This window comes from Pleurodeles waltl, chromosome 7 (genome assembly GCF_031143425.1).
Source record: "Pleurodeles waltl isolate 20211129_DDA chromosome 7, aPleWal1.hap1.20221129, whole genome shotgun sequence".
NCBI lineage: Eukaryota > Metazoa > Chordata > Amphibia > Caudata > Salamandridae > Pleurodeles > Pleurodeles waltl.
This window is the reverse complement of record NC_090446.1, coordinates 471484527-471772884: the sequence shown is the minus strand read 5'-3', so window position 1 is coordinate 471772884 and position 288358 is coordinate 471484527. Positions and strand designations below refer to the sequence as shown.

The 288358-nt window shown below is 45.7% G+C and overlaps 1 protein-coding gene across 1 annotated transcript; it reads left to right on the top strand.

The window, feature by feature from the left end:
- The first annotated feature begins 83048 nt into the window (after window positions 1–83048).
- On the top strand, window positions 83049–199143 carry LOC138304211 (polymerase delta-interacting protein 2-like). Its single transcript, XM_069244078.1, has 11 exons — window positions 83049–83187; window positions 97519–97600; window positions 127240–127337; window positions 127433–127520; window positions 131176–131245; window positions 137335–137442; window positions 164584–164720; window positions 187093–187119; window positions 189401–189526; window positions 192988–193067; window positions 197094–199143. The coding sequence occupies exons 1-11, from the start codon at window positions 83096–83098 to the stop codon at window positions 197197–197199; spliced, it is 1014 nt and encodes a 337-aa protein (XP_069100179.1). The 5' UTR covers window positions 83049–83095; the 3' UTR covers window positions 197200–199143.
- The last annotated feature ends 89215 nt before the right edge of the window (window positions 199144–288358 follow it).

The following is a 288358-nucleotide window of genomic DNA, read 5'->3' as shown; positions in this document are numbered from 1 at the left end:
AGTAGGGGGAGCCAACAAATCTGCCCAGAGTTCCAGTTCCCTTTTTATCGCAGCCAGAGTAAACAAGTCTGTGCCAATGAAGATGGTTAAAAGAGTATTCTGACTTCTGTACACAGGCAGCTAGATCTTTAGTCTCCTTGGGACTATAAAGAAAATGTAGCTAATCATACCACACTGGCTGTAATATTGCTAATGGTAATGTGGAACCTTGGTCCCGCAGTTCTATGCCAATAGGTGCCAAAATTGCTTGAATTTCTAGACACTGCCACTTTCTGCAGGCCAACACACAGTTAATTAGCCTGTTTTCTATTAAGGGCCTCCCAATATCTTGCTCTCCTCTTTCTCCATATCCTGATTATTCTAGCTCAACTAAGGATGCATTGCCTGTACTGCCTTTTGGCTAGGCTATTCATTTCTATATACATTTCCCGTTCTCCTTTGTCTTTAATCATAGTCTTAAGACCCTTTGAGTTGCATAGCTCGACTTTAAATGCTTCTACAATGCCAAGAGACTCAAATACCAATACGATAGTACAAAGAGTATCCTTCATAGAAGCCACTGCATTAAGTAACATATCATGGAGAAGTGAGATATTTCTTGGAAGTCAGTGTACTCCATTTCATGATTTCTGTACCAAAGCTGGACCTATCTGGCGAAAGGGCTGCATTAATACGTAACCAAGAATAGGTCTGCTTTAAAGAAGATATTTTAAAATCAAGACCTAGCCCCAAAACTGGGTCACCCTCGCGAGTGAATATTTTATTGGACCACATTTCACAGAAAGTATAATACCAGTGCTCTACTCCATGACCACTAGTTGAGCATTCAGCTGGGCTACTGATCATAACAATCATATATTTGGAAATAGTGGCCCAAGTCTTTTTCACTCATATAATATACGCCTAAAACTATCTAAAAATAGCATTTTTCCTGAGTCATTTGGGAGACTTCTGCATTTCAGGAGAGGCTTACAAAGTTTTGGTTACAATGAAAGACGAGTAATCAAGTTCAAAGTCTTCTTATTGAGAATTGCAACTATCCAGGAGAAATCAGTCACCACCTCCCCATCATTGTTGCAAAGCTGTTGCCAGCCTTCCATCCAGAACTAACCACAGTGCAATTGTACGTGGTGCTTTCAATCATGCAAGCATAGGTCCCACAAAGGTCGATATGTGCAACTTGATTTTGATAAGGTGGTGTACGTTTCTAATGGAGGCTTTGAGTCTGATATTGTAACATGGGTAATATCATTGCCTCGTGGAAAAAGTCACAATGATTGAAGATCTATGTCGGGATGAGATCTGACAGTTCCAAAGGAGACATATAGAATATTTACCAACTTAATGACTCCAGGCTGACCAATTTTATCTCCTCTGCAATTTGTAATAAGGTCAGAATTCAGGGTGTAGTGAGTGAGACCCTTCCATAATACACAAATCTACAAAGTCAATTAAGCTGGGTGGAATGGATTTCCCTGGCTTGGATCTAGTACAACTGGGTTTTGCCGAAAAGGCTTGAATTTAGTTATTGGAATTGTCTACAATACAGATATCTGCCATTCATTAAATTCAGGAGCTAAAGGATTCAATGCAGATTCCTGGTGATGCTTTGCTGATGGGGAGCGTACCGTGCATCATACTGCGACATGTACCGTAACTGCCTTGTTGACTGCAAGAAGAAATATCGAGATCAGTCAAACTCAAATCAAATCCTAAGACCCAACTGCATTTTTCGTATATTCTTCACCTCTTGAGTTTACATTTTTAAATTTCTTCTTATTAGAAACAGACCTTATTGAAATAAAAACCTACTTACATCCTTCCTTCTAAAAGTTGGGAAATCACAATACTGGTTTTGATTAGTAGTGATGTGTGGAATGTCAGGATAAATCGCTCTACAAACGTTTATTAAAGAGTATACAAAATCGGGGTATTTCTTGTTTTTCCTTTGGTTACCACTTCTGGTGTCCTACATGTGACTAATCACATTACAGGAACTTTCAGGTGACAAATCGGGAGTTATTGAGAGGTTATGAGTTGTTTCCAATTAATCACGTGCTACTAAATAAAGTAACTGTTACTTTCTGAGAAATAGGGAGTGTCTGAGGTGTACGAATGTGTTCAATATCTGTGAGTGTGAACTCCAATGACATTGAACCAGCAGGTTTTGAAACAAGCTAAATATTGTTATCTGGTAAAGAAATTGGTACCTCCTAGCTTCTTGCATAGCTTAACATTGCCTCCTCTGCTGCTTTAATCTGGGACCCTAAAGAAAAAAAAAACCTTTCAGAAGGATAATAGAAAAGCAGTGTAGTCTATAGGCGCCTTTTGGGGCTCACATTCCAGAAAGAAAGTTAGATTCGGTATGAGGCCTTGTAGAGACCTTCTTGAATCAGCTTTTTAATGCTTTAGTCCTCATTTAAAATGATTTCGACCTTCCAGATTGTAATTCAATAACAGTCAAAACTGCTTCCACTGAATTTTCATTTATGAAAGAACCCAAGTGAAAGTTGATTCAATCTTACCATACCATAAATTACCAGTTTGATTTTGTCCTGAAAAGCAAAAAAATAGCTTCATTCCTTGATTTTAGAGAAAAAGTGAGTAAGGCCACCACTGCACACAAGCCTAACGCATGATACTCTGGGAGAAGAGAGAGTATAGAAAGCACCTGTCAATCCCTCAGACAACACTGAGTAGCCACCTTAAACGGTTGCCAGTTTCAAAATAAATGGGCCTCGAATACAGTTTCCATATGTACCCATTTTCTCTATAGTTAGGTTCCATGGTTGAGGAGGGGCACCACCTAGCAAGATGGCCGTGTAGACGAAAGAGCCATGCGCTCCTATACACAAGAGGAAAATTGCAAATATCATGGTATCGGTGTGCCCTTGACACCATCCACAGGGGCCAGTGGCTTGGTGACTTGACTCTGCCCGTGTGGAAGCTTCCCTTGTTCCTAATTGTGGTGGCCTGGGTGACATTACTGGAGGTGCGGCATGGGAGTGGCTGGCTTGCCGGGGAGGCAGACATGCTACTAGGGGAAAGATGATTGTAGGTTTGGAATTGCGTCTTCCGAACTGCGATTCAATGTGAATCGCAATTAATAAATCACAATTCCAAATGTGCAAAACTCCACTGAGTTACATTTGTGATTCCCAGTGAGTCGCAAATAGACCTACTTCATTAATATTCATGAGGTAGGTCTTGCTTTGCAACCCACTGGGAACCGCAAAACATCACAGGGATGGTGGCCTGCTGGGGTCAGCAGACCACCATGTCTATGATTGCTTTTAAATAAAGCAATCTTTTTTTTTTTAAATCCAACCTGTTTTTCTTAAAGGAAAACGGGATGCATTTAAAAAAAAAAAAAGGTTTTCCTTTCATGTTTTTAAGACATTCACAAAGGGGAAGGGGTCCCTTTAATAACCCTTCCCGTTTGTGGGTGGGTTACTACCAACTTGAAGTTGGTGATTACCTGCGAATGTTTTGCGACCATATTTTGGTCGCAAAACATTCAATCATACCTCTGTGATTCGGTTTTAGGAAGGGTTGCCCTAAACACTCCCCTTCCTAATACTCAATCGCAGTGCCAAATTGTGATTCGGTAACAGGTTACCGAATCGCAATTTTGCACTTGGAACATTCCAGACAACCTTTTAGCAGTCACAAACGGCCCACTTCTGTGAAATGGACCATTTGTGACTGCTACATAGCTTTGATCATCTGGCCATATGAGTGGTGACGGCAGAGCTATGATGCAGCCATTGTCATTGGGCACAAAAGGAGTTTCCCCCCACCAAGGTGAGATGGAGCAAGACTCAGGGCTGCCCTGGGCCTGTCTGAATAGCCTAGGCAGCCCTTGATGTAAGAGGTGCAGCCTGGGATTGGCAGTACAGCTGGTGTGAGGACTGTTGGGCAGGCACACTCGCTACCAGAAGAGGTGAGGTGGAGCGCTGACATGGCTCCGGTCTTTGGCCACAAAAAGAGCTTGCCCTGCAAAAGTGAGACAGAGGGTGGGTGGCGTCTGGGGCCCTCTAGGATCAGTGGCTGTAGAAGGAGGCATCGCGGCTTCCTGGTGCTCTGTGCTGAGGCCTCTGCTGCAGTGCTGAGATGCTGCTGAGTGCTGGTGCCAAAGTGAATGCTTGGACAGAGCACTGAGGTGCTGCCACCAGCTATGTTTGCCGACCGGCCACCACTGAAAGGAGAAGGTGGTTAGTGCCCCTAATTGTGGAAGGGTAGGGATAAGGAGCCATGTGCCCTTGTGGGGCTGGAAGGTTCACGAGACAGTGTACCAGGCCTCTTGGGACCAGACAGAACACGGACTCCCTGCTTTTTTTAAACAAACTGATGCATTGGGGGCCCTGCTTAGTGGGGTTGGCTCAGTGGTGGAGGAGAGTGGCTGCCGGACGGGGCCCACTGCTGCAGGGCTGAAACAGGTGACTAGAGTCCCTGCTAAGAGGATTGTGGTGCTGGGTGCCCCCTGGAGACAGCAGGACCAGCTGTAGGGCGAAGAATTTGTGTGGGCCAAGTGCTCTTGGGGTGACTGCCAATACAGAGCCTGAAATCACCGGAGATTATGCACAGGGGCACTTGGGTGCCAAAGATGGGGAAAACAAATAGACCGAGCCCTCACGATCCAATAAAATCCGACAATATGCCACTTCCAGAGTTGATGTATATGTACCCAGACTGCACTCGAAGTAAAGAGTGACATGGTCATGATTGAGATAAACCTATTGCGAGACAATATGCGAAAAGTAGCAGATTAAGTGACGTAACCGAGGACCGGCTTGAGCCGCTGCACAAAGAAGTAAAACTCCAAAAACAGCATTTACTTCTTTAACGACTCAAACAATTGGCATGGGAGAGCACCTAGAGAACATGGAGGGGGGATCACTGTGTAATAACCTCAGATTTATCGGATTCCAAGAGCAACCAGAGTGCCCCTCAGCTGAGCTGTTCCTAAATGAGTGGATCACAGTAACGCTAAAATACCCTAGGCTCTAGAAATTCTTCTGGATTGAAAGTCCCATGGGTCACTGGTGGCGCCCCTGCCACCTGGGGCCCCCGCAGGCTCTGATAGCACAACTTTTCAATTACAGAGAACGTGATGCTATCCTACAGCATATTAGAAAGGTGGGGCTATTGCTGTATGAAAATACCTTCATATAGGTTTTCCCAGACAATTCAAAGAGAGTGCAAGATGAACAGAACACTCTTTTGGCCATAAAAAAAAGAAAACTGTGAGATCTCAATGTTCCAGTATAGTCTGATATATTCGTGGAAACTTTGCATAGAGCACAATGGTAAGGCCCCTTTCTTTACTGTGCCGGAGGAAAATCCTACTGTGGCCCCCGCAACCATCAGCAAGGAGTGGTCATGACGTTAGTGTCTAGGTAACATTGGACGCGTAGAACAGTTGGAGGGCACAGTGCTGTATCATTGTGCAGGCTGACATAACGCTGAGAGAGGCAACTGGGGACTCAGATTGGGACTAGTTTCTTAGACGAGCGGCCAGGCCACTGGGCTCGGGATTCTAGAGGTCCCTGATACTGAATCCTGAAGGGGCTGCAGAACAGAAGAGTGAAGGAAGCTGGGCATACAAAACATAGGTGAATAAAGGGCAGGTGGAAGGAGTGTGCTAAACTATTCGTAAAGATACATTTGGCAGAGCAGTAAGGACATGGGCGGTGGGTCCTTAGGATGGATCTTGATTGATTGTGGGTTTGAACTGATATTGCTGCCATACTGTGAGGACTGGTAAGAAATATTCTTTGTGCGTGAACGGCTGAGTCATATGCATGGTAGGTTTACACACCCCTGCTCACTGCACATCCACTGGAGATGGGGGGGCACTGCCAATGCGAGTTATTCCTCTGAAGTAAAATTGAACTGTATGTTGTTTCCTTACCCTTTTCAAAGGGGTTTACCTCAGTTAGTGGGGTGGTGGTGGCATCAATGTTATCCCTGTTTTTCTTTAGCTGGTTGGGATGTGGGGGGGTACATAATGCTTAGGCACGGGAGTGGGGAGTCAGGGGAGTTCTTTGTTGTCTTACATTCAGTGTCAGATCGCAGAGGCCAATGAATACAGCAAATCAACAGCAAGCAACACATTATAGCAGGCCCAAGTTAGCTAATGACACATGAATACCATAGGAAGTACCTACAAAATGATTACCTGCAATGTCCGTGGACTCCACAACTATACCAAATGCACCAAGATAAATCTGTACTTCAGGCTTTACTACAAGAGACACATCTATGTGGGGAAGATGTCTCCAAGGTCCATAAGAAATGGAGGGGGCAGATACATGCAACAACGTATTCCAGATATTCCAGGGGAGTAGTGGTTTTGGGTGGTGCCAGTGTTCTATTTCTCCTGAAAGACTTAATGGTAGATGTGGGGGGCAGATACCTCATACTGGTGGGCTCACTAAACTCACACAATATACGCCTAGTTAATGTGTATGCCCCTAACTTGGATGAGGTGTGGTTCTTCTCCAGAGAAGTGCAAAAGTGCTTGCATTGTAGTGCTGCAGACATCATATGAATGGGCGATTTGAACTGTATAGTAAATGGAGACATGGATAGACACTCATCAAAGGCCACTGTTAAGCCACATATGACCAACAGTTTAGTGGGGGCAATATGGACCTGTGCAGAATGTTTCATTCTATGTCCAAAGATTACACCTATTATACACTAGCCACAGGCACAAATATTAGACTAGACTACTTCTTAGTCCAGTCCTACCATACCCATAAATACAAGAGGAAGCCATACTTGGCAAGCTACCCATAAGATCACTCCTCATTAATGGCAAGCTTTTTGATGGATGCTATGTTCACCCAGTGGCTTGCAGATATACTTTGTGGCTACTTCTAGACTAACACAAACGAGGCTAGCTGCAGGGTGGGGTAGTCAGAAGCCATGAAGGTGGTGGTATGCGGGGAATGTAAGTCCTGTATACATGGGGTAACAAAGGAACTGGAACACCAGGGTGCACAGGCGTTGAGATTAGAGGCACTGGAGTTGACGGTCCCCAAATGCATGCAGAACTTAATAGAGTGGATGACCTGCAAAGCTACCCTTATTGAGACATGGGAAAGACCGGATAAATATACTAGTAGGATACATAAGTGACGGCTATAGAGAGACGGTGACAAATGTAGCTGATTATTAGCATGGCTGCTCAAGAGAGAGACCTCAAAGGCACCCATTTTGAAGCTCTACGATGAACTTGGATGCACACACTACACCCAGGGGGGCATTAATCGGTTGTTCGCCTAACACATGAGCACTCTATACACAAATCATCAAGATGTGTCAGAGCAAGACAAGGGCGCCTACTTGGCAGGCCTCCGACTGCAAGGTCTATCTCCAGAAAAGAGAGAGGCACTTTCAGCCCCACTGATTAAAGAAGACATGCACTTTTTATAGTTCGTTCTCTGACTATTAATTGGTTTCTGATGCACTGGTTGGATGTGATGTGTGTGTGTGAGGCCACCATTCAAAAGACCCCCAATTGGGTCTAAAATATATGGATATCTGTGCGATATGAGATACAGTTTCAGGCTCCCCCCGTCATTTTGCATTCTGCAGGGTCCCTCCATCATGCAGCGTTATGCCGCTGGTGTATATGTGTGTGTGAGTGTGTGTGAGAGAGACAGAAAGTGTGAGAGAAAAGGGGACTCCACACCACAGTGAACCGCACAATAAAAGTGAACTTCTGTGCCAACAGCTTCGAGCTTCCTGCATGGTGTTGGTGTATCCTTGTGCTGACTACTGTGTGAACTGCCACCCCTCACAATGACCAGATTCCATTCTGCTCTTTCCAGCTGTCTCAGTCTCCCAGTACTACATCTTCCTACAGCAGGACAAACTTCTCACACATGTCTAGTACAGCACTGCAGCAGAAGTGCAAGCTTTGCTCATACATATAACATGGGAGACAATAGAGCATGCTTCCATCAAACATTTAACAGGTACACATTAACTAAGGATAGAGCATATTTTGCACAAACACAGAAACAAGACAGCACAATCAAAACCACTGAGAGAATCTCTGCCACAAAGAGCTTGTAAATGACAGACAGTAACAGGTCAGCCCGTTAACACACTCTAAACTGAAGCACTGCAAGCCATCCTAACACCCAAAAAAACAGGGATAGCACAGGAGGTAGAAGTGAGAACATCTTTCACATACACATAAATATACAACGTGGACAGTGGTAGGGAATGCCTTCCTCACACATAAAAGGTGCAATGAGGCTGATGGTAGTGTAATCATATACACTATGCACCGCAGACCTAATACAATCCTGTCTAATGTACAATCATTCAAAAATACATGGGCATCAGCAGTGCAATATTCCTTCATATATATATATATATATATATATATATATATATATAACAAGTACAGCAGTGGCAGCAACAGAACATAATTACTTCAAACACAGAAGACGCACAGCAGAAGCAGCTGCAGTGTAAGTTTAAACAACACAAACTGAACAGTCATTGCTTAGGTAACAGTAATGCAAGTCTTTTTCCCAAACAGAATAAGTGAATTCAAATACACCAAAGAGGTACAGCACATACAACAGCAGTGCACGCTTCCTTTGTGCACAAAAGTGGAAGAGCACAGACAGCCTCTCTAACACACAGAGAACAGACAGTAAATGTAGAATCACAGCAAGATCCCTAATAGGCAGAACAGATGATGCATATGCAGGGGTGTAGAATTTACCAAAATATCTTCTTGTCTATGGGACAGGTTGCTTCATAAATATACTTGTCCTATAAAAGAAATATGCTTGTCCTTTTGGTGCCATGTAGTGCAGCGACAAACTACGGCAGCAATCCCATTATGTAAGAGCCATGATAATGGCTTCTCTGATTATGCCAGGGCTACTACAGTAGGGCTTGAATACTAGCAATTTCAAGCCCTACTATTGCAATTTCCTTATTTTGCCACCTTTCTGCAGATTTACATCTGGGGCTGGAGGACGCAGTAAGCAATAGTTCCAGGGCTGGAATGCCTTTTAGTCTGTGCAAACATACTAACTTGTATGTTTTAAGGATTTTCAAAAGCTCTTTAATCTTTTCCCATACTGAGTAAGATTGGAAATTTACTCCTGACAAGGGCAGTAGTAGACATTATTCTAGGGTTGACATAAAAGTGGTTGGAGGGACAGTAAACTTGTAAACACAATTAATTTTCGCATGAACAAATCTACACATGCATATTTACTCATGCTAAAATATAGTTCACAAATATTTACTAGGAGTACAATTTTCTTGTCTTTTTCAGTAAATTCTTGTGAATTCAAGAAAGCCACAAATGCAAAGGCATACACTATGGGCACCCTTTTGTGACTTTCTTTAATAATTGGGCCCCTAACTAGGTCTTGCATTAACCAAGACATTTTTTTTAATTAAAATTCTGTTTCTTTCTATCTGTCTCTCAGCTGGTTTCACTGTGAGTGATAGCATTCTGCTCTTCCACAAGGAGCATATTGGCACACAAAGTAGTTTTATTTAGTGCCAGGAACTACTGTGGCAATGTGTACTTTTTGAGACAATTTTTTTTTTTGCTTTTTGCCAATTCTTGTTACAATGGCAAGGGCATGGCAGGGGGCGTGGCCAAGGACCCGGAGATGGCGCACGCCTGAACTTCTCGCTCCGGAGGGGCCGGCGAGAAAGTGCTTGAAATCGTGCCCTCTCCGGGCCTGCCGGGGTCCGAGCGGAGGGACTGGGCCGGAGGGAGTGGCCAAGAGGGCGCGGACCCTTCCGGCGACCACGGAGAGTGCCGGGGGGCGAAACCGGCCAGCTGTTGGGCTCGGGGCCTGGAGGCCTGAGAGCGCGGCCGAAGCCGCGGCCTCGTGCTGGGCCGAGGCCCGAAGCGGCGTGAGGGCAGACGGAGTGGAGAGGCGGGGGACCCCGGACGGGTCTCCCCGCGGCGGCGCGGGTTCCGGAGGGGGCCCGAGAGCCCAAGAGTGACCGCGTCTAATCGGGGCATGGCAGGGCAATGCCCCTAGAGGCGGTCGGCCCCAGATGAACGAGGTTTGTGGCCGCGGGCGGAACTGCGGGCCGAGGCGGCACGAGGGCGATCGGCCCGAGGGCGATCGGCCCGAGGGCAGCGGGGGACGCCAAGGGAGTCCCCCCCGCTGCGGCGGGGTCGCCGGTTGGGGTCCGGTGGCCCAATAGTGGACACGCTTTGAGGCGCTGCGCTTAGACAAGAGCATGACCCCAGAGAAGAAGAGTGGGGATGACGAGTGGCCGACAGAGAGAATAGGAGCAGCACGACACCGGGGTGACGGTGCGACCCGGGAGCTGGCCACGAGGCCGCTTGACTGGAGGTGGAGCTCGGGGCCCCGGCAAACTCCGAAGAAGTGAAATGATTAGAGGAAAGCGGACCCTGGTGAACCCCTGTAGACATCGGTGAGTTCGCAGTGCGACTGGTGGCCCCTTGGGGTAGGGTGCCAGAGAAGAGTGGCCCAGGACCGCGCCTGCCTGAGCCCCCTGGGGGCGGACTTGGAGCCCAAGGCGGGAGGATCCAACTGACAGGATCAAATCAACTGGGCAAGAGGAACAGCCTGTGGAACCGGTGAGTGGCGGATCGCGCCCTGGGGGTGAGCAGAACGTGGAAGGACCAGTGGATGGACTTGTGGAATCCCTCGGGCGCCCTAGAGGGCCGAAGACCCCTAAACAAGTAGGGCAGGAAACAGTACAAGGGGGATTAGCCCCAGAGGGGTGAAACAGGGTGCCCAGAAATGTTATTGGTGCAATAAGGAAGCCAAGTGGGACGCAAAGCGGAGCCGCGAAGAGGGGAGACAGACGTGAGCCCACGACGTGCCAAAGGGCCAAGAACTGGAGAAGCTAGCGGCTAAACAGGAAAAGTCGGCGTAAAGACCCCCCGACGCCGCGGCCCGAAAACAGCGGGTCTGGACGGAGCGCAGGGGCCCAGCTGAGGATCAACCAGGAACAAAAAAGGTGCCGCTTATGGTGAGTGGAAGTGACGCCCTGTAGTGGAACTATAAACATCGTTGGGGCCACTGCTGGGGCCCCTAGGGCAAGGCCGGAAGCCAGTCTGATGTCCCCCAAGAGCCGCCGCAAGACCAGAATCATGGACACTGCGGCTCCGGCTGAGAGCGGGGGACCGGGCACGCAGGACCACATGCAGCTCAAAGTCCAGGATACTCTAGATAAAATACTCGGAGCGATTGAGGACACAAAAGCAACGCTGCAGCGGGAGATAAGCCAGGTCGCGGTTGAGGTGAGCCTGCTGAGAGCGGACCACCACAAATTGGTGGACAGAGTCAAAGAAACAGAAACTGCACTGGCGGACATTGCACCAAAACAGAAAGACTTGGCGGCCGAAGTGACCTCCCTGGTTGACAGAGTGACGCGCCTCGAAAAGAGAGCTGAAGACGCGGAAGGTAGGAACAGAAGGAGCAATGTACGCGTAGTGGGCCTCCCGGAGGGGGCCGAGGGGGCGAACATGGTTGAATTTCTGGAGAAGTGGTTCAGCACAACAGTGGCGCCCGGGCGCCTGACTCCTTTCTACACGCTGGAGCGGGCGCATCGAGTGCCGGCGAGACCCCTTGCTCCGGGCAGGCCCCCCCGGGCAGTGATAGCTAAATTGTTACACCACAGAGACAGGGACACCCTCCTGCAGAGGGCCAGGGAATCGGGCCCGTTCAAAGTAGCAAACGGGGAGGTGACACTATTCCCGGACTTCACCCTGGAGGTGCAAAATAAGCGAGCTTCATTTCTGACAGTCAAGAGAGCCCTAAGGGATGAAGGAATCCAGTACTCGCTACTCTACCCAGCCAGGTTAAGGGTAACGCTGGAAGGGAAGACAACGTTCCTCCAATCCCCTGAAGAGGCGTGGGAATGGCTGGAGTCACACAGTTCACGGGCGGGGGGGCCAGCAGGAGAGGGCGCGAATGGGGGCAGGGCTCACCGAGCTCCGAAGGGAAGGAAATCCAGAGACCGCAGATGACTGGCGCCTACGCAAACACAGAAGGAGAAAGGAAGGAAGGAAGCACTGGAAGCAGCAGCACGCATGGGTGGCGAGGCATCCCCCCAGGAAGGCTCTGGGGATGAAACGGATGACACGCTGGTGTCCTCTGCGGGAGACCTGGAATACTCAGCCCGGGCCCCGAAGGTAACCCCACAAACGGCTGACGAACTCAGCTAACATGGACCTGCAGTGGGCGCCGGAGATAGAGCGTGTCATGGGAACTAACGGCCCCTCCGGACTTGGCCACCCCCCGGACCAGAATCTCGCCTATCCAAAAATGGCGAGTACTGCTGTTAAGAGACTAAACAAGTTGCACTGTTGCACAATTAGCTGGGCAACCTACAGGCTTAGAGGCGCCCTGGGGATCGGGAGTTGGGATACACAGTTAAAAGTTAATATGGCACAGTGGGTGGCAGAATTAGTTTGCGGCAAAGTCATGAATATGTGGAAATACAACTCTGAGGCTTGGGAGGGCCGGGGACAATGTTACCAGTCTGAAATCACAAAATGGCAGATTACAATCTCTTGACCTGGAACGTTAGGGGAATGGGTACACCAGCTAAAAGGCACAAAATACTCTCCTATTTAAAAAGAAGGGGTGTACAGGTGGCACTACTGCAGGAGACTCACCTGGCGCCTGGAGAGGGAGAGAAGCTAAGACGCAGGTGGAGGGGGCAGGTGTTTGCATCAGAATACTCAACCTATGCAAGAGGTGTATTAATATGGATCAGAGCGGGGGTCCCATTCACAATGATTTCTTCTAACATAGACCGAGAGGGAAGATTTGTGATATTAGAGGGGAGGCTACACGGTATACCAATGGTCTTGAGTTGCATTTACGCCCCCAACCAAGACCAGGTACCCTTCATATCGGGCCTATCGAGACACCTCACACGCCAACACGCCGGAGAACTATTAGTGGGAGGTGATTTTAATGCAGTGATAGACACAAACATGGACAGATCCACCCCACCTCTACAAGGGGCAGCTACAATTAGAACAGCCAAAAGATTAGGCGAGTGGTTGGACACGTGGGGGTTGTCGGATGTCTGGCGAGTGCATCACCCAACTACTAGGGATTACTTTTACTACTCGGGTCTTTACCGGGTGCACACTAGAATTGACAGGGTAGTTTGTACTGCAGGCCTGATGAATAACATGACACGCTCGGAATACTTAGCCCGCACCTTGTCTGACCACAATCCCTTGCTAATAACGATGAGGTTGTCAGAAGATAGACCCCCCATACCATCATGGAGACTGTCCCCCTCAGCACTTGAGGACCAGTCGTACAGAGAGGCCCTGCACTGTCACCTAGCAGAATATATTGAGACAAACAGTGGGTCCACCCCATCTAGGGCCTTGGAGTGGGAGGCACTCAAGGTGGTGACGAGGGGCTTCTGTTTGGGGCAGTCAGTGGGGGTGAGGCGCACGCTAGAAAAGGAACTGGAAGCCCTAGAGAAGGATATGCATGATGGGGAGTTGAGACAGGGGAAGGCAGTCCAGGAGAATGGAGAATACAGCCGTGCCCGCAGAGAACACTCCTGTATTGAAGAGCAGCTCAGATGTCATGATAGGCAAAAATACATAGCATCCTTGCAGGCGGAGGAGGGCAGATCGGGAAGGCTGCTGGCATGGCTGGTCCGCCCAGGGGGGCAGGGTGAGCTGGTCACCTGTGTACTAGATAGGGAGGGATCGCGCAGACTCAGACCGGGCCCCATAAATGACGCATTCAGGGAATACTACACGCAGTTGTACGGGAAACCCAGTGAGCTGTGGACGGAGGTCTTTGATAATTACTTACTACAAACTCCACTGCCTACACTGAGTGCAGAGGAGAGAGACGGCTTGGGGGATCCAGTGTCGGTAGAAGAAGTAAACGAAGCAATAGCACAGTTAGCACCTGGAAAGACTCCAGGAACAGACGGCCTCCCCATGGATTTTTATAAAAAATACAGATCACTGCTGGCTCCCCAACTGATGGAGATGTATGCGGAGGCACTGAAACAAGGAGAGCTACCGTGCACACTGCGGGAAGCCTTGGTGGTGCCACTCCCCAAGACAAAAGACAGGGAAGCTTCGGTGGCGGACTTTAGGCCTTTATCAATGCTAAACAGCGACTTCAAAATTCTTAGCAAGATCATGGCTGCTCGGCTACTCCCCCTTATGACCAAGCTAGTGCACGCTGACCAGAACGGTTTTGTCCCCGGCCGTAATACCTCCCTGAACCTGAGACGGGTTTTTACGGTTCTGCACATGCCTAAGAACCTGAGGCCGACGGCGGGGGTCTTGCTCGCGGTCAACTTCGAGAAGGCCTTCGATTCTATCAGGTGGGACTACTTAAGAACTGTGATGCTTAAAATGGGGTGGGGGGAGGAATGGGTGAAATGGGTGGATCTGTTGTACTCATCCCCACTAGCAAGAGTTAAGACCGGAAGGACAATTTCTAGTGCATACCCAGTATACCGGGGAACTAGGCAGGGCTGCCCCTTGTCCCCACTGCTGTTTGCTCTGGCAATTGAGCCCCTGGCCTCGCGGCTGCGAAGTGAAGGCATGGGTAGGGGAATTGTGTGGGGTCCGGATGAGCATATTGTTTCTCTGTATGCTGATGATATACTTATCTACCTGAGAGACGGACAAGTGGACTCACGTGGGCAGTGGGGACACTGGAAGACTTCGGAGACATATCTGGTCTCCGACTTAACCGGAGGAAAACATTTGTATTCCCGGTGCTGTCAGACGGCATGCGCCCTGATGCGTGCCCAGCGGATATAAACTGGGCCCCGCGGACTTTTAAATACCTGGGCATACAGATATTTCACGAATTGAACGACCTTAGAGACGGGAATATTGGCAGGACACTCGGATCCCTGCGCACCTCGGTGGGGTTCTGGAGATCATTGAAGCTAACAATAATGGCCAGAGTGGCGCTCTCAAAAATGATCATGCTTCCGTGCCTCCTTTACTACTTTGCTAACTTACCGCTACAGGTCCCCTCTGCATGGTTCCGAGAGCTGAATGCTCTGCTCAGAGAGCTGATATGGGATGAGGGTCGCAGGAGAACAGCGCTTTCGACCATCTGTAGACCGACACACATGGGGGGGCTGGGTGCTCCTGACTTCGAGGCTTATTACTTGGCATCCCAGCTACAGTGGGTGGCCGGCTGGCTAGCGGGCAGGGGACGGCTGGACCTAGCTACCGCGCACGGAGTAATAGACACAGCTCGGATAGCAGCAAGTATGGTGGGCAGGAAGATTGCCCCTATAAGAGACAACATAATGTGCAATGTGGCGATGAAATGCTGGAAACGGTGCGAGAAAAGGACTGGGGTGGGACCGCCGTACTCTCCCGCTCTGCCGCTGGCGGCCGTCGCTCTGGACCCGGGAGTGGGGGAGCGAGGGGGGCTGGGATTGGGACCATGGACGAGAGCAGGGATAGTGACAGTGGGGGGGCTATTCAAGGAGGGGGTGCTGAGGAGCTTTGCTGATGTAGCAGGGGGGGGAGTGCCGCAAGGACAATTTTTACTCTTCAGGAGGTTGGTGCACACCCTGAAAGAGCATTGGGACACGATCAACGCGGAACCCACGATTCACAGGGTGTTGAACCTCCTGTTGACAGCAGGAGAGGAACCTCACTTGATTGCAAAAATATACCGGGCCCAAATAGAAGCAGCAGTGGACCCCCTGCATTCCCTAAGAGAAAAATGGGTGAAGACAATTGGGCGGGATCTGTCTGAATCCGAGTGGAACAGAGCACTAGCTTATCCCAGGATGATCTCGCGCAACACGAGGCTGAGATACATCCAATACAACTATCTACACAGAACATACCTCACTCCTCAACGGCTGCACCGCATATATGGGGGGGTGCCCAGGACATGCCCAAGATGTGGGGACGGTGAGGCTGACTTTGACCATATGGTGTGGGGATGCACGATACTCCAGAGGGGTTGGGACGCGATGATGGCAATCCTCACGGAGCTGTTCGAGATGGAGCTCAGGCCAACCCCTATCATGTGTCTATTGGGCATTAGAACCGGCATCAAGTGGAGTAGGGTAGGGGTCCGTTTCCTTGACCTGTTCCTAGCCCTATGTAAAAGACTGATTACGAAGGGTTGGAAGTCTCCCACTCACCCATCTCTGACAGAATGGAGAAGCGATGTCACAAGATGGTCCAGAGCTGAGCTGCAGGTCCTTAAGGCCGAAGAGGCCAGGGGGGTACGCCAGACTCCCATCGCCTCGGAGTGGGAAAACCTAGTGACAAACTGGGACGACCTAACGAAGAGACCAAAAGCACCTGAGGGGGTGGGATGAACTAATTGAAATGGCCAGCGGATAGGATCGTGGGGGAAGGTCCCCGTAACTATGACAGGAGGAATACTAGGCGCCCCTCCGAGCCAGACGCGGAGAGTGAGAGAGCGGGGGGACAGGACACAATAACTAAAATGATAGAGGACGGAGGGGTGCGAAGCACAGGCCAACCCAACATAACAAGTAATGCCCTGACAATTGCCCCATTAAGAAATTAAGCAGATCCACCCACTTAAGCCAATAAGTTTATTCAAAGTTTGAAGTTGAGTTAAGTCTGTTATTAGGTCACAATATCCAAGAGGTAACAAGGGGTTCTGAAAGTACTGACAACATAAAAGTGATCTGATTTACAATTGGAAATACTGATGTATAAGTATTATATTATAATATCATTGAAATGTACAAGTAATTGTAACACGCATCGCAAGCAAAGTATAACAGAGTTGCGGCTCAGTGAGCAGAAATGTACCATAAGAACAAAATGTTACAGTAAACAGACCTACATACGTAAAACAGCAAACAGTTAATAAAAATATATTTGAAAAAAAAAAAAAAGGGCAAGGGCATGGCAGCTCCCACAACAAACATTTTTACGAAAGCCATGTCAAAACAAGACACACATGGACAAAACCAAAAGACCGACCACCGATGTCGGATCACATAGTTTTGACAGTGCTTGTTTATTTTCATGTTTTCCATAATCTGGTTGAAAATGGTTACACTGATATTCCATTCTGAAAATGTTGGGAAAATACTAGCATGCATCAACACATTTTACTAAATGATGCTTCAAAGAAATAGTACCTAAAGTTTCAGATAATTTAGCAAAACGTTTTTTTCCTACTTGCATTTATTTCTGAACATTTTATTTTGAAAACAAAGAATCATCCATCTTGCTTACAAGCTTCTGCAAATGTTTGCTTCTAGTCAGAGAGCATTCTGGGAGCATTATACATAGCCTCATATTGTTAAACTTTTCAAGCATGTGTGTACACATTTTCTTTTATTGGAACCACTGTCTGTAGTGCAGTCTGACCTTACAACGTTTATTTAAAATGCTCACCCTAGTCGTAAAGCCTTTGTATTATTGAACCATAAATATGAGTTCGAACAGCATTAAACATGCACACAAACATTACCTCAACTGCAGATAGTTAACTTCCCTTTAAACTGGCAGCCAAAGGGTTTGTGCTGCAGGGGGTTGGGCCTACTTGTCCCATGGACAAAATAAACATGAAAACTTGTCCTTGACCCCAATCAATAGGCCCTGGGTGTCCGGCTATTGGAATTGCACACCCCTGATATGCAACAGCAGTGCAGCCTTCCTTACAATACAGAAAGTGAAGGCAGTTCCTGTTTCACTAGTATGATTCTGGAAGGTAAAGATGACATGAAATCAAATTGGAATAACCGCATTTAATCCATGAAAAGATCTACACATGTTGAGTGGCCTGATAGACAGATGGAACCACAGCATTTAATCCAAGAAAAGAGGTACACACGTTAAGTGGCCTGATAGGCAGATGGTCGTTATCAAAATCCTGAACGAAAGTAATCCACCACTAAACACTTAAGGACCTATTCATAGACTGCATTTTCTTGTACTTTTAATAGTACTAAAACAGTACAAATAACTTATTACAAAATGCTATATGCATCAGTTCTCCTCCTCTCTAATCTTTTATGTATGGAGATCTCCACGCTGACTGTGGAGATCTCTACATGCCTAAGTATAGGATTGTGTAGTAAATTTGGGAACATCGGAGGGTAGTGGTTGGAATATGGGGAATACTACTAGTGGGGAGGTGCAAAGAAAGGAGTAAGAAGGGGTTGGGGGTTAGTGAGGGATATAGGGAGGGACAAGCACCCACCCACAAAAGTAAGCCTTTTCCTATTCACAAGATGATATATATTTTATATAGTTACTACAGCCACCAAGGATGAACCCCAAACAGTCATAAATGTGCTGCAGCTCAGAGCTGGACCACATCCTGCATCAAACATGGCTAGTTACAAATACTGCAACACCTTCCAATTGACAATAATAGAGGTAAGGATTTAAAATAAAACCCCAGGGGAACTAATGTTAAAATCATTTATTAGCTACATTGTATTTACTGTTAAAAATGTATAAAATGGATACACAATTATCAGTTTATTTTAAAGTATTTTATTAACCTTTTTAAGTATAAAAATTATAGTAACATATATTTTTTTTAATAGATAAATTAATGTTAATTATCTACATCAATTTTACTAATTGTAAATACATATTAAAAATATTTTTTTTTACTTTAGATGGGAATAGTTTTTTAATTAAACTTCGAAAATAATTTTATTTTATACATATTCAAAACAATTGCATGTTTGTTTTAAAAGCAAGTTAATAATGCTGTAACATTTTTACTATTCTACATTTTAAATAAATATATAAAATTAATTAACGCCTGTCTGTTCACGTCAGTATAGCCTTATTTTGAAGTTGGCATAGCCAAGCGAGAACTGTAGATTTAGTGAAGTCAGCTTTCAGCTGTACCCTACTATATCTTCGTTCCAAGGTCTTCTAGACATCTGGTTGCTAGTGTCTATCTTCAGTTCCAGGTTGATTGCCTGTTCTTTCTTCCACTTACTTCACTGTAGAAAATATATAAAAATAGAGCACCACTATATAGAATTTAGCATTAAGTGCTCCAACAGTTCAGACAGGGGAGTGGTGGTCCTGTGACATTGTGAATCACACTTAGAATATATTCGCTTGTAGCTATTTTTTTACATTAAATGTGCTACATTTCTGCAAGCTTTCTTGTTTTCTCTGTCCTGTGAAACAGCTTTATCATAGACCAAAAGGAACAAAGGAAGGTGCCAAAGTAAAGGAACAATATCTCCAAGGAGAGTGGGGCAGAGCATGGCCCAGAGCTGGATTTGTTAATTTGGCCAGACAGTGTAAGCGTGCTTAACTAACTTAGGGTGAAATCTGACCATGTTTATTATTTGTTGCTTTGCATGTAATATTTGGAAAAGGTGCATCAAAGTGTCTTCTGAGCAGGAGATGACAGGACTGCTTGGGCACGTAGGAATGAGAGGAGTCCTATAGTGAAGATGGCGTGTGTATATGTGTGTGTGTGTGAGAGAGAAGGTTCTAGAGAATAGTGTGGTAGTGAGGATGATAGGCAGGGGTACAGGAAAGAAAGCACAGACCCTGAAGGATGACTGTGTGAGAGACAGAAGCTCTGTTATCCAGCCACACAAGACCATTCACTAGTCCCTTTAGGTGCACAAGACTGGCTGGAAGCAAGGGGGATCTTTCTTTGAGCATGAGTGCACAGCCCTGTTCCTCCCTTTCTCCATTAGATCAGTTAGAGAAATAACTGAGGGACCCCTTAACCTGCTTTCTGTATCCTTTCCATCCTCCCTCCAAAGCATGTGCTGTAGCATAAGGCCAGTAGATTCCTTATCGTGTTCCATGTATGAATAAAGGAAACATAATGGGGACAGAAAATTCCAAGCATAGCGAAGCCCCATTGAAAGGGACTCATGCCCACACTCTGTACCACCAGCCCAGACAGATTTCTGAAGCAGTGTGTGGGACTTACTAACGAGAATGGGAAGAAGTCCTTTCCCGACATTGGTACCTTTGGCTTAGATTGACTGAATAATTAGAGAAATAAATCAAAGGATTCCAAGAATAGGATAGATGCACAACAATGGCCAGTATGTTTGAATTGGTATAAGGAAGCAAATAAACACACACATAAATATTAAGTCTGTGGTATGGAACATACTCAGAATAAACTGGAATGCCAAGTTGGCCATGGTAGGGAAAGAGTTAGGATTGGTGGTCCTGCCCCACCTGCCTCTTATCGATTTCCGCAGATCACTCAACTACAAGACAAGGAAAGTGAGGACTACAAGGAGGAGAATTTACTGGATGTTTTAAACTTCCTCACAGCAGCTGATGATGCTGAAAGTTTCCCAGTGGATGCACCAGAAAAAGAGGCAGCTCCAGAAGGACTACCAGCAGAAGCACAGGTAGTAATACACAACTTAGCGCTTCAATGCAAACAACTCACAATAACATGCTAGAAGGGGATGTGCGGCTAGCAAGACAATAAAAAGACTCCACCACTGTGGAGTGGTCTAAAATGAGAGTGCATTCCATCCCAGCTGGGCCTAAAGATCCCTGGGAGAGAACACCAATTATTACCAAGGACAGTTTAAGACTGACCGCTGAAGGACTGGCTAGAAGTAGAATTCAAAGAGAGAGAACAGAGCCCCCCTCACTCTAGTAATGCTGAAGATCTCTCTTTACTAGCCACAGGAACCTTCCTTCCCTTAGAAGACAACCCTGGCCCTGAGGGTAGAGTCACTGTAGCGGTCCTTGTTTTAATGAGCATTAAGAAACAGTTCCCCAGCTTTTGAGAAACCCTATACAGTTCCAAGAATAGTTGCAAAGTATGTTTGAAGTGTATAGAAGTGTAAAGTGAATTAAAGTGTATTAGACGGTAACTGGGCTGATGTGGATTAATTGTTGTGTTTGGTTGTGCCAAAGTGAAGTATGAAATCAGTTGGTTGAGACGCCAGGTTGAACTAGACAGGATCCCATGAACAAGGAGGGCCTAAACACAGCCAAGGATGCCTTGTTAAATGTAGGCACAAATGTGTGCCAGGTAAAGACAGATTGGATTAAGATTTCAAATTGTAAGCAAAACAAAGAAGAATCACCAGTATGCTATGTAGATAATTTGAAGGATACATTTGAAAGGCATTTCCCAGATATCTAAGGTAGCTGTAGGTTCTGCTTTTGTGCAGGGATTGTCACAGAATGTGTAAACTCCAGTGATAACTGTTAGTATTGGACTGCAAACTAAAAAACTGGCTGAATTGGTATTGTTGCAAATCAATGTGTTGGGTCAAATGAACTCAAGAATTAATATGCATATCATAAACTGATACCTCTAAAATTACAGAACATGCAACAGAATGTCAAGTGGAGGGGATGAGGAGCTTATTCAGAGGGGAACAAGGAGAGCAAAAGGATGGAAGGCAAATGATGAAAAGAAATAGGGAGCAGCCTTGGGAGTGGGAGGGTCATGTTTTACCTATGGGCATTTAGGACACTGGAGGACAAGTTGTCCTATTGTTTTTTCAAATATGTCTTGTTCTACTAACTCTCCCAACTTTAATCAGATTACAAAAAAATCCACATCCTGAATACGAGGACTGCCCAGGAGGAGTTGACTGTATCCTGAATACCCTGATTCCCAAAGATCAGGAAGGTCCTTATGTTTATTACGTAATAAACAGAAAACCCACCTTTTGTCTCACTGGCAGAAGCTACTCTGCCCTGAAAATGTCTAAACCCCTTCCACTAACACTATCAGGCTTGTCCAGAGAAGCAGCTGGTATTTCAAATCAACGAGTTCCAAAGCACATTTCTACTACTGTTTCTATAAGGCTTGGCTCTATCACAAACAACCATGCTTTCCTGTCAAACTCCACTTCATCGGCTAACCCATTGGTTGGAGATGATCTGTGAAAACTGAATTGCGGTGTTATCTGTATACCTGACGGAGTCTTCTCCCTCAGGGTGCCACAGAAAAAGGAAAATGAGACCCTTGTGTGAAACAAATTGTCATCCTGTTGCCAATTACCCTGAAATATCTAAAGATATGTCTGAATTAATGCTCAGATTCTCCTTATATTGTAGTCCACATGGGCCAACCATGCGGGGAACAGTTTAACAATTGAACCAGTAGAGATAAAGATTAATCCTATGAAAAAGTGGTCTCTTAGCTACAGTATCCTCTAAAGCTTGAAGCCAAAGCAGGAATTTAACCGGTCATCCTAATCTTTTGTATGGCTGGGTATTTTAGGCAGTGGATTATGAAGTATACAGTAATGGTAAATCCCCAGCAAAATATATTAAAAAGGGAACAGCTGAAAATTTGAAATTGTACAAATTGCATTTGTACAAATAAAGCAAGCTGTCATCCCAGCACACACTTTGGGGTTCTCTGCTTATGCAAAACTGTTTACAATGTAGTATCATAAACTAGATGGATTAACGAGATGGCCGTCGCCTGCTCTGTATCTTCTTTAACTGGATTGATTCCTCCAGGGCCACAGTGGACGGATCTGAAGCAAAATAATTATTCCACCCTTGAGGGAGGATCAACCGTCAGAAATTATCTAAAGCTCTAGTTGATACTTCTCCTAGCTTAACGAGCCCTATAGAGGAAGATATGGACAAAGTCAATAGCAGCTTGCTTCATTCGGCCATGGACCTCCTTGTTCCTCTAAAAACATCTATTGCCTCAGGCGCCACTCCTCAGCCCCCTGGTTTTCAATGCCCTTGTTAAGTAAAAACATCTGCAGACAGCTTGAAAGTAAATTGCACAACAAGTATGCTCTGGAAGATAAGGAAATCTATAAATCTGTCCTGAAGCATTATCATATATCAATTAAAGATTCCTAGTCTGTTTTTTTAGTTCATAAAATTAAATCGGCCAAGAATATACCTAATAAAATCCATCAAATCTCAAAGTCTTTTCTGCAACCTAAAACCCACATTCTGACAACTCTTCTTTCCCTAGAGCTCTGTGAAAAGGTTTCTGATTTTTGTGAAGACAAAATCAAAAAGAAAATCCATGCTGAATGTATGTATCCTGACAAGGAAGTTATTAAAGAGGAAGTGCTAGCAGCACCAATGCATTGTTCTCTCACTGAGTTCAAACCCGCCACGCTAAGAGTCTGGTGCAAGCCATTTGTAAGTGTAATCTGCGTCCCCGTGTGATCCTTGCCTTCCGCATGTTCTTGCCTCAGCTCTCGAGGACATCACCCCAGTCTTTAATACAATATTCAGTATGTCCCTAGAAACATCCTTGGTTCCCCGCTTCTGAAAGCAGGCAAAGGTAATCTCGCTATATAAGAAGTCTCTGGCTGACTCTTCTATGCTGTCCATATTAAGTCCTATATCACTTCTTCCGGCGGCTTTTACAATGCTTGAGAAACTCATTAATACTCAACAATCTGAGTATCTGGAACAGCGTAACACCCAACCCCGTCAGGCTTCAGCCCTTGATGCAGCACAAAAACTGCTCTACTAGATGTGTTGGAATCCATTACAGTTGCAGCGGACAAGTGTTAGAATGCCACTTTAGTTGTTCTTGACATTTTGGCGGAGTTCTAATTCACAATCCACACTCCTTGAACAGCTGGCAGATGTAAGTAACTGCAGCCCAGTGTTAAGGTGGATAAAGTCTTTTCTTTGCGACAGAGGTCAATCAATGCTGGTTTCTCCTTACTGATCAGGAAGTAAACCACTTAAATATGGGGTGCCGCAGGACTCTTTGCTTATCCCCACACTATTTAAAGTGTATATGGCCTCTTGGCTTCTGCGATTCAGTCATACAGCTTTAGTGATCTTTTCAATTGACAAAAACCTTCAATGCAATTCTGAAAAAGACTTAAGCTCTGCTTTTCCGAAATGCACAGGACTACTGGTCAAGTGAATGGTGGCAATCTACAGTAGTTAGAAATTTGGGAGTGAAATTTGACAACATTTTATGCTTTCGCCCTTAGATATTATGTCGCTGGGTCTTGCTCTGCCCTTTTACATTCTCTCAACAAATTTATGGACCTTCTGCCTCTTGAAACTTTCTAAACAGTGGTGAACGCTTTGACTACGGTGAGGTTGAATTATGCCAAAATAGTGTATGTTGGCCCACCAGACTCATTGGTCAATCGCCGTCAGACAGTCCAGAATGCAGGAGTCCGATTAATCCATAAGTTACCCTGTCATGTATTGGTACCATGTCATTTTAAGCATCTACAAAAATTGCCAGTTTAAAAAATGAATCACTCCAGGGCAGTGTTGCTGGCTCACAGAGCGTTTCACAATTTTGGTCCGAAATAGCTGTCAGAAAAATTCCAGCACTATATGTCAACAAGAACGTTGAGATCTTCTAATGCTCATTTGTTCCAAATACCTATGATAAGATGGGGGTGCTCCTTGTCATTCATGGCAGCCAAAGATAGGAACTGTCTATTACTGGCACACCGTCATACTTGCAATGAGTGGCAGTAGTACAGGAGCTTTGCAGGGCTTCAGGAATCAAACAATACTTTCAATATGCCTATCACTGCATGTCAGCAGAGTCACTTGAGAGAAATAACAGCAATCTTTAGGGTAAGATAGCACAAACCTGATCCAAAACTCAACTGAAATAGCTGGGTGTCTTGCCTTTAGCGCTGTGGTCAGTGAGAGCCATTCCAAACCAAAAACCTAGGCTGAGGCCCTCATTACGAGTTTAGTGGTCTTCAGGCAAGACCGCCATGGAAAATCCCGCCACCATCCCACCAGTGTTGGCGGTACAGTGTCCGCCAAATTACGAGTCACAATCACCAAGCCGAGGAAACACAGCCAGAAATCCAACACCGCCAGTGCCACTGACGGTGAAAGAGTGACTGTCCGCCTGCCGGGCCCACCATGCTGAAACCATTCCGGCAGCCATAATATGAGTTACATTTCAGCACAGCGTGAAACAATGGGGGTGGCACTGCGGCGGGATGGAAAATCAACTCCAATAAAAGGCAACACCAAATTGAACAGTTCGAATACCCCACACCTGAAACACACACTACACACACCTGTACACTGCACCATAATACACACCCCTTCACAACCCCTCAAACCCTTGCGAATACTACCATGACCCAGAGACACAGGACCCACGAACCACTGCACACTGAGTATTGATTTCACACGGTGCACGTACCCTCACTACACGTCACGCTACAAGCACCCACGCTTCACCGACAATGAGTTGCAGGTCATGGTGTCAGAGTAGAGCCACAACTGATGGGAGCACAAGTCCAGCAAACATCTTTGGCCAGGAAAACAGAGCTATGGTAGAGGATTGTCAACAGGGTGAATGCATTCGGCAGCAACCCACACACAAGGGAGGACATCAGAAAGAGATGGAACGACCTCAAGGGGAAGGTCCGTTCCATGGTGTCCAGGCACAACATCACCCTCAACAAGACTGGTGGTCGGATCCCCACCTCCTCCCCTTTGACTTGACATCCTGGGAAGAGAAGGTCTTGGACATCATACATCCTGAGGACCTGTCTAGAATAATCGGAGGGATTGACTCTGGTAAGGAAGCAACACCCCGCCTGAGCACTAACCACTCCAGACCTGCATGGCTCCCAAGCACCCACCACTCCCCATTCTATCACAAATCTCAAGTGTGCACCCCCACTATCACCCCACCTTCCTACTCTGCATGCCACACCACCCCTCTCACACCATCCACACACCCAACCCGCACAATGCACTCTAAACCTTCACTATCTCCTCAACTACCAGTTCCACAATCCATCACTACGCACGCTGGATCCGAGTCACACTTACTCCTCACAATGGACCACCTGACTGCTAGCCAACAATGCCTCACTACCTATGGCAATTACAGCAATGTCAAACAGCAAACCCACGACTACATATGATATGACAAGCATGGCCCAAAGCCCATTCGCCATGCAGTGTCTGCATTGCTGCAAATGTCATTGCCATCCCTGGGTAATGAATCCACCCACTGCAAGCGGCACACCATGACACTACAACAACATATCCACATACTAACTCTCACCCTTTCCATCCACTGCTAACTCTGCTACTGCCACCCAGGACGAAGGCCCCAGTTGATGTCTGGAGGACGACAAATTGCCAGAGACATCTGGGGCGACTGGCCAGTCCACCCCCAGCAGCTGGAACCTGACACGCTGGACTCACCCTCCCGTGTGGATATCTCAGCTAGCCCCTCCTCCTCAATATTGTGCCTCAGGGACCACTCAATTAGAGGTGTGCCTCACAGTACAGGGACCTGAGTCAAGGGCACCCACCCCAGACAATGAAGGCCCTGGTGCTACTGGAAGTGGGCACACTGGGCCAGGGGAACAGGCACAGGGGGCCATGGCTAGTGGGAGGAGACCTGTGGTCCAAGGGACGGGGAGCAACAACATCAGACTGGCCAGGAGGCCCTCACCCATGTTCTGGGGGCATACCACCAAACCCAGGACACCATGGCCCAGATCCTCACTACCCTGCAGGAGACCCAGAGGCTTCAGAGGGAGAACCAACAGGAGGCCATGCAGCAATGGCAGACCCACAATGCCACCATGGCCTCCATAGCAGGGGTGGTGACGGAACGTACCACCATCATGCGTCAGTCCACCTCCCACCAGCAGTCCCCTATCATTAGCCAGATCACATCTGAGCCCCCCACATCAGCCTCAGCCAGTGGAATGGAGGCCTTGCCACAGGACACGCAGGACACCAGCACCCCTTCCCCTGTAGCTGAGGAGCCCCCACGCAAGCGAGGACGTCCAACCAGACATCCATCCTCCACTGATGCCAAGACCACCGCCAGGAAGTGAGACACTTCCGGACATACCCCCTTGTGTGCTCACAGCGACAGCATGTTGACTGTCCACTGTCATACCTCTGTTTTCACACGGCCTTCATACTGGACTTCAACTCCCCAAAGGTGGGCTAAGTACTCTTATGATCCCACTCGCCATGACCCCACTCATCAGCCCTTGCACTTGCATAATTAAAATGCCTGAGAGGTGTGAGTAGCCCTAGCAGGTTGGGATAACCAGAGTCACCTGTGTGCACAGAGGTAATAGGCATATTGAAAACTGTAGATAAATCTGGAATGTGGTGTAGAGTGTTCAGAATACAGAGGCACACATATGACACGTTACATACCGATGAGCCAGGCACAATCCCTTTGCAGTGGTGCCAGCAGGTGTGGGATGTTACTGTTCCGCAGAATATAGGCATCATGCACTGAACCTGGGAACCAAGCAGTCACTTGTGTGATATAGAGGTCTGCGAGACATACCATCTGAACATTGGTTGAGTAGATGTTTTTATGGTTCCTAAACACCTGTTCACTCTTCCTAGCTGGCACCAGGGCAATGTGGGTCCCATCAATAGCCCCGATCACAGGTAGCACATGTACTACAACAGCGTAGAAGGCTGCTTTTACAATGGGCAGATCGTCACGTTGGGGGAACCTGATATAGCTGCCTATATGTTTGAGTAGGGCACATAGGACGTACTTCAAGACATGGCTGAACATGGGCTGGGACATTCTGGCAGCCCAGCCCACTGCAATTTGGAAGGACCGTGAGGCAAGGCAGTGGAGGACTGGCAACACCTGTACTGTGGGTGTGATGGCACAGGGATGACGAATACCAAGCTGTAGATCCGGCTCTAACAGCCTCACAAGCTCCATGATGGTCCGACGGTTTAGCCGATAGTATTGGATGATGTGCCGCTCTCCAAGGGTGGCAAGATCGACCAGGGGCCTGTAGACAGGAGCATTCCTCACCATAATTCTTCCACCGTACTAGGGAAAAGGGTGAAGTAGCAATCATTATGTGCAGAATGGACTGTGTGGACGCAGTGGAGCTGTGCACAGGTCACTGTAAAACATCCATGACACACCTCATAAACCCCCTCTATACACATTGTAGAAGTAAAATGGCAGCTGCCTGTCCTGCATGCACAGGACAGATGGAAGTGAGCGAATGTCGCCGGCGTAAGACGTCATGGCAGTAGGCAGTTGCAACCACTGTGCAACTCCTCATTAGTTAACATGATTGCCTATGGGAGACATGAGCCACTGGCAATCACCGCCGACAGTGACGGTGATGTCCGTGGCGGCCGTAACTGCCATTTCATGTACTGATGTTCACTTGACTTCTGACACTCATGCTGGGAAGACTTCCACTGCGTGTGCTGTGTTCTGCTACTGGTAGCCAAGATGCCACATGCTGCAGGGGATAGCTCCCCAGCCTTCTCACAGGAGGAACTAGAGAAGCTTGTGGAGGGTGTCCTACCCCTGTATGCCCAGTTGTAAGGGGCACCAGGGCAGCAGGTGAGTCCACTATGATTGTACTGTCTGTGAGTGGTACGAATGTGGACGGGGGCCTTGGGACAAGGATGAGTGACTTGTGGAAGGACCTGGCTGAGGGCTGTGAGGACAACTGGAATGTTAAAATGTGTGTACGTTCAGGAGCTGTGTTGTGTCCAATGCAGTCCCTAAGATGCCACGCTACATGACTGTCTCCTTTTTTCTGTGTCATCGATGCAGGTGAGCACCCATCAGAAGAATGGGATTTGGCGTGCCATCGTCAAGCAAGTGCGGACCCTGGGGGTCCATGCCCGGCGGAGCACTCACTGCAGGAAGTGGTGGGAGGACCTGAGACACTGGGCAAGGAAGACCGGTGAGGCCCAGCTGGGGACGTTCTCCCAATGAGGGAGGGGTGCCCGTTGGACTCTGACCCACCCTTATGTCCCGCATTTTGGAGGTGGCATACCCTGAGGTTGATGGGCGCTTGAGGGCTGCAGAGCAGCCACAAGGGGGTGAGTTCACATTCGGTCTTAGGTTATGTGGTGAGTGATAGGTGCAGCCTGTGCAGTGTGTGAAGGCTGTGGAATGTAGGCTTGGGACACATAGAGGCCGGATGTGCTACATCCATTTGTTAAAATGTTGTGCAGGATGTGAGTTGAGGTTAACTTAACTGCTAAGTAGTATCGGTGACATGGCAACTGTGTAGTAGATAAGCAGGGTATTTAATGTGGACAGGGTGCCTGCTTCACATTGTACTTCCAACTATCCAAACAGTGTTGCTGGGGCCATATCCCTATCTGCTGTCTGCTAGCATGCAGTGTATGTGTAGTCTGCAAAGTCTGAAGTTTCACATCACACAGCTATTTGTGCATGGGTTATGTGGCTGTGCAAGTATGCCTCCAAAAGCCTTAGAGTATTTAGTTTGGGTCTTGTGATCGTCAAGAGCCATGACCCAATGGGCTGGTTCAACCAGGTGTTGAGGGTATGGCTTTCATCCTGTACAGGATTGAATGTGTGTCGGCATGAGTGAACCTCATGTGCATGACTGAGGTGGCACACATGGGTTGTTATTGGAGTGGCATGTGTGAGTGAAGGCATGGCATGTTATGACATGGCATTAGAGTATGTTGAAGTGACTTGTGTGTGGCTGTTGTGCTAGCATTGACCAATTGCTCCCTGTTTCTCTTTCTCCCACCCTGTGTCTCACTGTACCACCCTCCCCCCCGGTCCATCAACATCATCTGGTGAAGGAGAAGGGGCACCAGCGAGTGAGGAAGCTGCATCCCATGGGACCCAGGAGGCTGATACCAGCTGACCTGAGGGGACCAGTGGGACAGAGGGCGTGTGGAGCAACATGGGGGAGACATGAACATCTACACCATCATCAGATTCTTCCTCCGATGGCGACTCCCTGGTGGTGGCAGAACCTTCAGGCCCTATGCCTGCACCATCCTTATCTGTCACTCCCCTTACCAACACCGCCCTCCCTGTAGCTCTCCACCCAGTTGCCCTTGCCCACTCACCCAGGAGGGTGGGCATCTCCTTCGCAGCAGGCACCTCTCTCCCTGCCCCAGTCAGCCCTGCTGCCCTCAATGAGGAGGCTATTGATCTCCTGAGGTCTATCTCTGTTAGGCAGACAACCATTGTGAATGCCACCCAGGGACTGGCATCCCAGTTGCAACAGTCAAATGCGTTCCTGGAAGGCATTCACTGTGCCCTGTCTGCCCTTCAGAGATCATTTCAGGCTCTGGCCTCCTCATTGACGGCAGCCAGTGTTCCTTCTTCTTCCGTCCCCCCTCAATCTACCTGTTCCAACTCCCACATCCCTCTCCCATTTTCCATCCAAAGCACACTTTCCTTCCAGTATGCATACCCTCCAACAGACCCAGAGCACAAGGACAATCGCATGCACCACAAACACCACCACTACCATGCACACACCCACCATTCAGATGCACACACAACAACATCCACTCCCTACACTGACTCCCCCAACTCCTTCCCCCTCACAGTCACATTGCCACTCACACATGAGGACACCACATCATCAGTCCAAGGTCTAGCCACATGTGCCATCACTGCAACGTCACCACAACAGAAGACCCCCATACAATCACCCCATACACCACATCTGCACGCACCACAACAGTAAACACAAACACATGTAGCACATCCACCCTACCTGCACACCACCCCAACATTCACTCACACATCCCTCCTGCCATCTCCCTGTGTCTCCTCCACTCCTCCTCCCATTACACCTATACACCCACACTCATCCACCCAACACACACCCAGCACACACATATCCTACGCCCATGCACCAGCACCCAAACCACATCCACGTACACACCTGTCAACCATCCCTTCTCTCTCCACTCCCAAATGCCTTTCCATGACCTACCCGCTGCCCCTAAAAAAAGATTACTCCATTAGTTTTACCTCTTCCCGTCTCCTGGTCCAGTTCCTGTTCCCCCCAAATGCACTACTACCCTTGCCAGACCCCTGCCTTGGACCGTCCTGTCCTCCTCTGGGCTGAGCCATGCCCCGCAGACAGCATTCTGCAGTGCTGCCACAACAAGCACACCTTCCCCTCACACTTCCAGCCCCGGTAGCACTCCATCTGGGTCCCCTACTGTTGTGGCCTCCACCGCCATCCTACCAAATAAGGCAGGAAAGAGGGGCAAGGCTAAGGCGTCCCCCCAAAAGCAAGATAGTAAGGAGGTGAAGCCTAAAAAGAAGTGTAGGGACCCCCCATACAAACCCTGATCAGCCCCCCACCACCCCGTCCCTGAGGTGCCTGCATGCCCCATTGATGCTCATGACCTGTGGAGGTCTGCACATTGCAGTCTGGAGTCAAGTTGGGGACTACTCTTATACCCAGTGTGCCCCGAACATTTGGACATTTATGCATTGGTCCTTGTGGAATTTTGTAAGTAGTTGTTTTATTTTACATATTTTATATTTCATATTATATTTATCTACAACAGCACCCTTGGTGTCGATGCTACATAGCTTGTCCTGGCTTTCCTTGCGCATGTATGTGTGGTGACTGTGCGTTTGTGCGTGTGTGTGTACTAATGTCCTTCCCTCCAGTGTGTGCTGGGCTGGGGTAGTTACGGCTTGTGTCTATGTCGGCGTTGCTCGTCCTGGATGTCAATGGCCAGTAAGAGCATTGGAAAGACTTGCAATTCGCGTGCCATGGCACCTACGGACATGCCTGTGTTCCAGAAGGTGGGTGCTTCCTTTTATATTGTTCGTTTCCGCCATGGTTTTCGTGGCGGTTAGACCGCCCCGGAAGTCCTGGTGGTGTGCAAGCTCGTAATATGGTGGGTGGAAACTGTCTGACCTCTGGTCTGTCAGGGCCTTCTGCCGGCAACAGCGGTCCGTCCACAATGGCGGTCCGGACGGAAATTTGACTGTGTTCTGCAGGTGCCTTCCCAGTACTCGTAATATGGCGGTCTATTCTGCCAGGCTAAGGGCAGTGTGACCATCATCTCCACTGCGGCAGTCCACGGACCTCCAAACTCATAATGAGGGCCTGAGTCTGTACAAAATAGTAATGGGATGCCTTTAAAACCACCTCCTCCTACTGCTAAACTAAACTTGCAAATAAAGCGGCACAATGATGCACCCATTGCCTCTCATCATAACCATCTCCATCCAAGGAAAACTGCTCTCTGCCACAGAGTGGATCCCCCTGTGGTTCTGCCCTGTTCTCTTTGCCTTTTTCTCTGGATGGGATATTCCATTGCTTGGGAACAAAGTGTTGTCAGAAAGTCAAACTGTACTGCACTGGCCATTGAATGGAGCAACTATTTATTGTAACAGAACAAGTTCTACTTGTTTTTGCAAGAGAAATATCTTGGCACACAATAAATCTTTCCTCCTGTTGGATTTGTACTCACTTGCCTGCTTATGCCTAGAGGGTTGTGTCCTTGACTTCGGTGACTCTCAGACCATGGGCACTGTCCAATGAATCTAGATATTTTATAGAGGATTTTTACAATCCAACATGTTACTATTTGGCTGACACCATAGATTTTGCTTTGACAGAGCATGCATAGTTTTGTGAATGATGAAAGCCACCTAAGAGGATCATCTTTATGGGTCAAAGTGTCTGCGATACTGTGGTAGATACTATAAGTGAGAAGGTCACCCCTATGAACAGTGCATTCATACCGGTATGTTATTTCAAAAGCATTGTTAAAGAAAATATTCTGTCCATTTCATTTGTGACAAGAGAGCTTATCCTAGGCTAGCCTGGAACTGTGCAGTGGTCTATTATGCTGGATATGTGATCTCTTCAATTGAGCACTCTGCAGAGTACCCGGTTCAGCAACTGCCAAGACACTATAAAGTGTCCGAAACAGATTCTCCTCAATTTTGTTTCCAAACCATGGTGGTTTAGGGCTCTGAAAAAATGTTTTTGAATGCATTCACAAAGGGGAAGGGCTCTCATGGGGACCCCTTTCCTTTTGCGAATGGGTTAGCACCAATTTAAAAGTGGTGCTAACTGTGATTGTTTTGTGACTGCATTCGCTGTCACAAAACAATCATACATCGGACTGCAACTCGTAATTAGGAAGGGAACGCCACTCCCAAATTGCGACTCGCGAACCCTTTTTACGATTTGGTAAATAGATTACCGAATCGCAAAAACGGGTCTGTACATATCAAAATGCTACAATGTTGTCACTAAAGTCAATAGTCTAATTCCTACCTAGGCTATATTAGAGCACAGCATGTTAAGCTCTAGTTCTGCCCTTCAGGTTCCCCTGGGAAGACATTATCCCCCATAACTGAGCAAAGGCCTGAAGGCTGCATAAGCAGCTGTAGCGAAGCGTTCAGTGATCAGCATATAGTTGTGGTCATCTGGCTGGAATCTCCCTATAACGTGTATGGTACAGGGAAGTGTTATTATAATAAAACAGCTGATGTTCTGAGAAAATGTCCCTATGTAAAGATGTGTATATTTCTATGAATACCAGAGACAAAGCGTTACCACGTTTTACCGGTAACCTATCTCACTGCAGCCTTGAGAGAAGCACAGAGTGAACAAGGATGTCTTGTTTAAGAACGTAGGGCTGGCCTAAGCAAAGAACAGCCAGATAGAGAGAAATAAAACAAGACCGCAAATGTGGCTATTGTTAAAATAATAAACAAAGCTGAATAAAATATATCTAGGTTAAAGTGCACAGCGGCAGGCCTAGTGTGCTAAAATATCATGCATGGAGCTATAACTAAAATGGCTACACAACACTACTAACAGCCACAACGTTGCCATATTACATTTTCCATTCTCTGTGGGATCCTGCTCCAAAGGTACTTGTGTTAAGAGACACTAGCCTCTCCATTACCTATACTTACCCCCTTTGCTCCTAGACTCCATTCTCTTTTTCCAACCTTCACAAAAGCTGTTGCTTGAGGTCCTCTGTTTCTATGTTTACCATCAGACAGTGTTCTCACCTTGACCTACCTTCTGCCATTTCACTTTCTCCATCATTTGCCTCCCTAATTTCCACCTTTTTCTCTGTTCCAACCCGCACAGCTGTTCCTTCATGGTTTCCCTGGTTTTCCTTATTAATATTCAGCACGTTCTCCCTCAGAACTAGAATGTCACCTCTTCCCTCCCACTCCCTGCTAGTACCTGGCTTCTTCCCATCCCTATAAGTTCTTTCAGCCCATTACATTTGACCACAGCTGAGGCATTACTCACATTTTGCCATTATAATTGCTGATTGATCTGGAGTGAATGAATTAAATGCTTGCACCTTTCATCTTGTATGTGGTGTGCATGCCGGGTGCCACTTTAATTCCTATATCATCCAAGTCAATGACAAGTGTCTCACCTTGCCCCCTCCGACCATGCATCTTGGTCCTGACATGTCCAGACATGAGAACTGGGTGCAGAACTGAAATGTAAGGTCCCATGCAGTTGCAGTTGCGAGGGAATACAGGAAGCAACATGTACACTAGTAGCTGCTTGAGTTAGACTTCTTTCAGAAGGTGGTCCTAATAACTTTCATTTACCAAACTTGGGTCATTGATCAAACCATGCCAGGGACCATTAAGAGGGCAGAGTGGTTAAGCATGAGCGTCATAACATCCTTCCATAACTGGATATCCAAATAATAAGAGTAACAGCTGGATGAAAGTTTCAGAAGTAAGAAATACACTTGAGACCCAAAAGTCCAAGTGAACACAGTTACCTGCACATACATGAATCTGGGAAATAAGAAACTTGAATTGGGGTAGGTGAAACTGTCCAAGGCACTACAGAGTGTGCAAAAAGAGCCAGGGAGGTAGAGTTGGTGACCCCCACCTGTGTAATTTGATTTTCCATCCTTGCAAGTAGAGCCTCTCACTGTATCCACACAGAAAAAGACTACATCTCCTTCCAAACCACTTTGAACCCCCTTCAATTTGGAGACACATGAGTCTTGTAAATTAATCCAGACCCTGAGGTGAGGCAGTCCACATGTGGTACCCCTTCCCTTGCTACTGCCATTAATTGTCATGGCTATAGGCAAAGGGGGATAAAGCTGAACCTCTTACAGATGAGCTGCCACTGGTCACCACTGGAGAGAAATCCTCAGGGAAGAATTCACTGGAATAGAGGGAGTATTGTTCTAACACTTAGGATCCTAGGCTCAAGGATATCCTGAATGAGAATTTTGAGCTGGTATGTGGTCTAAGCCACCATGAAAACGTATCCCACTGTGGGACCCAGCCACTGATGGGCAGGTAACTACCCTACAATGAGAAGAGAGCTCAGGCAAGTCCAAAGCTCCACATGACTGAAAGATGGAAGAAATACACAACCCACTTAGGTATGAATGAGGTTTTGGGTAAAATCTCAGTTATGGCAAGTAAACAATTTGGACTTTTTCTGCTTCAGATTCAACCAAAAGATAGAAGCATATTACATACCACAGTCATATAAGAGAGACCTAAAGATGTGTGATTAACCACCCAATTGTGCAGGTATGGATAAACCTGAACCTGTCCATGGGCTGGAGTCCCATCAAAGAGACTCACACTAGAGATACCCTTGGTGCGGACTCCAAACCAAATAACAGGACACAGGAACTGTAAATTACTCAATCTAATTACAAACCTCAGGAACCTCTAATGCTGTGAAGGAATTGGTATATGCAAATAGACATCCACCAAATTAATGGAACTCAGAAGTCACAAGGGGAACTATATACTGCTCCTGAAAAGACCATTTCAGAAAGTGTATATTCATTATAGAAGAGTTCAGTGTCTTCTGACTACTTCAGAATGTGCTCACAGGCATAGGAGCTAGGAAGAAGTATTTCTCCTCCAGTGGCACTAGAACAATTGTCCTCATAGCCATGAGGTCTGACACCCCATTCTTGAGAGTGCTTGCCAGCCAAGATATCAGTGGAGTCTATATATCCTGAAACACACACAAAGGTCTACTTTATACCTTTCAAGGACCACTTCCAACACACATGCATCAGAAAGAAATTTCAATGAACACAGAGAAATGGGTGATTACATGGAAAAGAACCTGTGCAGGGCTTGGCTGAAGAGGAACTATTGCTGGCTTGGCTGAAGAGGAACTATTGCTGGCTTGTGCTTCACGGTAATTGAACCGTAACCTCTGGATGCTTGATTAGATCCCCTCTCATCTTCCCTGATGGTTGAAGTCAATGGCTTAAGTAGTAGATGGTGGAAGAGTAGGCCGTGTTCAAAGAAGTCTCTGCTATCTTGTCATCTGGGTCTGAAAGAATAGCAGGTTCGAGACTGCCTTAATGTGACCTGTGAAGCTGAGTAAAATCAAAGTAGTCTTCAAAGTACCTGGAAATTCCACTGCAAACCACTGCAGAGGATACAATTTCAGTCAGTTTCGAAGTACCATAATATTCTCTGGCTTTGTACATTCATTAATTATTAGCAAATGCAAGGCCAGAGAGGCAGACCTGTGAAACAGGAGGCAAGTCAAATCTAGAGACATCATTAACCAATTTTACATGAGGCACTGAAGTAGAAGGAACAGATATCCCCTTGAGGCCCAAATTATCCTGGATATTAGTCATAGCCTATGTCAAAACTTAATTTTTAACATGTTTCCTCAAGGTGTACACCTCCTTCAATTCTTCTACCTCATCTGTAACATGAGGTTGAGGACTCCTCTCTGTAGTGGGGACCATAAGTCCAGGAAGAACAGATATGCCTTTATCCAGAACTGCCTGAATAGTGCTTTCAATTAGGCATTCCTGTACTTGCTGCGCAATAACTTCCCCAGCCATCTGTCACCCTGCAATGAAATACTGTCTTTGTTGACATTTCTCTTCTCAGGGCAACCATAAAACTTTCCAACCCTCATGTCTAACTTTAAAACATACCCAGTTTATCAAAACAAATCTCTGTCCGAGGCTTTTTAGTTAAAACTATTTATACTACAGCTGATATTGTGCTAAAACTATTCAGCATTTTGGTTGCTTAATGAGGGCTCCTGGGGGTGGTATCCATAAGATGACCACCCCTGGTTAGCTTCAGGTGAATGGTGCAGCATTGTCATTGGTCCCTTTTTGCACGGGGAGTGGGGCTTTGGTAGCGGTAGCGGTTAGGTTTTCCCCATTTCTGCGTCATTCCAACACTGTGGTCCTGGTAGGCAGTAGGGTTTTTCCTTGTTGAATAATAGTTTGGACCTCTGCATAATAAAGTTTAGAGTTATGGCAGAGAAAGCGGCAGCAGTGAGAGAAGCGCTTAAGGTGATATGTGTGGCAGGCAGGGAAGACTTAATTAAGCCTGGAGTTTTATAGCAGGCATGGGTGGGCATGTCTTACCCCAAAAGGTCTGCGGGCAGTAATATTGCGGCAGAGGTCCTATCATATTTGCTGCCGCACATTTGAATAATACGACAAAAAAAAAGATTTGGAAAGGAGAATTCATAGACGTGTACAAGTTATTACATGGGGAAATACAAGCTAAAGAAGGCTCTAAAGAAGAAAGTTGGGAACTAACTAAGAGACCCAGCATAACAACAACAATTGGCACCTGAACATCTGCATTTTTAATTTATGCAAGGGTCTACCTTGAAAAATTTCCAGAGAGGTCAGTGTCAATATTTAAAAATATGGACACCATCAGGAATGGCGTATGGATTTTGGGGTGGTTTGCCTGGTTACACTACGATGAAGAGTTTAGGGCTATGATGGCGTTCAAACCAGCTAAACCAAGGTGGGGGAGTGAACAAAGAGCTATGGCCCTCATTACAACCCTGGCGGTTGGTGTTACAAGATCACCAGGAGAGACCGCACCAATAAACCAGGAGGAGGAATCGCCATAGTCCACAAAAGCACCATCAAAGTCTCGACCAGCACCCACGACACCCTCAACCTTGCCGAACACCTCCACTTCATCATCTACGTCAACGCCAACACCACCCTCAAGGGAACACTGATCTACAGACCCCCGGGCCCCGAGCACAATTCTGCGACACCATCGCAGACATCGTCAGAGCCCAGGCCCTCGCCTCAGCAGACTACATCCTCCTCGGCGATCTGAACTTCCATCTAGAAAACAACAACGACGTCAACACCAGCCACCTGCTGGACAACCTCGCAAACCTCGGCCTCAAACAACTCGCAGGCCACACACTTGACCCCATCTTCTCTGCCAGCAGCCATGTCTCATTCAGCCACACCACCGAACTCGGCTGGACAGACCACCGCTGCATCCACTTCTCCTACCAGAAACCAGACACTCACCACCACCGCACACAACCCCCCCGATGCAACTGGAGCAAATTCTCAGCAGAACGACTCATCTCCACCCTCGCCCAGGCCCCGCCGCCAGGAACCCGGACCCCGACGCAGCCGCCACCAACCTGCATCGCTGGATAGAAGACTGTGCCAACACCCTAGCGCCGCTCAAAAAACCATCAAACACCCTCCACAGTGCCAAGGCCAGCTGGTTCACCCCAGACCTACATAACTCCAAACAAAAATGCCGCAGAATGGATAAGACTTGGCGCCAGGATCCTACCGAAGCAAACCACATCGCACTCAAGGAGTCCAACCGCAAGCATCACCAGTTGATCCGCACCACCAAAAGAACCCACATCAAAAGCCGCATAGACAACAACGCTCACAACAGTAATGAACTCTTCGGCATCGTCAAAGAGATCTCAAACCCCAGGACGTGCTCCAACGAACCCCCACCTTCGCAGGAGCTCTGCAACGCCCGCGCCACCGATTTCCACCGCAAGATAGAAGAAATCCACAACAGCTTCAACCCCAAGACCCACCTACAGACCACAGGCACCCTCGAACCCAACGCCCCAAGCAACACCAACGTCCTCTACACCTGGACCCTCATCAACAAAGAAGACATGGCCAACACAATGGCCTCCATCCACTCCGGATCCCCATCGGACCCTTGCCTGCACCACATCTTCAATAAAGCAAGCAACATCATCTCTCCCCACCTCTGCGACACCATCGACAGCTCCTTCCAGTCAGCCACCTTCCCGGAAATCTGGAAACACGCAGAAGTCAACGCCCTACTGAAGAAACCCAAGGCGGACCCAGATGACCCGAAGAACTACCGGGCGATCTCCCTCCTTCCCTTCCCAGCCAAGGTCATCGAAAAAATCATCAACTCCCAACTTTCCCGTTTCCTGGAAGACTGCAAGGTGCTCGACAACACCCAATCCGGATTCCCAAAAAATCACAGCACCGAGACCGCACTCATTGCTGCCATGGATGACATCAGGACAATACTTGACGAAGGCGAAACCGCAGCACTCATCCTCCTGGACCTATCTGCAGCCTTCGACACAGTTTGTCATCATACCCTCCGTACACGACTCCACAACACCGGAATCCGCGACAAGGCTCTCGACTGGATCTCGTCATTTCTCACCAGGAGAACCCAGAGAATCCGCCTTCCGCTGTTCCTGTCAGAAGCCTCCGAGATCATCTGTGGCGTCCCTCAGGGATCATCCCTTAGCCAAACACTCTTCAATGTTTACATGGCCCCACTCGCCAACATCGCACGGACCCACCACATCAACATAGTTTCCTACGCAGACGACACCCAGCTAATCCTCTCCTTCACGAAAGACCCTACAACTGCAAAAATCAACCTCCACAATGGACTTCACGCCATCTCCAGCTGGATGGAATCAAGCCGCTTCAAGCTAAACATCGATAAAACAGAGATCCTTATCTTCGGCTCCGACCCCTCAGCGTGGAACGACTCCTGGTGGCCCAGCTCCCTAGGTACCGCACCTTCGCCCACCACCCACGCACACAACCTGGGTTTCCTCTTGGACTCCACTCTCAGCATGACACAGCAGGTCAACGCAATCTCCTCTTCCTGCTACAACACTCTCCGCATGCTCCGCAAGATCTTCAAGTGGATTCCCCCTGAGACCAGGAAAACTGTCACCCACGCCCTGGTCAGCAGCAGATTGGACTACGTTAACGCTCTATATGCAGGGACAACAGCCAAGCTGCAAACGAAGCTGCAACGGATCCAGGACCAATCCTCGATGTCCCACACCGCAACCACATCTCCCCCCACCTCAGAGACCTGCACTGGCTACCCGTATCAAAGAGGATCACCTTCAAGCTCCTGACCCACGCACACAAAGCTCTCCACAACACAGGTCCAGCCTACCTCAACGACAGACTCACCTTCCACGCTCCCACCCGCCATCTTCGCTCCGCTAGCCTCGCCACTGTCCCCCGCATCTGCCGCACCACCGCTGGAGGAAGATCCTTTTCACACCTCACCGCCAAGACCTGGAACTCCCTACCGCTCCACCTATTCCAGACCCAGGACCTCCTGACTTTCAGGAAACACCTCAAGACGTGGCTCTTTGACAAGTAGTGTCCCCCTCCCCAGCGCCTTGAGACCCTAATGGGTGAGTAGTGCGCTTTATAAATGGATTGATTGATTGATTCATTGTTAAAGTAGCGGTAATACCGCCAACAGGCCAGCGGTAACAAAAATGGAATCATGACCACGGCGGAAACCGCTAGCACATACAGCCACTTTAACACTCCGTCCGCCACGGCGGTAGCAACAAACACCGTAGCGGTAACCGCCAACAGCCACTCCATTACAACCCGCCCATCCACCAGCTTTTCCAAGGTGGTACCAATGCCATCAAAAGCACGGCGGAAACAATACCTTGAAAGGAAACCACTCACCTCTCGACACTCAAGGAAGAACCAGGATGCAATGGAGCCCAAAATACAGGTGTTACCCATGCTGGTGTATCTTCTCATATACCAGGAGTACCAATGCCGGCGACGACGACCACGGTGAGTACTGCACCTGGTACACGAAGGGGTGGAAAAAGAGAGTGACACACACATGCAACACACAACACACTCACCCCTACCTTCACCCCCAACACCATACACACAAACACATGTAACAACATTAGATATATACCCCGTAACCCTCTGGAATAACGCAAGGACAAAAGGAATGGAGTCAAAATAGTGTAATATTAGAAATTTAGAGAAATACGTTCATAAACAAATAAACAGTATGTACAATATATACAATATATACAAAATGAGGGACAATGTCCACACAAAAATAGTCCATGGCCCACTGGGCTATAACACATAGGCCAAGCCCACACTTGATACCTGCTCAAAACGGAAGAACACTGCAGGGGCATCAGGTCGAAAACACATAGGCACCTCAAGGGGAAGGGGAAGGGGGGCACCTCAGCCGGAAGATGGTACTACGTCACTGCTCCTGGAGGGGGCTCCATGCCCACTGTTTGGTCCTGGGGAGTGCAAATCCACAGTCTGTCAAGTGGGTGGTTTGCCCACTGCTTGGTCCTGGGAAGTGCAAAGCCAAAGTCTCTCAAGTCTCTCAAGTGGGTCTTTTGCCTACTGCTTGGTCCTGGGGAGTGCAAAGCCACAGTCTCTCAAGTCTCTCAAGTGGGTGGTTTGCCCACTGCTTGGCCCTGGGGCATGCAAAGCCACAGTATCTCAAGTGGGTGACATGTTCAACTGGTTCTGGAGGGGGCTTTGTGCCCAGTGTGCTTCATCCTGCCAAGGATAGGGTGAGTGGATGCCTTGCTCCACTGGTTCTGGAAGGGGCATTGTGCCCAGTGATGCAGCACATGAGGGGTGCCAGGTCACAGTCCCTGACCTGGGTGTCAGAGCCACGAGATTTGCAGTGACCAGGATGCATGATAGTCCAGGGAGGGAGGGCCACAGTCCATCCGCCGGCGGCTACACCTGCACAGTGGTGGTATTGCTGGTGCTGGTGGGGGTGCTGCCAGTGGTGGGGGGAGGCTCCAGCCCTCGTCCTGCAGCCTCGTACAGGTGCCCACTGGGGCTGCTGATGCTGACAGTGGTGCTACTGTCAGCGGTGCAGGTGATGGTGCTTGCGGCGGCGCAGGTGGCGGTGCTGGCCGCGGTGCAGGTGCTGCCAGTGGTGGGGGGAGGCTCCAGCCCTTCTCTTGCAGTCTCGGACAGCTGCCCACTGGGGCTGCTGCTGACAGTAGTGGTGCTTGCGGTGGTGCAGGTAGCGGTGCAGGTGGCGGTGCTGGCTGCGGTGCAGGTGGCAGTGCTGCCAGTGGTGGGGGGAAGCTCCAGCCCTTCTCCTGCAGCCTCGGACGGCTGCCCACTGGGGCTGTTGCTGCTGACAGTAGTGGTGCTTGCGGCGGTGCAGGTGGCTGTGCTGGCCGTGGGGCAGGTGGCGGTGCTGCCAGTGGTGGGGGGAGGCTCCAGCCCTTCTCCTGCAGCCTCGGACGGCTGCCCAATGGGGCTGCTGCTGCTGACAGTAGTGGTACTTGCGGCAGTGCTTGTGGCAGTGCTTGCGGCGGTGCAGGTGGCGGTGCTGGCTGCGGTGCCAGTGCTGCCAGTAGCAGGGGGAGGCTCCAGCTCTTCTCCTGCAGCCTCGGATGGCTGCCCACTCGGGCTGCTGCTGCTGACAGTAGTGGTGCTCGCGGCGGTGCAGGTGGCGGTGCTTGTAGTGGTGCAGGGAGGCTCCAGCCCTTCTCCTGCGGCCTTGGACGGCTGCCCACTGGGGCTGCTGCTGCTGACAGTAGCAGTGCTTGCGGCGGTGCAGGTGGCGGTGCTGGCCGCAGTGCAGGTGGTGGTGCTGGCGGTTGTGCTGGTAGCCACCAGGCCTTCACCTGCAGGCTCAGACGGCTGAAGTGCCTTAGCTGGTGTTTTGTGCCCCTTCCTGTCCTTGGCAGATGATGGTGTCACCTTGGGTCTATCAGCTGGAGTGTTTGAGGTGGCCTTGCTCGGTGGTTGTGGCTCCTTTCCCTTGCTGGATGCGGTCCCCTTCTTCACCTTGCCAGGTGGCGGAATGTTCTTGGCTTTGGCAGGGGTTGGTGGCACAATGGCTGGGCTGACGGGTGCCCCCTCTGAGCCTCTGACAGCTGCAGACACCACAGCGGACGTGGACTTGGTGGCTGAGGTGCTGGGCTGGGTTCTGGCCACCCAGGCCCGAGGTGAAGGACGGGGGGGGAAAGGGTAGGGAAGAGGTCAATGTTTACTAGGAAAAGCTTCTTATGGACATTGGGGCGGGAAGAGGGTGAAGGTTTGGGAGAGGAGGAAGAGGGAGTGCTTGTAGGAGGTGTCAGTCTGCTGTGTTTGGGTGCAGGCGCATGAGCTAGATGCTGTTGTGAGGTGGATGGCTGTTGGGTGGGTGTGTGCTTGCATTTGTGTACTTTGCGAGGAGGGGTCACAGACACAGTGGTAGAAGAAACAGGGGACGTGTGCATGGATGTGGGGCTGGTGAGTGCCAGTGAGGGGTGTGTAGTGATGGGCGTGCTGGTGATGGAGGTAGTTGATGAGGATGTAGTGCATGCAGGTGTGAGTGGAGATGCAACTGAGAGGGAGGTGGACGAGGAGGGGGACACAGTGGAGGCAGTGGATGTTGGTGTGTCTGCATGGGTGTCAACACCAGAGCAGTATGCGCTCTATTGGCGAGAAAAATGCAAAAACCCAGCACTCTAAAAACAACGTAATTTAAGCATTGTGCTGATATGTTGTGATTTAACCTTTTGCATTGCAGAGTTCAATCCTGAAAACTTATTTTTAATATGTTTACAAATACTGTTCCTTTGCAATGTATTGCTGCAGGTTTTCAGAGTGTATTAGGGTGTGGCCCCTTTCCAGGGCCTTCCAGAGACTTTCCCTGCAACATGCCTGGGCATGGTTCTGGGCTGGGCCAAGACTCTATAAAAGAGAGTCAGCCCAACTCCCAGTGCTCACTATTCAGAGGTCCCGGTGCAGAGCAGCAGCTTCTTCCTGAACTCCTGTCCCGGCGGCCTATTTGGATCTTCCAGTCTTCTGCCCTCATCCTTCATTGGTGATCATCGTTCCAGGCGGTAAGACGGTGGTTGGACATTTCCCAACACCGTTATTGAGAATTTTCATATTCTTGGTTTTAATTCTTAAATGAATAACAGATTACATGCGTGCTGCCATTTTTTTACATTTATATGGTGGTTTGCAAATAGGCAGGACGCACAATTTATTCCATAAAGGTTTGACTTCGTTATTCATTACGCGCTGCCATTTCTTCACATTTACGTGGTGGCTTAAGAATCGGCAAGACGCGCAATTAGTTTTATGGTGTTTGGACATTGTTGTCCATTGCGCTCTGATATTTCTTGACATTTACATGATGTTTTACGAGATGGCAAGATGCGAAACACGTTTCATGAGCATTTAACTTTGTTGTTCATTGCGCGCTACCATTTCTTGACATTTACATGGTGGCTTAAGAATCAGCAAAAGAAGCGCGATTTGTTTCATTGTACTTTGATCTTGTTACTTATTGTGAGATGTTAATCCTTGACATTTATATCGCTTTTTAAGAATCGGCAAGACGCGCGATTCGATTCATGAGGATTTGACTTTGATATTCATTGCATGTTACCATTTCTTGGTATTTTACATGGTAACACTCAAATTGGCAAGACGCACGATTCTCTCCTCGAGTTTAATTCATGTTGTTTATTGTATGCCACTATTCTAAGATATTTATTATGTAATATTTGAGTTGACAAGTTATGTGATTTGTTTGCTGAATCCTTATTGTGTTATTCATGGTGCACAATCCTTTTATGGTGTTTACTTTATATATATATATATATATATCTGCAATATTCGCAATTTGTGTTGAAACATTTTAAGAGTACACAGAAGGCCATAGTTTCTAGATGCAATATTGTATGGTCCTAGTATACATTCTCAAAACAGGGTTTATATGAGTGGTTTAAAATGTAGTTAGAATGTTTTGTTCTGATTCTCATGTAAAGGAAAGTACTTGAGTAAGAAAGTTTTCTTTTAATTCATCTTGATTCCCCAACAGGTATCCGGCCATCTTGAAACTTAGTCATTTTAAACTTAACTCTTAGATTGTTCATGTTTTCAGAGTGACTAGGCTTAGAATCATAGTTTAGTATTGATTTCAGGAGATATAATTTTCATATTGTGTGTTCTAACCTTTTTCTTACTACAGGTCTCCTTCCCAGCCGTTCCCTTCCTAATCCCCTCTTCCCCTCTTGAACTCTCTCAGTCTCTGTGATTTATCTATCAGAGTCTTGGAGCTGTTCAGTGGTGGACTTGTTGGGAACGTGCACAGACCCCGAGGATCTGGTGACTCTGACAATGGGGATGGTGCTTGTGTGAGTGCCTGTGAGATGACGTGTGGTGCTTGTGTTTGCCTGAGCCACTTTTGTGTGTTGATTTGGGGGAATGCTGGTCTGAAAGTGTGCTTGGGATAGGCTGGGGTTGAGGGGATTGGGACTGGGTAGAGGAAGTTGGAGGGGGGAGGCTGGATACAGGGACAATGGCTGCCATCAGTGAGGAGGCCAGAGCCTGAAATGCTCTCTGTTGGGCTGCCATGCCAGAGTGAATACCCTCCAGGTATGCATTTGTTTGTTGCAAATGCCCCTCGACACCCTGGAATGGCATTCAGAATGGTTGACTGCCCAACAGTGAGGGATCTCAGGAGGTCAATAGCCTCCTCACTGAGGGCAGCAGGGCTGACTGGGGCAGGGCCTGAGGTGCCTGGGACGAAGGAGATGCCCACCCTTCTGGGTAGGAGGGCACAGGAAACATGCTGAGGGGCTGCTGGGAGAGTGGTGCTGGTAGGGTGGGGTGGCGGTGTACCTGCCACCGCCAGGAAGCTTCCATCGGAGGAGGAGTCGCTGACTGTAGTGTCAACTTCTGTCTCCGTCGTGGTGCTCCCCTCGCCTCCCGTCCCACTGGTGCCCTCACCGTCGGTGGATTCGGCCTCCAGGCCCATGTGGGATGCAGCTCCCTCCGTCACCAGTGCCTCTGGTCCTCCGCCAGATGATGCTAATGCACACAAGGTCAGGGTGACAAAACAAAAAGGGGGGAGAGACAGAGCATAACTTGGTCAATGCCAGCAACAACACTACCGTTGGCGTACACAACACACAGGGAGCAGCCCTATGCACTAGGTCATGCACTACCAGTTACAAAGATAGTCACCAGCCCATGGGGTACATAGCATAACGCCATCAGCTGCACACCTGAAACAAACAGGGCTCTGACCAGTAGGAGATGCCCACTAATACCAATGGGGATGGAGTGCTTCAGAGCCTGCCCAAAAGGGGACCTACCCTGCCATCTTCGCCCTGGCCTAGGGGCACCCACAGTCCACATCCCAACCCAGGTAAAACCTTAACGCGCCCAAAGTCATGATGCTGAATTTGTACTCACCCCCTTGTGGCTGCTGTTGTGCTCTCAAGCACCCATCCAACTCCGGATAGGCCCCCGCCAGGATGCGAAACATCAAGGGGTTCAGGGTACGACGTGCACCTCGTCTTCATTGGGAGGCCAGCCCCAGCTGGGCCTCCGCCATCTTCCTTGCGCAGGCCCTCCCACCATTTGCGGCAGTGGGTGTCCACCTGTCAAAGACCCACAGGTTCCGCACTTCCTTGGCGATGGCATGCCAAATACCCTTTTTTCTGATGGGCGCTGACCTGCAGGAACAATACAGCAGAAAAGGTATTAGTCATAACGTCCGGACTGTCATACTCATGGCCCACCATATCCCTTCCATCCCCTTACGCACATACATTGACCACCATACATGCAGCACTCTGCCCAGGACACCTCAGCCCACCCATACATGTGGCTTACACACAGAGTACTCCATACATTCATGGCCCACTCATTATGCTCACAGTGTTCTCACCTGTTTGTCTGGAGGACCATACAGTAAAGTGTACTGGGGTAGGACCCCATCCGCCAGTCTCTCCAACTCCTCCGAAGTGAAGGCAGGGGCCCTTTCCCCAGACACATGAGCCATTGTCGTTTCCAGACACAGGTTACAGCAGCACTTGCAGTGTAGGTCCTCTCCTGTTGAAGGTCAAGTAGCAAGTGAGTGAACAGATAGAAAATGGCGGTCATGTCCCCGGCGGTGTGCATCGTCACCGCGGGCGTACATCGCCATCGGCTCCTGGAACCCATAGGGCCTAATGTTAACCAATGCGAAGTTGCTCTGCGGTCATCGACCGCCGACCACAACGGCGCACAACGCCGGCGGAATTACCTCATTTACACTTGTCCCTCCTCACTGGTCAAGCAGTTGCCATTTTAGGGGGGCACAGGCCATGGCACCTAACTGCGTCACAGAAGACATTGGCACATCAACTGACTCTCGGATTCACATACTGGTTCTGTAAATGAAGATATGCATCATTATTTCAATAGATGTGTGAATATGACCCTCTGCTCACCGTTTTCCTCCCTAGACTTCAACCGCTGAGGATGAATATGAGATGGGGACATCCTCCAGTGTACAGACCCCTGGTGGACCTGGAGACAATGGAGGACAGATACACTATCCTAACCTACAGACTTGATAGAGCCACGATCCAAGAACTGTGTGCTCAATTGGAGCCAGATCTGATTTCAGCTATCTGCCACCCCACAGGTGTGCCCCCTCTAGTGCAGGGCCTGTCAGTGCTCTATTTCCTGGCAAGTGGTTCCTTCCAAACAACAGTGGCCATGGCATCAGGGATGTCTCATCCATTGTTCACCAACGTGTTGACCAGAATGTTGTCTGCCCTGCTGAAACACATGCGCAGCTACATCGTATTGCCCCAGTTGGAGGATTTGACCACAGTGAAGGCTGACTTTTATGCCCTGGGACATATCCCCAATATCACCAACATCATTGGTGCCATGTAGCATCTGTCCCACCCCCCCCCCTGGAGAAATGAACAAGTGTTCAGGAATAGAAAAAGCTATCACTCTCTGAATGTGCAGATGGTGTGTTTGGTGGACCAGTACATCTCCCATGTGAATGCCAAGTATCCTGGCTCTGTGCATGACACCTTTATCTTGAGGAATAGCAGCATCCCACATGTAATGGCTCAACTCCAGAGGCACTGGGTGTGGCCAATAGGTGAGCCCAAGGTCCTCACCCAGTATATATTGGTGTATGGGTATAGGTTTGTACCTAAGTGTGAGTGTGTGGCTAACAGGTATCCCTCGAAATTTGCAGGTGACTCTGGTTACCCCAACCTCTCATGGCTGACCCCAGTGAGGAATGCCAGGACAAGGGCAGAGGAAGGGCAGAGGAACGTTACAATGAGGCACATGGGCGAACAAGGAGGATAATTGAAAGAACCTTCGGCCTCCTGAAGGCCAGGTTCTGGTGCCTCCATCTGACTGGTGGATCCCTGTACTACTCACCCAAGAAGGTGTGCCAGATCATCGTTGCATGTTGCATGTTGCACAACCTGGCCTTGAGACGCCAGGTGCCTTTTCTGCAGGAGGATGAGCCTGGGGATGGACTTGTGGCAGCGTTGGAGCCTGTGGACAGTGAGGAAGGGGAGGCTGAGGATGAAGATGTGGACAACAGATGTTCTCTCATACAGCAGTACCTCCAGTGACACACAGGTAAGACACTGTACCTTCACTTTATATTGCAGTTTTGTGTTGGACATTGGACATGGCAGCATGATTTCCCTGTGTCTATGGCCACTTACTGTACCCTTAGGCATCTCTATTTTCAGATCTCTGTGCCCCACCCTGGCTCCTGGTGTGTTTACTGCTGCCCTCTACAGGTCATACCAATGTATATATAACTGTACATATGAATTGCAATGTTTACAGATTGTTTAACTAATACATATTTCAATCAATTGACAGACTCTAGACTTGTATTTGTTCCAAGGGTGTTTATTTAAGTGCTAAGAGGTTGAGGGGGATGTGAAATGGCCTGGGGTGATGGTGGAGGAAGGTCCAGTTAGAGCCCAGTCTCTTTGTATCACAGGTGCATTGTCCAACGGGGCATAGGAAGAGGAGCAATGGCAGTTCAAGGTGGACAGGGTAACAGAGTGGGACACAAGTGTGACAATCAGCAGAGTCTTATTTCCTGTCGGGGTCTTGGCAATGTTCTCTGGCTTCTGCCTGGATCGCAGGGACCGTTTGTGGGGTGGTTCTCCTTCTGCAGGGGGTAGGGTGCTGGTGGCCTGTTGTTCCAGTGGTGGGGCCTCCTGTCCAGTAACACAGGTGGAGCTGGAGGGCTGTTTTTTGGTGTGGCTAGTGTCAGGCGCCGTTGGTGTGCCACTGCCTCCCTCATGGTGTTGGCCATGTCAGCCAGCACCCCTGCAATGGTGACCGGGATGGTGTGGATGTGTTTGAGGTCCTCCCTGATCCCCAGGTACTGTCCCTCCTGCAGCCGCTGGGTCTCCTGCAACTTGGCCAGTATCTGTCCAAGGTCTCCTGGGAATGGTCGTATGCTCCCAGGATCCCTGCAAGTGCCTCATGGAGAGTGGGTTCCCTAGGCCTGTCATCCCCCTGTCACACAGCAGTCCTTCCAGCTTCCCTGTTGTCCTGTGTCTCTGTCCCCTGACCCGTGTGCCCACTCCCACTGACCCAGGTCCCTGATTGTCTTGGGTTTGTGGGGTTGCCTGGGGTCCCTGTAGTGGTGGACACACTGCTGATTGACGTGTCCTGGGGACAGTGGTATGGGCCCGCTGGGTGGGTGCTGTGCTGGTGCTTTCTGAGAGGGGAGGGTCTGTGGTGGTATGGGACTGTGCCTGGGTACCCGACTGTCCAGTGGTCCCTGATGGGCCAGGTTGGTCATCGTGATCCAGGCGTGTAGAGCTGCTGTCATCAATGTGGGCCTCTTCTTTAGGGGGACTGGATGTTGGTGGCACCTCCTCTACAGTGAGGCTGAGTGGGGGTCCTGTGGGGATGTAAATGCAGTGTTATTGTATCTGCATGTGCCATCTTGTGCATGGGTGTGTTTCCCTGTATGGTTGTGATTGCCCTATCAGCTTTGCCTTGTGTGCGTGGTGATTTTGTGGGCTAGGTGATTCTCTCTAATGGACATGCTTTAGTGATGGGTATCCATGTAGGTCTGTGATGGGTGTCCATGCATAGGTGTTGCATGCAGGGCTTGGTATTGGGATGAGTGGGTAGTGATAGCGGGGCATATGTGAGGTGGTGGAGGGATGGGGTTGAGGGTCGGGGTAGGAGTTTGTGATGGCATGCAGGTAGGGTGTGGGATATAGTAGTAAAGATTTGACTTTCCAGAGTCCAGTCCTCCTGCTACTCCTGCGAGGCCCTCAGGATGTATTATTGCCAAGACTTGCTCCTCCCATGTTGTTAGTTGTGGGGGAGGAGGGAGGGGTCCACCGCCAGTCGTCTCTATGGCTACCTGGTGTCTTGCAACCATGGAACGCATCTTCCCACGTAGGTTGTTCCACCTCTTCCTGATGTCATCCCATGTTCTTGGGTGCTGTCCCATGGCGTTGACCACGACTCTCCGCCATAGCTCCATCTTCCTTGCAATGGACGTCTGCTGCACCTGTGATCCGAATAACTGTGGCTCTACCCGGATGATTTCCTTCACCATGACCCTTAGCTCCTCCTCTAAAAACCTGGGGTGTCTTTTAGGTGCCATGGATGTGGTGTGAGTTGTATGTGTGAGGATGTGTGGGGTAATGTTTTGTGGTGTGTGCTGTGAGGTGCATGGATGGTGTATGGGTGATGGTGTTCTGTGGCTCAGATTGAGTGGGTGCTCCTGGCTTGTCTCTCTCTCTCTCTGTTAGCTATCTTTTTTTTGTTGAAAGGGTTGTGGGTAATGTGGGTGTGTATTTTATAGTGGTGTGGGTGTGGTGTGTGTATGTGTATGTGTGTCAGGTGTGTGTAGTTTGAATTGCCCAATGTGGTGGAGTTTTGCAAGTGTGTGTGTATTATGAGCGCGGTGGTGTGTTCCGCCAATGGTTTACCGTAGTTGAAAGACCGCCGTGGTGATTCGTGGGTCCTAATACTGTGGGCTTAATTCCTGTTGGTGTAACGGTGTGGGTTTTGGTACCGCCAGTTTATCACTGACCTTTGGTCTGGCGGACTTGTGTGGGTGTCCGTATAGTGGCGGATTTCTCTGTGTGGGTCATAACACCTGTAGTGGTACACCGCTGCGGACACAGTTTGTTGGCAGCCGTCAGCACGGCGGTAGGTGGCATTTACCGCCAATGTTGTAATGAGGGCCTATGTGTGCAGCGTATGTATCCACAGAGGCCTCCTCCAACAATGTATACAGCAAGTGGTTTAGCAGATCAATAATTGTCCTTTCTTGGAAAGCCCACCTCGGGTGGTGTGGAAAAATGGGGAAGTGGTTAGGGGACAAATCAAGGTGAATGGTGGTGTTTTACAGGGGTTCTTCCCCAAGGAATCCGTGTAAATATAAGCATGAGTGGGCAAAATGTGGAGGTAAGCTTGCAGTCCAACACTGTTTTGGAGAACAAACACATTTTAGTGGTAGTGGGCAAGGCAGAGGCAGGGGAGGATCTTTCCAAATTGGAGATAAGGGCTTCTAAAACCAGTTAAGACTGGCCATTTCAGTTATTGCCTAAAATGTGATCCTTACAGAAAAGGTGGTATGGTTGCAATGGGGGTTTAGAGGTGGTTTTCAACTAGGTTATCAGAGCCCTAAAAAAATGAGGTTTGCAGAGAATTTGAAGTCAGTGCATAGAAATCATCACAGAGTGAAGCACAAACTAGTAAAAGAGGTAGCAGACGGGGATGGCAGGTCCATTCATGATTTGGCCTTTGCCAGAGTTAATGATTTCGCCTTTAGGGGTATTACTTAAGAAAGCTGAAGGCGAAATTTGCATGACTCACCACCTTTCCTGGTGAGTGATTACATTGCTGGAAAGGATACTGCAGTACAGTTTGCTTCAGTTGACGTGGCCCTGTTGCTCAGTCCACAAAATGTGATATCACGTCAGCCGTCAGACTATTCCCAGTTCATCCGATTGACTTTTTTTTGTTAGGTATTCAGTTTGAGAACAAGTTGTATGTTGACAAAGTTCTACTGAAGGGTTCTGCCATCTCGTGTAGGTTATTTGAAACTTGCAGTACTTTTATGCAGTGGTACTTTACATTCAGGACTGGTTATGAACTGATTACGCATTACTTAGATGATGTTTTGTTTGCTGATGCAGGAGGCAAGAATGAGTGCCAAAAAGTGCTAGAGAGCTTTCAGGACATCGCAGAAGAGCTAGGGGTGCCATTGGCCTCTGAAAAAACAGATGGTCCCAGTATATGTTTGGTCTACTTGGGCATTGTATTGGCTACTGTAGGGAGCTAGGCCCTAATTGCAGTACGCCATCAAACACACACTTTTTGCCTGTTTTTTAGATGCAACTTCGACTGAAGTGCACTGGGTTCCTGCTAACCGGGTCTCCAGTGCCAGTGTTCCTTCCCTAAAACAAGATACCTGGTCACTTGATCCCCAAGTGTCCAGGCCCTTCAGCCCCGTATAAGTCCCTACTAAGTGATACCCCTGGTACCTAGGGCATGGGTACTGAACAGGGCTCCTCAGAGCTGCACCACAATTTGTGCCACTCTGAGGAACCCATCAGCAACCTTATGAAGACTGCCATTGAAGGCTGCGTGACAAGATGCTCCCAAAATTGAAAACATGAAATGGCACACAACCTGTGTACCATGTCCCCTAAACACTGCAGGCAATATATGCAAGTCACCCCTCTAGCAGGCCTCACAGCCCTAAGGCAGGGTGCATTATATCACATGTGAGAGAATATCTGCCTGAGCAGATATGCCCCTGCTATGTCTTTGTCGATTCTCAGGCATAGTAAGTGTACAGGGAAACCATTTTAAATGCATGTGCTGCACACTGGTCATTACAAACTCCCAAGCTACATGATGGCTTCTCTGAATCCTGGGATGTTTGGTATCAAACATCTCAGAATAATAAACCATCACTGATCCCAGTGATGGATTTATTAAACCATGCACACACAGGCACCTTAGATGTGCCCCCTGAAAACCTACCAACTACTAGTGTGTTGACTGACTAGTCCTGACCAGTTCAGCCACCACAGACGCGTTTCTGGCCTCCTAAGGTGAGAGCCAGCTCTCTCAAGGGTCTAAAACAAAAGTCTGCTGTGGGAAGAGGTGTGACTTCCTCTCCCAGGCAGGATGGACATTCCAGAGTGCGGAGCTTCAAATTCCTTGCCACCTTTATAATGCAACCCAGGTCTCCCCGGATGGCAGAGATGACCAACCCCCTGTCCTGACCTCACTTTTGGCAGCAGCACAGGTGGAAAAATTAGCTCAATTAGGAGGGGTGCCCATCCATGCCAGTCCCACCCCTAAGGTGGATGAGCTGAAGTGGACACTACTTTTAAAATCCTTCCATCTTGCTTGGAATTAATTAGGCCACTAGGGTTAGGATTATGCCCACTTCCCAGCGGATGTGATCATAAGAAGGGTGTAGTCACCCTAAAGGTGGTCAGCCCATTGGCTACCACCTGGCACACCCTGTAACGCCCCTAAATTGAATATTTAGGTGGCACCCCTGAACCCTAGAACTCAGATTTCGACAGCATAAGGAGACCCAGACAAAGAAGAGTTGTCCAGCAGAAGAGGAAAAGAAGAAGCAGTTGACCTGGACCCAGCCCCTCAGGCCCGCCTGCTGACCTCGAAAGATCCTGCCCAAGAAGCCAACTTGTCCAGCCTTCAATAAAGACTCAGGGGGTCATTACGACCCTGGCGGTAAAAGGCAGTTACCGCCGGTCAGAAGACCGCCATAACACCGCCGCGGCCGCGGTAACCCGCCAGGGTCATTCTGACCCACAACTGCCAAACCGCCAAAAACCCGACCTCCACTGAAGGCCGCCACATCAGCGGTCAGTGATAAACTGGAGATGACCAAACCTCCACCGTCACGCCAACAGAAATACGCCCATGCAATTACAACCCACGAATCCACGCGGCGGTCTTTCAACCGCAGTATCCCATTGGCGGTACACACCGCTGCACTCAAAATACACACACATCTACAAAACACTGCCACATTGGACAATTACAAATACACACACCTGATACACATACAAACACCACTCCCACACAATCAATACGATATAAAACACACACCCACATCACCCACAAACCCCCACCAATCGAAATTCTGAGACAAGGCGCAATACACAGAGAGAGAGCACAGGGAATGCAAACCACAACACACACAGGAACCCAACATCATCCCCCACACTACATCTACGCACAAAACACCACACACCACCACACTCATCACCACAAACACCACCCCACACCTCATCCACACCACGCCATGGCACCCCAAAGACACCCCAGGTTCTCGGACCAAGAACTCAGGGTCATGGTGGAGGAAATAATTAGGGTAGAGCCCCAGCTCTTCGGCACACCACAATAGCCAGGAAGGCGGAGCTATGGCAAAGGATCGTCAACAGGGTCAACGCTGTGGGACAGCATCCCAGAAATCGGGAAGACATCCGAAAGCGCTGGAACGACCTACGGGGGAAGGTGCGGACGATGGTGTCAAGACACAACATCGCTGTGCAGAAGACTGGCGGCGGACCCCCACCCACTCCACCCGAATTCACAGCATGGGAGCAAGAGGTCTTGAACATCCTGCATCCTGAGGGCCTCGCTGGAGTAGGCGGAGGAATGGACTCTGGTAAGTCTAATCTCAACTACTTCACCCCCCCAACCGCCAGCATGCCAACTCACACCCCCACCCTCACCCCCAACCCCCCAGCACATATCCTCCCTGCTAATGTCTCACCAGCACAACCCACCCAAACCAACACCAACCCCTGAATGCCAACACAAACCATGGACACCCATCACCTAAGCATGACCACTGCACATACCCATCCCCCCCCTCAAACCACCCTCACAACCCTCCCACTAGGGAATGCCAGCACTGGGGGACAAGGGCACCCACAAATCGCACGCCATGGCACACACAGAAGCAATAACCATACTCTTTTACCTCTGCAGGGCCCGAACGCCAACACACCGGCCCGGAGGGTCCAGAAATGTCCATCCCACCCCCAGAACAGGCCCCCAGTGATGACAGCAGCTCTGTCGACCTAGAACCTGATGACCAGCCCGGACCATCGGGGACCTCTAGACAGTCGGTTCCCCTCAGGCAGCCACAGGCCACAGCAGACCTACCCCCCTCTGGAAACCCCAGCACAGCACCCACCCAGCGGGCCCATGCCTCTGTCTCCAGGACAGGTCAAGCAGCGGTGTGTCTACCACTACAGGGCACCCAGGGCAACCCACCACCCCAACAACAACAGGGACCTGGGGGCAGTGGTAGTGGGCACACCATCCAGGGGACAGAGGCCCAGGAACAAAGGGGAACTGGGAGGGCTGCTGTGCGACAGAGGGAGGACAGGCCTAGGGAACCCACTGTCCAAGAGGCCCTCACCACCATCATGGGAGTGTACCACCACTCCCAAGAGACGATGGCGACGGTCCTGGCCAGGTTCCAGGAGATCCAGGCCATGCAGGAGGGCCAGTACATGGGGTTCCAGGAAGAACTGTGCAGCATCAGTTCCGCAATGGGTACAATCGTGGTGGCACTCAACCAGATTGTCACCACATTGCGGGACCATGTGGCCCCCCAAAGGGCCACTGCCACTAGCATGGAGGAAGAACAGCCCACCACCTCCACCGGCGCTATTAGTCAGGAGGCCCGACACAACAGCAACGGGCCACCCGGACCCCACCCCCTGCAGAACATGAACCACCCCGCAAGAAAGGCCTGAGATCTAGGAAGAAGACAGAGTAGGATGTCAAGACCCCCGCCATGCACGAATCCCCCCGGATGTCATCCCACTGTCCCACTTGTTCACCCTGTCCAACGTTGAACTGCCCCTGCTCCACCTTCCACAGGCATATGGACAATGCACCTGTGCGAACGAGAGTCTGGACTCTGCCATGGACATGCCTCCACCATCACCCATCACCCTTTTTGAACTATACACCAATTTTTGCACTTCAATAAACACAATTATTGCACAAAAACCATCTGGAGTCTGCTATTCATTTTTTTAAACCAAATGTATTCGATATAACCAACCAAAAATGTCCAATTACATTGTGATGACAACATACCAGTGTCACACAGCGGTAGTCCATGGAGGAATAAACCAGAGGGCACTCCGTGGGGACCAGATCACTGAAATAGGAAGGCAAATTCACAACTAAGTTACCATACATTGGGGTGAAAGGTCAGACAGTAGAGAGCCAGTACTGTTACAGATATAATAAAATGCAGGAGTAGATTCTTACCTGTGTGTTACTGGAAATACTGCAGTATCACTCTGTACCTGTTGTCTGTGTCGTCCTCTTCGTCTTCCTCCTCTTCACTCTCCGCAGGCTCCACAGCGGCCACAACACCACCATCTGGACCATCCTCCTGCAGGAAAGGCACCTGGCGTCGCAAAGCCAGGTTGTGAAGCATGCAGCAGGCCACGATGATATGACACACCTTCTTTGGTGAGTACATTAGGGATCCACCTGTCATATGCAGGCACCTAAACCTGGCCTTCAGGAGGCCGAAGGTCCGCTCGATCACCCTCCTAGTACGCCCATGGGCCTCATTGTACCGTTCCTCTGCCCTTGTCCTGGGATTCCTCACTGGGGTCAATAGCCAAGGCAGGTTGGGGTAACCAGAGTCACCAATTAGCCACACACGCTGTCTCTGTAGCTGTTCCATCACATAAGGGATGCTGCTATTTCGCATGACGTACGCGTCATGCACTGACCCTGGGAACTTGGCATTTAAATGGGAGATGTACTGGTCAGCCAAACAGACCACCTGGACATTCATCGAATGATAACTTTTTCGGTTCCTGTACACCTGTTCATTGTCTTTTGGGGGGACCAAAGCCACATGGGTACCATCAATGGCACCAATGATATTGGGAATGTGTCCAAGGGCATAGAAATCACCCTTCACTGTAGGCAAGTCACCCACCTCAGGGAAAATGATGTAGCTCCGCATGTATTTCATCAGGGCAGACAACACTCTGGACAATACCCTTGAAAACATAGGCTGAGACATCCCAGATGAAATGGCCACTGTAGTTTGAAATGATCCACTAGCCAAAAAAAGGAGTACTGACAGCACCTGCACTAGAGGCGGAATCCCTGTGGGTTGGCGGATGGGTGACATCAGGTCTGGCTCCAGCTGGGCACACAGTTCCTGTATAGTGGCACTGTTGAGTCTGTAGGTGAGTATGACATGTCGTTCTTCCATTGTCGACAGGTCCACCAGCGGTCTGTACACGGGAACATTCCTCCGTCTCCTCGCAAGTCCCAGCGGACGGTGCCTAGGAAGGACAACATGGAGCACAGAGTCAATCAACCCACAGGTAAGTTCCCACAGCCTGCACAGTACACGAATCTCTCTGGATTGAATGGCTTGTATGAGTGTCGATGCAAGGCCTAGCCATGTGTGACGCAGTAGGAATTAAGCCATGTGGGCCCTTGAAATGGCGGCTGCCTGACCTGTGAAGTGTGACAATGTGAAGTGAGGTCATTGCGCTGGCGTGGCACGCAGTGGCGGTAGGCGGTCGAAGACCGCGGCGCAAAGCAGCATTGGCTAACATTGAACCCTATGGGTTTCAGGAGCCAATGACGATGTGCGCCGGCGGGCGCGGTACGCACCGCCGCGGGCGTGACCGCCATTTTCTCTCTGCTTAATCACACGAGACCTGAGCATCCACAGGAGAGGACCTATACTGCAAGTGCTGCTGTGACCTCGGTCTGGAAGTGACAATGGCTGCTGCGACTGGGGAAAGGGCCCCCGCCTTCAGTTCCGAAGAGTTGGAGAAGCTCGTGGACGGGGTCCTCCCCCAGTATGCGCTACTCTACGGTCCTCCAGACCAACAGGTGAGTACACGGGGGCCAATGCATAGTGGGCAATGCCTGTGATGAGTGGGGTGGATGTACGATGGAGGGGAGCGAATTACGAATGCATGGCACAACAGTTGAGAGCATGTGCCACATGGCAAGTTTGGGGAGGGGGGGCCACTCACATCGAGCATGCAGAAAAGTGATGATGTTTCTTTCCCCCCCTGTACATGTCACATAGGTCAGCGCCCATCAGAAGATCGATATTTGGCGTGCCATCGCCAAGGACGTCCGGGCCCTGGGGGTCCACAAAAGACGGGGCACCCACTGCCGCAAGAGGTGGGAGGACATCCGCCGCGGGAGCAGGAAGACCGCCGAGGCTCTGCTGGGGATGGCCTCCCAACCTAGGAGGGGTGCCAGTCGTACCTTGACCCCCCTGATGTCCCGGATCCTGGCGGTGGCCTACCCCGATTTAGATGGGCGCTTGAGAACATCACAGCAGACACAAGGGGGTGAGTACCAGCACATTCAGCTATATTTGCGCGCAGTGGAGGTGCCTGGGTGGGGGAGGAGGGCTGTGGGTATCCCTAGGCCAGGGCGATTTCTGTAGGCTAGGCCCCTCCGTGAGGTATGGTCCTGTGCCCCCGCCCCCCACCTCTGTAGGGTGCCTAGTAACGCTATTCATGGACCTGTGTATTCTGTGTGGGCAGTTGTCGCCCATAGGCTTGTAGGGCATGTCCCAGTGAATGAGTAGTGTACCCCAAGTGCGCAGCGTAGTGCAGGGGGCTTCTGTGTCTGTCCTCTCCGCCAACGGTGTCCCCAATGCATGCACTCAACTTGTCTTTATTTCTCCACCCCCCCCCCCATTTTCTTTGTTTTTCTGTGAATGTGTGCATTAGCATCATCAGGCGGAGGAGAAGTGGCATCGGCGCAAGAGGGAGCTGCATCTCACATGGCCTCGGAGGGCCATGCAACGGACTCCGACATGACCAGTGAGACGGAGGGCGAGGGGGGCTCCACCACGGGGACCCGTGCAGACGTCAGTGACACCGACACGTCCTCGGATGGGAGCTCCCTTGCGGTGGCGGCAACATCCGTGCCCACCGATACTACAGGTACAGCTGCCACCCAGCGCACCAGCTCCGCACTCCCAGAAGCCCCTCGGCCTTCGGCCCGTGCCCGCACGGCCAGGAAGGCGGCCATCTCCTTCGCCCCAGGCACCTCAGGCCTTGCCCCAGTCACCCCTGCTGCCCTCAGTGAGGAGGTCATTGACCTCCTGAGGACCATCATTGTTGGGCAGTCTACCCTTTTGAATGCCATCCAGGGTGTGGAGAGGGAGGTGCATCAAGGCAATGCATACTTGGAGGGCCTTCATTCAGGTCAGGCTGCCCATCAGCGATCGTTCAACGCTCTGGCCTCAGCACTGACGGCAGCGATTGTCCCTGTCTCCAGCCTCCCTCTTCTAACTCCCTCCACCCAGTCCCACTCCCCTGTTCCTCTGCCTATCCCATCCACACATACAGACCAGCCTGCACACACCTCAACACCCAAGGGAAGCTCATCCAGACATAAGCACCACAGAACACACAAGCATTCACACAAGCAACATACAGATGCAGACATGCCAACAGCCACTACCTCCTCTGTGTCCCCCACCTCCTCGTCTCCCTCCTCCCTCCCTGTGACATCTACACTCACACCTGCATGCACACCACCATCAGCCAGTACACCCCTCACCAGCACACCCTCCAGCCCAGTCCGCACACGTGCAGTCACCACCCCCACTGCCATGTACACGTCCCCTGTGTCCTCTCCCAGTGTGTCTGTCACCCCCGCTTCCAAACCACACAAACGCAGGCAGGCACCCAACCAACAGCCATCCACCTCACGTCAGCCTCCAGCCCAAGCACCTGCACCCAAAGACACCAGACTTGACTCTCCTACAACCACATCCTCTTCCTCCACTCCCATACCCACTCCAGCTACCCTTCCCATTGCTCCTAAAAAAATGTTCCTCTATAAACTGGACCTCTTTTCCTCACCTGACCCACCCCCTCCATCTCGTAAGAGTTCCAAAAACACCTCAGCCACCACCAGCCCAGCAACTCCCAAGAACGTCGTGCCTGGTTTTTGGAGTCCGCCCTTTCCTTGGGCAGGGACATCGGCCAGCAGCAAAGGCACAGCCAGCCCCCCCCCCTGGGAAGAGGAGCAAAAAACTGAAGGGCAGGCGCGACAGGCCTGATACGCCTGCCCCCAAGGTGGGTAGCCTTGCACCGTCACCTGCCACATCGGGTAAGGGAGCCAAGGGCCACGGAGAGTCTGCCAAGGAGGGCAAGGGCAGCAAAGCGCAAAAGGCAGGGAGCAGCCGACCTGGCCATGAGGGCCCCACCAGCCCCATTCCGGGGGTATCGGAGGAGACCCAGGGCCCCAGGACTCCATCACAGGAGGGCCCCGCAACGGAAAGGTCCGATGCTGACTGAGCGGGAAGTATTGGCCAGGTGTGGTTCACTCGAAACACAAGACAGGCACCGCTGAACAGGGCCCCGCCGTGAGAAGCACCGCTGAACAGGGCCCCGCCGTAAGAAGCACCGCTGAACAGGGCCCCGCCGTGAGGAGCACCGCTGAACAGGTCCCCGCCGTGAGAAGCACCGCTGAACAGGGCCCCGCCGTGAGGAGCACCGCTGAACAGGGCCCCGCCGTGAGAAGCACCGCTGAATAGGGCCCCGCCGTGAGGAGCACCGCTGAACAGGCCCCCGCCGTGAGAAGCACCGCTGAACAGGGCCCCGCCGTGAGAAGCACCGCTGAACAGGGCCCCGCCAAGACAGGCACCGCTGAACAGGGCCCCGCCAAGACAGGCACCGCTGAAGAGGGCCCCGCCGTGAGGAGCACCGCTGAACAGGGCACTGCCGTGAGAAGCACCGCTGAACAGGGCCCCGCCGTGAGGAGCACCGCTGAACAGGGCCCCGCCGTGAGGAGCACCGCTGAACAGGGCCCCGCCGTGAGGAGCACCGCTGAACAGGGCCCCGCCGTGAGAAGCACCGCTGAACAGGGCCCCGCCGTGAGAAGCACAGCTGAACAGGGCCCCGCCAAGACAGGCACCGCTCCGCTGGGCCCTCCTGTCAAGCACCGCTCCGCTGGGCCCTCATCTCAAGCACCGCTCCGCTGGGCCCTCATCTCAAGCACCGCTCCGCTGGGCTCTCATCTCAAGCACTGCTCCGCTGGGCCCTCCTGTCAAGCACCGCTCCGCTGGGCCCTCCTGTCAAGCACCGCTCCGCTGGGCCCTCATCTCAAGCACCGCTCCGCTGGGCCCTCCTGTCAAGCACCGCTCCGCTGGGCCCTCATCTCAAGCACCGCTCCGCTGGGCCCTCCTGTCAGGCACCGCTCCGCTGGGCCCTCCTGTCAAGCACCGCTGGCCCATTGGCAGGCCCGGTTCTGTGTCGGGCAGGGCTTCACGAGGCACTCTGCCCACCATGCCTCCTCCATGACCAGTGGACTCTGTAATCCACCTGATGGACTGTGGCTTTGCACCCCCCAGGATGGCACAGTGGGCAATCCACCCACTGTAGAGACTTGAGAGACTGTTGCTTTGCACTCCCCAGGATGGCACAGTGGGCAATCCACCCACTGTAGAGACTTGAGAGACTGTGGCTTTGCACTCCCCAGGATAATGCAGTGGGCAAACCACCCACTGGAGATACTTGAGAGACTGTGGCTTTGCACTCCCCAGGATGGCACAGTGGGCAATCCACCCACTGTAGAGACTTGAGAGACTGTGGCTTTGCACTCCCCAGGATGGCACAGTGGGCATGGAGGCCCTTCGTGGATCTGGCGTCGTGGACTCACGTGGCTGAGGTGCCCCCCCTTCCCTTCCCCCTGAGGTGCCAGTATTTTATTTTTGTGATGCCCCAGCAGTGTTCTCTCCAATGGACTCGATCTCGTGTGTGGGCTTTGCCCATGTGTTGCTGCACATTGGCCCACGGACATTTGAACTTTGCAAAACTGTGCCGGACTTTTGCTACTTGTATATATATAGTTCTAGATGTGTAATAATTCTTTATATATTGCTAAGTTCGCTATACTTAATTATTGCTATAATATAGTTCTATTTTTACAATCATTGCCTTTTGTCTTTGCATTTTTGTTTTGGGGGTTTGGGGGTGTCACTCTGACTTCTTAATCTGCATTGGTGTGTAGGTATTTCGGTGGGGGTGAGGGTGGGGGTGGGTGTGTGGCGTATGTGTGTGCCCGTAACCTTTCCTCCTCCCCCCTCCCCTGTGTCGTAGGTGCAGTACTCACCGTTGTCGTCTGCGGCGACGTTCGTGATCCTGGAAGAAGAGCAGGAAGGCAATGGCTGGGAGGATGTGGAGTTCCGGTTCCATGCTGTCCCGATTCCGCGTGGAGTGTGTCGAGGTGAGCGTTTCCCATTGGAAATGTCTGTTTCCGCCGTGTTTTTATCGGCGGGGCTCCCGCCCCGGAAAAGGTGGCGGATTGGTGAGTCGTGATAGGGTGGGCGGTACATTGTCTGCCGCCTGGCTGTTGGCGGTGACCGCCGCGCTGTTTGTTTGTGCCGCCGTGGCGGTCGGAGTGTTAAAGCGGCGGCCTGTGTTGGCGGTTCCCGCCAGGGTCAGAATTCCACTTTTTGGACCGCCAGCCTGTTGGCGGGTTGGCTGCCGCTTTAACACTGACCGCCAGGGTCGTAATGACCCCCTCAGCCTCCCGTGGGCACCGGACTTGCCCTGCAACAAGGAACTCCAAGGAAAGGGCTCTGCAGCCGCTGGAACCCTGGAAGCCTGACACCAGAATTTACCACTATACCGGACGTCCAAAACCTTAGTTGAAGCCAATAGATGGTGCCAGCGCCGGTACGCTTCTGCCCAGAGACCAGAGCCAGTGTGGCCTCGCCCATCGTAGACTCACGCGAGACACCTGCAGCCTCTACACGCAGGCCCCCTCTCCCACAGGCTTGTGGAGAGAAAAAATCCAACAGCTACAGCAACCACTGCACCCGTGACCCCTGATCCAAGATGAGGTGTGTCACTGGTGGCAACGATGTCCCCCGGCTCCTAAGAGCTCAAGTCCACCCTGGGTCCACACCTGCCAGACTCCCTTATGCTGCCTGCAGTCTCAACACACAGGTCCCCCTGACCGTGAGTGCTCCCAGACGTGAAAACCCGATGCCTAAAGATACCCCTCCGTCACCCCTCGGCACAGGAGAAGAGTACCAAATGTGCACCTATGTGCCTGAGCAATCCAAGTCTACTTCCTACCTGTTTGTTGTCCCCGACCGGCTTCCCAGCCAGAGCCTGCATCCTGTTGGGTCAAACTCCCATAGGAAACCATTGGGCACCCGACGCCTTACTGAACCTTTGCACTGGGTCGCCCCAGTACCTCCCAGTGTGACCTGTTGGTGCAGTTCTGATCAGTACCCAATACTTACCATAACTCACTGAGATTGGCTTTGTAAGTCAATGTTAATCTTATGTTTGCTGAACATTGTTTTCCTCCATAGGATAACATTGACAGAACTCTGAAAATTGCAGTGTGCCTATTTTTGAAACTGCACCGTATTTATGCCTAATAATCTACTTACCTGATTACAAAGTTTTGTTTTTTTTAAACGTATTTTATTGGCATTTATCATAGGTATACGGAAGAAGTAAATAACCCTGGGTGATTAATCTACTGACAAGCATATAAACCATGAATAATATGGGTCAGGTGTTATCAAGCTGTTATGAAGGTTCAGCTCTTTCTACTGAGAATAGCCAAGGATAGGTGTCCATGGTGCATCATTGTATGTGATGATCCAGTCCAATTCCTCCTATGACAACAACAAATTCCCCTCCTTCTCCCTCCCCGCATTTGCTTACCATGCTGGTCAATGTGTCATGGTCCTGGGTGTATTGTCCTGTGGCATAACCCTACCCTTCATGCTCTAAGCTCTAAGTGCCCCCAGGTTCTCCATTTCCATTCTGTTCTGAGAGTGTGATGGATGTGTCAGGGGAATCTAAAGTCGGTTCCCTTAAACAGGTCACCAGATGGTCCCAGGCCCTGGCTGTATCTGGTGGACAGCAGCCCCTTCCTGCCTCTTGATGAAGAGCCCTGCCTTCCGCCTCTGCCTATTTCAGCATCGCATCCCTCCAATTCTCTAGGAGTGGGTCCCTAGGAGACTTCCAATGTAGAGTAGTTTCCCTTTTTGCCAGGATCCATGCAAGGTCTATGTATTTTGATGTGATCTTGTGGGATCTAGGGCATGGAAAATCCCCTAAAAGAGCCTCCAAGGGGATGCAGGGATTATTCTGTCCGCCACGTCAGAAATACTTTGAAACACTCCCTACCAATATTCCCTCAGGTGAGGACAAACCCATAACATATGGAGAAATTCTGAAGCCTGCTCTGCACATCTGGGACAGGTGACAATCTCTGTGCCAAACATCTGGAATATTCCATGCAGGGTGAGGTATGTCCTATGAAGTATGTAAAAGTAACTAATTTAAAGTGGGCATTTCTGGAGACTGTCTATGTGTGCAAAGTAATCCTAGCCCACTGAGCCACGTCAAGGCAGACACCAAGATCACGTTCCCACCTAAGCCTCAGTGCATCTAAGGGGAGTAGGACATCCTTCCTCAACGCCCTGTATATGGTGGTAATTGCTTTAACCCTCCCGGTGACAGTGCATATGTTCTAGCATCCTGTGTGTGTTGGAGGTTCTGCTGGCGCTGCCGCTAGAGTCAAATGATTATGGTTATTAATGTCCTGTGCAATAAAAACTGCCTGAGGAGGAGCCCGTATTTGTCAGCCAGGGATTCAAAGGGAAGGAGCTCCCCGTCTCTATAAAGGTCCCCAATTATTGTGATATTGTATTCCATCAACCTGGTCACTCCCTGAAGGGTCTGGCACCCCAGATCGCAGATAGCCCGCTTATAGGTAATTCTGGGGTGTAGGGAAGGTGGTTCTAGTATGCTCTAAGCTACGCAGCCAGCATTGCCTTATGACCTGCACAACTGGCGAGGCTGGCGGGTGTCGTCCCCGGGGGTTCAGCAGGATTAATTGCAAGCAATGATAGAATGTGGAAGTCTGTTGCCCACCCCGTTTAGGTTGTCATCCCTCATGCAGCCACTGCGCAAACCATTGAAGTTGACTTGCCAAATACTATAATTCTACATCAGGTGCTGCCAGCCTTCCGTTCCTTTCCCCATATTAATCCTGTCAGTATTGAATTAACTTCTCGCAAGAGGGAGCCAGGGAGATAAACTGGCAGGGTGACAAGGAAGTAGATCAAGCAAGGCAAGGCCACCTTCTTGACAAGGGCAATGCGTCCCGCCACCAAGAGGGGGAGTGTTCCCCAAAAGGCCACATCCGTCCTAAGTCTCGGAATCACCCGGCCCACATTTCCCTCCAGAAGGTCATCAGGCTTGTGGTACATCTGTACACCTAAGTATTTAAAAGTGAATGCTACCCAAGAAAGGCCACGGAGGTCCCAAGCCGGAGGTGTGCGCTGCCTTAGTGGGAATATGTGGGATTTCTGCGAGTTAATGTGCAATCCCACTTGGTCCCAAATTTGTTCAAGTAAAGCTATCGCCCCCTTCAGCTCTTTATTGGGGTTAAGGAGGAAGAGCACCATATTGTCTGCATATAGTGCGATCTTGTGTGCTGGCCCATCTACGACCAGCCCTCTATAATGATTTCGCATTCTCGCTGCTTGTGCCAGGGGCTCTACTGCTATTGCAAATAACAAGGGGGAGAGAGGACAACCCTGCCTCATTCCTCTACCCACCACACAGGGCTCAGATATATTGCGACCTATCCAGACCCCGGCTGTAGGGGTTGTATAGAGCAGCTTCACCCAGCTGATGAATCCCTGCCCTAGTCCCATCTGCTCCATCACTTGATAGAGCTAGTCCCAGCGTTGACTATTGAAAGCTTTTTCAATATCAGCCGTTATCATCACTGCATCCTCTGACTCTGAGGTTCGTTGCTAGAGGATGGAAATCAGCCACCTGATGGTGGAAAGATTACACATGCGGGGGGCCCAGGCTTTACAAGTGGCACTACTATGGCTTCGTTGGTGGAGAGCGCTAGGGTCCCCATCTCCGGTGCCTCAGCATAAAGATCAACAAGTTTGGGGGCTAGTATGACTTTATATGTGCTATAAATCTCTGCAATAGCCCATTCGCCCCCAGTACCTTATCCCTAGCCATTGATTTAATGACCACCCAAATTTCTGAGCGGGTGATGGGCCTCCCAGGGTCAGGCCTTCCGCCACCGATACCTGCGGGAGTTCAAGATCCTCCAGGAGTCTCAACTGCAAGGCAGATATGTATTCACCAGGCGGGGTGTATAACAAGGTGTATTATTCAACAGGCTTGGATGGCCTCGTCAATCGAATGGCGGAAGGCTGCATGCTCCAATGTCTCCACTCTGAGCCGCCAGTCTGGGGGGGGGGTTCTCTATGCCATGCTATTAAGAGCAGTAGGGGATTGTGGTCCGAAATTGTGTGACACAGATATTCTGTAGCACGAACATGGCTGTGGACGTCCGGGGATGCCAAGAAAGCATCCAATCTGACATGTAAATCATATAGTCATGAGTAGAACGAGCAATCTCGCTCATCGGGGTGTAGGTACCTCCATGTGTCCAGAAGTCTTCAGTGTTGTTGTCAGTCAGTAAAGGTTTTGGCTGTGCGGTGTATTGGAGAGTTAGGTAAAGGATGGTGAGATCTACCAAGATCAATTTTTGAGACACAGTTAAAGTCCCCTCCTATAAGAGCTGCTTAGCTTAGGTAAGATCCTAGAGTACCTGACAGCGTAACTAGGAAGGACCCCAATCATGGTTGGGTGCGTATATCCCCACTATAGTGATGGCTTGACCCTCCAACCGTCCAGAGACCATGGTTTAGCGTCCCTCTGGGTCTATCAATTCTTTCGTTTCCTGAAAGAGAACCCCTGGGAGAATCTATATCAGGATTCCACTGGCGAACGCTGAGTAAGTGGTGGCGTACACTTGTCCGCCCCATCATTTTTTGATGGCACTGCATTCCTGGGTTACAAGATGTGTTTCCTGAATGATTGCAATGTGTACATCCCCCCTCTTTAATTGGGAGTAAACCTTGTATCCCTGGGACATGATATTCAATCCTCTGACGTTCCATGTTTGACGCCATGGGAGGCCATCGGTGTCTAATGAGTGTATGCCGCAATATCGCTGTGGCCGAACCTGGTTGGCTCGGGAATACTCCTGATAAGTATATGAGGTAATGACTGAGCAGATGCGATCCCAGTGTCAATACTTATGGTAGTCAAAACAACTAAATAAACACCCCAACTCCCCTTTCCCAGGACCGCTATAAGAAACATGCCCATCCAAACTTTCTTTTAATGTTTCCAACAGATAAAGCAGGAGGGTCCATGCAAGGAGCTCCTAGACAGACTCTCACGGTGATACTCCACACTATCCCCTTTGTCGGGAGCATCAGAAGACCCCCAGTCGCACCGCCAATTGAGCCCACCCATCGCCAGTGCTGTCGGTGTTGTTATGAGCTGAGAGAGCACCTCCAGGTCTCCATTCAATGTGGACATCGTTGGGCTCTCCGCGCTTGCATACAAAATCTGTATCAGATATGCAGATACCACAATCCACGCTACCAGTTCCCCACATCCAGCGGGGGGCAAAGAATCAAGTCAGCTGCACGGTGTAATGAGGGTATATCATTTCATCAGATGTTCTGGTTGTTACCTCCGGCCGTGGGTCTGCTGAGTCCATGGATGAAAGCGAGGCACATTCTGATACTCAGTCTCAGTCTGACAAATTATCCGTTGGCTGTAAGATGCTAGGGCTGTGTCTATCAAGGGTTGCTGCCATCTCCACCGCCTCTCGTCCTTCTGTTAGCTCCTGAGTGCGTGATAGGGCCACTACAGTTTTAGTTCGCTGTGATTTCCTTTGGCGTTTCCCCGGCTGGGCTCTGCTTTTCTCTCTGACCCTCTCTCGAGGAAGGGATGTTCAATTCCATCCATTCCCGTACCTGATGAGGGGAGGTGAAGAAAAGTGTAGTATTGTTGTTGGTTACACGGAGTTTAGCGGGTAACAACATGGCATACTGGACCCACAGATCCCTTAACTTCACCGGACCGGGGAAGGCACTCATCCCGGCTCGAGGCCCCGATTGCCCCTACTCACCAGGAGTCCGGATGTCTTGTTACAGTCTGTGTTGCGGGGTTGGGGCGATTGAGGCCGCAGGGCAACCCGCTTCTCCGCCTCCACTCCAGACAGCAGCTCGCTCTTTAGAGCCAGCTATCTCACCAGTCGCGGGCACTCCAGTCTGTCAGAGGTACTCCCATGCATCCTAAGTCCTCGCCGGCAGGCCCACAATTCAGGTCTCGACATCCCCTTCGATTAGGGGAGAGCCGCCCAGCCAAAGGCTACCCCGCCCGGGTCCGCCTCTTCGCTCTGCCTTCAGCTCAGCGCAGTGTCCTGTTCCCCGGCTCTCTGACATTTTGGATGCCAGGGCCCTACACCAACTCAACTGCTGCAGCTCTGTCAGGGCAAACCATGTGATGAATCATTCCCAGCATGAGAGGAGTCATATTAGCCTGTACTTTCAGTGATTTGGGGGGCTCTTCAAGGGGGTCAGGATCTCGGTGGATGGTGAAGATCGGCCGGCAGCCTCGCTCAGTGCGTACTACTCCACCGGCTCCAGGCCACACCCCCACCTGATTACAAAGTTCTTGGGTTTGAAACATTTATAAAAAGAATTGGAATTTTCCTAAATTTGTCTCTGATTTATTCATTGAGTGTATGTCTCATATATTGCCTCTAGGAGTACAACAAATGCTTAGCACTACACTCTGATAAGCCTAACTGCTCACCCATACTACCAGAAATAGAGCATTAGTCCTATCTACTTTTGCCTCTGCAATACGAATTAGGGATCCACTAGATTCTCTGCACATTGCACTTTATTGTAGTGCACTATATAGAGAGCCAGCTTCCTACAGACACAGCTAAGATGGAAGCGAGGCTACCAGTACAGAAGGTCAGAGGGATAGTTGCTTTATTGGAAGAAGTGTTGGTAGCAAAGAAACAACTAACTACGGCAGATTCAACAACTGCTTGGTCATCTTAAATTTGCATACTGTCAAGTAAAAGCAGACAGGGTGCTTTGTTGTTTTCTAGGTTTTGCTATGGCAGGGGCTAAATCACCACACCACAGAATTCAGATTTCAGCAGCAAAGAGAGCAGTCTTTGAAGTTTGGCTCCTGTTTTTTAAAGGGTTCAATTGCATCATTATGTAGTCTGTGGATTTAGATTTCTTTTGGATGGTTCAGATATTTTCAGATGCTGCAGGTTCAAAAGGCTTTGGGGCCAGATGTATCAGGTTTTCCAATAGCGATTACCAAATTGTGAGTTTTTGTGAATCGTAATTAAGTAATCACTAGTGGAATGTATGAAAGTCCAGGAGTTTCATATCGCGATTCGCAAGGGCTGGCAAATGGACCTACCTCATTCATATTCATGAGGTAGGTCGTAATTTGCAACCCATTGAGAATGGCTACAATCACAGGGATGGTGGCCTGCTGGGCTCAGCAGGCCACCATGGCGGTGATTGCTTTTCAATAAAGCAATCTTTTTTTTTTAAATGTAGTCCGTTTTCCTCAAAGGAAAACAGGATGCGTTTAAAAAAGAAAAATGAAAAGTTTTCTTTTCGTTTTTTAAGAGTAGACAGTGGTTATTTTCGCATGCATTCCCATTTGCGAGTGGGTTACCACCAATTTGAAATTGGTGGTAACTGCGCTTGTTTTGCGACCGCATTCACGGTCACAAAACAATCATACATACCTATGTGATTCTTTATTAGGAAGGGACGCCCTTGACACAACCCTTCTTAATATCGAATCGGTATGTAGTTGCAAATTGAATTTGATACCTACCAAAACGCAGTTTTTTCGATCGCAAACGGCCCATTGGGCCGTTTGCAATCGCAAAGCTGTTTGATACATCTGTCCCTTGGTTTGTTCTGGTAGGGTAGATGGTGTGCGGAGAGGTGGCCCTATAGATGGATTGAATAAAGTAGGAGCATTGCTTTCTGTGAATGTTTTCCCTTAATGGTGGCCCTGGCGATGTATGGGAAAGAAGCTTGAAAATAAGACAGTCACTTTTCATGTGGAACACAGAACTGTGGTAGATTTGATTAATGGAAAGAAAGCAAAAGACAAAGATCTTCTAAAGTTACTGAAATGATTTGTGCTATGCTGCTTGATGTATGACATTGTATTTAGAGCCAAATACATGCGAAGAGTGGACAATAACATTGCAGGGACATTGCCTCCTTCACAGTGGCAGATATTCCATGTTTCGGTGCTGTAGCAGACTTGCAGAAAACTCAGGTACCAAAAGACGTCTGGGAGCTAGTGGATTGAGAATGCTAGAACAAGTAGAAAAATCTATTGCGGGGAGCGCTAGGACTTTTTACAGAAGAGCCTCTGAAGAATTCTTGAATAGTGTTGCGACACGTAGAAGCCAGGATGATCAAGGCTTAATACTCTACACAGAGAAGATATATTTTGTTTTATTATGGGAAATATGGAAAGATTTCAGCTACAACAATTGCTGGTAAGTTAGAAGGTTTATGTTTCTATGTCAAGTTCTTCTGAGGTTATGAACCCTCAGCTGGCGAGATGGGAAGGAGGTTGTTGGAAGGTTGAGCCAAGGAGAGTTAGAGGGGTCGCCTTAACAGGGATCCTATTTTCTTGGAGAAATTGTTACTGCTGGTGAGAGAACTTGCTGCATTCTATCTCTCACCTTTTAAACAGTCACGGTTTAGGTTATGCATGTCATGGTTATTTGTTGGTGCCTTTAGAATATCAGTTACTGGGCAGAGACCAATCGGGAGCTATGTGAGTCAAGAACATTACAATGTCAGGCAATACATTGTAAATTTTCCAACATTCTAAAACAGATCAAACAGGTAAAGGAGCTAAGGTACTGTTTAAGAGAATCGTTAGGTTTGTATATGTCCAGTGGTCATGTGGCAGGACTTCAGGGTGGCAGGGTGGGCTAGATCGGAGCTGGTATTCAGGCATGCAGATGGTTCCAGGCTCCTAGTGTCTCAAGTATTAGGGGTCATGAGAAACGTTTTGCACCACACAGAAGACCCTTCCCATTTTGGGACTCACTCATTCAGGTTTGGTGCTGCATTTGAAGCAGCCAGATTCGGGTTTTCTTTGTGGGAAGTGAAAAAATTGGACAGGGTTTTTACCTAGTGGTAAAATGGAGGAGCTTAAACAGGCCAGAAGGGTTAGGGAGCATTGCATAGTAGTCCTTAGCAGAGGGACACAGGGCTGCTAGGATTTTGTCATGTGTGAAGGTCAGTAAATGAAACAAAGAGGAAGGTGAAGAATGAATGTGCAGATAATGGTTTGGGGACTGTTTTTGTTAGGGGGGAGGATTTAGGGTGGGGTATTAGGAAATGTTTTTAGTATGAGTGAGACAGGGTTGTACAAATTGTGAAAAATGTCAATAGGTTTCAGAACTGCATATCTGCTCTAATAAAGTGACCTTTTGTTTTCACCTTGGACTGTTTTTTCTACTCTATTTTGCCCAAAAAAGATTCTGACGTCACTGCTTCTTGTTTTGAATGTCCAAACTTTAATGTTCTTTTCCTTCGAGAATAAACAACATAAGGTTCGGAGTGCCATTTTGTGTGAAGTTTTTGTCTATTATTATCAAGCATTTGCCTCTGCAAAATCTATTGGTTTTGTCAATGTTTTTTAAGATGAGTTGCACCGCGCTTCTGTACAACATGTCTAACAAACATTGACAAACCTAGTAGATTTCGCAAAGATGAATTGCATTGGCTTTGCAAATGCTTTTTTTCTTTGAAATTTGAACTTGTAATAATTCTACGCCCATTTATTAACACAGTAGACTTGTTAGTGTTAGCGCGTCAGACCTTAATAAGTATACTTACAAGGGGACGCAAATAGGTCGATGAACCTTTTGACTCGCAATTAAGAAGTTCTTACTATAGCGCCAGTACATAATCAATAATCAATTAATAGTCAGCAATCGTTAGTAATCAATAAAATCAATAATCAATGGAGTCAGTTAATGTCACGCACCATGATCCTTCAGTCATGAATAACAACACCTTTAGTAAAAGTTTAGTAAGTTAATTTCCCTATATTAACAATGCTAAGGTCATGTAGATTAATCTCAAAATGAAATGGAACACATACAAAAACAGCACTGGTTGTCCAAAGCGGCAGAAGAAACGCAATCTAATCAAAGCTTGAACCATGACACATTCTAGAGCTACAGTGCAAATCAATAGCAGAGTCAGCTGCAACAAAGATATAACATACATGGAATTCAGCAAGGTAATTCATCAATCATTAGTCCCTGTAATTGTCAGTCATTTGTGAGGGCCTTTAACTAACATCAAATTAGCATCAGAATGTTGGGCTTCATGCAAAACATTTTAGAAACACAAATTTGGAAAAACTTCTAACTATGATTCTATCAAAACAGTGCAGTTGGTACCTAGAAAGAAAAAGCTAAATATGCATAACAGTCACAGTTTATCACTGTATACCTATCCTCGGTGTGGGTCAGAAAAACAGAATCAGTCTTCGTCCTTAGGTCATCAGTCGATCAGCAACGCACCAGGCTCTCAGTCATTGAATATGAGCCCAATGTCAGAATGAATGTCTCTCTCCTCTAACCTGTAAGTCTCTCTAGATCTCAATAAGTCTGCTCTCCGTCGCGTTGTTATATCAAAGTCACCTAAATTATCCCCTAATTCCCTATTGGTCAGTCAATCGTGTATTCATATTTTACCCAATAATATTTCTATACCAAATCTATGAATTCTAATATTTGCCTACTCACATGCAGTTGATTGGTCCAATTTACGATGTTCTCATCAACCGGCTTGTCAGGTAACAATATTGTTGCAGCTTCAGCTCTTGTCAGTATCCTTATTGTTCTGGTCCTGGGAAAGTCAGTCTCACACATATTACACATAAAATGTTACATTAACAAGAACATCATCTACTAACAGTCGGTTCTCACGAAAAGCTTCTGTTAAGCACATTTAACAATACAATGGACATTTCACAGTTTAATTTCACTCGGTCAGCATTTATATTAAACGCTATGAAATACAGCTTCTGCATGAGGCCTGGCAAAATAGGCCAAGACACTTGCTAAGTTAAGGCCTAAAATTAATAAGCTAAAGCATACTTCATAACCCTTGATATGACATATTACTGCATTAATCTAGTACAGGGTCAACACTTCATATGTATTAATCATTAATTAGTACATTTTGTGAACACTGGTGGCCATTCTTCGATGTCACATTTTCAAATGCATGCATTATTTTTCTACGATATTCATTTCCTACATAAACCCATTATTCGAAATACATAAACACTCATTAATAATTAATAATTAAAACACCTGTGCTAGCAATCCCTCCTCTGATGAATAAATGTGTCATCACACCAACCTTTACCCACAAATTTTTACAATTCAATTTCTTCATAATGTTGTCTTCCCCTTAAATTTTCCCTGTAAAATGTTTCCCTTTTCTTTTCTTCCCTCCTCTGATTGTTCTCTGACCTTTTCAATTTAATCCTTTTGCATAATTTGCATAATCCCCATATTCCAATTAGACAAACCACAACAATTAATATTCCTTTTAATATTTTCAATAGAAACCCATCCCAAATGTTGCTGAGCCAATTACCCACTGAAGCAAACCCTTTGCCAACCTTCTCCCAAACACCTGGTTCTTTCAATTCCTTCAAATCAGCGCATACATTAGTCAGATTAGTAAGTAAGTCTCTTATCTCTTTACTATTATCAGGTATGTACAAACAACAATGCCTAGATTTAATCATTCTACAGACTCCGCCATCCTTTGCTAAAAGAATGTCTAAAGCAAGACGATTTTGAAGAGTCATAGCTCTATCTGGAGCCAATTCAGTATCTATCAGGAGTATGGCCCCTGAAAAATTTCTCAGCATGTTATCCACAATAGTAGGCAACTTTTGAATCTTAATCGAATTCAGGATGACTCCCACTAAAGGAATCACCGTTCCAAATATATCTCCCACTATTACAGAAGAGGACTCCCCCCTCTGTCTTTTATGATGTAATTCAGTCATTTTCGGAAACTTTTTCAAATCCTCCATTTGATAGATATTTGGGAAAACTATCCCCAAATAACATGTCCCATACCATTCTCTTGGAAGATGGAAATAAGCATTAAGTCCACAAATATAGTATATGCCTAGAATTGCAGGGTCTAGCCCATTCAACATAAATGTCCATTTACTCTGAAACAAAAACACATGCCTGCATTCACTCATACACAACAAATAAAGTGCCAGTTAGTGATTTAGGCCCATATATACAAAGCTCCCCTATGTATTATGCATCTAAAGCTAATTTCCCTTGCGTTTTGCGCTATAAGCATAATCATTCTTGTAAGTCCTTTTCTCTAAACCGTTTTCTAATTTTTCCTTTAATGCTTTTCTTCTGTCATCTGTGGGATCTAAAAAGCTCTTCTCTAAAGGTGTAAGAAAGCATGTCAGATTGTTGCAGTGTGCATATGCTGTGCCAAACGTTAATGTAGGTTCAAATAACCCTCTAACTAATACTACGTCATTATCCTTAGCTACTTTACTCAAATATCTAATTATAGGAACAAACGAAAACACCATGTCATGATTTGAATAGAAGTATTGAATGTACTCCTGATTATAAAACCTTGTTAGTAACAGACTACAACTTATCCCATAGGTTAGCAGCAAACTATGATAGGTGACTCCTTCCTCGACTGATGAAGCAATATGCGTACACACAAAACAATTCTTCGCATCCACTGTCTAAACATACTCACTCAATAAGCGATAGAAAACATTAGAAGAAATCTCTCCCTGCACATTAGTATATTCATGCAAATATTTCTCATGTAACTTAAACTTCTCTAATGCCGTTAGTGCAGTAGTCATCTCAAAAGCAGAAGTATGGTTGGCTCCTTTCGTATCAAGAACAGACATACCCACAATCATTACCACAAACAATATTCTACACATAATTGCCAAACCAATGCTCAAACATTTATAGTGCCTAGCACCTACACCTTGTTGACTAATGTTACTCATGATCTGTAAAGAATCAGAAAGCAGAAGAAATTTAGAAAAACTTGCAGGAAAAATCAAAAATAGACAACTCTTCTTTCAGCAGTTCAGTTTCACTTCCAGGATCTCTTTTTGTCCAAATCGGTTAGCAGCTTTGTCAAAATCAGGTTTCAAAAGTCAAATCAGGTTATCAATGTCTCTTCCAGTTACTTTCAACAGTCTCTTTCTCAATTTTTTTTTTCTCAGATTGTTTCAACAGTTCAGTTCATTAGCCTTCTTCACGCCCCTTCAAAATACTGACCTGGAACTTCTCTATCGAAACAAAAAGACATAAACTCTTGCTGCCATTCGTTTGTAGTTACATACGCCCATTCAGGGCCTGCGTATCTTCGACTTGCTATTCTCTTTCTCTTCAATTTTCGATCACCATTCAGCTCTCCTTCGCTTAGGTCTTCTTTCCTTGTGGTATCTACTTCTTCCTCTATTGTTGGTTCGACCACCATCTCTTTCCTTTTCTCCACCTACGATTCCGGCCACTTATCTCGTTTCAATGGACCTTCTGTCATTACTCTCTTCAAGATTGAACTTGAACCTTTTCCTTGTTCTGTGGTGGTGTCTCTTGACGGGTCTGCAACTGGTTCAGGAGGAGTCAGATCAGTTTGACTTTGATCCACCTCAACTCCTTCCCCTTCTGGGTCTGGCAATTGCTCCGCTTGTCTCTCTCAGGATCGTCTGCTTGTGGGAAAGCCCTCCTCTGACTAGGCTCTCCTGTTGCTTAAGTTGAGATAGGCTCTGCGATACTCTCCTAGAGGTCTCCACCCTCATCTCTCACAGGAGTGACTGAACCATCTTCAACGAGGTCAGATCCGGTTTCAGTTCCTCTTTGTTCTCTTTCCGGCCCTGAGATTTGTCGCACAGTTGATGGTACTCTCAACAACGCTTCTTCATGATCCAGTGGACATGCCACTTTCTTTGTGTGACTGGTGTGAATCCAGTTCGGGATCCCAGCACACTTCACAGCTGTAGTAGTCGTTAGGACCACTTGGTATGGTCCCTTCCAATGAGGATACAAACACGTTTTTCTCACTTGCTTGCGGATTCCAACCCAGTCTCCAGCTCTCAGGTTGTGGCCTGGGTCATGGATCGGTGGCAGTGCGGTGGCCTCCACGTGCTGGGAAAAAGAGTGGACTACATCAGCCAGACTCTTGCAGTAATCCAACACCATATCATCTGCAATGTTGACAAGTGCATTTGCTGGCATCGCTGGTGACCTCATTGCTCTACCCATGAGGATCTCATGAGGCGACAATCCTGTCTTCCTGTCAGGTGTGTTTCTCATTGATATCAATACTAAAGGCAATGCATCGGGCCATTTCAAATTCGTAGCTGCACACATCTTTGTAACCCTTGACTTTAAGGTATCATTCATCTGCTCCACTAGTCCTGATGCTACATGCAACTTCTGCTCAATGTTCAATGCTGCACACAGTTTTTAATTACTTCATTATTCAAGTGACTTCCCCTATCTGATTCTATAGAGATCGGAAATCTGTATCAGTTCCCTAAGCAGTAGTTTCGCTACTGTGAGACTATCATTTCTTTGTGTAGGGTACGCTTCAATCCAGTGACTAAAGATGCAAACAATCATCAACACATATCTCAAACCTCCACACACAGGCATCTCAATAAAATCCATTTGCATTCTGCTGAATGGACCTCCTGCTGTTCTAATGTGGCTTAAGTTAACCACTGTCCCTTTCCCGCATTTATCTGTTGACAAATGACACAACAATGGCAAACTGCTTCAGCAACTTGTCTAGACTTTCGGTTTAACCAATCATTTTTGAACAGACGAACCATGGCATCCATCCCAATATGTGCCTGACCATGGTAGTATCCTGCCATTTGAGACAACAGGCTATTTGTCAAAACCAACTGACCCTCCTCAGAAACCCACAATTCATCTTGCCTTTGAACACATTTAAATTTTCTCCATGAACGCTTTTCCTCCTTGTCAACATTATTCTGTAAAAATGTTAATTCTTCCAAAGTGTCAATTACTTTCAATGCATAACTTGTACGCGTTTCGTCTTCTTCAGGTAACAGTTCCCACTTGTCTTTGAACGATATACAGTTCAATAAGCAAAACCTTGTGACTTGATCCGCATATCCATTTCCCAATGACACACAGTCCTGCGACTTCAGATGTGCACTGCATTTCACCACGGCAATCTTTTCAGGCATAACAGTTCTTTGATTCTCTCACCATTTCTCACTGGTGAACCAGAAGCGGTCAGAAAACCTATCTGTGACCATAATTGACCAAAATCATGTACTATTCCAAATCCATAGTGGCTAGCCGTATAGATAGTAACCCTCAATTGAGCAGAAACATGCACAGAAACATGGCGACCAGTTCTGCTAGTTTGGCAGAATACACTCCCCAAAGCCAAGAGGCTTCCAAGGTACCTGTACTTGTGCACACAGCATACCCTGCTCTCAGTGTCCCTGTATTGTCTCTCAGACAAGAACCATCTATGAAAAAAATGTGGTCATTTTCTTCCAATTGGGTATCTCTAATGTCAGGTCTCGGTTTTGTGCACAACTCAATTACTTCGAGACAGTCATGTTCAACATTTTCTTCTTTTTCGATTTCAACGTTGCCACTCGGAAGTAAGGTTGGCAGGTTCAGCACTGTACACCTTTTCAGTGTCACCTTCGGTGACCCCAAAATACTCGTTTTGTACCCAGTCAACTTGGCACAAGTCAAGTATTGGGTTTTCGTCCTTGTCAGTAGAATCTCAATTGAGTGATGGACCATAACAGTCAGGGGATATCCCTTCACCACACCTTCACACTGTGAAAGACTTTGACCAACTGTAGCAACTGTACGCAAACAACCTGGTAAGGCTGCTGCAATTGGGTCCAAAGTAGCTGGAAACATATGCTACTGGGCGATGTGTGCCTCCATGGACCTGCGTCAAGACAGACAATGAACATGCATCATGCTCATGACAAAACAATGTGAAAGGCTTTGTGTAGTCAGGCATACCCAATGCTGAAGCTCTGCACGAACTCTCTCTCAATTCAGTGCATGCTCTCATTTCGTCCTGGTCCAGCACTATGGGATCAGTGACTTCTTTATGAGTCAGCTTCTGCAATGGTCTTGAAATAACTGAAAAATGTGGGATCCATTGGCGACAATAACTCACCATTACCAAAAACATCCTGACATCTCTCTGTGTGGCTGGGGGACTTATCTGCAATATCGTTATAATCCTTTCTCTGGATATCTTCCTCGACCCTTTCTCAATCTAGTGACACAAATACTTCACTACTTTCTGACAGTACTGCAATTTCACTGGAGATACTTTATGACCATTCTTTCCCAAATGGTTCAACAGGGCAATAGTTTCATTCTTGAACTCGTCCCTTGTCTTGGACGCAATCAGTAAGTCATCAATGTACTACACCAAAGTTGATTGGAAAGGCAATTCCAACTACTCCAAATTCTTTTTCAAGATCTGGTCGAATAGGGAAGGTGAGTCTGTATACCCTTGAGGAATTCTGCATCAACAATAGACTTGATCCAGGAATTTGAAGCAAAAGAGAAATTGGCTATCCTCATGAAGAGGCACAGAAAAGAATGCTTGTCACAAATCAATGACCGTGAACCACTCTGCATCAATTGGAATCTGGAAGAGTATCACAGCTGGACTGAGCACTACGGGACAACATTTGACCATAATCTAATTTATTTTCCTCAAATCCTGAACAATCCGAACCTTCCCACAGGGCTTCTTCAAAACCATTATTGGTGAGTTACATGGACTGCTCAACACGTCTTTTAGAACTCTTGTTTCACAAAATCTGCAATTATCTGAGCCACTTTCATCAGAACATCTTGTGGCATATGGTACTGTGGAAGCTGGGGAAAAACTGCATTCGGTTTTATGGTAACCTTGACTGACTCCACTCCTTTAATCATACCTACTTCCTTTCCTGTCAAATCCCACATATTCTCTTGTACTGTTCCCTGCAAAGCAGGATGGAACTCTTTCACTGTGAACATCGGGAAAAACTCAATCAAAGGGTACTCCTCGCTTGTATTTTCACACTCTCTTTCTGGGCTTGTTCTTCCTCATCATCACTATTCATCTGAATCTCAATTCCATAATTTGAGCAAGTGATCAAACATTTCATTTTACACGGCAAGTCTCTTTCCAGTAGGGATACCGGACTTGAATTGCAGACTACAAATATATGCAATCCCTGAAAACTGCCAATCTCGACTGGATCTGTAATTGGATTTTTCAAATACTGGTTTGCTATTCCCACAACCTTAACTGTGCTAACAGAAAGAGGCAAATTTGGTAGCTCTGCACTTCTCACTGTAGAGCGTGTAGCTCCTGTGTCCACCAGGAATTAAACTCTGTGACCCATGACCTTTCCCCATGCGTAGGGTCCTCTCAGATCTACTTCTAAAGAAGTCAGAAGCACACATGGCTCCTCATTTGAACTACCACTCGTCCATTCATCATTTATTCCTTCCTCACTGTGTAATGGAAATTGGTGCACTGTGTTACTACTTCTGTCTTATCTCTGACCTGTGACCTGTTGAGAAAGCATCATCTGTTGCTGTTCCATCGGGGCTTGAGTTATTTGCATTTGCTGTCTAGGTACCATGGGAACCTGCTGCTGCAACAGCTGCAACTGTGACACTTGTGCACAGGGCATTTGCACCTGCTGCATGGGCTGAAATTCTGCATTTGATTCACATTATTCAGGAAATTTGGATGAGGACCCCTTAATCTCGGTCCTCTCATATTCTGAAATGAATTGATGTCATAACTCTGCTGAACAACACCTTCTTGCACCATCATCAGACACTCCCGCTTCCAATGTCCCACGGCTCTGCAAATGTCACAGAGAAATAGCTTCTTCATTCCCTGCACATCATTCTGAACCACTCCAGTATTCAAATCCAGGCCACAATTCATATGACCTCTGCCTCTCATCTGAGGCTGAAACATGTCATTTCCCTGCTGCTGTGGCATCTGCTGCACAAAATTTCCTTGCACTCCTGTTTGAGCCGCTTTAATATGCATCACCATCGCTTTCTCTTTCAACTTTTCTGCTTCAACTCAATCTCACCACTACAGTATTTCTCATACTGCAGCACCTCATCAATCGTCTTCGATTGCCAGCAAATCAAATGATTCCTAATCATCTGGCTAATTTCAGATCTCAATCCTTCCACAAGTCTGAACACAAAGTGTAACGTTTTTCACCTCAATTGTTTCTGTACCACTGTAAAGCTTGAATGCCTGCAACAATCTCTCATAGTACGTATGTATTGACTCCTTTGCTTCCTGAGATGTCCTGTCAATCCTCTGGCAATCAATATTCTTGGGCGAAATTCTTGATTTCAGAAACTCAATCACCTTATAGTAATATTTAATTACCTCAGGAGACGGCGCACCTGTATTCTTGTCTCTCTCCGGTTCACTTGTTGGCCAGTCTACACTCCTCTTACACTCGACCCACAAGTCAGCTGGTACGACTATCTCTAATAAGGTGTTCAAGTCCTCCCACAAACACTTCACAAGTTTCATAAACCTGTCTGTTTGCCAATACCACTCTACGGGCTTTTCTCTCAACTTTGGATAATCATTTGGAAATTATAGAATGTCACTTCTGCTCCAAGGGACGTGAACAAAATTTCCCCTCGGAATCTCCCTCATTGGTAAAATCTTTACTGGATCTTTGTCCTGCTGTACATTCTCAGTCAGCTCCAAAGAATCCCTTTTTCTCTTGTCTTTTTTCTTTACCCATCTGCCTTCCATTTGTCTAATGCTCCCCAGGTGTGAGCACTCTGCAGTAATTCTTTAAGGTGTGCCTTCATTCCGGCCGACCTCATGTGTTCAAAATCTTTTGCCTCAAAATCTAATCTGTAACTCCTCTTCAGGTGCTTCGTTTTCTCTATTTCTATGTCGTATTTCTCTGCCAATCTCTGATGCACTCTGCTCACTTCCCTTGTAATCTTTGGTCACAAATATCTCAAATCTGCCTCTGTGTAGGATTCTAACCTATTTACCCCCATCGTTCCCTCAATGAATTCACCCGCTTCCATGCTTAGCCTAGCACAGTTCAAATACTCCTCTCCTTTAGGGGCATTCTGTGGGGTATTCAGCTTGTCTAACAATTCAGTTAACTGCTGAGCTATCAATCCATGTAAAGAAATGTTACTCGCTTGGATCTGGGGCACCTGCTCTGCAACCGCATTTGAAGTCTGCGGTGTCAATAATTTCAGGCTCTGGCTCACATTTGGTCCCGTCATAGCATCTGGAAGTGCAACAAGTGGACTGAGATCTAACAATGATCTGGCTCCGTCAAAGGTCTGACCTATGGGAGAGACTACCTGAACTTGTTCATTATGTCCTCCCCTCATCAGACTCTGGGCCATTGCTCCCTGTTCACTCACAGTCGGTTTCTTTTGCGCTGGACCAACAGTAATAGGCAGCGATATTGCATCCGGGGCTGCTCTGGCACCTACACTCTTTGGAAGAGTAACTCCCATATTCTGATTCATCATCGGAGTAAGTCTGAATGTGTCCCTGTATGTAAATTTAAAGTGGTGCTCCAACTGAAATGAAAGTATTATTTGCGATATGGATATGATACATATCTAGCGGGACGGGCGGCATACGGCCGGGCCCGTCTCTACTTTTGGTTACCGGCCTTTTACAACAGTTAGATCGCCGCGCAGCAACTTATTGTTACACCCTTTTTTCAGGATTTCCATATGCCTCTGTGCACTTGCACATCGCAAATAATACTTTCAATTCAATTGGAGCACCACTTTGCCCTGAAGAAGCCCATCTGTATAGGGCGAAACGCGCTGGCTGCTTCTTTTTCATGAACCTTATATCAAAACAAGTTCTTTACGCCAATAAAAGTCTTCAGGAAGAAACTAACAGAAGTCTTGCACAACATAACATACATGGAATTCAACAAGGTAATTCATCAATCATTAGTCCCTGTAATCGTCAGTAATTTGTGAGGGCCCTTAACTAACATCACATTAGCCTCAGCACGTTGAGCTTCATGCAAAACATTTTAACAACACAAATTTGGAAAAACATCTAACTATGATTCTATCAAAACAGCGCAGTTGGTACCTGGAAAGAAAAAGCAAAATATGCATAACAGTCACAGTTTATCATTGTATACCTATCCTCGGTATGGGTCAGCAAAGCAGAATATGTCTTCGTCCTCAGGTCATCAGTCGATCAGCAACGCACTAGGCTTTCAGTCAGTAAATATGAGCCCAGTGTCGGAATGAATGTCTCTCTCCTCTAATCCGTAAGTCTCTCTAGATCTCAATATGTCTGCTCTCCGTCGCATTGTTATATCAAAGTCACCTAATTCCCTATTGGTCAGTCAATCGCATGTTCGTATTTTACCCAATAATATTTCTATACCAAATCTATGAATTCTAATATTTCACTATTCACGTGCAGTTGATTGGTCCACTTTACGATGTTTCTCATCATCCGGCTTGTCAGGTAACAATATTGCTGCAGCTTCAACTCCAGTCAGTATCTTCATTGTTCTTGTCCTGGGAAAGCCAGTCTCACACATATTACACATAAAATGTTACATTAGCAAGAACTTAATCTCCTAACAGTCGGTTCTCACGAAAAGCTTCCGTTGAGTACATTAAACAATACAATGGACATTTCACAGTTTAATTTCACTTGTTCAGGATTTTTATTAAACGCTAGGAAATACAACTTCTGCATGAGGCGTGGCAAAATAGGCTAAGACACTCGCTAAGTTAAGGCCTAAAATGAATAAGCTAAAGCATACTTCATAACCCTTGATATGACATATTACTGCGTTAATCTAATACAGTTTCAACATTTCATATGTATTAATCATTAATTAGTACATTTAGTGAACATCGGTGGCCATTCTTTGAGGTCACATTTTCAAATTCACGCATTATTTTTCTAAGTTATTCATTTCTTCATAAACCCATTATTCAAAATACACAAACACTCATTAATAATTTCTCATTAAAACACCTGCGCTAGCATTAGCAACATATAAATTCAGGACAAGCAGCACCAGAACGCGAATAAAAGTTACTCAAACGCTAATCATATAAAACATGCCAGCTCTATAAGAACCCCATGTAAGCTTCAAAGTGGCCAAAAAAATAGAAAAAAACTCCTGGTTCGATTGGATTGCCAAGTATGCTGGGTGGCAAAGTGCTGTAATAAGAAGACAACCCAGGGCACGTTCAAGACGCCCCAAGTATGAAAAATAGAGTATATAAAGTCAGAAATTCAGGATACCGGAAATTATACCAGGAGAAACGGTTGTAGAACCCTTTTCAAACATTAATTTGTGCACGTGGGCTGCGCCTTTAAGAGCGGGCGCCTGCTTTCTCCTTTAAGGTTGCCGAGGTGCACGCCGGGATAGTAAAATGGCGGCGCCTGTGGCCAGGCTGCTGGCCTTGAACATATACCAGGCGCTGAGTTCACCCTGGAGGCTGCAGAGCAGAAGCTTGGGTTCCAGGTGAGAAAAACATTTAAGAGCTATGTAATAAAGATTAAGAGGTACGTTCTGTTGCTGAATTACTCATATAACTAACAGAACGATGCTGAGGCTGGCTCCCAAGGCTTGCTGTCTAGTATCGTCGCCGGGTTATGCCTAGGGAGAGAGCTTGCTAAAAGGTTCCTACTAGAGGAATTTGACATTTGTGGCTGGATACAAGCACGCTCAAAGCACTGACGGAGTGCGCCGCAGTGCTGTGATCCAAGGACACTCCTGGGAGAAACTGGAGCGGCTGTCGCCTTTCGAACAATAGCAGATGGCACTGCAAGGCATTGATCGAGAAACCTGGGTCAGAGCTCTCAAGTTTTCTTGGCCCGTGCCTACGAGTAAATATTCCATTACAGGATTTTGCTCTTCATTCTGGTATTTGGAGTCAAGTTATGGATTGGAATAAGTGGGACTACAAATCCCCAAAACGGAAACAAAAAAAAATACATTGGAGCGCATTATCTGCATAGGCATCGACCTGAGAAACGTCAAAGGTCTGATTTGAGACTAACTGGTGTTTCAAAGGATAGTGGTGAAAGAAGATGATGCTGCTGAGGCAAACGCTGATTGTTAGATCCACTGCTATTTACTACTGTTGAAGTCCGCTTGTTCTGTCGTGTCTCGTAGAGCTGAGCACTGACGTGTCTAGAACCGAATTTCAGCTGGGTTTACGCATTGTGCCGCAGATGACACTGGCGTGATACCATTCAAAATGTGTGTATGTAGTACCGCTGTACCAGATCCTGCTGGTATTGATTCCGCTGCACTCTGCCGTTGTTTTCCTGAAGTAAATGTACACAGCTGTGCTGGGATGCAGCATAAACAGCAGGGAGGAAGCACCCCTTCAGTGGATTAGCTCTGGTGTTCGGTTTCCCTGCTGGGGCGCAGTATCCCAGTCAGGCAGTGCTTGAAGAAAATATGTACTGCTGGAGTACCATTGCGCTGGTAGAACACAGTTGAAGGAAACTCATGCTTTTGTGGTATTGTAGTCCTGGCAGGAAACTGCAGGATCTGATGGCTCAGTGGACTAAGGACAGCGTCGGATTAGGATCACAAGTGGGCCCGGGCATTCCCCGAAAAAGGGGCCCACATTCCCGCAGCTTCCTTTTCATTGATCAGTTTGCTTAACCTCATTGGACTATTTAAAAAAAAAAATGTTTTAAAGAGAAATGTTGTTAAATTAAGCATTTGAAATCTTACAGAGCCGGTAGCCTTGGTAAAAACTAGGAGCCCTGCAGTTTGGTCAGGCTGGCAAGGTGAAATAGCCACAACCACATATCTGGCTAGGTTCCCACCTAGCAGTATTTTTGTTTTTTACCAGTATGACCGGTATTTTAATGTCCTTGCTGGTACGGAAATGAAGAAAATCACCTAAAGCCGATATTTTTAGCTCTGGTCGTTACGTACTTTAAAAGCAAAGGTAATGCAAAAGTAAATTAAAATAAGAAGAAAGGGAAGGTGGGTTAAGCGGACAAGGTATGTAAAGGAGTTGGTTCCTGACAGTGTTAAAAAAGGGCCACTAAATGAGGAGGTTGCAGTTAAGATGGGTAAAGGGGAGGATTTGCGCAAAGGAGGAGAGGCTGCTAAAGAAAAAAGGACTGCAGATACGAATAAAACGTTTCTGTACATGGGCACTACTAGGACTGCGTGGACACGTATATTAATGACGACCAAGGCAAGGATTTGGAAGGGAGAATCTGTCTACATTTTTTAAATTGTTGCATAGGAAAATCCATGCTACAGAGAGCTCAAACTAGGAGGCGTGGGAATTGACTGAGAAGTATAAAGTTCCCCCGATGGTAGAAACTTAGACTCTAGCATCTCTTTTTCCATAGAAGTATGTATTATGAACACCACTAGAGTGATTTATCTTAATTTAAGGACATTGCTTTAATAAAGGCAATACAAATAGATTTCGGCGGTATTGCTGGGATGAGGTAAAATGTGGAGCTCTGTGCATGAATGGGAGCTGCTCCAGAGGAAAAAGAAGTAGGGGTGAGATATACAATAAACTGTTGCTTCTGGGGTTGGCTTCCACTTCGCTGGTGCCCTTGGTGCATACCACAAGGGGGCTAACAATTCAGTATCCTCCCTTTTAAAGGCACCGAAACAACTTTGGGGAGGGGGAAGGGTGAGGGTTATGAAGAATCATTTATCAGCAGGCATGTTTTGTTGATCTTTCTTTAAGAGGTTTTGCTGAAGAGCTTTCTTTATTTTTAGGTGTAACTGTGGTAAGTATGGGGGGTAAGCAGCCACCTATGCGGTGTTTGCGACATCTTGCTGTTGGGGCAGGGTCAGCAGTCACGAGGGTGGTGATAACAACTGATTGGAGGAAAGGGCTCATACTTCAATTGATGGTAGTGAAGCCAAATGCCTGGCCTTTTTAAATCTAGATAGTAAGGTAGCGATAATACCGGAATCAGGTTCCACAGCATGATTATGGCTAGGTTTTCAGATTTGGAGATGGTCAGATAATTTGAAATCGGCTGCAGCAAATCCGCAAATTGTTAAGGACAAGTACACCAGAAATATTAATGAAGGGAGCATGTTGATTCCCTTTTACTATCGGCACTACCTAACTTGAGGGTACTACTTCTGGGATTAGTTCCTAAAAAGAAAGGGGACAAAATGTCCAGAAGTTGCATCAGTTATTATTTTATGTGCCGTGAAAATTTGGTGGTGCGTAGTGTTGTGGTGGATGATGCTACCAAGTAGTGCAATTTGATGGTGCATTCTTTGTTGCCAGGGTGCTGCCAGTCAGTTTTAAACACCATGTGCATTGTTTATGCTATTGTTTTTTTTTGTAATGGGCATTTCTGAGTAAGACAGGTTTTTAGCATGTCATGCACTATTTGGATGATTTCTTTTCGCATGTACAGCAGTTCATCGAAGTGTAAATAAGCTCTTGCGATTTTTCTAGTTATTGATGTACTTCCTTGGTGTTTTGTTGGCATCAGAGAAAACTGAGGGCCAGAGCACAGTGCAGACATTTTTAGGTCATTGTTGTGGATACTGTGACCATGGAAGACAGGCTTTAAAAAGATAGGTTGACGCATTATTATTGTAGATGGTTGCAGTGAAGAAAATGAGACTTGGAAAGGTTCAAGTGCTGATTGGCATCCATACTTTTACCTGCAGGGTCGTGAGAGCAGCATATTGCATCAGATTGTTTGTTTTCTTTCAGTATCTTCAGCTCTCTTTTCCCACCATGCCTATTTTTGGTTACTAATCAAATGAACGATTTAAACGTGTAACTTTTGTTTTTGTAAGGTTTGAGCAGTTTAACTTTGTACTCTTTTGAGGATCATGTACTATGGTAGGTGCAGATTATTTCTGATGTGGCAGGAGAAGTAGCTTTGGACTTTACTAGGATGGGAGTTGGTGCATGGAAACATGGCCTGGTTATCTGATACACTGTGGTTCCATAATTGCATTTCTTGACGACTTAATATGGCTAAATAATCAGTGTTGGGATTAGTGAGTAGACACAAAGGGGGTCATTCTGACCCTGGCGGCCGGTGGCCGCCAGGGCCACCGACCACGGGAGCACCGCCAACAGGCTGGCGGTGCTCCAACGAGCATTCTGACCGCGGCGGTTCAGCCGCGGTCAGAAGCGGAAAGTCAGCGGTCTCCCGCTGACTTTCCGCTGCTCGTTTGAATCCTCCATGGCTGCGGAGCGCGCTCCGCAGCCATGAGGATTCTGACCCCCCCTACCGCCATCCTGTTCATGGCGGGAAAGCCGCCATGAACAGGATGGCGGTAGGGGGGATCGCGGGGCCCCTGGGGGCCCCTGCCGTGCCCATGCCAATGGCATGGGCACGGCAGGGGCCCCCGTAAGAGGGCCCTGCAAAGTATTTCAGTGTCTGCCTTGCAGACACTGAAATACGCGACGGGTGCCACTGCACCCGTCGCACCTTCCCACTCCGCCGGCTCGATTACGAGCCGGCATCCTCGTGGGAAGGGAGTTTTTCCCTGGGCTGGCGGGCGGTCTTTTGGAGACCGCCCGCCAGCCCAGGGAAAAACTCATAATACCCTCCGCGGTCTTCTGACCGCGGAGCGGTATAATGGGGGCGGAATTCTGGCGGGCGGCCTCCGCCGCCCGCCAGAATCAGAATCACCCCCAAAGTGTGGGATGAGATGGTTCTGTTGTGCATGGCTATCATGCGTTGTTTGAAATGTAACATTTTATTTAGAGCTCGAGATGTGCTACCTGCAAATAATAACTTAGGGGATGCTCTGCTACGTTCACAGTTCCAGAGGCTACATCAAGTGGGCTAGCATGGAATGCAGAATCAGTGAAGACCACATTGGTTTTGGAGCTGTGAGAACTTGAGGTTAAGATTTTTTACAACTAATGGGAAAACTCTGTAGCAATGCCTGTAGTATAGCTGTTGTAAGGTGTACCAACGACCTTAAAGAGCCTTTTTAGTTTAGCTAGCAGGGTCACAGAGGAGAAAGATGTATGGGAAGATGAGGCAAAGAGGAAGAAAGATGTGGTTCACTTCATATTGATGAAAGGAGACCAGTCATGGGCCACATGCTGATGGGCATAGTGGAAGTTCTGGGGGATGTTTTGTTCATAAGGGAACACTGCCCTTTTTCAGATTATGCACAATTTGGTTATTTTTCGAGGTCTTTGGTATTTTGGAGTTATTGGGAAGAGTGGAGTTATAGGGTCTGATAAGGGATGACGTAGGTAGTAAGGATTTGGTTAAGAAGATGTTAGAGGAGGGCAACTTGTCATATTTGTATCATTCCGGTGGTTATATTAGATGCATAGTTTAGGGCACAACAGTTTCGAACAGCGAGAGTGGAATTTACTGGGGGTATTTTCATTCATGAGCATGGGAGTTTTCGGGGTCAGTATTAAGTCTTACGAGTTCTGAGGAAAGTGCTACCATCTTTGAGTTCAGCCACCAGGTTGTTTAGTAGTCATTGTTTCAAGATCCACCCAGCCACAGAAATAGATAAGTTGGGGCTTTTAAAAAATGACACTAAGTCAATAGTGACATTGAGGTCAACTTGTTGCAGGAGGTACATCAGCCCTAGGGCAGAACATTTTAATAGAGCAAATGGATTATCTGTATATTGTCCCTTAATAATTTCATTTCTTAGTCATGCACGTTGCGTGATTGGTCTATGAGTAAACAATGTATTGCTTTGGATGGGATGCTAAAGAAGCTGGAACAACATGCTTTGGACAATAGAGGTGGCGAACACAGGAAGGATATCCGTATCTGGGAAGAGTTGTATGGGTTAAGTACCTCAGTGGCAGGGGTTGTCCGAATCTGTTGCTGTTTCACCTGGAAGAAAATAATTCGATGCAGCTATCAGGCATCTGGTAGCTGAACGACACTTAAAGAGACCGTACGTCCATGTGTGCCAGAGGCTAATGCTTGCTTACTCCACCATTGAGCTATAAGTGCTTGTTGGGGACATACCCAACTGTGTATATCTATATCATTTATAGATTACCCTTATCACTAGACCCTCTCGGGCCATTGGCTTGCACATAATACAAGAGGGGTTCCCCTTCTCCTCCCCCCTCCCCATATCCCTCTCTACTTATAAGCTCTAATGTTTACTTCCCACGACTCGGCCATCCGAATGCCCGGTGCTGTTACGTCGCTGCTATCTTTATCGAGATTAATAATCCATTCATAGCTGAAGCTCACCCCCCAACCCCTTCCCTCACCTCTTCACTATGCAAGGTAATTAATGTTTAACATCTGGGGCCTTGTCTCCCTGGAGTTGCGTCATAGGGGTGGGCTGCCTAACATTACAAAAATAAAGTTTTTGTTGACTTGAATTTGGTGCACAGATGTACCTCGATTGTAAAAATGCAATCATATGCTGTTTACAATTTTCAAAACAAACAAAATCATTTTTAAAATATATTTTTTTAAAGGGCATGTGGGGCCGAACCCAGATTTTGAGACTAAGTTGGTACAAAGAAAACTAGCTGATTGAGGGAAACTGTACAGTTGAGAAGGTTAGAAGTAAATTTAACAGGGAGATGCTGGGGTTTTGAGCTGTGAAAGAAACTGGCTAGTTGAAACGTAAAGAAACAGTGCATGACCACTTTTAGGGTATTTTGTTTTGATATGGTCCTCCTCTCCTTTATAGGCAACAAATGTTATCTTTCGAGGATCAGGGAGCAAATTACTAAAGTTTTAGGCCGAGAAGCTTTGGAGTTCTATAAGCAGTGGGCATGGGAATAAACTTTAGACAGGGGGTCTATGAAGTATTTGGTAAGAGGTGTAATGGGGCAAACAAAACATCGGACTAGGATTTTCCTAGATGACCTGAAAAAAGAACAGATGGACTGTAGAAGAAGGGGTGGATTACTAGTCAGCCAATTTTGGCTTGTGGGAGTTTGGGACGGTGAGGGGTGCAGGTGAAGGTTTCCAGTGGATTTGGTTTGGATGAGGGAGGGGGGCAAAAGTTTTATAAAGGCTGTGAAAGTAACTAAATTTTAAGCAATATAATGATGTTTCAGGACTTGGTGAAGAGTAGGGATGGAGTATGACTACAAGTTTGCAAGATGGATTCAGTGAGTTTAAAAGACACGAAGGACAAGTTGCATTTTTATATTGTGAGGTTTGGTAATTCGTGGACTGTCAGCATTCCAATGAGAAATTGTTGAATTACAGACCTGTTCCATTAAAGTGAGATTTCCACTCAAAGCAAACTTTTTTCACTTAGTCAGATGGTTGTTGCGCCATCTTGTTCAATGGCAGGTCACTGCTGATGGGCGCATACACTGTGCTGGAGTTCTGTAGCGTTAACAGTTACCGCTAGGTATATGACTTTGTCAGAGTCTTCTAGCAAGGGTAGCTACTGGAGGAGGAAGCTCATACTAGTAGCATCCTTTAACCCCTTCGTTATGAAGCCTTTTCCTTCTCCTGTGCTAAGCCTTTTTTGGCTATTTGGGGTAGTTTGTGCTTAGGCCCCCATAGCCTTTTGTCCACTTAAGCTATCCATGCCAAATTTACATAATTTTTTCCCCCAACATCCTGGGAATTCTAAAGGTACCCAGGGTTTGAGGATTCCCTTGGAGGGGACTGAGAAAGGAGCCAAAATGTGTTTTTTGGGGAAAAATGGGGGGGGGGGGAAAGTGCTGCAGAAGAAAGCACTTTTTCCCCCCTGCAAATGGCATCACTGAAGGGCTAGCGGTGCTTAAAATTACCATCTTCTTAGCTTTGGGGAAAAGGCAGACTTGAATCAGAAAACCAAATTTTTCAACACCGTTTTGGCATTTTACTGGGACATAGCCCATTTTTCCTATTTTTGTGCTTTTAACCTCCTTCTAGTTAGTGGTAGAATTGGGTGTGGAACCAGTGGTGGAGCTCGGAAAGCTATGCTTTTCTGAAAAGTAGACAAAATTCTTTAATTCAGCAAGGGGATATTTGTGTAGATCCTTCAATGTTTTCCTATAGAAACAGTTGAAATAAAAAAATATTGAAATTGAGCTGAAAAAACAGCTATTTGTGCCTACGTTTTCATCTGTAGCGTCTTCTGGCTATGTCATATTTTCAAAAGCAATATACCATTGCGTCCGCTGGACCATTCTGGTTGTGGGGGTATATTGGCTTGTAGGTTCACCAAGAACCATACGTTCCCAGAGCCAATACCTGAGCTGCACTTTGCAGTGGTTTTTCATGATGTACCGGGCAATTTATTTGGTAAAATAGAAAGAGTGAAAAATAGGTATCGAGGAAACCTATGTACCTCCGAAATGGGCACAAGATATGGAGTTTAGAAGCAGAGGTTGTTTGCACATTTCTGAATTTGGGGGTATGTGACTAACCGGGCATTTCTCAAGACAATTGGTAAGAACAATTGTTGTGCTATTTTGTGTCTCCCAGTTAAAAACAATACCTAACTTGCGTTGGTAGGCCTAGTGTCCGCGACACGAAATACCCCAAAACGCAACGTGGACACATCACGTTTTTCCACTGAAAACTGACTTGTTTTTTGTAAAGTGCCTATCTGTGGAGTTTGGGCTCTAGCTCAGCCAGCACCTAGAGAAACATAGCCATCCTGTAAGTTTTTGAAAACCAGACACCTAGCGGAATCCAGGATGGGGTCATCTGTGGGGTTCTCACCAGGTTCTGTCACACAGACTCCTTTGAAAACCTCAGTTTGTCTAAAAACACATTGCTGTGATGCAAATTTCTGGAATCTGAGGGGAGCCACAAACCTTCTTCCACCCAGCATTCCCCCAGGTCTCCCCATTAAAATGGCCTCTCGCCTGTGTGGGTGGACCTAGTGCCCGCAACAGGAAGCGGCTCAAAACACATGTATGCAGCGCATTTTTCCACTGAAAACGGACCCTCCTTTTCCAGTGTGGGTAGGTCTAGATTTTGGACCCTACCTCAGCTGGCACCTAGGGAAACGTAGCTAACCTGTACATTTTTAAAAACTAGACACCCAGGGGAATCCAGGACGGTGTGACTTGTGTAAATCCCATTTGTTTTTTTTTTACCCACAATGCCATGCAAACCTCGCACTCATTCTGAAATCACCCATTTTTCTTATATTTCTGTGATGGAAACTTTCAGAATCTGCTGAAATTCACAAAATTCCTCCCTTCCACCATTGCTCCACCTTTGCCAATAAAAACGCTGCCCCACATGTGTGGCTGGGCCTAGTGCTGCAACAGATTCTAGACAGCCCCCAACCCTGGTGCCTAGTAGGCTTTCTGCCCCCTGGGGAGCAGATCAGGGGCTATTGCCCCATCTCCCCCAAGGGGGCAGAAAAACTGTGTCTATTTCGATTTGTAGTGGAAGTATTGACAGGGTCATCATGGCCTGCCTCCACCCCTACACTAATAATAATAATAATAATAAAAAAATAAAAATCCATGTTGTACTAGTGGGCTTTTTGTCCCTCTGGGGGGCAGATCAGGAGCTATTTCCCCCATCTGACCCTTTTGCGAGGGTGGGGGGCAGAAAGACTGTGCCCATTTTGTTTGGGGTGAAGGCTTCGATAGGGCCATCATGGCCTACCCCTGCCCCTCACTAATTAATTAAAAAAAGTCCCTGGTGTCCTAGGGGCTATTCTGCTCCCGAGGGAGGGGGCAGAAAGACTGACTAAGCCCAAAATTATAAGGGAGAGCAAAAGCCCTTGCCCAAGGGGCCGCTCCCCCTCTCCCTAGTGCTATTGGGGCAGATCCTTGCTATGGTATCACCCTCCTTGCGTGATCCTCAACCAGCTATCCACTTGGTAGGGGTACCATTGGAAAGGGGAGATTCTTCCCTTTCCTACGATAGCTCTCCTGTCTGCCTCGTTGGTCGGGGGCTGAGCTAGCACAGAGGCACGGAAAGTGAAATGAGCCGATCAGCTCATTTCACTTTAGTTTTCATTGAAATTATGTCAGCGCGCCACGCACACTGTTCATCATTTCAGTGAAATCCAAAAACAGCCTCAGGAGGTGGGGAACTTGTTCCCCTTCTCCCACGGCTGTTTTTGCAGAAAGTAAATCCCTCTGGTGCCTGCACCAGAGGGATTTCCTGACTCATGTATGAGGACGGGAGCCATCCTCAGCACACGAGCACCGTGGCTGAGGACGGCTCCTGGCTGTCCTCAGCACGTAAAAGGGTTAACACTTATGGGGTGCTCCCAGATAATAAACATGCATTAATGTGTTTCTCTGAAATTGAATGGAGGAGGCTTACACCATCAGAAATAATCTCACACGGGTCGAGCCTTATAGCACTGACAGGCTGTTATTGGGAAAGACTCACACCATTGGACTCCTAGAGCACTGCTATCTTTATTATTACTTTTTTTTTAATACAAAAAAACCCCACATTACAACAATCCTGGAGCTGTTGGAAACAACTCAGCAATAAAGATGTTGGTTGTCGGACTACCTCGAGGTACCACTAAATCAGAGGTAGGACTTTGATTAAACTACAGGGTACATTTGTGTAACTTAGCATTGCCCCAAATCCTCTAATGTATTTAACTGTCCTTAATCGTAGCTCTCATTGTAATAAATTACATCTCATTACAAATGATAACCTAACCCTCTTGCCAACTCTTAACCTACTCCTTAATTGTCTGCTTTAATTAAAATCGAATACACAGTAACAGTAGCCTAACCCTAGTGCAGACTGTTAATTGTTACCCTTGATTTGTGTAAACCTATATAGAATAAGCCTAAAGCTAACTCAAACACTGCCCCTATATTTGTATTTATCAGATTAAGATTAACTTTAATTTAGTTTACCTCAACATAATGATAACTAACCAAATTCCATTTGTATTTGATAAATTATTTTGCCTCAAACAAAGCCTAGTGCTGACTAATCTCAATATTTAAATATTTGACCTTTAAACAAGTTAAATCATTTTTTTTTTTTTAAATATATGAAAGAATAGTATAAAAAAATGCCTCAGTCTCCATTCCACTTACAATTACGTTTTCTTTAGTGTATTTTTTTCAAATTCTGTATCAGATATATGAGAATGATCTCAGCAAATGAATGCTCAGTATATATAACCGAGTTGGATAACTCTTGATGTGTCTGCTCGGTGCCACCAATCAGAAACGTCAGCAACTTCTATATAATTTTATATAATAAAGCACTTTATTTTGTATTTGCGTATGGCATCTTTTCTCTATGCTGAGATAAAATCACCCATTATTCCTTGACCTCTTCACAGTGCTTCAAGCCTCTTCTATTTCTCTCTCTTTTTTTTTTTTTTTTGTGTGCGACCCACCCCTTCTATCTATTCTTCAAACTTCAAAAGCTTCAGTTGCATTCAGTATTCGTCCCATAAATCTACAATTGAGTGTCTCTATGCTCCCTGTTGCCTCACCCCACATGGCATTGCTCTCTGCTTTGACCCAAATCTTAATTTTGCAAAGCAATATATCTTACTTGGGCGTTCCCCTGTCCTCCCACTTCATTGCTATTGCTCTTTTTGCTAAGACAAGGGCTCGATCTGGGATGCTGTTGTCAGCTTTTTGGGTTTTGGTTGTTGGAACAAACCTTATAAGCATGCTGCTAGAGTGTTGAGTTCATTCTGATCTAGGGTGCCTTCTAGGCATGTCGTCATTCTTTCCCGGTATTTGGTTGAAGTGGGGCAGCTGGGGCATGTCAGGGTTTCCAGTACGATTTATCTTGCTCAGTCTTTGAGGCCTTAGTAAAGTTTGTTGCAAATAATTAAAATTTATACACTTGAACTTGGTATTCCTGGAGGGGTTTCTGCGTCTATTCAGGATTGTAGTCCAATCTCTATTTTCTAGCTTTTTGCCAATGTGTTCTACCCATTTGCCCTGATTTTATTTACACCAGGTTTAATCATTGAGGTCAGGGACTTATAAAACCATGTTACCAGCTTAAGCCCATTTCCAATTGTAAATAAAAGCTGTAAAAGGCCATGTGTAGGGGATTTTTTTGCTGTCTCATTTATGTTCCAATATGCATGTTACTGCCCCATAAATTAGAAATTGCCCGGGCGGAAAACCATTTTCTTCTAATAGAAGATATATTGTCTTTATTCTGCAGGTCATAGTAAATCTCCAACCGTGATGAACCCTCCCTCCTCCATTTGGGCATTTTTTAGGCAGTGGAAAACATCCCACAGCAGGGAGTCCGACCTGTAATATCACAGGGGCATATAAAAGCTTATGCGCTCTATCAATTAATCTTAGCCTAAACTAAATATTAATGTTATTGTAATTTAAAATAAGTATGAAGCTGCCTGATCTAATGCGACACTAAACCCTTCATTCTTTTGTTTAGTAAAATGAATATTTCCAAACCCTTCACATAAATAATTTAACAAGAAAATAAATATTGTTTAATGTACTTTCCAATGAACTAGTTTTCTTCTGATGATTGTCTCTGCCGTAGTGGTAACCCCTAATGTACTGGGGGCTATATAAATGCCCTATTTAGGTAGTGGATCCACTGTAGTGGGGCACATCCTGCTCTCACAAACATTCATATGTGCAAATCTTGAGTTCCTTATATCCTGAAATGCTAAATAGTACTGTTGGAGGAAGCTCCAAACTATGTGGTAACCTGGTACTGTGGAACATTGCTAGATGAAGCTGTCACCACTGGACGACGTTTACACTCATGAGATCCTATAGCACTGATAAGGCTAGGTTAGAGGAAGCAAAGCATACTCTCCTGGTGTCTGTCACACTGACTGGGCACAACTGGAGAAAATTCTCATTGCGGATTATTATAGCTTTGACACTGGTGGGATCTCATAATACTGACACTTTACCTACTGAGAGCAAATGTACATTACTCTGTGTAAGAAATTTGCCCTTTCTGCTGGGCCATGCCAGATTTTTGTCACCTTCTGCTTGACCCTATATTTTTGCTGACTGTGGAACTCTGTGCACGTAAGCCCCGAAAGCCAGAAATCAAGTGCCTGTGCTGTCTCCCTGGTATATTGTACAAAGTGTGCCAAGGAACTGTAAGTTAAATATCACTAGTGGATTGCAGCACCCGTTTTGTCACCGATTGCAGTGTCAGACCAAACATAACTATTGTGTAACCTGGCTGTTACAGTTTTAAGTTGCAAATATCACCAGTTCATAAAATAACCCCTTTTAACTGGTCAAAAAATTCCTTTTAATTGTTTATAAGTCACCCATGTAGGCTGTATTGCCCATTTGGCAGGGCACATGGTATCTAAAAGTAGGACATGTAAGAATGTCATATTAAACAAGTCCTTACATTGGAAAAGACCCCCTAAATAATTTTTACTGTAGCATGGTTTGCAAGGCTGGCTGTCCATAGGAAAACACTGGGTTACATTATTACATTTAATCATGGTAATTTTGTTTAGGAAATAGCTAGAAAAATAACTAAGCAACTATTTTTGATGCTTATAAAAAATCAAATGAATTGATGAAGCCAGGTGTTTTCATAAATTTGAAGGAGGGTGTACTTTTAGAAAGTTACATTTTCCCTACCCAAAGCACCTGGAGACGCATTTGCATTAGCTCTCCCACTTTGAAGTGTTGAAGAGGTGTGAAAACTGCTCCCTTGAGGCTGACCTCCTGTTTAAAGGTATGGGGACAAAGCATGCTGCTGGAGTCCTTTTTCTGCAGCTACCCAGATGATGAGTGCAACTGAATCTGAACTAGACCAGCAGTTTGGCCTCTGTCTGCCATCCTACGAGTCTCTAAGTACCTCTCCCAAGAAGTTCCAGGGGGCTTTAGAAGTAGTCTTTGTTAAATTGGGACTTAAAGGACCAAAGTCAGGAGGTAAAATGTTTGACCTAGGCAAACCTGATTTGTGTATTCAAGCCGCTTTCCATCAAGGTCAGCGTGACATTGCACTTATGTTCTGGTCTACCATGACCCTTGACTATCATTGTAACTTCATGCTTCTTGGCACACTTTCTACTTAAAACTTCACATCTCCGGTTCCCCTAATTCAATCTTTTATTTTCATTTTGATGTTATTTTGTTTATCAAACTTTACTCTATTTTTCTAATTCGGTTGCGATTTTTAGTATTTAACATTTCAACTTCATTACTGTTTTGGTACTGCATAAATACTTTGCACATTGCCCTAATGTCAACCTTTCTTCTCTGTGACATTACTACGAGGAGTTTGAGCTCAGGTAAATTTTTTTATTTTGAAGGGTCACCCTGGCAAGGGTTGCGATTATTCTGTCAGGTGGATATTCACCAACCCAAAATAATCCAGTTTCTTACACTATAATTTATACAGCAGTCACAGGGCGCTGAGAAAGGAAGTCTTGCGGCAGTGAATTAGCATAGCTGGAAAAGCTCCCACACAACTGGAAACTTTCCCCAATGAGAGAGCGCTATGGGGACATCAAAGCAGTCATGTATGTAGAGGCAGTCCTATTCATAGAGGCAGTACTTTAGCGCTATCATGGCTGCACAGTGAAGAAGCGTATAATGCTGAAATAAACCTGGACTCTTTGGGGAGTTTGATGTTCTGCTATCTTAAATGGCCGACGGGAATTTCATGTTGATATCGTCCTTTCACACAAAATGCTATTAATAAGGGATCTGTTCTGCAGCACTGTACACATTGCAGTAGAAAGGTCACACTTTTTGTGTCTGTAGCAGATAACCTGCAGTACTGTGGTGGACATGCACAGGGCATTGCTGGAGGAGTCTAACAGTTTTGATGACCAGTGACTATGGTAGGATACTGCTTGAGGAAGCTAACACTTAGGGCCTTGTGCCATTTGCATAGCACTGCTGCAAGATCACACTACTGGAGATTTGTGATGCTTACAGAGCCCTTTGTAATGAAGTTCACATTGCCATTCTTTACTCTCTTGCAGAAATCGTGCAGGCAGTCTTGTTTTGGAGGCTGTTGGTGTCTTCGAGACCCCAAAATCACAAGGCCAATATGATGCCGGCCAGGTGAGGGGATTCAAGAATATGTATTTATTCATTATGGTCTTGATATGCTCAGTGAACCTCACCTTTATCTAAATCTCTATTGTAAGTGAGTGTTCATTTTTTGTGAGAATATTTATTGTATTCTAGATATAACTGTTAATTTAGTATTATGTCACTGGTGTGGAAGGGGTTATGAAAATATTTGCCTAGGGACAAGCACTAACCTTCCCATCTGATTAGTATTTCATTTTTACACTCCCTAAACACCAGGCTGGTAAGAATCTAACTAGGATTTTTCCTAAAAGTGCATGTTTGCATTCCTGGGACCACTGTTTGCAAAAATGCATATTCCCACTAGATTCAGGGTAAATAAAACCTGCCCTCTTGAGAAATTAAAATGAACTGAGGCAGGACGGATTACATTATGAGAAAAAAAAAACATGATTGATGGAGCTGGGCCACACTGAAGAGCTTCAGGAACTGTAGCATGGTGACAAACATTTTCTATTTGCGGCCTGTTACTAAATATTCTATTTCCAGGTCTTCTTGGGCTGCTTTTGCCTTTTAGTCACTGTAGTCTCATCTCTACAGCCTGTATGCCTTCCACTAGTGCGTCTGTCTTCCATGAACCCTGAAAAATAAGACACCAGTAAGTGATGGATACGAGCAATGCACAACTCCTTCAAAGGCACCTACATATAAATCAGTACCTCAAAATAATTTTTTTGATTTAGGTTCAAGAAGCTGAAAACAGATAATAGCACAATAAACAAAAATCTGAGTTTCTTACACCATTGAGCCTTTTCTCGTGGTTCTATTGCAGTCTCTGTTGGCTGTTACTGGCAGTTCTCTGGTGAGTGGCTGCCAGTTACCACCACTATCACAGGGCATTAAACACAATTGCAGTGCTCAAAAGTAGTATAAAGTGCCACCTTTATTGTCTTTCCGTTATGGTAGTGATGAGCGATCAATGCTTAAGCTAGGAGGTGTTGTGGGTTAGAAACCCAGATACAGTGTGACTCAAACTGATAAAACTGAACTTAGGTAACAGTCAAACCTATAGTTAAAATGTATAGATCATAATTGTCTCTATAAATTAGTAGAACAATGATGATGTTCAACAAAGTAAGCTAGATTGCCCTGGCTCAGTCTGGTGCCAGCTTAGATATTGTAGAGCTATTGCCTCTTGGTGCTACTGATGCTGTAACATGTAACCTAGAGCCCCATGTTAACAACGGGGTCATACTGATTGTTAGCCATGATCTTTCTGCAGAGCTTTGGCGGCATGAAATTCTGCTGAGGTTTGCTGAAATAGCTCTATCTCCCAGCAATTCACTTGCTTAAGAGGAATGATCCCAAGTCAGTGCATGCCATTAGTTACATAAACATCAGGTTTAAAGAAATGGCAAATGCCACAGCATTGCGCCTGCAAGTTCCTTTTCAAATCACATCCAAGATACTTGGGAGTCGGGTCAATGCTGCAGACCGTGACGCCTGCTAGCTAATTAAATACCATGAACAAACCAGCCCCTTGAAGGAATTGCTGGACCCACTTTATCTTTGGCAGTCAAGATACTACATATATGTGGGGGGAAAAGTAAAATTATTTCGCAAAATGTAATGTATTTTAATTTATGCCACCAAGCAACCGTGATGGTTACCTCTTCAGATTGCCATTGAAGTCTTGGTTGACAATAAACAAAAACCATTTAGATTACGTAGAGACTGGGGGGTAATCTAAGCCTTTTCAAAGTGCCTGAACAAAGTCACAAAAAGATCCAGGGGAATTAAAAAATATATGTATATATCTCCAAGGTAAAATAGAATATGCACATAACTCCTGGTTTACCTAAGGAACCTAGTACTCATATAGGTATGCTCATCGAAAATAAAAGATATACAATATATTCTCCTTGGGTTTGAATCTTTAGAAAGGGCATGGGTACTTTCATTGCTCAGTGTCCGTTCATTTGTTGTTAGATTCATATCTTGCCTAATTCTTTTTGTGCCATGTATTAATAAGTATGACTAGCTTCCTGTCACTACTTGCAATGTTTGTTGGATAGCAGTAATCTTAGAGGTTAAATCAAATGTTCAATAGTCTGAGGGGTGGGCCACACTGGAAGAGGGGAGTGGGGGTTAGCTTGGTGTTTCTAAAAGGCAACTAGACGAGGAGTACTAGGGCTTATGCCAGTTTTAATTTTTGTTCAACAAGTTTTAAATTACAGTGGAAATAAACAAATGAATATAAAACATACAGAACATTAGTAGTTTCCAGACATTTATAATGATGCTCTGTATACAGTATAGTAAGAGTTGCTAGTACATTTAAGGAAGCAATTTAGGGCGGATTAGTGTTTTATATACAGTATAAAAAGTTGGTTGTTCACTTGATGAGACCTATTTAGCATGCAGAAGAGTGTAAGAGAAAAGTATCAAACAACGAGGTTTAGATTGTATGGGGCTTACGATACATAACGCAAGGTGAATAATTCTTAATATGGTGGGCTCTAGGTGTGTGAACTTGTCATGACTAATAATGGTAATGAATGAAGGTTGGTGATATAGTGGGATGGTCTTCAGAAGAAAGTGCTGACTTTTCCAGGAACGGGCTAACACTCCTATTTTCTTGAAGAGACTTTAGTGGATTTTGAACTCAATTTCAAAAGTGAGTCGGGCTTACTATGTGTGGATTGAGATGTGTTTGGGGAATTTCTATTCTGTTAGGATCATTTTCCTGGCAACGGTCGGCATAAGAATAATGAATCTCGGATCAGCTCTCAGAACAAGGGGGGGGGGGGGTGCTTTTTATGCCTAGCATTACTGTTACAAAATTTAGGTCAACATGTGTATTGAATATGTTTCTTATGTGTGTTGAGGTAATTCCACAAAGTACTTATATATGTACAGCTGAAGAACATATGTGCAAGATTACCCTTTTTCCACATCAGTTCTAATACATTTTTGATGGGATTAGGTCTGGTTTTGGACAGTTTAGCTGTCATTTGAAACGTTGGTGCAGAAAACTATTTTGCTTTGGGTTCAGTTAGGAGGAATATTCTGCTTGCAAGCATCCACAGATTCTTTTGGAAAGGGAGTCCCATCTATGGCACTAAACTCCTTGTCATATTTGAGTTGTAGTGGTGGCAATGTTTTGGATTTTGAAACTAAGAATATATATATCTGCTAAGTGTCCCATGCTACTTGTTTGTTTTTTGGTAGCACTGGGCGGGCTTCAAGATGGCCTAGTTCGAAATCCTTCATATCTATAGGCTTTTACAACTGAAAGAAAGTATGAATATAAGCAAGATAAAATATTAAAGCCCTTGTCATGTGACCCGAACACAGTGATCATCTTTTCTTAGCAAGGATCCAAATCCAGATTGCTGTGACATAATAGATACATTTTATATTTGTATTTTCCTGTGAACATGGTCCAGGAAGCACATGTTTTGTTTAGGCTTTAAGAATCTTAATTTAGGTGTGATTTCAAAGGGAGTAGGGAGCTGATATGGGGGCTTAATTAGATGGGCCAAAATGTACCTGATTGGCACCATTAAACTTGTAGAGATTAACTCTCATGATAAAGTGGGCATTGCTTTAACGTTTACCCTCGGCAAAAAAACAAAAAAGTTATAATTTCAATTTGTATAGCACACCCTGAAGGGAAATACTGGGCTAGACACCCTTCAACACTTAGTAACATATATTGAAAATCTTAGTGAAGGAGCTTTCTTGGTTGTTGCAGGAGACTTGAACACCACTTATGAACCCCTGGACAAGATTGAATGTTCCATCAATGTGGTGGAAGATGAACTGTGGGCTATTCCTGACTGACAAATTCCCTCCATAAAATTCTGGTCAGCTTCAGCTATACAGTTGAACACACCAACTTTGTCACTGGGAGTTAAGTCTTTAATGGGCAAACTCGCTCTGATTATCAGACCAAGTTATAGAAGTTGGATTGATTACATCATGTTAGCTCTTAGGCTTTTGACTGATGTGATAGACCAACATGTTTTTAATTTGGCTATAAAGAGCACTGCACCCACTTTCCTTCTGTTGGTCAGACGTGAACTGGCTTTGTCAAGTAAGAGACGTGCTATAAAGTGGGGGTCCCTTTTGCAGTATCCTGAAACTTTATCTAATCTCTCTAAGGACTTGGCTGAGGGGATAAAGTTATTATCATAAACACTGACTGTTCATTCCAGCCATAACACTATTGTTAGCATAAAACGTTATGGCTATTTACCACTCTAAAGCCAGTTTTACAATGCAATAAAAGTAAAGATTTCCTGCCTATACAAACAAATATCTTGGTTGAACAAGGAATGTAAAGAAGCTGTGGATGCCTTAATTAATGCAACTAAACCTACTAATAGTTTAACTATTTGATTGGCAAGAAACATGTATAAGAAGACAAAAACATTAGGTAAAACAAATTAGGGTGATAACAGCTGACTAGATCTCACTAAAGCGGCAAAGAATAAGGACACTAGAATGTTCTGTAATATAATGGCACATAGTAGTCACCATAATGAAACTACTACTAATCACTTTATCGAGCCCCAGGACTGGATAGATCACTTTGATAACTTGTATTCCACTACCAATGATTTGTGCAGTAATGATGATCAGACCCAATTGAGATGTTGCCAAGGGGGTTTTGATGATACACTCCAGGCAACTAATGGCAGACTTCCCAATAAGGCACCAGACCATGAAACAATTCTGAGAGAGCTCTACTTATCGGAACCACAAATTAAGGTTCCCTACATTAACATGTCAGTCTAGCCCCTATCACCCAATTAGAAACTAAACCCTAGCTCTAGGAACCAGTCAGGACCCAACCCCCCTCTCCGGTAAATGGAAACTAAATTCTATATCCAATACTAATCCTAGGCTTGGGAACCAATTGGAACTCCTGCCCTATCAACCATTAGAAGACAAACCTGAAGCCCTAGGTCAAGTTCAAATCTAGCCCTGGGAACCAATTAGAACCCTAGCTTTATCAACCAATAAGAACCCTACCCCTAAGCCCCAGTCCTATGAACCAATCCTTATACTGTTATACCAACCAATAAAACCTTATTTAAGATTGTGACCTTAAATTTAAGGTGCGGTGTGAGGGGAAGGGGAGGAAGGCCTGCTCAGGTGGCTGTGCCCCAATCACTAAAGCAGAAACTGGTTTGCAGAGGGGAAAGGACATGCCCTTCATCTCACAGTCTCCTTAGATACAGACTTGCCTAGTACCCACTTGGCAGTTCTTGTTCAACCCTTCTCGCAAGGCCCAACTGTAAAGCCACCACATAATGCTTTTACCCACTTAAAAAAACATCTCGTTTTACAAGCCAATGGCAAGTGCTGCATACACTTCCAAATACAATTTAAACGAGAAAACAGATTAAGCAGTCTCAAAGACACTCCTATTAGGTTTGGGGTATTATTTTTATTTTTTTTGTATTCTGTTTCTTACAAGCTGCTTTGTATTGTACACCTGATGGATTGAGATGATGCCCGAGCGATTGCCAGTGGCTGAGATTAATTCAGGCATTCCGTCCATCACAGCGTTATTTTTGCATTGTATCACACTCGAAGCCGTGCATGGCAAAAGACCTCTCTTCTTCAGGAAGAAAATCAACAAATGAACCCACACTCAAGAATGGCTTCCTGCCTCATAATGCCTGCATACAAGGAAAAAAAAAACATGGGTTGTATATCTTTCTCTGTTCAAGTGGCCAAACTATGGAATTTCCTAACCTCAAACATAAGATCCACATACAACATCTCCACTGCAGAAGATTAGTTCACAGCTGGCTCTTCCCACATGATGGCCATACTCAACTCAAGAATGTACCACAACAGTATGCTCTAACATGACAAACTATACTTCTCACAGTATGGAAAGGGCAGTAGTTATACAAGTACACAACATTGTACTGGGAACCATGCCTTCTGTTACAAGTAGATACATTTACATAGAGGGTTAACTATATATTAAACCACGCATACATCTGTAGATCAGATCAAACCTGCTGCTTCTATGTACATATAGGTGCATATGTAGAGGGTTGTGCCTGCTACTAATAACACAGTAAGTGGAATGTGTGTATCTATGTAATTAAGTTAATTAGTTATCTAGAACCATACAAATATACTGCAAGATCAATGTAGTCCATGTAAATTTTGACGCTGGAGTGTACATATGGGTCTTTATATATACAGTGGTTTAATCAAGCAACCAACTTTGCCAAGCATTGTGTGTGTGTTACATTAACCAAGACCTTTTGTTTTTATTAAAATTATGTCTCTGTCTATTGGCTGACTTCACTGTGAGAGGCAGCCTTCTGCTCTTTACAAAGAGCATATAGACACACAAAGTAGTTTTATTCTGGGTCAGGAACTACTGTGGCAATGTGTGCTTTTGGAGACTAAAAACTATTTTTCCTATATTTGTAATGGTTAGGGCCCGGCAGCTCCCACAACAATAAAGTTTTACAAACATCATGTCAAAATAAGGCATGCATTGAAAATACCGAAAGTGTGACCACCGATGTCAGACCTATTGGCTTTGCCAGTGCTCAGTCATTTTCATATGCCCCATAATCTTGTTGAAGCCGGTTACACTGATTTTACATTATGAGTATTTTTGGGAAATACTAGCATGCATCCACACATTTTTACTACAAGATGCTTCACAGGAATGGTACCTAAAATTTGACAATAGTTTAGCAAAACATTATTTCCCCAAGTTGCATGTTTTTGTTAATATTTGTCTCAAGAACAAAATAAACATCAAAACTTGTTGTCCTTGACCCCAAACAGTATGTCCTGGGCGTCTGAGTGTGCAAATTTCACACCACTGCTGTAGGATAGAGGGAAGTCCAAAAAGAAAAATGAAAATTGTGGCTTGCAGGACAAATGTAAAAAAAGAGTCAAGGGGCCTGCCAGAAAAAAAACATAACTAATAATCTGTATGTTATTAAAAAATTCACAGTCTTCTCAGCTGGAGACTGATCAAGAAAATATGAAGTTTAGGTTGATGGTATGGGTGCAGACATACGGTGCATTGACCATGCATAGCAATTCGTTAATTGTTTTTACTTTGTGCTGTGCAGATATGCACTGGCCTCATTTTGCCAAAGAAAACATCTCAGAAGTCTGGAGTTAGAGACGTAAAGAAAGAATGATGTGCCTGGAAAGAAACAAGGGAAGCAATAGGAAAAATAGACAATTGGGAGCATTTATAACACAGAAGGATGTAAAGTTAGATGGATGTAAAGACCTTGCAGTAAACACAACACTCGCCTTCATCAATACTTAACCTCTAAGGACTGAGAGGGGCCAAGGGGTTACATAATGAAATAGTTATGCCCTCTGAGCTCACGGTTTGACATGGGAGAGGTGTTCAACGAGGAATCACTGATGACTTGAGGAAAGAGAACATGTAGAGCTATGGTTTAGAGTGACCTCTTCAGAAGAGAGTTGTATTGTTTACTGTTAGGGACTAGACACTGACAAGGATGTGAGTAAGACAGATCTAGATGAATAGTGGGAATGTTACACTGGAAGTTAGAACAGCAGTGAGGGTGCACCGAAAGCAAGAAAAGGCAAAGGTGGCCAGAGATCGTTTAGGGCTTAGATTGAGATCAAGAGAAATAGGAGGACTTGGATTGGAAGAGTTATGGCATTGAATTTAGATGATAAAAGGCTTAGGAGAGAGCTAAAGAAACCAGAGTTCTGAGATAGGGTATAAAGGTATAGCAGAGCGCCTAGAAAGAGCAAAAGAATGGTAATGAATTAGACCGGAAATTAGAAGCAATTGTTAGGATGCTGAGACAGCAAGCAAGAGTAGGGAAGGGTGTTAGACGTGGCTTTAGATGGGTTGATATGTTAAGAAACAGAGTTTCTCCAGTGGGTACCTTTGTGATTTCTGGCATAAAGAACACAGCATCAGTACATGTTCAAATTTTTACTGCCTCTCCTGAGAGGTTTGCACTGTATGCTGTTCCTGGGTTTATTAGCTTCCGGCAGGACCCTCTCCATTTATTCACTTGCTCTGCGTGTAATTTCTTTCCAGGACAAGAAAAACTGTCTTTCTGACTGCCTAGCACTAAGTTCATCCGGTTTCCTAACTCCATTGATGGTTCCTCTAACTAGTCACCTTTGCTGGTACTGTTTAGGTAGCCATTCCATATTTTTGCCTTGTCGTCACAAAATTCACCTGACTCTTGGGAAAATGTGATTTACATGTCCTCTACCAAACAAGGACACTGAACCTTTCACCTTGAGTCACTTTCAGTTAACAAAATTGTGTAATCCTGGGCAAGAGTTTTATTTTCCTGCCTCTCCGTTACTTAATCTACTAAAATTGGTGGTACCTGGATAACGGTTATCCTGTACTAGGCGCTACCTAAAACAGCTGTATATTGCTAAACAGCACATGAGCACTTGGTTTAACTAGAACATGAAAAGTGTTTTCACGGCCGATGAAAAGAGTTTTCAAGGCATATTTATTATTTCTGTAAATTAGATTAAAGGTGTGGCATATTGAGATGCTTGAGGGTGTTTTGTTTGAGTTCGACAGCATGTCCTTATTTAATGAGAACTGAGCTGACCCTCCTGTAGGCCTCAGACCACCTGTCCTGTTGCAGATGAAGTCTTTTGTCTTGGCACTTGGAGAGATCACTCTCTGTTTAGCACCCCACTGTTTCCCTATAGCCATGATGTGCAGTGCACAGAAAAGCATATACATTCCTTCAGTTCAAAGACGGGGTTTTGGTAACATCAGGTAATTTAAATTAAGATTTTACGGAGGGTGTTGTTTGTTAGGAGAGGGTGGACTGAGTCCACACGTTTAAAAATGGTCACAGCAATAATGTACAAATGATTCTCCACTGAAATATACGTAGCAAATATATGTATCTATATTACAATGCAAATAAAGAATTAAAAAGTATGCATCATCATGAGGCAAGAGCAACACTCCTTCATCTCTCTCCTAATCAGCATCAAATCGTCCAGATCCCAGAATCGATTGAGGAGAGAGAGATCAATTATCCTCATCTGAAGGATGGTACGCTCCAGCATCCTGGATGTGCCTGAGACCTGCAAACACTCTCTGTCCCCCGTCCATCTGGTCTCTGCCTCTTATACTTTGACCAAACAAGAGAGGAAGATTCTAGAAATTCCCTCTATCTGCAGAAGTTTATCATAAAAAGAAATGCGGATTGCTTTCATCCTGCTTTGAAAATAACATGTCAGGACGTGGCCACAATCCCAAGGTGATAATCCGAAACAAGTACGTTCTCTGCCGTCTGAGTACATTCTTATCAGCCTATGCCCTTGGTGGGAAAAAATACATGAAAACAAGACAGAGCACATTGTACAACATGGAAAATCACTTGCAGCTTTTAACATGGCAGTGTCTAACGCTAAGATAAAGTCAGGAGGCAGAATGAAGCTGGTGGTCACTAATGTGACCGTGTAGTGCTGCGCTAAGTGCAACATGGAGTCAGTGGTCAAAACTCACATATCATTACACCCATCTCCGCCCGCCATTAATCAGAGGGGATGCTGTCCTGGTTTGCCAAAGACAGAAGGAAGCTCGGATGTGTCAATTGTACAACTATATGAAAACCCATGCAGACACCATGCATTTTTAGTACTGTTCCCAATGACACAGATATGCCTTTGTGTCTGCTTGTGATGTGGCTTACAGCAATTTCTTTTTTTTTTTGTCACCAGACAATATCTTCCTTCTTCTCCAAAGGAGCCCAGAATAGAGTTAACTGATGGGGGACCTATCCAACGTTGACCCATTCAATTGTTAAGTGTTGGGAATGTTGTGTTGTGTGCTATAAACATGTCCACAAATACTAATCATGCAGTGATCACCCAAGACTCTGCACTAGAGAATTAAAGATGAGTTGGGTAGTCCGTTGACATTTCGATCTGGGTAGAAGATGTCCGTGTGACCACCATCAGGACTTGCAATGAATACTTAATAGAAGATGTCCCCCGAGAGATGGCCGAATGTCAAAAAATCAGTAATTCACAAAATACACCTGTATATATTAAAAACAAGACCAGAATGAATGGCCAACCCCAAAAGAAGCCACAAATATATCAAAAGAAGTGCTCAATAAAAACATCAAATGATGAATTAATAGAAAAAGTATAGTAAAGGAGGTGCATGAAACACCCATGCGTGGTGCAAAAGCCAACTTACTTAGTATTCCTCCCAATGTATTCTCTCAGGGGCAAGAAGATTTCAGTCATCAGTTTGTGCAACCAGGTAGAACCTGAGGAGTATATGGGGCAAACCAACCAATAAAAGTGACCGAGATAACAGGCACAGTGAAGGTTTAGAAAGTGTTAATGATTGGTAGTGGAGATAAATAGGTCTCCAAACACCACTAGTATTGCAGCAGATCACAAACATAGGTAAAACACTTATCAAAATTCTGCCAATGCCTCAAAATCCGGACCATAACAAAACAAGTAGCATGAATCATTGCCTAGGGAAATGGTACTACTAAATATCTGCAAAAAAAAAAAAAATACACCCGAAGTGGGCAATGACAGTTATAAGTAATGATATGCTTTGGTCAAAGCTTATAAAACACCACTATTGCATATGTCAATATGAATAATTGTGCCTTTTTGAACAACAAAAGTCAAACCAGCCAGGATATTTAAAACATAATTGCAGCGTCAAATGCTGCTTAATAAAATCTGGTCATGTAATGGACATTTAGTAGCATTGATAATGCACCTGTTTCAAACATCACACAGTACCCATTGTGAAACAAATCACATAAGTTAACGTAAGTACTAAAAATGACCATTAACTCAACATTGAAAATATTACAGATGGTTTTCACTTCATTGTACTATGACCACATAGTACTCCAAATTCTGTTCACAATGTTACCATTACCTTAAGCAGGGCATCCGTAACCAGATTTTATCCAGACTGATCCAGTGAAGAATCAGCAAGAGGATACGACGTCTTCCACTTGTATAGGCCAGTGTCTCTCACATTGCTAGAAAATGATCGGGTCCGTGCATTGGAGATGACTGACTATAAAGAGGAAGTACATGCAACAACTAGCACGCTAACCTACAGAACTCATGTGTAGGAAAGTACCATCTTGCCTGGCATGTTACCCCCTTTTTTACATGTATGTAAATTTGTTTTTGCCTGTCTCACTGGGATCCTGCTCGCCAGTACTCCAGTGCTCATAGTTTGTGGCCTGAATGTGTATACCTGTGTAGTGACTGAGGCTCTGCTAATCAGAACCTCAGTGCTTATGCTCTCTCTGCCTTTAAATTTGTCACTATAGGCTAGTGACCAATTTCACCTGGCACTCTGGAACACCCTTATAATTCCCTAGTAGATGGTATCTAGGTACCCAAAGTATTAGTGTTCCAGGAGATCCCTATGTGCTGCAATATTTATTTTGCCACCCATATGGAGCTCAGACAAACCTTTACATAGGACTGCCACTACAGCCTGTGCGAAACAACGCACACGCTATTTCACAGCCATTTTTACTGCACTTAAGTAACTTATAAGTCACCTATATGTCTAACCTTCACTTGCTGAAGGTTAGGTGCAAAGTTACCAAGTGTTCAGGGCCAATTCCCCGGACTTTGTGAGTGCGGGGACACCATTACACGCATGCACTACATATAGGTATACCTATATGTAGCTTCACAATGGTAACTCCGAATATGGCCATGTAACATGTCCAAGATCATGGAATTGTCCCCCCCCCCCCCCCCATGCCAAATCTGGTATTGGGGAGCCAATTCCATGCATCCCTGGGGCTCCACTATGGACCCTGGGTGCTGCCAAACCAGCTCTCTGGGGTTTTCTCTGAAGCTACCGCTGCTGCCACCCCACAGACAGGGTTCTGCCCTCCTGGGGTCTGGACAGCCCGGTCCCAGGAAGGCAGAACAAAGAATTTCCTCTGAGAGAGGGTGTTACATCCTCTCCCTTTGGAAATAGGTGTTAAAGGCTGAGGAGAGGTAGCCTCTCCCAGCCTCTGGAAATGCTTTGAAGGGCACAGATGGTGCCCTCCTTGCATAAGCCAGTCTACACCAGTTTAGGGAACCCCCAGTCCCTGCTCTGGTGCGAAACTGGACAAAGGAAAGGGGAGTGACTTCTCCCCTGTCCATCACCACCCCAGGGGTGGTGCCCAGAGCTCCTCCAGTGTGTCCCAGACCGCTGCCATCTTGTTTCCAGAGGCGTGAGGGCACTCTGGAGGCTTCTGAGTGGCCAGTGCCAGCAGGTGACATCAGAGACACCTCCTGATAGGTGCTTACCTGACTAGGTGGCCAATCCTCCTCTGAGGGCTATTTAGGGTCTCTCACGTGGTCTTTTCCTCAGATAACGACTTGCAAGAATTCACCAGAGTTCCTTTGCACCTCTCTCTTCGACTTCTGCCAAGGATCGACCGCTGACTGCTCCAGGACGCCGGCAAAACTGCAAAAAAGTAGCCAGATGTCTACCAGCGACATTGTAGCGCCTAATCCTGCCGGCTTTCTCGACTGTTTCCTGGTGGTGCATGCTTTTGGGGGCTGCCTGCCTTCATCCTGCATTGGAAGCCACGAAGAAATCTCCTGTGGGTCGACTGAATCTTCCCCCTTCTTCAGCAGGCACCAAACTTCCGCTTCACCGGTACTCTGGGACCCCTCTCATCCTGACTAGCATGGCCCCTGGAACACAGGTGGTGGACCCAAGTGACCCAGACTGTCCAGTGGTCCAACTGTCTGTCCAAATTTGGAGGAGGTAAGGCCTTGCCTCCCCTCTCCAGACAGTAATCCTGTGCACCGCGTGATCTGCAGCTACAAGGGCTTCTGTGCACATTTCCAAGAAATCCTGCATGCACAGCCGATCCTAGGTCCCCAGCACTCCGTCCTGCAATGCTCAACTCCCTGAGTTGACCTCCAGTATCGTGGGACCCCTCTTTGCAGTGTTGAGACGACCGCCGTGTTCAGTCTTCTTAAACCTGTGTTCAAGGACTTCTGTGAGTGCTTCCTTCCTGTCCGTGGGCTCTCTACGTTGCTGAGGGCTCCCTCTGTCTGCTCTCCCAAGTGGCGATATCCTGGTCCTTCCTGGGCCTAGGCAGCACCATTTTTCTCTAACAGCGACTCTTGCAGCTAGCAAGGCTTGTTTGCAGTATTTTGCCAAGAAAACAACTCTGCATCCTCCAGCACTCCGTTGGACATCTTCTGCACGAAAGAAAAGTTCCTAGCACCTTTCGTTGTTGTAGAATCTTCAGCTTCTTCCATCCGGAGGCAGCCATTTTGCATCTTCATCTGGGGTTTAGTGGGCTCATGCTCCCCCGGACACTTGTGCGACTCTTGGACTTGGTCCCCTTCCTCTGCAGGTCCTCAGGTCCAGGAATCAGTCTTCAGTGCTTTGCAGTCTGTTGTGGTCTTTGCAAAATCCCTTATCACGACTTTAGTGTGCTTCTGGGGCAACAGTAGTACTTTACTCCTACTTTCCCGGGTCTTGGGGTGGGGTATCCTGGACACCCTTAGTGTTTTCTTACACTCCCAGGGACCCTCTACACACTACACTAGCCTAGTCCATTTGTGGTTCGCATTCCACTTTCTTAGTATATTGTTTGTGTTGCACCTAGGCCTATTGCATCCTATTGTATTCTACAGTGTTTGCACTATTTTCTGACTGTTTTACTTACCTGATTTGGGTTTGTTTGTATATTTTGTGTATTTTACTTACCTCCTAAGGGAATATATCCTCAGATATTTTTGGCACATTGTCACTAAAATAAAGTACCTTTATTTTTAGTAACTAAGTATTGTCTTTCTTATGATATATTACCTATATAAGTGGTATAGTAGGAGCTTTGCATGTCTCCTAGTTCAGCCTTGGCTGCTCTGCTATAGCTACTTCTGTCAGCCTAAGCTGCTAGAACTCTACTAATAAGGGATAACTGGACCTGGCACAAGGTGTAAGTACCATTGGTACCCACTATAAGCCAGGCCAGCCTCCTACACCATCTTAGAAAAAAACGGCATTCAGCCCAAAGGAAAACAGAGAAAGATGGATAGCTGCCCATAAGTCCAGAAGTAATATTACCTCCAACACCGTATTATGAGATTACTTACTGTGAGTTTGCTTCTGTTATGTTTCTTCACATTGCCTATGCTAGTTAGTCCACTCCCGATTTTCTGTGGGGCTTGTTCCCTGCATACCTTCACAAACATGTCTACAAAAGCAGATTGATGTGCCCTTTCTGTTTTCTTCTTCTTCTTCCCTCCTCACGTTCCTGGGGCCGGTGAAGGGACAATTGCAGAACACACTGGCAAGCAGCACCACTTCTGGCTAATAAGCGCCATGTAGAGAATGGAGCACAGTGCAGGCAAAGGGAGTAGCCATAAAATTGAAACACACCCCACTTTGAAGCAAAACTCTTATGCCACTAAGCAAGCAAAGAAAGCCATCACAACCCTCCCCCCCGCCCCCCCCCCCAGAAGAGCTCTCCTCTCTTCCATCCAAGCATCTATCCATTCATTCTTCTGTTCCATTCACCCACTGATATCCACCATTTCACCTTTACATTTCGTCACCCATGCATTTTTTCATCCATCAATGTCTTTCAGCAATCTTTGTTCATCCATCTGTATCCAAACTTCTTCCCATACGTCCATCCATTCTTTCAGTCATCCATCCACCCTTTCACTCAGTCTGTCCCTCCATCATCCATCTATCCATCCTCCCTTTCGCTCATCCATCCTTTCACGCATGCATCCACCCATCCACTTATCAATCCATCCATTTACTATTTCATTCATCCATCTTTTTGCTCACTCATTCATCCACCCTTTAATCCATCCATCAAGTCACCCTTTCATCAATCCATCCACCATCCCTTTCACCCATCGGCCTGAATCTTAGCCGGAACACTCCACTGTACTCTACATGTGCTACGAATGCCACATGGCTTATCAAGGCTGTGGACACAGACTGTGTGGACATATCTCTTAGGATTTGTTATAACAACCTAAGATTCAGGCTGATTATCCAACCTACATACCTCCCAAAATTTCTTGGACATCTCATTTGACTTAGATTTGTGCCTTGAGGAAGTCTTGTTGATGAAACACGTTTTGGCTGTTGTATCCCTGGATTTGCATTGGATGAATAAAATCTGTTGACATATACTCACGTGCAGTCTGAACCATGATTGCTTCAATACCATGAGGAATGGACCTTTATGATCATTGTTGAGTGCCTTGGCATAAGAATATCTGACTTTCGTGTGTTGGATTGTTCCCTCTACCAACACAACTAGGTGGTTGGGTGCCTGCCAGTTTGGCACCATCGGAAGTACTTTCTGTGAAATTTTGTGCATTGTTCTCTCTAGTATAATATGTGCATACAAAGGAAGTGCCAACCTTATGTATAACCACCTTTCTTTTTCTTGTGTCCAAAGAGAGATGCAGGATGGTTTTCAATACATTTATTGAAAAGACTGCAATCTACAATAAACTATATGAGCTGCAATTATTAGGGCAATGAGACACAACACAATTCGAATGGTGGTGACCAGCGAGAAGTATATAAACAGTCCCACCATATTTGATTAACATAGATAGATGAATCCTACAGAACCCCTAACTCCTAAGTGAGAGCATAGCTGTAATGGCCCAATCTGTCTGAACTTAGTCCATGGGAGGAGCATCCACACTCATTACCCTGAAAGATAGAGGTCTGCCCACCGTCTCCTGGGTTGGTTGTAGAGACTGAGCTGAGGTCGGCAATGAAATGGCTTGCAGCATGGACAGAATTCTGGCTGGAATGACACCCCCTGTTGTCCCTTGGCCTGTACAGTGTTTTTATAAGAAAACATATTCCTGTTTTGTGAAAAGGCCTGACGTCGGCATGTGCCCAATTGTTGTACTTTTAATATACTTTTGTGGAGACATTTATCATGTACTGTTTGTGTCTGCCTTGGACAGAGGTACGTAGTGAAATGTCTTGAAAAGAGTAAAAGATCAATGCTTTCACAGAATCACAAAGTTACAGCTGATTAGAAAATAAAAACGTCTCAGCTGAAAGCAGGCTGACTTAAAATGAATAAAACTAAATAAATGAAATCCGAGCACATATGTAGGCAAAAGCACACAAGCAGCAGGTCTAAGCTAAGCTACGTTATGTGTGCCCAAGCAAAGTGTAAAATGCCCCCACAACAACCTGGAGCCACCAATAGGCAGGAAAGTTGTACCAGTGGGGCCTGATTGCCCCCCCCCCCCTCCTCCAAATCCAGACTTAACTGCACGAAAAGCCATCTGCCAAGTCACAGACCACTACATTTCAGCATGTGGAGGCATGTACTTCATTCTTAGTGACTGGTGCCATAAGTCTATTTGTCCTTTGGGCAAAATAGATATTAAAACTTTATGCCGTTGTAAGAAATGTAGATGTCTTGGTCATCTGGAGATATGAATTCCCCACCCCTGAGCTGGGGAACTTATATTGACCAGTTTACAGCACATGTCTAGGACCGACAGACCTAGCAGGGGCGTATCTGCTCTTGCAGCTATGTCCACACATGTAATATAATGTACCCTGCCTTGGGGCTTGAAGGCCCTGCTTTAGGGGTGACTTACATATATTTCACGCAGTGGTAGGGGACATGGCACACAGGCTGTGTGCCATCTTGTGTTTTTGCTCCTAGCTGCACCAAGACACGCAGCCTGCAATGGCAGTCTGCATGTGCTACGTGAGGGGTTTTTGACGATGGCACAATATGAGCTGCAGCCCTTCGGGCCCCTGTGTTGTAGCCATGCCCTAGGTACTAGGGGTACCATCTACTAGGGACTTACAGGTTGCCAAAGATTTTGTCAATTGGGGAGCTATTGCACAGTTTTACTGAAAGAGATCTGGCACTGGGGACCTGTATAACAGGAACAGAGTGCTCTTTCAGTCACAATTGCATACTACACCATCCAAAAAGTAGAGGTGACCATTTGAAAAAGGGGCACTTTCCTATAGTTAATGCCAGACCTAATTAGGGGCCCAATTCTTAACGAAAATCACAAAAGTGCACCCATGATATGTCCTTGCATTAGTGCATATTTACTGCTTTCATAAATTCACATTAATTCCCTCTAGTGGGCCAGGGAATCGTTCTCATAGAAAATGTTTTAGAGCTGCAATTTAGCACGAGCAAATATGAATGACTAGTATTGCTCCTGCGAAAATCTGCTGAGCGTTTAAAATTTCACTTTTGCACCTATGACATGTTTCCCAGCCCTGGAAGAAGTTTTACTTCTGCTGTTGCCAGGAGTACATTTCCAACCTTTCTCAGTATGAGAAAAGAAAAGATTAGAGAAGAGCTAGTGAAACCCCCTAGAACATGCAGGTTAGTAGGTTTGCACAGAATCAAAAGGGCATTCCAGCACTGGAACTATTGCTTACCGCTACCTCCAACCCCAGTATGTAGATCTGCAGAAAGGTGGCAAAATAAAGGAATTGCTAGTATTCAAATCATACTATGGTATGAGCTCTGGAATAATCAGAGAGGCTATATTCAGAGCTCTTATATAATGAGAATGCTGTCTTTATTTGTCGTTGTACCTTTGGTGCCATGTAGTCCAAGTGGATTTTGTTGGAGGGCACGTAGATTTATGAAGCTACCTTCCACATGGACAAGTAGATATTTTTAGGTTTTGAGCGGGGAACATGGCGGATTGCTAGAGTGCCGTCCGCGGTCCCCGCCCTCCGCTCTACACGCCGCTGGCTCTCCCGCTGCAGGGGACGAGTCTTGCTTGCGTTTTTCTATTCCTTTTTTGTTTTTCCCCCCTCATACCTACCTGGAGTATGGCAGATGGGCACTCCTCACAAATCGGGGCAGGTCCACAGTTGTGCCTACTCTGGATTTGGGCTGCCTGGTCCCCCCACAAGTATAGAGAGGCGGCGGCCAGATTACATTTCCAGGGTGGCAGAGCCAGCACAGGCTTGCTTCCGGCTCTGCCCTGCTTGCAACAGTATCCAGGAAGTGAGCCAGCCTCTGAGCAGCTATCTCTTGGTAAATTCGACGTCTGGGAGCTGCCCTTGTCTCAGGCCTCTCCCTACCAGCCATCCTGCATGTCCCCCAGGCGCCCATCTGGGCCGGGGCCCAGAACACGGCTACGAGGGCAGAAGTTGCCCCCCCTTGAAGGCTGGTTTGGACCCCCCAACTCCCTTTGCAGTTCCATCAGCATTACCTATCCTGTGAACGGGGGTAAGAAGTAAACACGTGGCAAAAGGTAAAACTTCTAATATTTCTATACCTTCAGACTTGCGAATTGAGGGAGGGGGGGGGGGTCTTTGTTAGACTTTCAAGCCCCTTCGGCTGAAACCACTGTAAATTCTACTTCCAGGCGGCAAAAAGTAACCCCCTCCTTTAGGTCTTTCTTTAAAATATTAGACCAGTCCTGCGCTTCTCAGACAGCACTCACCTCTTTGGTAAACACGCCTGCAAGTATGTCCAACTTGGCAGAAGCTCTACCCCCACCCACTTCCCCTCGCTGATTTCACCGCCTCCTATGGTTATGCAGGAGATGGATCACGATACAGTTGGGGGGGGGGGGGGGGATTCTGTGCTCCCGTGTGAGGTAGAGTCTGATAGAACCAATGTAGCACGCACGGACTCTCTCCTCCAGTCGTTACTGAATGAAATGAGAGACAAATTTGCCATTTCTGAATCTAAACAAGCTAAAATTCAGGGGCTTTGCGATGGTCTAGATGCGAAAATTACAAATCTTAGGGAGAGACTAGGAGCTATGGAATCTGCTATAGGGGCATTACAGGCAGAAGTGGAGCTTAATTCTCATGAGGTTCAAGCACTGAAACGAAGTGAGAAGGACCTAAGGGAGAAACTGGAGTCTCTGGAAAATCGCTGTAGGAGGAACAATCTTAGATTTCTGAACATTCCAGAAGGTATGGAAGGGGACAACATTAAAGACTTTATAAAATCCTTGATCAAAGACCATATCCCGGCGGTGTCCACTCATGATCTGGCCTCGGAAATTCAGAGAGTCCATCGAGACCCTTTCACGAGGAACCCTAATAAGGAGAAACCTAGAAAGGTCCTAGTTTAATTTTGCCTCATACCGAATAAAAGAACTGATTCTGGCAGAAGCTCTCAAAGTCCAGGGTTTTCTGCATGAGGGCTGGTCATTCCTAATAAGATCCGATATGTCTAGGGCAACGTCAGATCGACGTTGGGAGCTGGGGAAGGCTTTGCAGGAGTTGAAGTCTTTGGGTACTACGCCTCAATTAAGGTTTCCTGCCACCTTGAGGGTAATGTGGAAAAACTAAATGTATAATTTGCGTGATCCCCAAGAAGCTAAGGTTCTGATTGATCAGATAAAAAGGGAGAGCTAGTGGTTTGCGGAGGGTTGAGGCCTAAGGATAGTATGAGCCACCCAATAAGGTCTCAAGGAGGGTTTGGGGAAGGGCAGTGCATTATTTGCCTTAATGATTCGATTTAGGTCACAATGGGTGGGGAGCAGATGGGGGTGGGGGGGACGAAAAAGAAATTGAGTCCTTGCATGATTGTGTAACTGTTGAGGTCAGACAAGTTTTGTATTAACTGGGTAAGACATGATGGTGCACCCTGGTGATATAGTTAAACTCAAAATTTTGACCTGGAATGTGAATGGCCTTAGAGTGAGCAGTAGAAGAAGGAGAATTTTGGAATTCCTAATATTGTCTGATAGCCAGATCATTCTTCTGCAGGAGACCCATTTGAGATATGAGGAGTGGATGAGGATTCTTAAGTCACAAAGATGGATTACCCACTTTGCTTGTACTAATCAGTCATGCAATGTGAAAGGGGTTGCGATTATAGTAAAGAATAGCATTCGAAGTCAGCTGACCGGCATCAGTGCTGATTCGAGGGGGAGATGGGTCTTAGCAAATATTAAGTTAGGAGGGCTCCAATACACTTTAATATCCTATTATGGTCCCAACATGGACGACGCGGGCCCACTTAGGGATCTTTATGAGCAATTGACCAGAAGGGCTCAGAACATAATTGCTGGCAGAGATTTTAATGTTTTGCTTAATCCTTCCCTAGATAGGTCTACGCCCCGACTGGCTTTTAGCACACCTAGCATGAGAGCTTGCTTAGACAATATGATAGAAAATCTTGGCCTGATTGATCCTTGGCGAAGCAGAATGGGTCAAACCAAGGAGTTCACTTTCCAGAATAAGAAGCTTGGGCATGCTTCCAGAATTGACTTCTTTCTAATAGACATTAAACTTTGAAATAACCTAAAGGCAGTCTCCCACCAGCCAAGCCATCTCTCAGACCACTCTGCTGTTCAGCTTACTATAAGTCTATCTGTCTCTCGTACTTGTACTAGATGGACACTAGATCTCCCTCTTTTGAGGGAAGAAGGTATTGTTTTAAAGTTGAAAAGGGACTCCAAGGAATTATTTTAGATCAACTTAGGTTCTGCTCCAATAGCCATGGTTTTGGAAACATATATCGGGCCTTTATCCACAGGAAGCTGATTTGCTATGCTGCTTTTAGGGCAAAGAGAACCCGAATAACAATAGAGACTCTTGAGGATAAACTTAACACTCTGCAAACCCAAAGGCTATCCTCTCAGGACCCAACAATGCAGGCAGTCCTACAGTATCAAATCCAGGAAGCCCAAAATTCACTTTAGGTCTTGCTAGAATCAATTGTGAAGAGTAGATGGGAAGCTAGCAAGCTGGCACATTTTGAGTATGGCGAAGGATGTGGCAAGTTATTAGCTTGGAAGACTAGGTCTGATAACATTAGGAATAGGATTAAAGGAGTAATACTAGGCGAAACTGGCAGAACCTCCTCAGAAGTCCAAGACATTATAGGAGAATTTGTCAAGTTCTTTTCTCAACTATATAGAGACGACTCGGTGATTTCAGCAGAGTTAATTGAAGAATGGTTGAAGGTAGACCCACTTCCCAAGTTAGACTCAGTTAAGAAGCTGAGCCTCAATCAATGCTTTCTCTCTTGTGAGATAGACAGTGTTATGGCTGGTTTGGAAAATGGGAAGGCTCCCGTTCCAGACAGAATACCTGCAGAAGTATATAAACTCCTGAAAGATGAGCCCGCGCCAGTCCCGATTCAGCTAATGAACTCGATTTTTATAGATTCTTCACCGGTTCCGTCCTCCTGGAATGAAGCTATTATTACTTTAATACTAAAGCCACAGAAAGATTCTAGGAAATGTGAGTCCTATAGACCTATTTCTCTGCTTAATAATGATTTATACATTTTTGGCACAACTGTTGGCAAGGAGGTTGGATAAAGTGACCTAGTCCATGTTAACCAGAAGGGCTTTATGAGAAATAGACATTTAGGGGATCTGACCTAAGATCTAGTTGCTGCAATTGATATTGCATCCACCAATAATATGCCTTTAACCATCTCCACAATCGGTGCTGCCAAGGCTTTTGACCAAGTGAACTGGCTCTTTTTGCAGGTGGTTATAGACCATAATAACCTGGGTGACAATTTTCTTAATGCAATTAAAACTATTTATAAGGCCCCATCAGCTAGGGTTCTGGTTAATGGTATCTTATCCCCACACTTTAAGAACGAACGGGGGACACGACAGGGTTGCCCTCTCTCCCCTCTTCTCTTTAATCTTTATATTGTGCCTCTGGCCAGGAGAATCAGGGCAGACCAGAGAATTGCGCCTTTTCATTATCACGGCTGGGTCCTGAAGGAAGTCCTATATACGGACGATCTTCTGATATACACACAGAACCCCCAATGTGCTCTCCCAGCACTTTTGGAAATCATTGCCAGCTTTGGAGAAATTTCATGTTAATTAACACCGATAAATCTGAAGTAATGACTTGGAATGGCCCTTTGGACAATCCATTGGAAAAAGACACAATTCGATATCTAGGGGTCAAAGTGGTCAAGAATTTAGCAGAGATGGCCCGGTGAACTTTGAGCATCATCTAAGGGGAACAAAGAAGCTATCCCTTCAAAGGTCCCATCTACGTCTCTCTATCGTAGGCAGAACTAACTTAATAAAGATGGTGGTTCTTCCAAAATTCACCTTTATCTTTAATGCTATTCCTCTATCTTTTAAAAAGGAATGGCCAAGGCGATTGCAGGGGGTGTTAGTTAGCTTAATTTGGTCCTGTAAAAAACCCAGAATAGCATGGAAAAAATTGAGAAAGAAAAAGCTAGGGGGGGGGGGATTGTACTTCCGGATTTTCAACTTTACTACTGGGCATGCCAGCTGAAAAATGTTAGATCACTTCTGTATAAGGAATACCTCTTCCCCACGATTTCAGGCTCTGATAGGATGTTTCCGAGACCAGGGTACGCAGTTTCTTTATAACCTTGGTCATCCCAAGTATTACAAAAAAGTTAGACTCCAAACTCTTTTTAATGCTTGTAGTATCTGGTATGCAGTAAGAAGAATATTGGGTATCCCATATTACAGTGAGTTGGCTCCAATCTAGAATTCTCCTGGTACCCCAATGTGTCTCCAGGATGTACTAGCTAAGCCACTGATAAAAGGAGGAATTGTGCAGTGGGGACAACCAGTCAGTGGGGGCTTGGTTAGCTCTTGGGAATCCCTATCTGAAGTAACCAACGCTAAATTATGTAGGTTTAAATACCTGCAAATTAAAGGATGGTTGCAAGGAGAACCTGAGTGTAAGGAAATGCCTCCTTGGCATGGTTACCCCCTGACTTTTTGCCTTTGCTGATGCTATGTTTTGAATTGAAAGTGTGCTGAGGCCTGCTAACCAGGCCCCAGCACCAGTGTTCTTTCCCTAACCTGTACTTTTGATTCCACAATTGGCACACCCTGGCACCCAGATAAGTCCCTTGTAACTGGTACCTCTGGTACCAAGGGCCCTGATGCCAGGGAAGGTCTCTAAGGGCTGCAGCATGTATTATGCCACCCTAGAGACCCCTCACCCAGCACAGACACACTGCTTACCAGCTTGTGTGTGCTAGTGAGAACAAAATGAGTAAGTCGACATGGCACTCCCCTCAGGGTGCCATGCCAGCCTCTCACTGCTAATGCAGGATAGGTAAGACACCCCTCTAGCAGGCCTTACAGCCCTAAGGCAGGGTGCACTATACCATAGGTGAGGGTACCAGTGCATGAGCACTGTGCCCCTACAGTGTCTAAGCAAAACCTTAGACATTGTAAGTGCAGGGTAGCCATAAGAGTATATGGTCTGGGAGTCTGTTTTACACGAACTCCACAGCACCATAATGGCTACACTGAAAACTGGGAAGTTTAGTATCGAACTTCTCAGCACAATAAATGCACACTGATGCCAGTGTACATTTTATTGTAAAATACACCACAGAGGGCACCTTAGAGGTGCCCCCTGAAACTTAACCGACTATCTGTGTAGGCTGACTGGTTCCAGCAGCCTGCCACACTAGAGACATGTTGCTGGCCCCATGGGGAGAGTGCCTTTGTCACTCTGAGGCCAGTAACAAAGCCTGCACTGGGTGGAGATGCTAACACCTCCCCCAGGCAGGAGCTGTAACACCTGGCGGTGAGCCTCAAAGGCTCACCCCTTTGTCACAGCACCGCAGGACACTCCAGCTAGTGGAGTTGCCCGCCCCCTCCGGCCCCGGCCCCCACTTTTGGCGGCAAGGCCGGAGAAAATAATGAGAATAACAAGGAGGAGTCACTGGCCAGTCAGGACAGCCCCTAAGGTGTCCTGAGCTGAGGTGACTCTAACTTTTAGAAATCCTCCATCTTGCAGATGGAGGATTCCCCCAATAGGATTAGGGATGTGACCCCCTCCCCTTGGGAGGAGGCACAAAGAGGGTGTACCCACCCTCAGGGCTAGTAGCCATTGGCTACTAACCCCCCAGACCTAAACACGCCCTTAAATTTAGTATTTAAGGGCTTCCCTGAACCTAAAGATTCAGATTCCTGCAACAACAAGAAGGACTGCCTAGCTGAAAACCCCTGCAGAGGAAGACCAGAAGACAACAACTGCCTTGGCTCCAGAAACTCACCGGCCTGTCTCCTGCCTTCCAAAGAACTATGCTCCAGCGACGCCTTCCAAAGGGACCAGCGACCTCTGACTCCTCTGAGGACTGCCCTGCTTCGACGACGACAAGAAACTCCTGAGGACAGCAGACCTGCTCCAAAAAGACTGCAACTTTATCCAAAGGAGCAGCTTTAAAGAACTCTGCAAACTCCCCGCAAGAAGCGTGAGACTTGCAACACTGCACCCGGCGACCCCGACTCGGCTGGTGGAGAACCAACACCTCAGGGAGGACCCCCGGACTACTCTACGACTGTGAGTACCAAAACCTGTCCCCCCTGAGCCCCCACAGCGCCGCCTGCAGAGGGAATCCCGAGGCTTCCCCTGACCGCGACTCTCTGAAACCTAAGTCCTGACGCCTGGAAAAGACCCTGCACCCGCAGCCCCCAGGACCTGAAGGACCGGACTTTCACTGTAGAAGTGACCCCCAGGAGTCCCTCTCCCTTGCCCAAGTGGAGGTTTCCCCGAGGAAGCCCCCCCCTTGCCTGCCTGCAGCGCTGAAGAGATCCCTTGATCTCTCATTGACTTCCATTGCGAACCCGACGCTTGTTCTAACACTGCACCCGGCCGCCCCCGCGCCGCTGAGGGTGAAATTTCTGTGTGGGCTTGTGTCCCCCCCGGTGCCCTACAAAACCCCCCTGGTCTGCCCTCCGAAGACGCGGGTACTTACCTGCTGGCAGACTGGAACCGGGGCACCCCCTTCTCTCCATTGAAGCCTATGCGTTTTGGGCACCACTTTGAACTCTGCACCTGACCGGCCCTGAGCTGCTGGTGTGGTAACTTTGGGGTTGCTCTGAACCCCCAACGGTGGGCTACCTTGGACCAAGAACTGAACCCTGTAAGTGTCTTACTTTCCTGGTAAAACTAACAAAAACTTACCTCCCCAGGACCTGTGAAAATTGCACTAAGTGTCCACTTTTAAAATAGCTATTTGTGAATAACTTGAAAAGTATACATGCAATTGAAGTGATTCAAAGTTCCTAATGTACTTACCTACAATACCTTTCAAACAAGATATTACATGTTAAATTTGAACCTGTGGTTCTTAAAATAAACTAAGAAAGGATATTTTTCTATACAAAACCTATTGGCTGGATTTGTCTCTGAGTGTGTGTACCTCATTTATTGTCTATGTGTATGTACAACAAATGCTTAACACTACTCCTTGGATAAGCCTACTGCTCGACCACACTACCACAAAATAGAGCATTAGTTTTATCTCTTTTTACCACTATTTTACCTCTAAGGGGAACCCTTGGACTCTGTGCATGCTATTCCTTACTTTGAAATAGCACATACAGAGCCAACTTCCTACACTGAGGCTGTGTGTTCTACAGGATGGGAGAAGGAAATTACCGGTCCGTTAAGCCAAAAGAAAGAGGTTTCTAAGTGGTATTGGGGACTTATACAAGCTGAAGAGGCATCTTGCCCACCCTCTGCAGAAGGATGGGACTTGGCGTTTCCTGCACTTGATCTCCCTTATCTCTGGCGGATCTCTATGAAGATTCTGTGGTCAAATCTGCCCCTGTGCGGCGGAACCACTTGTTCACCATGTATTGGGCTTACTGGACCCCTAAAAGGTTTGCTAAAATGACTTCCCAAGGTAAGAGCGGCTGCCCAAAGTGTGATTTAGTGGGGGCAGATGATCTACATCTTTGGTGGCAGTGCCCAGAGATTAATACTTTTTGGGAACAAGTTGGTAACTCGATTTCGTCTATTTATAAATATGCGTAGTGAGATACCTCTTCCAATGGTGCTATTTGGGTTATTCGAGACTGCCGAGAGGAGTCTGTGTGATATATTGGAGAGGCCTTTGATGCATCTCTTTTTCTATTTGGTTCTGATAGCCTGGCGGGAAATATGTATTAAGTGGATCTCTAGTCTTTCTCTCCCCCCTCCACCATTCATACGGATTGGTTGTTGTCAGTTAAGAGAATCTCTGATTTAGATTGTAGTAACGGCTCGGATAGGTCCCTTAGAATGTGGGAGGCCTTTTTTTTTTTTTTTTGTCTTTTTTTTTTTGTCATTTTTTTTTATTTTATTTTTTAATAGAACCATCTCGGTAGGCATGAGGCCAGTGGGAAATAACTAGGCATGAGTTTTGGGTTTTGAATGAGTCCAATGATTAAGCCTTTAAGATCCAATAACCTGGAAGTTGGGGGCGGATTACCTCTGCCCCTCCCCCCCCTTCCCAAGGCTGATTTTGGTGGGGGAGGGGGTGCTTTCGCTATCTGAGCCCAGGTGGTTCACCAGGCCGAGACCCTGGCTCGGAATGTGATGTGGTTGATCTTGTCTGTATTTGGCTATATATGAGGACTCAAAGTAGATATTTTTATTAAATTCCACACAAGTGGAGTGGAGTGGCGTAGAGTACACTGTACAGCAGTTGCATCAGATAGAGTTGAGGACAGTGGCTTGGAGTGGCGAGCAGTATAGAATTAAGTGGCGTGGAGTACAGCAGTGTGAAGTAGAGTGGCTTTGAATGGCATAGAGTGCAGTGGTGAGAGCAGAGTGCAGTGGGTTACAGTACAATGGTGCAAAGTAGAGTAGTAGCATAGAGTGGGGGAGTGGTTTAGACTGCAGTGGTCCAGATTTGAGAAGAGTAGCACAGAGTGCATTTGCATGGAATACAGTGGTGGAAAGAACAGAGTGCAGTACTGTAGAGTGCAGTGGCGTTCAGTTTGCTACATGTAATTTATTTTATTTAATTTCCTTCTGTAGGTATCATGGTACTAGTAGGATAGTTTTGAAGTAGTACCACAGTGCCACATATGTTTAGATACAATTTTATAACATTCCTAACCTTGATCCCACCCTGAAACCCAGAACAAACACGAAGTATGGTGAACAATATGGGTACCTTTTTTATTTTTTAAGAGATGTCATCAGCCAATAATATTCTGTTTTTTTCATTGCCATGTACTGCAACATATCTCGGCCCATATATCACCAAGTGTGTGTCCTTTTGAAGTTCAAAAGTACTGCACCAATTTAAATACAGTAACAAAAAGGATCCTTTCTACATCATAATCTACATTACTGCCAAATTTCATTAAAACCCTTAGGCCCTACATCTTTGTAAAAAGTAAATGGAAAATGCATTGGAGGAAAAATGTGTTCAGTGACTCTCCCCACCCATACTTTTCTTTTTACCCCCTTCAATAATTGCCTCAAAACTTTGCAGCATCAGCCAGTGTAAAAAATGGGAATGTCTGCAAAGTTTCATGAAGATTTGTCAAGCTGTGGCAAATTTATTAGCTACAAAAATCTGAGGAATTCCTATCTCTGTAGTTATAGCAGGATTTCCAGCGTGGCTATAATATTTGTTTTCATACTTTAGTCAGTCCTTTATTGGTAATGCTCATCCTCTTTGGGACAGCATTGCAAAATTAATAAGCACTGGAAATTAGTGGCATAAAGGAGAGTGGCGTGGAGTATCAGAGAGTGGAATGGCGAATAGTGGAGTAGAGTGGACTGACAGAATGTTGTATATTGGAGTGGCATAGTGTGGAGCCACTAGAATGGCGTACACTGGAGTGCCGTAGAATGGACTGGTTTAGAGTGCTTGGCATGGTGTTGCAGTGTATAGTGGCGTAAAATGGAGTGGCCTTGATTTCAGTGGCTTACAGTTCAGCATCATAGAACACAGTGGTGTGAATTAGAGTGGTGCAAAGTGGAGGGGCGCAGATTGGAGTTGAGTGGCTTAGAGTGCAGTGGCGCAGAGTAGAGTAGCATAGAGTGGTGCAGAGTATAGTGCCACAGAGTGCAATGACATAGACTGCAGTGGCATAGAATGGAGTAGTGCAGAGTAGGGTGGCATAGAGTTCAGTGGCAGAGAGTGTGGTGTTGCAGAGTAGACTGAGTACAGTGATATAGTGAGGTTTAGAGAGTAGTGGTAGAGAATGCAATGTTGTAAAGTACAGTGGTGTAAAGAGCAGAGGCTTAGAGTGTTTTTACAGTGCAGTGGTTAAGAGTAGAGTGGATTGGAACAGAGTGGCGTAGAGTGGATTGGAGTAGAGTAAAGTGGCAGAGTGGCGTGGTGCAGGGTTGAGAGCAGTTGCTTAAAGTGTCAGAGTGTAATGGGGTGTAGATTGCAGTGGTGCAGAGTAGATTAGAGTGGAATACAGGGGATTGGTGTGTAGTGCAGGGGCATAGAGTTGAGTGTTACAGAGTAAAGTGTACTGGCGTAGAGTGCAGTGTTGCAGAGACGCGTAGAGTACAGTGGCATGGAGTGGAGTTGTGCAGAGTAGATTTGTGTGGCTTACATTAGAGTGGTGTAGAGTACAGTGGCAAAGACTGCAATGGTGTGGAGTACAGTGGCGAGGAGTGCATCTCCACAGAGTAGATTGATACAGGATAGAGTAGAGAGGCGTAGTGTAAAGTGGTGCAGAGTGCAGTGGTGTGGAGTGATGCAGAGTAGAGTGTGGTGGTGTGGAGTGGTGCTACGTAGAGTGGTGTGGCTTAGAGTGGAGTATTCATGGTGTGGTAGCACAATGCCATTACAGACAGCACATTTCCAATTGTAATGACCAAAGTGTGTGGAAATTGCATCACCTACTTTTCATAGTTTGTTTTGACCATATTAAAGTATGAGTTTCCAACACAATTCAGAAATAACAAAAAATGTGCTTCATTTATGCGTTCATAATTCTAAAATACTTACACAGTTCATTTAAACATTGTTGTGTGCTAGAAAAAAAACCTTTCCTACCCAGCATGATTGTCACATAAAGCCTCTCGGTTTAAAGTCGGAGAAAGAAAAGTAAGCAAGTATCTTTTGAAAGACAGCACCTGACATTTGACCTTGGTCTTTGAATGCACAACACAACAAATGTGACGAAATAAGAACAAGATTTGAAGGCCTATTAACAGAAAGCGGGTTTGTGGAAAGATACAGAAAACACAGTTTAGGCAATGGGAAGGACAAACTGAACCTGGATCCCTAAAGCAAATAAAGCCAGCATATGGAAAGCCAGAAATTGTGAGTTACAAACCACAAAGCCAACGCTAATCAACATGCGGAATTAATCTTTAGGTCAACTTTCAGAAAGTTCCAGAGATGTCTTTAACAAGCTAGACCGCCACCTAAAATTTACGAGAATTTGCAGTATCAGATTTTGAAAAACAATTGCTATGCAACAACTAATTGTCTATTAATGTTGCTAAGTACGAGGTGAATCAAAGGTGTAAGACTTTGATTTGCCATCAACTGTTTGCCACTTGCAAAAAGGCTGACTAAACTAATAAGTCTGTGTCCCTAGAATGAAGGCCCCGTTCAGTAGTTTTTTTTTTTTTAAATATTTTACTTGACTGCATGTTTGAATGTCGGTATGTTTCACTACATTTTGAAGGTTGAGAGAAACAGGATTTTCACTTTGAATTCTAGTAACGGCACTTACTAATACGAACAAAGTGTATCCATTGAACAACTGTTATTGTGGGTGTTGTAGGCCTAGAATCTCAACCTGACGCTCTTGTTTTTATGAGAAATTCTTATTTAAATATTTTTTTGAATTTTCATATTTATTTAAAGTTGGGTTCTTTATTCCTGAAGATGTTTTGTCTAATTTAATTCTGTATTTGTCTCCCTTGACAGCTCTTTCTTCACAAGGTGTTTGGATACCGTGGTGTGGTGCTGTTCCCGTGGCTCGCCCGCCTGTATGATAGAGATGTTGCTTCTGCCAATGGGGCCACGTGAGTAGCTGGGGAGAAATGGGTGCATGGATAGACTCCCTGGTTGAGCCACTGCCTTCTCACATATGTTTTTTTTTTTTTTCTCTTTCTCATAGCTCCGAGAAGACCGCCACTAAGGAGGTGAAAGGCAAAACGCACCCATACTACCAGGTGCTGGTGGACAACCGAGACTGCCCCCACATTGTGAGTTCAGTAGCATTCCTCTGTTCCAGTACTGGGATAAATGCACACCCAATTAATCATGACTTGGGCTGCCTACTTAAGCACCTGCCCTTAAACGACAGTGTGAGAGACGTGCAGACACCCTTTATCTTTCTTTTTAACTTTTTTTTAACTTTCTCTTTCTTTTACTCTTTCACTTTTTTTCTCATTCACTTGCATTTTCCTTCTCTTTAATTTTCTTTTTCACTCTCTCTTTCACTTTCTTGTGTTGATTCTTTGACGCTTTCTCTTGGGTTTTCTTTTTTCTTCTGCTCCTCTTTCTCTCTTCTGAAAACTTTCAGGCTATCTTTAGTTATTTAGACCAGAGAAAGAGACATGAAATGTCTGGTGGATTAAAGAGTCATGAGGTGAATTCAAGATTACGCAGACTTGGTATTACGCACCCAAACTTTGTTAGGGTGGCTGTGGGCCTCTGAATATAACTTTTGGCCTTGCTACTTATAATTTTATAAAATTAAGCACTGTGCTGGCTAAATTCTCTCGATGGGGCAAAGTTATAATCTATTAAAACACGTCGTACAAAAGTTTTTGTATAGTACTGATGTATTCCAAGGTATTCTCGAATGTAACAATAGAATTGAATGAACAGTGAAATGCGGTAATTCCATGGGATCACACAGTTTGGTCAAGAGGGAAAGTTGTGATTTATCCCAGACTTCCTAGTATACATATCATATAATTCAGCCAGTAGAACATGTATCTCTTTCTCTACCCCCATTTTACATCCGTGCCTAATGCTTATTCTTTAATTATTTGATGGACACAGTGTTAAAGAAGTACACTTTATTACAATTTAAACCAAATTGAGACAAGAAGACTTTATAGGAAAAATTAGTACAGTAAGTACACCGTTTTAATGCTATCACCTGCTTCCCTTGACCTAACGAAACGTTATTTCAGGAGAGGCTACACATCTTCAGTGAGCGAAATTACACTTAATAAAAAGCAAAGATTTGAGAGAGTCGACAGCATCCCCATGACACAACTAAAGTTTAGAGATCCACTCCCGGCAGAGCCCAAACCATGTGAACCTTTTGCAGTTATTACCCCTGGGCTGTACGCACCATTTCAGATGGGCTGATGATCAAGGCCCTGTGGAGGTCTGTAAAACTGAGTGAAGAAAAAGCGTTAGCATAACATCCTTTTCTAGACACTTTCACAACACTCTGCAGGTTCTTCATTTACATCCCACATACAAAAGGAACACGTGGCACCACCTCCTCATCTGTTGGCGGAGGAGTGGGGGGGAGGGAGGGAGGGAGGGAGGGCTAGGTGATGTCGGTGACATGGTGGGAGGTAGAAGCCACATGAAGGCTCTGTCCATTTTTGGCTTGAGGTTACAAGAGGACCAAGAGCAGAGCTAGACGTCTGGCTTAAGCCATAGTGACTCATCCAGCTGTATTGCAACTTATATTACATACGGACTGATCCTGTAGCACAGCCCTGTTGCTGTGTATGTAATAATTCAGCCTCATTCCTTTTTGCCTTCTCTTTTCTACCGAGCTGCCTGAAACTAAATTCCCAGCACAGAAACACCTTTCTGGGGCTTTTTGTCTGCAGTGAATTAGTGGTTTGCAAGCACTGAATAAAATCAATTCTGGTAGTAGAAAAAAAGCTATACGTCCAATTTGTTGATTGGTGCAGCTCAGAACAGGTCAGTCCTGTATACCTAAACAGTATTGTTATGCTGGTGTTACTGGGCCATAATAAAATAATGACCCTACCTAACACACGATTCTTCCTCCACCCCCATTTAATATTTTCTTCCAGTAATTTAGCCTAAAAAAATAAAATTCTATTAAATGTATCCTGAATTTTTTGTATTTGGAGTAATATATGGAGACAAAGTATAGCAAAGCACCATCTTTCTGCTTCTGGCAATAAAAGCACACCTGCTTAAGACCCTCTTGCATTGCAATCCTCTCTTCTTCTAAATGACATGAGCATTTAATAGAGGTGTCCATAGTTGTGCAAAATTATTTTGTGTATGCAAGTAAATAATAGTAAAGGATTGTTTGTATGGGAATGTCCTGATAAGACCTAACGACATTGGCCTTTTACCTTAAAGCAGCCGTGCACTCCTTCAGAAATATCTCACTGTGTTCATATTCAGAGCTGGATGCGAGTGCCCTCTGATAGAAAGACCAGTTAGCCTAAGAATGTAACACCTATAAATCTAACCCACTCTTTTGGGATTGCAATTGCAGGCAACAACAGCAGCCTAAGGTACTCCTGAGCTTGAAGTAAAAGGAAGCAGAGCATTTCTTCATGGACTGAACTCCTATGATGCAGCCGCTCACTATATCAATGTTTTCTGTCAAAGCAGGATCTTACTAAGAGGACACTCTCCTAGAGCCCAGTATTGAGCAACTTTAGCTTTTTTTACTTGTAGGAAACATTCTTCATTCTTATCAGGGAGGGAAGCCAACCTTGAGTAACAAAATGAGATATTGCAGACTCTGCTCGTATCCGCTATCATTATTTGTTGCTGCCTTGCAAAAACTAGCATATTTCACAGGTGCACCATTTTGGGTACCACTGCACCCACGGCGGTTTAAATGCTAGTTGCACCAAAAAGGCCTAGCTGATGTTCTGAGCCTAAGATAATCTCTGATACAGAGCAAAATGCTACTTCAGAAAAAAACTTGTATCGCGTGACTCCATTCATCACTATTTTTAGAGCTGAACTAAACGTGATACTTTTTGTTTAGTATATAATGTTTTTTGGTGTGGTCCTTTTTACTGTTATTTGTAGCTCACTATTATTGAAGGGAACTAAACCCTTTACTCATAAGCACAATCCAGTTCATACCCTCAACATTCTGCATAGAACCGATCTGAAAGTTTGAGCAGGTGCTAAATGTACCGTTCCATAACTCCCCAACAAAAGGCACCTACAGTGCATAACTAAATCACTGTTAGAAGCAGGACATCCCTACATGTATGTTGATGAGTTAAATAAAAAAAATCTTTAATGCGTATTTTGCTCCTAATTCCCTTTGAAGTAATAGCTTGTTCATTGTGGTTACGTGCAGAGTGAACCACTAATAGTTTTAATTCCACACAGAGCCAAGCAACGTGTGAACGGAAACATTATTTTGTCACGCACAGGGTTACTTATTTAGAGGAAACACTCCTTGTAACGTTATGTGCTATTCCACTTTTTAGAGCATACGCACACATCTCTGCCAATGCACCTCAAACTTGATATGAGAAATTTGTCGTGGGTGGGGAGGGAGCAAGGGAAAGAAGGCACATACACCCAGACACCAACACACATCCTCCTCTGTTTTAGCCCCTCTCGCACTCACTCACATCCCCTTTCCCTGTCTGTGTGTAGTTGGGCCACCCCAGGCATGCTTTTACTTTGCACTATCAGAATTGCTTTGCATGATCAAGGCTAAATGTCCCAAAAATCAGCCACTGCCTTTGGGAGATGAACTGAGTCAGCTTTGCAATACTATTATCTCTACTCCACCCCCCCCCCCCCTTTTTGTGTGTCTTTAGCACTCTATCCTCTGTTTAGTGCTGTTCTAGATTTGTACTCGTTTGTATAGTTATTGCAATATCTTTCAGTGTTGGGGGTTCTACTAAGCATCTTATGCCTCTTTTGCAGCGAGCCCAAACCGAAGCAGTGACCTTTCTTGCCAGTCATGATGACAACCGGGCCCTCTATGCAATTCCTGGTGAGTCAATTGTGTGTGTTTCGGAAGTCCAGCTTTTGTATGTGCTTGTTGGAAGATATGTATCCTTCACTGGCCTGGAAATAGAGTGCAGGTGCTGATCAATGTCACTTCTGCGCGTATAGCTTTGCAAGAAGGGAGTTCCGTCCTTCACCAATGTCTGTTTAAGTGGAAGGGAGTGGCTCTGTAGCTCCGCCTTGTCTGTGGTCATCAGTGAACATGAGAACATCTTTTAGCAGGAGTTGGCAACTGTAGCTCTAGGAGCGAGGAGGGCAAATAACTTTATACAACCAAAGCCGAACCAAAACCTAAAATATGCCTAGTCCGTAGAGGTGTACCCAAAAGCTTCTAGCATAATTTGAGCACTGACAGGACACCAGACGAGGGAACCTTTACTCCAAGGACAGCCAAACTGAAACTTTCCCTCATCGGAGAAGATCTCTTGTATCACACCGTGAACTTACGTGGAGATCATTCAGCAGCTTTACAGCAACCAGGAGGGAGCATGTCATATGTCGGCACATAATCTGTGATGCAAAGTGCTCACATACGGTAACTGGGCTGTGATATAGCATAGCACCAACAGACAGGGCACTATATTAGGTAAGTAGGAGAGGGGTTCTCGCTTTTCCACCAAGTTAGGAAGCAATGACCTGAATTCTTTTGCACCAAGTATCTCTATGCTGCCAGCATAACAGATTACATTGGCTCCAACCGCCAAGGAGTATATTTGACTACTTATTGGACCCTCGTGGTATCTGTTCTAAGTTACTCTCATTTATTAAAAGTGCCTGCATTTCGCCTAACTTTCCCAGTTAAAGGAATGTCTAATTAACCCCCATTTCAGCAACTTAATCACTACAACTTTATATGAAAAACGTTGGGTGCATATTGTGCCTGTTTTTATTTAACATTATCTACAAAGTACTAGCAGTGTCTTTCTCCTGCTATTGTACCATCTCTTCCATCATTATCCATTTCGGCAGATCCACTCACTTGTAAAAAGAACCCTCAAACCGTGCAGGGCCCACTCACCACCCTGTGTGGTTCTGGGGGCTTCCTGCCGACTTTACTCTTTCCTTCATCTTTTAAGAGGAAGATCCGCATAGTGTAGGAAGTTGGCTATTTATGTAGTGTACCAATGAAGTAGTACTTTGTCCAGATACTACATGCAACCCTTATTGGTAGGTAGAGGATTAAAGTAATAACCCTAAATGCTCTCTGTTGTGGTAGTGTGGTTGAGCAGTTTAGCCATATAAGAAGGCAGTGCTAAGAATTTGTTGAACACAGTCAATAAATGAGACACACATTCAAGAAGAAACTCAAGGCCAATTTTAGAAAAATACAACTTTTTTATATTAAGTTTTGACACCAGAAATCTTCAAAAGAAGGTTAAGTACTGTTGTACAGTTTTTTTTTTTTTTGTTCACAGTGAGCTAAGTAAAATACACCAACGCGCTTTTACGCGGTAATGACTTTAAATGGACAAAGTACATATATTGCAGGCTGATATTTGCAGAAGTATCTCAGGGGGTCCCCTTTAGATCGTAGGGTGCTGTGGGGGGGCAGGTTCACAAGAAATAAAAGCAATGTAGTTTAACCTGCCCTTGGGAGTCTGAATGCAGAGGTTCTGGTCGGATGCCTTGTGCACTGCATGGTTAGCAAACCGGGGGAAGGGGGCACCTAGAAATAGGCTGCAGAGGGTGACTTGGACAAGTCCATGAGCTCCCAGTGGGGGCCTCAATTCGTGAGTGTCCTGGGAGCAAACGGGCACAGTTGTTAGTCTATGACCCAGGCTGAGGTGCAGGTGCAGGGGGTTTTAAGTCAGCTCTTCCTGTGCATTGAAGGAGCTCACTGTGCTTCGTTAGACCTGCAGAGGGGCAAGAAAAACAAACAGTCGAGCCATTGTCAAGGGCTGCGTCCTAGAATCCGCTGCCTCTTTGGTGCACGCTGTCGTTCTGCAACTATGGTGTCTGGCCCAGATACAAACAAACCTTGGTGCTTGTATCTGCTTCGGTACCTTAGGTATTGGTACAGGTCGACTCCCAGTGGATTTGGCGTCTCCATACTTCCTGGGGAGTTGGGTCTGTCTTTCTGGAGCATGGTGACCTCCTCCTGGGTGTGACCGCTGTGGCAGTGGACCCGGCTGTTGGCAGATCAGGGGACCAGACTTTGCGGGTGGCTCCTGCAGGTTGCAGGGAAGGAGCTCCTCCACTACAAGGGAGATAATGGCTGGCTTACGAAGTGCTTGCAGCCCTCGGAGGCTTTTGGGAGATGCACAACTGCAGGATGAGTCGGGTCTGGGTGATTGCAGATAAGCTGGGTTTACCGCCAAAGTCCAGCTGGTCCTCAGTTCTCGCGCTGGTCAGCTCTTCTTTGCCCTTCTTCTTCAGGCAGACAAATCTAAAGTTCTAGTGTCAGGGGGCCACCTAAATATTGAATTTAGGGGTGTTATGGGGAGTGTAGAGGAGTAGTAGCCAATGGACTACTTACCTCTGGGGTGACTACACCCCATATATGACCATCTTCCATGGGATAGTGGGCATAACCCTGTTCCAGAATTTTTAATTCCATAAAAAACAAGATTGTGGAACCCTTCTTTCCTGGAGCACATCAGGCAGCCCACCTTAGGGGTGTGGGTAGCCTGGTAGTGCAACACGCCTACTGCATAATTGTTTTCCAGCCTGTCATCATGCAAATTGGATCTCACAGCAGGGGCTGGCATCTCCCAGGTCTGGGGGAAACCAGGGTTGCATATCAAAGGTGACAGAGACTTTGAAGTCCCTGGCCTTGATATGCAGATTCACTAGCCATGCTGATGAAGAAGCTGATCACCCCTTCCTCTGGAGCAAGCATTGTTTCTGGCCTCTGAGAGTTTGGGCTCCCACCTCCAGGGGGGGTCAGAAACTCATCTGTGTTGGGAGGCTGGTCGATACTAGTCAGCCAGCACACCAGAGGACTAGTAGGTTTTCAGGAGACACCTCTAAGGTGCATGTCATAATAAACCCAATACTGGCATTCGTATGAATTTATTAAGATGAGGTGTTTGATACCAAACATCATAGGTTTCAGTAAAGTCATTATGTAGCTGGGTGACTCGTATTGACCAGTGCCCAGGACATACCTTAAGGAGGCTTCCCTGTTCACTTGCAATATGTAGTAATTGAGCTAGATGTCACAAGAGTATTTCTGCTCAGGCAGATATGTCTTCACATAGAGCCCTAAGGCAGGGTGTATTATACTTTAAGGCCTGCTGTAGGGGTGACTTACATATATTAGATGCAGTGAATTGAGCATGGCACACCTGTGCCATGTTGTGTTTTCACTCTTGGTTTGCACCATGACAAACAGTCTGCAATGGCAGGCTGCTTGCAATTTGTGGGGTGTCCCTTAGGGTGGAACAATATGTGCTGCAGCTCTTAAGGAACCTCTTTAGTACCCAGGCCCTAGGTACCAGGGGTACCCTCTACTAGGGACTTACAGGGGTGCTAAAGTGTATGCCAATTGAACACAATTAGATCTTTTACCTTGTTTTGGGGAAAGAGCACTGGCACCAGGGACCTGGTTAGCAGGAACCCAGTGCACCTTAAGTCAAAATACTTTGGTACCAGTGGCACAAAAATTGCATTACCATTTTGATCTTCGGAGAGTCCACACCAGCAGGGTCTCTTCGAGTTGTTATCTCACTCCAAACAAACTTTCTTTTCTTCTGAGCCTAGATTAGTTTTTGTATTGTACTATTGAGAAGGTGGGGAAATTGTAGTCCTGGAACAACAGCACAATTGTCTCTTGATGTGTCCCTTTGAGAAGGATCCTTTTCCCATTCCTGAAACTTGTAAAGGTGTAGCTCTTGTCATCTCCATTGCATGCTTTTTCTGACTCATAGGCCTCTATGCCCCCATCTTCCGAGTGAGCCCTCGTATTTTCCTTCCTATCTTGTGGCATGCAGTTCATTGGTGAAAGCGAGGTGTCCCTGCTTTCAGGATCTAGTGGTATTGAGCTGCGTCCCACACTTCGATGAGAAAATCTTAGCTCAGCAGAATCAGGTATTCTGAAGTATCTATGCACACCTTCCTTCCGTGCGGGCTGGTATTTTTGCAGGTGCAATCTGCCAAAATGTCTTTCCTTATTTCTGCTCCACCAGCTCTCTGTCTCCTGTCAGCTGTAGGAAGTCAATTACATCATTAATATCCAGGAATCTCCCATAAACTTTTGGGGTCTTGGCCACTGGTTATTTACTACCCCAAAGATGGCCTCAAGTGGGACATGCATGATTCCATTAGTCTGGGTTCCCACCCACGAGCTGCATGAGAGAGGCCTTGTGTATGGCTTTAAACAAATTCTATTCTGGGTACAGGTTTCTGAGGATGGTTCTGATATGGTTTTGCAGCTTTACAAAATACGGACCGGTTGTAGACCCCTCAAAACCCTTTGGCCAAAACACAGGCTAAAAACCAACTTACCAACACAAGACAAGGAATATGGTCCATTGTAACACATGACCTACCTGCATATTGCATGAGGTTGGTGCGACCTAGGGAGTCGGGTGAGGCTGCAGATCATTTGTTTGCTAGTTTCCTCCAAAACTCCTTTCACCATGGATGGACACAGACAATATATTTACCCTTGAAAACGTAAAGACTTTATTAAAATTAGTGTCTTAATCCAGTACAGATAGGTTGTACCTGTAACTATAACAAAGAAAGCAATCTATACACAAAATGTTAAATAAGCAACTTTCAAGCAAAATATTTGAAAGAATTGCAGGTTTGTGTTGATGTTTCACCAGTTCATTGTATTGAATGGTGTGACCAGTCTGTTAACCAAACCGTCCCTTCCAGCCCTTAGCAAGGCTGTCTTAGCACCAAATGTGCCCATCTGAGTCCCTTGAGATGGCCTCAACCCCCCTTATCGTTGAACAGCAAGCCTTCATTTCTGTTCTTCAAGGAGAACACTCTCTCTATGTTGTTGTTCTCCGAGTTGATAAAGCCGAGCTCGCTGAATAGTCAATGCTGTTCACAAAAGATAATTGTAGCTCAGCTTGCACAGTCTAGAGCTGAAGATTCTGCTCTGTGTAATACGTGTCTACAAGGCTTAAATACACTTTTCTGATTATTTCGAAAAGGGCAGGCCTCATGATGAGTGGTGTAAAATTTAAGATATAGCATATTCTGTTGTACCGTCACTAAGCTGTACCCCACATTATAAATCACATTAATGCAGATATTTTGATAATTAATGCACTATCAAACTGCAATTAAGCAAACATTACATGTTGTACATGTGAAATCAATACTAAATGCAGCACTAATTTGTAAATGAAAAATCGGCTCTCAAATACAGAAACCTAGAAATCTATAAGGTGGGTTTGGGGGGGGGGGGGGGGGACATAAGCAGAAAACGCAAGGTCACGTCCATTCTTCTACAGAGTACTAATTGAATAACCCATTCTGACACTCCCTTCCCTCCGGTTCCAAACCTGGCTTCCTTGCTCTCCTGGCAGTGAACCTTTGCAAACCAGCCTGGATAGAAAACTGAGATGACAAGAACGGACTCCTGAAAACACAAGTTCTCCGTGCACTACTACTGAACACACATGCACAAAGTAAAATCCCACAATTATAAATGAAAAGAATAGGTGAAGTCCAATTGCAACCCACTTGGATACACTACCTGGCTATATTGACCTTTTTACATGCTATAGAGGCTTTAATTTGAGCAGTCAAAGGGTGGCATGTTACCTCTTTACAACAGTACATACCAATATATAATGTTATGTTGGGTGGTGTCCTTGGCCAGTTTCTATCGGGACTGTAGAGCTCTGTGTTAACCTCATGATGGAAACCGACATTTCTGTACTTTTTCTAATCTATCTTTTGCAACAGAAGTTGTCATACCGGAGTCCATAAATGTTTGCAACTATGGATGTACTTCTGCCCATGGCCTGCAGGTCTTGGTTCTGGTTTGTACTGAGCAACGAATGCTCTCAATCTGTGCTGTAGATGCACTCTCCTTCCCCTTTTCCCCCTTTCTACTTTCTTTTTTTTTTGTCTTTTTCCCAGCTCATGCTCAACTCCTTTTTTTCCCCACAGGCCTAGACTATGTAAGCCATGAAGACATCCTTCCCTACAGCTCCAGTGACCAGGGGCCTATCCAGCACGAGCTGTTCAACAGGTTTTTCTCGTATAGCTCTGAGAACGGTAAGTATTTTTGGTCTTTCCCCTGGCACGTCCTTTCTAGCATATGTAGTCCTGCTCTATAGTACCCCTGACTCCTTGCCATCCATTATACCACTATATTAGGACTTTACATTGATTAGAACTATACCGCAAAAGCACAAGTTTTTTTTTTTTTTTTTTTTTAGAGTATGGACAACCATTGTTTGTTGACGTGCCCATTCTCTAAAACAACCTTTTGTGCCCGTTCTGTTGTACAGTGTGGTAATGCTTTCATTCAGTGTATCATTTTTTGCCCTCCAGCCTGGAAATAGATTTTTCAGTGCACTCTATCCTTCAAACGTCTCTGCTGCTCATGATGGGTCAACAATATATTTTCTGTTATGAAAAGATCAATTCTGTTGGTAATAGCCCCAGCTCAAATTCTCATTGTCTTTCCAGTCACACTTCCTCTTTATTTATACACTGACTGTATGTCCACTGGAGAGTTGGGTGCCCACATATACTGGCCTCCCAACCACCACCTGGCATGTAGGGAAATACTTCTCCTGCACTTTGGACCAGCCAGGCACCCATTCTGAGTGAACTCTGAATGCACTGGCAGGTAGCATACCTTCAGACCACACTGCCCATATTTTGCTGTTTCTCAGTTCCGCGACAGGCAGCCACAGCTTTGTTCCTGCTCTGTGTTTTCCGTGCTCCATGGACTTTGCAGTCTGCATGCGATAGCTCTTCTCTCACTGGAGCACAACACTCTTGGAATGACTTCCTCGACTTGTTTGTTCTTTCCATGTAACTAATGTTGCTGTAAACTACATTACCTGGTGATAAAGGAGGAATAATCCCTTTATTTCCACCAACTAGTCCGAGAACTCAAAGGAATATGGTCATCTTGTGAATGTCTGACCATGCCGCCACAGAAAAATTGCGAGAGTTGTGAGTCAGCAACTGAGATATATTGGTCATAAAACTCTGTCATAATTACCAAAAAAGGTAATATCTAAAAAGAAAATATGGGCACCCAGGTACTCATTCAGTCAATATGCACCCAGGGACTCATTCACTCAATCAATAGAGCAGAAAAATCACATCACTATTACACATTGCTTTTTCTGATGTTGCAAGTTACACCTTGCTCATAAATGCTAACTAAGCCAGTCCAGTATGTGAGGGTTTGTAGCTGCTGGTAAAGCAAGTCACTGCTATTCATTCGTCCTAAAAAAGCAGGCATCTGCCCGTGCCTGACATTGCCCGTAATTGCCCTATGAGTGGAGTTGGAGGCCTCTTTGGGAAGGAAAGAGTCTGCCTTGGACAATTGAAAGACCCTGAATATATTTTCTAGCTATTTCTCAAGCAGAAAGGATAACCCACAGCCATTATATATTTTTTTCATTATGACCACTGTTCCTGACTAGTCTGTTTTTGATTTAAAGTCTACCTTTTGTTCTGCCTAAAATTAAATGTGGCCTTCTAGGGTGAACTGTCCAGGTCCTCATTGTCAGCACTTAGAATTGTAAAAAGGAGTTGACACATTAACTCAGTTAAGGATTTTGGACTGAAGTAAGTTTAGGAAGTGGCCCAGAATGGCAGCTGGCCATTTCCAGTGATTGGACAGTGGTTCTTACTCCGTTACCTTTTGGAATTGAGTACTTGAACTAACATCCCAGCAATTTGAAGATTATACCTTTGATGTACTTTGAGATGCATACATGCTCCCCCCCCTGGTTTTCTTTAACTTGACTTCACTTTAAAAAACAGGTTATCTTGATATAGATATATATATATATATATATATATATATATATATATATATATATATATATATATATATATATTTTTTTTTTTTTTCTGTAATCTGTTACAAACCTTCTCACTTCACTAAAACTGATTTCAGTCATAAGCAGAACCACCAACATCTTGACTCCCATCTTACCTCTATGCAGCCGGTCTCCTTGATTAGATAAGGATAACATACCCCCAACTGAACATTTTAAAAATATTGCAAATCAGTGAGGACTTCTGAGGCCTTAGGTCATGGAACTCCAACATGAATTGCAATATACTTATTTTTGTACACATGTGGGTTTTTTATTCCTTGTAAGATGGCTCCTGCTGCTGCTTCTTTCTGTCTCACTGCCACCATAGTTGCCAAAAGAAAAATGTTGACACCATTAGCCAGTCTTGGCTTTTTAGCCAGGAGAACTTTGTAAGAAACTGGGTTATTAGTTTAGAGAGGTGGAAGCCCCACTCAAATAAATAACACAATGCTTGTCAGGATGAACCAAAATAGTCACTAAATTATCCTGTACCTGACCCTCTAGTAGCTTGCCACAAAAGCACTCTGGCTTAGCTTATAGCAGCACTTCCTTAAACTTCTTTTGCGACCTGCCAAGCTTAAATAGACATGATGCAGGCTTTTTTTTTTTCCCTCTCACTGTAACTAAAAGATTGTGTGGCGATGCATTGTCATTTACAGACACCACTTTTGTTCTGTCTAAATGTCCTCTAAATTTGCACACACCGTTTTACTGATAAAACGATGTTGCATTTAAATGATATGTGGAAATCGAGTTTCAGTGACTATAATTCGTGCGTCACCAATTATATTCATTTTGATCATATTAAAATCCTTTATGTTTCCAACACACTTAATTACAAAAAAAGTGCTTCATGGTTTGCTTTACTAACTGCTGAATGTGCATAGTTCATTTACAAGTATTAACATTTTGTAGTGTTTCACAAAAATGACATCCTACAGCCTTTCCTTTTACATTCCTTGTAGACCAGCAAGATTGTCACATAATTCACTTTACTTTCTCACACTGCAAAGTGAGAGGAGTTTGTAAACACCAATCCCCATATAAAAAAAATAAAATAAAAAAAGCAGAAATGTTCAGAAGATATTTGACCTCTATCTTTGAAGAGCGACAAATGTGACAAGATGAATACAGAATTTAAAGGCATCTTTGTTTATTGTTTGGGCTTTCACTACCCACCAGAAATCAGCACGGGACCCAGTAAAGGGTCGCGATCCACAGTTTGCGAAACAGTGACTTACAAGTAATGTATAAAATATTCATGCACACACAAACAGTAATACATTGAAAAGACAACACATCCAAACTCCCAAACCAATTTGAGAAATAGAGTGAAGTAAATTTAAACAAAAGACACCAAAACAACAAAAATCCAATCAGTAGAACCGGGGATATAAACTTTTTAAAGTTTGAGGTAAATATAGCACCAGGAAGCACAAAACGCCACTGGTGGTTATCCAGTTGTGCAAGACTGGGAAAAGTCACAAGTTAAGACCGACCGAGATGGAGCGCAGGTCGTATACAGGATCCAGGTTAGTCCACGGGCCTCCGTATAAAATAGCTTCTTAGTTTCCTTGAAAACAATAAGTAATAACATGACATTTAAACCTATTCAAAAGTGGTCATTTGGGAATTACTTTTACATTTGCAAGTGCTGCAAGAAAACTCTTCCCCCCCCCACCCCCACCCCCAAGCTGGTGTGCAAATGCTCAGGCCTTTTGTGTGAAATAAAGCTGGGACATTACTTTTGTGAATGAGACGTCGCTGTGTGAAGGAAAAACTAATTGTAATTTAGTCAGCTTTCTGAGTGAGACACCGATGTTAGTCTGCTGCCCTTGACATCAAATATTCAGGGCTTACTGCTCTGGAGTTCTGACAGTCGACAGAAGCATTGTTTCCTTCGGAATTTGAGGTAGGAGGGTTGCAGACACTAAGCCCAGTCTCTGAGTGCTGAAAAAGGTTGGCGTTAATTTTTTGCTCCGCTTCTGGTGCACAGAGTGTGTGGTCAGTTGGTGCACAACTTCTCTCACACTTAACAAGTCTCTCCTGCCGCTCTATATTACGTTAAAGGACTGCGATGTCACTACTCATTTGTAATAAGTTATAAGTGAGTAGTGCTATAATTTCCTTATTACATGCTTTTTCTGAAGTTAGAACTCCACCACAATGAGAAAAAAAAGGGAATATTTAAAACATAATACATTCCCATATTTTATATACAGGATAAAGTATGCCCGTCATACATTATAAGAGCGTTGTAATTCACTGTGGAGTTTCGTGACACACTAGAAGAATGAGACTGAAGTGTGAGGTGACTTGCAATATCCTTAATGTACATAAGGAGGTACTTTTTTCTTATAATACATGGTCACACCATCACCCTTCCCACAAATCGCGTTCTAAAATCCTGTGTGTGGTGCTTTTTTCATTTGAAAAAGGATGTTTGCAAACATGTAGAGTAAAAGTAGATCGTGTACTGCAAAATGAAAACAACCAAAAAGCAGTTAGATTTTTTTTTTTTTTTTTTTTTTTAAATGTATTTATTAGTTTCCAATAACATAACAATCTTGAGCTCAACTAATGGAGGGCTACGTATCAAAGAAGGAAAAAAACAGCTTACATATCAAATGGTCACACGGAGACATCTTATCAATATTAACATTTCACATTTAAATTATGGGTTCCCGAGCCCCATTATGTCACATCGCGTATATTCACTTAGATTTGCCTTGGCTGTCACATTAGCCTTAGAACAGATCAAGCTTGTCTACTAGCAATCATTCAGGTATCATTCAATCAGTAGGTCTAGGACATTACCGGAGTTCAGGTATCCCACACAGTTTGCAGGGGGCTTAAGACTGCTTAGTCTCTTATTATAATCAGCATACCTCATTGTATTGCTTGCTCAGTTTGATGGCTATCCAGATGGGTAGACATTAGAATGTCCAGATGGAGTAGCAGGTAGTTGCGCCAGGGGTCTCAAATGTCCCTCTGTCTGGAGTTTAAGGGCAAAGTTTCTGTATACAGTGTCAGTTGATTGTTACAATAAACAAAGTCAGTTAACCATTCCCTGGGTGCCCGTCCCCTTCCCTAGCGGCATGCAATTCTACGGTTAGTCAGAAGTACCAAAGCTGCAAATTGTTTTAGCGGGGATCGATTTGTTGAGGATATACCAGTAGGGCAAACAAAGGTGTAAGTGTAAGAGAGAAGTCGATCATGTCCCTTAATGCTTTTTCTATGTCGTGCCAATATTGTCGTATATTTCCACATTCCCACATTAAAAGAAGGAAATCAGTACCCTCCATGTGACAACACTGACATCTGTCGTCTTCTCGCAGCCCATATCTATACAATCTGCGTAGAGTGTAATAAACTCTATGTAGGAATTCATGGTGGGTGACGCGGAGGCGGCTACTGGATGCAATATGTCTGGTGTGAGTGCAACATGCCTTCCAAATAACCTCAGTCAATTCTATATCTAACTCTGATTGCCATTTGTCTTGTGCTCCAAGGCCCTTGGGAGGTGCTCCTGTTTCTATAGTATAGTGTAGTGTAGGTTGGACACCAGGTGACCCTGTGACACTGCTTGCAGTAGTATATGCAGCATCAGCAATGCTTGGGGTTCCGCAGGGGAGTTGGGAGTGACCGCTTTCCCATTTTGTTGAAGTTTGATAATATAAATATCTCTAATGGTGAGGGCAGCTCCTCTACAAAAAGTTGCTCCTTTGTTTCACATGTGACATTGATATACAGATCTCCCCAATTAAGACAATTTAGCCGCTTTAGAAGCTTCCGACACAAAGTTTTCTGAGTGATCAGCAATAAAGGATTATAGGGAAGAGGAGTAAGTGGGGAGTATAGGACAGATTTCCCTGCATGTCATGCCAGGCTATGCCATGCTGCGGTGGTGCATGCTACGGTGGAGTCAGCTGCGCCTGGAAAGTGCTGTCTGGTGCCTAAGCAAGACTGTGGTGGGAGCAGGCCCATATAGCCCTCCTCTACAGCCAGGTGTGGTAGATAGGGGGTGGGTTTAAACCAGTATATAGTGTAATGGGCTTGTGTACAGTGGTAGTATAGCTCAAAGCTTGGTGCTTCAAACCCACCCTGGGAAAAGGGCAGGGCAAGAATATCCCAGCTGATACGGGGATGCTTATCTGCCCATGCCAGTCTGATCATTTGAGTACGACGTGCCTGGAAAAAAGCACGCCTGGGCCGAAAGGATATATTCTGGAATAGATTTAAAAGTTTAGGAAGTACAATCCTCTTCATCTGGCCTATATGACCAGCCAGGGACAGGGGTATGGATATCCATCTTGTGACACAATATCAGCAATGTTTGAGAAGGCTATGCCATAATTCTCTGAGCGTTTCTTTCTTGTTCAGGTTAATCCTCACTCCTAGATATGTTTAGCTCGGTGGAGCACCACTGTAATGGGTAATCTGGTATGAATGGCGGCATTTGAGGGGTTAGTGGAAAAATGAGATTTTCTCCAATTGATCTGTATGCCAGATAGTTCCCCAAATGAAACAAATTCCCAGAGAACTACATTTATGCTGTTACGCGGCTCCATTAAATATAGTGTGATGCTGTCCGCATAAAGCGACACCATCAGGTGTCTAGAGGGGTATCTGAGAGTAGGTTCAGGGTGCTTCTGTCGAAGCCTTTGCAGCCAGAGGCTCCACTGCCAGCGCAAAAAGGGGTGACAGCAGACACCCCTGTCTGGTACCCTTCGAAATCTATATTGGTTCTCAGAGCAAGCCATTCATTTGCACTCTTGCAGGAGGGTGCGAATACAAAAGTGTTATCCAAGCTAGGAATCCTTCAGGGAGACCCATACACCTCAGCACTGCCATCAAAAAATCCCATTCAAGGGAATCAAAGGCCTTGGTGACGTCTAAGAAGCTAGCCACCGCAATTGATAAGCGACAACAGTTGATATGAATCGCATTCATTAGGTGGTTTTCCCAGTTTCAGGAGGGTGAGGGTCATAGCCTCCCCCATGGAGGGTGGGAAGGTGTCTGTCTGAATCTTGTGATTCTTGATACACTTTGGCTAGCATAGGTATCAGTAAATCAGCATATGCTTTAACGAAATCTGCTGGCAGGCCATCAAGGCCCGGGGCTTTTCCCGTCTGTAGTTGCATAATCGCATCCCGTATGTTGTCCTCTGTGAAATCTGCAGCTAGGAATTCCCATTGTGCATCACTGATCCAGCCCAGCACTACCTCTTCAAGACATGAAGCGAAAGTAGCCTCTGCCATCCTACAAGAGCAATATAAGCCTTCACATAAGAGTGGAAATATTTGCAGGATGTCAGAGGTGTCTCTCTAAATATATCCCTCTTGCGATTCATTGTACCTAAGGTGAGACCTAGTCTTTCTCTTTCAGCATAAGCACTGGCCGTGGCATATTTACCCCTAAATGAGTGTTCTTTCTCTGCCACTTCCCTATATTCTGACCGGGTTTCCTTTACAGCACGCAATGTCTTGGGATCAGGAGTAGTGCCCTGGAGGGAGCGCAAAGGGCGCGTTGTACTCTGCAACTCTTTGCAATGCAAAAGCCTTTGATAAGTACTTTCAAGGCTGCCCATATTGTGCCAGTAGATGGAACAGAGTCCATGTTTCCATACAAAAAAATCTGCAGTCTCCTGCCGCAGTTCCTCTCGGAACAGTGCTTCAAGAAGAATTTCAGGATTTAACTGCCAGGTGTTGAAACCACCAAAAGTGGAGGGCAAGTTAAGCACCAGCAAAATGGGCGAGTGGTCAGAGTAAGTTCTCACAAGGTGACGGACTTCCTGTATCCAGGGACCCATCTGTTTGATAATAAACCAGTAGTCTACACAAGACCAGCTGTTATGCCTTCCGAGTAGTATTTACCCTCTCTGGCATCAGGGTTAACCTGCCTCCAAGCATTAATCGGGGATTTTTCCTTCATGATAGCTAAAACATGTTTGCCAGCTACGCTATGTGAAGAGTGGGCTGACCCTGATCTGTCCTTTGCAGTATTTAGCACTAAGTTGAAATCCCCACCCCATAATACAAGGCATGGCCTATGTCTGCAATGAGCCCCCACATTCTATCAAAGAAGGCATGATCATCTCTGTTAGGTCCACAGCAATTGGCAGTAATGACGGATGAAATCTCAGCCTGCCCCCTATTATAGTATAGTGCCCTTGGTCTTTGTTAAGAGAGCCTTAGAGTTGGAATGCCATCCCTCGATGGATGAATGGTAGTCCACAAACGAATGTGGAATAGGTAGTGTATTGCTTGCATGTGGGACATTCAACAGCAAATGGCACCCCTGTAGAGGGTGAAAAGTGTGTGTCTCATAGTAGGGCTATGTGGATATTCTGGCTATCTGCGTAAGCCAAGATGTGTCTGCGCTTGCGCAGGTCACCCAACCCCTGAACACTTCATGTCAAACATCTCAGTGACTCATGGGAGGAAGTCTTACATGATTCAGTGTTATGCTGGTGCCCCTGATGAGGCAGGGGGAGGGTAGTTTGCTGTGCATAGTCTAGTATAGTATTGGATCATCACAGCTTCTTGTTGCGACCAGTGCAAATCATAGTGAAATTGACACAAATTAACAATAACCCCTAATTGCACCCTCCTCCCACTCTGATGGCCCACACTCATGAGAAACACACTTTCTCAAATATCCAGCTTGTATCTAACAATATCCTTGTTGCAATAGGGTTAACCTATGGGGGTCCTTCCAGGAGTCGGGCGGCTTCTTCCTCTCTTTTAAGAGAATGCATAGAGGGAGGCAGTATGATTAGCATTTCGTTGGGGGAAAGTGTGGGTGGTGCACCCTCCTGCTAGAACACATAGCGTAAGCTCAGGGGTGGGGTAAGGACTCAACACATCCACCAATCCACATAATAGTTCTTGATCGCAATCAGTGTAGATTATAGGACTAGTGTATTAGTCAGTGTCAGTTGTAGGCAATTTTGACCTAGATCGCGTCACTTTAGCATTTCTCCTCTGTGGATCGATTAGCATGTTTATGAAGAAAGTCCTGGACTTGTTGGGGTGTTTGCAAACACTTGCTCCTTCCTGTCACAGTGTCCTTTCCTCAGGATCTGCACGTCGCTGAACAAAAGGCCCACCTCCCGGCATCACTAGCTCAGAAAGCTATTATAGTACAGCGTTATGATGAAGCCGGTCGAGGGGAAGGGAATTAGGGTAGGGAACTGCAGGGAGAGAGATCTGAAAAGAAAAGGTTAGAACAAATATGCACGTACTTATTTATAGCAGTATAACTCATCAATAGACTCTTGACTAAATGCTTCTCCGAGATAGCAGATGGAGACCCCTTTTGAAGTAGGGCAAAGCCCCTTCTTTGAATCATGGAACAAGAACAAACTACAACCTCAGAACCAAGAGATGGCAAGAGCTTTGGACTATGATCATACTCTGAATATTAATCCTGTAACATGTATGCATTCATAATATAAACCTTTGATCATGACCTAGAAAATCTCAAAGAGTTAAATGTGCTTTTAATGTATTATGCTTTCCCAAAAAAACAATGAAAACTATAATTTGCTTATCTCCAAAAATGCTTTCAAATTCACAACTATAAAACCGGAAAGTCTTTACTCATTGAACTTCATTTAGATGGTGAGATATGGACAAAATGCTGCCAATTTTGCTGTATTTCGCCCCCAGGCTGCAGGGGCCTCACAGATGTGCGGCCATCTTGCGTTCCTGCTCTCTGGTGCTCCCCAAGCAGTTTGATTTTTTGTTGCAATAATATATCAGTTAAATGCAAATGTAAAAATTAAAAAAACGCTATCTCGGAATGTGTACAAACAGAAGTTCTACATTCACTATAATTACCTAAAATGTGCAAAAAATAAACATATTGCCATGAATATCTCGTATATGCTGATATGTTATGCTACTTCACTTAAATTATTATTCAGTTTTGCACATCCCCTTCTTGGAGTGTCTCCTCGTTGTATTTTTTGTGGCCCACCAGCTGGGGTTTTGGCGTCTTCCTGGCCCTTTACTATGCTGTTTAAGCTTCCAATACTGGACAAGGCTCTATTTAGTGGGGAAGTGAATTTGTCTTGAATAGTGATTTGGCCCTCTGGCTATTCCTCCATGTTGCCTGCCACAAAACCTACAGGTTGTAATGTTCCAAAGGTCTACAGAGCCAAACGATCTGCAATCAGTATGACACCCTTAGTTATTTAGTCTGGGATTTTTTCAAATAACTTAATTTTCCATGTGCACACACCCATGGATGGATCCTCTTCCCTGACAGTCAACAGAAAAACATTAGATTTAAAATATTTTGGCCAGGGAACTGGAGAAGTTTGACAGTTTTGTGAAGCAACCATCTTAGTACCCTTACTCTGTTAAATAGGTAAGTTCCGTAATGATGGAGGGGATCTGGAGTGCATTTAAATTCCCATGCCTCCACCTTTGATTGCTCCTTTTTTGTTCTTCTGAAAATTAACCCTAGATGAGTAAATGTCCATTCTTCCTTTGCCTTTGGGCAGCCTAATATCTTCATCTCTTCTGCGTAAGTCCCTTACTTTCTTCAATATTGTGCCTCTACATAAGATGGCTAGTTTTTCTTCTGCAAGGGCTTAAATTACAATCAGACAGATGACACAGCCATTTAACAGCCCCATGGCACAGCTGCCTATAACAAGATGTGCATAGTGCTTTGTGGTATCTGTTGCACAATGATCTGCTTAAAGAAGTAATATTTGTATTGTTCACTGGACCAAGACGTTTCTGATGCCAGCAGCAATTTTGTGGTGTTCTCCGCAAGCTGTTTTGAGCCAAACTCTTAATTGCCCCAGGCAATAAACTTTTGACAGAAAAGTGGTAGTTATTCACACATAGAGATTGGTGTATCTGAATTAATATGCATGATCTAAAAACAAAATATTTTTGCTGTTGTGCAACATCTGTACAACATACACTTGCTTTTTTACCTCCTGCTTTAGAAAGAACTGGAAATGTACAGACTATTCACATGTTTCTCATAGACTACCTTCTCTGATGTTAAAATTTGAAGCCATCTTGTGTAAGAGTCACTCTCCAGCACTGGTCGTAGGGCTGGAGTTTTTGGATGGACCAGGGCTTGGCTTTACTTTGATTGATCTTCAAGGTAAAATTAGGTTCGATGGCATCTGTCGCTGTAGATACGCATGTTCTGCAATAGCTCGCCATCTGGTGTTGGGCCGGAGTGTTACAAGTTGTTTTTCTTCGAAGAAGTCTTTCGAGTCACGGGACCGAGTGACTCCTCCTTTTGTCTCCATTGCGCATGGGCGTCGACTCCATCTTCGATTGTTTTTTTTTCCGCCATCGGGTTCGGACGTGTTCCTGTCGCTCCGAGTTTCGGAACGGAAAATTAGCTAATTTCGGAAGATTTTCGTCGGTATTGTTGCGTTCGGGATCGGCGTACTTACATTCAACACCGCATCGAAGATCGAAGAGCTCCGGTGCCCTTCGGGGTAGTTTTTCGATCCTCCGTCGGGGCCTGGTCGGCCCGACCGCGTGCTGAAGAACGCCGATGGAACGGACCCCGTTTCATTTCTGCCCCAAATGCCACAATAAATACCCCTACACAGACCAACACTTGGTCTGCAACCTGTGCCTGTCACCTGAGCACAGCGAAGACACCTGCGAGGCCTGTCGTGCGTTCCGGTCCCGAAAAACACTCCGAGACCGTCGAGCCAGAAGACTCCAGATGGCGTCCGCACCGACAGCCCAACGGGAGTTCGAGGAACAGGAAGAGGAAGGTACCTTCTCGATCCAAGACTCAGACTCCGAAGGATTCGACGATACACAAACCGTGAGTAAGACGTCGAAAACCACACAGAGAAACATTTACAAGGCCCAGGGGACGCCACTGCCACCAGGCCATGGCTCGACCCATAAATTCGGTGACCGACCGTCGGCACCGAAAAAGGCCCAAACAGTGCCGAGATCGTCCGACTCCGGTCGAGACACCGGCACGCAGCCTTCTCGGGACCGAGAAAGTGCTGGAGACAAGCCTCAACACCGAGATGCCGGTGTGGACACGGCTCGACGCCGAGACAGCGGCACCGAAACAGATCGACGCCGAGAGGTTTCGGCCCCGAAAAGGAAAAAAGTCACCTCGGAGCCGAAAAAACACGCAGACAAAGTTTCGATGCCGAAACAAACTGCAAGCGACCCAGCTTCAGGCTCTTATACAGAAGAGCACTCGCTAACCTCCCAAATGCAGAAGCATAGGTTTGAGGAAGAGCTACAAGCAACTGATGTGGACCATACGCAAAAGCGTATCTTCATTCAGCAGGGGACAGGAAAAATAAGCACCCTTCCCCCCCATTAGGAGAAAGAGGAGGTTGGAGTTCCAGACGGAACAAACACCACAACCAAAAGTGGTGAAAAGAGTTACACCACAACCCTCTCCTCCGCCCGTGATTGACGTTTCACCAGCACAAACTCCATCACACTCCCCAGCTCACACCACCATGAGCCAGGGTGACCAAGATCAGGACGCATGGGACCTATACGACGCCCCAGTGTCAGATAACAGCCCGGAGGCATACCCTACAAAGCCATCTCCACCAGAAGACAGCACCGCGTACTCTCAGGTGGTGGCTAGAGCAGCACAATATCACAATGTAAGCCTCCACTCAGAACAGGTTGAGGATGATTTCTTGTTCAACACACTCTCCTCCACCCACAGCTCATACCAAAGCCTGCCTATGCTCCCTGGTATGCTCCGGCACGCAAAAGACATATTTAAGGAGCCGGTCAAAAGTAGGGCAATCACACCAAGGGTGGAAAAAAAGTATAAGCCGCCTCCTACGGACCCGGTTTTCATCACTACACAGCTGCCACCAGACTCTGTTGTTGTAGGAGCAGCTAGGAAAAGGGCCAACTCCCACACATCTGGAGATGCACCACCCCCAGATAAAGAAAGCCGCAAGTTCGATGCAGCTGGTAAGAGAGTCGCAGCACAAGCTGCAAACCAGTGGCGCATCGCGAACTCCCAGGCACTACTTGCGCGCTATGACAGAGCCCACTGGGACGAGATGCAACATCTCATTGAACATCTGCCCAAGGACTTACAAAATAGGGCAAAGCAAGTGGTAGAGGAAGGACAGACCATTTCCAACAACCAGATCCGCTCCTCCATGGATGCTGCAGATACAGCTGCACGGACAATTAATACATCTGTAACTATCAGAAGGCATGCATGGCTTCGAACGTCTGGATTTAAACCAGAGATTCAACAAGCAGTTCTCAATATGCCTTTTAATGAAAAAGAACTGTTCGGTCCAGAAGTGGACACAGCGATTGAGAAACTCAAAAAAGATACGGACACTGCCAAAGCCATGGGCGCACTCTACTCCCCGCAGAGCAGAGGGAATTACAGCACATTCCGTAAAACGCCCTTTCGAGGGGGGTTTCGAGGTCAAAGCACACAAGCCAGCACCTCACAAGCCACACCGTCCAGTTACCAGGGACAGTATAGAGGAGGTTTTCGGGGACAATATAGAGGAGGGCAATTCCCTAGAAATAGAGGAAGATTTCAAAGCCCCAAAGCCCCTACTACTAAACAGTGACTCACAGGTCACTCACCCCCTCCACACAACACCAGTGGGGGGAAGAATAGGTCATTATTACAAAGCATGGGAGGAAATCACTACAGACACTTGGGTTCTAGCAATTATCCAACATGGTTATTGCATAGAATTTCTACAATTCCCTCCAAACATACCACCAAAAGCACAAAATTTAACAACACACCATTCCAATCTCCTGGAGATAGAAGTGCAGGCACTATTGCAAAAGAATGCAATCGAATTAGTGCCAAACACACAAATAAACACAGGAGTTTACTCACTGTACTTTCTGATACCAAAGAAGGACAAAACACTGAGACCAATCCTAGACCTCAGAGTAGTGAACACTTTCATCAAATCAGACCACTTCCACATGGTCACACTACAAGAAGTATTGCCATTGCTAAAACTGCACAACTACATGGCAACTTTAGACCTCAAGGATGCTTATTTCCATATACCAATACACCCATCGCACAGGAAATACCTAAGGTTTGTATTCAAAGGAATACATTACCAATTCAAGGTACTGCCTTTCGGATTAACAACCGCACCAAGAGTCTTTACCAAATGTCTAGCGGTAGTCGCAGCACACATAAGAAGGCAGCAGATACATGTGTTCCCATATCTAGACGACTGGCTAATCAAGGCCCATTCGTTAATAGAGTGCTCAAATCACACAAATCATATCATACAAACCCTCTTCAAACTAGGGTTCACCGTCAATTTCACAAAATCCAAAATTCTGCCACGCAAGGTACAACAATACCTGGGAGCCATAATAGACACATCAAAAGGAGTAGCCACTCCAAGTCCACAAAGAATTCAAAATTTCAACACCATCATACAACGCATGTATCCAACACAAAAGATACAAGCAAAGATGGTATTACAACTCCTAGGCATGATGTCATCATGCATAGCCATTGTCCCAAACGCAAGACTGCACATGAGGCCCTTACAACAATGCCTAGCATCACAGTGGTCTCAAGCACAGGGTCACCTTCTAGATCTGGTGTTAATAGACCGCCAAACTTACCTCTCGCTTCTGTGGTGGAACAACATAAATTTAAACAAGGGGCGGCCTTTCCAAGACCCAGTGCCACAATACGTAATAACAACAGATGCTTCCATGACAGGGTGGGGAGCACACCTCGATCAACACAGCATACAAGGACAATGGAACGTACATCAAACAAAACTGCATATCAATCACCTAGAACTTCTAGCAGTTTTTCAAGCACTAAAAGCTTTCCAACCAATAATAGTTCACAAATACATTCTCGTCAAAACAGACAACATGACAACAATGTATTATCTAAACAAGCAGGGGGGGACGCACTCCACGCAGTTAAGCCTGCTAGCACAAAAAATTTGGCATTGGGCAATTCACAACCAAATTCGCCTAATTGCACAGTTTATACCAGGGATACAAAATCAACTCGCAGACAATCTCTCTCGAGATCACCAACAGGTCCACGAATGGGAAATTCACCCCCAAATTCTGAACACTTATTTCAAACTCTGGGGAACACCTCAGATAGACTTGTTTGCGACAAGGGAGAACGCAAAATGCCAAAACTTCGCATCCAGATACCCACACAAACAATCCCAAGGCAATGCCCTATGGATGAACTGGTCAGGGATATTTGCTTACGCTTTTCCTCCTCTCCCTCTCCTTCCTTACCTGGTAAACAAACTCAGTCAAAGCAAACTCAAACTCATATTGATAGCACCAACTTGGGCAAGGCAACCCTGGTACACAACGCTGCTAGACCTATCAGTAGTACCCTGCATCAAATTGCCCAACAGGCCAGATCTGTTGACACAGCACAACCAAAAGATCAGACACCCAGATCCAGCATCGCTGAATCTAGCAATCTGGCTCCTGAAATCCTAGAATTCGGGCACTTACAACTTACCCAAGAATGTATGGAAGTCATAAAACAAGCAAGAAGGCCATCCACCAGGCACTGCTATGCAAGTAAATGGAAGAGGTTTGTTTGCTACTGCCATATTAATCAAATACAACCATTACACACCACTCCAGAACATGTAGTGGGTTACTTGCTTCACTTACAAAAATCTAACCTAGCTTTCTCTTCCATTAAGATTCACCTTCCAGCAATATCTGCATACCTGCAAACTACCTATTCAACTTCCCTATATAAAATACCAGTCATTAAAGCATTCATGGAGGGCCTTAGGAGAATTATACCACCAAGAACACTACCTGTTCCTTCATGGAACCTAAATGTTGTCCTAACTAGACTTATGGGTCCACCTTTTGAACCCATGCACTCCTGCGACATACAGTTCCTAACCTGGAAGGTGGCATTTCTCATCGCCATTACTTCCCTAAGAAGAGTAAGCGAGATTCAGGCGTTTACTATACAGGAACCTTTTATACAACTACACAAAAATAAAGTCGTCCTAAGGACCAATCCTAAATTTTTGCCAAAGGTTATTTCACCGTTCCATCTAAATCAAACAGTGGAACTTCCAGTGTTCTTTCCACAGCCAGATACCGTAGCTGAAAGGGCACTACATACATTAGATGTCAAAAGAGCATTAATGTATTACATTGACAGAACAAAAAACATCAGAAAGACTAAACAACTCTTTATTGCATTTCAAAAACCTCACGCAGGAAACCCAATTTCAAAACAAGGTATAGCCAGATGGATAGTTAAATGCATCCAAATCTGCTACCTTAAAGCTAAACGACAGCTGCCCATTACACCAAGGGCACACTCAACCAGAAAGAAAGGTGCTACCATGGCCTTTCTAGGAAACATCCCAATGCAAGAAATATGTAAGGCAGCCACATGGTCTACGCCTCACACATTCACCAAGCACTACTGTGTAGACGTGTTATCCGCACAACAAGCCACAGTAGGTCAAGCCGTATTAAGGACATTATTTCAGACTACTTCCACTCCTACAGGCTGATCCACCGCTTTTGGGGAAATAACTGCTTACTAGTCTATGCAGAACATGCGTATCTACAGCGACAGATGCCATCGAACTGAAAATGTCACTTACCCAGTGTACATCTGTTCGTGGCATCAGTCGCAGTAGATTCGCATGTGCCCACCCGCCTCCCCGGGAGCCTGTAGCAGTTTGGAAGTTACCTTCAATTATTTATATATGTATCATCTCAACCTTAAATAGGTGCATACTTAGTCACTCCATTGCATGGGCACTATTACTACAATTCAACTCCTACCTCACCCTCTGCGGGGGAAAAACAATCGAAGATGGAGTCGACGCCCATGCGCAATGGAGACAAAAGGAGGAGTCACTCGGTCCCGTGACTCGAAAGACTTCTTCGAAGAAAAACAACTTGTAACACTCCGGCCCAACACCAGATGGCGAGCTATTGCAGAACATGCAAATCTACTGCGACTGATGCCACGAACAGATGTACACTGGGTAAGTGACATTTTCATTATCCCCATGGCCCCACTACTAATGCTTTGAGTATGCTGCTTAAGAAGAAGTGATTAAAATAGGCTCCTTGTACTTGCACTATTTGTTTGTTTTGATACGTAAGACTTTAACCACAAATTGGTCTCTACTGTGATTGATCAAAGGTATGAGGATTTACTGTTGCCCTTTGATATAAAGTGTGTTTGCTCTCCGGCAGATGCTGCTACAGCAAGAGATGTCTTGTTAAAATTTCTAGCATCAAATGGCTTTGTGATTCTTAATGGTTGTGTTCCACCGGATAGTCCAGCAAAAAAAACCTTTGTTTATGGCAGTCAGAACTGCTCAATAGATTGTGTTCATTTAAGCATGGGCTTTTAGTTATATTAATAAGCTTGAGGTATTGCAGATAGAAGAGAGTGACCATTACTCTTTGGGAAAAACTTAGGTTGGGCACTGTTGCCAAGAAGGAGCAAGTGCTTCCCGTAAAAGTCTACCCCAAATGGATAAGGACAAGTATATCTTAGAAGTACCTGTATTGTCTAAAGGCTTTCTTATTTAAATATAAAGAAATCAAGGTAGAAGACCTACCTTAAAACTGTATTGCATGGTAGGATGATCTCATCAATGAAGTAGTAGCAAACCTAAAAGTAGATTTAAAGGTATTCAGTAATATCAAAGTTAAAAATATAATCGAGAAGCAATCAGGAAACATTTGGTTCGACAGTGAATGTAGACTTTTAAACAGTAGAATAAGGAAGTTAGATGTGAGGTTTTCAGGAAATAGAGAGGGTAAATACTGACTTGCCGAGTTAAGAAAAACATTTAAAAAGTTAGTAACGAGCAAGAAACCGGGGCACTATGAAAAATGCTGGAAAGGCATGCTTGAGACAATGTAGTCAAACAATTTTTTAAAAAAATCTGAGAGTGCCACAAAATGGGCTAGGAAAAACCGAAGGGAAGCTGAATGCTCGGTGGAGAGGATGCATGAGTTGAATATTTGGAGAAAGCTCATAACAACAATGATATCCCAATTACCCAGGAATCTTCCACATTAATAGGAGGAATATTGAAAAGGTTTTCAGTTCCAATAATTAAGAAAACAATTGAGTCCCTAAAACCTACAAGAGCAGCCGGGCCAGACCGTCTTCCAGCAGTGATGATAAAAGCCCATATTGACTGGTGGACCAGCCGGCTCTATCCATTTTTTCAAAAACTCCTCCAGAGGGGATGCTTCCCACACAGCTGAAAGGGGGCAATTATTAACCAGTATGGTGCCTGGAGCGAGCGGGTCTCTTCCTCGCTCACGGTTCCCATGTGCTGGGGATGAGACCAGCTCGTCCTTCACCCGGCCCACGGCCTGATTCTCCTCCCCGCTCCCCCACCCTTCCCTCCATGACGTCACATGACGTCCGCACTCAATCGCGTGCTGACTTCCTTAGACGTCTCCAGCGCCATGCGTAATGGAAATGCTCAGCATTTCTCTTACGCTCGGGAGGAGGGGGCAGGCAGAGGCATGAAAGGAAAGGCTTTTCCTTTCATGTCTCTGCAAGCATTTCTGATGCCTGATGGCAATGCGATCGGGCAGCAGAAATGGCCACTAGACACCAGGGAAATGTTTTTTTTATTTTTATAGTTGCGTATAAAGGGAGCGACCCCTTGGGCAAAGCTGCTCCCCGGTTGGGGGGGGGCAAAATATTTTTAGGCCTTTTCTGCCCCCCCCCCCTCAGGGGGCAGACCGGCCACTTAAAACTAGGCCGATATGCCCCAGGGGGGTGGGGGGGGGGGGGGGTTTGAAACACCTAGACACCAGGGATATGTGTGTGTGCGCGTGTGTGTGTGTGTGTGTGTATGTATGTATGTATATGTGTATGTCTATATGTGTATGTGTGTGTGTATGTATATATATATATATATATATATATATATATATTATGTTTGTTTTTTGTTCACTTGATGTTTATATGTATTGGGAGCAACCCCTTAGGCATGGGTCGCTCCCCTGGGGGGCAAATTGTATTTTGGCCATTTCTGCTCCCCCTTGGGGGCAGATTGGCCTTTTATTTCTTTTTTTTTTTTTTTTTTTTTTTTTTTTAAGACACCAGGAATTTTTATTTGTTTGTGTCAATTTCGCACAGGGGGAGCAGCCCCTTAGGACCCTGCGGGGCAAATTTATTTTAGGCCATTTCTGCTCCCCTTGGGGGCAGATCGGCCTATTTTTATTAGGCAGATCTGCGCCCATGGGGCGCAGAAACCACTTAGGCACCAGGGCTTTGTGTATGTGTATATTTTGTTTGGGGGGGCTGCCCCTTGGACAAGGGTCGCTCCCCTTCAGGGCACATTACTGTTGGCCATATCTGCCCCCTTTTTTGAATGCCAATCTGCCCCCAAGGCGGGCAGAAAGCCCATCAGAGACCATTTTTTCCCCAAAATAAGAGGGTGGGAGTATGGCCATAACCCTACCCCAAATAAATGGGGCTAAAGTTGTTCTGCCCACCAGTGGGCAGATGGGGCAATTACCCCAATCCATACCCTGGGCGGAAGGCAGAAAGTCTGCTAGATGCCAGGGAATAAAAAAAAAAATAAACAATAATAAAATAAAAAAATGGTGTTGTGGTGGCCTCCCACCCCAACTGAAGGGGCTAACAGTCTTTCAGCTCTCCCCGCACATTAAAACATCTTATCCCACAGAAAGCAAAAAGACATTTCATTATTTGGGGTTTTGGTTTTACATTTGGGCCATGAAAGCTTGGCTGACTCTCAAAATCGTCCCACTTGGAATGGTGAGGGCTGCACTTTTTGGACTTTGGGAGGTTGCCATGTAGAAAAATCCACAAGACCTAGACAGATCTAAAACTAAACATCCGGGTAAGTCCAGGGTAGTGTGCTTCACATCCCCCCCCCCCTGCACCATTTTCTTACCCACAATGCCCTGCAGACCTCCAACTTTGCTGGAAATCACACATTTTTTTCTACATTTTTGTGATGGAACCTTCTGGAATCTCCAGGAAACCACAAAATTCCTACCACCCAGCATTGTCTCATCTATACCGATTAAACTTTTGCTCCACTTGTCAGCCTAAAAATGTTTTTTTTCAAACTGCCCTTTCATCCCCCCCTCCCCCTCAATTTCAACATGTTTTTGGCTCTTCCCTGTCACAGGCAGTTGGCCCACCTACACAAGTGAGGTATCATTTTTACAGGAGACTGAGGGGAACGTTTGGTGGTAGGAAATTTGTCCCGGTGCGGTGATCCAACACAGAAATGTGGGAAAGATGTTTTTTTTGTTTTTTGTTTTTGTTTTTTAGCTACATTTTTAAGGTTTGCTGAGAATTGTGGGTAAGAAAACATTGGGGGATTCACGCAAGTCGCAACTCCCTGGATTCCCTGCGGTGTCTAGTTTTCAGAAATGTTTGGGTTTGGTAGGTTTCCCTGTATGGCTGCTGAGCCCAGGAACAAAAATGCAGGTCCCTCAACCCCCGCAAAAACTGGCAGTTTAGTATTTGATCGTTTTGATGTGTCCACATACTGTTTTGGGGCATTTCCTTTTGCGGGCACTAGGCCTACCCACACAAGTGAGGTACCATTTTTATCGGAAGACTTGGGGGGAACACTGAGTGGAAGGAAATTTGTGGCTCCTCTCAGATTCCAGAACTTTCTGTCACCGAAAAGTGAGGAAACAGTGTATGTTTTGGCCAAATTTTGAGGTTTGCAAAGGATTCTGGGTAACAGAACCTGGTGAGAGCCCCACAAGTCACCCCATCTTAGATTCCCCTAGGTCTCTAGTTTTCAGAAATGCACAGGGTTTGTAGGTTGTCCTAGGTGCTGGGTGAGCTAGAGCTCAAAATCCACAGCTAGGCACTGCAAAAAAACAGGTCTGTTTTCTTTGGGAAAATGTGATGTGTCCATGTTGTGTTTCCTGTTGCGAGTGTTAGGCCTACCCATGCAAGTGAGGTACCATTTTTATCGGGAGACTTGGGAACACAGAATAGCAAAACAAGTGTTACTGCCCCTTGTCTTCCTCTACATTTGTTCCTTCCAAATGTAAGACATTGTGTAAAAAAATAAGTCTATTTTGAGAAATGCCCTGTAATTCACATGCTAGTATGGGCGCCCCAGAATTTGGAGATGTGCAAATAACCACTGCTTCTCCACACCTTATCTTGTGCCCATTTTGGAAATACAAAGGTTTTCTTGATACCTATTTTGTTACTCTTTATATTTCAGCAAATGAATTGCTGTATACCCGGTATAGAATGCAATCCCATTGCAAGGTGCAGCTCATTTATTGGCTCTGGGTACCTGGGGTTCTTGATGAACCTACAAGCCCTATATATCACGCAACCAGAAGAGTCCAGCAGACGTAACAGTATATTGCTTTCAAAAATCTGACATCATAAGAAAAAGTTAGAGTAAAACGTGGAGAAAAATGGCTGTTTTTTTTCACCTCAATTTGAATATTTTTTATTTCAGCTGTTATTTTCTACAGGAAAACCTTGTAGGATCTACACAAATTACCCCTTACTGAATTCAGAATTTTGTCTAGGTTTCAGAAATGTTGAGCTTTCTGGGATCTCCAGCATTAGTTTCACACCCATATCTGTCATTATCTGGAAGGAGGCTGAAAGCACAAAAAATAGTACAAATGGGGTATATGTTCCAGTAAAATGCCACAATTGTGTTGAAAAATGTTGTTTTCTGATTCAAGTCTGCCTGTTCCTGAAAGCTGGGAAGATGGTGATTTTAAGCACCGCAAACCTATGTTGATGCCATTTTCAGGGAAAAAACACAAGCCTTCTTCTGCAGCCCTTTTTTCCCATTTCTTTCTTTCTTTTTTTTATTTTATTTTATTTTATTTTTATTTAAAAAAACAAACTTTTCGCTGTAAGTCATCTGCATACATCAGGCATGGAAGTAGGCTGTTGCCCAGTTTAGGTGGATTGGAGTTGACCTGGGCATGTCTGGTTTGCAGGTCGGCTAAAAAGAGGTCGAAGAGAGTAGGGGCTAGGACACACCTTTTGCGCAGGCCTTGTTTAGTTGGAATCTTTCTCGATTCATTGGATCCATCGCCTAACTTAATTCTCACCTAGGTGTCCCTGTGGAGAAGGACCAAGGCATTCAGCACGAGTTGGGTATATTCCACATGGCCAGTTTGCTCCACACTTTTTTACTATCCACTCAATCGAAAACGGCCTTGTAATTTATAAAGGAGAGAGGGAGGGGCTACTTAGTCGCCTTGGATTAGTCAAAGAGCAAAGCTTTACCCAGTAGATTTGTTATTGTTCCCACTCCTTTAGCAAACCCTGTTTGATTGATCAGGATGAGACTCTTCTCAATAGCCCAAGTTACTAGCACCTCAAGGAGCCAGCATGCAAAATACTTAGATTTCACATCCAGGAGTGCTATCAGACTGTAGCACCTGCTGTTTGTGAAATCGTTAGTAGTTTGGCAGTTAGATGATCACTAGCATCTGTATTTTTTGGGCCCACCGGTGCTTTCTGTAAGCAAGCTTGGAGTTTACCAGCCTAGTTTTCAATGTATTGTCACTGGGAGATTTCTGATATGCTCAAAGAGTTTGGTTTAAACACTGCTTAAGCTCTTTTTTTTTTTTTTTCCTGTTGGCTGTCAGGCAGCCAGTTCTTGGCGCATTGCTGGATATACCCCCTGGCACAGCCTAGTTGTCCACAAATTCAGTTACAAAGTGCTCCCAGGTGGAATAAGTTTCGCTCATGTTGTCCAGGAGGGTTCTCAATGAGTGCTTTGCTACATCAGTTAGATCATGTAGTGACCTCGATGACCATTTCAATTTCTTATTATTTATAGTTGACTTGGAATGCATCTATTGCTATGTGGTTGTCCAAGAATAATGTGCGGGATAGCTCTTGAGGTAAATGGGCACTTTCTTCACTAAGGGTTATAGCGAAGCTAGCGACCAAGTGAATTAACAGAGCAGAGAGCCCCATGACGTCTATCAGAGATTGTCCTTTGTGGTAGTGATAGGTGAAGAACTGAGGACCGTCATCTTTGAATCGTCCGTTGGCTGCACGCAGATTTAGAAACACCAGATCTCTGATGAACTCTCTCCCTTTTTTCATGCTTAAAAGTAGAATTTTGGGCTTGCTCTGGGACTGACCAGAGGGCGTTCTGCACTGAAAAATATTCTCACCTTGCATAGACCCTAAAGATTAATATTAAAATCCCCAGAAATAATTATTTCCGGAGGGTGGGGATCTGTTCTGCAGGTTTGCCATTTCATTAATCAGGTGCTTACTTTCTAAGTGTTTTGCTTTCAATTTTAGGGGATGTGTTTCTGGGGGCTACATTAAGAATCAGAGAGTCCTATTTGAAAGTAATTAGAACTGTTTGGAGGCAACTTCAAGCCGTCAATTGCTGAGTATGGTTGCCTTTTAGGGCCGTCCTAATATAATTAGCTAGGCCACCACATAGGCGGGCATAAGCAGCTTCTTTTGTGGCGGGTGTTGTGTAGTTGATGGACCTTGGAATCGCCGTCACTTTTTCAACCCTTGTCTCTTGTAGCATAATAATCTGAAAGGAGTGCAGACATTTCAGTGTCTCATTGTCTACTAGTTTGTCCGACAAGACGTTGATGTTCCATGAGCAGATTCAAAGCTTGCCAGTATGATCAGTTTCTACCGCTGCTGTTGGATTTATTCATTATTGACTTTTTAGTTGACTCGAGGCTCCTGCAATCCAGCTCCAGCTCCAGTCTTTGTCCTGCATGGGTGCTCTGACCGTGCATGCTCCGGAGGTGCTAGAGAGTGGGGAAACTCGGAGATTTACTCTGTGCGCTCCTTAGAACTGAGTTGGATGTTTGTGTGAGGAGGTGGGTGTCTGATTCGTCTTGTGGGTGATTAGAATGTGAGGATAGGCCAGTTGTGCTTCAGAAGACAACAGTATACCCCAATTTTAAGGGTTGCTGCTACCTCTGGTTTGCCGCTGCAGCTGATCACCAGGTCACCTTGGTGGTTTCATCTGTGCGTCCCGGTGCTGGAGCCAAGAATTCAGCCAAGTCTGTGTTGGCCGTAGTTAGGGTCTTGGTTTCTGGAATTTCGCTTAGTAATCAAAGAATGTTCCAGTGGTTAAGAAGATCAGAGTGGCCTTGTGATTGTTACTCAGGGTACATTAGAACTACGCAGCTCCCGCTTGCGCAGGGGATAGAGACTCCGTGCAGATGGACCTGTTACCAGTAACTTGAGGCTGCTGACTGACTGTTCTGAAAAGGAGTCCCCTGCTGTCTGGTTGCTCATTAAGCCTTGTTACAATGGTGACTGAATCTGATTTTTGGTTGTCCCGGAACCTGGTTTTATCTTGACATGTATTGTGTGTGCCCAAAACGGGGTTGTGAGTTCACACCATTGTTGCCTGGGCCTTGGCCGGGCATGCTAGTGGACAAATACGACAATGATTATGGAAGTAAGGTCTGTTGCAGGGGCGGTCTTTGAATTCAGAATTCACTTGATGGCCTCCTTTGAGAGGTCTATCAGTTCTGTTCTCTGGTGCCAGAGGGGTTAGTTATCTACTTGGATTGTTGCCTGGAATTATTGGCTGCTGCCACCTCTCCTGAGCCAGCTATTTCTTCGTTAGTCACAGTACCTGGGTTGGCAGGTTGAGAGCCTGTGTACTCGACCTGGTCGCTGTCCTACTTTGTTTATTCATCATGGGGTATTTTTCTTTGTACATTTGGGTTGCTACTGCAGTTGCTGAAATATGAGAAAATGCTTTGCCTAATGCCTATTTTTTTTCCCTGTGTTTACAGGCTTTGCGTCAGTTCTTCTTCCTCTGGCCTGCTGATGGCTTGTCAGGGGCCAGTTGCTCTTCTTGGCTGTTGCCGGAAGGGTCCTGATTTGGTCCAGCAATTGGTCCTTCTGTGGGTGGATGGTTGATTAAAGGGTTCTCAGTTGCGGCCATTTGGGCTACAGTGTCTATATCCAGAAATGGGACTTGGGAGATCTGTTCCTAGTGGTCACTTGGCACACACTCCTTTTCTTCATGTGCTGACTGCGAGGCACCCTGAATGAGGCCATCAGAAATGTGTTTTGTCTGGTTAGTTGCCAGGTTTGTAGGATTTGAGGCCTGCTTGAGGTTGCTGAGAATGTCACCAAGTATTTTAGGGTATGACTCTAGTTTGTCTAGATTTGGGAAACTGGGTGCAGAGTATTGCCAGCGCCATATCTTCCGCTGCGTTTTGCACTTTAATTATGAAGCTATTAAGGTAAGCAATCTTCGTGTCAATCCTGAACGTGAAGACTACCAGTGTGTTAAAATTTGAATGTCCATTTTTGTGGACTGATAATTTATAAAGTGTCCATCGTTATCTGCAGTGTTTTTAACATGGTGGTCCAGCCGTCTCCAGAGTAGTTTAAGTTGATGGTTGCACTCGCATGTACAGATTCATGAGTCGCTGCTTGATGCTATTAAGTGATTTTCCTGATCTTCACCATGCATGGCTAACATAGCTTCCCATTCTGCTAAGGTGAGCGAAGATAGGTTTGATAAGAAATTTGCTTCCGGAGGATCCAAATTGCCTGGGTTATCAGGAGGAGCTCTGCTGGTTTGGGCGGATAATTTTTTTTCTTAAAGGCATCTTGGTTGCTATTTGCATTGGTGCTGTTTTTTAGCTGGGAAGTTGCCCCGTTGCAAAAGGTCGATCACTGGACCATCTGCGTGAGCTTGAAAGGTGCGTGCGGAAGATGGATACTCTGTAATATGATTCTCTTTAGCTTCGATTTCTTCAGTTAGAGTGAGGTCGCTGCCGTCCTTGCTGTCAAATTATTTTGGTGTCCTTGCTCCTGGGTCGGCGCTTGAGTGCACTTGTGCAGTGAGTGTAAGTAGAGATTGAATCTCCCTGCTCAAAGTTCTGTTTGCGAGATTTCCCAGGGCTTTAAAGTGTGATTCAAAAGTTCAGGGGGGATTTGGTAAGAAAGTTTTTTGACTCCAGCTTATTAATAACTTTGATGTTAACAGTTGCAGTAGGGTGTAGGAGCTCCATTGCTTCTATTGTTGAAGAATTTAGTTCTAGTTTCGGGCTGGTTGATCAGGCACTACTTGTGGGAGAAGGTATGAGGATGCTTGATCAATAACGGTTGGCTCTGGGAAGGGGGTAGTCGTCCTGGAATGTTGGAGTTGTTGTGAAAATGGCTGCTGCTTAATCCTCAAGAAAGAAGGATTTACTGTGAATTATAGGTGGCAGGGTGTATTCAGTTCCGCTGCTGGCTTGCCGCAGTGTCCCACTCCCAACTGCACAACTACAAAGCTTTCAATTCTGCTGCTGACTCGCCGTGCCTCCCCGTCCTGTTCCCGCTCTACTAGGCCCTGCCCTTCGCTTTCTGCTCGTTGTCCTTCACCCTACTCCTTAAAAACTTTCAAACTCCTATTTCAGCTTTCTGGAACCACAGTTCTTAAATTTAACTGATATTAACTGCACGTGGATTGGACAAGGGGAAGCAGTCTTCAGAGGACAATGCTGGAATTAGAGATGGCACAGGAGTCACAATTAACGTGCACTAAATGCCGGGTCTGGGTGGTTAGACTCAGTGGGAACTATCTAACGTGACCTCAAATAACAAGCAGGGGATTTAGTGTCCAAACATTCATTCACCACTTCCGTGTGTCAGGAATAGTTAAGGCACCAACCTTCACTCTCCCATCAGGATAGAAGAATTACCTTATTTTCCGGAGGTAGCATCCGAAATCTGTGATGGCCGCTTCCACATATGCTGTCTGAATTGTCCTGCATATCAGCTATTTCTGGCCAATCCATATCACAAACATATGCTGTGACATTTGCAAATAAATCCCTTTAAGCTGGTAATGAAATACCATACCTTTGCTTTCCATTTCAGAGACAGTTTGCCAGTGACGCTGATATCACCCTTTCCCAGGTATTTCATAGTACACAAATGCCCCCCAAATCTAGATCCCCATCCCTCCAGTAACATGAGATAATTTCACTTGAGGTTGGGAAGTATCTCTTGCACAGTCTCTCACTCTGTCTAGCTCTTCTCTCTCACAGTCTTGCTCTTTTCTCTCTTTCCCTTTTCCTTTCCCAACCCTCCCATCTTCCTCTTTCTTGAGTACAAAATGGTAAAAAGTTGCATCACTCTGACTGTTGTATCTCCTTGTGAGAAGAGTTCAAATATCGAATTGGTGTTCACACTAATCTTCACCCTCAATCCTCCATTTCCTCTTCTCCAGTTAGAAAGCACGTGCTTATTGAAATGAGTACCTAGGAATATGTATGCATGAAAATAAAGAAGTAACATTCAGTCGATGTCTGCATTTAAACCAGCTGTTCTTTTTTCTTTTTTTTAACAGAGCCTCTCTTGGTAGTTCAGGAGACCCTCCGGGCCTGGCAGGATAAAAATCACCACTGGTTAGAGCTGTCTGATGTTCACCGCGAGACAACAGAGAATTTGCGGGTTACAGCCACACCCTTCTACATGGGCATGCGGGTATGTCCTCTGTCATAGAAGAGACTACCTGTGCTCTCTTGTATGTTGTCGTGTTACTGCTCGAGGTCCCTGAGCAACGGGGGGGGGAAGAATTGACAGTAACAGTGTTTATTTTCATTTTCTTTGATACTGCTGTAAAAACAGCTACTCACTAGGGGGTTTTACAATAGACACAAAATTGAGGACAGGACTGATGAGTTCAAATTCAGTGGAAGAGGATTTCTTTTACTACTAACCATCCAAAAGGGAGATCGGTACAGTTAAAAATGATGGGGCAGAGGAGGTGGCTGGCAGTGGAGTACACCATTATTGCCACATGTACTTGCTAGCAGTGACAGCAAGCATATATAAATTCAGTGTTGCCACACATACACGATAAAAGAAAAATGCTGCACTGTGGAAGAACGCACTACGATTTATAGTATATGGATGTATATTTTACCTCAGTGTACAGAAAAATAAATGCACCTTGGCTTTATTCAAGCCGCCACCAACTAGCAGTGCCATATCCCTGATGGAGGTTGAATTTAGGAATGAAAATAGGAGCCCTTTGGTTACTCCATCACCACGCATACTTCGATTTTGTATGCTGGCTTGTAAAGCTGGCACCTGGATAGTGTCGGAGAGTTTGGAGACTGCCAGATGAAGACATTTGCAGACAGGAAAACTTTCAGGGGGAGTGGGGTGAAACTAAACGTAGCATGGTGGGGTTATTCCTGTGAAGCTTCTTCTGTTGTGGCTTAGTAAGTAGTTACTGTGCAAAATCCCTGGTGGGTACTTTAGCTTACTACTGTGTCTGAGACCACAATAACTATTTCAGCTGGTTAATCAAGTTGCTCGCTGTATAAACTTGACTTTTGAAGGGTAGTGAGTCTTGCAGTATTCCAGGAGATGTCAGAGAGTTTGTGTGACAAGCAATTGTACTGAAATGCAATGACTTAGTAAGGCATTACAATAGTATACATAACATGTAAGCCCAATAGCCAGGAGCATTCTGTGGGGGTGGTGATTGGGGTGTCTCCTGCAGAGATTATGGACCATCAATTTTACTTCAGACTGTTGTTAACTAAACCAGTAACCGGGGCATAGGTGCCAGATTGAATGGTAGAATGTATGGATTTTGCCTGTAATAAGCCTACCCCCTGTCTTAGATTTCTTGCAGCTTTGGGTGCAAGGCTAGGCAGCTTGATGCCTTTATTCACAAGTGGTTCAGAATCCAGAAAACTAATTCAAAAACCTGCTATCTGAGATTAACAGGGAGCCCATTGTAACAGCCAAAGTCGAAAATGTTGGGAATTGGGGAATTAATCAGTCTTGATGCCAAGTTAATGAGTCTACTCGGTGAGAGGGTGGTAGTCTAGGATCCTGACCATTGTTCCAGGGTAAACGTTTTACAAGTCAACATATGTAGATTAAAGGTGCCAGAATAGACCAGCACCCAAAGTACGTCATCTTGGGACACGCAACCTTAAGGTCCTTCATATTGTAACCAGCTAGTCACGTTTTTCAGTTGGGTGGTGGGGGGGGGACTCACTGGACCAAAAGGACCTCCAGTTGTGACTATAGAACTGGACTATGGAAAAAGGATGTATGGTAAGGGTGGTCACTAGGAGGGGCTTGGGGGGATGGGATGGGGGAGAGTGGCAGGGGTTGTCACTTTCCACTCCGGTTCCAGGTCCAACAGAGTAAATCTGTCTCCATTCAAGCAGCGTTTGCAGCAGCCTCTCGCCCCCACAATAGACCACCAATATCCAACTCACCCAGCTGCCTTTGGCTACCATTGTCACCTCACTGATTGCACCGACTGTAGTAGTCGCATTGAGACATTTGCTTGTTTTTATTTTTTTAGTGGCCTCGAGCAGTATGGAGTGATCTGAAGAATGTTGAGGGCTGGGTCTTTGGTCTATCCTTGTCCCATTGGCTCCTCAAAACTTGAAATGTGGCTGCTACAAGTGCCAATATTGGACATGATAAGAACCTATCAAAGGGCAAAGGGTACGATCAAAGGAGATTGCATCTTGCATTCCACCACTGTTGTGCTGCGGAAGCGTCTGGATGCTCTTGTGTCTCTGAGCTACCAGGAAGTCTCCTATCCTCTCTGGCAACCATCAGCGTTTGCTGTCCCAAGTGAATGAGGAGCTGATCCCTGTGAGCTATTAGTAGTGGCAAAGGCAACAAAAGTGCAAAAAAAAAAGTAACAGACTTGGGAAAGAGGTAAAAATAAAAACCGGGCCAGTGGATGCTTAACTATACTGTCTGAAGGGATTACTTAAAGAACCACTAGAGGCTAGTGAAGCTTAGCAGCAGTTATAGCCTATGTTCCTTCCACTGTGCTTCCATCAGTCTTTCACAAGCTGTGCAGGTACGTGTCGTCGAAACCAAGACTAAAACGAAAGTCAAAAGAGTAGCTGCTGAAGGGTCTGTAAAAAGCTAAGTATAGTTAACAAAGGTCACGCTGATGATGGACAGTGACGCCCAGGATCCACTAAATCGACTCCCCAGGTATGGGCATCTACCAATAACCCAAGCTGAGTTATCAAATGGCCAAGTGCCATCACTTGAAGATAGGATGTACAGAAACCATTTAAATACGTTATTAGCGGTTTTGACCAGTACTGAGTCATTAAACACCCAGGCATAGTTCTGTCTACCAGAACATTACACCCCTGTGGGGAAGGAGCCATTGGCTTGGGACGCAATAGTTATGCCCTGTCCAGTATCAACTGATGTAGTGGCATTTGAGTTCATATCTTTTTCCGACTCAACCAGATTAGCCCCTCTTAACAGGGCACATCTAGTAGATATTTTTTATGCAATATTTTCATTAACACCAAACACTTTGCGAGAAATAAAACACATAACTCAAATCATCATACGGCCCTAATAGCATGCCCAGTGTGATTAGTCCTGAGGTGGCTTATTTCTTTACTGACGTTCCCACCTTATCTTGGACAATGTGCAACAACTCCACATAATGGACATAAAGTTGATGTCTCAAACAATTGTTTAGAAACAAGATCCCGAGCACAGACGTTCCCAAGAACGAATGTCCAATACTAAAAACCAACATTGAACCTCAAATATTTTTTCTAAACCAGGAGAGGCATTCAGTTTGGCAGGGTATATCAAAACTGAGTATAAGAACGTGATCATAATTTGAGGGGAAAATACATAATGGTGGAGCTACGCCCGGTGGTATCTTTTGCCCTGTTTGTCGTGAGGGAAATAACCCTTGGACTTGGTTACCGAAATTCTGACAATGGCACTGCCTCCACAAATCAATTGGTTTAGAAACCTTCATATTCGATGGCATGTGTGGCTGTAGATACACATGCTGTGCATTATCCTGCCATCTAGTGTTGGGCTTGGAATGCTGCAACTTGTTTTTCTTCTAGAAGGCTTTTTGAGTCACTGGATCGAGTGGCTCCCTCTTGGTGCTACTGCGCTTGGGCATAGAGTTCTTTGTTAGGTTACGTTTTCTCTGCTGTCTGGTTCGGACTTTTCTGTTTGCTCGTATTGACTCTCTCCAGTTTGAGATTCTTTTCAGTCTTTACTTTCCATCGACGGTATTGTATTTAGATCACATTTCTCACTCATAATTTACATTGACTCGGATTAAATTTCAAAGTCATACTCCTTGGGGCGGGCCTCGCCCCACCTCAGGCCTATTTCCCAGTGGCACAGAAGAATATGACACCCTAATGAAATGGGGGCCGTTTAGATTTTGTCCTCTGATCTGTGTGTGGCAATTTGGCGTGGCACACTGTTGCATGTGTAACCTCTGCCTTTCTCCAGACCATAACGAGGCGACCTGTGACGCGTTTCGATCGTTTTGGGGGAAGAAAACACTCAGGGACCGAATATCTCGCAGGCTGGAAATGGCACAATCAACACAAGACAACAACCCGGATATTTTCGGAGAGGAGCATGTACAAGAGGAACTGGAGCAACAAGGGATATTCTTGGTCGAAGAAACAGTATCTGACATGTTTCTTATTCACAAATACAGGGGGACATGCTCTCTCCAGTTGTCTCCGCTAACACAATGTAAGGAAATGCCTCCTTTGCATGGTTACCCCCTGACTTTTTGCCTTTGCTGATGCTAAGTTTTGATTGAAAGTGTGCTGGGACCCTGATAACTGTGCCCCAGGCACCAGTGTTTTTTCCCTAAACTGTACCTTTGTTTCCACAATTAGCACAACCCTAGGAACTCAGATAAGTCCCTTGTAACTGGTACCCCGGGTACCAAGGGCTCTGATGCCAGGGAAGGTCTCTAAGGGCTGCAGCATGTCTTATGGCACCCTGGGGACCCCTCACTCAGCACATGCACACTGCCTCACAGCTTGTGTGTGCTGGTGGGGAGAAAAAGACTAAGTCGACATGGCACTCCCCTCAGGGTGCCATGCCAACCTCACACTGCCTGTGGCATAGGTAAGTCACCCCTCTAGCAGGCCTCACAGCCCTAAGGCAGGGTGCACTATACCACAGGTGAGGGCATATGTGCATGAGCACTATGCCCCACCAGTGTCTAAGCAAAACCTTAGACATTGTAAGTGCAGAGTAGCCATAAGAGTATATGGTCTGGGAGTTTCTCAGACACGAACTCCACAGTTCCATAGTGGCTACACTGAAATCTGGGAAGTTTGGTATCAAACTTCTCAGCACAATAAATGCACACTGATACCAGTGTGGAATTTATTTTAAAATGCACCCAGAGGGCATCTTAGAGATGCCCCCTGAATACCAATCCGACTACTAGTGTTAGGCTGGCCAGTTCCTGCCAGCCTGCCACAAACCAGACAAGTTGCTGGCCACATGGGGAGAGTGCCTTTGTCACTCTGTGGCCAAGAACAAAGTCTGTACTGGGTGGAGGTGCTTCTCACCTCCCCCTGCAGGAACTGTAACACCTGGCGGTGAGCCTCAAAGGCTCACCCCTTTTGTTACAGTGCCCCAGGGCATCCCAGCTAGTGGAGATGCCCGCCCCTCTGGCCACTGCCCCCACTTTTGGTGGCAAGGCTGGTGTAGATAATGAGAAAGGCAAGGAGCAGTCCACCCACCAGTCAGGACAGCCCTTAAGGTGTCCTGAGCTGAGGTGACCCCTGCCTTTAGAAATCCTCCATCTTAGTTTTGGAGGATTCCCCCAATAGGATTAGGGATGTGCCCCCCTCCCCTCAGGGAGGAGGCACAATGAGGGTGTAGCCACCCTCCAGGACAGTAGCCATTGGCTACTGCCCTCCCAAACCTAAATACACCCCTAAATTTAGTATTTAGGGGCACCCAAGAACACAGGAAATCTGATTTCCTGCAATCTGAACTACAAAGGACTGCTGACGTACAAGCCTGCAGAGACGACAGACAACTGATTTTGGCCCCAGCCCTACCGCCCTGTCTCCTGAGTTGAAAACCTGCAACCAGCGACGCATCTAACAGGGACCAGCAACCTCTGAAGCCTCAGAGGACTGCCCTGACCCCCAGGACCAAGAAACTCCTGTGAGCAGCGGCTCTGCTCAACAACAGCAACATCTTTGCAACAAAGAAGCAACTTTTAAAGAACTCACTCTTCCCTCCAGAAGCTTGAGACTTCACACACTGCACCCGACGCCCCCAGCTCGAGATCCAGAGAACCAACACCACAGGGAGGACTCCCCGGCGACTGTGACCCCGTGAGTAGCCCGAGACGACCCCCTTAAAGCCCCACAGCAACGCCTGCAGAGAGAATCCAAAGGCTCCACCTGACCACGACTGCCTGTAACAAGGGACCCGACGCCTGGACCAGGCACTGCACCCGCAGCCCCCAGAACCTGAAGGAACCGAACCTCAGTGCAGAAATGACCCCCAGGCGACTCTCTGCCTAGCCCAGGTGGTGGCTATCCTGAGAAGCCCCCCTGTGCCTGCCTGCTCCACTAGAGTGACCCCCCCCGGGTCCCTCCATTGAAGCCTATTCAAAACCCGACGCCTGCTTTGCACACTGCACCTGGCCGCCCCTGTGCCGCTGAGGGTGTGTTTTGTGTGCCCCCCCCTCCTTCTTCCAGTGCTCTACAAAACCACCCTCGTCTGCCCCCCCCGAGGAAGCGGGTACTTACCAGCTGGCAGACTGGAACCGGAGCACCCCTGTCCTCCATAGGCACCTATGTGTTTTGGGCACCTCTTTGACCTCTGCACCTGACCGGCCCTGAGCTGCTGGTGTGGTAACTTTGGGGTTGCCCTGAACCCCACCCACCCACCCCCCAAACGGTGGGCTGCCTATGCCCAGGAACTGAGACTTGTAAGTGTCTTACTTACCTCACAATCTAACCTATACTTACCTCCCCCAGGAACTGTTGTTTTTTGCACTGTCTACTTTTAAAATAGCTTATTGCCATTTTAACAAAGACTATATGATATTGCTTTAATCCAAAGTTCCTAACTTACCTGTGTGAAGTACCTTGCATTTTATGTATTTACTTCAAATCTTGAACTTGTGGTTCTAAAAATAAATTAAGAAAGGATATTTTTCTATCTAAAAACCTATTGGCCTGGAGTAAGTCTTTGAGTGTGTGTTCCTCATTTATTGCCTGTGTGTGTGTACAACAAATGCTTAACACTACCTTCTGATAAGCCTACCGCTTGACCACACTACCACAAAATAGAGCATTAGAATTATCTAAATTTGCCACTATCTTACCTCTAAGGGGAACCCTTGGACTCTGTGCAAACTATTTCTTACTTTGAAATAGTATATACAGAGCCAACTTCCTACACGCAAACAGTCTGGAGGTTGGCTCATCATCAACACATTCATCTTCTGGCAGAATATCTCCCAGGCACAGACAACAACTTTGCAGACCTGCTAAGCAGGACGCATCAATAAGTCCACAAATGGAAACTCCATCCAGTAGTCCTTCGAAAATACTTTCAAAAGTGGGGGAACACCTCTGATAGATCTATTCGCCACAGCAAAAAACGTAAAATGCCAAACCTTTGCATCCAGGTACTCACAACCCCAGTCCAAAGGCAGTGTCCTATAGATCAACTGGTAAGGAATAGTTGCTTATGCTTTTCCACCTCTCCCGTTCATTCCATTCCTGGTGCGGCAAATCAAACACACTTCTCTCAAAATGATCATAGTAGCACCAATATGGGCTTGTCAACCGTGATTTACAACTCTGCTGGATCTCTCTCTAGTACCTCACAAGAAATTCCCCAACAGACCAGATCTCCTCCCATAAAAATTCCAACAAATAAGGCACCCAGATCCCAATTCACTCAACCTTGCAATATGGCTCCTAGAGCCATAGAGTTCGGTTACTTTCAGTTGCCTGCAAAATATATGGATATTTTGAAACAGGCACGTAGACCAACAACTAGAGCCTCCTATGCTACTAAATGGAAATGGTTTGTCTGTTATGCTCAATCTAAACACATTGATCCACTAGCACCATCAGTGCAATACATTCTTTATTTGCTTCACCTGCAAAAAGAAAATCTTGCTTATACATCAATTCAGCTACACATAGATGCTATTGCAGCATATTTACAAAACAGACAACATAATATAGTATTAAAAATAACAGTCATTAAAGCTTTCATGGAAGTCCTTAAAAGAGTAATCCCACCCAGGCTACCCCCAATGCCTGTTTTGAATTGTAATGTTGTACTCACTAGGCTCATGAGTCCTCCAATTGAGCCTCTTCACTGATGTCCTATACAATTCCTTTCTTACAAAGTGGCTTTCTTAGTTGCTATCACATCTACAAGACGTGTTAGTGAGCTACACGCCTTAACATTGGAGGAGACTTTCTCTCAGATACATAAAGATACTTGCCCTGCGTACAAACCCTAAATTTCTACCAAAAGCGATATCAAAGTTCCACATTGATCTATCTATTGAGTTACAGGTTTTCTTTCCACAACCGAACTCTGTGGCAGAAAGAGCACTCCACACATTGGATGTTAAAAGTGCTCTCATGTATTATTATATTGACAGATCTAAACAGTTCAGGAAATCTAAGCAGCTTTTTGTGGCTTTTTCAGCACCACATAAAGTAAATTCTATTACAAAAAATAGCATAACTAGATGGTTAGTAAAGTGTATACAAATATGTTACGCCAAAGCAAAAAGACAATTAACAGTTATTCCTAAAGCACATTCCACACGGAAAAAAAAGGCGCCACAATGGCATTCTTAGGGAATTTTCTCTTATCTGACATTTACAAAGCAGCTACTTGGGCTACGCCACACGCATTTACAAAACATTACTGTGTAAATGTTCAATCTAGTCAGCAAGCCAATGTAGGACAGGCTGTCCTAAAAACACTTTTTGAAACAACTGCAACTCCCACAGGCTAGCCACCGCATTTGTTTGGGGGGGGGGGGCTGCTTTACACTCTTTGCACAGCATGTGTATCTACAGACACGCATGCCATTGAATGGCAATTGTTACTTACCAGTAAACATCTATTTTTGGCATGTAGTGCTGTAGATTCACATGCACCTTTCCTCCTCCATGGAAGCCTGTGTCCATTTCAGTTAGTTTCTATTTGTGTATAGTTGTACGTATTTCATTTTACTCACATAGACATTCTCTTTTCTATACTTCTCCATACTCTATCTTTTACCCGCCTGCGGCAAAACAATATAACAAAGAACTCAATGTGCAGTAGCACAGAGAAGGAAGAGCCAATCGATCCCTTGACTCGAAAACCCTTGTTGAAGAAAAACAAGTTGCAGCACCCGAGCCCAACACTAGATGGTAGGATAATGCACAGCATGTGAATCTACCGCACTACATGCCACAAACAGATGTTTACTGGTAAGTAACATTTTCCTTTCACGCACTTGACACCCCATCCTTTGGATCTGCTAACTCTATGGTCATCGGTGGGGGGCATGGCCTGGTAAGATGGCTGACTACCAGCACCTTGCCAGAGCTCCTGCCTGATCATCATTATCATACAAAATCCTTTGTATTCCCTGGACCTGGAAGGCCCTAGGTGATGTGCCCTGTTGTGGTTGATTGCCCCCCACCCCACACGGGTTCAATCGCCCACACCCGATTTGTTTTTCTCTTTCCCAACACGGAGCAGAGTGAGAGAGCTGACGATGGAGTGGTGTAACCGGGCTCTGACTGGAGGCCATGGCAAGACCGGTTGGAGCTTTCGGTAATTGTAGGACTCCGATTGGGGCTGTGAAAAGAGGCGAGGACGTCGCTGGTGATGAGGCATGCAGAACCGTTGCTGAAGGGCCCAGGGCATTGCAAGGAAGCAGACTGATCCATGTGCCATATGGTGACCCGGGAGTCGTGGAGGCTCCGAAGGAGCCCGGACGAGGTGGTGGACAGGGTTGAGTTGTCTGCTCTCCTCTAGTGAGATCCTGCTGAGCCTGGCCCATCCTGAGTCGGGTGGACTGGCAGCAATGGGGGTGGCACCTCCAGGGGTCTAGCGGGTGGCCGCCTACAAATACTGCCTGGGACCTGCTGTGGAGTGGCTGGGCCGCCTGGAGCGTACCGGTGGTGGACCTGAGGAGCCCTGGAGAGTGGGTCGAAGACCTGCAGGCTCTGTCCTCAAGTTAGTGAACACCCTCACAGTGAGTCCGGGGGTCGATAAAGTGGCTCTATCTAGAGGACACAGTAAATCTACCCACTTATGCCAGCACGGTTTCTATGGTCTGCTCAGGTTCCACGATTAATTGGTAACGATCCATAGACTCCCCAGACACTGTTAATTAGTGGGCATTAGACTCTCGTCCTCACAACCTGACTTTCCCGTAGAATCGCAGATGCATTTGGGGGAGGGAAGAAGGGGTTGGGTGATGGTTTGTTTGGCTCGCTTTTTGCCTCAGTGAGAACTCACCATTGTACGACTGATAGCCCGTGAGGCGCCCGACTTCAAGCCATTCCTATACTGCAATGAAGGGGCCCATTTAGACTGGACACACAGAAGGAGCCCAGTGGTATCGGAGATCTGGGGATTCATTGAATACGCCTTGGGATTTTATTTGCTACTTATGCCGCCATGGGCAAGAAGAAAACTGTAAAAGGAGCCCAGTCAAATACAATAAAACATTATACAGTCCCTGGCGTGCAGCAAAATGACCACGAGCCTGGCTCACCCCCTGATCGGCAGACACTTAGCCAGGACACAGCCGCCTTACTGGAGGCAATCAAAGGGACTATGACCATAAATATAAACCACTTGCGGTTGGATCTCCGGGTGGTGGTGGTGGAGAGAGTCACGACCACTGAATGTAAAATTGCAACCCTACACACTACTGTGCGGGAGCTACAATCGGAAGTCGCAGATCTGTGGGACGGTGCCACTCAGATGGCTGGTGGCCTAGAGGATGCAGAGGGCCGCTCGCGCCGTAACAATCTCTAGCTGCTGGGATTCCCTGAGAGGGCAGAGGGTCCCTCAGTAGAGATCTTCCTGGAGGAATGGATCACTTCAGCACTGCAACCTATCGGTCTCAAAGTTTTTTTTTTTTTTTTTGTGGTTGAACAGGCCCACAGAGCGTTTGGTCTGGCACCTTGGCCACGGCCCCCAACCCCCCTCCTCGAGCGATAATTGACAGACTATTTAATTACAGGTACAGAGACCTTATCCTTCAAAATGTTCGGACTCGTCGTTCTCCTAATTATGAAGGTACCCCTAGCCACATATTTCCAGACTATATTAGGAGGGTGCAAGAACTGAGGAGAGGCTTTCTCCCAACCAAACAGAGGATGGGAGCGCACAATATTAAGTACAGTCTCCTCTTCCAGGCAAGCCTCAGAGTTCAATATAACAATAAGGTGCAGTTCTATGAGACACCCCAGGCTGCATCAGATTGGATGGACTCCTTGGGGCTGAATCAGGGACCATCCCCCTTGGAATGACGAGAATTATGATGCAGAGGCCTGAGAAGATCTACCCATCCCAGGAGGAGGCCTCCGTAGAGAATGGAGTTGGTTCAACATAACTCAATCCACAGGATCATGGTTGCTAACGACAGAACGCTCCAGAGAGAGCAGGACTCGCTGGCAACACAGAATCTCCACACTTCACTAAGCCAGAGGAGAGACTCCTGGGCTGGGGACTCGCCGATGGAATGACAGTCCCGTGGTTGCAACCATAAGCTGTAGATGGGGAGAGACGCGTCTGACTATGGAGTCTCAGGGAGACACAAAAGAGGTCTGCCAGCTGGAGGCAATACGGAACACGATCACCGAATGGGAATGGATATAGAGGGGCCCCCCAGACAGCATCATTATTTGTCGACGACACCTTTTGGGAGCCTACATGACTGGGCTGGCACAATCTGAGATCTGGGTGACCCTTACTGAGCTCTTGTTGTGCTTCTGACAAGAGGCGATCTGGATCTTAGTCAGATTCCTCACACACCTTAGAATTTTGGAGTATAATATTAGATTAGTTTTTTGGGTTTCTCAGTGGGGGTGTGTGGAGATTTTGGGGTGGGGTTAATTAACCTCTTGATAGTGGGTTAAGCAGGAGGGATCAGGTACTACTGCCTGTGGGATGGGGGAGTTTGGGTTGAGGGATTTACGATTGACACAACGTCTTGCATTGTTCTGTTTGAGTTTATATGTTCTTATTGCCTATGCAGTCAGCTGTTACATTATGGCCCACACACTACAGGGGGTTTGCTTCTGAGGGGGCATGCAGTGGAGTCGACTGAATCCTACTTTTCCCACCCAAGGGTAAACATACCTACTACACCAATTACCAATGACACCTACAGGGACCAAATACGAAATACTCACTTAGAATGTGAGAGGTCTCAATAATCTGCAAAAAAAGGAAAAGTATTTGCCTATCTCCACCGGTATGGGATGACCCTTGCCCTCTTACAGGAAACATGTTTGTGGGGGGATTGTATTAGACATCTCCAGCAGAGGTGGAGGGAGCAAGTATTTGCAACATCCTATTCAGGCTACGCAAGGGGGAAGTTTGATTTGGGTCACCCCAGATATCCCCTTTAGACCAACAAGGGTAACTTGTGATGACATGGGACGTTTTGGTGTCCTAGAGGGGACCTTGGAACCACATGATATAAGTATTATCAATGATTACAGTCCAACTATCGATGATGGTGGTTTCATGTGATCAGTATTAGAGGCAGTGCAGATTCCACAGAGCTTATCATCGCGGGTGACATTAATTGCACCTTGAATGGTCGCATGGACAGACACCCACCAAAGGCTAATACTAAACCTAGAGCTACGGCCGCCGTACAAAACGTTACATACTCTAGACTTGACTGATGTTTGAGGACATTATCACCCGTATACCTGCACCAATACCTGCTATAGGCCCGCTACGAGCACCCATAGTAGATAAGATTACCTTTTTTATATCTGCAGCGACCGTCCGTAATATAGACCACATTTAATACCTTGCCCGGTATCTTTCTGATCACTCACCATTGTTAACTACCTACTCCCTATGTAGACAACCCTCGGGGTCCCCCCTGGAGACTCTCAGCTGACACCCTTGTCACGTAGGCTCTCATTATCCTTATGAGGCTACTAGATGCAGGTGGCAGAATCACCTGAATTATGGGGAACTGAGTCCAATCCCACACCATGTGACAGCTGTCGGCCTGATCAAGGTTTTCTGGCTAACTAGCAGCACCTCATCTCTGCAGGGATGATTGTGCAAACTGGGTGCATGACAGAAATGACTCTTCAGGGGGATCATGGTCGATAAGATTGCATCCTTTTCTCTCAGTTACATTAGTCTCACATATGCAGAGACAAGCAGAGGCAGAGAATGGTCCAATAAGGTTTATTGAATTAACTGCATCTTAGATAAAATGGCATGAATTGCAATAACTAGGATGATAAAACACGCTAGAAGCAAAATGGTGAAAAGAAGAGTGAAACACAAGAACAGTCCCACCATACTGTCACTATGCGTAGTATGTGTGGTTCCTGCCTAAGCTATATTGAAGCACTGCGTGATAAGCCCTAATCCGCCCTTCAGGTTTACCCGCTGGAAAGACATCATCCTCCACACCTGAGTAAGGAAGCCTGTTGCCTAGAAAGACACCATCCCCATGTAGGCCAGGGATCCAGTAGTCTAAGCAAACCTCTGTAGCAAAGACAATCAGCATGAAGTCATGGTCATCTGGAATCTCCCTCTAACCTGTATGGAACAGAGAAGTGTTTTTATAATAAAACAACTGATGTTCTGAGAATATGTCCCGACATAAGGATATGTGTGTTTCTGTGAATGTTGGAAACACAGTGTACCACTTTGCCGGCAACTCTATCTGGCTGCAGCCTTGAGGAAACCACACAGTGAAAAGAATGTCTTTCTAGAAACGTAATGCTTTCTTAGGCAAAAAAACAACTAGATAAAGAAAATAAAACAGCACTGCAAATGCGCCCTATGCTAGAAAAATAAAATGAAGCTGAATAAAATGTAACTGGGCTAAAGTACACAACAGCAGGCCTAGTTGCTAAAACAATATTTCTAAAAACATGGCTAAAATAGCTATACATCATCCTTGACTGATCCTGTGTTCTGTGATACTGTACTATGGTCTCTAACGCAATACATAACAGAGAATTGGGAGACTGCTGGAAGCAGCACGGTCTAATGGAACGCTATGAAGGTGGTACTTCGGGTTGTCGGTATGCTCAGCAACAGGGGTACAGCATCTATTCGAGGACAAATTAATGTCTGGTTAAGCAGAATTAAACAAGGTGCTCCCCATGGACCCTTCCACCTGGCAGGACTGGGACCACCTAAAAAGACAGCTATACGATTTGTGGGTTAGACTTGAGAAACATGACAATGTCACAGCTAGGAGAAGGTGGTATCTAAACGGAGACCAGACCGACCGGCTGTTAGCCAGATTAATTCGGCCAGAAACGGCCCTACAGCCGGTCCTTGTGATTCGGGACCAAGGTGGTCAAGAAGTAGACCAGCAGGCCATAAATAAGGTTTTTTCAGACCACCTTCGTATAGTCTACGCTCCCTCTCCCAGGTGTGGGGATATGATGGTGCTTACCAGCTACTTGGCGGAGTGGCCTCTGTCGGCAGTCCCCACTAAAGTTAGCAAATTATTTGAACCTCTGATTACTAAATCTGAATTGACAGAAGCAACAAATGATCTGAAAACGGCCAGAGCACCAGGAGATGATGGCTTTCCATCTGAATTTTATAAAACTTTTTCTACCGTTTTGACAGATTATTTGTGGTCTTTTGGGAGGAGTATGAAACCCATCAACTTCCACGTTCCATGACAGAGGCCCTAATTGCACTCATACCAAAACTAGGGAAAGATCACCTGGATGCTAGTTTGTACAGGACCATATCTATGTTAAATATAGATGTTAAACTTCTTAGTGGTGTCTTGGCTGCCCTATTACGTCCATACTTGCTGGGACTGATCATGATGATCAGTCTGGCTTTATTCCCCATAAGAACACCCTGGGCAACATTCGCCCACCGCACATGTGTTGCATGCTCTGATGCTACAGGAAGACAACTATGCCCTGGCCTTCCTGGACATAGAACTAGCCTTTGACTCCCTTGACTGGGATTATGTCTGGTCGGTAATGACTAGAATGGGTTTAGGACACTGCTTCATTCGATAGATTAAACTGTTATAGATCCGGCCTATGGCTCGAGTGTGTATGGCACGTTGTGTGTCAGCAGACATTGATCTGCAGAGGGGAACTCTGCAGGGATGCCCCCGTCCCCATTAATATTTGCCATTGCTACTAAGCCACTGGTGTGCAGAATACGTCCGGTTATGAAGGGATGGGGCATTCCAGTGGGTGCTTTGGAACACATAGGGCCTGATTCTAACTTTGGAGGACGGTGTTAAACCGTCCCAAAAGTGGCGGATATACCACCTACCGCATTACGAGTCCATTATATCCTATGGAACTCGTAATACGGTAGGTGGTATATCCGCCACTTTTGGGACGGTTTAACACCGTCCTCCAAAGTTAGAATCAGGCCCATAGTATCTTTATATAGCAATGATACCCTGGTCTATTTACAATGCCCCAATATATCGGTCCCGATTTTGTTGAAGCCCCGGGAGGAGTTTTGGGAATTTTCTGGGCTGAGGGGAACCCACTAAAAATCATTATTAGTTCCGCTGGGACAGTTTCAGGTCTGGCCTACGGAAATGCTGCCCGGAGTGGGCCTGCCTTGGAAGGTTGACAACGTTAAATAACTGGGGGTATATATCACGCAAACTGAACAACAGTTCTGTGATCACAGTATGGTACAAGTGATGGTGGGGCTGAAGTCCTCTATCAGGTTTTGGAATACTTTGAAGTTGTCTCTGTTGGGTAAAATCACTCTTATAAAAATAGTGGGGGCTACCACGCTGCTTATGTCATGCAAGGTACATTCTACAAGCTCCCTAAGGAGGTGTTCTGTGACCTAGACAAGCTTCTACTTGAACCCCTGTGGCAAGGCAAGAGATGCCAGCTTAGCCTCGATACACTTAAGCAGAAATGGGACAAGGGTGGATTAGAGGTCCCTGACTTAGAACTGTGTTACTATGCTGCCCAGCTACAACATGCGGTCCACTGGCTAGATAGGGAACCATATTGGGAAAGGGGCCTATAGGCTAGTTTACATGATGGACACACATTGAGTGAGCTCTTGATGAAGGGCACACAACTGCCCCAAGAGTTCCTGCATCTAATATGCCTGATAGGCACTATTTGGGAGAGAGCAGTAACCAGAGCCCTAAAAAGAGTGCCATATGCTCCTGACTTGGACATCTGCTCAGTTCACCACTTTCATCTCATGGCTCAAATAATAGGGGTCAAGAAATGTCAGGAGGTTGGGTGTTTAATGTTCTCGACCTTTTGCTGGAAAGGGTGCTTTATTACTCTACAGAAGACCCAGGATATCTTTCAGTTAATCACTGCCCAATTTTTACAATATGCTAAAATAGCAGCCACAATGCTGCAGGCACTCCGTGCTGATAAACCACCTAAACAATTGTGTACTGAAGAAGCCTGGCCACACCATAGCAATGAACCTGTTACATCCTGGGAGTGGTCCCGATTCATAGGGGTCTGCTCACGCATTAAACAAATACAGTACAATATCATACACTGAACATATCTTGCGCTTCAATGCATCTACCTTACTAGACCGAACCACTGTCCTAAATGTTGAACACCAGTAGCAGATTTGTTACACATGATGTGGTACTGTCTGGACGTGAGGGCATTCTGGAGATCCCTACTGGATGCCCTAAAATGGGGGTGATGGGCTTGGATATCCCATTTACTATCAGGAGTTGCTTGTTGGGGCTACTTCCTGAGAACTCTAACAAAACACTTAGTAGGAGGGATAAAATTTTAGGCCTTATAGTGGCTAAAGGATGTATAGCTATTCACTGGATGGGGAGGTTCTGATGACATGGGTGACTATGACGCAAGCCTTAATGGGGGGTGTATGCCCCCCCACAGCCAGAGTGGTAACTCTCCCAACCTGAATGAATGGGGCCCACTTGGCTCGGTTTCTTTGGGTATCAATGCAGCTAGACTTCAGAGTTGACCAAAGAGCTGAACCATAATTCAGCCTAAAGCATGATGCATATAAGATCGACCAAAAAGGCAAACCAAGTTCAAATAGTGGAAACTGGGAATGTCTGCAGTGCTCCCGACCGAATCCAAAAGATGACCAACTAGAAACCGTTGATTAAAACAATCCACTGATAACCCTCTTGCCAAAAATGTGATGAAAGTATGTAGTAACACAATGTGGTCTCCCCACCCACCCACAAAGTAATCTGGGAAGATCATACTGAATCCTAGGGGGCATGTCTTGGATTTAAAGTTGTCCGCCATCTGGAAAGTGATCATGTTCTCTTAATCTCTGCATACAAAATACATTTTAAGGCTTTCCTTAATGTTGTATATATCCCAGAAAACATACCAGCTAATAACAGAAGTGTTATGAAATAGAATTTGGAAAGGTTTCTAAAGGAAATCACCCTATTGATGAATACCCTGATAGATCAATTGACTGATATATGCACTCCTGAAATAAAAGCCTGAAATCATTATGGATATTTACAATGCAATAATGAAAGAACTCTCCAAGTTTTGGTCATCCCCTGTGTGAGTAAGAACTAGGGGACTGAAGGAACCAATAGCTGGTTTGCTAACGCTTGTAGAAGGAGAGCACTACTGCTATTGAACATGCAGATTATGCGTACCATTTAAAGAAGAGCACTTTAAAGCCATATGGTGGGAGTACAAAGCTCTCCTTGGGGAAAAGAAGCAAGCATATCAGCAAGCCCACTGGCAGGATCTGAAAAAGGCAACTGCAGTCAAAATAGTTAAAAGATTTTGGGGTTTCATTTCAAGAGTTTTGGAGGGGGAGTGAATAACCAAGAACACTGTATTATCGCTAATGCACAAGTCGAGTATTTCAGGAATTTGTATGGTATGGGAACCCTTAGAGGTGAATTGACTCATTACTAGGCACCTGGAGACATTAGAAGCATCTTCAGCAGAGCATCAAATGTTCCTTCTCCTTGAAACAGGGAGAGCAGTAACTTCCCAGAAGCTCAACAAAGCGCCAGGACCAGTCTTGGTGCCTGTAGATATGTTCTGAGCTGAATCAAAGCTGCTGTCCGAGGTTCTGACGAAAGTTTTTAACTTTGTGTTAACCACCAATTCCATCCCACACTTCTGGTGATCCGCAGTATTAATACCCTTGCAAAAGAAGCTAATGCCAAGCGGCTATAGGCCAATATCTCTCTTAGATGGCTTGGGGAACATTTTTGGACGCGCTTTGCTAAATAGGCTGCTGGCATGGGTCACCAAAGTCTATTCTTTTCATCATTGTTTGCACCCAGTAATAATGAAAAATGTCCTAGCTAACGTAACAGAGAATTTCAGTTCTATTAAGGATACAGAGACAAGGATTATGCTTTACTTCCTTCGCTTTTTATTAACCGCAACCATTTTACAACATATATAAACTACCATTCCCATGAACCTCTGGGAGAGAAACAAAAGTCCAATAAACTATAGATAAAAAGGGCCCTTCAGCCCCAAACCAGGAACTCACAGCCTCTAACATAGTCCTTCACTTCTTTTTCCACGTCCTCTTTTGTTGCATGAGTCGTAGTGATGCTCTGGAATCATGCCTCCTGTTTGCCCGACTCCATCCCTAGTAAAAAGAGAGGAATTAACCAGAGGCCTCGCAAAGAATAAAGCCTGCACAGGAAGCAACAAATCATGAAACAAACCATCAATTTACATTGGCATTCAAGTACAGTGAATCTGTTTTAGTGTAAAACACTATACTTACTAGTCACAGGGAGGGTCACCCGGTTCAGAATCCACTGGGTGGGATAATTCTTGTCTCTGTGTCTTTAATAGAAGTGAAAATTTCTGTTATGATAGCTAGGAAAATGTTAATTCTATGTCCGGACCAGAGACAAGGATTATGCTAGTTCAAAGCGTGCTCACTGTCGGGTGAGCCATATCCAACACTGGCTTGAAATAAAACCTTAAAGTCTGAAGGCCAGTGTGCCGCATTCATGATATCTTCCAGATGAGCACCCAGACTGAAAGCCTTCCAGGCTTTGTCCCTGGGCAGAATGCACTCCTAAGAGCTTCAAGTCGATTCCAGCTTCCTGCATCAACCACGTCACCTAATGAGCTTTGGTGGAAGATGAGACCACTCTGTGCAGTTGTCGAAGCGCAATAAGAAGCTGACCTTCCCTGGGTGGGCAAAACTCCACAGACATTTTCTCGTATGATTTGAGTCATTGCACAACGCACAGTTTTGGGAAATCAGGAAAAGCTGGGTAAGAAATAACCCTTCATAGTACATTTTGTCTGTCTACTTCCAGTAAAGGACACCCCTGATGGTGAAAAGTCCTACCAGTGATATCCAAGGCTTGTACATCAGAAACCCGACTACAGGATACCAGAGCATAGCTGGCTTCACTGAAAGCTCCTTTGGAAACAAAAACCTGTTGGGTTGCCAGGACAAGAAAAAGTTAAGCACCCGATTGATACCCCAGTGTGCATTGTGATTCTGGAGGGAGAGACTATTGGATCCCCCAAAGAAGTCGAGACGAAAAAGATGTTCTCCTATCGGGGAGCCCTTCATTGGGATGTGTGCTGCTGATATGGCTGAACGAAAGGTATTGATAGTACGTTATGCTAGGACTTCTTTCATCAGACTAGCCAGCAAATTTAGAACTGTTACTATGTCTGCTACTACCGGATCAAAAACCCGGTCGCACTCGCCAACGGGTCCATGGCACGCAAGCCGATCAGTACTGTTTAACTGTGCTACTAGCCCAGGCTCTGGACAGGAGTTCCTCAGCCTTTCTCGAAAGGCCCGAGGCTGACCGTCATTCCCTGTAATGTGCCACACCATCAGAGATAGGGACCCTTCCATGACTATCTGATCAGGACTGAGAAGTAGGGATGGAAAGGGAAGGCGTGTCGGATTGGAAAATCCCAGGAAAGTTTCAGAAGAACTGGAGACTTCCAAATGGGGAGTGATCATCATCACTACCGCCTGCTGCTGCTGTCTGATCTGGGCTGAGGCCCCAGTGATCATTGCAAATGGGGGAAAGGCATAACTTATCTCGTGGCCCCAATCCTGGAGAAACGCATCCGTGGCTACAGCCTGCGGGTCCCACCTAAACTGAAATATCTGGGCAGTTGATGATCCAGCCTGGACGCACACAGGTTCGAGACTGGACCCCATTTGTTCTGGATTGTGGTGAAGACCTTTGGATGGAGTTTCCATAGACTGGAACCCCGAAAATGATGCAAATGCCAGGCCACCCCATGGTTCACTTGACTGGGGAGATATCCGGACATAACCAAAATCTGATGATCCAGACCGTATTGCCAGAAGCTGGTTGCCAAATCAGATAGGGTCTTGGATCGGGTGCCCCTTAAGTGGTTGAAATATCAGGCCGCCAATATATTGTCCATCTTCAGGAGTACACATGATTGGATTCTGTCCGGGGTCCAACACCGGACCACAAGCGACCCTGTGAGAAGTTTCAAACTGTTGATATGTAATATCCGTTGTTGAGGAGACCACAAACCTCCTGTAGAAAAAACTTCACACCTGGTGCCCCATCCTACCTGCTAGCGTTGAGTAAATTGACTAGATCTGGAGCTGAACCGAAATTTGCTCTCCCATTCCAGGTGTCCAGATAGGAAAGCCACCAGCTTATCTCCTCTTATGCCTCTTCTGAAAAGGTGACCATTTGAGAGTAAGTGAGGCCTTTGTGTAAGTGGGTCGTATTCAAATGCTGCAGGGCCCGATAATGAAGAGGGTCTGGCAAGATCACATGAATGGAAGACAAGAGGAGACCCACCAGGCGGGCAATTTGCTGTAGCGATACGTGCTACCTAGCCAGCATCGTCCTCAACTTGTGATGGATCTTCGTCGCCTACTGAGATGGAAGACTCAATGTGGCCTGGGTTGAGTGTATCACAACACCCAGAAAAGTTCCTTCTGAGAGGGAATCAACAGTGACTTCTCACTTATGACAAAGTTGAGGTACTGCAGAAGGGTGACCACCATCTGTAACTGGACTTGGCACTGGGCTAGAAGGAGCATGTTGCCTAGATAGATATGATGCACCCCCTGCGCCCGTGGTGCTCCACAGTCTGTTTGAGAACCTTCCTGAAGCACCGGCGGTGGAGGAGAGACCAAAGGGCAGAGTGGAAAACTCAAATGTTTGCTGGCACTAGATAAACTGGAGGAACCGGCTGTAGGGTGGAAAAATTGGAATTGAGAAGTATGCATCTTTTAAGTGCAGTTGGACCATCCAGTCTGATGGCCGCAGGACATCTTACAGGAGGTGGATGTCCTCTATTTTGAAATGACAATAAACCAGCCACTTTTTGAAGTTGTGTGAATTGATGACTGGACACTGGCCCCCATCGGTTTTGCCTACTAGAAAAAGGTTGCTGATAAAACTATGGAGCTACGGGACTGAGGGACAAATATCCCCTTTGGCCAGGAGAGAATTAACCTCCGTGTCCACCAGAGTGGCATCTTGTGATGAGAACTGAATAGGTCTTGGAGGGGCGCCCTGACGAGGGGAACCGTAGAACTCTATTTGAAAACCTTGAAATCGTTTGTAAAACCGAGGCATCTGTTGTGATGGATCTCCAGACGTGGCAAAAATTTGACAGATAGCCCCCCTACTTTTAGAAGAGAAGCTGGGAGAACTTTCACTGCAAGTGTGAAGCAACGTTGAATCCTTTGACATGTCTGCCCCAGAAATGCTGGCCTTGAGTTAAGTAGAAATTGGCAAAGCGGATTTGATCCTGATATTGGCCTTGTCTGGAGCCTTGCCCTCGAGGAGGATACCGGGAGATTGCTCAGCCGGACGAGTGGCCATACCTCAACCGCTCCATGGAAAACCCCATGGGTTGAACACTCTTTTAGTGGACGATTGGGCCTTGTCCAAAAATGTGAACATGTTGACAAATTTGCCTTTATCCTTAATGAAAGGATGTACAAAGAGTCATCCCTGGGCTACAGCTTCTGTCTCGGAGACAGCTAGGTCCCCAGGCTTTGGGTCCACCGTTATTAACAAAGAGCTTCGGCTCTTCGTAGACAGCGCACAGTTTGCATTGCCTACAAAAATGATAGAGTGCTGTGCCCATTCAGAGAGTACCTCCGGCGAAATTATGGAGACTGATGACTTTGCATCCTCAGCCGTGTCCAAAATCTTTGTCAACGGACCAATGGCGTTTAATAACTTATCCTGGCACCCCCTCCATGACCTATCTTTTTTCTTTTTTAGGGTATTTCATAAACTTGGAGAGGAAGGTAGTTATTTGTGGGTTTAATTTGGGTGGTTGGGCCACCTTCCTGTCCAGGGAAGGGCGAGGGCATTCAGCATGAAGATGATTATAAAATTGTCCTTACTGCCAAAACTACTGTGTGCTTAATGTGTTTCCTTTGCCTTCAACAATGAGACGTCTAAAATTGATAGACCTGTGCTTGCAGTTGGTAGAACCCAAACCCCCTTTTCACTGTCAGCTCCACCTAATAAAGTTAGGCTCCTCCAGAGCGCTTAAATGAAAGCAAGATGTTATGTTGTAAAATTATCTCAGTGAAATAAGTGAATGGCTTGTACTTCTTTGAAAATGTCTTCTTGTTTTACTGATGAATTAATTTTAAAGAAGGAAATAAAAGCTGCAGCAACGGCATTTACGTCTTTGCTGTGGGGCATTTCTGAAGGGTTGTTAGGATATTCTTTCAGCCCTTAGGGCATTTCTGAAATGTTCTGTGCTGCTTGTGTGTTAACCATTTGTGTAAGATGTTTGCATGGGAGATGGAGCTTTTAGATGAGATTGGGTTTTCACTTTGGTTGACCTATTTTTTTCTACTTTCCTTGTAGGAGACACAAAATTCCCCCGTGTATTGGGTAAGTTTATATTTTAGGGGAGAGCTGTTGGGGGGTGGAAGGGAGATGGAAATTAGGTGTGCACCAAGACCAGACTGGCTGCTCTTATTGTCGTCTGAGTATGGAGGGAGATGATCGTTTGTTACCATCTGCTTGTAGGTTATGGCCTGAATAAGTTTGATTTTGTGATGAATGTGTGTGTAGGGTACACATCCTCGGGTGAATCTGCTGTTCACTAAAATGTTCTGTTTATGTGAGCTGTAGTAAACGATGAACAATCAGTCTCTTGCTATTTGTCTATCTAATGCCATTGAAAATCAGTGTGACCCACTAATATTGCAATTGTATTAGTAAACACACATTCGCTGGTTTAGTACTACAATGTAAAGGTGAAACCTTGAGATTATTACCACAGCCCAACAAACGGAGAAGAGAAAAACACTGCTAGATTGTATGCCACTGTTACTTTGCACGGGGAAACAATGCTCCTTGTAGCCAAGAGGCCAATTGGTTATAGAGGGGAGGGGCATGTTGACTTACTCAAGCGTTCACCTTTTAGGAGCTAAGGCCCTTCCTCACATTCAGCAATGGCAATAAATAGTGTAGTGCACTCTGTACATCTGCATACGTATGTTTTGGTGCCTTCATTGCAGAACATGCATTGGTATAAACACCCATATTTCACAGGGAACCATGAAATACAGGAAATATTTCCCAGTTGCCTTTGAAACACTGATATCGGCATCATGATGACAGTACCCAAGCCGCTCTGTAGAGCTTAAACATTCATACGGCGACTTTGTGGCACTGAGGCCCAAATTATGCAACAAGGTTATCTGACACATGTGGCAAAAAATACAAATTATGTAGCACATACTCTGTCATTTTTATCCATTTGAGATGGAAACAACTTTTCTGATTAAATTACAAATTAACTGGCAAACGAAGTAAATCTCTCACAATTGTGCATCGTTTTATTGAGTTTATTTAAGAAAGGTAACACACCATAAACATAATTTCAGTCAATGCCCATTGTTAGCTGCACTTTGCAGAAAATAGCTTTTACAAGCCAACTTTCCCAAAGTAAACACATAAAAATATACAACTGGTGCCATGTATAACATGGTCCTGTGTTGCTATTTTGGGTTCTGGTGACTTTCACAAACAGCGCTGCCTTCGGCCTTATGGTTCATAATGTCAACAGAATCCTTCGATGTTAATAATGCACCTACACAGACACCCGTTATGTATTTTAGCTTTCTACGTACCTATTGTGGTTCCTCATCATTTACTAAAATTCACCTGAAAAAAACATTTTATGGAAGGGACTCTGTTGTTCATTTAAATGATGTTTTCAGGTGGTGATAGTAAGTGATGACTAGCCACAACACAGGTAGACAGATAGCTAGGATACATAACGAGTTAGTTAATCATTTACTGAGCTAACTGTCTTGTGCCCCCGCCATGCACAGTTTGCACTTGCATATTGCATCACTCATGACAGGATTAAAACTCGTGCCCTAAGGTAACTATAATTTGCATCCTTTCCATGCACTATTTACCCCATATATTACATCGCTCATGAAATCTTCTCTCACATCATTAATATCATAGCAACATTTGCAATTAAATCTTTGATGAAAAACTGTGAGCGGAGGAGGCGCAAGTTATACTTACCCTGGGGCGCTTGTAAGAATCACCAGAGCTAACTAGGGGGTTGTGAATGCTTACAATGTTATGGTGTCACTGAAATTCACTAACATCACTTTAACCTTTTTTTTTTTTTTCTTTCTTCAGTGAACACACACACACACTCCCACAACTCCCCTACCCACTGACACAGTGAACAGGCCAGAGTGAAGTTAGAAAAATGAATGGCATTTTTCAGTAGGCCAGTTATTTTCATGAGACGTTGATGGATACAATCCGAAACCAATATATTTTGCTTGCAGTGGGGGCCTGTTTTCCTAAAATCAAAACAAGGGACAATGATTTGATAAAGTATTCAAAAAGGTTTCCACTCTTATTACATATATTGGGCATTGCGAGTGGCACACATTGTACTTCACAGATTGCAGTGACTATTTCATTTTGTATACAGAATAAATCAATAATTAGTCAGTCAAAAATTCTTGTGAAGTAACGAACTGTGGTACAAGTGTTACTTGGGTAGCGTAATGGAAGTACTACATTATGCCTACATTTAGAATTAAAAGATTAGGTATACTATGACATGCTGTGGATAAATATACTTATACTATGTCCTTCACCTTATCCATTGTTTAATTGTATTTGCATATAGTGGCGTTACTGCATTCGATTGGAGAACATGAGCACCGAGACTGTACAGCTCCGGGAGAGACACTGGCGAATATTTAGTCTCACGGGGACGCTGGAGACTGTGCGAGGCCGTGGTGTAGTGGGAAGGGTGAGTGGAATATCATTTGCAGTGGTGGACGGTAATTTGAGAAGGCGGTGAGGGGGAGCTATACACACCCATACTCGCACATCTCCTTGCACTCACTCACAGCCATACATTCATAAGCTCTCACACATCCACCCACCATTCACAAGCACATACACACATTCATATCATGAATACACACACCTTCATATATACATGCATTAAATATAGAAAAACAGAAAATGTATCGGGGCATAGTACTGATCTCGGATGGCGCAAGAGTAGCCTCCAAGGTTCATGGAAGGTTGTGACTGCCACCTATTCTCATAGGCTGTCCATGAGTCAGCCAGTGGGAGGAGGCAGCAATCCCTTACTCATCACACAGAGGGATGGGGTCAGTGAGAGTTGTTGACCACACTCCACTCTGTCACGAGGTGTCACTGATTGACACTTGACCCTGGGCACTTCAGGGCTTAAAACTAAAAGCACCTATGTCAAAGTCTATCTGTGTCCTGCCCCCTCGTCATGAGGCAGAGGACCTCAAGGCGCATTGTCAATAAAAGGAGGGATAACCCCCACGGTGCTGTGAAATCCTCAGCCCAGCAAATTCATCTCAGGCATCCAGACGCTTGAGCGTTTAGCACATGTATAAAGCCTGGCTGCCTGACCTGAACATAGTGACTCTCACACTGACCTTCACTCCGCCTGATACACACTCCTCCTGTCTGTAAGAGGAGGGGGGTCTGTCTGTAAGGAAGGGCCAGACCTGATCATATGGATGAAATAAACTAGGCAAGGGGTGATGAACTTACGAATTTCTGGGTGAGAGGACATGGTCTTCACAAATGACCCATTTATCACCTCTGTCAGTTCTTCATTCTACCCATAAGAAGTGACCTCTGGCTTTAAATTAGCACTTGAGAAGTGGTGGTTTTGGAGATGCGATATAGTGTCTCTAAGCGTTTTAAAAGCCTAAAGCATATTGGAATAGTTTGCACTGCATATAATCATGGCATCTTTATCACGTATTGCTCCATATAGTGAGGACCACTGGAATTATGTGGCTTTGGAGCACCACATTATGCAGCAAAGTTGACAAAATTATGCTGCTAGAAAAGGCAAATTATGTGACATTATGGCATAGTCTGTAGCAGTATTCTTTCAATATTTTATCATTTTAACAATTCTTTATACTCCCCATGTAAAGTTCCACTTTGTTGGTAAATGTTTAACACCCGCATACAGGAGTTAGCAAAGTTGACCTTTCAAGGGTTGGCCAATGCGCGGGCAGAACCAGTTCTTCTACTTTTAGTTTAGTGATGTTTGATTTCTTTCTTTTTTAGATAGAAACAATTTTTGGGGGATGTTATATCCAGGTTATGGTGGCAAATGGCTAAAATCCATATTTATACTTAAAACACTGTGGCCGCAGGATCCCATAAGTGCAGAATGCCCCCAGCCCACAGCACTCTTATTCTTCCTGCATCCCTACCTCTAGTAGGCTCAGATTCTGTCAGCATAACGAAGACCACTAACCACTGTGACTCATTACATTGATAAGTCACCTGTATACTTGAGGGGTCTTGCTGAGGCTCTCTATCAACAGAGGTATGACCTATGCAGATAACTTCCAGAACAGCCAACTCTGACTAACGATGAGGCCATTCCTCACAATTAACCACTGCCACCACAGAGTCTATCTGTGCACAGACCACGCCAGAGCATTTACACACAAACCTTGCAGGTGACTTATGTAGGGATCATCTAGCGCGATTTGATTTTGTCCACTCGGTAGAGAGAATCACTCTTGATTTATGGTTCTCATGTTGTCTGGTTGGATACAATATGCTTTTTGTGTGCGGGTGCTTTGTGGCGACAGTAAGGGTGTGTGAAAGAGCTATATAAAACAGACTGGAAGATGCACACTGACCAATAGGCAAAAACAGACGTCTCTAGGCTGGTGTTTCTGAAAAGGCTGCAGGTCGACGAGTTATTTGCTAGGGTGGTACCTATGGAAGGTCAGTAGAACAGGGTCTTTCATATATCAGGAGTGCCCACAGTAGAACAGAGCAGAGATGGGAAATGCTAAGTGAATAGTATAACAAATCCAGAAGCCATGACGTAATGAACGTCTGGGCATCCGTTTCCTTTGTCCCCTGTCTGGTTCATTCTCTCCCCAGTCATTATCCATAGATCTCCTGTCAAAGGTTATTTAAAACTAAGGATGTGATGCTCTATAGGTTGCCCCAAACTACTCATACAATTCTAAAATGAACCATACATTTTTCAGCTGGTCTTGGGCTAAGGTGGATTAAACTTCTGAAAGGTAGACTGCAAATTGAGAGCAGTATTATCTCAAACGATGCACAGGCAAGGCCAGCTACTGGTCACAAAAGACATTTCTGTACTGAAGGGTTTGTTCTGGAGTTATCAGGGGTTCTTCATGCAGGTTAAACTGTGCGCCACACAGAGCGCCACTGGGTGCTTTTGCTTCTTTGTTTAATCTAGCACCTTTCTGGAACAGAAGCATTAGAACCCTGAACCTGTATTAATCAAAGGGACAATCTTCTCATTAATTCATGTCATGGTTGCTAGGATGAAAAGTGGTGGAAAGAACGGTGCCCCCAAACCAAAGACCCTGCACCCCCACCACCCACACCCCCACCACCCCAAAGGGCTTTCTGGTTTTCCTTGTGCCTCTAACACTGTATGATTATTTTTAAGCTTATCTGGACTTCATTCTGTTTTTTATGTGATAAAGGTGAATCAGCATAATACTTTACAGAGTTTACAATGCTCAGTGTCAGAATCTCATTGTTTTTGGTATCATCACCGGAAACCCTACACTATTCCCCTGACTTCTGCCTCTCCCTCCCCTCACATTTCATAGCCATTCTTACATAATATCTGCTAGCTGCATAAGGCAGGTTACCCACAGGACTCTATCAGCAGGATAATAGGTTTTTGTAGGGCCCAGGTTGGACGTTTCACTCAGGACCCCAAATAGCAGTGACACCTACGTTTAAAGAAGGGCGCCTGGGTAGGAGAAAACAAAGTAGGTCCAGCACCTGGCTAGTGTTCGATGCCTCACTGTTAATAAAGAGGACGGGTGTGTTTCAAAATGTATTAATATATTTTTCAGAGCAAGCATGAGTCGAGTAAGTGCAGGACCAGGGAAGAATGGTCCTTCTACCAGAACTTATCCCGTGGGCCTCTCTGTCCTGTCTGTAAAGCACCATGCCATTGACAAGGGTTCGGCATCTTTCCCTCCATTTTGTCCCATCCTTTTCGTTCTAGTTGTCCTTTTGTCATTGAAGTACCCTAGGTGGGATACAGTGTTTTATAGATAATCCACATAAGCCCTTATTCTGCCTTTCTGCCTTTGAAGGGGTGGGTTCATTGGGTATTGAATCGAGAAGAGACTAGGGCACATCAAGTTGTCATGTGTGGCATTTCATGTGTGATCCTTGTTGTCTTCCCTCTAGGAACCAGTCCTGTCTAAGGAGGAACCAGCATTCCAGTACAGCAGCCATGTGTCTCTGCAGGCCCCTAGTGGCCATATGTGGTGAGTGAGCTGTTCCTTAATTTACAGAAAACAGATGGAAACAAGCATTTGCAATGCAATGGGTCTCGCATTTCTCCGAGTTAGAGCTATTAGCAGTTGTAAACTCCCAACTGGACTTTTCTTGCTTCATTAAATGGAGAAAAAAAAACATGCGCGATCGCTCTGCTAAACAAGCAAGATCGCGCTGTGAAAAAAAGAGAAAAAGTAGTCCACAAACCGGATGGAAAACAGCAAGCCTCGTATGTTTTCAGTACTTGCTCGCTGCGCTCGAGGAGGGCTAACCGCCAAAGGCATGACGTATGCATGCCTTCCACTAATGAAAGCAAGCAGATTTTAAAAGGCAAGCCCACGAACCAATAAAAGACACTGACATGAAATGGGCGGGGCTCCAAGCCCTTTTTAGGGTCGAGCCTGTGCAGCATCTCGCAAGTGATACACATGCCCAAGCGCATGCTACGCAGGCTCGACCCTAAAAACACTGTTGCAGCATGTGCTGGTGTAATTCGTGCTGTGCAACCTACTGCCACCAAGTGTTGAGCTTGAGCATTGGAAGTTGTTTTTTGTTGACAGTGACTTGTAATAATACATTCCCTGAAACCGACAATGCACCTGAACACAGACCCTACATTTGATTTATTTATTTTTTCCAGACATTGCACTCGGACCTGTTCTTTGAGTGCTCCTTTACCGCTGTAGTCCAAATTTCAAAAAGAACTTCAAGAGAAGTACATCTCGGGACTGTAGCTCACTTTGGAAGACAAGAAGTACAATGTGCGACCGTTGTCCGTTTCGGAACCCGAAATGTCTGATCGTACGGCTAGCTTGTATCACACTGCCTCCTGGGGTGGGGTTTTGATGAAGCATCGAGTCTGGAATCTGCCTGCCGAGGTACCAAAACAAGCGTGCTTGAGCAGCGTGTAACGGCTTTTGTTCAAAAAAGACAATTCATCTCCAACTGGAATAGAAGGTGGGTGCATTATTCAGCAATGGAGCTCCATAACTGTACAGTCTCTCCCTCAACCCCCGTAGATGTCAAATGAGTCTACTCCTGTAACTACACCGGCGAGGCACTTTGGTAGCCCAGAAGAGCTACATTAGCAGAATCCTTATGGGTCAGCCAACGACTCTGACATCGCAGACCAAGATTCTCTTGTGCCACACTCCGTGTCATTATGACCACAACTTACTCCAGCAGCCAGCGAGTTTAGAATTTCAAAGGATGCTCACCCTTTTCCAGATGTTCCATCCTTTGACCATAAGGGTGATAATGAAACTCTTAGCAGTGATTTCATTACATATTGCCTTCGTTCTGAATGCCTGGTTACACGTGCATTCTCCTCAGGAAATATCATGCCAAACAGTGGTCACAGGCGACTGAGAAATCGGAAGCTATAGTGTTAGAGCGCAGTTCAATTTTCAGCACAAATTGCAGTGCTGGTACGAGAACAACTTGTTCCTGGGCTGGTCTTTAGTCGATTCACAGCCGCAGTTGACCATCAATACAGACTCATCCCTCATGGGATGAGGAGCTCATATGGGAGACTTAGCAATCCAGGACCAGTGGTTCCTGAAAAAGAATCTCCTGTACATCAGTGAGCTAGAACGTATGTTTATATGGTTAGATCTCCCAGCCTTTCAGTGAAATGTGCATCAAGTTAGCACTTACTCTGTTAGACCGCATGATTACCGGGTACTCTGTACAGAAACTAGGCACACACTGTGCATTGTTCCAAGCTTGCACAAACAATTTGGCATTTAGTTAGCTTTCTAAGTAGTTTTGCTGGCCGAACACTTCACTGGGGAGTACCCAGTTGTGTTTAGCTTCACAGCAGGAATCATTGGGAAACTCATAAGTGGGAGATCCACACTTAGTACTTGCTTCTAAGAGTGGGGTGTACCAACAATATAACTGTTTTCCGCACATGAGAAAGCTAAGTGCCAAAACTTTGCATCCCACTTCTTTAAACCACAGTCCTTATGTAACGACCTGTGGTTCAACTGGTCAGGGATATTTGCATACACCTTTCCCCCTGCTCCATAGATTTCATATGTCATCAGGAAAATGTGGCAAGCACCAGTGACGCCCATAGCTTCTTTCTAAGCTCGACAGCCATGGTTTTCTCCACTAATAGAGTTGCCTATCCCCACACACAAGAAGCTATAGCTGCACATTCACCTGCTCACACAACATTCGGCACAGTTAGTTCCAACCTCAGGGCCTGCAGTCTTGCACCTTGGAGGGGAACCTAGAATTTGAGTATTTTCATCTTCCTGAACATATATGTGCACAATTTGAAAGAGGCTAGAAAACCTACAACAGAAGCATGTTTTATGCAGCTAAATGCAAGCAATTAGTTCACTAATGTAACAATCTAAACATAGCCCTTGTTGGTTACTGTAACACGTATTATTTATTACTTGCTGCACCTCCAAACAAATCAGGTCTACCCTATTCTGTACACGTAATACTGCCAGCAATAGCTGCCTACTTATAAAACAGACACCATCAACTAGCATGAAAAATATTTTTTGTTAAAACATTATAGTGAGGTTCAAGAGGGTAATTGTTCCTAGATTACCACCAGTGCTTTCATGGGACTTTACTGGTGTCCTTATTTGACTTGCGGTGTCATTTTTGGAGACCCTGCATTAATGTCTGCTGCAGTTTCCCTGCTGGATGGTGGCTTGCTTGGTAGCCATTATTTCTCTCTATAGAGTAAGTCAACTACAGGTATTGTCCACTGAAGAACCTCTTATGTAAGTGCATAAAGATGTTGTCCTTAGTAGACATATTTGTCTATTGCCAAAAGTAGTTTGTCCTTTTCATGTCATCAATCTATTGACGTCCCTTTGTTTTTTGTTTTTGTTTGCTTTTCTTTTTTTTTTTTTTTTTTGCAGCCAAAGTCTGTTCTGAGAAGACTGACTTTAGATGTTAGGTGTATTATGTACCTTTTTACCATAGCAAGTCCATCAGAAAAGCCAAGGGATTAGTTGCATTCTGCCAGCCGCACCTTGGCAGCCCAAGGTGGACTGCAGGATCCATTCAGATGTATGCCAGGGGCAAAAGCACATTCCACTATGTGCTTATGGCTCATTCTACTCGCAAGAAACGGACCACAATGGCTTTTCTAGACATTATCCTTTCAGAAGATCTCTGCAAGTTGCCCCTTGATTGTCTTTCTACACATTCACTAAGCATAATTGTGTGGACATTTGTGCTCTATAAGAAGTGCACGTCTGACAAACTGTACTTAAAATATTGTCCCATATGCCTCAATATTGGCTCATGGGGGATGGGTACAGCTTTTGAGTCCATTTGATCCGCCACAAGACATGCTGGAAATGGAGAACGTTACCTTTAGCAATTGCTTTGCAGCTTGTAGTGCTGTAGATTCACATTCTCTCTATCCACCTCCACTGATCGGTGTGCACAGCACTACTTGTAGTGCTTACGTTAATATTCATCTGATTTAATTATTTATTTTTCCACCAGTTCAGACATTTTACTGCTTTACATCTCAACACTAACAATATAGAGGAAAAACAATCTGAGCTGGAGTCTGTGTCCCAGTGGATTGTAGGCTTAAGGGGGCAGATTCATGAATCATCTTGAAACTGAAACTAAATCTTTGAAAACGATACAACTTGCATTCCCCAAGCCCAAAATTAGATCGCAGGAGTGTGCACAGTTTGTGAACCTACAGCTCTACAAGCTACACAGCGATTGGTACAGGTCAGTAACAATTTCTCTTTTCTGCATGATAAACTTGGCATCTCTCCTACATAATTACCCTTCAGTTCCTTCAAAACCTGCGCATCAGTGGTGTTTGTTACATATCTTTATCAGCCTGTACCATGCCCTTCAATTGCCCCAAACCAGCACTCCTACGCTACACGGCACACACATACCCCGGGATCCCCACACTTGTTGATAATGCACCATCTCCAATTGCTTCCCTAAAATAAGCACTCGTGCACTATCCCCTGCAGGCACAATATAATAACATGGGTATTCTTTTTTCTCAGGGGCACATTTCGAATGGAACGAGAGGATGGTTACATGTTTGACTGCCGTATCCCTCCATTCTCACTGGAGAGCCGCCCTGAGGACCTGCCAGGATATGGGACTTAAGTAGGACATGAAGACGTGCTTTCTGCACAAACTGGGGAAACACTCCCTCCCGACTCTCCCTCACCACATTCAGTTACCAGCATCTGGTAATGACCGCTGTAAGAATGAATTTCTATCATCTTGCTCCAACACTCCTGAGGACAGGGTGCTGCTTCTGAAATACTAGCCGGATTGTGCAACAGTCCGTCACATGTGATGCTCACTTCTGTCAAGAGTTATTCACGCGCATGTAAAACTGCGGGGCTGTACCTGAAGAGGGGGCCCAGGTTAAAACTCTGATTGACAATGGAAACTTGAACAAAATTTGATCCTGCTAGTCACCGGGAGCATGTCTGTCCAGCACCTAAGATGAGCTCTTCTACTCCTGGAGCTGAATTGTAGAGCTGCTTTATACATCTGACTCATTTACAGTGTTATTTATTTATTTTGCACTATACTAAATGTGTGACCCAAATAGTATAGGAGGAAGTTGTTCTCAGCTGACCTGCTCGGGTTTCTGTTAATTTTTGGATAATTAAGTATTCTGCTTGTTTTTTATCAAGATGTTGCTTTCTTATTATTACAAATTATAATTAAAATTACAAAACCCTGCCTGAATTCACATAAACCAATGCAGGCAACATTTCATGGACAACAAGATGCTACTCTGATACTTGATTCTGATAGTGACCAGTAAGTCCAAGAATTGACTGCGGCTCTATTTGAAAATATACTTAAATGCTGAAAGTCTTTTGCAGATGAAATCATATAAAAGATGAAAAATCATTCTTTGCTTAGGTGCTTTAGGTAATCTTTAGGATCGAGTAAATAACAAAATGCTAGATTGGGCCTCAGTTGTGAGAAGCAAAAGAATGGATATGCTAGTTTTGTTTAGTTTTGCCACATATAACTTCCAACAAGGTCACCTAAGGGAGACGGGAGTGATTTCCTGTTGTCTTTTCTGAGGCTATGGGTGGAAAAACTCCGCAAGTACTTTAAGGGCAAATAATTAGACTTTGAAGTTTCAGCTGGGTGCGGTTCATTCTGGTCTCTATCACTTGAAGAGTGATTAATAATGACTTTCTTTTCAATTCTTACCCGTTTTGTCAGGCTTGCTGTGTTGGTGGTGTGCAATCGTGGTGCACAATGACTAGTGCCACAGAATGTAAGTTGCAAAATACAGAAAAGTGGGTTAAACAGCGTTCACTCCGTTTAACAATTACTTTCAGTACACCCCAAACGAACGAATTGGAGTCTAATGTCAAATAGAAAACTAAATGGCTATATCGCATCTCCTGTTAAAGTTGTCTGTAGTTGTGGGAGAATTGTGCATGAAGCTGCTCTCTGGGCGGGAGTGAGATCACAGACGGTTCATGGGTGTATTTTTCTTGTAAACCCATTTTTGCAGTCTGAGCTGCATCATTGATGTATCTTAAACTGAAAAACTCTCTTGTTGACAGTTTTGCATTTGAGGTCAGGGTGTTAGGTCGTGGCTTCCCTTGTTCACTCCTTGTAAGCTGCTTCAGTTTATTCCGTTTTCTTCCTTAGCTTTAATTGGCCAGCACAACTTTGTCCAGTCCTTGCACAGTTATTCTCAAGCAATTTTCTTGTGCATATTACCCTAGAAGCGTTTCTTACTCACCTGTACAGAAGCACAATGCCTTTTCTTGACGCTGGACGTCAGGGTTCCTTTGCTTATGTCGCATAGCTTGCACCAAGCAGATTGCTGAATAATTGGAAAGCTCGAACCCTACTTGTGGGGTCCCTGCCTGTCACTACTGCAAGTGCGGGACTACCACTTCCCTCCAGCACAGACCTGTGGGTAACTGGTTGGTACTCAAGCTCCTGACATAATGACTCCATTTTGATTTGTATTCCCATGATGTTTGAAGCTCAGAAAATGTGTTCTTTAATATTTCTTTGGAGAGGTATACTTTTTGCATAATAAACTCTAAATGAAAATCACACTGCTGTATGGTATTTTTTATTGGTGATGCTATCTTTTCAACTCACTGTTGTCTGCTAATTTGTTATTTTTACTTGCGTGTTTCTGTGGCTGTAACCCCTCTTCCCCCATTTTCAAAGCAGGTTACTTTTTAGTAATGAGCAATGGAAGCCAAGGCCAATCTGTCTTGATCTCCGCTTATAGAACCTACCTGACCTAATGAGTTGCTACGCCTTCTCATTTGGGTGGTCCACAACTTTCACCGCTTCCCTGCACATTGAGATTTCAATTGATAGATTGTAGGAAGTTGGCTCTGTATGCACTATTTCAAAGTAAGGAATAGTATGCACAGAGTCCAAGGGTTCCCCTTAGAGGTAAGATAGTGGCAAAAAGAGATAATACTAATGCTCTATTTTGTGGTAGTGTGGTCGAGCAGTAGGCTTATCAAAGGAGTAGTGTTAAGCATTTGTTGTACATACACACAGGCAATAAATGAGGAACACACACTCAGAGACTATTCCAGGCCAATAGGTTTTTGTATAGAAAAATATCTTTTCTTAGTTTATTTTAAGAACCACAGGTTCAAATTCTACATGTAATACTTTGCATGAAAGGTATTGCAGGTAAGTACTTTAGGAACTTTGAATCATTACATTAGCATGTATACTTTTCACATAAAACACAATAAGCTGTTTTAAAAGTGGACACAGTGCAATTTTCACAGTTCCTGGGGGAGGTAAGTTTTTGTTAGTTTTGTCAGGTAAGTAAATCACTTACAAGTCTCAGGTTTGGGTCCAAGGTAGCCCACCGTTGGGAGTTCAGAGCAACCCCAAAGTTACCACACCAGCAGCTCAGGGCCGGTCAGGTGCAGAGGTCAAAGAGGTGCCCAAAACGCATAGGCTTCAATGGAGAGAAGGGAGTGCCCCGGTTCCGGTCTGCCAGCAGGTAAGTACCCGCGTCTTCGGAGGGCAGACCAGGGGGGTTTTGTAGGGCACCGGGGGGGACACAAGTCCACACAAAAAGTACACCCTCAGCGCCACTGGGGCGGCCGGGTGCAGTGTAGAAACAAGCATCGGGTTTTCAATGGAAATCAATGAGATATCAAGGGATCTCTTCAGCGTTGCAGGCAGGCAAGGGGGGGGGCTCCTCGGGGTAGCCACCACCTGGGCAAGGGAGAGGGCTTCCTGGAGGTCACTCTTGCACAGGAGTTCCGTTCCTTTAGGTGCTGGGGGCTGCGGGTGCAGGGTCTTTTCCAGCCGTCGGGAAATGGAGTTCAGGCAGTCGCGGTCAGGGGGAGCCTCGGGATTCCCTCTGCAGGCGTCGCTGTGGGGGCTCAGGGGGGACAACTTTGGTTACTCACGGACTCTGAGTCGCCGGAGGGCCTCCCTGAGGTGTTGGTTCTCCACCAGTCGAGTCGGGGTCGCCGGGTGCAGTGTTGCAAGTCTGACGCTTCTTGCGGGGAGTTGCAGGGGTCTTTAAATCTGCTCCTTGAAACAAAGTTGCAGTTCTTTTGGAGCAGTGCGCTGTCCTCTGGAGTTTCTTGGTCTCTTGGAAGCAGGGCAGTCCTCTGAGGATTCAGAGGTCGCTGGTCCTGGAGAAAGCGTCGCTGGAGCAGGGTTCTTTAGAAGGCAGGAGACAGGCCGGTAGGACTGGGGCCAAAGCAGTTGGTGTCTTCTTTCTTCTTCTGCAGGGGTTTTCAGCTCCGCAGTCTTCTTCTTCAGTAAGTTGCAGGAATCTAAATTCTTAGGTTCAGGGAAGCCCTTAAATACTAAATTTAAGGGCGTGTTTAGGTCTGGGGGGTTAGTAGCCAATGGCTACTAGCTCTGAGGGTGGGTACACCCTCTTTGTGCCTCCTCCCAAGGGGAGGGGGTCACATCCCTAATCCTATTGGGGAATCCTCCATCTGCAAGATGGAGGATTTCTAAAAGTTAGTCACTTCAGCTCAGGACACCTTAGGGGCTGTCCTGACTGGCCAGTGACTCCTCCTTGTTGTTCTCATTATTTTCTCCGGCCTTGCCGCCAAAAGTGGGGCCGTGGCCGGAGGGGGCGGGCAACTCCACTAGCTGGAGTGTCCTGCGGTGCTGGCACAAAGGGGTGAGCCTTTGAGGCTCACCGCCAGGTGTGACAGCTCCTGCCTGAGGGAGGTGTTAGCATCTCCACCCAGTGCAGGCTTTGTTACTGGCCTCAAGAGTGACAAAGGCACTCTCCCCATGGGGCCAGCAACATGTCTCGGTTGTGGCAGGCTGCTGGAACCAGTCAGCCTACACAGATAGTCGGTTAAGGTTTCAGGGGGCACCTCTAAGGTGCCCTCTGGGGTGTATTTCACAATAAAATGTACACTGGCATCAGTGTGCATTTATTGTGCTGAGAAGTTTGATACCAAACTTCCCAGTTTTCAGTGTAGCCATTATGGTGCTGTGGAGTTCGTGTAAAACAGACTCCCAGACCATATACTCTTATGGCTACCCTGCACTTACAATGTCTAAGGTATTGCTTAGACACTGTAGGGGCACAGTGCTCATGCACTGGTGCCCTCACCTATGGTATAGTGCACCCTGCCTTAGGGCTGTAAGGCCTGCTAGAGGGGTGACTTATCTATACCTGCATAGGCAGTGAGAGGCTGGCATGGCACCCTGAGGGGAGTGCCATGTCGACTTACTCGTTTTTTTCTCACCAGCACACACAAGCTGGCAAGCAGGGTGTCTGTGCTGAGTGAGGGGTCTCCAGGGTGGCATAAGATATGCTGCAGCCCTTAGAGACCTTCCTTGGCATCAGGGCCCTTGGTACCAGGGGTACCATTTACAAGGGACTTATCTGGATGCCAGGGTGTGCCAATTGTGGATACAAAAGTACAGGTTAGGGAAAGAACACTGGTGCTGGGGCCTGGTTAGCAGGCCTCAGCACACTTTCAATTCAAAACATAGCATCAGCAAAGGCAAAAAGTCAGGGGGTAACCATGCCAAGGAGGCATTTCCTTACACAACCCCCCCCCCCCCCCCCAAACGAAAGAGGATGAGACTAACCTTTCCCAAGAGAGTCTTCATTTTCTAAGTGGAAGAACCTGGAAAGGCCATCGCATTGGCATGGGCAGTCCCAGGTCTGTGTTCCACTATAAAGTCCATTCCCTGTAGGGAGATGGACCACCTCAACAGTTTTGGATTTTCACCTTTCATTTGCATCAGCCATCTGAGAGGTCTGTGGTCAGTTTGAACTAGGAAGTGAGTACCAAAGAGGTATGGTCTCAACTTCTTCAGGGACCAAACCACAGCAAAGGCCTCCCTCTCAATGGCACTCCAACGCTGCTCCCTGGGGAGTAACCTCCTGCTAATGAAAGCAACAGGCTGGTCAAGGACATCATCATTTTGTTTGGGACAAAACTGCCCCTATCCCATGTTCAGAGGCATCTGTTTGCACAATGAATTGCTTGGAGTAATCTGGAGCTTTTAGAACTGGTGCTGTGCACATAGCTTGTTTCAGGGTGTCAAAGGCCTGTTGGCATTCTACAGTCCAGTTTACTTTCTTGGGCATTTTCTTGGAGGTGAGTTCTGTGAGGGCTGTCACAATGGATCCATATCCCTTCACAAACCTCCTATAGTACCCAGTCAAGCCAAGGAATGCCCTGACTTGAGTTTGGGTTTTTGGAGCTGCCCAGTCCAGAATAGTCTGGATCTTAGGCTGGAGTGGCTGAACTTGGCCTCCACCTACAAGGTGTCCCAAGTAAACCACAGTTCACTGCCCTATCTGGCATTTGGATGCCTTGATAGAGAGGCCTGCTGATTGCAGAGCCTTCAAAACCTTCTTCAGGTGGCCCAGGTGATCCTGCCAGGTGGAGCTGAAGACAGCAATATCATCGAGATAAGCTGCACTAAAGGATTCCAACCCAGCAAGGACTTGATTCACCAACCTTTGGAAGGTGGCAGGGGCATTCTTTAAACCAAAGGGCATAACAGTAAACTAATAATGCCCATCAGGTGTGGAGAATGCTGTTTTCTCTTTTGCTCCAGGTGCCATTTTGATTTGCCAGTACCCTGCTGTTAAGTCAAAGGTACTTAAGAATTTGGCAGCACCTAATTTGTCAATCAGCTCGTCAGCTCTAGGAATGCGATGGGCATCTGTCTTGGTGACAGAATTAAGACCTCTGTAGTCCACACAAAACCTCATCTCTCTCTTTCCTTCTTTGGTGTGAGGTTTGGGGACGAAGACCACTGGGCTAGCCCAGGGGCTGTCAGAATACTCAATTAATCCCAATTCCAGCATCTTGTGGACTTCCACCTTGATGCTTTCCTTAACTTGGTTAGACTGTCTGAAGATTTTGTTTTTGACAGGCATGCTGTCTCCTGTGTCCACATCATGGGTACACAGGTGTGTCTGACCAGGGGTTAGGGAAAAGAGCTCAGCAAACTGTTGTAGGACCTTCCTACAGTCAGCTTGCTGTTGGCCAGAGAGGGTGTCTGAATAGATCACTCCATCCACTGAGCCATCTTTAGGGTCTGATGAGAGGAGATCAGGGAGAGGCTCACTCTCAGCTTCCTGCTCCTCATCTGTCACCATCAACAGATTCACATCAGCCCTATCATGGAAGAGTTTTAGGCGGTTTACATGGATCACCCTCTTGGGGCTCCTGCTTGTGCCTAGGTCCACCAGGTAGGTGACCTGACTCTTCTTTTCCAGGATTGGGTAAGGGCCACTCCATCTGTCCTGAAGTGCCCTGGGAGCCATAGGCTCCAAAACCCATACTTTCTGCCCTGGTTGAAATTCAACCATTGCAGCCTTTTGGTCATACCAAAACTTCTGGAGCTGTTGGCTGGCCTCAAGGTTTTTACTTGCCTTTTCCATGTACTCTGCCATTCTTGAGCGGAGGCCAAGTACATAGTCCACTATGTCTTGTTTAGGCTCATGAAGAGGTCTCTCCCAGCCTTCTTTAACAAGAGCAAGTGGTCCCCTTACAGGGTGGCCAAACAGAAGTTCAAAGGGTGAGAACCCTACTCCCTTCTGAGGCACCTCTCTGTAAGCGAAAAGCAGACATGGCAGGAGGACATCCCATCTCCTTTTGAGGTTTTCTGGGAGCCCCATGATCATGCCCTTTAATGTCTTGTTGAATCTCTCAACAAGGCCATTAGTTTGTGGATGATATGGTGTAGTGAACTTATAAGTCACTCCACACTCATTCCACATGTGTTTTAGGTATGCTGACATGAAGTTGGTACCTCTGTCAGACACCACCTCCTTAGGGAAACCCACTCTGGTAAAGATACCAATGAGGGCCTTGGCTACTGCAGGGGCAGTAGTCGACCTAAGGGGAATAGCTTCAAGATACCTAGTAGCATGATCCACTACTACTAGGATGTACATATTTCCTGAGGCTGTGGGAGGTTCAAGTGGACCCACTATGTCCACACCCACTCTTTCAAAGGGGACCCCCACCACTGGAAGTGGAATGAGGGGGGCCTTTGGATGCCCACCTGTCTTACCACTGGCTTGACAGGTGGGACAGGAGAGGCAAAACTCCTTAACCTTCTGGGACATATTGGGCCAGTAGAAGTGGTTGACTAACCTCTCCCACGTCTTGGTTTGTCCCAAATGCCCAGCAAGGGGAATATCATGGGCTAAGGTCAGAATAAACTCTCTGAAACTCTGAGGCACTACCACTCTCCTAGTGGCACCAGGTTTGGGATCTCTTGCCTCAGTGTACAGGAGTCCATCTTCCCAATAGACCCTATGTGTTCCATTTTTCTTGCCTTTGGACTCTTCAGCAGCTTGCTGCCTAAGGCCTTCAAGAGAGGGACAGGTTTCTTGTCCCTTACACAACTCTTCCCTTGAGGGTCCCCCTGGGCCTAAGAGCTCAACCTGATAAGGTTCCAGTTCCATAGGCTCAGTTCCCTCAGAGGGCAGAACTTCTTCCTGAGAAGAGAGGTTCTCTTTTTCTTGTTGTGTTGCAGCTGGTTTCCCAGCTGACTTTCCTTTTCTCTTGGTAGGCTGGGCCTTTCTTCCAGACTCCAGCTCTACTTTTTCACCCTGTGCCTTGCACTGTGCCCTTGTCTTGACACACACCAGTTCAGGGATACCCAGCATGGCTGCATGGGTTTTCAGTTCTACCTCAGCCCATGCTGGGGACTCCAGGTCATTTCCAAGCAAACAGTCTACTGGGATATTTGAGGAGACCACCACCTGTTTCAGGCCATTGACCCCTCCCCACTCTAAAGTTACCATAGCCATGGGATGTACTTTAGTCTGATTGTCAGCGTTGGTGACTGGATAAGTTTGTCCAGCCAGGTATTGGCCAGGGGAAACCAGTGTTCGATGGCATATGTTGCTGCAGATACACATGTTTGGCACAGTCCGCTGCCTGGTGTTGGGCTCGGAGTATTACAAGTTGTTTTTCTTCGAAGAAGTCTTTTTTGGTCACGGGACCGAAGGACTCCTCCCTCTTCGGCTCCATTGCGCATGGGCGTCGACTCCATCTTAGATTGTTTTTTTTCCGCTGTCGGGTTCGGACGTATTCCTTTTCGCTCCGTGTTTCGGTTCGGAAAGTTAGTCAGAATCTCGGAAGAAAGCGTTGGTATTGTTCCGTTCGGTATCTGGATAGTTAGGTACATCGACACCGATCATCGGAAGACTTTGGGGTAGCTTTGATTCCCCCATCGGGGCCTGGTCGGCCCGACCGCGTGCGACATCGAAGCCGATGGAACGGACCCCGTTCCGTTTCTGCCCAAAATGTCACAGTAAGTATCCTTATACAGATCAGCACTTGGTCTGTAACTTGTGCTTGTCCCCCGAGCACAAGGAGGATACCTGTGAGGCCTGTCGAGCCTTCCGGTCCAGAAAAACACTCCGGGACCGAAGAGCCAGGCATCTACAAATGGCGTCCACGCCGACAAAACAACGTTTCGACGACGAAGAGGAAACATTCTCGGTTCCGGAATCAGAATCCGGAGACTCCGACGTCGAACAACAGCAACAAACTGTGAGTAAGACGTCGAAAAGTAAAACCATCGACAAACCGAAAGCCCAGGGGACGCCACTGCCAACAGGCCATGGCTCGACCCATAAAACAGGCGACCCGTCGAAGGCGCCGAAAAAGGGCACGCCCATAGCGAAGACACCCGACTCCGGTCGAGGGACCGCCATGGAGCAACCTCGGAGCCGAGAAAGCGGCTCCGAGAGACAAAAACAAGATACCGGCACCGAAAAACATCGGCACCGAGAATCCATGCCGAAAGGAACAAAAATTCTTTTGGTGCCGAAACCGAAAAAAGATTCTCTCTCGGCGCCGAAAAATACCACACCTTCATCCTACTCAGAGGAACAAGGAATAAGTGGCCAGATGCACAGATTTGGACAAGAGCTCCAAAGTGTAGAATCAGACTACACACAAAAGAGACTGTACATCCAGCAAGACACAGGGAAGATATCAACCCTTCCCCCAATAATGAGGAAAAGAAGGATGAGTCTCCTCAAGGATGACGCACAACCACAAGCCAAAGTGGTTAAAAAAGTCACGCCTCCGCCCTCTCCACTACAACAGGCATCGCCGGCACAAACACCGCCACAAATGCACTCACCAGCGCAAACTACCATAAGTCAAGATAATCAGGATCAAGACGCTTGGGACCTATACGACACCCCAGTGCCGGACAATGATCCAGATTCATACCCCACAAAGCCGTCACCGCCAGAGGACAGTACCTCATACTCACAACTGGTGGCTAGGGCTGCAGAATTCCACAATGTCCAACTGCATTCAGATCCTATAGAGGATGATTTTTTATTTAACACCCTCTCGGCTACACATAGCCAATATCAATGTCTCCCAATGCTACCGGGGATGTTACGGCACGCAAAACAAATTTTTGAAGAGCCCGTAAAATCAAGAGCCATCACCCCAAGGGTGGATAAAAAATACAAACCACCACCCACAGATCCAGTGTTTATTACTTCGCAGTTACCACCTGACTCCGTAGTAGTAGGGGCAGCTCGCAAAAGAGCAAATTCGCATACATCTGGCGACGCCCCACCTCCGGACAAAGAAAGCAGAAAATTTGATGCGGCAGGAAAAAGAGTAGCATCACAGGCAGCCAACCAGTGGCGCATCGCAAATTCTCAAGCGCTGCTGGCCAGATATGACCGCGCTCACTGGGATGAGATGCAACTTCTCGTAGACCATCTTCCCCAAGAATACCAAAAAAGGGCGCAGCAAATAGTTGAAGAGGGACAAACGATCTCAAACAATCAAATCCGCTCTTCACTGGACGCAGCCGATACTGCAGCGAGAACAGTCAACACTGCTGTCACCATAAGGAGACACGCTTGGCTCCGCACTTCAGGCTTCAAACCTGAAATCCAGCAGGCTGTCCTTAATATGCCCTTCAACGAAAAACAACTTTTTGGCCCTGAAGTGGACACAGCCATTGAAAAACTTAAAAAGGACACAGACACGGCCAAGGCCATGGGCGCACTCTACTCCCCGCAGAGCAGAGGCTCTTTTAGAAAAACTCCATTTAGAGGGGGGTTTCGTGGCCAACCCACAGACACCACCAGCCAACAAACAAGAACCACACCATATCAGGGTTCCTTCCAAAGGGGAGGTTTCAGGGGATATAGGGGGGGTAAATTCCCAAGGAGTAGGGGAAGATTCCAGACTCCAAAAACACCTCCACCTAAACAGTGACTTTCAAGTCACGCAACCCCTTCACTCAACACCAGTGGGGGGAAGACTAAGCCAATTCTACCAATCTTGGCAACAGATTACAACAGACAATTGGGTATTAGCAATAATCCAACATGGCTATTGCATAGAATTCCACAAATTCCCACCAAACATCCCTCCCAAAACACGCAAAATGTCACCACAACATTTAGAACTTTTAGGACTAGAAGTTCAAGCACTACTGGAAAAGGATGCAATAGAGTTAGTACCAGTACAACAAAAAAACACAGGAGTTTACTCCCTGTACTTTCTAATTCCAAAAAAAGACAAAACATTAAGACCAATATTACATCTCAGGACACTAAATACCTACATCATATCGGACCATTTCCACATGGTCACACTACAAGACATCATTCCACTGCTCAAACAGCAAGATTACATGACCACATTAGACCTAAAGGATGCGTACTTTCATATACCAATACACCCTTCTCACAGAAAGTACCTACGGTTCGTATTCAAAGGAATACATTACCAATTCAAAGTGTTGCCATTCGGAATAACAACTGCACCAAGAGTGTTCACAAAATGTCTAGCAGTAGTAGCAGCACACATCAGGAGACAACAGATACATGTGTTCCCTTACCTAGACGATTGGCTAATCAAGACCAACACAGTAAAAAAAATGCGCAAACGACACCACATGTGTCATACAAACCCTTCACAGACTGGGGTTTTCCATCAACTATACAAAATCACACCTAGAACCGTGTCAGACACAACAATATCTAGGAGCAACCATCAACACATCAAAAGGAATTGCCACTCCAAGTCCACAAAGAGTGCAGGCATTCCACAAAGTAATAAGTGCTATGTTTCCAAACCAAAAGATACAAGCAAAATTTGTGCTAAAACTTCTAGGCATGATGTCATCATGCATAGCCATTGTCCCAAACGCAAGACTACACATGCAACCCTTACAACAGTGTCTAGCATCACAATGGTCACAGGCACAGGGTCAACTTCAAGATCTGGTGTTGGTAGACCGCCAAACATACCTCTCGCTTCTATGGTGGAACAGCAAAAATTTAAACAAAGGGCGGACATTTCAGGACCCAGTGCCTCAATACGTTATAACAACAGATGCTTCCATGACAGGGGGGGAGCACACCTCAATCACCACAGCATTCAAGGACAATGGGATATACACCAAACAAAATTTCATATCAATTACCTAGAACTGTTAGCAGTATTTCTAGCGTTGAAAGCCTTCCAACCCATAATAACACACAAATACATTCTTGTCAAAACAGACAACATGACAACAATGTATTATTTAAACAAACAAGGAGGAACACACTCAACACAATTGTGCCTCCTAACACAAAAAATTTGGCAGTGGGCGATTCACAACAACATTCGCCTAATAGCACAATTTATTCCAGGAATACAAAACCAACTAGCAGACAACCTTTCGCGAGACCACCAACAAGTCCACGAATGGGAAATTCCCCCCCAAGTTCTGAACAAGTACTTTCAAATTTGGGGAACACCCCAGATAGATTTGTTCGCAACAAAAGAAAACTCAAAATGCCAAAACTTCGCATCCAGGTACCCACACCGCGAATCACAAGGCAATGCTCTATGGATGAGTTGGTCAGGGATATTTGCATACGCTTTTCCCCCTCTCCCTCTCCTTCCATATCTAGTAAACAAGTTGAGTAAAAACCAACTCAAACTCATACTAATAGCACCCACATGGGCAAGACAACCTTGGTATACAACTCTACTAGACCTTTCACTAGTACCGCATGTCAAACTACCCATGATCTGTTAACACAACACAAACAACAGATCAGGCATCCAAACCCAGCATCATTGAATCTGGCAATTTGGCTCCTGAAATCCTAGAATTCGGACACTTACACCTCACACAAGAATGCATGGAGGTCATAAAACAAGCTAGAAAACCTTCCACTAGACACTGCTATGCATCTAAGTGGAAAAGATTTGTTTACTACTGCCATGCCAATCAAATACAACCATTACATGCCTCTACTAAAGACATAGTAGGATACTTACTACATTTGCAAAAAGCAAATCTCGCTTTTTCATCTATAAAAATACACCTCGCAGCAATATCTGCTTACCTACAAACTACTCATTCATCGTCTCTATTTAGAATACCAGTTATTAAAGCATTCATGGAAGGGCTAAAAAGAATTATACCACCAAGAACACCACCAGTTCCTTCATGGAATCTTAACATCGTCTTAACAAGACTCATGGGTCCACCTTTCGAACCCATGCATTCCTGTGAAATGCAATATCTAACCTGGAAAGTCGCATTTCTCATTGCAATCACATCCCTCAGAAGAGTAAGTGAAATACAGGCATTTACCATACAAGAACCATTTATTCAAATACACAACAATAAAATAGTTCTAAGAACAAATCCAAAATTTCTGCCAAAAGTTATCTCACCATTCCATTTAAATCAAACAGTAGAATTGCCAGTGTTCTTCCCACAACCAAATTCCGTGGCTGAAAGGGCACTACATACATTAGACATCAAAAGAGCACTAATGTACTACATTGACAGAACAAAGCTAATCAGGAAAACAAAACAACTGTTCATAGCTTTTCAAAAACCACACATAGGAAATCCAATCTCTAAACAAGGCATTGCTAGATGGATAGTCAGATGTATTCAAACATGCTATCTTAAAGCCAAAAGAGAATTGCCTATTACACCAAAGGCACACTCAACCAGAAAGAAAGGTGCTACAATGGCCTTTCTAGGAAACATTCCTATGAGCGAAATATGTAAGGCTGCAACCTGGTCTACGCCTCATACGTTTACTAAACACTGTGTAGACGTACTAAATGCACAACAAGCTACAGTGGGCCAAGCTGTACTAAGAACATTATTCCAAACTACTTCAACTCCTACAGGCTGAACCACCGCTTTTAGGGGAGGTAACTGCTTTATAGTCTATGCCAAACATGTGTATCTGCAGCAACATATGCCATCGAACTGAAAATGTCACTTACCCAGTGTACATCTGTTCGTGGCATTAGTCGCTGCAGATTCACATGTACCCTCCCACCTCCCCGGGAAGCCTGTAGCCGTTTAGAAGTAGATCATAAATCTTAAACATCTGTACATTTGTAAATAATTATTATAAACTCTTAACGTACATACATATTCACTCCATTGCATGGGCACTATTTATAGCAAACAACTCCATCCTCACCCTCTGCGGGGAAAACAATCTAAGATGGAGTCGACGCCCATGCGCAATGGAGCCGAAGAGGGAGGAGTCCTTTGGTCCCGTGACCAAAAAAGACTTCTTCGAAGAAAAACAACTTGTAATACTCCGAGCCCAACACCAGGCAGCGGACTGTGCCAAACATGTGAATCTGCAGCGACTAATGCCACGAACAGATGTACACTGGGTAAGTGACATTTTCATTCTCTGTCACCATGGTGACACTGGCACCTGTATCCCTCAGGCCCTCTACACTTGTCCCATTAATTAAGAGCTGCTGCCTGTATTTTTGCATGTTAGGGGGCCAGGCAGCCAGTGTGGCTAAATCCACCCCACCCTCAGAGACTAATGTAGCTTCAGTGTGACACCTGATTTGCTCTGGGCACACTGTTGATCCCACTTGGAGACTGGCCATTCCAGTTTTAGCTGGATTGGAGTTAGAAGTGGTATCTTTCTTGGGACAGGCCTTGTCTCCAGTTTGGTGTCCAGACTGACTACAGCTACGACACCAGGCCTTTTTGGGATCAAAGTTTTTACCCTTGTACCCAGAATTGTTTTGTGAAGAGGCTCTGGGCCCACCCTCCTGTGCAGGTTTTTGGGGGCCTGTAGAAGACTCTTTACTATTTTTGTTTTTGGCTGTCTCACCACCCTTCCCCTGGGGAGGTTTTGTGACCCCTTTCTTTTGGTCACCCCCTGTGGAAGTTTTGGACACCCTAGTCTTGACCCAATGGTCCGCCTTCTTTCCCAATTCTTGGGGAGAAATTGGTCCTAGGTCTACCAGATGCTGATGCAGTTTGTCATTGAAACAATTACTTAACAGGTGTTCTTTCACAAATAAATTGTACAGCCCATCATAATTATTTACACCACTGCCTTGAATCCAACCATCTAGTGTTTTTACTGAGTAGTCTACAAAGTCAACCCAGGTCTGGCTCGAGGATTTTTGAGCCCCCCTGAATCTAATCCTATACTCCTCAGTGGAGAATCCAAAGCCCTCAATCAGGGTACCCTTCATGAGGTCATAAGATTCTGCATCTTTTCCAGAGAGTGTGAGGAGTCTATCCCTACACTTCCCTGTGAACATTTCCCAAAGGAGAGCACCCCAGTGAGATTTGTTCACTTTTCTGGTTACACAAGCCCTCTCAAAAGCTGTGAACCATTTGGTGATGTCATCACCATCTTCATATTTAGTTACAATCCCTTTAGGGATTTTCAACATGTCAGGAGAATCTCTGACCCTATTTAAGTTTCTGCCACCATTGATGGGTCCTAGGCCCATCTCTTGTCTTTCCCTTTCTATGGCTAGGATCTGTCTTTCCAAAGCCAATCTTTTGGCCATCCTGGCTAACTGGATGTCCTCTTCACTGGAGTTATCCTCAGTGATTTCAGAGAGGTTGGTCCCTCCTGTGAGGGAACCAGCATCTCTGACTATGATTTGTGGAGTCAGGGCTTGAGAGGCCCTGTCCTCCCTAGATAGGACTGGTGGGGGGAAATCACCCTCCAAGTCACTATACTCATCCTCTGTGTTGCCATCCTCAGAGGGGTTGGCTCTTTCAAACTCTGCCAACAGCTCCTGGAGCTGTAGTTTGGAAGGTCTGGAGCCCATTGCTATTTTCTTTAGTTTACAGAGTGACCTTAGCTCTCTCATCTGTAGATGGAGGTAATGTGTGGTGTCGAGTTCCACCACATTCACATCTGTATTAGACATTATGCTTCTAAAAGTTGGAATACTTTTTAAGAAACTAAAACTAGTTCTAGAATCTAATTCAAACTTTTACCAAACTTTTAAACTCTAAAAGGAAATGCTAACAGGGACTAACACAAGGCCCTAGCAGGACTTTTAAGAATTTAGAAAAATTTCAAATTGCAAAAATCAATTTCTAATGACAATTTTTGGAATTTGTCATGTGATCAGGTATTGGCTGAGTAGTCCAGCAAATGCAAAGTCTTGTACCCCACCGCTGATCCACCAATGTAGGAAGTTGGCTCTGTATGCACTATTTCAAAGTAAGGAATAGTATGCACAGAGTCCAAGGGTTCCCCTTAGAGGTAAGATAGTGGCAAAAAGAGATAATACTAATGCTCTATTTTGTGGTAGTGTGGTCGAGCAGTAGGCTTATCAAAGGAGTAGTGTTAAGCATTTGTTGTACATACACACAGGCAATAAATGAGGAACACACACTCAGAGACAAATCCAGCCAATAGGTTTTGTTATAGAAAAATATATTTTCTTAGTTTATTTTAAGAACCACAGGTTCAAATTCTACATGTAATATCTCATTTGAAAGGTATTGCAGTTAAGTACTTTAGGAATTTTGAATAATCACAATAGCATATATACTTTTTACACAAAACACATATAGCTATTTCAAAAGTGGACACAGTGCAATTTTCAACAGTTCCTGGGGGAGGTAAAGTAATGTTAGTTCTTGCAGGTAAGTAAACCACCTACGGGGTTCAAATTGGGGTCCAAGGTAGCCCACCGTTGGGGGTTCAGAGCAACCCCAAAGTCACCACACCAGCAGCTCAGGGCCGGTCAGGTGCAGAGTTCAAAGTGGTGCCCAAAACACATAGGCTTCAATAGAGAAGGGGGTGCCCCGGTTCCAGTCTGCCAGCAGTTAAGTACCCGTGTCTTCGGAGGGCAGACCAGGGGGGTTTTGTAGGGCACCGGGGGGGGACACAAGCTCACACAAAAAGTACACCCTCAGCAGCACGGGGGCGGCCGGGTGTAGTGTGCAAACACGCGTCGGGTTTTCAATAGGTTTCAATGAGAGACCAAGGGGTCTCTTCAGCGATGCAGGCAGGCAAGGGGGGGCTCCTCGGGGTAGCCACCACCTGGGCAAGGGAGAGGGCCTCAACAGCCTCACTCGCGCTCAAGCCCCAAAAAAAAAATGTTCTCATTCTATGTTTTTCGACGCCCTCTTTCATATTAACCCCCCTTTTGGTTGAAAAAAATTTAGGGCCGCGCCTTTTTTTTGAGAGCTACACCAGTGCAGCTTTTTAAAAAAAGAAAAAAATTCTCTGGGGCGCCGAACAAAACGAAAACATATAGACCTAAAGCTTAAGTGTACTCTGAGCTAAAAAAAAAACTTTATCTGGTGAAAAAATCTCAAACGCTCACTTTTTTACACTAAAACTCACTTTTTTTCACTTTTTGGGGGGAAGAAAAAAAATTCTCAGAAAATTTTTCAATTGCCCGATTTCCAAAAAGAAGGTGTTGCTGGAAGCTTTTGGGCTTTAAGCCACAGAAACAAAAAGAATTTTTGAAAAATATATTTCACTCACAATTTTAGAGCCATTTTCGTTTTTAGACTTAACCTTTTGTTGCACCAGTGCAACAGACTCTTAACATTGAGTTTGGGAAAAATGCAAAAAAAACTATTTTGGGATTTTTTGTTTAGGGCAAGTGATACATCAAATGAAGCCTTTTTTGAAGCTGATTCTCAAGCCAGAACATATATAAAAAAAAAATGTATCCTCACTCATTTATATGCAAATTTCTCGAGAGGTGTTTTACATGAATGGTAAAACTGCAAAATTTAGAAAACTTTTTTTAGCAAATTAAAACATTGGTTTTACTTGTTTTCACATTAGGCTGCATAAACAAGTTGAAAAACACCTCTATATGCCATTCTCACTTTTTTATGGCACATTTTCCTTTTACGCGTAAGCGAAAAGCTGCATAGGTGACACATGTTTATTTCAATAGGGATTTTTAAAGTCTAAAAAAACATGGTTTATAAATGAATTTTCGTCTTTTATAGCTCATTATAGACATACTAAGGAATCATTTGATGCTTTTTCAGCAAAATAGCATACAAATTCACGTATTTTTTAACAACATTAATTTCTATAGTGCGACCAGATGGCCGAAAATTGAAAATCGCGTCGTATGCACTCCACTTCAATTTTATGTCATTTCCCTACATGCCAGAGACATGTAAATTGGCACACTGAAGTAGGATATCCTCTAGAATGTTTTGCACTTTGAAATGAAGCTCTACCAAGTATGGATCGGGAATTATGATACAACATATACAACATACTTCAAAAAAGCTGTAGGCAAGATTAAAAAAACATTCATGTCATCAGCGAATGATTCATACTACTTACAAACATGCCACAGGCATGAAAGTTGACACAGAACAGTGGATTAATGTCATTGTTATGCTGCATTTTCAATTATGGCTCTACCTACTAAGGTTTCAGAATTACATGACAAAATATAAGGCATACTTTTTCGAGCACAGGACGTAATTGAAAAACATCACATAGTCAATTTTACATTTAGACTACTTTCCAATAGGCCACATACATCAGAATTCATATGGATTAATGTACTAATGTTACATATGGGTTGCAGTTTAAAGTCTGTCACTATCATGTATGGATTATGAATTATAGGCAAAAATGTAAAGTATTATTCAACCTACCTGAAAGCGAAAAAGCAAAACTTACCTGGAGTCAACTCATAATTTGTGCCATGCCCGTATATGCCATCAACATCAGATTCAGTATAATAAAGTGTAAATGTCTTATAAACATTCTGCAATTTAAATAAAGTCTCCACTTTAAACGGTTCAAGAATTATAGGGCACCATGTACAGTGTAGTTTGTCCTATCCATTTCAATGGGGCGACCAGATGGCTGGAAATAGAACATCGCGTCGTATGCACTTAACATCAATTTTATGTCATTTCCCTACATGCCAGAGGCATGTAAATTGCCACACTGAAGTAGGATATCCTCTAGAATGTTTTACACTTTGAAATGAAGCTCTAACAAGTATGGATCAGGAATTATGATACAACATATATGACATACTTAAAAAAAGCTGTAGGCAAGATTAAAAAAACATTCATGTCATCAGTGAATGATTCACACTACTTACAAACATGCCACAGGCATGAAAGTTGACACAGAACAGTGGATTACTGTCATTGTTATGCTGCATTTTCAATTATGGCTCTACCTATTAAGGTTTCAGATTTACATGACAAAATATAAGGCATACTTTTTCGAGCACAGGACGTAATTGAAAAACATCACACAGTCAATTTTACATTTAGACTACTTTCCAATATGCCACATACATCAGAATTCATATGGATAAATGTACTAATGCTACATATGGGTTGCAGTTTAAAGTCTGTCTCTATCATGTATGGATTATGAGTTATAGGCAAAACTGTAAAGTATTATTCAACCTACCTGAAAGCGAAAAAGCAAAACTTACCTGGAGTCAACTCATAATTTGTGCCATGCCCGTATATGCCATCAACATCAGATTCAGTATAATAAAGTGTAAATGTCTTATAAACATTCTGCAATTTAAATGAAGTCTCCACTTTAAACGCTTCAAGAATTATAGGGCACCATGTACAGTGTAGTTTGTCCTATCCATTTCAATGGGGCGACCAGATGGCCGACAATCGAAAATTGCGTCGTATGCACTCAACTTCAATTTTATGTCATTTCCCTACATGCCAGAGGCATGTAAATTGGCACACTGAAGTAGGATATCCACTAGAATGTTTTGCACTTTGAAATGAAGCTCTAGCAAGTATGGATCAGGAATTATGATGCAACATATATGACATACTTCAAAAAAGCTGTAGGCAAGATTAAAAAAACATTCATGTCATCAGTGAATGATTCACACTACTTACAAACATGCCACAGGCATGAAAGTTGACACAGAACAGTGGATTACTGTCATTGTTATGCTGCATTTTCAATTATGGCTCTACCTATTAAGGTTTCAGATTTACATGACAAAATATAAGGCATACTTTTTCGAGCACAGGACGTAATTGAAAAACATCACACAGTCAATTTTACATTTAGACTACTTTCCAATATGCCACATACATCAGAATTCATATGGATAAATGTACTAATGCTACATATGGGTTGCAGTTTAAAGTCTGTCTCTATCATGTATGGATTATGAGTTATAGGCAAAACTGTAAAGTATTATTCAACCTACCTGAAAGCGAAAAAGCAAAACTTACCTGGAGTCAACTCATAATTTGTGCCATGCCATCAACATCAGATTCAGTATAATAAAGTGTAAATGTCTTATAAACATTCTGCAATTTAAATGAAGTCTCCACTTTAAACGCTTCAAGAATTATAGGGCACCATGTACAGTGTAGTTTGTCCTATCCATTTCAATGGGGCGACCAGATGGCCGACAATCGAAAATTGCGTCGTATGCACTCAACTTCAATTTTATGTCATTTCCCTACATGCCAGAGGCATGTAAATTGGCACACTGAAGTAGGATATCCACTAGAATGTTTTGCACTTTGAAATGAAGCTCTAGCAAGTATGGATCAGGAATTATGATGCAACATATATGACATACTTCAAAAAAGCTGTAGGCAAGATTAAAAAAACATTCATGTCATCAGTGAATGATTCATACTACTTACAAACATGCCATAGGCATGAAAGTTGACACAGAACAGTGGGTTAATGTCATTGTTATGCTGCATTTTCAATTATGGCTCTACCTATTAAGGTTTCAGAATTACATGACAAAATATAAGGCATACCTTTTCGAGCACAGGACGTAATTGAAAAACATCACACAGTCAATTTTATATTTAGACTACTTTCCAATAGGCCACATACATCAGAATTCATATGGATAAATGTACTAATGCTACATATGGGTTGCAGTTTAAAGTCTGTCTCTATCATGTATGGATTACGAGTTATGGGAAAAACTGTAAAGTATTATTCAACCTACCTGAAAGCGAAAAAGCAAAACTTACCTGGAGTCAGCTCATAATTTGTGCCATGCCCGTATATGCCATCAACATCAGATTCAGTAAAATAAAGTGTAAATGTCTTATAAACATTCAGCAATTTAAATAAAGTCTCCACTTTAAACGCTTCAAGAATTATAGGTCACCATGTACAGTGTAGTTTGTCCTATCCATTTCAATGGGGCGACCAGATGGCTGGAAAAAGAAAATCGTGTTGTATGCACTTAACATCATTTTTATGTCATTTCCCTACATGCCAGAGGCATGTAGATTGGCACACTGAAGTAGGATATCGTCTAGAATGTTTTGCACTTTGAAATGAAGCTCTAGCAAGTATGGATCAGGAATTATGATACAACATATATGACATACTTCAAAAAAGCTGTAGGCACGATTCAAAAAACATTCATGACATCAGTGAATGATTCATACTACTTACAAACATGCCACAGACATGAAAGTTGACACAGAACAGTGGATTAATATCATTGTTATGCTGCATTTTCAATTATGGCTCTACCTATTAAGGTTTCAGAATTACATGACAAAATATAAGGCATACTTTTTCGAGCACATGACGTAATTGAAAAACATCACACAGTCAATTTTATATTTAGATTACTTTCCAATAGGCCACATACATCAGAATTCATATGGATAAGTGTACAGATGCTACAAAAGGGGTACAGTTTAAATTCTGTCTCTATCATGTATGGATTATGAATTATAGGCAAAAATGTAAACTATTATTAGACCTACCTGAAAGCGAAAAAGCAAAATATACCTGGAGTCAACGTTTAATTTGTGCCATGCCCGTATATGCCATCACCATCAGATTCAGTATAATAAAGTGTAACTGTCTTATAAACAATCTGCAATTTAAATTAAGTCTCTACTTTATACGCTTCAAGAGTTATAGGGCACCATGTACAGTGTAGTTTGTCCTATCCAGGGCAGCCAGATGGCTGGAAATAGAAAATTGCATTGTATGCAGTCAACTTCAATTTTATGTCATTTCTACACATGCCAGAAGAATGTACATTGGCACACTGAAATGTGAGGTTCCGTAGAATGTTTTGCAGTTTGAAATGAAGCTCTATCTAGTATGGATCCTGGGTTACTATATATATGACATACTTCACAAAAGCTGTATGCAATATTGAAAATACATTCATGTGATCAGTGAATGATACATACTACTGATAAAGTTGACACAGAACAGTGCAATAATGTCATCATTATATTGCATTTTTAAATATGGCTCTACCTCTTAAGGTTTCAGGGTGGCAGGATTGGGCACCAATTGGGAGCATGTGAAGACTCCTGATGCAGATAAAATCATATAAATAGTAATAAACGGCAACTTGGTATATTGGTACAATCACGAGTATGGACACTCTATCCAGATAGGCATAGGGGCCACCACAAGGATGTGACGGGTCAGCACTAACAGAACAAACAAGGGGAGACACACTACCACCGCATGATATACACAGTGGACACCATTGGGTTATTGGGGTACATCTCAGACACTGATCCCAGTGGTTTGCATCATCATTGGTGTTCCCCTCACTGTTATTTGACATGACCCAGCCGGTGGGCTCCATTCTGGTGACCTCCACCCATGAGTATGATAGTAATAGATGCAGGGATCTCAATACACAATTGAAAAATAGTTGCAGGAAAGCAGTTAAATTATATTTTTAAAGTAATACAAAAATATCCAGCTCTATGATTAAAATAACCACATGATGCTCTCAAGGAGAAGTGATGTCTCCCTCGTCTCACACAAGACTACCATGAAACAACAATTCATTCAGATCATACAATACCAGAGTATCCTGGAGAAAGAGTTTCTCGTGGTTGTTAGCTTTTCTATCAGCATGAGCAAGCCTCCATTTGCCATCTTCAAAAACAAAGAAGTATCTTTCTGGTACTGCCCTGGTCACAGCTTTGAATTCTGTTAAATAAATGAATAGACTGAAAATGGTTAATAGAAAGTTACATTTTTCGTTTGCATAAATAAATCTAGTATGAAAATACATTATATATACAAATCTATAATACGAACACACAACCTAGATTTAGAATGCACAGCTAATTCATGTGTTAATTGCAATCAATTAAGATTAATATGGATAAAGAAAATTAATTATTTACAAAGCATAATATATACAATTCTACAATGAGAACTTGTGTTCAATAGCCAAGGTGCACAGAGTTCTATGGTTAAGGGACTAATTTAGAATTTGGCAGAGAAGACACTACAACAAACCATGGTTGACTACCCATTATCTGTATCCTATGTCACATATGCCATAAGGACCTTGTAATAAAGGGGACAGAACATCTGTCACATTTGTGATAGAGTGAGCATTCATCCAAACTCTGAAAAAGGCCCAAGTCTTCTGTGAGAATTTGTTTAAGCAATCCAGGGTGGCACCTGTCCTCTGTGTGCTTTGGTTGACAGAGAGTAGTTGTACTTAAGTTCACTTTTGTTCATAATTGTTTCCAGTCCCACAAACAAAATAACATATCTACACATGTCACCTGCAAGAACTGTCTCCAGCACTGGCTTAACATTACATTTCTTTTTTGACGTGTGTATCAATCTACCAGGAGTTTTAATTGCAGGGTGGCATAAACATGGACTAATGGTGGCATCCATGCAGTATGGATCATTAACATTTGTAAAAAATAATCAGTGGTTCATCTCTTTCTTTTGGAGTTCTTTTATCTTGTTTAGTCCTTCATCCACAGAAATTATCTGACCATGAAATTCGCATACCACCTCTCCTTTTTTAAATGTGCAATTTGTGATCACCTTCATTGTTCCTTCCTCATCAGTGAGAGAGACTCCACTCCACCGTTGGCGATGCACACACGACTAAATGTGTTTATCAAGCATTGGTGATGAGGCTTCTGTCATTGGCTTCCAGCTGTGAATTACATCTTGTACTTCTGGGACATTCTTCATCCATGTCATTTTTGTGAAAAAATTCAGCACCATCTTTTTTGTTGGTTGCCTTCGTGGAAACTGTTCTGTGATTTTAAAAAAACTAAATACATTGAATAATTCTTTTTAAAATGTATACTTGCCAATATGTTTAAGCAAATCCAAATGTTCACTTACTCATTGTTTCCTCCTTTCTCATAATTTGCTGCCTAATACGCCACTTATCATACACCTGCCGTTCACGAATTCCAGTGAGTGCAGTTCGATCTTTTTTTGTTTGGTGGTTTCCCATTCAGTGTTACTGGGAATTTGTTTTCAAAGTACATAAGTGTATCATGCCCAATTTCTTCAGAACTTTTTGAAATAGACTGCTCGCTCTGATGTGCCCTTTAAATATAAAAAAAATGGAAATGATGGCAGTAGCAGATTACAGTAGCTGTGTGATAAAAAGGGAATGATTTGGATAGAGATCATTCACTGTTTTGGTTATTTTAGATGGGCAAAAATCAACTCTAAAATCAGTTTGTAGGTCTCGGTTGACATCAGGACCATACCTCAGGTGGCACAGCTGTAGTGTCTAGGACCCAATTCTAGCCTCCAGACACCTCTTTAAGTAATATTTAGGACAGAGTCAGGTAAGATTGAAGGTTTTTCCCCTGGCTGGAGGTGAAAAAAAACGTCATATAGTCCAAAAGGTACATAAACCCCTTCAAAGCATAAGATCTGAGCTTTCTAACAAACATATTAAGGTCCTCTGTAGTCACAGAGTGATTCTGATATCCAGTCTGAGCTATTTGCAAAACTAACAAATCTTGTAAAAAAAAAAACAATTGACAGCTTTTGCTAATTTTTGGTATCAACCCTAAAGTCAGTTTGTGGGTCCCTGTTGACATCAGGACCCCATATTATACCTCAGGTGACACAGCAGTAGTGTCTAGGACCCAATTCCAGCCTCCAGCTACCTCTTTTTGGACAATTTGAGTAGTTCAAGTTTGAAGGGGGACAAAGTAATTTCTTCTACCCAGAGCTATGGAGCTAAGATTGCTGCTCTGGCTGGAGGTGAAAAAAACTTCATTTAGTCCAAAAGGTACATAAACCCCTTCAAAGCATAAGATCTGAGCTTTCTAGCAAGCATATTTAGGTCCTGTGTACTCACAGAGTGATTCTGATATCCAGTCTGAGCTATTTCCAAAATTAGCAAATCTTGTCAAAAAAAATTTTTTGACAGCTTTTGCTAATTTTTGGTATCAACCCTAAAGTCAGTTAGTGGGTCCCAGTTGACATCAGGACCCCATATTATACCTCAGGTGACACAGCAGTAGTGTCTAGGACCCAATTCTAGCCTTCAGACACCGTTTTTGGTAATATTTGGGACAATTTGAGGTGTTCAAGTTGAAGGGGGACAAAGCCACTTCTTCAACCCAGAGCTATGGAGCTCCGAGTCGGGTAAGATTGCAGGTTTTTCCCCTGGCTGGAGGTGAAAAAAAAAACTTCATATAGTCCAAAAGGTACATAATCCCCTTCAAAGCATAAGATCTGAGCTTTCTAACAAGCATATTTAGGTCCTGTGAACTCACAGACTGATTATGATATCCAGTCGGAGCTATTTGCAAAATTAGCAAATCTTGTCAAAAAAAAATTTTTTGACAGCTTTTGCTAATTTTTGGTATCAGCTCTAAAGTCAGTTTGTGGGTCCCTGTTGACATCAGGACCCCATATTATACCTCAGGTGACACAGCAGTAGTGTCTAGGACCCAATTCTAGCCTCCAGGCACCTCTTTTAGTAATATTGGGACAATTTGAGTAGTTCAAGTTTGAAGGGGGACAAAGTAATTTCTTCTACCCAGAGCTATGGAGCTAAGATTGCTGCTCTGGCTGGAGGTGAAAAAAACTTCATTTAGTCCAAAAGGTACATAAACCCCTTCAAAGCATAAGATCTGAGCTTTCTAGCAAGCATATTTAGGTCCTGTGTACTCACAGAGTGATTCTGATATCCAGTCTGAGCTATTTCCAAAATTAGCAAATCTTGTCAAAAAAAAATTTTTGACAGCTTTTGCTAATTTTTGGTATCAACCCTAAAGTCAGTTAGTGGGTCCCAGTTGACATCAGGACCCCATATTATACCTCAGGTGACACAGCAGTAGTGTCTAGGACCCAATTCTAACATTCAGACACCGTTTTTGGTAATATTTGGGACAATTTGAGGTGTTCAAGTTGAAGGGGGACAAAGCCACTTCTTCAACCCAGAGCTATGGAGCTCCGAGTCGGGTAAGATTGCAGGTTTTTCCCCTGGCTGGAGGTTAAAAAAAAAACTTCATATAGTCCAAAAGGTACATAATCCCCTTCAAAGCATAAGATCTGAGCTTTCTAACAAGCATATTTAGGTCCTGTGAACTCACAGACTGATTATGATATCCAGTCGGAGCTATTTGCAAAATTAGCAAATCTTGTCAAAAAAATGTTTTTTGACAGCTTTTGCTAATTTTTAGTATCAGCCCTAAAGTCAGTTTGTGGGTCCCTGTTGACATCAGGACCCCATATTATACCTCAGGTGACACAGCAGTAGTGTCTAGGACCCAATTCTAGCCTTCAGACACCGTTTTTGGTAATATTTGGGACAATTTGAGGTGTTCAAGTTGAAGGGGGACAAAGCCACTTCTTCAACCCAGAGCTATGGAGCTCCGAGTCGGGTAAGATTGCAGGTTTTTCCCCTGGCTGGAGGTGAAAAAAAAAAACTTCATATAGTCCAAAAGGTACATAATCCCCTTCAAAGCATAAGATCTGAGCTTTCTAACAAGCATATTTAGGTACTGTGAACTCACAGACTGATTATGATATCCAGTCGGAGCTATTTGCAAAATTAGCAAATCTTGTCAAAAAAAATTTTTTTGACAGCTTTTGCTAATTTTTGGTATCAGCTCTAAAGTCAGTTTGTGGGTCCCTGTTGACATCAGGACCCCATATTATACCTCAGGTGACACAGCAGTAGTGTCTAGGACCCAATTCTAGCCTCCAGGCACCTCTTTTAGTAATATTGGGAAAATTTGAGTAGTTCAAGTTTGAAGGGGGACAAAGTAATTTCTTCTACCCAGAGCTATGGAGCTAAGATTGCTGCTCTGGCTGGAGGTGAAAAAAACTTCATTTAGTCCAAAAGGTACATAAACCCCTTCAAAGCATAAGATCTGAGCTTTCTAGCAAGCATATTTAGGTCCTGTGTACTCACAGAGTGATTCTGATATCCAGTCTGAGCTATTTGGAAAATTAGCAAATCTTGTCCCAAAAATTTTTTTTGACAGGTTTTGCTAATTTTTGGTATTAACCCTAAAGTCAGTTTGTGGGTCCCTGTTGACATCAGGACCACATATTATACCTCAAGTGACACAGCAGTAGTGTCTAGGTCCCAATTCTAGCCTCCAGACACATCTTTTAGTAATATTTGGGACAATTTGAGGTGTTCAAGTTGAAGGGGGACAAAGCCACTTCTTCAACCCAGAGCTATGGAGCTCCGAGTCGGGTAAGATTGCAGGTTTTTCCCCTGGCTGGAGGTGAAAAAAAAAACTTCATATAGTCCAAAAGGTACATAATCCCCTTCAAAGCATAAGATCTGAGCTTTCTAACAAGCATATTTAGGTCCTGTGGACTCACAGAGTGATTCTGATATCCAGTCTGAGCTATTTGCAAAATTAGCAAATCTTGTCAAAAAAAATGTTTTTGACAGCTTTTGCTAATTTTTGGTATCAGCCTTAAAGTCAGTTTGTGGGTCCCTGTTGACATCAGGACCCCATATTATACTTCAGGTGACACAGTAGTAGTGTCTAGGACCCAATTCTAGCCTCCAGACACATCTTTTAGTAATATTTGGGAGAATTTGAGGTGTTCAAGTTGAAGGGGGGCAAAGTCATTTCTTCTACCCAGAGCTATGGAGCTAATATTGCTGCTCTGGCTGGAGGTGAAAAAAACTTCATATAGTCCAAAATGTACATAAACCCCTTCAAAGCATAAGATCTGAGCTTTCTAGCAAGCATATTTAGGTCCTGTGTACTCACAGAGTGATTCTGATATCCAGTCTGAGCTATTTCCAAAATTAGCAAATCTTGTCAAAAAAAAATTTTTTGACAGCTTTTGCTAATTTTTAGTATCAACCCTAAAGTCAGTTTGTGGGTCCCAGTTGACATCAGGACCCCATATTATACCTCAGGTGACACAGCAGTAGTGTCTAGGACCCAATTCTAGCCTCCAGGCACCTCTTTTAGTAATATTGGGACAATTTGAGTAGTTCAAGTTTGAAGGGGGACAAAGTAATTTCTTCTACCCAGAGCTATGGAGCTAAGATTGCTGCTCTGGATGGAGGTGAAAAAGACTTCATTTAGTCCAAAAGGTACATAAACCGCTTCAAAGCATAAGATCTGAGCTTTCTAGCAAGCATATTTAGGTCCTGTGTACTCACAGAGTGATTCTGATATCCAGTCTGAGCTATTTCCAAAATTAGCAAATCTTGTCAAAAAAAAAAATATTGACAGCTTTTGCTAATTTTTGGTATCAACCCTAAAGTCAGTTTGTGGGTCCCTGTTGATATCAGGACCCCATATTATACCTCAGGTGACACAGCAGTAGTGTCTAGGACCCAATTCTAGCCTCCAGGCATCTCTTTTAGTAATATTGGGACAATTTGAGGAGTTCAAGTTTGAAGGGGCACAAAGTCACTTTTTGTACCCGAGGTCATGGAACTCCACATCGGGCAAAATTTCTGCCTCAACCCCCCTCCATGGAAGTCAAAATTTTTGTAAATGTTTATTCATTTGAAAACTATATGGGAGTATTAGTAGTATTCTTATTAGTTTATAGGTGCATTTTCAGGGTCCCATGTACCTCCAAAATGGATTTATAACACTTTAGGTATCATTGAACCGAAATTATTTCTAAGTCCCAATATATTTCAAAGTGTGCTCATAAACACTACAAAAAGCAAAAAAGGTCAAGAATGTAAGAAAAAGTATGTTATAATGGCCTAATAGCATGTTCAATACACTAAATAGTTGTTTTTACCCTTAAAGTTGTCAAGTTTCATTTTTAAATTCAGGGGGACAAAGTCACTTTTTGTACCCGAGGTCATGGAACTCCACATCGGGTAAAATTTCAGCCTTGCCCCCTCATGGAAGTCAAAAATTTAGTAATGCATAATCATTTAAAAACTATATAGGTGCAATTGTGGTGTCTTGATTACATACAAAATGCATTTTCAACTCTTTATGAGCATCTCTGATCAAAATATTCATCAAAATCTCAAAGCTGCACCAGTGTTTCAAAGTGTTCTAAAACGCTCAAAAATGGTCAAAAATGAAAAAAAAAGGTCATTTATGAGGTTTAATAACATGCTAAACATAATGTATATCTCCAAATAATTTTAAATCCCTTTAATAAAGAGTTTCTCTTTTGTGCTCCACTGGTGCAACGGCTCAAGTCTGAGAAGCTGCACCAGTGGAGCAATGTCTACACTGGTGCAGCTTCGGCTGCACTGGTGGAGCAGGAGTCAAGCTCCTGGGGGTCACTCATGCACTGGAGTTCCGATCCTTCAGGTCCTGGGGGCTGCGGGTGCAGGGTCTTTTCCAGGCGTCGGGATTTCAGAGTCAGGCAGTCGCGGTCAGGGGGAGCCTCGGGATTCCCTCTGCAGGCGTCGCTGTGGGGGCTCAGGGGGGACAACTTTGGTTACTCACAGTCTCGGAGTCGCCGGAGGGTCCTCCCTGAGGTGTTGTTTCTCCACCAGTCGAGTCGGGGTCGCCGGGTGCAGTGTTCCAAGTCTCACGCTTCTTGCGGGGATTGCAGGGATCTTTAAATCTGCTCCTCTGGATACAAAGTTGCAGTCTTGGTTGAACAGGGCCCCTGTTCTCAGGAGTTTCTTGGTCTTTTGGAAGCAGGGCAGTCCTCTGAGGATTCAGAGGTCGCTGGGCCCGGGGAAAGCGTCGCTGGAGCAGTTTTCTTCTGAAGGAGGGAGACAGGCCGGTAGGGCTGGGGCCAAAGCAGTTGGTGTCGTCTTCTTCTCTGCAGGGTTTTTCAGCTCAGCAGTCCTCTTCTTCTTTAAGTTGCAGGAATATGAGTTCCTAGGTTCTGGGGAGCCCCTAAATACTGAATTTAGGGGTGTGTTTAGGTCTGGGAGGGCAGTAGCCAATGGCTACTGTCCTTGAGGGTGGGTACACCCTCTTTGTGCCTCCTCCCTGAGGGGAGGGGGGCACATCCCTATTCCTATTGGGGGAATCCTCCTTCTACAAGATGGAGGATTTCTAAAAGTAAGAGTCACCTCAGCTCAGGACACCTTAGGGGCTGTCCTGACTGGCCAGTGACTCCTCCTTGTTTTTCTCATTATCTCTCCTGGTCTTGCCGCCAAAAGTGGGGGCTGGGTCCAGGGGGCGGGCATCTCCACTAGCTGGAGTGCCCTGGGGCATTGTAACACGAAGCTTGAGCCTTTGAAGCTCACTGCTAGGTGTCACAGTTCCTGCAGGGGGGAGGTGTGAAGCACCTCCACCCAGAGCAGGCTTTGTTTCTGTCCTCAGAGAGCACAAAGGCTCTCACCGCATGGGGTCAGAAACTCGTCTCTCAGCAGCAGGCTGGCAGAGACCAGTCAGTCCTGCACTGAACAATTGGGTAAAATACAGGGGGCATCTCTAAGATGCCCTCTGTGTGCATTTTTTTAATAAATCCAACACTGGCATCAGTGTGGGTTTATTATTCTGAGAAGTTTGATACTAAACTTCCCAGTATTCAGTGTAGCCATTATGGAGCTGTGGAGTTCGTTTTTGACAGACTCCCAGACCATATACTCTTATGGCTACCCTGCACTTACAATGTCTAAGGTTTTGCTTAGACACTATAGGGGCATAGTGCTCATGCACCTATGCCCTCACCTGTGGTATAGTGCACCCTGCCTTAGGGCTGTAAGGCCTGCTAGAGGGGTGACTTACCTATGCCACAGGCAGTGTGAGGTTGGCATGGCACCCTGAGGGGAGTGCCATGTCGACTTAGTCATTTTCTCCCCACCAGCACACACAAGCTGGCAAGCAGTGTGTCTGTGCTGAGTAAGTGTTCCCTAGGGTGGCATAAGTCATGCTGCAGCCCTTAGAGACCTTCCCTGGCATCAGGGCCCTTGGTACCAGGGGTACCAGTTACAAGGGACTTAGCTGGGTGCCAGGGTTGTGCCAGTTGTGGAGACAATGGTACATTTTAGGTGAAAGAACACTGGTGCTGGGGCCTGGTTAGCAGGGTCCCAGCACACTTCTCAGTCAAGTCAGCATCAGTATCAGGCAAAAAGTGGGGGGTAACTGCAACAGGGAGCCATTTCTTTACACATAACAAATATGGCCCTCTGTGTTTTCAAACTCCACTTCTTCATCGAGGAAAAAATGAATCTGAATAATACATTATTCTGTGTACCACTCCTCCAAAGCTCAGACTAGTGTTTGTGCTTCTCAGCCTGGGTTTGCAGACATCAGAACTTCGCCATACTTAAAACCGGACTCTCAAAATAGCCCCGCTATTCCTCAAGAAGCAGTCTCTACTATACTAGTATATTTTTGTTATTGTTAAGTTTGATAAATGGATATAATGTGCAGTTAGAATATTTACATCGTGGTTGAAATATGCAAATTTTGAAATGAGATCTTTTTAGATCTGGCCGAGAGAATACTTTAGCTGTTCACCAGCTTCATGTTAAAAAAACAATAAACTCTATACATATATAAAAGTATACAAGGGTTTTCAGACGGGCATCTCCATCATTTGATTGTTTAAGAATCATTCTTGTTTTGCTTCCATCAACAAAAGCATCATGGGCCACTAGTCAACCCACTTCACCTACTTGCTTTCTTATACTGTGAATGATAACATATTGTCTTAATGTGTCAGCCACCTGAAAAGGAGACCGTTTCAGCGCCTGGGTTTGGGGTGCCTGGGTTGTTGGGCTACTGATTTATTTTTATATTTATGCTATATGACTCATAATTCCATCCCGAATAAATAAATTTAAAGTCATACAGACCTACTGCACTTGCCAGTGCTTGTTATTTACCTGAATTTGAGAAAAAGTCATTGGTGGATATTTATGAGGAAGATTAGAGAGGAATAATTAAGTTGATGGGTAATATTTTTAAGTAAGTTGTGTGTACTGCAATTATCTCCATGGGGAAATATTGGTCTTCAAAAGTGCAGTTGTGGGTCTACTAGTGTCTGTGTAATGAAAATTCATGCACCCAGAACGTTTTTGATTTTCTAAAATTGAGTCAAGTAGAACAATTTTTTCCATTACTTGTTCTTTTCTTTGAGCACATATATTTGAGTGTAGTGAATACACCAGGTGTCTTCATCCAGTTGATCAAACGCTACCAATAGCTCACAGAAACCTCCAGAATAGCTCCCAGCCTTGAGTTCATTTTTTAACTAAGAACTACAATAAATAAGTATAGTTTTCCTTTTAAAGTTAAGGAAAGTCTATTTTATTCTACATTATTATCAGACTGCAGACAACAGAGCCTGGTAAGGAGGAGTGCTGCACTCAGATTTATGACCCTGGTGGGTCCCAAAGGTTCAGTACTGAAGCAAAGAGGTATTTAACTCTTGAATAAAAATCATTATCAACTCAATATTGGAGCTGAAAACAAAATAATGTGTCTGAATGATTTTAACTGAGAGAAAATCTTTAGGTCGAGCCTGCAGGCAGTGTGCATGCGCTGTCACTAGGTGACAATCTATTGTATCTTTAAAAAAAAAAACTTCCTTAAGAGGCTTTAAGCCATTGGTTGGCTTGCTCATTATTCGCAATTCCTTGCTCCTCATTAGGGAGCACATGCAGGCCTCACTTCCTGCTTGTGTGTGTTCTCCTTTCGATGGAGCATGGCCCAAGCACTGATTAATCACTTTATTGCTGCCCTTCCGCTACTTGTGCTCTCACTGAAGACTTCAACATCCTGTGATTCTGGGCAAAGCACTTAATCTCCCTATGCCTAACAAGCAACGAATGTGTCCTTGTGTAATGTAACTGGTGGTCATGTAAAGCACTTAAATATCTTTGGGTTGAGTTTGTGGAATATAGAACTGCAACAAAAGTATGATTCTGCAAGCCATTATCAACAACATCAATTCCCTTTTGGGAGACTTGCAGGTCTATTCTCCTAGCATGTTTGTAACTACAGCTGTGCCCAAACACCAGGGCCTTGTTACATTAAAGTGCCCCAGCACTGGCACCAAGTTATCTATAGTAAGGGTGTATTTTCTCCATGTTGGTTTGTGATGGACAGTCCGATTTTCCAGTGACCCCATCAAAACACTGACGCTGCAATCCGTCCTTGGGTTTTGTTTGAGCTAACAAATCAATCAATTTTTCTGGGACTAGGTGCTCTACGGGCAAGATAGCTACTACAAAACATCGCTGACTGCTGGGCCATGAATTCGCTGCACATCCTGATTTCTGTGCCCTGTTTGAAGTTTTCCCTCTGGATGAAAATGAGGCATTTGAGTTTCTGCTGCCATAACGCACCACTTAGAAAACTTGAAATCTCATTTGTCAACACACTGCTTCTCTTTTCCTTTTGATGTATCAGAGTTCTGATGTTTCCTGGGTTCACGCATAACAGCCTACTCTGGTCCCATGATTTTGCTTTGCGTCCTGGGGTTTACAGTCCAGTTCATCTGATTTTTCGAATGATCATAATTCCCAGAAGGAAAAGCTAAACACAGAATGGAATGAACTAATCACTCCTGGACCTGGAAAACTCTAGAACTTTGCCTCATCCTTCGTAATCGTGATTTGTATGCTTAAAGGTGTGAGCTGTTGCTTGTGTGTTTTACCTTATTGTGCTTCAGGCAGTTTAAACAAACTTGGTGTGATTTTGTTTGGTGTTATCTACTTTTTTTTTTTATTCCCTATCTGAACCGTAACATGTTACGAATGTGTAACGTTCGAGTGTAAAACAGTTTTGGTATGCTTGGTGTTTCTATGCAGTGTAGACTGAATACGCTAGTCTCCGATGTGTTGGCATGTGTATTGTACAGCTTGTTATACAAATGTCAAACATGTTCCTTCGCCCAGCATTGTGTTGTCTCTGGGATGCCTTACTTGCCTTCCCTCTCGTCGGTTTTATTGCAGCGTTATCTGTTCTCTCATTCATGCCCTGTCAGTAGGGATGAATTTAGGAAGCCTGGTTACCTACGAGGAAGAGTTGAACCGAGTCATAATCTGTCCTGAAGCATCCTTTTGAAAGAATCTCTGGTGCTGGGACGTGGGCTTAAAGGGGCCATGAAGCCCAAACAAAGGTTCTGATTATGGACTCCAAGGTCACACCATGTCATACTTAAGAAGCTGTGAATGGAGGAGAGAATGTGGCGTTGTGGCCAGAGCTGCCAATTTTGGAACTGGGGAACCAGAGTTGAGTCTTGGCATCCAATAAACACATCCTGTGATATTGGGGCAAATTACGTAAACTCCTGAAAATAAAAATGTGTCCTTATGTTATGCAACTGGCACTCACGTAAAGCGCTCCAATACCTTTGGGTCAAGTTTGTGCTATGTAAAATTGCAAAAGAAAATGCCCTGAAGCCGAGGGACTCGTACTTCACAGGCGTTCTTGCCCCAGAGAAGGAAAGCGCATTGTTTACTCTCCATTGCCACCCATCGATTGTGCTGATATTTTCATAGAGGAATTAGGTCACTTTTGTTTAAAACCTGCAGTAGTGTCTTAAGGGCAGTTTCCTCCTTTGTGAAACATACATTTGTTGAGTGAAGACAGCATTAGCAAAGCCATTAAACTTGATGAGCTGATGTGATGGTTAACTTTTTGCTACGGCTATTTTTTTTTTGCTATCACAAGCATATGTCAAAAAACAAACACGCGTTGGCAAAGCCAGTAGGTCTCACCTTTGAGAGCTATTCCCAATGATTTGTAGCCATGTTGTACAGTAGCGTGACTGGTTCAAGGTGTGGCTAAAACCCATTTAAGAAAGTGCTATGAAGCAGCCAGGGCTATTGCACTACTTTTTTTTTTAAGCGCATTAGCGATGGATGCCTCATAGTCTTTAAAAAAATGTTTTAGCCATTCTGCATACTAGCCACTCTTATACGGCATAGCTACAAATCATTTCCAAAGTCAGCAATGCCCATGCTGTACAGCATGAACAGAAAGCCAATGGCAGAACCAATAGATTGAAAGGCGAGCTATTCGCTTTGCCAATGCTTGTTTCAATGAACTGATTCTGTTTTACACTTAATTGTCTCAAGCTGGGAAAATATGAATTTTCATGCCTTTAAGTATCGTTAATCTTCTTTGTCGCCTTCCTGATTAAGAGATCTCACAGTCAGGAATCACCAAGCTCATAATCTGTCTACATTCCAGTGTCTATTCTTCAAGGACCTTTTGTAGGGAGATGTTTAACTTTCAATGCTATCCCTGGAGTGTCTATTGCTCACCAGACCTTCTTCCACAGTATGGTGCTGCTGTGTGTTTTTTAGCTCCTTGCTGATGGTGTAATCATCCATTCAGAAAATCCAGAATCGCCAGGCATTACCCTTATTCTCCAGATAATCCTTCTTGGATTTCAAATGGGAGTAAGATGTATAAACACAGTCCTCAAATTGTTGGCCACACTGGACTCTGGTTTCCTGATCTTGCTCCGTTTTCTTGGTGTTATCGAGTGTGTGAAAGCCTTACAATAGGTTGACACACGGGAATGTTGCTCTTATGGGGGAAACTGTCTTGTGGCTCATTTTGATGTCTGATCCTTTGTTTTTTGCCTTGGTCTAATGTAGTTTCGCTGCTCCTATTGCTGACAATTCATGTGTGGTTTGTATGGTATTCATTTCCTACACAATCACTGTCCTACTGACAAAACTTGTGTTTTGTGTGTTGTCAAAACAGAACTCTCTGTGGAAGTTAGTGTTTTGAATGTCTGTCTGTGCAATGCGCCTGCACTAACAACTAGAGAGCTATAGCCCTAAACACTTGCTTTGTTTTTTAGCATGTAAAACTTGTTGAAGGGTGTCCTCCCTTTGAATTGTCATTGCATTAAGACTTGCACAGTATGTTACTGTTACAGTGCTTACAAAAATAGGATATGATTGTGGGTTCATGAAACTCTCCTTTTTTTTCATTCTCACGATATGTGAGTTCAGCATTTCTGCTGTAAAACAAAAAAAAATCCTATTTTGTTTGATTAAATGCACTAAACGTTTTCTCAATGTATAATAAATCTAGCCCACATATAGGGGTACACATGATCCAAGCATGACTTGTCTCTTAGTTTACTAATAGCTTTGCCATCAGAGCAGGAGTGTTTCTCATTTTGTTGAAACACTCACTTTAAATGTATTACTAAAGCATGATGTGGTAGCGCACTGTCATTTACAGACAGTTAATTTCCAACTAACCTGCAGCTTTACTGATTAAAACTATATAGTGTATTAACAATAATCTGTGAAAATTGGGTTTCAGAAAACAATTATCACCAAGTAGTGTTCTTACTTTTTTTTTATCACACAGAAGTTCCAAAAATGGTCTTTCACAGCTACTGAAATATATTTTGAAATGTTTGTAAAGTTGACTTAGTTATATAAATTGTGTGTGTTAGGAAACCTGATACCAAAGGCCTTTCATTTCACATAGGTCAGACAGTTCACCTTACAAAATCCTGGAACTCTTAAGTCACAAGAAAAAGTATTTGCATTGCAAGAAGACAAACTGACTTTTGGCCTCTGTCTCTGAACACAGAGCAAATGTGACAAGAATAAGATTTAAAGGCATCTTAATTGCTAATTCAGTTTCTGACTGAACAAGAACACCTCTTTGTCCACTCGCCAGAAGGGTCGAGTGGAATCTAAAAATAGCTCGACCTCATAAAATAAAACTCGCCACAGCGAGCAAGTAGATTTTGCGAGCCCTGATAGTCCTTATAATTAAAACATTGGAGATGCTCCAGGGCTACGCTATAGCTCTCTCTGGCCTCCAGTAGCTGCAGGAGAGCAGCTGGATCGGCCCCTAGCTAGTTATCCAGTTTACGCAGTGTGGCATTCTGCTGAGTTAGTTCCTGTTCATGGTCATGACAAATTCCCGCTCTCTGGCTGAGGCAGTGCCCCGGAACCAGCACCTTGAGTGCCTGGTATTCCTACCAGCGACTGGAGGTTGTCTGCTGGTTCATGGCTAAGTAATGTTCTATGACCTCCTGTAAAGTCTCCCGAAAGGGGACATCAGAGAGGGCAACTGTATTTAGCCACCATATCGGGATCGCTGGGTGCTCATCAGTCCATTGAAACAATAATAGTGGGCTATGATCAGACACGGTGTGGCTTAAATACTCTGTATAGGTTACATAGCTGCACAGGCCTCTAGAGCTGACAGCCGTCCAGGCTCATGTGGACTTGGTACATATTAGAATTGAATAACTAGTCCCTGTCTGCGCTGTCCTGTGTACGCCATATGACCTCCAATTCCCAATGTGTCATCCAGTCTCTCAAGCTTTCAGCTGTCCTGTGAGTGAGCGCCCTTGGCAACAGTGGGGTAGAGTGGTCCAAGGTAGTGTCTAAAGTTGCACCCCAAGGAGAAGGGCCCCCCAAAAACTGTTCAATCTGCATCGCGAGTGACCTCAAGAAATGTGCATGGTCTTGATTTGGTGCGTACATGCTTCTTAGCACCACCGGTCATCCCCAGTCTCCCCTCCACCAGGACATACTGTCCTTCCCTATCTATTTTGACAGCCATGACCTCAAATGGGACCCCTGGCCTGACCCATATGAGCCCACCACAAATGCTAAATATGTTGTGACATGCACCAGACCGTGCCAGCGGCGCCACAGCCGTTCTGCCTCTACCTTCGTGAGATGTCTCCTGTACCATAGCAATGTGCACTCCCATCTCTTGAGGTACATGTGTAGTTTGTCATTTCATCACTGACCCCATCCCCTCGATGTTTCACATCATGAACGTGATGCTATGTTGTGTGCAGGCCATGACGCATTGCATAATATTATCTCATCCCTGCCGTCTCTCCGCCCCCACCACCAGGCATCCAATCTACACCTTATTTTCCATCCTGAGACAGCAAAACACAATAAAAGTTGTCCCATCCCCAGAGCAGTACAGAAATGTCTGGCCTCCCATACTTGGACACGCTAAAGTGCAAGTAGCACCTTCCTCTGTCATTCTGACTCCTGATGAATGGCTGTGTGGGGGTAGGCTCCAGCAGAAACTCATAGTCTTCTTCTGTCACTTGCCCCAAAGTATCTTTCGCCACACCTGTGGGAGGCCTCAATCGGGTGCCAAGGAGTAGCCCCCACATCAAGGATCGAGGCACTTATGGCACCCCCTCCCTTGTAAGCATGGGCCGCACCAGACATGTCATCTGCCTCCTAAGGAGTCGTCCTCAGGGGAGGGAGAGCCACCCTCTCGCTTCGGGTCTTCTGGTCCGACTCCCCCGAGCGGCATCCAGTGGCCAAGCTATCGTCAGGCAGATGGCCTGACAACTGTGATCTACGCTGCTGCCCACAGAGCTTCTTCCCCATCCTTATCTCCCTGTGACCTGGATGGCTTCTGCAGTGTTCCCCCTCTAGACGGCTCCCCAAGCACGGCTCTTGCGATCATATTGTCTCTACGTGCGCATAGCTCACGGACCCAGTTATCCACCCCTGTACTGTGTTTTTCCAGCCATATCCAAGCCTCTTCGGGGTCCAGGTAAAAGTGTTTGTTCCCATCGACCATGATCTTGAGCTTTGCAGGGAAAGGGGTTGACTATCGGAGCCCCTCTTCTCAGTTTTCTTTTTACTTCCAAGAAGGAGGTCCGCTTGGCCTATACCATGACGGTGAAGTCGGGTAAACAGGGACACCTGTCCGTTGCCCACTCTGAATTAGCCATCTGCTCTTGCACATTGCAATAGGGTGTGTTGCCAGTGCCACAACTTGGCCACAACTGGCCTCGTTGGATGCTCTGGGGCAGATGGCTGAGCTGGGACCCAAGTGCTCATTCTAGGGTGAAGAGTTGGGGTGTGGGGGGGGGGTGGATCACCACTGTGCTCATCCAATTCTTAAGTAGGTCAAAACATCAGGGCCCTCTGAGCCCTTGGGGAGGCCCACGACTCAGATGTTGTTGCGCCCCTCTGCAGTCTTCTATTCAGCACTGCAACCTACACACTCAGTCTGTTACGTCTGTCAATTACACTTTCATTGCCAGGTGCGCCAGTTGCAGTGCATTTATGGCTGCCTCCGAGTTTTTGACCTTGTCTGCCAATTTGTCATGATTGACTCGCAACAGGCCTAGCTCCATCAAGTCGTCAATGACCCCCAGGATTTTGTCCATTGTCAGCTGCAGTGAGTGGGGCAGGGGGCCTAGGGACATCTCTATGTCCAGTGCGCCCTGCTGCATCTCCGTCACACTTTGTTGCAGAACCTGGCTTTTGGTTTGCCCATCTCCTTTTCTGGGCCCATCGCTTATGATGGGACCAGCGGCCTCCTTGGTCCCTTGCCAGGGGAGTGTCCAGTCAGCTACCACCAAACATGCCCTTCGTCTTTCATTAGGCTTTCCAATCCACCATCACTCCTGTGGGCACAGATTTCAGTGTGTGGATTTCTTTCTTGTGTAGTTTTAAGGTCTTATCGATTGGTCGTTCTAGAATGAATAGCTGTGACACAAACGCATTTTCGCAGATGTGGAAGGTGCACTAGGTTTTGACCTGTTTTAGGACGGGAGATGTTGGGTAGAACATTAGTTTTGTCGGTGGCTAAAAAATAACTTGAGCATAGCTGTCTATAAATACTTCCAGTTGGTGGTTGCTTTGCTGTTGTGGGGGCAAGGGCTTAGTCAGTGGAAGTTTGACATTTAATGTTGACAATCAGACTGTAGTTGCATTGGTTAAAAACAAAAAGCTTGAGATGAGAAGGTTTTGAAATCGCTGCAGGTTTTCTTTTTGGGTTATTTGAAAATTAATGTTGTTTATCGAGCAAAGAATGTTCTGGGAGCAAATTATAAGATCCCTGATGCCTTGTCACGTTCACAGTAGCAGACGGTCTGTGGGTTACTGCCTGGACAGAAAAAAGTGAAGACAACAGTCCTACTGGAACTGTGGGAGTTAGGGCATTGAGGGTCTTGGAGCACTTGGAAAAAACAGTGGCCATATCTACCAGGACAGCTTGCAATCATGTATGACTGGAGATTCCTAGGCAGCCAGGAGAAGTCGGTCTTGTGATTACAATAAAAAAAAGGACCCATGATAAAGTGTAAATATACATTTTATCAAGGGTCAAGTTGACAAGTGGCTGTCAGCAGTGATGGCCTTATGGTACGTTGACAGGGATTGCATTCTATGATAAGTATTAGCCAGTGGCAGAGAATGGGGTGGCGTATACTGACTGCTTGGGCCAGAGAAAAGGGTTGTCATTTGGATAAACAAGGATTAAGTGGCTTATGCTGGAGAGGATTTCAGCTGTGTTACCAGCAAATTGTTTTTCAGAGATGGAGGTGGCTTTGCCGTCACTGTGTTTGTTGTGCTTGTTCTTCAGTGCATTTGGAATATCTTCTTTTGGGGGATATAGGTTTACAGGGTTTACGGAGGGCAGAGGTTTAGGGGATGTAGGAAATGTCTGATCTGGTTAAAAAACGATCTGGGGGGGGGGGTTGGCAGATCGTGATATATGGGTCAGGTGAGTAATGTTTTGAAGTACCCAGTAGTTGTTTTGCTATCGTTTTTCAGTTTTGAGGCAAGAATTTTACGCTGATCTATTTCAGCATCAAATTAGATCCATCTTCACACGGTTTCAAATCCTCAAAATTCGATGGAAGGCACTAGCTGAGTTGGGCCTCCCAGGCAAGAAACTATTTCCCCCCTGGTGGTCGTCCTCACTAATACAGTCAAACCACCCGAGCAAAAATCCATACATAATATATTCTTAGAATACTGAGAAAAACAATCCCTTAACCACTTAAAACCTCACTGCAAATACATTTATTACAATAATATCAATTCAGCACTTTTTTGCACAACATTCACACCTAAAAACATAATTGTCCCAAAATGTCACCATTCGTATATAGGAAGAAAATTACTATAAATAAATTTTTCGTCACTTTGCAAATATGAATTAATATTTCATGTATAATTAAAAAGTGCTAATGGATTATGTGACAAATCGTCCGACATCTTTAGGTGAAACCAACTCTACAATCACCTTCTTCAGGACTTCTTGTGGTAATATTCTTCCCAGAGAGAAATATCTCATCTATTAATGTGTTGGGTCTCCCGCCTTCTCAGTTTAGAAGACTTTCACTTAGGATTGGTGCTGCAACTGAAGCAGCAACCTTGGGTTTCTTTATCGAACGACACGTTTGGGTGGATGGTAGTCCTGCTGTTGTGAGATATGTAAGGGAGGAGAAAGTTAGTGTGAGGCTTGGGGTTAAGGGATTGTTTGTCATTGGTGATAGGGGCATCGCTACGAGCTCAACATGGCTGCCACACTTCTGTGAGGCTCCTGCAGCTGCCCATAAATCCAGCCAATTATCCCCCTACCTGGGCTTCTCCGTGCTCATCACAGCACCCCGGGGGGGAGAGGGGCCTGCTGGGGGAGTACAAGGACACCTCTGGCCAACAGTCATGAAACGCCAGGGCCTCTGAGGTCCTCAACCCGTGGCTCTGTATGCTATGTGGATCCTCAACACATCCCTGGAACCGAGATCTCGCTGGAGATGCCACTCTAATCTGATGGCTACCACGCAACAGGGAGAGATCAACATCGTGGGGGGTTCCTTGGGGTATGGATGCTGGTGGACTGTACCTCTGCGACCTGGTGTCATGCCGGTGTCCTTCCGAGCACTAGCGGCCACACTTTTCCCAGTCCTGAAATATATGCTGGGAACACAGTGGGGGGCTTACTTCTCTCTCTGGCACAGGAGACCATGATGGCTGGGGGAGGCACGCCTTACAGCTGGGACTTCTGTGGGGACCCTCAAGGATGTGTTGCTTGGGAGATGAGTCTGCGCCACCCCTGCTCTGCGGGCACTGCTACCATCATTAGTGGCCACTAGTAGAAGATTCTCTGACACAGTCCTGTAACCTTGGCTCCCCTAGTGTGCATGCTGTGAAGGTGTCCTTGGACCTTCATTTGGTTACAGGGTCTGGAGAGCCCTGTTTACATATGCATTCCACAAGGGGACTCCACTTCTTTGCCCACTCTTGTGAGTCTTGGACCCACTTCTTGCAGCAACATTTGGGCATTCACAATACCTATTGGCCGTAATGACCAGGACACTGATCTACCTTGTCTGGCCCCCAGACCTGTCCTTTCAACAAGACCATGCTCGCAGACTCCTGATCTACATGTGCTGCCCTACCAGAGCCTGGCTGGGGGCCAATGATACTCCTGTTCCAGTCAGCAGCATCTGAGCACCTAATGACTTGTTGAGCCTCCATTTACCATCCCCGACGGCAGCACCCTCCGGATTACACCCAGTATTCACCCTGCTGTTATGACCACAGGGAACTCAATCTTTCTTCTGCCTTCATCCCCTTAAATGGATGACACCATTGTGGCACGTACGAGGTAAACTAAAACCGATACATCCACTGGCCCCATCTGGGGCTTATATGGCAATGGATGCTTCAACAGACACTACCGAATTTAACCAAATTTTACTTGCTATTACTATTACCAAAACCTCCTTCGAATCTAAGATCGAGGCCATCACTAGAGATGTTAATGTCCTCTGGGATGATCAGCGTAAACGGTCTCCCTACCTGAAAACACCATAGAATCGGTACAGCCGCATATTGAAGATTCATCAGCAGGTGCTGGAGTTACTGGACTGAGCTGACTTCATAGAGGATACGATGAAGGAACTAGAGGGGCATTTGCGGCACAACACCTCCCATGTTGTAAGCATGCCGGAGGGATACAGAGGAGCCAGACACATCAACTTCATGTACAACTTGTTCAAAAGCTTTGTTTCAGCCCTGATATGTCCCCAACCTGTCCCTATGAGGCCCCTGCCCCCGGGATCCAATACACGGCTCCATTACAGAGACTGAAATGCCATCCTGTGGGCAGTGCTACAGCAGAAAGACCTGGCTCATGATAACCATTGCACAATGCTATATCCAAACTACATGCTGGCGACCCATCGTCAACTTGCATCTTTCTTAGGGGCCAAGTGCAATCTGAGAGAAATGGGCATGCAGTACTCCTTACTCTTCCCGGCCCATCTGAAGGTCATATACAGCAGTAAAATATTATTCTTTGCTGCTCACCAGTCTGCCTGTGAGTGGGCTGAGACTAATGACTGCTTCACATCCCATGGATATCTCTGGAAGACACACCGTCGCAGTGCTTAATTTGTTAAAGAATGAGTGCTGGTGCCCAAATCTCTGCTCGGAAGCACACATCTGGCACTTCCGTGGGGGGTCGGGGTTTAAGGATTAGGGTGGGGGTTCGGGGTATTTTCTGGTAAGTGGGGCGGGTGTGGGGGGTTGGGGTTTAGGGCTGGGGGTGGGGGGTTGGGGTATTTTCTGGTTTGGGGTGGGGGGTCAGGGTTTAAGGTTTAGGGTCGGGGTGGGGGGTCGGGGTATTTTCTGGTAAGTGAGGCGGGTGGGGGGTCGGGGTATTTTCTGGTAAGTGTGGCGGGGGGTCGGGGTTTAAGGTTTAGGGCCGGGGTGGGGGGTCAGGGTATTTTCTGGTAAGTGGCTGGGGGTGGGGGGTCGGGGTGTTTTAGGTTTTGGGGCATGGGTGGGGGGTCGGGTATTTTCTGGTAATTGGGGTGGGGGATCGGGGTTTAAGGTTTAGGGCCGGGGTGGGGGGTCAGGGTATTTTCTGGTAAGTGGGGCAGGGGTGGGGGGTCGGGTATTTTCTGGTTTGGGGGGCGGGGTGGGGGGGGTCGGGTTTTAGGTTTAGGGCCGGGGGTGGGGGTATTTTCTGGTTTGTGGGGGGGTTGGGGTTTTAGGTTTAGGGGTGGGGGGTCGGGGTATTTTCTGGTTTGGGGCATGGGGTGGGGGGTCGGGATTTAAGGTTTAGGGCTGGGGAGGGAGGGTCAGGGTCGGGGTATTTTCTGGTTGTGGGGTGGGGGGGTCAGGGTTTAAGGTTTAGGGCCGGGGGTGGGGTGTCAGGGTATTTTCTGGTTTGGGGGGCAGGGGTGGGGGGGGGTCGGGTTTTAGGTTTAGGGCGGGGGTGGGGGGGTCGGGGTATTTTCTGGTTTGGGGCGGGGGTGGGGGGTCGGGGTATTTTTTGGTTTGGGGGTGGGGGGGTCGGGGTTTAAGGTTTAGGGCTGGGGGTGGGGGGTCGGGGTATTTTCTGGTTTGGATGTGGGGGGGTCGGGGTTTAAGGTTTAGGGCCGGGAGTGGGGGTCGGGGGGACACATGCAGGAACAATGGATGCCAATCACTAATGCCTTTACCAGGAATGCCTTTAGAACGAAAAATCGTTGTTAAGGCAATCGTGGTAAAGGCATTAGTGGTAACAATGAGGTCGTTGTTCCGACCTCGTTGTTCAGGCACTCGTTGTTCCGGCAGGCGTCGTTCCGACATACATTCTCTGTAAGTCTGTTTCCAGTCCTCGCTTTCTAAGCTTAGTACGATTGCTGTATACCGGCCATTTATGCAGAGTATGACTGGGGACCTGTGTATCCAAATCATTCCCAGTTGCTCTGGGTACTAGACAGGGCTGCCCGCTTTCGACCCCTCCTGTCTGCTTTAACCATGGTGCTGTTGGGAACATGAATACAGCTGATGGGATTAACATGGAGTGTCCCCCTCCTGGGTAGAACCCATGACATTTCACTTTATGCAGATGATGTCCTCTATCTGAGAGGCTCCCAGCAAGGCCTAGGCAAGATTACCCACATACTGGCTGATCTGAACAAGCCTTGGGACTCAGAGTTAACAAAGAGAAGTCACTCACCGCCCTCCACCCCCTCTCATGGAGCCACTCATTTGGAGATCTCACTAGAAGGCCCTGCCCTACAGTACGAAACTTGGAGTTTAACATATATCGTGATGAATTAGATCTTTTGGAACCTGGGGAGGTGTCTTTCCTCTCTCAGAACTCTGATAACTTTCTGTGGCACACTTCCTCTTTTGGGTATGGGACGAGTCATCATTTCGAAGATGGTGGCCCTCCAAAGACTTTCATTTGTTTTGTTGTTTTTTAAACAGATTTTATTAGCAAGTGTCATTCATTGTTAGCACAACATTATCATTTTAACACTGTATTTAAGGCAGGTGTCAACATATAACAGTACAACTTACTTGTAGTAACTTTGAAAAATCAATTTCCCTCCCATCTCCCCGCTCTCCCTGAGTCAATGCCCCGTTCATACTTGGGATTATGATTGTGACTGTCCATTCCCAGGGTCACCTGCTTCAGGCTTGGAGTGTTGGAAATGCTTTAATCGTAGTGGCCCAACAGCACCCTCCAAAGGCTTTCATACTATTTTACTAACCTCCCTATTTATCTAACATGTCAATTTTTCAAGGACCCAGGCACGCTTTTGTGGGTTCTGATATGATGTGCGGCCTTAGAAGGGTGGCACTCTCCACACTCAGACTCCCTGTAAACATGGAGGCCGGGTGGCCTCTGTCTTCGAGGCCTATTACTTGTCAGGCTAACTGCTGTGGCTGGCCAGATGGCTCTCTGGAACAAGATTACAGGAAATGGGAGTCGTGGACAGACTGCTCCGGAATTCCAAGGTACTACAATTAGTTCTCCCGGGATGGATCTGTGCCTCTTCTCTATTACTCCAGGTGGCCCTCAGATGCCTACTGCAGCTCCCCTATGTCTCCAAATGTTTCACCCGCCTTGGTCCCCAGCATTCTCCTATCAGCGCCCCTACAGTGTTTGATCAAAAGCACCTCACGCATTAGGGGGCGACAGGGTTGGACACTTTAGGTGACCTATTTCAGGATGGCCTATTCCACTCTTTGTAGGCCCTACAAGATCAGTTTGCCTTACATGGACGACAGTTCTTAACTTACAGGCTCAAATCCCACATTGTACGTTCACAATGGGATAGTGGACTCTTAACCAACCACCCATCAACATACTCGTAAACTGTACACACTATGTAATGCCAAGCACACTATCCCTTGGTTATATAAATCACAAATTAATTAGCTGTCAACCACCCACGGATGCCCACGTGAGATATGGAAGGGGGGAATTTGCGCGAGCATTAAACGAAAAGCAATGGGCAGTAGCACTAGACTATTTACACAATATTTCCCAAAACATCAGATTTAAATTGATACAGTTCCTTATCCTACAGTGGGCATACCCTTCCCTGTCCAAACTCCATAAGATATTCCCAGAGGCCCCCGCCTCCTGTGCTTTCTCAGAAGCCTAACTCCAGCTCATTATTTGGCTTGTCCATCCCTTTTCTTTTACTGCGACCAAGTCTTCCACACCCATTCTGTTTGCAGCGGAATACCCCTTCACCCTGGATGGGAAAAGGTGCTTTTGGAATCTTTCTTCGACCTACAAATCACAGGCTATGACATGATGCCTGGACCTCGGCCTGCTACTCGCCATATGTGCAATTACTTGTAAATGGAAGTCACCCCATGGCCTCCCCACTTGTCGCTCAAGAGTATTAAGCAGGACCCAGACCTAAAGTAAGGCTTTGCATAGAAAGGAGAACAAGGGCCTCCCTCTGTAAACACCCGATTGCCGAAGACTAACAAATTATGGGCCTCCTTGCGGAAAGAACCTAGAGACGATTCAGTACCTCCCTAAAAAGCACAGGTCACCACGAGAAACTCAGTCACATTCTCCCCTGCGCAACTCAGTCGCCCCTCCCCACCCCCACTCCCCAACCCCTCACTACAATGCCTGGCACATAATCCCAGTGCAAAATTGTGCACACGAATAGTCCAACTACTGGGCTTTCTCCCCCTCACTGATGTTCTCCAGCCAGGCGAAACAGACAGTTGTCCCTCCTTCCGACTGTATATTATTTTTCTCATTGGCATCTTCACTCCTCTCAGTTGAAAGGTAATGTTTGTGTAACTTTGTTTAGTATCTAAGTGTAACTGTCTACTCCTTACACACAAAATCTCAGTGCATTTATTAGAGTGTGAAATCTGTACTTACCTAACCATCTGTAACTAGTCCTTTCTATTCAAATACTTCACCCTCTCCTTATGCACTAACTTAATGTTAAATGTTTCACATGCTCCTCAGCCCTGAATTGTATTGCACTGATTTTGGTACATTTCGAAACTCAATAAAAACGTGTTGCAAAAAATTGATGATGTTGGTGTTCCAACACTTTTTTTTGCTGAAGGACGTGTAATGGGGCTAGCCACTAGCTTGATAACCGGTATGGCTCATTTGTGACTCTTTCATGAAGTGGGCTGGAAACCAGATGAGACAAGGTTACTTGGCAGAAAACTGGATGTAGCTTTGTAAGTTTGGATGCTAATTTCATGGTGGGGGGTAGACGTGGCATGTGCTGCGGCCAATTGCTACCATCTTTAGTGAGTTATTTTACACGAAGAGGGTGCCCAGCTCTTCTAGAAGTTCACATGGTTGAGAATGATGTAGTATAACATTTGGGCTAGGCTTGCTGAAGGACATGAAGTGGTATCTAGGAAGTTTGTTGTCAGGCGCCCATGTGATCTGGATGGAGTGAGTTCAGAGACCTGTGCGAAGAGGCGCTCCGAAGCCAAGTTGCGTTTGAGTAGTAGAGGCGAAAATTAAATAGGTAAATGAGGGCCTTTTGCAAGTTGCAGGGCATTATGGTTTTGAAGAGTGCACCTGCTGTAGGAACATCATACTCTGTTTCACCAGGAGGATGCTCATTTATCATTTCTAGGAAATACATAGTATCTAAGGGAACTGAGAATTAATTACCATAGCAAGGCAGGGTGTACAAAGGTTGTGGGGGTGAGCTGCACTTACACAAAGGGAGGTTGAGTTACCAGGGTTTTCTTGGGCGGCAGGGGGCTGTATGGTTAGGAAGTTGAAGGCTGGTTACACTTGTTGCAGAGTTCACACAAGTGCAGCCCGGTGTTGGACTTTCGACTGTGGTCTGCTACTAGGTGAATATGGTGTGCGGTGACAGAGGGGACAGGGTGACTGGGCATGAAAGTGTAGGTGAAAGTGAGGTTGTGTTTCGTTTCTTTAAATATTTTAGGGAATGTTTTTGGAATGGCGTAAGGATGGCTTAAGGGTGATGGGATTTGTTAGAAATAGCTTTGTATTGGTAAACGTTTTACTTGGTTTGTAAGGTTTATGCCTAGTTTGTGTGTACATCAGTTCTATAAAACCAGTCTTTTGCACTTAACTATGCTTGGAGTTCTTGCTACAACTTTCTCATTCGAGTAGCCAGTACAGGGAAGCTCCCAGTCCTGGCAGACACGCCACACCGACACATGATTGACTGCCTGCATTTGTGCTGGGTCGTGTACTTGATGAACACCTAAATCTAGCAATGATTGGTTATAAGTTTGACCTGTTCACACAGCATGCTTGTGAAAGATTCTCTAGACCTCGCAGTGTGGCAGCTGGTCCCTGCACCCTGCTCGTGGAAAGTACTTCACTAAAACCAAGATGGAAGCTATGTATATTTTGAGTAACTATTTTGTGGTGACTAATGAGATGGATGCAGCCTTCTACTGTACTGATTTGCTGGTGAGAAGGTGCTCTTTTTGATGTTAGTCGCAGTGATGCCTAGTTCACGACTGTGATGGCCCTTACTGCACAATGTGGTAGTTGGTCAAACAAAGACTACAAGAGGTTCCTACTGAATAAGCTGAACATTGTGAGTGGCATCAACTCTCTGTTTCCTGGCTGGTTGAAGGTAGTGGTCAATACCTGAACACCTGCTGCTGAAAGAAGAGCTGAGGTCCTAAATGATCAAGTGGTGCCAGTCTGCACCGTCTCATACTAACGGAGTTAAGCATTTCATGGAAAGCCATGCTGAAGCCTGTGAGGATGCACAACCTTCTTGTACCAGGGTGATCCGGCTTTTGCTGGATCTCAAGCAGAAACCGCCCGACACAGTGGTTAGGATTTGTATTTGAAAACTGTACATTCACCCCTTGGGGCATCTTGGCACTCAATAACAGGTGATTGACTATTAAACTCCGTGGTACCTCAGAAGAATAGAAATCTGAGAGGGCCCAACAGGAATCAAGTGTGTGACCATTGTATTCAACACACATCCCTCAAGTGGATACATTAGTCAGCTAATCCAAAAGACTAAGCCAAGGTCAGGTGCTCCCAGGGTCAGTTTGAGGTTGCTGCAGCGGCATCCTCCTTCATGGAGGAGCATATACAGTCAATCAATCAGTCGACTTGTAAAACATGACTTGTCACCCGTGAGGTTATCCACACACTGCAGCAACCGGACACTAGGACAAAATCAAATTGTCTGCCATTTTGCAAAGTAAAAAACTGGTTAGTTGTCCATGAGCTAAAAGCCAATATCAACATTAAGGAATAAGCCAGCTTGGTAGTGGCTTGTAGAATCGGCCTCCAATAAAAATGAGTAGGAGGAAAGATTTGTGATCTTTGTAGTAGCGGGCAGAACTGTAATTCTCATGCTGTTTACAGAACTAAGTTTTTTATTACGTTCAGCCACTGAAGCATGCAGTTATGTTAACAGATCAGTTCATCAAGCAGAAAATGGGGCATAAGCTACATTCCAGGGCAACACAGCCTTATGCCTTTGAAGAAGCTGCGCCATCTGGATCCTACTTAAAGCAAACTTCAAGTGCTGGTGCCTCATGAGAACCCTGAAGTGCCTACACGACTGTTCGCTACTGAAGTTTACTGGGTATGCTTAACAGGCACTAGGGAAGCATCAGTTAATTTACTTTACACTTTGTGTCCACATAGGGCAATATGAGGACATTCTTACACATTGCCACAGCAAATAATGGTTTCTTGAAGGAGAATGTCTGACTGCAACACAAAGAGGTGACACTACACATTGACCAGTTCCAGTTTGTGTCACCCCTGGAAGAAACCATGAAAGAAATTCCATGTAGGGCTCAAGTAGAGGAAGAACTAAAGAGATTGGAACAGATGGACATCATTAAAAATATCATCATTCACATCCCATGGCTTTTGCAGACAGTAGACCCAATTAAGCTGAAACAACCAAGTGTTGTCCAGAAAATACTTGGAAAAGAGGCTTCCCAATAAGTCCAACAAAAGTGAGTGACACAGGACACCCATGACTGAGGACATCTTGCAACAAACAATAACGTGATGGAAGGAGTACTTAAATTAGTCTCACCCGTTCAAGATCACCGGGCTGCATTTGAGCCTTTGCAAGACTGGAATGTCACACCAAAGATTGCAAGTGGCTGAGCAGAATTAATAGTAAAGCCATAGCAGACAGACATTTTCTCTCCAATCCAACTTCCTGTTACCTAACATGACTTTTAGACGTGAGGTGTACCGGCAATTACAAATTGAAAATTCTGCATATCCATGTGCTCTACCAGTGATCTTACTACAGCCTCAACATGAAATATAGATGCTTCTCTCTAAAAGGATAGGTGTTCCTTTAGTGCTTTGACGTCTTCCTGGAACAGTGTTCCATAACATTGGGAGAAGGTTAGAAAAGGGCCTGCTTCCGAGTCTAGTTCTGTGGATTCTTGGAATCTAGAAAATATTTAATGCTTACGATTTTACCATCTCAGATTATAGTATGTACTCCAGCTGGCGAACAAAAGAGGATCAATGTATCTGAAAGTGATGAATGGGATACAAGGAGTTCCCTTATTCGATGAGATTATTGCGTTCACCAACGATCTACGTCTTGGGTCGAGCTAGAGGGCCATATTTGTCCTAATAACCTAGGATGGTGGCAAAATACACTCCGGTCGATTGCATTTATTAGAGCAGAGGTCTTCAAATTAGAGGGCTGCCCCACACCTGGGGGGAGGGTGCTTAACTGATATCAAAGGAAGGGCAAAAGGCACAAGCCATCATGCTAAAACAAAGTTTTTAGTCCAAAAAATAGAGTTGCAGTGAGCCGCGGTAATAAGCAATCAGTAACATAGTTTGTCACTCGTGTCCTGGATAGAAGTAGGTGTCAAAGTGGGAGGGGCCTCCAAATAACCTTCAAAGTCCTCCACCTTCACCCTCCTTTTTTGATAAAGGATCACGCTGTGGATACGTCGACACTTCAGGGAGACCAGGCTGCCCATTGCAGGTTAGCATCATATATAAAACAGCATATTTAAAACGGATAACTGAACATACTTCCAGTGTTTGAATTGTTAAATATGTTTTAAACTACCAATTTCATGGAAAAATTGTCCTAAAATATGTTTATTATTCTGGACGGCACGATAATTAGTTTACTTTGTTTACACAAGTGGGGTAGCACAGCATAAAAAAGTTAAAAGGACTGTGTTCTAGAAGCTCTGCAGAAGTTATTCCCTAACCTAGTTTCATAAGATCTCTCTAAGTAGACATTCCTTACCTATAATGATGGTAACGGAGTACAAGAATATCCTATTTTCTATGACTTTTTATTTTTATTTTATTAACCTCACCGACTGCTCTAAGCACCTAGGTCCCACATTCCTATGTCCTGAAGGCCACCTATCCACTCCCCCGCCCCTTATTGTCCCCTCCAAGATGCCTGCCTTCGTGCCCCTATTACTGTTGATCTCCTCCCATCTGTAATCGCACTAAGTTCCGGCAGGAACCACCCTTCCTTATGCTTCAGCTGCGCTCATCAGTGTATCTCTGCCGCTGTTAGCCCCATGTAAGTGCTACAAGCGCTGAATACCTGAAACCCGGCTGTCCGTCTCCATGCCGTCCGCGATTGCGACTTAACTGCCATTTATCCCGAGATGCCCTTTTCCCACCATCTCTGACTGCCATTTCTAAGTGCCCAATCCCTCCTTCTCAGATGGCATAGCTTCATGCTTCTGAACACCACTGCTTTGCCAAAGGGCCTCTTTTCTCTATGCCACAGCTGCTCCTCCGTGATCACCCTAATTTACCACAAGTGGTCCATTCCCTCGGTGTCTGATACCTCCGCTCTATATTGTCCAGCAATAACCCCTGAAAAAATGTGTCCACAAGACTCATTCCTCTATGCTCAATAGCCCATTTCCTGGACCCCACCTCAGCTATTTCCTATATGTCCAATCCCCTTATGCCCAAGATCTCACTTCTCTGTCCCAACCCCTAATTGCTTTAAGTGCTTACTGGCTCTCCTCCCTCTGTGTTCTCGACGGCCCCCTCTTTAGGGATTCCACTGGTCCCATCACTCTATGGCCTCATGCCAAATTACCCTTCCCTCTGAACACAAGATGCGTAATCTTACCTTCTGTTTACAAACTCCCACCACTCATTCCGTAGATGCCACCTTTCTATGTCTTCGCATGCAATTTGTCCTTGCGAGACATCCCATCCGCATGTGCTCCAGTTGCTCTGAGTGTCCCTATGCCTCCTTGCCAATTAGCCTTTTCTACCTCAAACACTCCCTCTGTTTACCCCACCTGGCAATTATGCACTTTGATCGCTCAGACACCCTCTCCATGTACCATTAATGTGGTCTCTCCATGGTCTCAGCCCTATGAGTCCTCTTCAAACACCACTGGGTGTACAAAATGCCACCTCGCTCTACTAATTTTCTCCACTAAGCTCCACTTTTCTCTCCCTCTTTGCTTCAGCTGTCTTACAGGCCTCATGCCAATTACTCTATTTCCTAAATGCTACATTTTCTACCCAATCAAGTTTACCTCGTCTAAGTGACTCTATGGAGCACTCGTCGTGTTCCAGATGCCCCTTTTCTGAACTCCTCACCTTCAAAAGTACTCTGTAGGGGTTTCAAGACACTGTCCACCCACCCAAACTGGCCTAAATCTGAAAAGATGCCCCATGCCTTTCTGTGCTTATCCCACTCAATCCCTTCATGTCTCAAATACCACCTCTCTTTGCCCCATTACACTTGCTTTGTCTGCGTGCCTCCAGATGGCTCCTCACAGTGCCCCAGAAACCTCTGACATCTTAATATCTTCTGTAGCCATTTGCAGGTGCCCCCCGATGCCACGTCCCTCTGCATCCAGGGGCCCCCTAAGCAACATCCAACGTACCCTTACTCTATAAAAGAGATGCCCCATCTCCATGGCCTCACCAACATTCACCTTAGCTAATTGCCAACAGTTACCCCATTGCTCTGTTCCTCAAATTCCTTTACTCTGTGCATCAAAATACAACAGTTCCCTATAAGTGCCCCAGGGGCTCATTCTGCTATGTTCTTTTTAAGACCCAGCAAGCCACAACCTTTCTCTTCACTTCAGATAGATCACATCAGTTTCTCTACTGGCAATTAGCCATCCAAGTACCCACTCCCTCCATAAATTAGAAGCCCCTGTTTTTGTGTCCCATAATTTAATAGCTAGAGGTGGGCCTCCTGTTGTGAGGAAGGTATCCAGTCTATATGCTCCAAATCTAGGTGCCTTTCTGTATGTGCTCCAGGTGGCCCAGCTATAACTCTAGGTGACACCTCTTTGTACACCCTGTAGGAAATTGGGTTATTAGTTGTGCATGATGATCATCCTGAGCAAGTAATGGGCCCACAATTGTCTTCCTCCTAGGAACGAAGTACCCCATTGTAGCACTTAACTCTCTCAGGGTAGCGAATCAGAGCAGTCCAAGCCCTCCTCATGGGAGCTGGTGTGGGGAAGTAATCTCCATTCACTGGGATGCAACATCACTCAAACTATTGTCTAGTCAGTCCCTTTTCTTTGATACAGGAAAATAACATTTATTACACTTATGCTACTAAATACTCTGCATTCATTTACAAATATGTATATTGGGTAGATGGAAATACCTTTGGTGACACCCCTGTATCACATTTGACCCTTAGAGAGTTAAGCCCCCCCATAATCACAATGCCCCCACTTATACCAAATACACCATCACACTATAAGGGGGGGCTTTGACAAATCAGAAAAAGTTATACCAGACCTCCAAGTCTAGTGACTTGAATAATCTACACCAACTAACTGTAATGTGCTTGACCCAAATAGTGTGATCCTAGGCAATGATTTTATTTTGTAGAAATGCCCTTTTCTTCATTATCATATACCAGATAACTTTCAAATATGTGCTTTCAGCATGTCTGCTCTACAAAAGACTGTTTTTTTTTATTCGATTTTTTAAAAAAATATTTACTTATTGCTTTTAAACACATTAATAGCAACACTTGACAATAACAACATAGAGGTACATATCGCTAACTGCTGGTCAGTCCATTAGTGTCTTCTGGCTTCTGCAACTCTGTGCAGCCAAATGTTCAGCCGGATTCAATGATAGCGGAGTTTCATTGTACCACAGAAAGCATTAGCCATGGCAAGAATTCCTTATAGTGTGAATGGCTTTAAACAGGGAAATGGTGGGGGAGGGAAGGGAATACATACACTCCCACAGACAGAAAGCAAAGGCATAGCAGTATGGTCTGTATGCAACCTCGGGGGGTCACCCAGCACCCCGACTGTTCCCAGCATAGCACCAGGGTTCCTCCCTGCCTATGTCCCAAGCATTACAGCCTGAGCTCGAAAGTATGCTAGAAGTGGGGCCCATGTATCTGCAGATGTAGAATTTGCCAGCATTAGGTCCCAAGAGATTCAGTTGCTCCTGGCACTACGCTTTTACGTTTTACACTGGCTGCGGCCGGACCCCAGCACCTCGCCATTCTGTGCTTCGCTAGGATAAGTAGCATTCCCATCAGCTTCCTGCGAGCTGACTGTAAATCCTTAACGTGTCCCAGGAGCGCTGTTAACGGCGAGCGCAGCTCCAGCATCTCTGATATTTCTTCAATTACATCAGACACCACCTGCCAAAAAGTCTGGATTACCCTGCGACTCCAAGCAGAGTGCAGGGAATCTGCATCCTCCGCTGCACATCCGGGGCACCCTGAGTCTGGGTGCAATCCCATATAACAAAGCCACTGGGGAGTGTAATATAATCGGTTTATAAACTTAGTGTATCAAGCGCTGTCGATAGCTGGCGGAGAGTGAACGCATTTGTGCACAACAATATCTTCAAATATCACCTGACAAAGGCATGTCCAAATCATGCTCCAATTGCGATCTGGCACGCGGTGTCAGAGATGGGGCAGCTGCCTGCATAGTTGCATAACTAGCTTTTTAGGTGCTGGGGCATAATAAAGCCGCTCCAGGGCCTGGGATACCAGAGGGTGGGTGGGAAACTCACTGTGCTGCGCCTAGACAGCCGCCCAGATTTGAACGTAGGTAAAGCAATGGCAGCGTGGGTTGGTCAATGAGCGGCATAGGCGGCACATACATTACTGGCGCACATGTGCGACTGAACAGCGCTTGCCAGGCCAAGCGAGTGGACGCCACAGTTTCAATTGTCACACGCGGACGGCATACAGGGAGGTACAGTGCCCTAGAAAGCCTGCACGGCCAAATGGAGTCTTGTTCAGGGGCTGTGTGTGGTAAGTACCAAATCGGGTGGATCCAGAAGAGGGCAAAATGTGCCTGGGCACAGTTGTAATACAGCTCCATATCTGACGACGCCAGTCCACCCAGTTCAAAGGGCTGAGTCAGCATTTCCCATGAGATATGGGGATCCCTGCCCGCCCAGACCAGGGCTGTTAGTAAGAACAGAGCCTCTTTCTGAAACACGAGGTAAGAGGCATGGGGATATTTATAAATAGGTATAGAAATGTAGGAAGGACCACCATCTTAGTAAGCGGAATGCGCCCTATAAGCGTGAGGAGGAGCGAGCGCCAGGCCTCAACCTTATCCCCCAGACAGGAAACCGCTCAGCTATAATTTTCGGTCCATAGATCCTTCACATCTCTACATAACCAGATCCCCAAGTATTGCGCAGGCTCAGGTGCCCAGTGTAGTCAGAACTCAGATGTGTGTGCGGTTGTGACCTTTGACAGCGGAAGGATAACGGACTTTGACCGATTTATTGTAACACCTGACAGTCCGCCAAATCTTACAAACTATTGGACAGTGGGATCTAGATTGATGTGCAGGTCTTGAACATACAAGGTGACGTTATCGGCGTACATTGATACTAAAATAGGCCGCTGATGAAACGCCAGCCCTCGGTGATTGTGGTGCTGCCACAAACAGCTGCGGTGAAAGAGGGCAGCCTTGTTGAGTGCCTCTGGATATCAAAAAGGGTTTAGTGATATTGATTCTCAGTCTAGCTACTGGTTTCAAATAAAGCAGTCAAATCAATCTGATGAATCTGGGGCTGAGACCCAACCAGGTCAGGTGTGCAAAGAGAAAGGACCACTTGAGAGAGTCAAATGCCTTAGTGGCATCTAAAAAAATCGCCGCAGCCCGATGCTCAGGTTTCCCCGACTGGGCCACCGCTAAGTAGGTACGTAAGCTGTACACTGTAGATCGGCCCGGAATGTACCCCGACTGATCCCGCAGCACAATAGAGGGGAGCAGAGGCTGAAGCCTTGGAGGCATTCAGCTTCGCCTAGCACGTTTATAAGCTACAGTAGTCTGTAGGAATCACAGAGAGTGGGATCCTTCCCGGGCTTCAGAATGGTAACAGTAAGTGCCTCTCTTAAGGAAGGAGGGAGCAAACCTCTCTCCATAGATTCTGCAAACATATAAAGCAAGTATGGAGCCAGGAGCTCTGCATATTCCTTATAAAAGGCTGCAGTGAGCCAATCTAACCCTGGAGCCTTGTCACTGGGTAGGCCGCGTATAACCTGAACCACATCCTCTTCTGAGAATGGGGAGTCCAGACACTTTCTATGCCCGCTTTCAAGCCACAAGAAGCTAATCGTATCAAAATATTATTTTTGCTTCTCTGGTTCTGGCATAATAATCGAGGAATATAAGAAAGAATAAAAGTCCCTCATTATCCGCTGGACCTCAGCCGTCCCCGCATGCACTACCCCCTCATCGTCGCACAGCTCCGCCTCATAGTCACTAGCCCATGACCTGTGTAGCAGCGCAGCAAGCAACCTCCCAGCCCTCTCCCCCTCGCCATAATGCCTGGCTGTCGCCTCCTTCCACAAAAAGCTGACCTCTCGGTTCGCTGACTCATTATATTGCGACAGTTTTTCTCTGGCTTCCGCCAATATCGCACCATCATGCAATTCATAACGCAGCTCCAAAATGGTGAGCAGGCTCTCTAATTCAGCCAGCCCACGACACAACGTACGGAGAATGCCATGTTGCTTAGCCATACAGACTCCATGTAGTGCACCCGGAGGGAGACACCACGGAAAGGCCCACCACGTGCACTCTGGGATGCACAGCTTCCAAAGCACCGGGGAGTGATCAGATAATGTATGAGGTAAATGTTTGATCACTGACGTCCAAAGCCCTGCATCTCTAGTACCAAGCCACAAGTCTATTCGGGACCAGCTATTGTGTACCATGTTAATACAAGTACCCTCCCTAAGTGTAGTGTGCTTGGTGTGCCAAATGTCCACCAAGTCATGCTCCAACATAATAGTGTTCATAACTTTTGTGGCAGCCTAGTTAGGAGGGGGTCTCACTCAGCTGCTGCGTTCCTTCCCCGGGTCAAGCACTATATTAAAATCACCTCCCCAAAGCATCGTCCCATAGCCAAGAGTGCCAATCAAGCACCAAACCTCTGTGAAAAAATCCAGGTTGTCTGTTTTGGGGCCATAAACCGACAGCAGCTTGAAGGGGCGATCAAAGAGTACCTGAGAGCATAACATACCGCCTACCCGGGTCGCAGATTACTGCCCTGGTACGCCATTGTAGCCCTCCGCAGATCAGAATTGCCACCAGGCGGGTGTTACAAGAATACGCAGCTACATGGCTCTCACCCACCCACCCTGCGGACAAGCGTGACATGGACTTCACCTCCAAGTGCACCTCCTGCAGCATACAGATGTCTATATTATGGTGACTCAGATGTCAAACACCTCGAGATAGCATTAGTATCCTGAGGCATCGTATAATAATACACATTCTGTGCAGTTGCCCCTCCCTCCCAGGAGAGTCACACAGTATCCAGGAGTGCAAAGGAGAGGGGGGGGTACATTAACTCAACAACATTGAAAATACCCCATGCCACCCACCTCTCACGTCGGCCCCCCAAATGGGACCGACTGCCTAAACCCACTCTGATTCCCTCCACAAACAGTAAACATGGACTCATCCTCTGGGGCGCTGGAAAGGCCGTCTACTTCCATCCCAGCAAGGGGATGGGTGGACAGGAGACTACACAGACACAAAAGAAGAGCATGAAGCCATCGAATACAGTAGTCATAATATAGGATAATCATATCTTGAGAAGCAGCCAGCAGTTACAAAGACTGCCACCGCAGTCACTTCTCAATCGTTATCGCTCAGGCGACCCCCATGTCACCACTGGGGACATCTGCTACAGATTTCTTTGGGAGGCTTTTTACAAATTTCGCTACTTGCTTGGAGTCAGCGAAAAATTGCAGTCTTCCATTATGCTGGATTCTCAACTTCGCTGGGTATATTAAGGAGTTCTTAGCATCTGTTTGGATCAGTGAGCGTTTTACTGGCAAGAAGGCTGTCCGTGCCACCTGAACAGCATGGGTGTAGTCTGGGAAAATGGTGAGCGTATTGTTATAGTAGATGATAGGACTGCCCTCATGAGCTAGGCGAAGCACTGTATCACAGTCTCTGTAGTTTACCAAGCACACTATAATGGGACGAGCAGGTGTCCCTGGCGGAGGCCTCTGGCCCAAGGACCTATGTGCATGTTCCAACACTGAGGAGGGATCATTAGAAAAGAGCGACTTCAGCATGGTCTCCACATAGTCCTCCATCTGACCAATCGCTGTAGATTCTGGGACACCCAGGATGTGCAGATTATTCCTCCTTGAGCGAGCCTCAAGTTCCCCGTTCTTGTTGCAGATCGCCTCAAGCACTCGCTTCATCCGAAGGAGCTTCTCATCAGATGCGTGTTGGCCCATCCTCCTTATCAGAAGTGCGGCTTTCAAGCTGGTCAAGCCGGGTATCATGATAGTCTACTCTATCCTTTAAACAGTCCATACGATCAGTGAGGTAGTCTAGCTTTGCATCAATGCCAGCAAGACTTTGCTTCAAGTCCAAAAACATAGCCTTGATTGACGCATCCTGTGCCTTCTCCTCCTGTTGCATGCCTCGCCAGCTAGGGCTGCTTTGCTAGCTTGTCCTGACTTTTTCTTGCCCTCACATCTGAGTTTCGCTTGCTCATGATCCATTTTCACTATTCTGGTGGTCACCTAGTTCGAACCACTGCCCCGCAGGTAATGTGCAGCCCTGGATCAGCCCCTTCGCCCCCGGTGGGCACATCAAAGATCTACCGGCAGCAGGGGAGTGGAGCATCTCACACAAGGCCCAGTAGTGTCCACAGGCAGCTGCGATGGGGCTCCCCTACGCCTGGGTTCCTCCACCACTGCTCCTACCTGGGACCCCCTTGTGCCTTCCACTTGGTGCAGTCGCTGTGCTCATCTGCATCACCCCACCAGTTCTAAGCCCTGGTTCCAGGTTTCACTGTAGAGCTACCAGCATTCCTCACTTTTCTCCCAGAGCACGCAACTCAAGTGGCTCCCCTGCAGGCCCAGCTAAGCCAAATGTCGGCAAGGAAAGTCAATAATCAGAGTGCTGTGCTGAACCAGGCACCATTCCCCCCCACTTCCCTGCTCAAGAGCTGCTCCGGAGCCCCAGGACTTCTCAGGTCCTCACTCCTGCCAGGGAAGCATCTTCAAACTACTCAAGTCACTCTAGTCATGTCCCCCTACCTCCAATTGTGAATCATGCAGATCTGGTCAGCATTTCAAATAACCCGCACCGCAAAGAGTGGGGTTGTCGCCAGGTACAGATGCGAGGTAGATCCCAAGGCAGGAATCCACTGCTGATCAGCAGCCTATTAGCTGCCCTCACTGGTAGGCAGCTCCATTCAGTTCTCTCCTCCTCGCCTGGGCCTTAAAACTGAGCTGTTTGCCTCCAGACCTTAGGAGCAGCGCAAGCCAGCCCTCCACCTCTGACCAGCAGCATCTCAGCAGGCCACTCAGGTAGGCGGCTTCTTCCAATCCTCTCCATGGCCAGCTCTGACTCCCACAGACAGTCTGCTCAAATTCGTGCCAGCTGCTGCACCATTCTTCATTCCGGCCCAGTACGTGGCCCAGCTCACCTCGTGGCCCACCTCTTCTGCGTGTCCTGCCGGGCAGCACCTATGTCCTCCGCTGGGACCAACCAGCTCTCCCATGTTGGCGCAGCAACTCATGCGAGCCCAATCCTGACCGGCAGGCTTCACTGTCAGCCAACCTCTCCAGGCAGCCCTGAGCCCCACAGAGACACCAGAAGCCGCAATCTAGCAGCGGCTGGGATCCTCTGCCCTTCATGCGAGCCCAGGCTTAATGCAGCACCACCGTCATCACCAGAACGGCCGGGCGCCCTTCGGCTTCACCCCAGCTCTGCTCCGACTGCCAATGGCTCCAGGGATACGGAGAAATACAGGATTAATTTTCCCATCCCGCCGAGCCTCACAAGGTGAGGGCCATCTTGTGGTCCAGCCAGGCCACACACCCATTTCATTTGATTTATTAGACTATGCCTTTGCTCCATGATAATAAAAATCTGGCCCACACATAGGTGTACGCAAGACCGCTGACTTGCCTCTTAGTTCACTAATAGCATTGCCATCGGGGCACAGCAGGTCTCAATTCATTTTTACAAACTCTCAATTTCAATAAATATATTACTAAAGCATGATGTGGTAGCACACTGTCATTTACAGGCAGATTTGAATTGGCCACAAGCTTTCTCATTCCCATGTAATGTTATTGTTAATACTATATACCATGAGGGGGCGTGGCTTCGGGCGTCAAGATGGTGGTCGCACTCTGAGAGTGCTCTGGACCCCTCCGTCATCCGCCCGTAGTTAGAGTGGCCTGACCGAGCCGGAGACGTCGTTTTGACAGTCCTTGTGACCCCTGGGCCCCTGGGAGGCTCTGGCGAGGAACACCTGGCGAAAGCAGCCCCCGTTGTCGAGCCGCGACCGTCCCGTCCCCGAAAACAAAATGGCGGCCGGGACTGACTTCCGCGGCTGAGCTGGGGCCGGACCGGCGATCCCCCCGGACGCGGACGCGCTGGAACAGAGGTGTGACGGGGTAAGAAGGGGACCCTGGATAGGGTTGAGGCTACGACCCTAGCGCGGCACCCGCGGCATGTGGGGGCGGCGCTGCTGCGTCTGGAGGAAGAGAGCGCCGTGTGGATGAGGCTGCGGCCGTGCGCAAACTTGGGGACATCGGCGGAGGGAGCTGAGCGGCTACGCTGTACCCAGGACCCCGCTGGCCGGAGCTGGAGCGGCGGAGGGGCGGTTGCAGAGAGGGACTCCCTGGTGCCCTGAGTGTCGGCGGAGGCATGCCGGGGGTCCACGGAGCGCGGCGGAGACACCGAGGCAGGATGAGGCTGTTCTAAAGTTACCGACACGGCTGAAAAATCAGCACCGCGATCCGAACTAACGGAAGGGCAATGGCCCTGAGTGACCTCGTGGCGTCACTGGAGCAGCGTAATTAACACCGGGGCCGGTCGAGGCTTTACTGAAGGTACCGGCTCGAAGTGAAAATGGGGTGTGGGAGGGGAAAGGAGTCAGGGAAGAAAGATGCCCTACCTCCCCCCTTAGCACTTAATACCTAATGGCAATTGGCAACTGGGCCAAGATGAAACAGGACTCATCAGATCTCAAAGGTGAAGAAGATCACAGTTTGGGCCTGAATGCCTCTCCCCACGCACTCGTAATCGCAGTAACAGCAAACGTGCAAGGGATCTAGATTTGATTTGGAAAACTACCCGACTCCTGTCTCCGATGCCGTGATGGGGAGAGACAAGGCGAACAAGCAACCTCCATCTTCCCAGCAAAAGATTGACCAGTTCACGATGCCGGCGGGCCAGTGAGGAGAGGGAGACACAGCTAGCGGAGGCCCCGCACCAGACGGAGTGAGTGCCATCCTTCAAGCCATTCAAGCATCACAGTCTGCTGTGGAGACTAAGATCGGGGAAGTACGAGAAGACGTGGGTCTGGTTCGGCAAGACCTCAGAAACGCAGTGAGCCGGATCACCGAGGTTGAAACTAGAGTCTCCCAGACTGAAAACGACCTAGCTGACCTTAGAAGTAAAGTGGCCCAGCTGCAGACTCGAACCGGCGAGCTGCACCGTCGTGCGGAAGATGCAGAGAACCGATCAAGACGCAACAACCTGCGTTTCATCGGATTTCCGGAGGGCGTGGAGGATGGTGGGGCATCTGAGTTCCTAGAAAAGTGGATTAAAGCATGGATGCCGGACCAGTCCCTTTCGCCCTGGTTTGCGATTGAAAGAGCCCATAGGGCACTGGCCCCGCGCCCCCCACTGGGCGGCCCAAAACGACCAATGATTGCGCGCTTCTTTAACTTTAAGGATAGAGACAATATCCTTAAAGAGGCTAGGAGGTCGGAAGATCTTCAATGGGAGAACCATAAAATCTTAATTTTCCCAGACTATACCCGTGAGGTCCAGATCCGCCGCCGGTTGTATGAACACGTTAAGCAGAAACTTAGAGCGATGCAACTTTCATACATGCTCCTCTTCCCCGCGCGGCTCAAGGTCCTCTTGGCCGGGCGAGCACACTTTTTTGAAACACCTGAAGAGGCTTGGGGCTGGCTGACGGAGGAGGGCATCGGAGCCCGGAGGGGGCCCCTGGAGCACACGGAGGGGGCCCCTCGGGTCGGACCCCCCACCCCGGGAGGCCCCCGGAGGAGCCGGAGGCGCACCAGATCCCGGAGAGGGAGACCGAAAGACACAAACAATTTGGACAACAATGAGGAAATCCGAGATTCTGGCTCACAAACAGAGAAGAAACCCACGGACCCTTCTGGGCCTCAGATCTCAGGCCAAACGGCGGATGATAACGGCCTGGGCCAGTCCCCGGTCCTTGGTTAATATGACGCATTTGACACCTGCTGATGGGAGTCCAAAATGACTTGAGATGTCCGTTTCACCTATGCAGACCTTACAAGGGTCACTACAGAAGGCGTCATGCCTTTCTACTATAGGATACCCGAGACTTGGCAGGTCACCACTAATTGTAATTGATCCGATTATATGGAGGGGTCCACCACTCCACCCCAAGGACAGTCCTGCTGGCTGTCTGGTTTTGGTTGGGTATTTGGGCGACAGATGCTTCCGGGGTGGGAGTATGGGGAGGAGGGTGGTTGGGGGGAGGGTTTTTTGAAGTTAGCCTAGATAGGAAGAAGTTGGTTAGCTTCCTTATTATCTCACTGTTTTGTTTGAAATGGTCGTCCCTGGGTCCACAGCCTGACACTCAGCCCTATGCAACACCTATACAATTCACGCCTGGCACTCATTAACTCAGGTTCTTTCTTGGAACGTAAATGGTCTGTTGGATAAGATTAAGAGGTCAGCAGTATTTAACACTCTCCGCAGATACTCCCCCTTAGTGGTCCTTCTGCAGGAAACCCACCTCCTTGGGACTAGGTGCCCCATGCTAATACGGGGAGGGTATGACAGAGTATACCACGCAGGCTTCTCCAGGGGCTCTAGAGGGGTAGCCATTTTACTTCACCGCTCTCTGCCTGTGGTGATCACAGCAACACAGGCCGACCCACAGGGCAGATTTGTAGTGGCTACGGGGACTCTTCATGGAACTCCGATAAATTTTATATCTGCGTATGCCCCCCCGACGAGACTTGATGCCTTCTTGCACTCGCTTCGCCGAGTGGTTGTGGGATTGCCCCAGGGGACCACCCTGCTGGGGGGGGGGACTTCAATGCGGTTCTCGATCCGGATTTGGATGTATCCGGTGAGATCACGGCCAGTAGATTAGCCAGGGCTTCGGCTCTTACTAGCTGGACCGAGAGCCTTGGCCTCTGCGAGGTGTGGAGAACTTGGCACCCTAGGGATCGCCGGTACACCCACACGTCGGCCGCCCACCGGACGCAATCCAGAATTGATCTGGTATTCATGTCTGCTCTGGACCTCTCGAGTGTCACAGGGGCAGAGATACTCCCCCGGGGAGTCTCGGACCACGCACCAGTGCGGGTCCGAATGGGTGGAGCGGATCCCTCTAAACGCCCGGTATGGCGCCTAAACGCATGGTATTTACAAGACAAAGACTACACCCAAGAGATCAGAAATCAACTAACTCAATACTTCGATCTGAATCTGGGGTTGGTCCGCTCCCCAGGAACATTATGGGCCGCCTGTAAGGCTACCCTCAGAGGGCATGCCAAGTACCTTCTCCGTACCCGCGAGTGGGACAGGAACTCCCAGATCTCTGACCTGGAGGCCAGGGCCCTGAGACTGGAACGCCAACAAATGACTTCTTCGTCTGCCGCTGCCCTGAGACAGCTGACTATGGTTAGAGAAGAAATTAAACACATAATGCTAGATTCAGCCAGGTGCATTTGGAGAGCTTCGGTGGCCCGTATATATGGCTGGGGGGACAAAAATGGGAAACTCCTACATTGGCTGGCCGCGCGTCCTCTGGCCAGCAGGGTTATACCTGAGATTTTGGAGCCCTCGGGCGCCCTCTCTAGGACACCGGCTGAAATCGCACAAAGTTTCACGTCCTACTATGCCCACCTCTATGCAATGCACCCCGCCCCGCCATTGAGAAAGAGACTCCCCTCCTGAATGAGATCACTCTCCCCAGGATCTCCCTGGAGGCAAGAGACAGGCTGGATGAAACTATCAGCCTTGCAGAGATCACCAGTGCAATTTCCAGCCTGGCATCGGGCAAGACCCCCGGCCCTGACGGACTCCCGGCAGAGCTATATAGCAAATGCAGTGATATACTGGGTCCCCACTTACTCAACATGTATGGGAAAGCCGAGAAACTAGGCCGATTTCCCACCGAGATTGACCAGGCGACAATAGTAGTGATCCCCAAAACTCAGCCCCCATCGAGACATTGTTCGGCATACCGACCCATCTCACTTCTAAACATTGAGATCAAAGTGCTTTCCTCGACCCTGGCCTCTAGACTGAAAGGGATAATGCCTACACTAGTGCACCCTGACCAGTGTGGCTTTATGCCCACTCGTAGCACCAGGCACTGCATTAGGCGGTTGCATCTGGCTATGGCACATCGCAATACTCTGTCGCACGCACACTTGGCATTACTCTTGCTGGACTTTGAAAAAGCCTTTGACACAGTGGATTGGTCTTACCTTGAACTGGTCTTGCAGAAAAATGGGCTCGGTCCCAGATTCCGAGGCCTGGTGAGACTCCTGTACTCCAAACCGACAGCTCGAGTCCGGGTGAATGGAGTGGTCTCTGACCCATTTCCTATTGGCCGCGGAACCCGGCAGGGTTGCCCGCTATCCCCGTTGCTCTTCGCATTAATGATAGAGCCTCTTGCGATACTGCTGCGAGGAGATCCCCTGATCGAGGGCTGGTCCTGGCCTGCCTGTGCAGAAGACGTATGGCGCTATACGCAGACGATGTCCTCCTATATCTATCCAACCCGGCTAAAAGTGGCCCCTGCGTGCTAGAGATCCTGGGCCTCTTCGCGGAAGCCTCGGGGCTGATCCTGAACCCCGCCAAGTCCCTACTGCTCCCCCTACACCGCTCCGGGGATTGTGTGGACTGGCAGCGAAACATTCCAGTACGAAGAAATAGCTTCAAATATCTGGGAATGTATATTTCACTTCTCCCTGAGTTGACATGGGAACTTAACATTACACCGTTAACCAGAAAAATCAGAAGTGATCTCCTACACTGGAGGACACTCCCCCTTAACCTGCTCGGTAGAATCGCGCTCTACAAGATGATGATCCTTCCTAGGCTCCTCTACCTCCTGCAAAATTTTCCCCATCCCATCCCTAGGAAATGGTTTGGGGAAATGGACTCATTGGTGCGCCAATTTATATAGAGCGGAGCCCGCCGACGGTTAGCGCTCAAAACCTGCTAGAGGGATGTATATGATGGAGGTTTGGGCATGTCCAATATCCACTCCTACCACCTCGCAACACAACTACTTGTGATTAATGACTGGATGGGGGTGGGTGGACAGACCCGGCGTACCGACTGGAGCTCCAAACGATGGGTTACCCACGGATTTTGGACACCCTCTATGGAGGTCCGATCTCTCGAGACGTCCCAGATGTGACCAGGGTGGTTCTACAGGGATGGCGGACGGCTCAAAAGTCGACGGGGTGGTGGGGACGACTTACCCAACAGACCCCACTGTGGCATGGGAGGCAATTGGTGGAGGTGGCGGGCCTGGAGGGGTTTCGGAACTGGGACAACATAGGCAACTCCACACTAGGCGATGTCTGGAACGGGTCACACATACGGTCCTTTGAAGATCTCCAGAAAAACTTTTCATTAAACAAGACACAGTTCCACAGATACCTCCAGCTCCGACATGCCTTATCAGTACACATCCGAGAGGGAGAAAACATACCTGAATGCAGCCTCATGGAGGGCAAGGCATTGATGGGGAGCCTAGGTAGGGGAGGTGTTTCCCAGATATATCGCACCCTGGTCTCCGGCACCTCGGGCTCCCTGGGGGTACTTCGCCAGAGATGGGAGGGGTGGGTGGGCCCCATGGAAGAGATGGAATGGGGTGAGGCGCTAATGGCCCCGCGGGCCCTGGCGATCGCCACCCGTTTCAGATTGATACAAACTTACTTTTTGCACACAGCATACCTCACACCCGACAAACTACACAGAGCAGGCCTCCGCCCCAACGCGGAGTGCCCCCGCTGCAGAAACCTTACAGCTGACTTCTTCCACATGGTGTGGACCTGCCCGGCCATGGTAGCCTATTGGGGAGCGGTCCTGGGCGAGATTTCTGAGGTGTTGCAGGAGAATATAGAGAGAGAGCCTCTACCCCTCCTCCTCGGGATCATGGGTGACATCGAGCTAAGGAGACCAGATCGAATTTTCCTTGGGGTGGCGTGCTTAGTGGCTAAGAGGGACATAGTGGCAAATTGGAAGGCCAAGAATGCCCCATCATTGGCTAAATGGAGACAGGGAGTGGATTGGTGTGCGCAGAGTGAAAAACTTGTATATGAGGCTAGAGGATGTCCGAATAAATATAATAGAATATGGGGGAAATGGGAGGCCGCACTAGGCTCCTGAATACTATGTTATCTTTAATATTAGTGCTAGCTGGGATCACAGGTTCGACCAATGTTGGATGCCCGTTGGCATCGTGTTATGACGTTTGTATCACGGTTATTCTTTCTTTTGCAAAAATCAATAAAAATTATTTATCAAAAAAAAAATACTATATACCATGGAAAAGATAAAGTGTAGAAATTGGGTTTCTGCAAATATTTATCATTTGAACAACACATTTAAACATCACCAAGTGAAGTATAGTTTGTTTTGTTTTATACTACTAAAATCTTAGGGGCTGATTTAGATCTTGGTGGAGGAGAATAATCCGTCACAAATGCGACTGATTTCCTGTATTACGATCCAATTGTATCCTACGGAGATCAGAAAATGGACGGAGTATTCCATCTGTCGAGATCTAAATCAGGCCCTTTTTGTCCATCTCATTTCAGAATTACAAAAAAAATGCTTTCCTAACTTCTGAAATATGTTTTGAAATATTTGAACAGTTAATTTACGAGCTACTGAAAATGTGTGCACAGCACAATTGTCAGATAGTTCACATTACAAAATAGTCTAACTTTGCAATCAGAGAAAGAAAAGTAAACACTGATCTTCAGGATAAAGAAAACAGCATTTGTTAGGAGACATAATATGACATTTAAACTCTGTCCTTGAATGTGACAAGATAAAAACAAGATTTAAAGGCATCTCTCCACAGACTGGGCCAGTAGCCCCTAAAAATAGTGCACCCTGATAAAAATCGAGCTCGTCATAGTGAGCGGGTGAGTAGATTTCTCAAGGCTTGTCAAGGTGTCTTTTTAAATAAAGAAGGCCTGTTGACTTTGTGAAGGGGTCACCACATCAATAATCACATCTTAGAAGTCACTATTATATCCCATGGGGTCAATAGCCATGTGTGAAGACACTCATTATTGGTAGAAAAATAAGCATTGCATTATTCAATAATAAAATGATCACTAAGAATTTTAAATTTTAAATCATTTCAGAGTCTTTCTTTTTCACCTTCTGACCACATAATGTAGCCACAGACCCAACCCCTAGGGGGTCTCTGCCACCCGAGCTAAAGAGCACTGAGCCACATCTCTGGTAATGTTTAAATTCAACCTGAATCTCTTGTGGGGTCAGGATCGCAATGCGCACAGAAACCTACGGCAATCTTTTAAAACCACTTCTTGAGAGGCTGCTGCATTCCCTGCTTCCCACCGCAACACTTAGAAATTACATTTGTAGTGCTCATCCCCTTCCTTGGGGCACCACAAGAAAGACCAGAAGCCCTCGCAGGGCATTATGAAGTGCTTTGCTTAGGAACAGTGAATATTTAATGTGTGACATGCTCCACTATTCTGTGTTTTTTCTGGTACATGGAGTTTTTCTCTTTGTTCATTTTTTTACATGGTGTTGTGTTCCCACTTTGGAAGCCAAAGGCTGTGTGTACCCAAGGGGCAGCATGTGGAGCCCATTCCCAGCTATCCCGCCAGCTACCCGCTTGTATCATGAGTGCGATGAGAACCATCCAGCATTTCTTTGGTTACAAAAACTAAAAGTACAGCTAACAGTATCCTGCTCCCGCATGGAGCAGAAGAGACACTTGGGTGCGGCTGTGCCTGCCCTCCTTGGAACATCAGAATACTGGGGATGGGAGGGTCCCAGGGCCCAGTCACATTACACCATCCCTCAGGGCAGTAGGGGCCCAGGAGGCGAAATTATGCTCTGGGGCAGGATCCCCACCAATGCCCCTCTCCCCAAATATTTGAATCAATAAGGTCTCAACCCCTGGGTGCCTGGCACTCCCTGGAGGGGATCTGAAACAGCTGCCATTCCTCGTTTTTCCCTGTGGGTGGGGGGGTCAAATGTCAGGCCTTTCCAGGACCACAACTCAGGCCACGAGAGCCCAATTGTGTTGCTTGTGGGCTAATTTTACACATGTTGTCGAGCTATAGCCACCAGGAGCATTTTTAACAGGCCACCTGGCCTCTAAGGACACACTTTGTAGAGAGCTGGTTTTACTGGCTGCTTGTGCCAATTTTCTCCTCTCATGGCGCTCTTCTCCGGCTTGTGGGGGCAACTTGTGTAGCTATCTGAAAACTAGGCACACCAGGATACATGTGCATCCGGTGAATACAGTAATGAATCAGTCTGGCGCTCTAGTAAACTGTGCCATGCATGTGTTGTGACAGTTAAAGAATCAAAGGCGCTATATCTCCGTTTTTGGGGTCTCAGTTTGTGGGAAAGCATGTAGGGATGTGCAGCCTCCCCCTCAAGATATAGGTGCAGTAAGTCTTGTGGTCCATGTATACACTAATGAGCAAACATGCTTGGCACCACTTCATAATATGTCGCTAAATCTGGGGCGTTGAGGCCTTCCATGTCGTAGTGGAGTGTGGGCACTACCCAGTGGATCGTTGGTTGCTTTCCCGCCCAAGCTAACTTAATTAGGAGGGACTGTATGTTATCAAACACCGCTCAAGTCAGTAGGAGCAGGATATTCTGAAAAAGAGATTAAAATGTGGGTAACACTACCATCTTCATAATGGCAATGTGCCCAATTAACAACAGTGGCAATTGAATCCAGTGATCAACAGCCTCTTAGAGCCGGTGTATCGATTTACCATAATTATCGAGCAGGACCACTGCCGGGTTTGTATGTACCTGGATACCCAGGTACTATACTGATTCGTCATCCATTGTAAAGCGTATTCTGATGCAAAAGGCTTCATAGCCGGTGTGAGCGGAAATATGGGAGGCATGTCCCAGTTAATGCGAAGGCCTCAGAGAACCCCAAATTGCACGACTTTGTGTATCACCGGGGTAAGATTGTTCTCCGGCTTGACGATGTAGAGCAGTGTATCATCTGCATATGCTGAGATTATTAAATTGTAACCTGGGAAACAAAGTCCTCTACTTCCATGGTATTCACGTAGTGTGTATGCCAAAGGCTTCGCCACTAACGCGTATAATAGTGCGGATAGAGGGCAGCCCTGTCTAGTGCCTCTGGTTATGTCTATAGCAGCAGAAACTATTACATTGACACTGATGTGAGCAAATGGTAGAGTGTATAGCACCTTCACAAGGCTCAAGAACACGTCTCCCATGCCTATGTGCCACAGCACAGCTAGCATGAATCCCCACATGACAGAGTGGAAGGCCTTTTCTGCATCCAAACAAAATTGCAGCCGCTCAGGTCTCTGGGTCAGTTCTCTGCATGGTGCCAAATAGTATTATAAGGTTGAAAGAAAGACTGCGACCTGGGACAAATCCTGCCTGCTCTGTCACCACCACCCCTGGCAAAAGAGGTGACAGCCTATTAGCTAATACTTTAGCACAGAGTTTAGTGTCAACATATTATAAAGAAAGCGGTCTGTAGGACGAACACTGTGTCGGAGGCTTGCCCAGTTTGGGTAACGTAACAATCAATGCCTCCCGTGTGGTTTCTGCCATAGCCCCTAATTCGGCCATCCCCAGGTACAATGTAGCCGGGGGAAGGATTAATATATCTTGATAGGCTTTATAAGTCTGTCGGTACCCGGTGCCTTGCTGGATTGCATCTCTTGGGGTGCCTCTCGTATCTTTGCTGGCTGTAGCAGAGCTATTGGGTGTTCTCTATGCTCGGTAGTGAGCCAGGTCATTCTATATGCTCTAGGTAATCTGAAGTCATATCTTCATTGTGAGGTACTCTCGACATGTATATCTCTGTGTAATACCTCCGGAATCTGTCCGTTATGTGTTCCAGATTATGAATCAGTTGTCCCTGCTCATCCTGAACTTCCATAATGACATCTTATTCCCAATTAGGGCGCAACAATGCCACAAGTGTGGCACTAGGGCGCTCCCCCTCTACACAAGTACAGTCTACGGCATAATCCTCAAATGGTGAAGTTCGCTTTGCAGCGTCTCTTGGAATTCATCCACTTTCACCCTAATGTCACCCATGTAACAGTTGGCAGCCAATTCCTGGTGTCCCCTCTCTAAATCTGCTATCTCTCTCTCTAAGACACCCAGGTGTCCCCTCAGGCACTCAAGGACTCCTGCGTGCTTAGATATTGCAGTACCCCTAATGTAGACCTTGGAGGTCTTCCACACAGTAAGGAAACTGTTAACTGAGCCCACATTTGTTCAGAAAAGTTCCTCAATCTCCTCGGCCAGCTCATCTCTGAATACTGTATCTAGTAGAGAGTAAGGGGAGAATTGCTATGTGAATGCTGCAGCCTTCTGAGTGCAAAGCTCAAGCTCCAACAGTACAGGAGAATGATCAGAGTAAGTTCTCAGTAGTGGGCTACAGCTGCACACCCTTGACAAAAGACTTCTGGATAGGAGCCAAAAATCTATTCTTGTATGTATGTTGTGCACTGAGGAATAATGTGTGTATCCGGTCCCTGTGGGAGATCTATATTGCCAAACACAGACAAGGCCATCTCTACCCGCTACTTCCATCAGAGCATGCGCAGCCGGCGATGGATGACTGGGAGGGGGATCCCCTCCAGCGGTCACTATTTGGGCATAACACCCAATTTAATTCTCCGCCCCAAATCTGTGGCAGATCACTCCATTGCGACAATCTTGCACTTAAATCATGATAGAAGTGTGGGTCATTATAATTTAGGCCATGGACCCCAATTAGCAGGACTGACAGTTCATCTCTTTTTACAGCGAACTGCCACATACCTCCCACCTGGGGCTCTGCATGACTACTTAATATGGACTCTCCGATCATCGGCTAACCTATATCAGTACTCCACGAGCATGTGAAGTGAAGCCTGCTTCTTGGTAGGTCCCTGCATTCTACGTCATGTTAACACATTATTCCCGGGGGCTCGAGGGGTTTCCTGTAAGTTCGCAAAGTCTATTCAATGCCTCTTAGGGTACGCCACCACCTTGCACACCTTTTTGTGATCATTAAGTCCCCTGACGTTCCAAGTGAGGAGCTTCAATAGTGGGTAATCAGTGGGGCCCGTCGCCCCATCCCACCTCAATCACCGACTGCTGTTTATACTATGTGCTTCTTCTTGACTGGCTGTGGTCTACATGTAAGGTCTATATACAAGTCATAAAGTAAGAACATTGACAGCAAACCATTTATACCTCCCACACCATGTACAACCTCAACTCACATGGCTTTGTGGCTAGCCGCTCTAACCCACCTACCGTCTCTGGTAAGTAAAACAATACTAAAACAGGTGGAGTACACTTTGGGGCAGATGTTGCCAGGCCCGCTCCCTCCCATGGTGCACTGCTACAGCAAGCCACCGGACTCTGGAGTATGTGCTCTAGGTAATGGTCTTTGGAATACTAAAAATTGCCTTAAACTACCCTATGTAGCAAACAACTGAGGTAGACATTGTGTTATTGTATCATTCACACAAAACATCAGTATATTACAGGAAATACCTATCCGGAAGCCTACGCATAGAAATCGAAAACACTCTTGCCAGTTTAGCAGTTATAAAGTACAGTAAGTATCTTGGACAAAAATAGAGTGAAACAACAGATTGTGTTATCTAGAAAGGTATCGCCACAGCAAGTGTTCAGGTCCTGGGGTGGACACCCCCGGTGCAATGTCTGCGGGTAGCCAGTAGGGTGGGGGGTCAAGTCTCATGCCCTGGGTGTCCCCTTCCTCCGTTGGTGCCGATCCGGGTGTTGCACGACCGTCTCCAGCAGCTGTTCTATGCTTCAAGAATTGCTGCAGCTGTTTGTGATCACTGAAAAATCACGCTTTACCATCTTCCATAACCCGCAGCCTCGTGGGGTAGAGCTTACTGTAATCCAGTAACTTAGTAGTTGTCTCTTAGCAGGTAGAAAAAGACGTTGTGCTTCCTGCACCTGCTGTGTGAAGTGAGGGTAAAGTGAAATGTCAGAACCTGCATGACGTAAATTCTTTAAATCATGTACCTTCCGTAAAGCTGCATCTCGGTCCCGGCTTAGGTTGAGGCCATGTTTCAGCCTGGCAAGCTCCGCCCCCAGCACTATTTTCTAAGAGGCCGTATTCATAGCAGGCCAACTGCCAAACACCCCAGCCTTTAAACATTCAGTCCAAGGTGCAGTGACAGGTACCTATGAAAACAGTGTTGTCACCAAGCACATGAGATAGTAGTGAAATCATATACGACCTTCCGCATCCTAACGAAATTCATAGGTGCCTGGTGTCATATTATGTCAGCTAACCCAGGCTTTTTACCCATTTGCACTTTACTATGGCATTTGAGAGACTTATGTCATGGTGACACAGTCCAGCTATGAATGTCCACACATCACCAGCACCACCTTAATGTAGTCAGACAAAGAGTGCAGCAAACAAGACCGGACAGGCTAGACCGTTCATCAGAGGGGAGGATGGCCTTTGTTACTGAAGGCTGGTTTCGTGGCAGTGCAGCAGTTTTCAAAGCACTGCAGAGTTCCTTATATATCCAACATTTTCAGGCAACGATAAAAGTGTCAAGATAATTCTGATGATTAATGTACTTGCTGGAGAGAGATTGGGGTTTTGTCCAGTGGCAGTTTTGAGTCATCTAAGGATAGTGCAGAAGGTTAATACACCTGCTGCAAAGAACGTGTACTATGCAGATCACAGAACGGTATTTTGGAATGCTCAGTAGGATACTGCTTTTGTCACAGAGATCCTTTTGTTACTGTGCAGTTCATAAGTTACAATCATAGTCTACCTCAGTGAGCTGCCATCAAAGAGCTGCATGGAAACTGCATGGTACAGATTAGAAAGTAATTTTTATCTGAATCTTTGATTATCCTAATTTTCCTAAAAAGGGTTTGTTTGGGTAGAATTAAATTGTTATTAGTAAAGTCAACCCTAACCACTGTTTTACGTTCTGAATCCTGAGCTTGACTCCCCACTCTTAAAAATGCCTACCAGTCAGGCGCAGCCCGTCCTTTAGGGCGGAGGGGCCATGCCCCCCCCTAATTTTTGCCCCTCATGAAGGGTGTCTGTCAGGCTGAACAAAGGTCAGCCTGACAGACACTCTTCATGCTCCGGTCAGGCAGCCAGGAGCAGACATGCGCGATTTGCGCAGACTCCTGGCTGCCTGAGATTAAATTTGCTGGGCTGAGGAAGTCACAGCTCCTATGGGCGTGACCTCCTCGGCTCAGCAAAGGTGCCGCAAGGCCCTCCCCCGGGTGACGAGGAAAGCGTCACCCATTGACTTCGACCTTGGTGCTCCAGGTTTAAGCTCTGAAGCGCCCAGGGCGAGTGTCAATCAGTGACACTTTCGTCACAGAGTGGGGTGGGGTGGGGTGGGGTCAGCAGTCTCACTGACCCCATCCCACTCTTTGAGGAGGCTGGGACCGCTGCCTTCCCTCATTGGCTGACCTAAGGTCAGTCAGTGAGGGAAGGCAGCAGTCCCAACCCTCCTGGGCCCTCCAAGGTTGAAGGTAAGTGTGTGTGTGTGATCTTTTAAAATGAATGTTTGGTGTGTGCGTGCATGTTTGAATGTTATGAATGTTGTTAATGGACGTGCGTGCGTGTGTTTGTGTGAAAGAATGAGTGTGTGTGTGTGATCTTTTAAAATTAATGTTTCGTGCATGCGTGCATGTTTGGATGTTATGAGTGTTGTTAATGGATGTGCATGCGTGTGTGTGTGAAAGAATGAGTGTGTGTGCTTCCCGCCTGCCCCCCTCCCTCCTAAAGCTGCCGGCCGCCACTGCTACCAGTATGAATAATACATGAATCAGGTACCTGTAGTCCCCTTCGTCCTATGAAACATTTTCTACACACTGATTTACACATGTATGAATCACTGTCTCTGTACGTGTGTATGATGTAAAGTGCTCCATGACTGTACGCTGGTAACAGAGGCACTATAAAACAAATGAAATACATGTAGGAGAGGGACTATGTAGAAATGAGAGGCACTGTTAGAGGGTGATGGTGAGGAATCATTTAGGAGTACCAATAAGCATTGCTGGATCCTGGTGCACTGTAAGGTCTTTATTTACTATGCTTTAAAAACGAATGCAATTGAGTATAAAATGAAAAATATGTTGCAGGATGCACTGTTTTTGGCATTTTTCCCAAACCCCCAAAGCCCAATTGTAGTGGTCAGGCTCGCTCGGTCTGCACTCTATGGGGGCTGGTCTGACAAAATTTACTAGGGCTACTTTGGGTTCCCAATCTGGCCCTGGCAGCAAAGCAGTGGTAAACACGCTTAAAACATCAGGTTTCAGGTGCCTAAGAAGGCAGGGCTATACATTTTTGTGGTGTAATTCAACCTTTAAAGATTTTGTAAGGTACTTAGCTGTTGGCATGGTTCACCATTCCTACAGTTTTATAATATTTATTAAGGAGTAGCTGAATAATTGCAACTGTGCCTATGAACCATTTATTAAAACATCTGAATATAGCACTCATACACAGGGGCGGCTCCTCCGCAATGGCGGAGGAGCGTCACCCCACTGGCTAAGAGCCAGCAGCAGAAGAATAAAACAATACTTGAATATTGTCTTATTTTTCTGCTGCTGGCTCAGCCAGCAGCATGTGAAGGGAGGGGCGGGCTGAGCCTAGGGAAGTGTGGTGAGGAGAGAGTGCACAAAGTGCGCATGTGTGTTTGGATGGTCCAAGATGGCCGTCCAAACACACATGCGCACTTAGGTTTCTCCAAACCGGCTGTGTTTAACAGTCAAGCTGGAGAAACTGCACAGGCATGAGGGTTGTGTCCGAGCGCCAGTCCGAGCCACTCAGACCAATCCTGATGCTGTTTTCAGGATAGCTTGATCGTGAAAGCAGTGCTAGGATTTCTGGGGATCCTGTTCTCTTGTCCCAGCAAACGCTGGGCCACCAAAACAAGAAAGGGAGACAAATGAGGCGGCAGGAGAGGGCGGTGATGAACGGTAAGTATATATATATATATATATATATATATATATATATATATATATATATATATATCTATATATTTTATTTTTTAATTTATTAACCCCCCACCCTGGTCATCCCCCGCCCCTCCCCTTGATATTTGCAGCAGCCGCCGCTGCTGATACATTTATAATCCACTAGTAGTCCTGTAAACCAGAGTCCTGACAGAGTGAGTGTAATACATGGATTTTTTTATGCCTAAAACAGTCCAACATAAGTTCCCCATACACTGCAAATGGAAAGACAGATCATACCTGTAGGAAGCTGGCCTGGTGTGTGGTGGGTACCTACGGTACTTACACCTTATACCAGGTCTAGGGATCCCCTCTTAGTGAATTGTAGGCCGTGTCTAAAAGTCAGGCTCTCTAGTGGTAGCTGTGATTTAGCAGCCAAGGCTTATCTAGGAGACATGCAAAGCTCTTGCAAATCCATTGTAGTCACACACCACTTACACACATGAAAGAAAACACTCATTTGTACAAAAATAAAGGTACTTTATTTTTGGTCACACAAAATACTAGAAGGGAAACCCTCCAATATGAGGGAACTAATACACCAATCACATACACTAGTAAACAACAATAGGCATAGAAAATGTTAGAAAACAGTGCTAATGCAGTTATACAATAGTGAGCCAAGGGGGAGCCCAAACCATATACTAAAAAAATGGAGTGCGAACACAGGAGCCCCACCTAGGTAAGTGGAATGTGTAGAGGGGAGCTGGGAATACTAGAAAACCACAGAGGTAAGTAACACTGTACCCCCCAGCGACCAGGAAAGCAGGAGTAAATCACTGAAATTTCCCCCACCCACCCAAAAGGAAGGAAAAGAAGACACCCAGACAAGACTGTAAGAAACCAGTGTTGGATTCCTGGAGAGGAAGAACTGTGGAGACAGGGGACCAAGTCCAGGAGTCACAGTGGAGTCCAGGAGGAGTAGGAGCTACTACCCACCCAGCTGTACTTGTAGGAGTTGGTCAACATTGATGAAGAACAGGTCAGCACTGCAGCCCTGGAGCCGGAGAAGAGTTCCTGAGAGATGCAAAAGATGTCCCTTGCTGGAATGAAGATTGCAGACTGGTGTCAGTGCAGGAATGCCACCAACAAGCCTTGGCAAAGGCAAGTTCCCCGTTCGTGGAAAAGTGGAGCTGAGGGGGGCCAGCAAGACCGAAGAGGACTCAACCGAGGAGGGGGAGTCAGAGGGGGCCCTCAGCAACAGAGAGAGCCCACAGGAGAAGAGGCAGCACCCACAGGAGTCTCACAGGCCGGGATGCACTGAAGCCGCAGAAGGAGCCCACGCAGCACTATAGAAAGGGACCCCCTGCTGCAGAATAACAATGCAGAGGGCTGTGCTTCGCAGGAAGGACTGCTGGGGGCTGGCACTACACGTCACCTGAAGATCCCTTGAAGAAGATGCAAACAAGCCTTGGCATCTGCAAGAGACGCAGTGCACAGGGGTACTGTCCTGCGTGGGAAGGCAAGGGCTTACCTTCACCAAAGTTGGACAGCTGGCAGAGAGGACCAAGAGGACTACTTCGGACCACCACCTGTGATGCAGGATCCACGCAGCCGGTCGTCGCTGCAGCAGGTGCCTGTGGATGTAGGGGAGTGACTCCTTCACTCCCAGGGAGATTCCTTCTTCCTTCTCGCGCACACTGAAGACTTGCCGCCTTCAGAGTATGCACAGCCGGGGAAATGTTGCAGAAGCTGGAAGGAGCTGTGGAACCAATGTTGCTAGAAGACTCGTCTTCGTGGATGCAGATTGTCGGTTTCTGGAGGGTCCAGTTGCGGTTCCAGTGGCTAGAAGTCAAAGTGGAGGTTGCAGAGAGTCCTGCTGAAATCTTGCAAGACAAATCTGAGGACCCACCTAAGAGAGAGACCCTAAATAGCCCTGAAAGGAGGACTGGTCACCTAGCCAAGTGACCATCTATCAGGAGGGGGCTCTGACGTCACCTGCCTGTCCTGGCCACTCAGATGCTCCCAGAGGTCCCTGCCAACCTTGGATTCAAGATGGCAGAAACCAGGGACCCTCTGGAGGAGCTCTGAGCACAGCCCCTGGGGTGGTGATGGACAGGGAAGTGGTCACTCCTCTTTCAATTGTCCAGTTTCGTGCCAGATCAGGGACTGGGAGTCCCCGAACCGATGTAGACTGGTTTATGCATGGAGGGCACCAAATGTGCCCTTCAAAGCATACTAGTGGCTTGGAGAGGCTATCCCTCCCAAACTATTAACACCTATTTCCAGAGGAAGAGGGTGTTATCTCCCTCTCCCAAAGGAAATTCTTTGTTCTGCCTTCCTAGGCTTGATCAGATCAAGCAACAGGAGGGCAGAAACCTGTCTGAGGGGTGGAAGCAGCTTGGGATGCCAGGAAAACCCTGTAAAACTGGTGGTATCAGTGCCGGGGATACTCTAAGGAGCCCCCAGAGTGCATGGAATCATACTTCCAATACGTGCAACAGTACTGGGGTATGATACTGACATGTTTGATACCAAACATGCCTAGGTTTGGAGTTACCATTATGTAGCTGGACATAGGTAGTGACCTATGTCCAGTACACACATAAAATGGCATCCTATCACTCACAAAGTCCAGGAAAAAGTAGCTGGAGTTTGTGGGGCACCTCTGCTAGTGCAGGGGTGTCCTCACACACAGGTACTTACACCCTGCCCTCTGGGCTGGGAGGGCCTGCCATAGGGGTGACTTACGGTGACCTGTTGCAGTGACCTGGTAGTGAAAGGGTGCATGCACTCTTTCACGCAGGCTGCAATGGCAGGCATGCAGAACACTTTGCATGGGCTCCCTATGGGTGGCATAATACATACTGCAGCCCATAGGGGTCCCCTAGTACCCCAATGCCCAGGGTACCCATGTTCCATATACTAGGGACTTACATGGGGGTACCAGTATGCCAAATGTGGGGTGAAAATGGTACAAGTTACCAAGTTAAAAGAGGGAGAGCATAATCACTGGGGTCCTGGTTAGCAGGATCCCAGTGAATGCAGTCAAACACACTGACAACAGGCAGAAAGTGGGGGTAACCATGCCAAGAAAGAGGATACTTTCCTACAATACCCTACATTACTTCTCCATTAAATGAAATATGTGTTTTATAACAATCACTGTAAAAGACATTTCATAAATACTTGAAAAACAAATTTTTTTCTATTTTGGAGGTTAGAAGGCTCAATAAACACTGATAAGCACTGATTTAAAAAGGTTTGGAAAACACCACTGAAATTCACAAAACATAAACACTGAAAACAGGATAGCCTACGCAATGGCTTTACAGACAGCTCTCAATGAGACATCCTTGTATATTTCAATACTTCCCAGGTCTGCTAAAGTATGCTGGGGTTTTTTAAACAAAGGATTTGTGGAGTAGCTTTGTGAGGAGAGAGACCAGTTTCTGTAAACTATTAAGGGATCAGTCTCCTCGGTTGCCACCTTATGGGAATGCCTCAAAGCCGTGACACTTGGGGAGCTATCTCCTACACTACCAACCACAACATTGATTTAGGCATTTCTCCCTAAGCTTCAAGTGGTCAAAAATGCGGCTGTAAGACTGGTTATTAAGCCTTCACAAGAGTTCTGTTTCTGAGAGGCTCAGGTGCTTGCACTAGTTACCAGCGCACAAGCGGGTGATTTTCAAATCCTTGAGTATTGTCTTTAGTGCTTTTCACTTGATAGGCCCGAAATATCTTTCAGATTGCCTTATGCATTACAGCACTCAAAGGATTCTCAGATCATCCAGCACTAATCTTCTTTTAACTTCTTCCAACTTTAGGCTGAAAACATTCATTGCCATTACCCGGCTAGGTTCTAAAGCTTGGAATCAACTTCCTTGCTCTTTGAGATTAGTGGAAAATTAAGCTGTTTTCAGGAAACGCCTGAAAACAAGTCTGTTTCTGCATCAGATGAGATGGGTTTTCATCTGATTTCATTATCGTGGGATTCTGTCCATTTTCATTTTTTTGGTGAGTGGCTATACTTCTGAAATAGCGCCTGGATGCTCTGTTCTGAGTAGTAATAGTTCACTTTGTAAGAATCGTATTGTTCATTCCTTCAACAAGGAGTGGTTGCAAGAATATCTTCCTCTGGCGCAAGAAAAAGCAGACTTGGAGGGGAGGGCTACCCTGGATAACTCGGACCTTAGGAGTTTACAAGTGGTGAGGGATGCCCTTAAAACAAAGCTCTGGGAGCAGGTCAAGATGGCACTTTTGACCTCTAAATATAGGATTGACATGGCCGGTGATAAGGCAGGCAAACTCAACAACAGACCGAATGAGGCTCAATTTGTCCCCAGAATCTAAAAGCCTGAAACGGGTGTGGTCTTCAGTCCCTAGGTGATAGCTTCAGTCTTGGCCAAGCATTATGCATGGCTATATGCTAAGCATGAACCAAAGATGGAGATAACTTAACCACTGGGGGTGCGGTATTTGCCACGCTCTACACCACCACACACAGAACTCCAACACTTGCCAATCTTCTGGAAGCATTACAACAAATTCAAGATGTATACGGGGCTTCCCCGGCCCTGGATTTGCGGATGCAATTAATGGGAAATTTTGCTGCAGTGTCCTCAATAATATTAAGTAACCTTCAAGGGGAAGCAGTATCACTGGCAGTGCGCATGCAGCTCCAGGTTGTTCATCCACAGAATCATGAACGTGAACTGCCTAAAATGATTGTCAAAACCTATTCAAGTATAGGTCGAGATAGTTTGGGAGCCAGACCTAGTAAACCACAATTACAAGTTAAATCCAATAAGGAGTCTACCAAGCAAGCAGCCAAGGGTTCTAAAAAAATGCTGGGATAAACAAAAACAAATATATAAAAAAAAAAAAAAAGACTGGAGAATCTCCACACACAGAGACCCCTGAGAAACATTATAACTCAAGAAATAGAGATATATAAAAAAAAAAACTCCTGATAGATATCAATATACTGATACACGCCAATCTTGTTCCCTTCAGGACTCACCGGATAAACGTACTGAGACAGGTGGGTGATCAGAACAATTAACAGAATTCATGAAACCAAAAAAATATTCACAACACTCATCGGATGTTTCAATCACTAAAGAAGAGAAACTTCCACAACAAAAACCACAATTTAAAAAGAAGAAGGTGGTAGCTGTTTCTGCAAGATATGCCACACAAGATGAGAGTTTTATTGAAGAACAGGAACTGGGCATTGGCTCTGCTAGACAGCATAGCAGAGGTCACAAAAGTTCGCTGGCATCTTCCAGAGTATGTGGAGGTCAAAGCAACTGACTACTTTTTCGAAGTCAAGACTGCAAGCATGCGCATCTCCCCTCTCAATAGGGTGTATTAAAAAAACAGAGTTAGAGGGAGACATTGAGCGCACAATTGATTTCATATTCTTTAAACAACTAACTGGCAATTATGACATCTTGTTGGCCGAAAAAGATTGGCTGTCAGAATTTGACCGTGATGTTCTACGGGGGGGAAGAGATCACTAAGCATTTTCTCGTCCCTGGTTCCTGTAAAGTTAAAAGAGTTGTGCACATTTGATTGGGCAATGGCACAAGCCCCCGCGCCGTATCGGAATCATGTTGGGTGGGATAAAGATTCTCTCTACCACATAATACCAATTAGGTCCCAACCACAACATCCTATTATGCATAAAGCTAAAACACCTGTGAGAGATTCTTGCACAGTTAGAGTACCAAGGTGTAACTGAGCCCTGCGTTTCACTAATGAATAATCCCCTGTTTCCCATTGCTAAGCCGGACTGTTCCTATAGAATAGTCTTAGATTTCAGGCATTTAAACAGCCATACACGCAGATTTGCTAACAAATAGCACAGGACACATTAACAATATAATGCACAAAAAATCCAAAACAATGTTGAATATCTCCAAAGGCTTTTTCTGCCAAAATATAGCATCTGAAAGTAGGGCTTTAGCAGCATTTAGAACTTTAAGCCCACAGAAAAAAATTGTAGGCTCCCACAAAATATAGGAACAGTCCTGGACTGTTCTCAGCACGTGTACCCTCCGTTTTACACAACATTGACTCTGAGGTTTTGTCCTATGTCGATGACATCTACCTAACGGATGATGACCTTATTCACAACCTGAAACGGGTGGCCTGCATAGTTGTGGGACTTGGCAAATTCATCAACAGATTCAATTTTAAGAAAACAAAAATTGCATTTCTCAGTGTTCTATCATTGAGATACGAGTTATCATATGAAGGCAAGAGCTTAGCGCCACACTTAAAGTATAGAATTGCAACAACCAAATGCCATAAAAAGCTCAAGTCATTGTTGGGCTTTTTAACTTTGGTAGAATTTACATTCCAGATTATGCACAACACATTAAACCATTATATGATTTAATACGCCCGACTTTTCAAGTAAATATTGGACAGACAAACACACATGCATTCTCAGAGAATGACAACAAGACCTGCTTGAAGCAAAACACTTACAAGGGAGAACAAAAAAATATTTGGTCATCAGAGTAATTGCTTTTGCCATCAGCTTCACCTATGGAACATTTAATGAGGGTGATACCGTCCCTGTTTCATACAAATCACACTTGTACTCCATAGCAGAACAATGCTTTGCTTCCACAGAAAAGATTCTGACTGATGCTCAAATGACTGTCATTAGAGAGAGACCTCCAGCACAGGGGAAACGCATTATTGTTGTCTCTCCTATCCCAACCCTTGTGGCTGTCACAAAGGCCAGCGTTCCAAACACAAAAGCATTACATCCATGCTGGATCCAATGGGCAACGTCTCTAACAGCCACTGATGTTGATTACATTTTCGACCCAAAATTACAAATTCAAGAATTCCTTCAATACGAAATGGAATATCCAATACCAGCAAACATGTTGCCTATTGATCAATATCAAACAATTATTTACACTGATGGTTCAGCCTAACCACCCGTAGGCACTAAACACTAATTCTCCATAGCTTGTGCGGCTGTGAGTGGCTACATGAAAGATGGTGAATCCATCCACAAAATACTTGCACACAGGCCTTAGGGGACTGTGCTTCACAATTAGCAACGCTCAAGGCTCTGGTGATGGCACTGGAACACATGGTTCCAGAACACCTAACTGTAATAGTCAGTGATTCATACTACTGTGTCCAGTCCTTCAATGAATATCTGCATTACTGTCATCCAAATAGGTTCAGAGATTCAAAAGACAACACCATCAATCACAAGTTACTGTGGGGAAAAGTAGCGGATCTGAAAGAATCCCTACCCAATGCCCATGTAGTCCATATATTGGGACACAAATGTGTAGGATTATACGTTACAGGCAATACCTTGGCTGATTAAGTGGCCAAGTCAGCAGGAGCTAGAGCTTCTGTTGCTGCAATTACTCGTTCACGAATGAGGCTGCAAGATGAAACACTAACTGCTGTGAAAGCTTTGGCTGATGGCAAGCCTTCCAAATATTCCTACAGCAAAACAAGCATGAACACTGCCTTTGTAACAGTACCAGGGGTGGGCAATCAGGTGATCCCCAACCAAGACCAAAGGTCGGAGTTGATAAAAGCGGCACATGAGGGAGCTGCTTCTGCCCATGGAGGTGTGGCTGCTACTATTTCTTTCCTACAAAAACACTATTGGTGGCAGATCTTTACAAACAGACAAAACAGTATGTCCTTTGCTGTGACATCTGTCAACAAATAAAAGGGTCCACCGTCAAACGTTCACTGCAGACACCCCTTCTTATTTCCAACAAACTACTGCAATGTGTGTATGTGGTCCACTGTGGTCCTTTGACACCTGATGGTGCATGCAAGTATATTTTAGTTGCTGTCAACTCATGCTCCAGATTTCTATTGGTATGGCCATAACAATCAGCTGATGAGTGTTTTAGAGGTACATATGCAATTGCGTCTTTACACTCAGACTAGGGCCCTGCCTTTGCCTTAAGGGCATGCAGCGACACAATGGCTGCGTTAGGTGTCCAACTCCATTTCTCATCCCCCTACCATCCAGAGGGTAACAGTGTGGTAGAGTGGAAGAATCGAGACTTAAAGCAATCCTTCACAGCGAGAGTATTAGGCATGGGTTGTAGTTGGATTACTCACCTGTATAGAGTCCAGAGAGCACTTAATAATCTGCCCAGAAGGTCCCTGGGAGAGCGCACCCCATACGAAGTGCTGTTTGGGACACAAATGTATGTTCCAGATCTTAATGGCTCTGGCGCGGAGGCGGCAGACACACCTTTTGCCATAAATGAAAGTGTCACTGTCTTACAGGAACTACAAAACTTCTGTAATGAAAACGCTTCTGCCTGTGCCGCCTCCTTGGCAATAAGCGGTACATCAATAACATCTACTGACTGGATTCCGAAAGTTGGGGATCTAGTGCGAGGAAAGATTGCTGTGAAATAGGAGTTTGATCCTTCATATCGTGCACTGGTTCCAGTCATTGGAATACACAGTACAAGAACCATTATTTTTATTATTATTATTATTATTACCATTGTTATTCTACCACCGCTGCCTGGGTCAAAAGAAAGCCGTTTTGTCTCCACTGACAATGTCAAGTTACACCATGTGGCCGATCCTACACAGCAAACCTAGAGGACTCCTGGGTAGTTCCCGAATCCCACTCACTACAGACCAGAAAGTTTCTCTACAGATTTTGAGCAGAGATGCTGACACCTCCCCGAGCTTGAGGAGGGTGACAAATGATCTTTCATTAGTACCACAATCTTCATTTGCTACAAATAACCACCAAAATAATGAGCAATAATAATCAAATGCAACTCAAACTGATGGAATTGTTTACTACAAACCACTGAGTTAGACTTCTGCTACCTCTCTGCCTCCTCACAGGGTTCCAGCTTTTGCACTATCTTCTTCTGGATATTTTGCCAATCGGAATTACTCCTTCTCTGATATATCCACCTCTTCTGCAACATCATTGTCAAAACCATGTTAGCTGATAAATTGATTCTCAACTAATTATGTGTCCATGGAACTATCTGTGGCTCTTACTAACTGTACTGGCCTCTCTTCTTTGAATTGTGTTTGTCATCGTCTTTTTCTTTCTGATACATGGTGATTACCTTCCTGAACGCTCTGCAGTCAAACTGGTGTATGAGGTCCTGAAAACACATTTTTCCTCACACAAGGTCTGTTGGAACTTGTCCCTAGTGAACATTTCAGCTATACCAATTCCTGATGGGATTGGTTAGGCTAAATTATCTTTTAATATATTTGGTCTGACTGAGGTTCTTCAAATTCCATATGTTTTCAAATTTTCCAAGAATGATGTGATAACACCTGTGCTTTCAGAGCTAGACTATTGTTCTGTATTTGAAAGTGAAGATATTTACCAAACAAACAAAAGAAAATTATTAAGATATGTTCTGTTTTAATTATTATGGACATCATTTTATTCATAGAGCTAGCACCCTAATGACTGTTTTTATTTACACACAATGGGAACATTGTCCTACCCCACCAGTCGGGAGTTCTAAAACATACATGGAAATATTTACATATTTTCTGGGCATAATGTTAAAAATGCTGAGTCTTATTATTTTAAATTGTCTCAGAAGGAAATGCACAATGTACTGTTAACAGACACAAAATTTATTTATTCTGATTCCTTTGTTTACCGGTTGGCTATAGAAGGCTATAAATATTGGATGAAGGCGAATGACTTAAAGAGTGTTGGGGGAACTAAAAATGGGCAAACACTGGGATGGGAAGTTTTATTTAGAGCATGCCTGATACCTTTGCAGATGATATTTTTAAACAAAACCGTGCAGCAAATGAGTTGCCTAGGCTTGGCAAAAGTTAACAGAATCCAAATGCAACTGCAGACGACTGGAACGAAAATGAAACTGCACATTGCACAACCTACAAAGACGCAGTCACCACGCACTACCAGCGCATCAGAGGCTCCAAGAAAGCTGCCATTCAAGAACGTATCAGCACCAATGCACACCACAGCAAGGAGCTATTCACCGTAGTCAAGGCATCCACAAACCCCGGATCAGACACCCCCCTTCTCAAGACCTCTGCAACAACCTTGCCACCTTTTTCCTCCGGAAAATCCATGACATATCCAAAGGATTCAAGAACCAAAACTCGCCCTCACTGCCCACCAGCATCACCAAGGACTGCCATGCCGCAGACCCTAAATCACTGGACCCCTATCTCCACAGAAGACACCTGGAAACTCATGAACTCAGGGGCCCCTCGGACCCGTGCCAACACCACATCTTCAACCTGGCCAGCACCACCATCGCACTTGAGCTCTGCCGGACTATCAACCATTCCATCGAAATCCCCACCTTCCCATCTGACTGGAAACACGCAGAGATCAACCCACTCCTGAAGAAACCTTCCCCTGACCCAAGGGAGATGAAAAGCTACAGACCCATCTCGCTGCTCCCCTTCCCAGCCAAAGTAACAGAAAAAGCCATCAACATGCAACTGATGGAGTTTCATCAATCAGATCACATTCTGGACCCCTTACAGTCCGGATTTAGGAGAAAATTACAGCACTGAGACAGCCCTCCTCGCAGCCACAGGTGACATCCGCGCCATACTGGACCACAGAGACACGGCCGCCCTCATCCTCCTCGGCCTGTCTGCCGTGTTCGACACACTCTCCCACTCCACCCTCTGCACCAGACTCCACTACGCTGGAATCCGCGGCAAAGCACTTGAATGGATTCGATCCTTCCTGACCAGAAGAACCCAGAGTGTCAGACTCCCACTGTACACTTCGGCGCCCAAAGAAATATGCTGCAGAGTACCCCAGGGATCCTCACTAAGCCCAACCCTCTTTAACATCTACATGGCCCTGCTCACTAAGATCGTCAGACAGCACGGACTAAACATAGTCTCCTATGCTGACGACACCCAGCTGATTCTCTCCCTGACCAACAACCCATTAACAGCCAGGAGAAATTTCTACAACAAAACGAGAGAAGTCACCGCCTGGATGAAACCAGTTGCCTCAGACTCAGCTCGGGCAAGACAGAGATCTTCATACTTGGCTCCAGCCCCTCCACCTAGAACGACTCCTGGTGGCCAGCCACCCTGGGAAACGCCCCCACCGATCACACATGCAACCTGGGCATCATCCTAGATTCAACTTTTTCCATGACCTGACAAGTCAATGCATCTGCTTCCACACCTTGCCGCTCCTTTGAAAGATCTTCAAGTGGATCCCCACTGAGACTAGAAGGACTATCACCCACGCCCTGGTCAGCAGCAAACGGGTCTGGAAACACACTCTACACCAGCATCACAAATAAGCTACAAGCAAGACTACAGAGAATCCAGAACGCAGCAGCCAGGCTCATCTTGGACTTCCCCCACCAGAATCACATCTCCGCCCACCTCAGAGACCTCCACTGGCTTCCAGTTGACAAACGTATCACCTTCAAGCTACTAACTCACACCTATAAGGCACTTCACAACATTGGATCAGACTACCCCAACCACTGCCTGACCTTCGACACCACTGTACTACTTTACTTCAGACTGAGATGAAATTAAAGGAATGCTAAGAATGCAGCACTCTTAGTCTGAGTAATTCATTTCTTAAGACACTTCTCATGTGTCATGCACAGAAAACAAAAATGTGAGCTTTTATTTCAAAGGCAGTAATGCAAGTGCACAGTACACAGTAACGGTACTTTGCTCAAGCATTTCCCAAATTTCCTGCCACAACTCTTTACCCCACACCTCCATTCAATGTATTTGCCAGTTATGTGCATGCCATGTGGGAAGCCAGGTGGCTAACCCATTGGTGGTAGACCAAGAGTCAGTATAAATATGACAAGTCCCAGGTAATTATTGTTTCAATGCCTGATACAAAGCGTACAATACTGCATATTGACTACTCTTCCCTTCTCCTGTAGTGGTCAACAGCTTCTTGGTGATCAGGCTGCATGAAACTGCTTTCCAATGTCTTTTGGCCCCCCACATACTTGGCTGAACCATCAGTAAACCATACATGCTTCCTATCCTCATGGGACAAGGATTCAAATGGTGCACCCCACCTCACTTGTGACTTTTATTTGCGGTACCTCGGGCACCCTCTCCTCATCCTGCACGGGGACAATGAATCGCTGCGTCTCGTGCTTAGTGAGGGGAGTGCCAAACTCTAAAATATTTTGTTTTGCCTGCAGCAACACCTCTCTATGTCCTTGATTCCACTGAATTCCAAGAAACTTCACACTTTGAGAGGGTCCCTGTGTCTTGTCCAGATTAATCATCCACCCTCTGTTCTGCAAAAGTTCCACAACCCGCTCCAACTGAGTCTGCACCTGTTCTGGTGTCTCTCTTTGAATCATCACATCATCAATGTAATGGGTCAATTGCACCCCTGGAATGACAGATACTTCTTTTAGGCACTCTGCCACGAGCCAATGACAGATGGTGGGGCAATGTATATGCCCCATAGATAAAGATAACATTCGGAACTGTCTGTCACGATGTGAGAAAGCAAATTGTTCCTAACACTCATGGGCCAATGGTATAGAAAAGAAAGCATTAGCAATATCAATGGTTGCATACCAGGTCCCTGCGTGTTTCTGTATTTTTTCAATCAAAGTGATGGTGTCGGGGACCAGGGCTGTCAAAGGTGGTGTGTGTTTATTCAGCTTGTGGTAATTGACCGTCATTCTATAGCGCCCATCAGGTTTATGCACAGGCCACAAAAGATTATTCCATTCAGTGGTGGTTGGAGCTATCACACCAGCCTCAATCAATTCTTGTATAGTTTTACTTATTTCCTCATAACCTCCTGGAATGCGATACTGCTTCAAGTGGATTACCTTGGTTGCTGGGGGTATCTTCAGATGGCCAACCCTCATGGCTGCCACTGAAATGTAGCTCTTTGATCCAAACTGATAACAACCATCATCCAGTCATCCCCTTTTAAATGCCAATTCCCACTATGTATTCTAGAAGGGGCACAATCAAAACAGTATATTCTCTTTTTTGGTGTTCTTCCTATTTTTATTTGAATAATAGTCTGCATGGCAGGGGGTTGTTTTCCGCCCAACCCTGTGATGGTGTAGTGCTGACAGGTAAACTTTTTGGGATTTCCATAACTTAAAGAGGCCTGCGCTCCGGTGTCAACTAATGCTCAGACTCTGTGAAGATTTTTGTGTTTACAGTGTATTTCTAAATCAACATGAGGTCTGTTATCTTTACAAGCCTATCCCTGTACTGGAGCTTGGCTTGTTTCCTAATCTGATTTAAACCTGTCTGCTTTTGCCCATGTCAGGTCTGGGTATATGCTTTCATATCTGTGAGCAGATTCTCCTCCTTCCCTGCTCTTAATTAACCACCTACTGTCCAAATCTTCCTCCTCTTTCCCTCGTGAAGAAAAATTTCTTTCCCTTCCTGTTCCATCCTCCTTCGTCTGTGGCTGGCCCTGATTCACTCATTTATTATCCTGCTTCTTTACTTTTCTGCTGCCTTCCTTTCAGTCCAGTCCTTTTTTGCAGTACATATCCCACAATCTTTTAGTATCCACGCCATCAATCTGCCCCTTGCTGACACCATCCTTCAGTAATGCCATGAACATGTCTCTCCTAGAAACTCGGTTATTATCTCTGTGACCCTCAGACCTCGAGGCTCTCTCTGGTTTACTCCAATCTCCCAGCTCTCCTAGGTTGCGAACTACCTCCAGCACCTCTTTTATTCTCTGCCCTGTCTGATTAATTAGGAGAGTCATTATTGCTTGCTTGTAAGCTGGATGGGCAAGGCAAATTATTAGTTTTCATACTTTCTTCTTTAATTCTTTGCATAGCATCTCCCAACGTGTACCAAGGTTAATCATTTGGCGGCCAATCTGATTCAGTATGACATTTTGATTACATCTCAAGACTGCCAATTGTAACAAATTGGTCGCTCCTTGATTCTCATAATTCCTGAATTGTTCTTGTATTGGGGGTCAATGCTAAGAGTATAAAACTTGCTTGAATCTCTTGCATCTAATTTCACTCCTAAAGCACCCGTGTCAAACAAACACCATCCATGTAAGCAATGCTTCCCCACTTTCTGTTTATCTGTCCATAATATCATTCACTTCTTGCTGAGTGTAATCTTCTAGAGAATACATTTCAACTCCTCCTGGGTTCTGTGTGGTGCCCTGTATTTTTCATCTAAATATGGGCTGTACGCGAAACATTTTTGACTCATCTGACTCAAACTGGTCCCCACCTTTTTTAACCTCTTCACCACTGGAATTTGAAAAATCAGTACTATCCCAAATATTCATGTACTATTCATTCGGATTCCAATCTAATCCTTCTTTGGCAATTGCTAAATGAACTTTCTTTTCATTTATTTTACCTCTGCATTTACGAAATCTGTTCTGAGCAACTTTGACAGCTGCCCTTTCTGCAACAGACTGATAGGTATCGGCTTTTATCTTGCAATAGCTTATTCTGACAAGACAGCATAGTTACACTATTTTTAGTTTCAAAAAGCTTTCTCTCTAATTGCTGGTTTTCATGTTCCAATTGCTTACATTTTTCATGCATTTTTCATAAGCTGACATCAGTATCCACCCCCTTCGACCTAAAATAGATAAATTACTACCTTGTTCAAGAGGTAATTTTTTTTAAACATAAAAGCACATTCTGCGGTTCAGCGTCACCAACACATTCATCCCACGATTCTGAAAGCTCCGAAAAACAAGACCATTTGTTTGCCAAAACATTGTAAGGCTCTTTGATCCACCCAAGGATCTCACATGAGGCTTGAGAAACGGCTTGTGAAGCTGCATTTGACTTTCTGCCAAACATATTTCACTTTTAAACGTACACTTTTCAACGTTTCCCTTGTACTGCCGACTACGCCAGATTGTACTGCTTTACTTCAGATTGAGACAAAATTAAAGGAATGCCAAGAATGCAGCACTCTTAGTCTGAGTATGAATTTATTAAGACACTTCTTAAGTCTCATGCACAGAAAACAACGACATGAGCTTTTATTTCAAAGGCAGTAATGCAAGTGCAATTCTGAAAATGATCACACCAGTGAAATAATAATGATCACAGACTTCAACAATGATAATATATATATAGATTACACATTCACACACGCACAATCCAAAGCTAAAAATAAGAATTAAAAATGCATCACCATGGGGGTTGATGACATCATCCGTTTGTTTGCCAACATCATCCCTTTGTTTGCCTCACAACCGAGATAGAGGGAGTTTTTCCAAACGCATGGGATTCTGAGCAAGGCGTCCCCCCTCAGAATGAGTTCCTTCTAACCCAGTTGTCAAGCTTCCTCCCCTTATATACGTTATACGTTAAACAAACCTCCCCTTCCATCGGGTAAGTTGTTGTTCAAACGCTGGCTGCACCAGGTGAGTGTTGGAAAGGAGCACACATGAGACTGGCCAACTCTCACGGTGTTTTTTCAAGACTGAGCTGTTCCCTGCCTTACCATAAACATTCTCAGCCTGGTACATCTTATCATCCGTGTTCCTCACTCCCCCATGTTATGTACCCATCCTTCAGTTAGAAAGAGCGAAAACACATTGCACAAGCTATGCACGGAAAAACACCTGACAGTGTGAGAAGCTAAGCTGAGCACAAAATGGAGTCAGTGGTCAAGATGGAGCTGGTGGTTAAATTCAAATAGCATTACAACCCCTGCCAGGC

Excerpts from the sequence above, each read along its gene's own strand:
- LOC138304211 (XM_069244078.1), top strand. The coding sequence starts at position 83,096 with ATGGCGGCGCCTGTGGCCAGGCTGCTGGCCTTGAACATATACCAGGCG. Across the intron at positions 97,601-127,239 it reads GCCAATATGATGCCGGCCAG|CTCTTTCTTCACAAGGTGTT; the intron begins GTGAGGGGATTC and ends CTCCCTTGACAG. Across the intron at positions 127,338-127,432 it reads GCTTCTGCCAATGGGGCCAC|CTCCGAGAAGACCGCCACTA; the intron begins GTGAGTAGCTGG and ends TCTTTCTCATAG.